The sequence below is a fragment of the Pelodiscus sinensis genome, chromosome 4 (assembly GCF_052426305.1).
Source record: "Pelodiscus sinensis isolate ZL-2025 chromosome 4, ASM5242630v1, whole genome shotgun sequence".
Classification (NCBI taxonomy): Eukaryota; Metazoa; Chordata; order Testudines; family Trionychidae; genus Pelodiscus; species Pelodiscus sinensis.
Genome location: NC_143055.1, coordinates 41,216,504 through 41,465,748, shown reverse-complemented (window position 1 = coordinate 41,465,748; position 249,245 = coordinate 41,216,504). Strand labels below are relative to the sequence as shown.

At 40.6% G+C, this 249,245-nt stretch overlaps 1 protein-coding gene across 2 annotated transcripts; it reads left to right on the top strand.

The window, feature by feature from the left end:
• Positions 1-13,240: 13,240 nt before the first annotated feature.
• Positions 13,241-222,836, top strand: ARAP2 (ArfGAP with RhoGAP domain, ankyrin repeat and PH domain 2). Of its 2 annotated transcripts, XM_006128750.5 has the most exons (33): positions 13,242-13,610; positions 21,695-22,757; positions 45,233-45,303; positions 47,442-47,518; positions 52,753-52,841; positions 56,698-57,060; positions 60,970-61,039; positions 75,997-76,117; positions 85,111-85,289; positions 118,612-118,727; positions 119,962-120,161; positions 124,832-124,917; positions 127,546-127,728; positions 128,918-129,092; positions 130,401-130,535; positions 138,329-138,473; positions 139,295-139,397; positions 140,038-140,236; positions 143,638-143,701; positions 147,894-148,057; positions 151,250-151,462; positions 155,297-155,402; positions 160,879-161,026; positions 161,855-161,923; positions 171,498-171,572; positions 172,690-172,807; positions 186,719-186,847; positions 202,094-202,233; positions 205,298-205,380; positions 207,547-207,582; positions 208,111-208,174; positions 216,338-216,469; positions 220,130-222,836. In XM_006128750.5, the coding sequence occupies exons 2-33, from the start codon at positions 21,868-21,870 to the stop codon at positions 220,481-220,483; spliced, it is 5,097 nt and encodes a 1,698-aa protein (XP_006128812.3). In that variant the 5' UTR covers positions 13,242-13,610; positions 21,695-21,867; the 3' UTR covers positions 220,484-222,836. The 2 variants fall into 2 exon arrangements, with proteins under 2 accessions (XP_025043359.3, XP_006128812.3); XM_025187574.3 differs by lacking the exons at positions 216,338-216,469; positions 220,130-222,836 and adding an exon at positions 210,283-216,330 and having other exon boundaries at positions 13,241-13,610.
• The last annotated feature ends 26,409 nt before the right edge of the window (positions 222,837-249,245 follow it).

Genomic DNA, 249,245 nt, shown 5'->3' with positions numbered 1-249,245 from the left:
AGAGATGAAGAGGATGGGAAATGGTGATGTACAGTGGAGTCTACTAAATACAATGTATAAAGTAAAAAGTCTATTACAAAGCTATTTAGAAGTTATAGTGAGATTCTACTTTAGAAAGCATTTCTATAAAACTGGTCTCACAAGTTTCCATGTGTCTCAAACCTTTGTATGCTAAGTTTGCTCAGTCAACAATAAGAAGATGGGGATTTGTTTCTACTTGTTAGCCCTGCAGCCTCTCTTAGATACCTTCATGTTAAGCTGGGTTCTTACATCAGCAGTCTGGGGCTTCAAAAAATAAAATCAACAGGTCAACTGTTGCTTTTTATATCTTTGCAACCCTTTATCATCAGCCTAGGTGCTTGGTCAGACGTAAGAAAGCTTAGTGCCTTTGGAGGGGTACTGGAGTGTAAGTATCTCATTTACCTTGTCTCTATCTTATACTGGATCAGTTTTTGTTGGTGAGAGCGAGAAACTTTGGAGCTCAAACAGAATTCTTACGCTAAGATATTGTCTCATCCACCTCGTGTCTCTTAATATCCTGGCACCAACGTGTCAATAACACCACTCTAATTTAAAGATACTTTTGCAGCTGAAATTTGGTTAACAATTTTGTTAATGCATAAACCAGAAGATAGCTCAGTTCATTGTTTCAGAGCTGTTTTGGGTCTCCAGGATCACTAGGTGAAAGAAAAGCAGTAAAAACCTATCTTGGTTCTTTGCTTGGGTATGCCAATTTTGTCATTGATGTCAACAGTTACATAAGTATAAAGGTGATGTAATGGAGTGGTTCTAAATGCACATAGGAAGCAGACATGATGAACTAAGTCATGGGATGGTTTGCATAGCTAAGCTACATCAGAAGGGGGCATAACACAGGTTGTTGTGTCATTCTATTCCAGAGAGATGATTGTAAAGTGACAATTTAGCCATACATATGTTCACTTTTATAATGGGAACCATGTTACACTTATTTAGAAAGTAGCTTGCATGTTGTACAACTAAAAATATGTGATCCAAGTTGTCATGATGAAATAGTCTCCATAATCTTTACTTAAAATAAAATAAAATAAAAACATATGGTTCACTAAGAGCTCATTGCTCAGAGGGTAGTACTATATTATTATTATTAATAATAATAATAATTATACTATATATTATTTTTGCTAGAGGTAGTACTATAGCTCTTATTGTGCAGGGAGCCAAACTCTTTGCTAGCTCCTTATTGATCTTGACAGCTGAATCCCAACGACTAGGTTCAAAACCCTTAGAGGAGAAGGCTGATCGGCCCCTTTTGCTCTGCCAGGGATACTACATATTGTTCCTTATCTGCTTAATTTCTTTACAAAATGATGAGCTGCCATCCAACTAAATAACTGGTTCACTATGGAATACAGACAACCTGATTCATGAGCATTCACAACTTGGGGTATATTTACATTGCAGAGTTTTTCTGCAAAAATGGCCATTTTTCTTGAAGAACTATACTTACATCCATACTGCAGTTGTGTTCTTTCATTAGAAAATTATAAGACTGCAGGGTTTTTTCAGACAGTGGTAAACCTCTTTCTACAAGGAAGAAGACTTTTTTCTGAAAGACCTATTTTGGAAAAAGGTGCATGTGGACGGGGAAGAGGGATTTTTTTTCAAAAGAAGAAGCCTCCAGGAAAAAGCACAGGTGCCCTGGTGACCACTCCACCCATAGTAATCATAACTTAAATGTGAGATAGCGTTCACATTGACTGGACGCTATCTTTCGAAAAAAGCAGATAGCTTTTTTCAATGTGCTCTTTCTGTGTGGATGTTTTCTTTCTAAAGACATTTTTCCAGAAGAGCTCTTCTGGAAAAGCTTCTTCTGAAAGAAGCCTGCAGTCTAGACATAGCCTTTGATTTTTTTCCTCATATCCACTAGATTTTTTTTTCTTAAAGTAGCTTGTGGCATTTCTGTGTGGGAACTCGGTGGCATTCTTGACAGGCTCTTTCTTTGTCCAGTTGTATGTGTCCTACAAGTATGCACTGTGTACAAGGTTTTCCCTACAGTCTAGAAAACTAGACAGAATACTAATTTACATAGTTTTCCCTTAATTCATGGTGGCTTTGAAGCATTAACAGATTGTTTCCTTGTGATGAAAAAGTGTGCTCTCGTGATCAAACCCTCTGTGCAAATGCACCAATCTGCTTACCATATGGATGTGGAGGGGGGGGGGAACCAACCCCCACCCAAAACAAAAGCCTAACACAGGAAAAAGAGCTTAACACGTTTTTAGAATGTCAATAATGCTCTATAATCTCAGCTTCATGACTCTGTTACTAAAAAATTATTTTCACCAGTAACAGAAAGGGAACATACCCAATTAGTATGAAACACAGATGACATGATGGATTAAAATGAGGATACTTCCAAAATGAAAGACATAAGATAGAAAAGTCTGAGTAAAGGAGATCGATGTGTATTAAAGGGGAGATTTATACGAATGATAGTGTCAACAGGCTAAAAGTATTTTGTTCTTGCAGGGTCAGTCTACTAGCAAAAGGAGGATACATTGATAATAAAAGCTTCATAGATTTTCAGGCCATGTGGGACCATTGTGATCCTCTAGTATGGCCTTCTGTATAACACAGGCCAAAGAACTGCCCCACAATAATTCCCTAGAGCAGATCTTTTAGAAGAATGTCCACTCCTGATTTTAAAAATTCAGGAATGGAGAATTTAACATAACCCTTGGTAAATTGTTCCTCTGTAGTATGATGATGATAATTATTAATAATATTATATAGCATCTAGAGCAATGGTTCTTAGACATTTTGGCCTCTGGACCTCCTGGCTCAATGCAAATCTTTCCGTGGACCAACAGCTGCTAATGTATCAGAGAGGTAGCTGTGTTAGTCTGAATCTGCAAAAGTGGTGAGGAGTCCTGTGGCACCTTATAGGCTAACGGATGTATTGAACATAAGCTTTCGTGAGCAAAGACCCACTTTGTCAGATGCATGTAGCGGAAATTTCCGGAGGCCATAATTGCCCAAGCCATTTTGCTAGTGTTGCAGCTAGCAGCCAGGGAATGGTTTAATTTAAATTATTAAACAGATTAAGCATTTTAACTTTCTCATGTTAATCAAACTTCATTTTAATTAAAGTGAAATATTAATTTATGTCCAACACAAAAGGTTTCAATGTTTGCTTTATTTATGGCTGGGGGCAGAAAACTTTTTTGGGCTGGGAGCCACTGACCCACAGAAAAATCAGTTGGGGACCACACAAGTGAGAAGCAAAACAACTCCTCCAAAAAAAACCAACCCTCACTGATGTGTTTCCCAAATGTGATACCTCACTCGTCTGGCGCTCCAGCCCCATGCGGCGAGAGGAAGGGACAGGAAGGACTGAAGTTTAGTGCTTCCCATAAGGCCAGATTTACTTTTCTGGGGTTCTAGAGTTAATGGATTTTGGGGACCCCCTTAGGCTCTGGGATAGGGACAAAAATGAGGGGTTCAGTGTGTGGGACAGGGCTGCCAGCAAGTACGATAGGGTTGGGGTGCAGGATCTGGGAAGGAAGTAGGGTTTCTGGCCAGGGAGGAGAGAGCAAGAGCAAGGGAGGGCACAGTGTGTGGCCAGGAGGAAGAGGGTGCAGGAGCAGGCTGGCAGGAGGGTGTCTGGCCATAATGGAGTGTGCAGGAGCAAAGGAGGGTGCAGAGTGTGGCCAGGGGGAAGGGTGTATGAGGAGACTGGGGGTAGGCTGTCTGGCAGGAAAGAAGGTGCAGGAGCAAGCTGGGGGTATGGAGACTTGGCAGAGGGAGAGTAGTGAGTGAGGGGTTGGGGGCCTGAGTATGATGCTTAGCTGGCTTCGCACCCCCATTGCTCCCCATTGACTGGTGGTATGTAGAGAGCTGCACCCTTGTAAGACTCTGCTACTGGTAGCAGGAATTGCTCCTACCAGAAGTACCACAATCCTACAGGCTATTGTTTCTAAACAGAAAACCAAATATTTAGAATTGCTACCTGTTTCAGTGCTGGAGGGCTCCTCTGTTGTCCTCTACACTGGCTTTGTGTTTATGGCAACCCAAATGGCACCTGGTCAGCACAGGAAATCTTGAAATCCCAGACAGTTTTATGGAGGTACAGAGCAAGCCAGGGGGTGAGGTGCACTGGGCACAATGCAATACAGAAGTGTTTCTTGGTTTACACCAGTTCTTTGTTGAGGGGTGAAGGTGGGGAACAGAGTTCCCTAGTGAGCCTGTTTCTTCTGGCTGCACACCCCCATGACCTCCTGAGGAGACAGGCAGCCCCCTCCCCTGGCTTCTGGAGGAGCCCTGCTCTGCATGGCTGCCCTACAGAGCAGTCCTCCCTGCCTCAGAAATGCAGCTGCCTGCACCGCTGAACAGAAGGCAGGATGGGCAGGTCTCATGGGGGAAAGGCCTCAGGGTTCCTCTGGACATTTACTCAGCCTGGTAGCACAATGGCACTAGACCTGCTATTTACAGGGCTTCTCCAGCAGCTGGCACAGTGCCTCCCCCAGGCAATACCTGGAGGCAGCGGGGCCCATGGGCAGATGCCAACGTGCAGCATGGGAAGGCAGATGCCAATCTCTAGCCTAGCGGAGCCAGGTCCCTGTGGGTGAGGCTAGATGCTGGGCTACAGCAGTGCTACAGGGCTCCTGGTGGTGGTGCGGCATGCAGGCTGCTTCTTCCCCGCTGGGCACCACCAAGACCACTGCCTAGGTAGCACCAGCCAATGGCAGCCATGGAGAAAACTTTGCTGCTGTTCTCTCAGTCGAGTGGGGTTGGGGGAGCGCAGCTTCCTCCTCATCTCCCATGCAGCAGAGACAGCGCAGGTTCCCCACCTTATGGAGGAGGAGGAGGGGTTGAGCTTGAGCCTGGAACCACTAGTGGAAGATCCTTAGGTGGTGATCATTATGATCATTTACCCTCCTGTGTAGTTTAGATGTCGGTAGTTACTAGCTACTTAAACACTGGTTCACCTTGTTTGCTGGATCACTGTTATGGACTAAATAGTGTTCAAAACAAATCATGCTTGTTGACGATTACAGAGAAACAAGTGTTTTAAGAACTAAAGTAGTGAGTACAGTTGTGTTTAGAGGAAAAAAAACCTGTACATTCACCATGTATAGCCTTCTTTAAGGGTCTGTGTATATTTTGACTGTAACAGCCCCAGTATCTCCCTATTCCTTTTTTTTAAAATGGTTGGTTTGTTTGCTCAATGCATAAAATATACAAATCAACAATTTCTAAAGATACAGTTAGTGTCTTGTACCTTCTGCATAGAATTCATTTCTAAACTCACAATTTTATCTCTGTATTCTTTCAACCCCTCCTTCCTCCACTACCTCACAAATAATTTTGATAGCAGCATAGAAATTCAAGGGAAAGGGATATTATCAGATAATAAAATCTCTGGAATTTTCAAGTCTGTCAGCTCCTAGAATAGTGTTGTCCCTTACGTCATATCTGAATTGCATCAGGTTAGTGGAATACAACTTCCTTTTTTCATTTTTAGAAAGAGTTTTTGGAGCTTTGCTTTATCACAGTGACAGAGAACTTACAATATATTTTAGCCATCCTGTTCAGAGATTTCCTAGAATCTGATAAACTAAGCTTTTTCATTTCTATTAAAAAGAAGAAAAAATCATATAGGGCTTAATTCATGAAACAGCTTACATACCAACCCATATAAATACATGTTATATCAAATTGTGTATGGTACAAAAACTGAAAGATAAATATAAGTGCAAAACAACTTCAGGTTGTCTGATATTAATGGGGAAGTATGAGGTATGGAGTCACTAGGCCCATGCTCTGGAACTGCTCTGAACGAAGCCAATCAGGACTCTGCTATAGCATTCCTCCTCTCTCTGAGCACACCGTTACCAGGGCAAGAAGCTTACACAGCTTTTGGCCTTCTTGGGGCTGACCTTGGACTATTCAGCACTTCCATTAACCAATGCCTTATGATGCACCATTCACCTTATCACAGAGAGTTTGCTTGAAAGGGGCTCTTGAGGAAACCAATGGCCATGCACTCCAACTTCAGTCAGCTGGAAATCTCAGCCAGCATTGTAAAATGGGAGGTTTATTAATCCACAGGTACACAGTCAAGAAAATAACTTTTATTAGCATAGAAATCAGTGGCTCTCAGCCATGGGAAGCGGGTATAATAGGTGGGGGAAGGCATTGCCTTCCCAAACCGCCAGCCTGAACTCACCCATATTCCAATCCCAGAATGCCTACCGTAGGTGTACTAAGGACAGAGTGTTGCTGCCCCCAAGTGCCTGTCCTCCCTGTGCTCCAGGGTCGGGAAGTCTGGGGCCACATGTTTTCCTCCCTCCCCATGCTCCAGAGCCGGGAAGGCTGGGGCTGTGTGCTTTCCTCCCTCCCCATGCTCCGGGGCTGAGAAGACTGGGGCTGTGTGCCAGCCACCTTCCCTGTGATGCTGGGGAGGCTGGGGCAACACACTGCCTGCCCTCACCATGGTACTGGGGCCAACGAGGCAGCGTGGCTTCTGTGGAGGTGGGGCCTGGATTGAAGGAGTGGGGCTGGGAGTTTGCTTCCCCCAGCTCTACCTCTATCCACCACCCATGCTCAGCTGACTCCATCTTGGGGAAACCCCAGGCCAAATAGCCTACCACTGACTGAACTTGATTGCACCCATGCCCATTGCCCCTTCTTTGGTCTTTGTCCAGCTTTCTGTCATCTGATCACATCCCTCTCCTGGTTTGCAGGTTATAAAGGGCCTATGCCATAGCTTATGAGCACTGGGAAGCCTCACCTGCCCTGAAGGTCTCAGCAAAAATCAGCCACCCAGTTTCCACCATATAGGCCAGAGCTACTCAACTTTGGAAGTCCCAGGGGCCACAATGATACTTACAGCAAGTGCTGAGGACAGCAACTTAAGTGTGGTTGCATATACATGCAAATATATGCAAATAGCTTATTTCACACTGATGGGCATGAACAGAAAGATTAAGGATAGACTACACAACACACAGGCCCCATTTTAGTCAGTTCTGCTGATAGTAATAAAATTCAATATCTACCCAATTTCCACCCATATGACAGCACTTGTAATGAGCAATGACAGTTCAGAAATTTAACTACTAAAACACATATCAACATAAGACCATTGTATTGACTACTTTTTTGTTTTGGCTCCCACCCGTGGGCTGCCTTTTGAGCCCCGTGTAAACCTAAACTGTACTGCAGTCCGCAAACAAACAAGCCACAGCTCTGATCTAGGCATTGGTGTAGTACACAAGAAAACCAAGGCACCACAGTATTAATACAGCACAATAAGACTCACATGCAAATAAGAAAGGGGGAAACTACACTTCATTACAGAGTTTGTCAAAACAAAATAAAAGCAGACATGAGTAAAGAGATTCTAGAATATGCTGTGATCTTACTGTACATTCAGTTTAAGCAGACACGTATTCAGTTAAGCAGGATAGAACAAAGACTGGGGTGTTCACACCTACTGAAAAAGAAAAAGAAAGGGATACTGTGACCAAATAACATCAGCCCCTCTTTATATCAATTTATGAACCTGTGAGTGAAGGTATGAGCACTGTGACTGCACAGGTCTAAACTTGCTGTTATAATGCATTCCAGATAGCTGATCTGTCCGACTGTCAATGTGAAGACATCAAGCCTATGATCCAGTTATCTCTCGGCTGGTGACCCACCCTATGACAAATGGGGAGGAGGTGGCAGAGAGCCAGGGATTCTACTTAGAACAAGATTCTGCTCTGTGCAAGAAACCTGACCATTCACACACCTAAGAAGGATTTCAAAGAGAGAGAGAGAAGGAGGGACTCTGCCCAGTCCGAAATGCTGATGAACCTAGGACTCACAAGTAGGGGTAAAATCAGAATGGGGAGGATGTCATGGAACCACAAGAGGCCTGGCGATTGGGTCAACTTGCAAGACACTAGTGACTCTACAATAAGATATGGGACTAGGTTACACTCAAAGCAAGAAAAATGTTAATGAGAAATGTCAAAGCAAAATACATTTCCAAAATAATCTATGTACATTGTGAAAGAGAGCAATGGGCACAGCATGCGACTGAGTGAAGTTTTCTTGCATCAAAATTGCTTGCATGGTGGAGATTTAGGAGACAGAATTATTTTTGTAAAACATGGGGCAGATTTTAATGTTAATTTGGCATTTGAAGATTCTGAATGGCACCTAGTAGGATTTTCCAAAGCACCCAGTTACCTCCCATTGACATCAGTATGATTTAGATGTCCAGGCATTTTTAAAAATCCCACTGTACATTATCTAAATATTTAGACACAAAAATACCTTTAAAATTCTGCCTGAAACACCAAGTTTATGGTATATGTGAAAAGTATATTCTAAGGCCTGGCTTGACGTGAGTAATTAAACAAGGGAAAAGTGATAGAGATGCAGCCATGTTAGTCTGGTGTAGCTGAAACAAAAGACAGAACTATGTAGCACTTTAAAGACTAACAAGATGGTTTATTAGGTGATGAACTTTCTTGGGCCAGATTTCTTGGAAGGCAGGATTAGGGGGTTATATTGATCAGCATGCTGAAAACTGAATGTTTGTGGCTAATTAAAAGACAGTTAAATGGGTCAGGGAGTAAAGAGACAGAATGTCTGAGCTAGCTAAGATAAGGGGAGGGAACACCCAGGGAACTATTTGCAAAGAACAAGATAACAATGGACAAGATAGCCAGGGATGTAAAGATAAAGTACAGTAGGTGGAACATGGACATTGCATGGACATAGTATACTGTAGGGCAGTGGTCACCAACCAGTAGATCGGGATCTAGATCTTGGAGCCTCTGACAGGTGATCCTGACTGGTTTGGCCGGGAAGCTCTCAAGCGCTGGCACTTCAGTTGCCCTCCACACACTGTCATGCTATTGCTGCCCTCTGCCTTAGAGCTGCACCCCACACCCCCCGGAGTCTCCTGCTTGCTGTGCAGGGTATGGGAGAGAGACAGTATGGGTGAGGGAGTACTGATGTCAGAGTGTCCCTCCCCCCTTTCTGTATCCTCTCTCTGCACAGACTGAAGGGGATGGAGGGAGCTTGGCAATGCAAATCTCTGTCCCTCTCACACAATGTTTGTGCCTCCGTCATTCACTCTCATCTCCCAACTCAACACATATGTGCAGGGTTGTTGTTACTTCTTTTACTGCTTGCAAAGTGGGTTATATTTAGTTTTTGACTGTCTGTGCATTTCATAATTTTCATTGCCCTCTTACGCTTAAATGTAATTCTTTGAGTAGTGAGCTCTAAAATGTCTAACCTGTCATGGCTAGAGTAATTATCCTTGTGGTAACTGCTGCTCCTGGAAGTGGCTGGCATGTCCCTGCAGCCAGAGAGAGGTACAGTAGGGAGTCTCCACATGGTGTCCTTGCCTGCAGATACCACTCCTGAAGCTCCCATTGTTCAGTAATGGGAAACTGTAGTCATTAGAAGCTGTGGGCTCAGTGCTTGTAGATGAGGGGAACACATGGCACCATGGAGCCATTGCTGTACATGCCAACTGCTTTGAGGAGTGGTGTAGCGCCGGAGCAGGAGTAAGCCTGCCTTAACTCCACTGTTCTATCACCTGGAAGCCATCTCAGTTAAACAGTGACTCCCTAGCTGATCCTGGGTTCTGTGAAAGTGCCGTGCAGAGCCTGGAATCATCTGAGGAGTTCAAACAGGAAGCGCTGCATAGCTGATCTTGGGCTCTGCCACAGTGTTTCAAGGCAGCAGCGCCGCACAGAGCCTCAGTAGTTGGCACTGCCGCTTTGAAGTACCCTTCTTTCCCTCCCCCTTTGCTGCCTCTAGCGGATTGAGGCAGAAAGGGGGGAGGGAATCGACTAGTTGACTCAAGGCCTGGCTTGCTTATCGGATAGTCGACTAGTCCTTAACATCTGTAGTTTGAGGTAGATCTTACATTGCACTTAAGTTGAAAAAGTGATCTTGTGGTTAAAAAGTTTGGAGACCACTGCTGTGGGGCACTGGTTCTTACAAAGTAACCAAGCGAGTCCCAAAATGTGTGATGCAAAGTAAATTAATGCAATTGTATGTGTAATTGTATATAAAGGAAGAGGGTTTCTGTGTAACTTTGAATCTGTGATGTACCCTGCATCCACCCATTGGGGTTCAGTCTTTTCACCATAGCATTGCTGTATGCCAAATAAAGATAAGTGAGGCATGAATTCCAGAGTCTGACTGAGTTCTTAGCAAGCCAACTGGAAAGAGGTCTTGGAAGGAATCCTAGTATACTCACCTCACTAAGGTGAAGACCACATTTATTTTCTACTTTCCTAGTCTTTTCCACAGGCCTACTGTTTGTGACATTGATCAATACAGAGGCAGCCAAAATCTCATTCTCAGCTGGCGATAGCACTTTTTCTACTAGGGGCTACTGTTGCTGACACACTCATGTTATTGGGATCTGCTTCCATCTGGCATAACCCATGACACCTGTCCTGTGGGAGTTAGGGCAGGACAGATTCAGAGGAATGGGAATAGTAATGGAAATGGGGCAAAGGCCCTTAAGTCAGGCAGCCAAACAAAGAAGGCTGTAGATGGATATGATTGGAAAAATGGCTCCTGGGCCAGTAAGCTGTGGAGGGGGGGGGGGGGGGGAGTAAAACTGTGGATAAAGATTCTTTACAGAAACATGGTTGAGATGGAAGCTGGAGCAGGGACACTGGGTAGTTTAGAAGAATATTTCCATTTTCGCCCTACTTGACCCCTAGTTAAAACAATCAAATATAAAAATATAGTATCCTGTGTGGTATTAGAAACTACACCACAATGGTCTGAGAAAGGAGAACTTTCTCTTCCTCCTCCTTTCTAAAAGTAGTGCTGACCAACAGATGGGAATAAAATGTGAGATTTACAGCTGTAGCTCCCAAGGTCAGTTTGCACTTGTTTAAAAACGTGTTTATTGGCTGTACTTACCTAAATTGCCAAATGCAGAAATGATGTAAATTTGTACTCCCCTGAATTCATTCATTGATTTTTTTAGATCTAATCTTACCTGTTTATTGATGTGTAAGGCTATGTCTAGACAGAAGTATCCCAAAATAGCAATTCTGCATCTTTAAACGTACCCGTTATTTTGAAATATATTTTGAAACATTGGGTGCGCTATTCCAGCATCCCTGTAATCCTCGTTCCACGAGGGTTAAGGGATTTGTCAGAATAGTGCTTTATTTTGAAATTACCTAGAAATAAACTACACAATTTGCATAGCACAAATTGTGTATCTTATTTTAAGGTAAGGGTGCTGTGTAGACACGCCCTAAGAGAATCTAATTTAGTCTAACATACATCCTGATAAACCAGAATAAGTTGTAATAATATGTAAGTAAGAGAATGGTCTGCTTTATCTTACACATTCCTGTAACATCCTTGTTTTTGCTTTTTCTTCATATAGAGCTCACTTTTGACACACAGACTGGCAAATACAAAAACATCAACTCAGACTCCCTTACCTTTGTTTAGATTTTTGTATGCATTCATTTGGAGCTGAGCTAAAAGTGTAAGTCAGTGAATGTGAAACTAAATACATCTAAGGAAGGCTGCACCTTCCTTCTCCACTTCTAAGAATGCTACAGTTATGTTCCTGGAAGTGGAGACAGAAGGTGCAACATATGTTTGAACTGTTTTGTAATACTTATAGTTAACAAATGATCATGCAAACCACAAACTAGTAGGCTGTGTCTAAACTGGCCACTTTTTCCGGAAAAGCAGCCGCTTAACTTGCCAGCTGTCTACACTGGCCGCTTGAATTTCCGCAAAAGCACTGACGATCTCATGTAAGATTGTCAGTGCTTTTGCGGAAATACTATGCTGCTCCCGTTCGGGCAAAAGTCTTTTTCCGAAAAACTTTTGCGCAAAAGGGCCAGTGTAGACAGCAGAGATTTGTTTTCCGCAAAAAAGCCCCAATCATGAAAATGGCGATCGCGGCTTTTTTGCGGAAAAGCGCATCTAGATTGGCCACGGACGCTTTTCCGCAAAAAGTGCTTTTGAGGAAAATCGTCCTCCCAATCTAGACGCGCTTTTCCGAAAATGCTTTTAACGGAAAACATTTCCGTTAAAAGCATTTCCGGAAAATCATGCCAGTGTAGACGTAGCCGTAATGTAATTAACAATCTTGTCTACATATGTACCAATGCCTTCCACTGAGTGATATGAGAACTTCTCAACTGTGTGTCTTAGGCAATACACTGCTTCTACTAATGGAGATTTTGTTTTTCAGTTCAAGGTATAGCACTCTTTTTTTTTTTTTTTTTTTGCACTAGATGATGGTTTTCAAACTGGGATATGCATGCCCCTGGAGCTCTTCATAAAGGGATATGTAAGAAAAATACTGTAACAACACCTTATGTTATTCCTTACAAACTTTCTTCTCCTCATTTTCTTAGGTATATTATGACCCTATCTCAGACAGTAGAATAAATTATGTGTAAAGGTGTAGACAGCCTAAAATGTTGGAAAACCACTGCACTATAGGTATGTTATTCCTAAACTGCTGCTGAAATGAGGTTTCACAGGGTGCAGTAGGCAACTGTGATGTTGATTGGTTGTAGGTGGCCACAGGTTTGTTACACTGGTAGCTAAGCTAACTATAGTTTTTACATTTAGAAAGCAAGTGTAACCCATGCACCTTCTGGGTGTGGTATACTCAAGGATCTGCCTGGCACAGGGATGCACACCATAATTGCAAAGAGCCAAAGGCAGCTCATGCCTCTGCTGCACTCTCCCTGCAAGTTCAGGCCAAGAACTAAAGGTTGGTAAGAGGAAACAAGTTTCTCGTTTCTGAGCTGGGTTGTGTGCACCCGAGGCAGGAACATGGGCATGGAGCTAGGGTTGCCAGGTGTCTGGTTTTGAACTGGACAGTCCAGTATTTGAGTTTTCTGTTCCGGGAAACAAACTGAGAATCTATAAATGAGAAAATAAAAAAATGTCCAGTATTTTCTAAATAATATGTAATGTAGATTGTGATGTAATGACAAGCCTGTCCGGTATTTCTGTTGAAACCATCTGGCAACCCTACCTGGAGCTGGGATTTGAAAAATATCTCCATCCAGCTCAGCTGCAACCAAAGGGCAGCGGAGGCCAGAGCAGGCTTCCCTGGAGGAGGGACGCTCTAGTGTTAACAGCCTGGCCTTTTCAGAACGCGGCTCCTGCTGCCCTTGCAAGTGTGTCAGCACCCAGGCATGCGTGAAACCTCCAGCAAAGAGCTGCTGCGGCAGCAAACTTGCACAAAGCAAAAGCTTGTAAGTTCGCTTCCTCCAGCACGCCCGGGGAGCATCCGCCCCCACCAGGGCCCTGTGCGCAGGGTTACTCCCCGGCACCGGGCTGCCCTACTGTCCCCAGGTACAGCGCTCTTCCGGCATGGCCGCTCCCTTCCCCGCCAGGTGCTGCGAGCAACGCCCTTCTGGAGTTCCCTGCCCAGGCAGGCGCCCAGTTCCGAGCCTTGCTAGGATCGTCCGTACACGCCGCCTGCCAGGGCAAAGCCGAGGGTAGAGGCTGGCGGGAGGGGAGCAGGAAGAGAAAGTACAGACAGAAGGGGAATGTAAAGTGCAACTTTCCTCCTTCAGCCCCGTCTCTTCCAACGCACAGAGGTAAGTCAGCCCCAAGGGGGAAGGGAGTTTGAAAGTTTTGTTACTTGCAAGGATTTGGGGGGAAGGTTTTTCCTCCGCTCTGCAAGTTCCCATAAAAGTGCACGGTGTACGGCTCCGGCCTGCCACATTTTTGTTAATTTCGCGTTTGGTTTCAAGAACGGCTGATGCGTGGGCGTCTCTGAAAGGAAACTAGTCCCAATCCCCCAAACTGCCTGGGGATTTTCTTATTCAGCTGATTTGTTTCTTTAACATCTATCAGATAAGCCCCTCATTAAAGATAGCTATCGGACGAGTTGCGGACACCTAGGAAAACTATTAACTCATGTATATTATATTCTTGTTTGTAAAACAGCAGTGCCCTGCAAAGCTGAGGCTGACAGGCAGTTACTAATTTGTGGTTACTAGTTTATTTACAATTGATGTTAAATAGAGTCTAATGTAGTGGGCATCTCGTTAAGGATGAATCCGGTTTCATGTTGTGTAATGTTTCAACAACTATTAGTTTTGTGTGAGTAGTCAGGTAGGGAGTTGAATAGTGGGGTGTGTGTTTTAAAGATCTGATTGCATCTTAAAATAACTTTACCACTTTTTTTCTTTAATGTTGTAATTTCTATTTGATTCCTTAATGGAGAATTATTTTCAGCCCTTTGGACCGATTAATGCAGCCTTTCTGGAAACAATCCATGCATCAGTAGACGCTTTAGCACACAGTGAATGAACTTTGGTTTTTTGAAAAACCTGTATAGTAATTATGACCTTTTAAAAGCACTAGACAAGACACAGTGTGTGTAACTATGCACAAATGCTGTTGCAGCAGCTAGGCATGCCTCATTGAACTAATTCTACCCTTGAAGTGAATTACTTGGGGCCATATTCTGCTTTTTTATGCAGAGTAGTTGCTTACTCCAATGAACCTTATTCCTCAAGTCTACTGGTATTTCTTGCAGGCTATTTAAAATGAGTAAAGGTGGAAGAATTTGACAAGATGAACATTTTGAAACAGAGTGGAAACACTGAGCAATATTTTATCACAAGATACTTTTTACATCTCTTAACTGCCCCTCTTAATCTTGTGGCCGAAATGGCTGAAAATTAATTTTGTTTCTGCATGTTACTTTCTTATTCACATTTTTTGCTGACAGTTGGACAGAACTTTTAAAAAGATCACTTCAGTATTTCTAATAAAAAAAACCCCAGCATGGATGGACTTATTAAAGATATATAATAATATGGATCAATGTCTAGGGCTACAAATATTTGTGAGATTATTTTTAGAGCGTAGGCAGAATGATTATCTGTGGACTTTTTAAAAAGTAAGAAATTTGTTTCCATTAATACTACCCTTGGTCTTTTTCCTTCTTTCCCCTTCCCGCAGCCCACGTTCCTTACTAGGCTGTTCTAGATTTGATTTTGAAAAATAGGGAAGAACTGCTTGAGAGTTCGAAAGTGGAAGTCTGCTTAGGTGAAAGTGATCATATAAGTGGTAGAGTGCATGGTTCTAAGGACTGGTAGGAGGGAAAACAGCACAAAACAGGTAATAGATTTCAAGAAGGCAGACTTTAGCAATTCAGGGAGCTGGTCAGTAAGATCCCATGGGAAGCAAGGGGAAAACAGTACAAAAGAGTTGACAGTTTGACAGTTGACAGAGAAAGTGTGATGGGTTGCGTCACAGCAATCCTCTTGAGGAGGACACCTGATAGGCAGGCTCATATGAGCAACCCATTTGCCCTCTGGAGTGCCCCACCACCCTTTCCTGATGAGCCAGATCCTATGGTTTCCTGCCAGCAAAGTCATAGAGCTAGGATCACAGCATAGAGCAGAGCAACAGAGACACTTGAGATCAGCTCAGCTCTAGGAAGGCTCAGTCCCAGCGACTTGATGCAGCATCTAGGTCGTTGACTCGATGGGCCAGAACCCTCCATAAATCAGTCTTATTTTGTATAAAAGTTTTATAAACAGCAAGCTCCTAAGTTCGCCCTCTCATCAATACAAGGGAGATGTGCACAATAGTTGTCCCCTAAGGTAGCAATTATTTACACTGGGTTTAATAATAAAAGAGACTTTATTAAATATAAAGATTAGGATTTAAGAGATTGCAAGTGATAACAGACAGATCAAAGTAAGTTATTAAGCAAAATAAAACAACACACCAGCTAAGCTTTATATTCTAAGAAACTTGTTACATGCAATTTCTTACCCTAACAGTAGTTTAAATCATCTCTCTCTCAAGCTAGGCAGGCTCTTAGTTTGGGCGGGATCCTTCCCCCGTTACAGTCTTAGATGTTTCCATCAGTCATCTTGGTGATACACTGAGGTTGTGTTGGTGTCTGGCAACTGTTGTTCCCCTTTATTGTTTGGTTTCTTTCCTATAAATAGATTTTGCCCAAGGCAGGAATCCTGATCAGCTTGCACCATTTCACACCCCCATAGAAGTAGTTTTCAGTATCAAGTGACCTGGTGACATATCTTGGTAGAACCAACAATAGTCCAGGCTTTCAGGAAAAATGAGACTATTCATAGATCATTGTCTTGAGTAGCAGGCCATTAAGTTCCTGGAGTACTACTAATGGCCTTCACTAGCATATCTAAATATCTAAACAGGTTTATATTTCTAACTTCAAATTTCTGAATGACACATGCGCAGAAGTACAATGTACGCACCCAGGGATTACAAGCTGTTTTGCATTATCTTCTCATGAACAAATTAGGGAAATATAGTGTATATCAGTGATTCCCAAAGTGGGGGATGAACCCTTTAGGGCAGGGAGGGAGCACCACCCACCCGTGCCCCAACCCCAGTCCCCAGCCTTGGCTCTGTGCCTGGCTACTAGCACCTGCTGTGGCCCAGCTGCAACTCCGCTTCTTGTCCTGCCCCCAAGACTTGATCCCTGGCCCTAGGTTCTATCCCTGACCCATTCTTAGCTCCAACCCCCAGCCATCTTACCCCTGCTGCATACCTACCAAGTTTGAACTTTAATCTCTACAGACCAAAGAGAAGTTACAATTATTTAAAAAATTAGAACTGTGTTCATACTGAAATTGCTGAACTACTTTTGCTCTGACTTTAAATAAACATGAAACTTGCTGAGCAACCAAGGCTGGAAAATTTCATCTCCACCGATAAAAAGCCATGAGCCCTTGTAAGCAGAATTCTAAATGGAACTTTTATAGCACATTTGTTATAGTAATCTTTGCCACTTCTGCTACAATGCAAATATGTTCATGTTTTTTTTTCTTCCCACAGTCTGTGATGTGATGGCTATAGGCACACATTCATTTAAAAAAATCTTTTTACTAAGGTAAGGTTATAATAAAGCATTGTGATTCACAGTGTCATGAGTTCAGAATCAAGTTCATATGCCAAGAACTTCACCAGAATTTTGGCTTGCTGGATCGGGAACTCCCTCCCCTTAAGTATGCTAAAAGGGGGGACTTCATTTTTTTAAAATATCTCTGCTATTTTTGGCATGTGTCTTGTATATGTCCTTAGTGTGAAAGCTTGTCACATGACAAGGACAGTCTTATCACAGTTTTACACGAGGGAAACTCACATTTTTTTCTGATAGTATTCAATAAAAAGTCTTGCTGCTAACAATAAAGTGGTTAATTTGTTGTTCTGCTCAACATGTAGATCTTTTACTTAAGCATTAAATAAGCAGGTCAGGGGCCTTTGGGAAGCTGACATTTTGCTATCAAATGAATTTTTGATAATTTTGTTAAAAAACCATGTAACTCCTGATGCCACTGCCACCAAATCATAGGATTTATAAGAGACCTCAGCAATCATCTATTCTAATGGCTTGCCAGCATGTTTGAGCTGTTGTGTCTAATTCTTCCAAGACAAATAGCTGTCTAGCCTTCTTTGAAAATCTCCAGTAAAGAAGCTTCTGCAACCTTATGAAGCAGATTATTTGTTTGTCCAACTGTTCTTCCTGAGATTTAATCTAAGTTTGCTATGCTGTGGTGTAAACCACTGCCTCTTATCCTGCCCTCTGTAGTAAGAGAACAATTGCCTTTCAAGAATGTGAAGACTGCTATCATGTTTCCTCCTTAATCTCCTCTTCAAAACTAAATATACCCCCCTTCTTTCAACCTTTGCTCATCTGGCTTGTATTGCATCCCTTTGTTCATCTTTATCACTCACTTCTGGATCCTTTGCAGTTTCTTGACATCCTTTCTATACATTGGTGACCAAAATTATAGATAGTGCTGCAGCTGAGGCCTAGCCAGCACCAAGCAGAGTGGTGCTATCACTACTGTGACTTGCCTGCTATGCATTTGTTAATGAAACCTAAAATTGTGTTCGCTTGCCCCCCCCCCCCCAATATCATTTTGCTAACTCATGTTGAGGTTGTAATCCACCACAGCTCCCAGATTCTCCCTAGCAATGTTGCTGCCAAGCCAGATTTTCCCCAATCAGTTCATTTGGCTTTTCTAAGTGTACCATTTTAGATTGTTCTGAGTTCAATTTAATCTTGTTGTCTATAGCATAGTTCTTCAGTTTATCAAGATCCTTCTGAATTTTATCTCTGTCCTGCAAAGTATGGACAACCCTTCTTCTCCAGTTTTCTGCAAACTTGATCAGTATGCTCTCTCCATCTACAAACAGGCCATTAAAATATGCTAAACACTGGACCCAGAAGAGATCCCTGTGAAACCCCACTTGATACCTCTCCCTCCAATCTGTTCCATTAATAGTTACTCTTTGTTTGCAATTGTTTAACCAATTATGGATCCATTTAATGGTAATTCCACTGAGCCTGCATTTCTCCAGCTTACTTAGGGGAGACTATCCTATGGAATTGTGTCAAAAGCCTGTTTGATGTCCAGGTATATTATATCCACTGCAGTTCTCCCATCCACCAAAACATTTCCCAAAGAAAGATATCAAGCTGGTTTGATATGATTTGTTCTTGGCAGCTAGTGATCACTCACTCTTTCATCCTCCAAAGTATTCACAAATTCAATGCACTACTTTAATAGATTCCCAGGTATCAAAGTAAAGCCGATGGCTCTGTAGTTCTCCAGCAAAGATGGATGCTACATTAGCCTTTTTCCTGTCTTCCGGGACCTCTTCTGTCATCTCTGAGTTTGTAAATATTGTTGCCAGTGGTGCCAAGATTTCTATAGATAGGTGAATAGCATCCAGCTCTACTGATTTGAATTCATTTAACTTGGTCAAAAGGTCATGCTATTCCCATGTATTCTTCCATTTCCTGTATTGATCCTTTTTTGGTTTTTAGATAGCTAAAAAGCTCCTCATGCAGCCATGTTGACTTTCTGTGGTAGCTCTTTTCTTTTCTCTATGTTGGAATAGTTTGATGTTGAACCTCTAATATAATATATTTTAAGAACTGCCCATTTCAACTCCTTTTTTTCCTGATGGCTTTTTCCATTTAGAAACAAATACATTTAGAAACAAGTATTAGAAATGTCATTTCGGATAGAATTTTTATCATACTATAAGATTACTCAGGGCATACTTTCTGGATCTGGAGTAATTGGCCAAAAATAGTAGCTATACTTTAACCATACATACAGACTGAGGGAAATGAAACATTTAGTCAAAGTTTATTTATATGTTTAATTATATACATGGAATATGTTCTTCTTTCTTAAAGGGCTACTATTGGATTAATAACAGTCTTAAATTCTGTTTATCTCATCAAATGAAATAATTTAAACAAACAATCTTAAAAGTGTAACTTTTTTATTGTCAACTTAGACAATGAATATAGGTTAGACAGGTATTTTTTGTTTCAGTTAGTTTTGGAAGGATTAGAATTTTATTGATAAATGTTAATAAATGTCAACTTCACTATGCACATACAAATCTATCAAATATATTAATTGATGGTCAAAGTATGGATAGGCAAAGTAAGAAAAATGTTGCTTTGAGAACTTATTAGTTTGACAAGCATATTTACTTAAAAGATTGTGATGTGCTATTGACAGTGTGTTTCAACAGGTAAAGTTTTAACTTTTCAATTCTCGTTGTTCATTTTTATTAATAATGAGTGTCTGACTTGTTCATAACTTCCCCCAATTGCAAAAAATGGAAATCAACAGAAATAAATACTCGTAGTTGTGAAAAATTACGAATTTAAACATGTAAAAATAAAAAAGCTTAGAAATAAAAAAAGCTTTGTCAAAATTGAATTCTGCCAAATGTAGGTGTAATCTATTTCATTTTCTGTTCTCACTGCATTGTGCTAGTGCACAATTTTTGAATTGCAAACAATACAGAAGAATTTTAAAAAATTATTTCCAATGGAAGTAAAATAAATAAACCTAAATTTTGGCCCATACTTAATGTTACTCTAATTTTTTCATGTAAGTTCTTGGAAATGTACTTTTAAGTACTCTTTTGTTTATCTAGAAAAGAAAGTATAGTTATGATTTCTTGTTATGTAAAGTTATAACATGCACGGATTAGTGTATTTCAGAGTTAATTAGTTTTGAAACTGATTAAAATGCTATAATTTGCTGAGCAGTGAAGAATGATACATGTCTGTCAGAAAAAAACATCTTGACTGATTATTTACTTCACTTTCCTATTTCCGTTCACCACTGACACATTCTGTGGTTCCCCAAGCCTACACCATTCTTGAGACAAGCCAAGTCATTGGAATGAAATTGGGTTATTTGACTCATAAATGTCTTGATAGCAGTACATCTTTCTTTTTTTCTCTCTTTATTGTATGCAGATGAGTTTGAGCCATTAAACTCAAATGGTGAACAATGTCAAGTTGTGAATTATACATATTTGAAGATTAGTCACTAAAGTGCCTGATAGATTAATTCTTGCCAAAACTACGTTTCTCTGTCTAGATTTTTGGTTTGGGTAATTCTTTTGTCTACCGAAATCCTTCTGCTGCTTCAAATGGATTTAGTATCCTTCACTTCTTCCTGTGTGGTCTTGTTGGATATTTTAAACTGGGTGAAGAGATTTCTGGATGCCTATAGGGTAAATCACATCTTTTACATCCAAACAACATAAAGTGAAGGAAAGGGGAGTTGCTACAAGTAGCTTCTTTTTCATTAAGAATTCTGTCAGAGCAGGGTCAGATTCCATGAGTCAGGACAGTTCAATGCAATGCTGTCTGTCCTTCTCTGTTCCTTTGTTTATGTTTTGCTGATTTGTACATGCTAGTACAGGGGTGGGCAAAAGGGCCTTCGTGGGTCGGATCCAGCATGCCAAGTGGGTTGATCCAGCCTGAGGAAGCTCTGCCGCTCCCCCACCCCCAGGCCAATTAGGGCCTGGAGGCCGTGGGGGGAGGGGAGGAGGAGCGCACAAAACTTCCTCCCACCCTGCGAGGAGCACGCAGTGCTTCAAAGTGCTACCTGCACCTCGCAGGGCAGGAGGAGACATCACACGCTCCTCTGCCCCAAAGCCCTGATTGGGCTGGGGGTGGGGGAGCTGCATGAAATTCTTCCCCCCGCCCTGCGTGGAGCGCATGGCATTCCCAAGATAGGGCGAAGGAAACTTCACACAGCTCCCCTGCCCCCAGGTACTGATTGCATGTGGAAGCATGTGGCAATCATGGTCTGGGGGTGGAGTAGCCCAGAAGCACCCTGCCCCCACCTTCCTGTTTAGGCCCCGCCCCTTCCGGGGTGGCCCCTGGGCAAAAATTATTGTTCACCCCATGCTTGTAGCAGACTTGCCGTGGTCCTTCAATTCAGGGTGTGTTCTTCAGCACATTAATAAAGAACATTTCATGCGCCTGAGAGGCATTCTGTTTTACAACTCTAAAAGCAAAAGTGCATGAGTGTGAGGTTGCCTTTCTAAACCTTGTTCCACATGGATTACGGTGTGGAATATAACGGAGCCTTTTTGTAAACCACATTTCCAAAGGAATCTATATACAAGTATTTGTTCTGAATTTCAAAATTCACTATTCCCCAAGGCATAGGGATACAGATTTTACATTACTTACAACATGGAAATCTCAAAATTGATAAACAAATTTCAAAATGTTATGTAGAGAGAGCCTTCAATATTTCGGCTTAGATTGTGTATGCAATCACTATGTTCAGTGGAGAAAAAATACCAATTTTTAAACTTTTTTTCCCTGTGTTTACAGTTTACATCTTTGGCCAAGCAGAATTGCTACTTGTGGAAAAAAATTATTTTCTCTAGCATGACTAAAGAAGAGTGTACTTCGGGAGTTTGTTTACTTTACACTGGAGAATAAGTGGATGTAGTGACTGTGCTTCTGTATTGTTGAAAGCCTACATCAGGAATGAAGCTGTCGTCATGTCATCCAGAGATGATAATACCGATATCAAAGAATTCTTGGCCAACATCAATTTGGTGCAGTATCTTCTTAACTTCAAAGAATCTGGCTATAACACTGTGGCAGACTGCATAGGAATAAATAATAATGTGCTTCAGCAAATTGGAATAATGCCTACCGGACATCGCAAAAGAATTCTTAAGCAGTTAGAGATCACACTTTCTAGAATGCAAGAAAAATCTGTCTCATTTGAAAATCTGAAGCCCAAGGACTTGGGGGAAATAGGAGAAAGTCATTCTTTGTGTTATGACCAGGATTCCAAAATATCCAATATAAATTCAGAGGGGATTACTAAAGATAGTCCAGTATCTGGAGCATTGCCAGTAAGATTTTTTAGTAAAGAAAAGAGTGAATTTACTGAACATGAATTACTGGAAGTGAAAGATGGTTGTTTTTTAGATCTGGAATCTTCTAGTTTGTTGTACCAGAACTCAGATTGCTCAGAAGATGCTGTCAGCCTTAGTGGAAATACTGAGAAAAGTGCAGTCTTTCAAAAAGTATCTAATATAGATGTTGCACTGGTAAAAACACAGGCACAACAAGGTAATTTGAATTTAGACAGCAATTCTGCACTATATGTTGAAGGACCAATTTCTCAGTCCTCTTTTGCCAACTTATCTGAAACCAAGTCCAGTGAGAATGAGCATCTAACATTCTCAGAGGTGGAAATCTCACCTCTTCCAGATTCTTCATTCTTTGAGTTTAAAGGTGAAATGGTGGACAATGACTTGTATGGTCCTTGTGAGCAAAGAAGTACTAAAGTAGTTCCCAGAACAACTCGATCTTTTATGCTAAGACATCGGCCTGTTCCAGAAATCCCAGGTTCATTTGAAGTTGCCACTTCATCCAGGTAAACAATTTTAAAAAAATTGTGAGATTGATACTGTAACATTTAAAATTAGCCAACTTTGTCAGTGGCTGTATGTGTAAGTATTTTTGGAGACTCTGGCTATGTCTATGCAGCTGAGGTATCCCTGTATATTTCAAAATAAGGGTGCACTATTCTGGCATCCCTGTATCCCTCATTCCATAAGGATTAAGGCATTTGTTAAAATTGCTCTTTCGAGATAAGGTATTTCGAGGAAAGAGTGCTGTGTAGACGCACCCTCTGTGTGCTTAGAAGCAAATGAATACAGATGAAATGGATTTATGGGTGAAGACATTGGGAATTTTACACTTGATTTCAGTATGGCCAAGATTTCATTCTGAGTATAAATGCATATTTCTCAAGTGTAACTCTGATTTATAGGTTAAGTTTAATTTTAATATAGTACCTTTAGTGTCTTGATTTCAGTACTTTAATACTTCAAATGGATACTGCTAATGGAAAATATCAGTTAATGCATAATGTACTTTATCATTATATTACAAAATTGAGGAAAATACATGAACAAGCTACATTAAAAGAATGTTGTATAAATGGCAAAGTCTAGCAGTCAAAGGTAAGGAAAGGCCTTTCTATGCTTTGAATGAGTAGGAGTCCTTTGTGTGTGGGGGAAAGGTTTTGGAAGTATGTGATCACGTAATTAAGTGCTATATCATAATTCATATGCACATGGGGGCACAATTAAGCTGCACAGACATCTTTAATGTGGGATTTCCTAACTGTATAGTGCTTGGATCTGTAACCTAAATAACAATTTTCTGTCTTGTTCTGGTATGGTATTTCTTAGGGAGCAGAGGGTGTTAAAAGTTAAAAACCAAATTAATGGGGATTAATAGGCTGCTGAGGCCTGTGCTGCATCTGAGATAGTGTGGGGGAAAACCTGGCTGGTGTATCTCTCCACCCGCTCAGATAGCTCTGGTAGACCCCAACGATTTTCAGAACAGTGATGGTCATGGAAGGTATCTACTTTAGCTATGGGATAGATGCTGCAGGATTTTTTTGTTTTTTTGGGAGGAGTGTTTGTTACTATTTCAGCATTCTGTCAAACTTTTTCTGAAAAGGTGCAGTGACTCTTTTCTAACAGTTTCTAATCAAGTTCTGAATGGAATTTCACTGGACAAAGAAAAGGCACTTTTCTAGCTAAATGTCATTTCCACTGCCAAATTTCAAAGACCTATTGCAAATTGTGGACGTGAGAGTTTTTCAAAGTCTGCAGGTATCTTCATAAAGTGTTACTCAATCTAAATATAGGTGTTACTACCAGCTTTCATTCTGAAGAATCAGAATTGTACTCCACTGAATAGGAAAAGCAATTAGTGATAGCATAAGTTAGCGGAACTTGCATTTGAGTTAACATATACATGTGCATAGATAAGTTTCTTCTTTCAAAATGGCTCATATTTTGACTTTGGGAAAATGTATTTATTTTAATGTAATTAAAAAGTATTATTGTTTTGCTAAAAGGCAATAGCAAATTGAAGCTCAAAACCAAGACCAGAACATTAATCCCATGAGGTTTGTTTACATTAGGAAAATCTGATTTCAGTACTCTTTATGACAAGTCAGTTTGCTGTTAATCCCAGCTTTATGGCCTGTGTAAACAAGGCTGAAATTGCCATTGGAGTTGAAAAGCTTCAGGGGGTAAATGAGTTAGTCTGTAACTGGAAAAACTTAAAAAAACATAAATAGTCTATCAGCACCTTAAAGAGTAGCAAAACATGTAAGATGGTATCATGAGCTTTCATGGGCACAACCCACTTCTTCAGATGACTGAAGTATTAAAAGTCCAGATCCAAGAATAAATAAGGGAAGGCGGGGGCTGGGGAGAAGGGGAGGAGGAAGGAAAAATTGCAGTTGAAGTTATTAGCTTGTCAATATGATCTTAATTTATAACAGTTCTCAGCCCATGGGCCACATGCAGCCAAAAGTTTCAAAATTTGTCATTCTGGTCTGCAGCCTGCACCAGCGTTCCTTCTAACAGGGGGCGGGTGAGTGCTGCAGGAGGGCAGGGGATAAGAGAGTGAGTCTGTGGAAAGGATTGTGAGAGTGGGCTCTGTGCAGGGAGGGGTGGGGAACAGTGTTCCCTCTATTTTTTTCCATCCATGGGCAGATTGAATTTTGGTATGTTCACCGATATTGAGATAATGTGCAGATACATGTCACCAGTACAAACAAAACACTTCAATGTATATATTTTTTAAAGTTCATAGATATAGAAGAATATTAAATCAAAGCATAATTAATAGGTCACTGCTATGATATTTAATATTTAAAACAATGCTTAGGGTTAGTACATGTATTTGGAGTACATGTATTTTATCATCCTTTCTAACAAAATATGCTCAAAACAGAAACACATATCTATTATGTGAAAGCATAAAAATATGCACCAGAGGCTCAATTTAATAACCTACTCCTCCTACCATACATAGACCATTAAACTTCAGGGAAAGCTTTTCTTGAAAAATGAAGCATCTGCCAAAACATTATCGTGCTATTGACTTTTGCAGTTCACAGAACCATCCCTGTTGCATGCATATCATATGGACACATAGCTCAGCTTTTAAGATGCTAAACAACTAGAAATCTCATGCTCTCGTAGCAAATATTAATACAATATTTTCTGACGCTAGAAGGAGTGTAAATGCATTCACTCAGGCTTCTACAATTTCTAAGATTGAGTCGATTAATACTTCACACACACACAAACAGTAATAATAATAAAGCAACACAGAGAGCAAACAAAACTGTAAACAAACAAATGACAGCAGTGAAAATACAAGGGGAAATGAAACAAGTGGTTTGTTATGTGTAGCTTAAGTGAGTGTTTTAGGACCCACACACTGCTAATGCAGCAGAACCCTGTGGAAAAAGTCAGATTTTCCTGGACATGTTTTGGCTTCATCCTACAAAGCATAACACCAAATCTAGTGCTTGTTGCAGTATTTGACATACTCTGAAAAGTCAGAACTGACAACAAATATCTGTCCTTAATGGTTTTCAATACCTGTCCCCATGGGCAGTTGGTATTCTAGGTTGGGCAAAGCACTGCCTTACTAAACCACCAGCCTGGCCCTGCCCACACTCTGCCCCCAGAATGCCTATAGGCTTTCTAGGGGTGGAGTGTTACTGCCCCCCGTGCCCACCTTTTCTCTGCTCTAGGGCTGGGGAGGGTGGGGCCACGCACCGCCTCACTTCCCCATGGTGTTTGGGGGACTCTTATGTGGGATGTCTCCCCGTGGTGGGGGGGCAAGGCTGGGAGCTTGCCTCCCCCAGCCCTATCTTCACCGACCACCCATGCCCAAACAAATTCTAAAGCCTAATTGTTTGGGGAAAGGCATCTCTCCTGGCCAATGCCACTGCAGCACATGAGCTGAGGCTCAGACATGATAGGTAAAGATACAAGAGTTTAGATTCCTTTTAAAAAAAAAACCAAACCACAGTTACTGGAACTATTCTCCAGTCAGAACGTCTCTCTCTCTCTCTCCTCCCAGCCCCATAGCCAAGAGGGAGCTCAAAGGGAATCCCACTCCTCTCTGCCTGCCATCCCAGCATGTCTCCAGCCTGGCCTGAAACAGAATCAGTTGCCCCCTCTGCCTGCTGATGACACTCAGATGTTCGTTGTCTCCCAGCACACAGTCAGCCCAGCTGGGCTGAAATGGAGTCAGAAGTTCCTCTAATTAGATGCGTGTTCCTTAATTTCCTCTTGCACAAGCATGCAATTGTGCACCCTACAGGGAACTCTTGTGAGGAACGCTGAGAACTAGGGGTTTGTGGGGAGGCTGCCGCAGCATCCCCAGGTTTTAGGTGGTGATGTGCTCATGATCCCCCTTGTTCTGTCATGGATGCTGGCCTGTGCCAGATGCCTCCACTCCTTGACAGATGTGACAGGTTCCAGCTACCACCCCTTGCATAGCAGCACTTGGCAGGATCTGACTGTGACCCAGCCTCATGTGCTGAGTTCCAGAATCCAGCCATCCGGCCTACACTCAAGGCTCTGCTCCTGGGTGAGCGGGAGTACTGGGCATAGGGGACTGTGGATGGTTTTGGGGGGCACTGCTGTGGTTCTTTCTCTGTGGCCTATGTACAGTAAAACTCCAGTTGTCTGGCATCCAGTGGTCCGGCACTCCTGGAACGCAGAAGTGCTCCAGGCAGCCGGACAATTGGAGCTGCTCTGGCCCAGGCTTCCCCGAGTCCAGCCACTGGTCAGTTTCAGCAGCGGCTGACTTGGGGACGCCTGGGGCAGAGCAGCTGGGGTGCTGGGTTGGTCCCGTAGCGCCGCCCTTCGGTGCTGTGGGACCAACCCAACATCACCGCAGCTGCTCTGCCCCAGACTTCCCCAAGTCAGTTGCTGGTCAGTTTCAGCAGCGGCTGACTTGGGGACGCCTGGGGCAGAGCAGCTTTCTTTGTAGTGCTGGGAGAAGCCTGTGGTCGTGGTACATGAAGGTACCAGTATCATAGTGAAGGATAGGAGAGAGGTCCTGGAGGCCAAATTTAGGCTGCTAGGTAAATGACTGAAGTCCAAGCAACACTCTCTGAAATGTTTCCAGTTCCATCCTCAGGGCCAGTTTGACAAGCAGAATTTTGGGTCTCAATATGTGTATGAAAGGATGGCGTATGAAAGAGGGTTTAGATTTATTAGAAACTAAGAAAATTTTGGGAAAGAGAGAGCCAGTAAAATAGTGGTGGGCAACCTGTGGCCCAAGGGCTGCATATGGCCCATCGAGTTCGACATGGGGCCTGTGAGATATTTTGTTTATCATTGCCAATGTGCAGGGTTGTCAGATTCCACTGGTTTTCATCCACATAGTATTTTTCCTTCAGGTGTTATAAAGTGACACGCACATAAAGCAGGGCTACATGATGTGAGGTGCATGCTGATCGCACACAGTATTGATTGCAAGAGCCATGAGCTTCCTCTGAATTCAATCAAAGCACTGCTATGGTTCAGTCAGAATTCCTCCCTGCCTTCCCAAAGCACAATCTTCCATTCTTCCATTGATGTAGGATAAACCTAAATATTAGCCACTGCATTACCAAGATTTTTTTAAAATAGCCTACTTGTTTTCAAAATGATCTCCCGAAAATTTTATATACCAAATTCTGAAGTGTTGTAAGGAGACCAATGTTAAGTCAAAATTTTAAAACAGACATTAAACTTCACTGAACTATTTTCCTTTGCCAGCATTTTTTGAAATCCCAAGCAATAAGATGAATAAATTGACAGCTGCTGTAATCTTAAGTTTAGTGGAGTTAATGTCTCTCCTTGAAATGTTTCAGAGAAACATTCCTTTTTAATTGCTTTTAAAAACGTTGGCTTTGTCCTTGTTGAATCTAATAGGGTTTTCACACACGGGTAGAAATTCAGTTTTCCCCTGGGAGACTTCGTACTTCCTTCTAGGCCTGGGGAGACTTCAATCATAATTTTTTTTATGGGCAGAAGAGCTATTTGAGTGTATTCGAAGTGCCTTCCAGCACAAAAAGTTAATACTGTGATTCTCCTGACACCCAGAGGTACTATGACTGCGTTATACCTTGTTATTATTAATAAAACACTTGCGTCCTTTGCAGTTACATATGCTCCTGGCTCTTGCCTGCCACAGAACAATGTACTAGTCTTTACCACAACATGACAAGTTGTAGAGCTTTTAAATGTTTGTTTCTTTTATCTCAGAAGCATATAGTAGAACGGTGGTCATAAGAGGCCCAGGAATACAAAAAGTCCTATTTAAATATGTAGGGCTTTTTAGATAATGTTTAGTGCAAATATTTTATTCCTAGGTTTGCAGTGAATCAAACAATAATTCTGGGGTAGTTACCTTGGGATACTTAATTTCCCTGCCCAAACAACCACATCAATGTAACCCCTGCAATATGTTGGCTCTCAGACTTGTAACATAGAAATTGCCCTGTTATGGTTTTTTGACCATGACAGAAAAGGAAATGCAATGTTAAATCAATGTAAGTCATTCAGCAAATACATGCCAATATGCAAAGATAAGGGATGACCACTGCTGTAACCCAGTGGTGCCCATAGGGTTGCCAGGTGTCCAGTTTTCTATCAGACAGTCTGGTATATGCGCTCTCTGCCTGGTAAAAAAAAAAAAAATCCAGAAAGTACTGGACATGTGCAATGTCCGGTATTTTCTGAATTTCTGGCTGGGCGCCAGATGGAAGCCTGGCGGGGGCATGGGAGCGACTGGGAGGTGGGGCCGCGATTGGCGATGGGAGCCTGTGGTCGCGTGCAAAAGCCGGGCGGGAGTGGAAGAAGTCCCACCCACTCCCCCTGCCTGGCTTTTGTACTCAACCAGAGGCTCCCAGCTGGGAGGCAGGGCTGTGATTGGCGCTGGGAGCTTCTGGTCGCATGTAGAAGCCGGGCGGGGGGGAGTGGCTGGGAATTCCAGCCACTCCCCCCCCCCCCCCCCCGCACCCGCCTGGCTTCTGCTGGCAACTAGAGGGAGTGCCTGCTGGGGGCTCAGCCCATTGGACTCTGGCTGCGGCCAGTGGCTGCCCCGGCACCGCGATGTCACTGGGCCCCACCTCCGGCACAAGACACGGACTGCTGCTTGGGTCCCTGCAGCGGTAGCACTCTGGCTTGGCCGGGCTCGGGACCCGTCCTGGGCACAGACCTGGCAGCTGCACCCAGAGCACCATGCAAGGTCAGAGACACGCGACACATGTGGGCACTGGGTCCTTGCCCTGGGCAGTCAGCTCCTGCGAGCCCGCCTCCACAACTCACCCCTTGGAGACCCCACAACTTCCCCTGTGAGCCCCCAATCCCCCTCCCATGGGCCTCCTCACAAACTCCCCCTGTGAGCCTCCCTCAATCCCCCACTTCATCCCAGGGTGCTTTGACAGACACCCCAATATCCTGCGAAGTTGAACAGTGAAGTGTCCCTGGTCTCTGTTTGCCAGATGCTGGGAATGGGCAAGAGGAGGTGGATAACATGCGGGTTTTGCACCCTCTGTCCGGTAAAAAAAAATTCTGAAAATACTAGACATGTGTAATGTCTGGTATTTTCTGTTTTTGCGGCTGGGTACTGGATGGAAGCCTGGTGGCATCTCCTGTGGTTGAGTGCTGAAGCTGGGCGGTGCAGGGTGTGTTTTTTTTTTTTTTTTTTTTTTTGTATACCCAACATGTGTGGTTTTTTGTTTGCTTGACAAACATTTTTAGCCCGTGTGTTCAGTATTTTTTGGGAGAGCATCTGGCAACCCCAGGTGCCCAACCTTTTCCTTTTGCCTCCTCTTCCCCGAAATGGAATATGTATGTGCTCCTCCCCCCAGTACTGCACAGTTGACTCAGCAGAAGAGAGTGGGTTGAAGATGGAGCTGGAGGCAGAACTGGGATGAGGGAAGCGCTTGGGATAAAGGTGGAGTTGGCTTGGGTGGAGCAGGTGTCAAAGTGGAGTTGAGGCTGGGATTAGTCTGGGGGCACAGTGGAGTTGCATGGTGCTCTGCCCTATCCCCTGTGGGGTCTGACCCAGGTGCCTCTGTGTGCCCTCTTGAATGTTCCTGTGTACCCCTGTAGCTGGGTCTCCATCTGGGGTGGAGGTGCAGCCCCCCTTTGCTTCCCTGAACCCGCACCCGGCTTCTGTCCACCTTTTGGCCACTCCCATGGACTACGTCCCTTAGTCCCCCTTGGGGTCCGAGCTGCCGGCTCTGGGTCTGTAGCTTGTGTGTTGGTCCTCCGCTCCGGCGTCTGGTCCCTGGGGGGTTTGGCCACCCTGGCCCTCGGTCCGCCGCTCCGGGGCCATCCCCGTCCCTCAGCCAGGTCAGGGCTCCCGCCCTTGATCCTCCATGTCCTGGGCTCTATCACCAGTCTGCGGAAGGGGGTTGAGAGCAGCACCAACTCCTCTCTGTGCTTCCCCCCCTTTCTTCGCTTCCTCCCTTCTTGGGATAAAGGTGGAGTTGGCTTGGGTGGAGCAGGTGGAAAAGAGGAGTTGAGGCTGGGGTTAGTCTGGGGGCACAGTGGAGTTGCATGGTGCTCTGTCCCTATCCCCTGTGAATGTCCCACTCCACGTCTCCCCGACCCTGCCTGGCATCCACCCTGACTCCACTCCCCTGGGTCCTACAGCTCACTGGTTCCTGCTCGGGACCTCTTGTGCTCGGTCGCCTGCTTGGTACTCTCCATGGCTCAGCCGCCGCTTCCACTCTCCAGCCCCGGTCTGTCAGTAGTGCAGGGGTGGGATCCCAAGTCACAACCCCCATAGATTAGTGTCTCACAGTGTGGGCCACTGCTCTAATCCCTGACTCCCAGGGTGAATAGTGTTGGAGGTTTCAGCAGGAGAGACAGAATTGACCATTACCCCTTCTGCTTAAGAGGCAGGGCAGCTCCTTCCTGTCTAATGGGCATTAGAGTCAGAGGTGGGCATTGCTTCATTAGAAAGCTGGGTTTTAGGTAGTTATGGAGGGCATGATGCCATTGGCATGCATCCAGGTAACCCCTCACTCCATCCTCCATAAATCCATTCCGGACATTGCTTTTGTAGCCTGTCTGTGTAGAGTAGAAGGAGGCTAGGGAGGATCAGGCACCCCAAATTGTGTCTTGTACCTCCTTGATATTGCAAGCTATTGTACCTAAGAAGCCACAATGATACCTCCTCTATCAGAGAATGTATCTGAGCCTTTAGCTATCATATTTGAAAAGTCATGGAAGTCAGGAGAGATTCCAGAATGCTGGAAAAAGGCAAATATAGTGCCCATCTATAAAAAGAGCAATAAGAACAACCCAAGAAACTACAGACCAGTCAGTTTAACTTCAGGGAACTTGCCAGGGAAGATAATGGAGCAAGGAATTCATCTGCAAACAACCAGAAGATAATAAGGTGATAGGTAACAGCCAGCATGGATTTCTAAGGAACAAATCATATCTAACCAATCTGATAGCTTTCTTTCTTTGATAGGATAACAAGCCTTGTGGATAAGGGAGAAGTGGTGGATGTGGTATTTTAGTAAAGCATTTGAGACAGTCTCATGTGACTTTCCTATCAATAAACTAGGGAAATACAATTTAGATGGGGCTACTATAAGGAGGGTGTATAATTGGCTGGATAACTGTTGTCGGAGAGTAGTTATTAAATGGCTTACAGTCATTCTGGAGGGGCATAACAAGTGGAGTTCTGCAAGCGTCTGTTTTGAAACTGGTTCTGTTTAATATCTTCATCAACAATTTAGATCCGGGGTTCTTAACCAGTGAGGTGTGCCTCCCCAGGGAAGGTATAAAGGAGATACAGGGGAGGTATGAGGTGCCTCCCAGAAAATGTATTGCAATTGCCTTCTCACTGGATAAAATCCTAAAGTTTAGATTTCTTCATAATTAATATTATGAATTAAAATTATCAACATTAATTTCTTCTTAACTTCTAGAGATCAGAACACTACAATAGCAGTGCGAATCAATCAGGTCTAGGTGATGACACACTACAATTACAGTACGCGAGCATTGCCGACTTTCATCTTCAAATATTACATAAATTTGTTAGGAAAAGGTTCAAAGTAAAAATCTCATATTATTCACTTAGGCATTGTAACAGGGTTCACTCACCCCACAGCACCATTGGCCGTCTGACTTGGGAATTAGCTCAGACAGCTGCGTCCAGCTGGTTCACCAGGTCCCAGGGTTCAGGCAGGCCTTGGGGTTTGAGCCGGGCCTTTAGCTCAGGCTGGTCCTCCGAATCGCCAGGCACCAGTAGAGTCTTGGGTTCCTCTAAGTCAGAGGGCAGCCCTGCTGGCCGGCTTGGCCAGGCCTCGGCGGCCCAGGCAGGGAAGCCTTCGCTGGCCTGAGGGAAAGCAGCTGTGGGAGGCCCGGGCCAGGTCTCAGCCTCGTCAGCCAGAAGCTCTGGGCAGGCCTTTGTCTCCTTCAGAGGCTGGGCCCCGACAGAGCTCCCTGGCAGAGTTCTTACAGTACTAGCCATGCCCCTTAGCTTCCTGTCAGATGAGGGGGTGGGGCTAGGCTGTGCACAAAATGGCTCCCAGGGGGGTGTGAACATGAGGTTCATTTTCAGGGGAGGTGTGAAGGTAAAAAGGTTAAGAACCCCTGATTTAGATGATGGCATAGAGCGTATGCTCCTTAAGTTTGAAGATGGGAGGGGTTGAAAGTGCTTCGGAGGTTAGTGTCATAATTAAAAACGATCTGAACAAAATAGAGAAATGATCTGAGGTAAATAGGATAAAATTTCGTAAGAACAAATGCAAAGTACTCCACTTAGGAAGGAGCTATCATTTTTACACATACAGAATGGGAAGTGACCATCTAGAAAGAAGTACTGCAGAAAGGTATCTAGGGGTCATAGTGAACCACAAGCTAAATATGAGTCAACAGTGTGACACTGTTGCAAAAAAAGCAAACATGATTCTGGGATTCTCATCTTTATTAATGACCTGGATGAGGGGATGGATTGCGCCATCAGCAAGTTTGCAGATGACGCAGCTGGGGGAGAGGTAGATACGCTAGAGGGCAGGGATATGGTGCAGAGTGACCTGGACAGGTTAGAGGATTGGGCCAAAAGAAATCTGATGAGGTTCAATAAGGACAAGTTTAGAGTCCTGCACTTGGGATGGAAGAATCCCAAACATTGTTACAGGCTGGGGACCGACTGACTAAGTAGCAGTTCTTCAGAAAAGGACCTGGGGATTACAGTGGATGAGAAGCTGAATATGAGTCAACAGTGGGGGTTGGACTTGATGACCTCCTGAGATCTCTTCCAGCTCTGTGATTCTATGCATTAACAGGAGAGTTGTGAGCAAGACATACAACGTCATTCTTCTGCTCTTGTCTGTAGTGATTAAGCCTCAGTTGGAGTATTGTGTCCAGTTCTGGGCACCACATTTCAAAAGAAGATGTGGAGAAATTGGAGAAGGTCTAAAGAAGAGATTACAGATTTAGAAAACGTGAACTATGAGAGAAGACAAAGAACTGGGCTTGTTTAGTTTAGAAAAGGGAAGCCCGAGAGGCGACATGATAGCAGTTCTCAAGTATCTAAAAGGATGTTACAAGGAAGAGGGAGAAAAATTATTCTCTTTAGCCTCTGATGATAGGACAAGAAGCTATGGGCATAAACTACAGCAAGGAGGTTTAGGTTGAACTTTTGGAAAAGCTTCCTAACGGTCAGCGTGGTTAAACACTGCAATAAGTTGCGTAGGGAGTTTGTGGAATCTCCGTCACTGAAAAGCTGGTTGGATTTAAGAGCAGATTAGATAGACATCTATCAGGGATAATGTAGACCAGTGGTTCCCAACTGCTGGTTTGTGGACCGGTGTGGGTCTGGGAACCGCTGCCTGCTGGGCCATGGCAGCTGCTAGAACTCAAGCCGGCTGTTCGCTGCGGCTCAGCTCCGGCAGCTCTTCTGACTGATTTTGCCTGGTGGCAGCACTAGGGCTGAGGCAGCATTAGGAGGAGGCACCGCCCTCCTTCCTCCTCCCTTCCACTCAGGTAAGATGGCAGCTCAGCTGGGGCTCTGTGCTCCCCCTGCCTCTCCCCATGGGGGCACGAGACACATTTGGGGAGGGTGGAGGCACTAAGGAGGAGGGAGTATGCACGTCACCAACGGTCACTCCCCCTGCTCGCACGGCAGCCTTGCTCTGGGGAGTGCAGGGGTAGGGTGGGGTTAAAGGGCAAAAGGGTGTTGGATGAAGGTGTGGTGGGGTCAAGAGGGAGAGGTATTGGCATGGGCAGTCAGAGTCAGAGTTTAAAGGGTGCAAGGCCACAGGTCATGGGGTGGGGGTCAAAGGGTGTTAGGCACTGGGGAGTAAGGAACTGGGTTGGGGCTAGGTGGACAGATAATTTTTATAGGCATATTTTCAAACTGGATTAATATGGAAATTATGAATATTCAGATATGACAATAAAATGTTACCAGTCCTCAAAGTTTGTGAATGTGTTTGTGAATGTGTATAAAAGGTTAGGAATCACTGATCTAGATGGTATTTGGTCCTGCCATGGTGGCAGGAGACTAGACTTGATCTCTTGAGGTCCCTTCCAGTTCTCTTATTCTATGATTCTTTCATCAATTCAGTGACACTTAAAGTAATACAGTTAAATTGAGGTGCAGTTGGTGCAACAGTATAGGGGACAGGCTTGCTCTCTTTTATATTCTCTTTGAATATGCGCTGTTGTTTGTTCTATCTGTTTGTGAAAAGGCAACTCAACAAGTAATCTGCCAGTCAGAAAAAGCAGAAATCTGTCTAGAAGTCAGTGCCTTAATTATTTAGAGCAGGGATGGCCAACGCATTTAACAAAGAGAGCCAAAATAGCAGCGGAAAAAATGCCGCACCAGAATTGTCAAGCAAAATAACCAACCAACCCCCCCCCCCAAAAAAATCCCCAAGAACAGAATTGTTGAGCAAAAAAAATAAAATAAAATAAAGGTTTTTTAAAAAGGAGGCTTCCCTTTAAGGCGGCCACCATTTTGGGCACCATTTTTAAAGCCCCACAGCTCTGACCCAGTAAGCAGAGGGAAGTCGGAGGCAGGGGGGCAGGTAGGATCGGCTTGACGAGCTGCACTTTTGGGTAGCAAGAGCCTCATGCTGTAGGTTGGACACAGATGATTTAGAGGAACAATATGAAATTGAATTAAACTCTAAAACAAATGTTCTCAGCTTTATCTAATCCAAAACAAGCTGCAGTATTTTTCTGTCATAATTCTAGAATACATTTCATAGAGTAATTGTTTATTCGCAAACATTACATGTTTCATACCGCATGTGTTTCCAAGTTATTTGTCAAACAGGTATTCATTAATTCAGAGTAAATAAATGTATTTGTTCTGGTACTAGCTAGACCTTCTTGAGCTTAAATGATACGAAGGGAGATTTTTCAAGTTTCTATTTCCAAATCTTATTTCTGATACTTTACTGAAGGTCCATTGTTTGTTTACCAGTGGGTTTCCTTGTCTGAAACAATCAAAAAAGGTTTTGGAGATATTTTGAAGCAATTTCCTGTAATAAAAAAAAAGGAGGAAGGAAACTATATTTTTAGTAATCTGATAGAGCACTAGTAACAGCTCAATAGTAATGTAGGTAGGAATAGTGAGTCACTGCAATTGCTGAGTATTTTAACTGCTCATTCCTAAAATCTTTCTTCCTTTCCTCTTTCATGTCAAACCAATGATTCACTGTTTTTGACATGGTAGAGAAATGACTTCAGTTCTGAAGAGCATTTTATCTATTTTTGTTTAATCAGTGTGGATATCCGTAACACATTCAGACTACACCAAGTATGTTTTGCAATCTTAAGTTGTGAGGGAAATGTGTTTTGAAGAAAGATTCATATCAAGGTGTTTTAAAGAACAATCTTAAGCTTAAATGTTTTTGTCTGTTTCTTATGTTCATAGAGTATACAGAAAGAAGTTAGATAAACACATAAATAATCTTGCTGGAAGGTAACACTTATTTGTTAGCATTCTGAATTCTAACATAGAAGAACACCCAAATAGAGTGAAAAAGTGTGTTGCTTCCTTAAATGTGTAAGGGGACTGGTAGACCCTTACTAAAACTCAATGGGCCATCTCCTAGTACCAGAAGGGGAAGGGTCCATGAGAAATCAGGGCCCTAAGGCTTAACAGACCCCAGGGACAATGGAGAGAGGCCTACACTCCAGCTCAGCCTGATTGACAGGTTGGATAGGCCAATGAGGAAATTAGGAGGCCAGGTCCTGTCCTTCGTGTAAGTTGGGATTTTCTGGGTGTCTCTGGGAATGTCTACACTACGGCATTATTTCGAAATATCTTATTTAGAAATAGTTATTTTGAAATAGCTTAATTCAAAATAACACATCTACACACAAAATGCATTTCAAAATAGTGTTTTGCTATTTCAAAATAGCACATCCACACTGAGTGTATGCTGAATCGCATTTAAGGCCGACCGGAACCAGGTGCAGCAGGGCATCAGGTCAGGAGTTACCATGTGTGGCTGCTGCCTGAGGCTATCTGAAGCCTGTGCTTAAAGGGACCTCCTCCCCCGGACTGCTGGTTCTCAGGTTTCCCTGCTTGCTTGCCTACCTCGATGAGACACAGCAAAGCATTTTGTCTCTGCGTGCTGTGGTTGCCCTCACTCGGGACACCACAGCACTCTGCAACATGGAGCCAGAGCTGCCCCGGGGCACTCTGGTGCTTCTCGTGGATGTGTTGCTGTGAGCTTGGCTGCACTTTCTGCAGGCTGCCATCTGGAAGGTCCACCTGGGGGCTGTCAGTATCCAGGAGGCCCTGTGGGAGAGCTTCCACCCCGAGGAGCACTAAGAGCCTCCCTGGTCTGCCCCACTGGGGGCTTGTGCCTCATTCCTCCCTCACGTCCTTCCACTTACTCCTCCCTAACCCCCCTTCCTGATGTGAAATAAAATACATGTATTTTCATGAACACAAACTCTCTTTATTTAACAAAACAAATAAAGGTGAGGGGAATGAAACTCTGGTGAGACTGGGGAAAGGAGGCAGGAGAGGGGAGAAGAGAGGGTGGGAGGGGGAGGAGGAGACCTGGGAGGAGGGAGCTGGAAGGAGGAAGCAAGGGGATGAAGGGGCAAGGGAAGCTCAGGGCTCAGGATTGGGGGTCTCACCGGACCACCTTGATTTTCATGCAAACCTGCTCCTGGGTTCTCATGTGGCCTTTGGTGGCCAGGCTGGCAGCTATCCTGTAATAGACAGTCGTGTTCCTTCATCTAGGCTGTGTCCAGACTCAGGATTTTTTTCGGGAAAAGTAGCCTTTTTCCGAAAAAACTTCACCTGCGTCTAGACTGCAGCCGCGTTCTTTCGAAATTAAATCGAAAGAACGCGGCTTTTCTTTCGACGGCGGTAAACCTCATTTCACGAGGAAGAACACCTTCTTTCGAAAGTGCTTCTTTCGAAAGAAGGCGTTCTTGAATGTAAATAGGGCTTCTTCGAAAGAGAGCATCCAGACTCACTGGGTGCTTTCTTTCGAAAAAGCGGCTTGCTCTTTCGAAAGTTCCGCGTGCAGTCTAGACGCTCTCTTTCGAAAGAATCTTTCGAAAGAGGCTTGCAGTCTAGACATAACCCTAGTGTGGAGATCATGGATGTTGGGGGCATCCCCCCCAAACCTGAATAAGGTCCATGATCTCCACCCTGGACAAGGAAGGCGCCTGCCTTCTCTGGGCCCTGGCAGGCTCCTGGGAGCTGGCAGACTGCTCCTGGGGAGCGGTGGAGGGATGGCTGCCAGTGGCTTGCTGGCTCATATTTTGGGGCCACTGGGTCGGGACAGTGACTGCTGGCTTGGAGCTGGCACAGGGACTATGGCCAGAGTCAACCCCTTTAAGGTCTCTGGGGAGGAGGGAGGGAGAGGAGTGTTCTTGGTTGAGGCTGGAGTGGCCACCAGGGCACCCAGGGAAGGCTGGAGGCCCCCTATTTTGATGTAAGTGTCTACACAGCACTTATTTCGAAATAGCTATTTCAAATTTGGCGTTATTCCTCATGGAATGAGGTTTACCAAATTCGAAAATAGTGGTTTGGCTGTGTAGATGCTAGTAAAGTTATTTTGAAATAACAGCTGTTATTTCTAAACAACTTTGCTGTGTAGACATACCCTCCTGAGAAAAGGAGACCGAGAGAGCTAAGAAGAGCAGCAAGAAGAGAAAGCTGTGTTGAGAGACAGACCTGCAGTATCAGAGCCAGAGGCCCGTACAGCCCACAGAGCGTAGACCATGTGCTAAGAAGTAGACCTGCAGTGTCCGAGCCAGACACACACAGCCCAAGGTGCGCAGACCCTGTGGTGAGAAGCAGACCTGCAATGACCAGAGAGTCAAAGGGGTCAGAGAAGCAACAAAGGGAGATGGAGGCTGGCAAAGCAGCACAGTCTGCAGCTGGGTGTGGTGAGCAGCTGGGACCAGCAAAGTGGCAGGAGAGGCTCAGGGCAGGGAGACACCACCAGCCAAGAGGCCCTGCAGGCCAGTCTTGGAGAGGGATTTTAAGTCCAACTGGGAGAAGGGTCCTGTAACCTAGAGCCTGAAGTTGTGTGGTCACTGCCAGAGCAAAGGTGTCCAACTTGCAGCCCCTCCCCCCTGCAGCACAGCCAGGGCCTGAGAAAGAGCCCTGGGACCTATAAGAAACAGACTGTGAACTGTCCTTACACTCAGCAGACTGATGTTTGTGATGTCCCCGTGCTACAGAGCGGGCTATGTGTTCTTATTTAACCTTTTTCAGTTTTTCCTTATTCTTTTCTTTTTAATCAGTTGCTGTTTAATAAATTGTATTCACTTTGATCTGTATGAAATGGTCACTGGGTCAAGAAAGCATCCAGTGTGAAGCAAGCACCCCGGAGTGGGGACACCTTACCCCCTGCCCCAAGTGACTACAAGATCAGGGATTAAGCCCCAGAAAACCTGGGCCCAGCCTTGTTGGGATTTCGAGGACTCTGCTATTCAGGAGAGTGGAAGGGGAGCCCTCAGGATCAGGGAGACCTTTGGGTAAAAGCAGTGGGAGCGGGACTCAGATCCTTTCGCTGGTCCATTTCACCAGGGTAGCATAGAAGCTAGGAAAGTTCCCCACAATAGCGGGACCATTCCCCTGCTTACAAATGGACAGGCCCATCTCACCCCACCTTATCATGGGCCTACTGTGTGCAAACTGACTGCACAAGATCCTCACCCCATGTTTTCCTACAGAGCCCTTAGATTCTAGCAGTACCAGGAATTCCTATGAAATCTGAAGTGGCAGCTTACAGTTCTAACGTAGTTTTCAGTACAGGTTGGAACTCTCTGGTCAGGCATCATCAGGACCTGACCAGTCCCAAAGAAGAGAATTTGCCGGACCAGGAGAGGTCTCCTGCCATCTGCCCCAAAGCCTGTCACCCACTGAAGACAGGCTGTCCCAGCGGGCAACCCTGCCTTCCTCTCCCCCCCCCTCCCTCCAACTTGGCTGGGCTGCTTGCCCAGCTACTGCTGGCTCCATGAGTTGCACAGTCTACAGCTTCTGCCTCTGGGCCCTGTTCCTGCACAGCCAGGAACAGTCATGGAATTGGGGCTCCAGACCTGTCCTCACGCAGCCTCAGCCGGCCCTGCCCAGCTGGAGAAAGCCACGGGATTCTAGCTCTGTTCCTGTGCTCCCTAGGGCTGCTGGAGGGCTTCAGTCCTGCGCTGCCTCCAGCTGGACTGCAGATTCTGATGTCCTGCCTGGCTGGCCCTTCTGCCCTTAAGTTCCAGGGCGCTCTGCTCCAAGATGTTGCCAGACCAGAGAGTCCCGGATTTTGGAGTTACAAACAGTACACCACAATTCCCTCGAAACAGTGTAAACTGTACCAGAATAAATGATTTATAGCTTATAGAGTAGCTTCAAGTTCGAACTTGTATTTTAATGGTAAAGGATAGAAAAAAATGCACAAATTCATATTAGCTTTTAAAATCATTTGAAGTCGAAAAGAATGAGCACTTTAACTTAATATACCTGATAAATACTAAGGTAGGATTGAGTGAAGTATTTAACAAGTGTAAAATTGACCTTTTGATTTTATTAAATCTTGTTTTTCCTAAACACTGCTTAGATGAATAAAAAGCCCCGTGGGTCAATACCAGGGCTGGGCAATAATTTTTGATGTGGAGCCACTCCATGAATTTGGAAAGTGGTCAGGGGCCGCACTCTTCTATGATATTAATGGAGAAGGTGCGGGGTCTGGGTTGAAGGTTGGGTGCAAAAGGGAGCTTGGTGTAAGAAAGGGAGTCTGAGTGAAGGAAGCAGTTGTGACCTGGGGCACTGGTTTGGAGTGCAAGGGGTTGGATAGTGACATAGGGCAGGGAACTGAGGTACAGGAGAGGATGCAGGGATTTGTGTGAGAGGGCAAGAGGGGACTGTGATCTGGGGCAGGGGATTGAGGTGCTGGATGTGGGAGGGGATATGGGTACAGTAGGGGGCAGAGGATTTTGGTATGTGGAGGGGGGGCATATGGTTGGGGAAGGGTGGGATTGGGGTGCCAGAGGTAGGTTCTGCCAGGAGACTTACCAGCCAGCGGTGGTTCCTGAGTCAGCCCCCCCCGCCTGCCCTACCTCTGCACAAGCTGCAGCCATGTAGACCATGTGCTGTAGCCCATGTGCTTCATAGAAACTGGCCAATGGGATTGTGCTGGCGGTGGGAGCAGCTCCTAAATCTTTCTCCCTCCCCTCCAGCCTCACAGTTTTTAAAGAAAACCTGCCTCTCAGCTGTGTTTCTGAGCAGCGTGTAGGTGGGGAGAGGCAAGCAGGATCCTGACTCGGGCTTCCTGCAGCATCCACAGGCTGGATCTAGTGATTTGGCTGGCCGGATCCGGCCTATGGGATATATTTTGCCCAGACCTGGTCTATACACAGGTTTCAGACTTTACTTTACTTGTCTAAGTTGCATCTCATCAACTGCATTGCTAATTATATCTGTTGGATGGGTAGAGGGCAGGTAGCTGTACGTGTGCTCTAAACATTACTGTAAGGAGTGTGCAATGTAAACGTAAGATTAGCCTGTGTCCTTATCTTTCCTTACCGTTTTCCTCCCCTTGCCTCTGTTTAGTTGTTTGAATTTAAATTCAGAGTCTAGAATTTGTAGTATTTTGATCTCCGTGTCTTTTTCAAAACTATTGACTGTAGGGATAAATTACAAGAACTGTGACATTGTTTGGCTCTATACACTTTGTAACTTATGTTCTAGTCTACAACAGTTAGCTCCTCTCAGCCATTCATCATAAATCACCTGTGGACTAAAAAACTGGGATCAATATATTGAAAATGACTTGCTGTACTTGATAAAGCTTTTGATAGAATGACCTAATTTTAAGATAAAGTTATCTGCCCGAAAAAGGAAGTCTGTAAAGAACAGTGTTGTTGTTTTTTAAAGCAGCATATAATGAAAAAATTAGTAGCCATTTCCAATTTCTAAGTCTCATTGGATCTTGTGTCTACAGGAGAATGTTTGGACATTTCTGCATGATGGAGCTGCCTTTTCAACATGAAAATTTCAAAGGTCTTATTTTGAAAGCTTGAAGGGATATAAGAATTTGGGATAAACTATTATTTTGACAATTAGTGTCTGAAAGATGGATGATAGCGTTATCTCCTGAAATATTATCTTACTGTATAGCAGCTGCAATCTCTTGCAATCACAGGGTTTCATGTGCTTCTAGGCTAGCTGCTAGGCAGTCTAGTCAATGTTCATAGCTCTGGGCTTGTCAGGCCCCCTTATTTGTGTCTTCCTTGCAATGCAAAACTGCTGCTTTTGAAATTAAACCAATGCCTCGGACTTTAAGCTCTGCTGGTTCTGTGGATGCTCGTGAGTTTCTAACTCAATCTTTTCAGGGATAGTGTGATAGGAAAGCAAGGAATTCAGGCTTAGCGAGAAATGTCTTAACCACAGTAACTTTATTGGAAGGTACAGCACTTTTAAATAATAACAAAAGTCCTGAGATGCCCCTTTCCCATGTCTAATCTTATTAATAAATCTTTGAATCCAAGCTTTGTCAGCATTCCAGGCTGTATAGTCTCTGTACCATTTCTAAACCTTTGCTCCCTCTTCCTTGTAACACCCTTTTAGGTACTTGAAAACTGCTATCATGACACCTCCAAAGGTACTGCTAGATATCCTGAAAAAAACTCGGCTGCGTCCAGTGAACGCGTTTGCTCTTCTGCTTTTTTTTGTAGAAGAGCAAATGCGCTCTTTTGGAAGCCCCTGTATTTCTCGTTCCACATAGAAGAAGGGGGCTTTTGAAAGAGGGGTTTTTTTCAGAAATTTGGCCCAGTCTAGATGGGCCAAATTCTGGAAAAGCCTCTTCTGATAAAAGTATCGGAAAAAAGATATGCAAAATATGGAGCTCATTTTGCGTATCTTTTTCCGGTAGAACCTCGCAGTCTAGATGTACCCCAAGTCTTCTCTTTTCCAAACTAAACAAACCCAATTATTTCAGTCTTCCCTCATAGGTCATGTTTTCTAGACCTTTAATCATTTTTGTTGCTCTTCTAATTTCTCCACATCTTTCCTGAAATGTGGTGCCCAGAACTGGACACAATACTCCAACTGAGGCTTAATCAGTGCTGAGTAGAGTGGAAGAATTGCTCCTTGTGGCTTGCTCTCAACACTCCTGTTAATGCATCTGAAATCATGTTTGCTTTTTTTTTAACAGTGTTTTTTTTTCAACTGTTGACCCATATTTAGCTTGTGGTCAAGTACAGTACCCTTTCCTAGACAGTCACTTCCCAATATGTATGTATAAAACTAATTGTTCCTTCCTAAGTAGAATACTTGTATTTGTCCGTATGTTTCAGTCTGCTGCTACTCCTGTCAAGCTGGCACCAGCTTAATAGAAAACTATTGGTCCCTGCAGGTGGACCAGTAGATGTGACATTAAAATTCAGTAGTTTCAGACTGTCATCGTTATGGTTTCTTGTCGATGGTCCTTCAATGAGGTGTCAAGTGCTATTCCTGGGTCAGGCGGTAGAATGGAATGGAATTCAATGGTATTGCTTTAAGCAAGTTGAGACCTGTTCAACACAATAAAAACTGGAGTGTGTCACACATAATGTGTGTTATAGTTAGTAGTTGGCTTGTAAGGAAAATAATTCAGCTTTGACTTCTTTATGAAATAACATTGTGGAAGTTATGAATGTAGACAGCATGAATAATCGGAGGCTGATGAAGGTGGTGGAAAGGTGTAATACTTGGTAAAATATTGATCTTTATGGCTTAGGGATGAAAGATGCTGGTCTGAAAATTGTTATTGTAACACTTACATTTTGTATAGTGCCCTGAGAGCCGTTTAAAAAGGCTAAGTAATGATCCATATTATTATTTTTACAAAAGAGGAAATAAATAAAAAAAAGGATAGAGCACTGTGATTTTTACATGGTCATAGAGCAATTTAGTTGTAGAGACTGATTGACAGCAATACTAAGGGAGTGTGTCCCGTCTTCACCACTATGAAAAACCAACCATACTGTTCTAATGGAGGCTTTATAGCAGGGCTACTCAACTTTGGAAGCCCTGGGGGCCACAATGATACTCACAGTACGTGCCAAGGGCTGCAACTTAAGTATGGTTGCATATACATGCAAATATATATGCAAATAACTTTCCTACAATACCCCGGCGCTCCCGGCACCTCCTCCCTGGGGTCTAGAAGCACTGACACCCTGTACCCGTATGTTCCAGCCAGCCTGTCCTCTTGCATCTTTCAGTGCTCACCCAAGGACTGGGAGATCCCTTGCCACTATGGAGTGTGTTCCCTATGGAGGCCATGTTTAAAGGATCCCACCCGCGGGCCACGTGCTGAGCTCCGCGTAAACCCAAACCACCCTGTGGGCTGCAAACAAACGTGTCACAGGAGCGTGCTAAGTTTATACTGTTCTCAAAATCATAATGAGAATTAATGGCATTTATACAGAGACTACTGAAAGAGCATGACTTCAGCAGTACATAGATAACTATATACCCACATCGAAAGATCTGCATCCTAATATTTGTAGGTCAGTGTAGTAGTAAGTATTACTATTTATAAAGTAATGTAGAATTCATATGAAACTATAATTTTGTTTGCCATCCCGGAAACCTGATAAGGCAAGTACAAGCATTTTATTACAATGATTACTGATAGCTATTGCCAGGGCTCGCCAAGCCACGCTGTCCGGCGTTTTGCGCATGCACAGATCGCCTGAACCTGGCTCTTCTGGAATTTAATCTACTTGCCACAGGCAAGTAGATTACATAGATTGTTGAGCCCTGGCTATTGCTATCTTTTGGTTGCAAAGCAGTTTAATTTATAACTCAAATGCAAAACTTCCTGGGAAAGAAAATTACTTTCTGAGCTCAGAACTTTTGAGAATGCTCCTTTTAGCAGTTCAGAAGTCAGAACATGGGATCCTCCTCCTTTGTATCATGTAATGTCTACTTGATTTTTTTTGAAGGCTATGTTGTGAGTCTTTCTTTGAAAAGTACCTAGCTGGAGATGCTGCTCTCTTCTTGAGCTTGATCCTGGGCTCATGGAGGTTCATGGCAAAGTTTCCACAGACTATAGTGGAAAAGAGTGAGATCCCTGATACACTATTGCTTCAATAGTTAATATCTGTAAAAAGTGCAAATATCTAGCTGGACAATATAAGAAGGTGAAACTGAAAAATAGTAAGGCTTATTATCAAGGCTCCATAGAGTATTCAGTATGATACATACAAAGAAGTGGGCCTCACCCTCCCTGACTGAATTAACCTCGTTATCTCTAGCCTTATTCTGTCCTGCATATTTATACCTGCCTCTGGAAATTTCCACCCACTATCTGATGAAGTGGGTCTTTGTCCACGAAAGCTTATGTTTCAATACATCTGTTAGTCTGTAAGGTGCCACAGGACTCCTTGTCGCTTTTGCAGATCCAGACTAACATGGCTACCCCTCTGATACAAAGAGGGAGTTGTTTTAATTGGCATATTATATTGCTACATGAAAGTTAAGTACACTTTCAGACAAACAGCCCTCACCCTTTTTGTTTGTTTAAAGTTCTCTGCAGGAAAGAAGAAATGTGGATGTTTTAAATATTTCTTGTTCTGGGAGCCCAACTACACAGAAAAGTGAGTTGAATGCTGTGATATTTATATTTTAAATTGAGAGAACTGATACCATTTAAATAACTTACCAGAAATTAATGTAGAATTGTTATAGGAAAATTTGGGATGCTGGTAAGGAAAGATAAATATAATGCCAAGCAAATACCATTTCTCTATTTTACCATATGTTTTATGTCATTTATAAACTATTTTCAGTTTTTTAATAAAGGGAAGTTAGGAGGTTTGCTTCCTGCCACCTCCCCTCCCCGCCACCCTTCCTCCAATTACTTTTACTTGCCTGATCCTTGTATTTCTATGTATTTGGTACTAAACAGGGAGGAGGATATTTGTAAACAGAAATTAACTTGGGCTTTGTCTTAGGGATGTGAATGGTTAACCGGTAAGCATCACCCTTATCATGTGACGCATACCAGTTATGGTTAATCAGTGGGGTCTGGAGCAGCCCCCCGCCTGTTGTGGGCAGGGGGCTGCTCCAGGACTTAGCACCATACAGGGGACTGTTCCAGCAGTACAGCCCCCAGCTGTGACAGAGGAACTACTCCAGCCCATCTGATGTGGTCCCCATGCCCTCCCCTGTTTAAGTGGTTAACCAGTTAAATATAACGTTTAACTGGTTAACTAATTAAATGAGATTTTACATCCCTACTTCGTGCTTGAAACTTTTAAGTGTGGCCAACCATGGCAGTACTTGGAACTGAAAGTGTAATCATTGCACAAGCACAGGGGAGAGATTTCCCAATGTTCTATGTAAGCCACCTCCTCTAGGGCAGTAGCCAACAGCTGTAGCTTGGTTCACACTGACTTTACAGCCCTGTAACTTGCTGCACTTGGAGGTAGCAGGGTGGGAGAATGTCACTTGCTGAGCCAGAAACTTAGTGATATAACGTGCCAATGTAGCTTTACCCTTAGATAAAAAGGGTTCATGTCTGACCAGAATAACCCAATACTATTTAATTAGTCATTAAGTGCTATAGGCTCTTGAGGAAATAAGAACAAGAAGAATTTCTAATATTACATAGTTATACAGGAGCAGGTTAACAATGTTGCCCAGTCACTTTTAAACAAGTTTATTTTACTCACCGAAAACAATTCCTGTGCAAGTTCAGACTTCTTCATTTCAAGCGTACAGATCACACCTTTACATTGTTCTGAAATGTGCCTTTGCCAGAAAATGAGGAAGCAGAAGAAAGGGCTAGTGACTGAAAGCCAGAGAGTCCAAAGGCAGTTTGACAGATACTTTAAAAGTGATATCTCCAAATGTCATTGATAGTGAGTCAGTAGAATAAGTCAGAGGAAGATGAAAAAGACAGAAATAACATGGAGGAAAGAAAATTAAAATGCTGGAATTCAACAGAGTGTTGGGAAAGTTCTCATTCTTTTTAACAGTTAACTGGTATCAGTCTTTTGAAATGAAGCATCTTCATTCCCTTTTTCTGTAAATAAAATATAATTTGTGAGTAGAACACAAAAAAAGTTGTATAATTTGTTTTAAATGCAGCTTTACTAGGAATTAGTAATATTCCTAGAGTTCTGTGCCTTTTCAGCTTTATGATGCTTAAAATCTTTTAAGTTTACTTTCTGTAAAAAAAAAAAAAAAACACCTATCTAGTAGTGGGGCTTGACTGTGAGGGTAGGAAGAGATTGCAGAGTATAGTTCAACAAACTGAACATTGCCTCCAACCTAAGTTTTAGATCAATCAGTTCAGAATGCAACATAAAGCAGGCCTGCACTGAAATAACAAAAGGTGTGTTTAAAAACCGACTTAGACTGATTCACACTGAACAGCTATGGAAACTCTCTCTCTCTCTCTCTCTCCCCCCTCCCCGACCCCACTTCAAAATAAAATGACAAAAGGTGACTGGACTAAAGTTAGTAACATGCTGGTCTTAGCTAAGTTTACTTTTAGTCATTTTTATTATGAAATAGGCATGGGTCCACAGACAGACTTTCATCAAAACAACTAAATTAGCTTTGAAAACAGATCAGTGACAAATATAGGACAAATATATTCATGTAAGAAGCAAAATTTACTTTTGCTGCAGTGTAAACAAAAATGATATTGAATATACAGCGTGTGTACCATACAGATATAAAATACAGTACTGTTTTCTCATTGATGCATCTCTTTTTTTCTTTAAAGAACTCTCCAATGAGGAAAAGCCATCCATCTCTCCATATGAGGAAACTTTTCTTTTCAACAACCCTGCAGATGCCAAGGTAAATTGAAAGGTCTTGTAAATGCTGTAGTGCAGTACATTATTTGCCCATTCCAGGGGTAGGCAAAAGGGCTTCTGCAGCCCTGATGTGGCCCACCAAGTGGGTTGATCCGACCTGCAGATGCCCCCAGGCCAATCAGGGCCGTGGTATGGGGGAGCACGTGAAGCATCCTCCCCAGTTGGTCAGGTTAACTCTAAGCTCTGCATGCCCCTTGCCCTGATTGACCTGGGGCGAGGGGCGTGCAAAGTCTCCTTCCACCACCAGGCGCGCGGGTACCTAGAGGGAACTGCCAGCTGTTCTGAACACCTGGCAGTTCTCTCTGGGATGACTGGGGGGCAAAGACTTCATGTACTGCCCCACCCCTTCTACCTGAGGCCCTGCCACTTCTGGGCAGCCTGGGGTCACTTCAACAATTTCTGAAGTGGCCCCCTGTCTAAAATTATTGCTCACCCCGGTCTATTTCCTTCATCTCTTCCCTCCCATCCCAGTGCATGTTTGTGCAAACACTATTTCATGAAACACTTATTATGAACATTTCATAGACTAGTAACTTTAATATAGTAAAGCCTAAGATGCATTTTGTCTTTCAGGAGTAGTAGGCCATTATATGAAGAATATAAGGAAAGCCATACCAGATTAGACTTGTGGTTGATCTAGTCTAGTGTTCTGTCTCTGTTACCACTACCAGATGCTTTAGAGGAAGGTGCATGATATCTGGTAACAGACATTTGCAGAATAACTTGCCCTACTAGAAATTTCTAACCCATTCCAATCGGTTGGTGTATACATTCAGATATGATACTGTATATCACTTCTACATATTTTTAGTAATATCTAATGTAGTGATAGGTTTTCATGATCAAATATCAGTATGTACTATTGATGTCAACACGTAGTCAACGATATGATTAACCGATAAGCCTAGGATTATTTGTTAATCTTGTCAACTACACGCATTTCTCCCCCGACCTTGCTGCCTTTGTATTTCAGGCAGCAAGGGTTGGGGGAGCAGGAGCCAGTGCTGGGGGAGCCGGCTTACAAGCCAGTTGTCCCCAGGACTGATTCTTCTGTGTCTTCTCAGAGGCAGCAGTGGGGGTGGGGCAGGGGAAGCTGCTGCAAAGCATTCCTTGTCCATTGGGGGAAATGGGGGGTCCAAGTTCCCCATGGACACAAAATGCTCATTATCCCATGGAGCAGCCTCTATCTGCGGTGAGTTTGGGCCTGCCACAGGCAGAGGCTGCTTTGCGGCAGCAGCCCTTGCCTGTGGGGGTCCGAGCTCTCTGCAGACAGAGACTACTTGCATCCCACAGAGCAGCCTGTGTCTGAGGGGAGCTCAGATCCCCCCAATGGACAGAGGCTGCTGCCACCTCATGCTTCTGCCTTTGTATTAGAGGCAGTAGCACGGGGTGGCAGGCAGCTGGTCTGTGCAGGGAGCTGGTTTTTAAACTCTCTCTCCTCGTGGACCAGCTCCCCCTGGCACCTTGTGCTACTGCCTTTGATACAGACGCAGCAGCACAGAGTAGCAGGGCATTCCCTGGGGATGGGGTCGGAGCACGTTAGCTGCTGGCCCTGCACCTGGGAACTATCAAATAGTCGTCCAACCGCTAAGATTTCATATGGTTATACAACTTTTCAATTACCTGATATCTAACATCCCTAGTACATACTACTATGGATCCTCTCGTATTCAATAATACATTGTGTTGTTTTTGTGATTTTTTTTTCACTATCTGTTCTTGTAATATACAAAAGGGTAAATAGTATCTGAATTCCATTCTCTGAATTGATTTTTCCATATGCTTTTATCAAGCCTCCTCTTATTCTTCTGTGTCTTCTCGTAGGGGAGTCCCATATTGTTGTCAATGGGGAATCCTCATTGAATGGAGGTTCAGATGGGGTTTTATAGGATTTAGACGTGGCACAATACGGTTTAACGTTGTTTATGATGATCTAGAAATATAAAATCACTGCTGATAAAATTTGCAGGTGAGGCAAAGACTAGTGGAGTGGTAAATAATGGTGAAATGCAGATATCTTGGTAAAATGGGCCAGTTCAAACAGAATTTGTTTTAGTAGAACCAAAATTCTACTAGAATGCAAAGTTAGATATGTAAGAACAAAGAATGCAGCTCACACTTAACTGTGCTGTGAAGGTGCACCCTATTTAAAAATAATTGACTATTCTGAAATAACAATGTGAACATCTGCACAGCAATTCTGTTATTTCAAAATAAATTTGAAATAACGGATGGCTTATTCCGACTTCTGTAAACCTCATTCCACAAGGAATAACACCTAATTCTGAAATTGCTATTTTGAAATAGCTTTAGTGTGTATGCTCCACTGCTGCTATTTTTGAAATAGCTCCTCCCCAGGGCCAATCAAACTAATTACTCCCCAGTACCTCCTGGGCCTCTAAATCAAGGTAGCACGTCCACATTAGGGGAGCCTGCCTCGGACTAATTTTGAGGCTTCCCTGTAGAGTAGATGTACTATTTCAAAATAAGATGATAACATTATCTCTGCGTATGGCCCTGGTGAGACAGACATTGGAATTATGTGGACAGGCCTTGTATCATCATTTTAAAAAGGCTGTTGAAAAAAACTAGATAGGGTTCAGAAAAAAGTCACATGATTCAAAGTTTGCAGAAAATACCCGATAGTTAAGACATCTTCAAGTATATAGATCTATAAATACCTGTATTTACATGAACTAAAGATAAGGGCATGTGCTATTTCACGCATCTAGGAAGGACAAGGATAATTTTCAGCATGTAAATTTACTTTTAAGCTTCTTGATTTTTTTTTTACCTTTATATGCAGAATGTTTCGCTAATACTGATGATTTAATTTTGTGCTTGAGGATGAAAATCTTTTAACAGTGAGCAATTTGCATCTTCTATACTTGTAGTTAGGTTAGAACACTTTTTCATCTGCTAAGTTTTGCCTTTGCAGTATTGGATAATGTTGAAACTTATTGGTTATGCTACTTACCAGTGTTCCCTCTAAACTGCTCTGCAGCACAGCTTCACAGGTGATTAATCAGCCCCACCCAGTCATAGGCTCAGGGCTCCTTGGATCTGACTGACTGGGAAGAGCTGATTAATCACCCGTGAAGCCCTGCTCCTCAGAAGGAACACTGATACTTACCCTGGTTAGAATGGTTGAGTTATGCAAAACACCTGAATTCCCAGCTCCCTCCTGTGGACTCACCTTTCAGCCGTCATCCCCTAGTTGGGTGGTCTCCAACCTTATTAAGCATGAGATCACTTTCTGAATTTAAATGCAATCCAAGATCTACCTCAAACTCAAACATCCTTGCCCCGCTTCCTTTTACCCCTTCTCTGAGGCCCCACCCCTGCTCACTCTGTCCTCCTTCTTTCCCCCATGGTCCCTCACTTTCACCAGACTGGGGCAGAGGGTTGGGGTGCAGGCTCTGGTCTTGGATTACAGGATCTGGAGTGTGAGAGGGACTCTGAGTTGAGCTTGAGGCAGGGAGTTGGGGTGCAGGGGAATTCTAGGTGCAGGCTCTGGTAGGGCATTTCGATACAGGGTTGCTCGGCGCTAGAGCAGGGGCTTGGAGTGCTGAAGGGGGTTCATGGCTGAGGAAGAGTTTTGGGATGTAGACTCCAGCTGGGCATTGTTTATCTCAGGTGGCTCCTGGGTGGTGGTGCAGTGGGCCTAAGGCAGGCTCAGCCTTGTCCTGGCCCTGCACCACTCCCAAAAGCAGCCAGCAAACTCCCTCCCAGTCCTGTTGTGTTCCCTCTCTGCTCTGTGGAAATAGGATACAGGCGGGAGAGGGGACACCTTGCCACAAGCACCTTCATCTCCCTCCCCAGCGCTGCACAGCAAGCAGGAGGCTCCTGAGGGGACAGCTCCAAGGCAAAAGGCAGGAGATGTGCAGCAATGGGGGAAAGAGCAGCTGACGTGCTGGCCCTTGATAGCCCTTTGGCCAAACCAGTCAGGATCACCTTTCAGGGGCTCAAAATTCTACCAGTAGATCCCAATCTACTGGTTAGTGACCACTGCCCTAGTGACTGATAAATGATTTCCCCAAACATTCCCCATATAAATTTCAGCCTTTTCTTTAGAGCTGCTCCCTTGACATCTTTCCAGGCTCAGTAGTTCAACATTTAGCAACCAGCTACTTAGGTGATTCTACATGAGGGAGTTTGGAATTCAGGTGGTTATGTGCCCTGAAAAATGACTGGGGATATTAAGAAAACCTATCTGAGTTAAACCAGGAAGGAAGGCAGCATACGGGAGCGGAAACATAAGAAGAGATGCCTGAGCAAGAAATGGTTTTATGTATTGATGAAACTGTAGTAAAAGTCAAACAATCCTTTCTTCTAGAAGCTAGCTTGTAGTTGGTTGCTCTGCCTCTTTCTGTTGCCAAGATATAGCCTTTTAAATGTAAGGTTTTTGTACAACTTCTGGGTGGGGGAAACCCAAAACCCAAATATAGCAGCAACAATGGTGGAAACACTTTTCCTTTCCACTCCCATTTAGCGGGATACGAATGCACTTCAAACCTTCAATGGGTTCATTTGAATGCTTACATTATAAAACAGGAGCATACTGTGAGGCTTGTTTGTTTGTGTTCCAAAGAGTGTAAGAAACCAAAGAAAACTGAATGTTAATACATTTATTAAAGATGTCAGATCAACTTTTGGAAATGTATATGTTCCTAGAGCAGTATTATGATCACATATTGTACACCTTGAACTTGATTTGGTATATGTTTCACAACAAACAGTTTACAAGAAAAGAAACAGAAAATTCTAGATATTATGTAGCAGTGTTGGGTTCAGTATTATTGCTTCCTTTTCCTTATTTTAATTCAGTATCCTTGACAGTACATCAGTGCAGTTTTGCATTGGAGAACAACTTCTGCCATGAAAAACAGGCTACAGATATTAAATCATACATGTAGTTATGGTACAATGCATAACAGTAAACGTAACGTAACACTGACTACAGAAAACATTATTGTAGAAACGGTCTGATTGGTTATATCTCAATATAATCAATTTTTTGTCTATTTTTGGGATTGTGTTTTTTCTCTTATGCATGTGGATTAAATGTATTGTCTATGCATGCTGCCCAATAAAAGTGGAAATTTGTGAAATACTTGTTTTAAATAATTTGATCTTGATTTTATACTTGCAAAAAGATGGTTGGTCATGTAACAATCCAAACCAAATGCATGTGTCTAACTTTTTTCTTCCTTCCAGGAAATCTGTGGAAATGAATTCTTGGTTTTTGAAGAAAAACTGGAGGATAAAGAAGTGATTGAAAAGCATTGTCTTCATGATAAATCATGGTATTACATATGAATTGGGACATGTTTTAAACCTGTTCTCACACCTGTCATCAACGGCTATATTGGAAATCAGTAAAAATGGTTTACATGCACCCCTGAGTTCACAGTCAAGATGGCATAATATATGGCCCTGACTCCTCCCCCAAATCAGCTTGAGTTTGTGGGAATATCTGCTCTCAGGTCCCTGAACTTTGTTCGGATTTGGTTGATGTAGTTCAAATTGCCTTGTTCCATTAATGGTCCCTCCCATTAGATCAGGGAAATTGTTAGTTTTATCTTGGATATCTTCTAGGGCAGGCATGTCAAACTCGAAGCCTACTGAGGGCCACACAAAGGAAAACCGATAGCTTTCAAGGCCACCAAAGAAAATGTATTTCTATTGGAAAGTCGTAATTATTTATTATTATAGATTATGTTTTAGGTATATTGTATAATATTTTTTCAGGTCTTGTTTGAATATAATACAATAATTTGATGTGTAAAAGTATTTTGCTCATATATAATAATTTTTATAATTTTTAATATAAATATAACTTTAAGGTACTTTTAAATTATTTTTTATATGATACATAACTTGTTTTGTTGAAATACAAACAAGTATAAACCAAAACAATAAGGGAGAGACTTATATTTCAGAATAATTGGTTCAGCCTGGCAAATAATAGCCATTGAATTTTCTTTAAAGAAACATAGTGTAAACCAGGTACATGCTGATTCTTTTTTTTCCCTGGAATTTAAATGACATCTGTGTTGGCTGCCTTATTCTGCATCCATCCTCCACCCTCCTCTTCCCCTGGCCTGCTCTAAGTGTTTTTTAGCCCAGAAGGATTACCAAAATGAGTTGAGTGGCTTGCAAAGCTGGCCTTTATGCTATCCTTAGGATTTCTTAAACTTTGCACTTTCAAAGGTATATTTTTATTCTTAAACAGATAATCCATGCAAGACTAACAAGTTAATTGCCCTTTGGCTGACTGATGTATAAGTGCATATTTATTAGCAATATTGGTATGCCCCAGTTACCCTTGACTGGCGGTGGTACTTAGATATAAAACTGGATAATTTCCTTTTCCTTTTTTATCTTTAAAGCCGATGTTATTTCAGCCAAATGGATATCCTTTAGAAACTGGAAACCCATTCCAAGTTAAGTCTATAGAGCAGAAAATGAAATAAGGATAGGTAAAATGTAAGATAGATATCAGGGATGCAAAGTGGGAATTGATGAGCAAACAGCCAAAACATTACAAAAATATTTGGTTCTAAGAAGCAGGAAGTCTATGAGGGAAACTGTTGAGTCTGCTAGACTACGAGAGAGTAAACAGAAAACTAAAGGAGAATAAAGACATTGCAAAGAAGCTGAGTAACTTCCTTTTCACATAAACTGTTTCTCAACGTCTGTGAATGTATTTAAAATGAGGTGCTAGAACAAAATGATAAATCTAAGAACAACAGGTGCAGATGAAATGATTCATGGGTTTGGAAGAAATTTTAAGAACAAACTAGGTGAACTACTAATGAAGTTAAGCAATCTCATCAAAATAAGTTATTTGATAGAGGATTGGAGAGTAGCGAATATTGTATCTATCTTAAAGACACTAAGAATGGATCTTGGAATTACAAAAAAGAGTATGGTGTTGAATACCAGGAACAATGGTTGAAATCATATTAAAAAAACCCAGAATAATTAACACTTTGAAAAATGTGAAATGTTAGGGAGTAATTAGCACTGCTGCTGTAAAAGAAGACAGACCCAATTTTCTGTCCTTTTGAACAGCTTCATGCAAAAAGGGGAACATTTGCTCCAAGTGCAATAGCTGTTAAAAGGGGAAGAGGGAGGGTGAAATCCATAAGGAAAGGTACAGGAAATAACACGGAAAGTATTGTAATGCAATTACAAAGATCAGTGGTGTGCCCTCACCTGGCTTCATTGAATACTTTTTTACATTTTCTTAAATGACACCAAATTTAAATTGATAAAAGGAAACTTTTTTTTTTTACCCAATTCATCTGTGGAACTCAATGCCATTAAATAACAGTGAGGTCAAAAATTTGTAAGATTTTTAAAAGGATGAAGGCTTATTGATAATAAAAACATCTGAAATATCATAGGTAGGTGTTGGGATTTTGTGGTTCCCAGAGAGTCATGTGCTGGGCAGAATCAAGGGTCTTCGATACTTCAATTCAATTCAACAAGACTTTATTCAATGTGCACAAAGGGAGAGCTCCTGGTACCAAAATCAGCCAGAGCCCCTCGAGCAAGGAGCCCCTGCCCTTGCTGTTTTATAGCACATGGCAGTTACATAACAGGTTACATAAGTTATATAACATAAACTTCTAAACCAATCATATTCAACCTTTCCATATATGGCTTTGTTTGTCACATGCTTGTACTTCTCCACTCCACATGTTGAGTTCACCCCTCTCCCCTTGGCCTTTTCTAGACTGTTCCTAGGGTAGTGAGCCACAGCATGCTTCTTTATGCATATCTACTTTCCAAACCACATTTTGTTTAAAATGAACACATGCATACCCTTCAGTAGGATAAAAAACAGATTAAAACCCATTCATGTTTAGGTCATAAGCCAGCCACAAACTGATGAGTGAAGAAGAAACATTTCTTATCCAAGGATAACTGTTCACTGTAGTTTCTTGTGGACATATGTGAATACACTCACACCCCATCCTGAGACACATCTCATATTGGCCACTTTTGTAGCTAGAATACTGGACTAGACTAGAGGGTCCCATAGGCTGATTTGGCAATACCTACATTCCAAGGAAATCATATAAAAATATTAACACAGTACAGTTAGGTACTTAAAACTCAGGACATATAATAATTAAACTGAGACCCACAAATCATCCCCTTGTGCATGTATATATTATAGTACTCTTGATTCCATTCAGTAGAAAAAACTGTATGCTATCATGTTATTTGAGAAACAGTATGCGAGACCATGCAATAAACACTGAATTGTATGCTTGTACAAGGGGAAGAGCTAAAGGGCTGTGGTCCAATGCCTCACCTCTCTTCCAGAGCCAGGCACTCCCAGCCCCCCCTTAACCTAATTCCTCCCCCAGATCCAGGCACCCCCAGCCCTCTCAAACCTAATGCCTCTCCCTTCCCCCAGAGCCAGGCACTCCCAGCCCCGCCCCCCCCCCCACCCCAACAACGTAATGCCTGGGTCCGGGAGCCGCCACCATCACACTTCTTCCTCCAGGCGCTGGGGCCATGAGCAGGCATTGGGGCACTGCACGCAGAGCGACTACCTTGCTATGAGCAGGCACTTGGCTGAGTGCTCAGGCGGCCAGCAGGCCACACTTCAGTTTTTTATAAAAATGTAGTTGAGGGCTGCAAAAAACTTCGATTGGGCCGCATGCAGCCTGCACATATTTGACATGACTGTTCTAGGGGGTCTATTGCCTACATGCTACTTTGTTTTTACCCCTCCCCCAACACAACCAGTACTTACTTTTAGGGTGAGGCAGAGATATCTTGCCTGGCACTTTAACTCCACTCTAGAAGTTTGCCTATTTATGATTTAAAGGGTTGACCTGGTCTCACTTGGAAACATACTAAACTACAACCCCCAAAGACATGAATGAGTCTAATATTGTAAGGTCAATGAATTCCCTTTTGAAGTTCTGTAAAATCCAGACTTTCTAATAAACTGATTGTCATCTTATTTCTAAACACAGTGAATGGGCATGGCAGGATTCATTCTTGGTCACAATTAAAATAAAAGTGTAAGGTCTTTAACCTTGTAGCAATTTAGAATGACTGTTTACAATATTTATTTATTTATGCACTGAACTTATTAAATAAACCAAGATTAACATTTTTGTTATTTTCTTCTAGTGTATTGAATATTCAGAAAGGGAAAGCATTATCTGAGGAACATGTGAAAAATGAAGTGATATCACAAGAGGACAGCTTGATGTTACCGGAACAGCTTGCGAGTGAATCGGAATATTCTACTGTGGAAGAATGTTCTCAGTATAGAAGAACAAAAAGCCATAAAACCAAAAAAAATTCTTCATTCCCTTCTAAGAACCAAAGGAGGAATCTGGACCACTCTGTTAAAGAGTCAATTCATTTTCTGCCATTTGGTGATAACCAAACTGTTACTTCGAATGATTCAATAACACCCTATGCCTGCTTTTATGGAACATCAATAAAGAAGGTTAAAGCAGGGTGGTTGGATAAACTGTCACCTCAAGGGTGTGTAGCATTTTCTGTTATTATTTAATACATCTTGTGTTTGCATGTTATGGAAAAGGGTTATATTGATTCTATAGGCCAAATAGTAGGTAATTGTTTTCTTTTTGGGAAAGTAGAGTTTATTGGAGAACAGGAAGGAACATAAATATGATTTTTCTTTTGATTTCTTTTTAGTTTTTGAAATAATGTTTCTCATTCTAGAAGTTCACTTAAGGAAAGATAAGTTTAATTAAAAACAGCAAGCACTTACGAATTACAAGTTGTGAATTCGGCTATAAATTATTATTTTGTCTTACCCTGTAACTTTTAGACAAGTTCATCTTTGGATTACAATCAGAAATACAGTGGTTTGTGATGTTGAAATATTCCACTGAACAGACTTGTTGTCTTGTTGTCACTTCCTAGACTGGAGGCATTCCTGAATTTCTTAGGCAATTGAATTTCAGTGTTTCCCTATCTTTTTCTGATCTGATTCATTGATATTTAAATTCTAAAGGCACCCTTATTTTTTAGTCTGTCTGCCTACAAAATGTGCATAAAAGCACTTTGTCCTTTACCTGAGGGCCATAACTACTTTGAGTTGCATCATATTTTTTTAGAAAGACATCTAATCTTGATTTAAAGACTGCGAAGGATGGAAAATCAACTATATCCTAGTTAAGTTGTTTGAATAGTTAACTAGCCTGTTAAAAGTTGCAGGTTTTTATAATATGAATTTGACATTTTATTTTTTGAACTATTGATCCATTTTTAGCTTTTTTTTTTTTTTTTTTTTTGTGGTAGTGGTGGTGTATTAAAGAACTGTTTACGTCAGATAGCTCTTTTCCATGTATAGTATTGGTAGACCCTAATCAGGTCACCTCTTAACTTTCTCTTTAATAAACTAAATACATTAAACTTCTTGTTTTCCAGACCTCTTAACATTCTTTTGTATCTCATCTGATCTTTCTTTCCATTTATTTACACAGCTTTTGACGTGTGGACACCAGAATGGGACACAATATTCCAGTAGTTCATAGATTTCATGGTCAGAAGAGATTACTGAGAAAATTTAATCTGACTTTCTGTATAAAACAGGCTATAGACCTGCCCCCAAACAATTCCTACAGCAGATTTCTTTTTTTAAGGAAAAAACATCCAATTTTGAGGTTTAAAATTGTCAGTGACCGAGAATCCACCATTTACAGAATTTGTCCTCGGTAAATTGTTCCAGTGGTTTAATTACCCTCACTGCTTTTAAAACTCACGCTTTTTTTCCAGTGTAAATTCAATTTTAGTTTCTAGCTATTGGATCCTGTTATCCCCATTCACTGCTAGATTGAAGAGCTTATTATCAAATATTCTTCCCCATGTAGGTACTTATAGTCTGTAATAAAGTTGCTCCTTTACCTTCTCTTTAATAAGCTAAACTGAGATCTTTGAGTCAAGGATCTATATGTAGGACTTGTTTTCTAATCATTTAATCACTCCTATGACTCTCCTCCAAATTTAATATTTGCAAAAGATATTAAACTGGCCATAACATTAAATAGTTAGCAGAGCTACACTGTTATTCATGTATTAATGAACTGAGTCACGTGCCCTATTTAAACTCCAAGTATGTGTCCAACACTTTAGAAATGCTGTGCAATAAAATGCTAAATAGTACTCTATTTTAAATTCTGTTTTTAGTTCACAGCAAATCTGTTACTTAAAATTAGAACACAATTTCACTTTCCAGTTAATTCTTGAAAAATATAAAGTTGGTATATAAAACTGTGTTTTCTGCAGCATGTTGAGGTAGCACTTATAGGATTTATTGACATTTTTAATGGAGACTAGATTTTACATTAGCTTTTTAAGGTTGAGAACAGTTATGATTTATTGTTGTCATAAAATACAACTTAGTTAATTAAACCAGAGTTGCTCCTATTTAATTAAAGTTTTGATAAACTCTCACAGTCTACTAATCTTAAAGCAGCATACTCATTTACTAGGAAGGGAAATAATGTTGGAAAAAGAGATGTTACAGAGGGGTCTCATTCGTGCTTAATTAACTGTTTAATAGGTTTTAGAATTGAAACTCATATACACATAACTAATGGGCTGTCAACATTTTGATGAATACAATGGACTATTTCAGGTTCATGCAAGTTTTTTAAGTGGTATTTATATAAGAAGAGAGAATAACAAATACCCTTCATGTTAAATCACTTCAGTGACTAATATATCTTTTTTTAAAATTGAATTTTGTTTCATATATTGTACTTCGTACTCCAAAGCCTTCAGTAGGTGCAAACTCTGGGAATAGGGGTGCAGGTGGCAATTGGCTTGTCAGTCATGGGAACTGTTTCCTGAAGTGTCCCTTTTTGGGGGGGTGGCAGTGAGTTAGGGATGTTAGTATGTAGTTGTTTACATGATTAACTGATAAGCCCAGGCTTATCCGTTAACCTAAATGACTTCCCACCCCCTCCCATTGTCAGAGGCAGCAGGAGGGTAGCTTCCTCACATGTAACTGTGTAATCGCTAAAAAATAAAATCCAGTGGCATTTAAAGGAATGCTGTCAGCACTAAGGAACACATACCTATCTTAGATTCTTCTATAATTTTTTACAAACATCTACATTTTTTAAAAACAATTTTTGGAGACATTGTTCATTCTTCAGTTTGCTTCTTTTTTGCACTTGAGCGCTGTGTGTATTGAATTACACTGTTTGTCCTGTTTAGATGGTTGGTTTCCTCCTGTTTTTATGTGTTGTGTTTTTGTGCGCAACATGGATGACAAAGATCGAGGGCAAAATCTTGACTTCATTGAAGCCAATGGCAAAAAACACATTTATTTCAATGGGCCATGTATTAAAAAAAAAAAAAAAGAAAGGCAAATGTGGCTGTAAAACTGCAGTTTCTGGAATAGTGTGCAATGCTGCATGTAAAAGGTTTTTTTTAAAAAAAATCACTGAAGATAAACTAGATATTTTCTCGTTAACCCTTGCAATGTATTATTGCTGTTCATAAACAGCAGAGATGGACACAGATATTGTATATCTTATCCCACCTGTAAGAATGGCTTGCCACCCATCCTCTGAAGTTCACTTAGTGACTGTTGACAAAATATTTTAGCTGCTCAGAACCATGGTGACAGATCATAAGGAGATAAATAGTGCTAAACACTGATATCCTTGGCCATTTAACATTTTGTAGATGATCAGTAAGTTTGAACTGAACCAGAAATGTCGGAATATTGCACATGATTGGTAGGCAACTGTGTTTTGCATTAGCCCTTGCTTTTAAGGTATCTTAAATGTAGACTGGAAGTGATGGAGGAAGAATTTCTTTGGCAGTTTATGTTGCAGAGGAAGGGTTATAGTCTCTTGGCCAGCTGAAGATAGTGGTAAATATTTTATTAGTCTGTGGTAAGGTGCAGCTTATGTCCTTGAAAGATGGTTTCTTAACTTCCTGTTCCATTTGTGAGATGTTCTGAGATGGTAATAAAAGTAGACATTGTCTGCAGAGATAGGTAAGTGGAATGTGAGAGAAAAGAACTTGATTCTTCCAGATTCACTGTGGTTTTTCAAATTCATTGCCTACTAAGTTGCAAAAGTAAATTAATAAAAGAGCTCCTTTGTTAATATCGTGAATGTAACCTAAAGTGGTAGTGATAAGGATGATTATAATGTTGATAAAAATATGAAATTCACAAGACAGAACCAACATTCTTTTTTCTTGAATCTGAAAACAAATTGTACAATATGGAAAGGTAATATGGCTGAGGCCAAACATGAGACTATTCTAATTTTGTAAATGTTTAGGCCTAAATACTGCCAGACATGCTTCCACTTTTTCTGTCATTCTTAATTGAAAAGCTACTTGTAGTAATATAGGATTAACTTGTTTATATAATAATTTAAATATTTAATTATTAACTTACAGAAAACGCAGGTTTCAGAAGCGTTGGGTTAAGTTTGATGGAGACAGTATTTCTTATTACAATAACGATAAGGTAAGTGTCTCTTTTTTGTGTATGGAATTTTTAAAAAAAGTATGTGTTGGTCTCCTAAGTGGAAGGTCAAACTGCAGATGAGCTATGGTTACTGTACCATAAAAGAAACGAAAATAAATATAAATCAGTATGTGTTTATAACTTGTTTCTAAATAGTATTTTCATTTGCAAAGTATTAGGATGTGACATTAAAAGTTTGAAAATACTGTTGGGATCTTTGGCTAATGCTCCTTTTTTTCTGATCTCCTCTCTGATCTTTCAAAGAGCTATCTTCGGAAGTCTGCTTTTTTTGTAGGATTTATGTGTATGACGGGAAATCTGCAAACCCGAACCAGATCACACAAACCACACTGTAGGGGGTCAAATTCTGTTTAGCTGCTGGCAATGAATTTTGCCCTAACTTGTCATAGCAAGATAAAGTGATCTTTTGATCAATGTTGTATAAAATAACTTTTTACCTGCTAAATACATTGAATACTATCATTTTTGACCATTCATTCCTGCTTTTTTCCTTCCTATTCCTCAAGCAGCATTCACTTACAACAGGACTTTACGTCTTATCCTATGGTTAACAAGATCCTTAGTTTCTTTTAAGTAGAAGAAAATGAACTGAACTAAACTCCAGATCAAGATATTCATTTGTGTATGTGTTTGGGGATGAGAGTATGAGTTACTTGAAGCAATGAAAGCATTTTTTGGCAATGAAGCAATAGGAATGCCTGGCCCAAACCAAACATCAGTGACCAAGTCCATCTCTCTTTGCAAAGGCTGTGACTTTTCAGAAAGCTATGGTAGAGACCAGTAATCAAAACTTCTGTATGTACGTAAGATCAAAGGGGATTCTTACAGCACAGATTAGTCAGACACACTACCAGGATATAATGACTACACGTAAGGGCATAAGGAGATTAGACAAAAGCTTAAAAAATTCTTTTCATAAAATCTTCACCATGCAAATTATTCTGGGATAAGGGAGAAGACCTATACAAGATTACTTCGTTATACTGATTAGGACAATGATCTTTTAATAAACACAAACATAAGCAAGTTATAGAATAATTTCAAAATTCAAATAGCAGAGAGTCACTCGTCCAGGTTGCCATTCACTCAAGGGGAGGAGCTGACAAAGTAAAGCCACTAACTACATAGAGAATTCAGCGTTAAACTGAAATGTGGTCAACACTGTATGTAATGTGTAGAAGAGAAAAGGTGCTAAAACTGACTTTAGTAATTTTAGTGTAGATTATTAAGCTGTACAACTGCAATAAGAAAAATAATGTATAAAGTCACAAAAGATAAATGTTTGGGATGAGAGCCTCTCTGCCACCTTAATCCCTTCTACGTTTTTAGCTGGCATAAAGGGCTCTAAAACCTCTAGTTTTGGCTGGGGAAGGCATCTCCCTAGTGCAGGAACAGGAGAAGCTGACAAATCACAAATCCAGCATAGGAGGGAACATGTTTTTGAGGAACAGGGCAATAGGGAGACCGTAAAAGCCAGGTATAATATCTTCTTAGCTCCTTCTTCTCACTTTTGAGATAGCTGCAGCGGCACAGGAGCCAAGCAAACAGAGCTGTAAACAGGGGAGTTTGACTGGGAGTTTGTAAAGGGAGTTTGGATTGTGGGACTTGTTTGGAGTTTGTTTTTGCTGTGGAGGGGGTGTTTTTTGGTTTGTTTTTGTGTTCACTGGACTAATAGGATTTTGGTGAGAAAGTAGATAAAACATAGAGGCATTAGTGGCCATGGCCCAAGTAGTAGAGAACACAAGGAGGATGATTGGATGTGGTAGCTGCGGTATGTACATGGTTCTGGAGGGGGTACCTGAAAGGAGTTTTGTTTGCATGAAGTGCCGCCTGATCGAGCTGATGGAAGAAAAGATCCGAGGACTGGAGATGCAGATGGAAATTCTGGTTGAGTTTAGAAGGGGGTTTGAGCAGATGATGGGTCAAAGGCATGATGTGGCTGAAAGGGAAAGTTTAGATATGCAGGTGGAAGCAGGATCAAGGGCCTCGGGAGGGGGGGGGACTGCTGGGCGAAGAAAATGGACAGTGGAAGCATGTGACTCAGAGAACCAGGCAGAGGAAAAGATGGGTCAGTGAAGGAAAAATAGAGCTCAAGAACAGGTATGTGGAGCTGGAGAATGAAGAAGGGGTACAACTGGTAGATAATGAAGATGGAAGGGTGAGGAAGAAGAGAAGAGTGGTTAGTCCCATAGATAAAGGGGAAGACTTAATGGAGACAACACCAATAATGAGCATTAGGAGGATACAGGATGGGTTAAAGAGGATTACAAGGGAAAATAGGAATGGCAAGGACTTGCAGCCAGAGGAAGCTAGAGATAGACCAGAGAATTTCACTGTCACTCGGAAAAGACAGGTCTATGTGACTGGGGACTCCTTATTGAGAAGAATAGATAGGCCTGTTACCAGAGCTGATCCAGAGAATAGAAGCGTGTGCTGTCTGCCAGGTGCTAAGATATGAGATGTGGAACTGAGGTTGAAGAGGATTATTAAGGGAGCAGGAAGGAATCCATTGATCATCCTTCATGTAGGAACAAATGATACTGCTAGATTCTCGCTGGAACGAATTAAGGGAGACTATGCTACGCTGGGGAGGATGCGCAAGGAAATTGAGGCTCAGGTGATCTTTAGTGGGATTCTGCCTGTTCCTAGAGAAGGGCAACTAAGATGTGACAGGATTATGATGATCAATAGATGGCTTAGGCAGTGGTGCTATAAGGAGGGCTTTGGGATGTATGGTCACTGGGAGGCATTTATGGACAGAGGACTGTTCTCTAGGGATGGACTTCACCTAAGTAGGGAGGGAAATAGACTTCTAGGATGGAGGCTGGCTCAATTGATTGAGAGCTTTAAACTAGGAATTTGGGGGAGTTGGTTGGGAGATGCCCAGGTAATCTGTATGCCAGATTTTAACACTGAGAGGGAGGAAAACGAAGTAAGAAAGGATATAGCTGGGGGTAGGAGAATGAACATGAGGAAGGGTGGGGTGGATACTAGTCTAATAGGTCATATTGGAGGTATAACGACCATGCCAAATTGGGTAAAGAATGTGAATGAGGCCAAACAGCAAAAATTAAGATGTTTGTACACCAATGCGAGTTGCCTAGGTAACAAAAAGGAGGAACTAGAGCTATTGGTCCAGGAAGTGAAACCAGATATTATAGGAATAACAGAAACATGGTGGAATACTAGGTATGACTGGAGTACAGGTATTGAAGGGTATGTGCTGTTTAGGAAAGACAGAAATAAGGGTAAAGGTGGTGGAGTCGCATTGTATATTAAAGATGAGGTAGATTGTAAAGAAATAAAAAGTGATGGAATGGAGAAGACAGAGTCTGTTTGGGCAAAAATCACATTGGGGAAGAAAACTATCAGATCCTCCCCTGGGATAGTGCTTGGGGTGTGTTATAGACCACCAGGATACAATTTGGATATGGATAGAGACCTCTTTAATGTTTTTAATGAAGTAAATACTCATGGAAACTGCGTAATCACGGGAGTTTTCAACTTTCCAGATATAGACTGGAGAACAAGTGCTAGTAATAATAATAGGGCTCAGATTTTCCTAGATGTGATAGCTGATGAATTCCTTCATCAAGTAGTTGCTGAACCAACAAGGGGGGATGCTATTTTAGATTTGGTTTTGGTGAGTAGCGAGGACCTCATAGATGAAATGGTTGTAGGAGACAACCTTCGCTCAAGTGATCATGAGCTAATTCAGTAATTAAATGGAAGGATAAACAAAAATAAATCTGAGACTAGGGTTTTTGATTTCAAAAGGGCTAACTTTAGTAAATTAAGGAAATTAGTTAGGGAAGTTGATTGGACTAAAGAAATGATGGATCTTAAAGTGGAGGAGGCCTGGAATTATTTTAAGTTAAAGTTGCAGAAGCTGTCAGAAGCCTGTATCCCTAGAAAAGGGAAAAAATTTATAGGCAGGTGTGTTAGACCAAGTTGGATGAGCAAGCATCTCAGAGAGGTGATTAAGAAAAAACAGAAAGCATATAAGGAGTGGAAAATGGGAGGAATCAGTAAAGAAAGCTACCTTATTGAGGTTAGAGCATGTAGGGACAAAGTGAGAGAGGCTAAAAGTCAGGTAGAGTTGGACCTTGCAAAGGGAATTAAAACCAATAGTAAAAGGTTTTATAGCCATATAAATAGGAAAAAACAAAAAAAGAAGTAGGACCGCTAATTACTAAGGATGGAGTGGAGGTTAAGGATAATCTAGGAATGGCCCAATATTTGAACAAATACTTTGCTTCAGTCTTTAATAAGGCTAATGAAGAGCTTAGGGATAATTGTAACTTAACAAATGGGACTAAAGATGTGGAGGTAGATATTACCATATCCGAGGTAAAAGCCAAACTTGAACAGCTTAATGGGAGTAAATCAGGGGGCCCAGATAATCTTCATCCAAGAATATTAAAGGAACTGGCACATGAACTTGCAAGTCCATTAGCAAAATTTTTTAATAAATCTCTAAACTCAGGTGTTGTACCATTTGACTGGAGAATTGCCTAATATAGTTCCGATTTTTAAGAAAGGGAAAAAAAGCGACCCGGGTAACTATAGGCCTGTTAATTTGACATCTGTAGTATGTAAAATCCTGGAAAAAATTTTGAAGGAGAAAGTAGTTAGAGACATTGAGGCTAATGGCAATTGGGACAAATTACAACATGGTTTTACAAAAGGTAGATCGTGCCAAACCAACCTGATCTCCTTTTTTGAGAAAGTAACAGATTTTTTAGATAAAGGAAATGCAGTGGATCTAATCTACCTCAACTTTAGTAAGGCATTTGATACAGTACCACATGGGGAATTATTGGTTAAATTGGAAAAGATAGGGATTAATATGAAAGTTGAGAGGTGAATAAGCAACTGGTTAAAGGGGAGACTACAGCGGGTTATATTGAAAGGTGAACTGTCGGGTTGGAGGAAGGTTACTAGCGGAGTTCCTCAGGGATCAGTTTTGGGGCCAATTTTATTTAATCTTTTTATTGCTGATCTTGGCACCAAAAGTGGAAGTGTCCTAATAAAATTTGCGGATGACACAAAGTTGGGAGGTATTGCCAATTCAGAAAAGGATCAGGATATCATACAGGAAGATCTGGATGATCTTGTAAATTGGAGTGATAGCAATAGGATGAAATTTAATAGCGAGAAGTGTAAGGTTATGCATTTAGGGATTAATAACAAGAATTTTAGTTATAAGCTGGGGACACATCAGTTGGAAGTAACGGAGGAGGAGAAGGACCTCGGAGTCCTGGTTGATTATAAAATGACTATGAGCCGCCATTGTGACATGGCTGTGAAAAAGGCTAATACGATCTTGGGATGTATTAGGTGAGGTATTTCCAGTAGGGATAAGGAGGTGTTAGTGCCATTATACTAGGCATTGGTAAGACCCCATTTGGAATACTGTGTGCAGTTCTGGTCTCCCATGTTTAAGAAGGATGAATTCAAACTGGAACAGGTACAAAGAAGGGCCACTAGGATGATCCGAGGAATGGAAAACCTATCTTATGAAAGGAGACTCAAGGAGCTTGGCTTGTTTACCTTAACCAAAAGAAGGCTGAGGGGGGACATGATTGCACTTTTTAAATATATTAGAGGGATAAATACCAGGGAGGGAGATGAATTATTTAAGCTTAATACCAATGTGGACACAAGAACAAATGGATATAAGCTGGCTAGTAGGAAGTTTAGACTTAAGATTAGACAAAGGTTTCTAACCATTAGAGGAGTGAGGCTCTGGAACGGCCTTCCAAGGGAAGTAGTGGGGGCAAAAGATCTATCTGGTTTCAAGATTAAACTATATGGGTTTATGAAGGGGATGGTTTGATGAGATAATATGATCTTGGTAACTAATTGTCCATTCATTAGCAGTGGGAATAGGTCAATGGAGGGATGATAGGAGTTACTATAGAGAACTTTCTGGGTGTCTGGCTGGTGAGTCTTGCCCACATGCTCCGGGTTTAGCTGATCGCCATATTTGGGGTCGGGAAGGAATTTTCCTCCAGGGTAGATTGACAGAGGCCCTGGAGGTTTTTCGCCTTCCTCTGTAGCATGGGGTACAGATCACAGCTAGAGGATTCTCTGCATCTTGGGGTCTTCAAAGTATTTGAAGGCTTCAATATCTGAGATATAAGTGAGAGGATTATTCTGGGAGGGGTGGGTAAGATTCTGTGGCCTGCACTGTGCAAGGGGTCAGACTAGATGATCGTAATGGTCCCTTCTGACCTTAGTCTATGAGTCTATTAGTAAGAGAATATGCTTTTTGCTGAATACATATGTGATTTGGTCATGTGACATAATCATGCAGGTGGAGCCTGCAGAGCTATCTTTCTAACTATACTAAATATCTAGAGACATTTCATAGTTAGGGGGAAAGCAATTTGGCTTTAGGATTTAATAGACAAACCTCTAAACTCAGGGCCACAGGAGTTCTAAATTGGGGCATATGCTGGCATCCCATTCTACTCTTCATATAGATTCTTATTCTGTGATGAATATTATAGTATCCAAATGCCTTCCACTAGTAGGGGTGGACAAAAGGGCCTCTGTGGCCAGATCCAGCCTGCCAAACATGTTGATCTGGCCTGCTGAGGTCATGCCGTTCCCCCGCCCCTAGGCCAATTGGGTCTGATTGACCTAGGGGCAGAAGAGGGAGCGCGCAAAATCTCCTTCCACCGCCAGAGGAATGGGTGCTTAGGGGGAACCTTTGTGGGGAGGAATAAAGACTTCATGCTCTCCTCCACCCCAGACCAATCATGGTCTGTGGGTGGGGAAGCAGGCTTGAGGCCCTGGCCCTTCAGTGCGGCCTTTCTGAAGTGGTCCCTTCAGAAAAAAATCAGTAGTGTGTTGAGTATCGTGACTGAGATCTGTCGTGTGTTTTATCCTCTTGCCAGGGGGAGAATTGTGTGTACAGTATAATGTTTGCGGTGGGATTTTGTTTGGGTAACTGCAGATTGAAGATAAAATGCAATGTTTTATTGCCTGTAAGCTCACAAGTGACTTTTGATAGTTGTTCCTTTATTTAAAACATCTGAAACATCTGTGTGTATAGATAGTTTGAGATACCCAGGCTCAAGTTACCACCAACTTGAAAATAAAACTAACACTTCCCAATAGTGATAGAAATGTAGCCGTGTTAGTCTGGTGTAGCTGAAACAAAAAACAGGACTATGTAGCACTTTAAAGACTAACAAGATGGTTTATTAGGTGATGAGCTTTCGTGGGCTAGACTGAGAACAGTCACACTGCAAAACAACACTAAGAAACACAGTGTAAATTTTACTGGCAACATAGAGTGGGTGCATTTTTAGTTTCACAGCACTTGAGCTTTAACACAGTGGGTTTGTGCCCACAAAAGCTATGACCAAATAAATGTTACTCTATAAGGTGCTATGGGATTCCTCATTGTTTCTGACCAAGAATGTTCTCTGTATTTTAAATGTCTAATTTCACACTGTTTTTCAAAATACTAACACAAATTTATAATAAATCCATATTGTGAGGTGCCGACATAACCAGGGTTATGTAATTTATCTAATCTTTGGCGGCTTTAATTACAAGCAGTATTCAAAGAGGTATACTATCATGGGGTAGATAATGACAAGTTTAAAAATATTTCTGTATTTTATCTTGGAACACTACATATGCTAAATTGCCTTGTCTGCTTCACTTTAATTCAGAACTTGTAGAAGGTGGAGGAATGAGAAGGAGTAGTTTTCCAAATGGCAAACAGGTTAACAAAAACAAACAAAAAAGGGAAAGGGGAAGGGAGGGATTTTTATGTGTGACTCATCCTACCCTATACACACACTTATAGTCAGTCCTTCTAAGAACTAAGTTCTTACCAAGTTTTCTGAACCACTTTTCTCTGACCTTGTTCTGCAATATCAAACCACTAGAGTGGCTCTTTTTTAATAAGTACACATTTTTCTTTCTCTCATACCCAAATATTATATAGGAAGAAAAATGTCCAATTTCCTGCAAATAGTCATTGACCTTGATACTGTTCTTCACTGAGCCACTGATGCTGCTCATTTCTTATATGTGCATAGGCTTGAGCAAGCTAGTGTGGTGAGAGCAACATCCTGTGTGGTTGCATCCTTAACAGTGTGGTTAAGCGGACAGAGTTATAAAAGGAAAATGCAATCTGAGGCTTGTTTTCCACTACCAGATCGGCATAGGGTTTTTTTTGTTTTGTTTTTTGTCTCCATGTGCAGTCTTTCTTTGACATAACATAAGGAACTCTAATTTCCCAAAACCTAAATTATAGACAAGGAAAAATGTTGCTATTATAAGGCTATTTCAAAAGAGTGAGGAGCTAGGGCATATTAAGTAGGGCTGTACTGAAAATGGTAAATCTGGTAAATTCTATTTCAGAATATGATTTCATTTCAATTTGGAATGAAAACAAGAACTATAGAAATGATATGCAAAACTGGCTCTTGGATCAGCCATTATTTTCAGGGTCTGGGCTACTGAAGAGCCAGGAGCCTGGAAACCGGGGTCACCAGAAATCCTCCAGGTTGGCTGCTAAGGAACCAATCATGCGAGCTGGAAGGGAACCAGGAAAGGTTCTGTCAGAGCCATGTCTGGTTTCTGTCAGACCAAGATCAAAATCAAACCACTTGCACAAAAAATTGAATTTTGATGAATCTGCAGTCTCTGATAGAAAACCATTCTATCTGAGAACTTTTGACCAGTTGTGTTATTAATATTGGTACTTCTGGTGGGGAACGAAATAGCTGAATCTTTTACATCTGATTGCTTATCTAGAAAGGTTCCTGAGTGGCTCTGAAATTGTCCTAATCAGAAAGGATTTTTTTTTAATTCTAGGCATTTATTTCCTGTTCATAAGAGAGATGTAGCTATAGACAAATGATTAAACTATTACAGTGTTATTGTATTATTTAGACTATGGACTGAATGCAGCTGGATATTAAGAAGTCTTAGTGTTGCAATATGCTAAAGCTTTACTTTTCACTTTCCTGTCAGCTGGTACATTCTCAGAATTTGTCATTGTTCCAGCAATCTTTGTGCTTACCTACCCTGCAACACAGTTAGCGTTGTCTATCTAGAAGCCAGATGAGTAAGCTTAGTTCCTTCAGTCCATTTTGGACTTTCAGTCTCTTTGTGTAGGGTATTCCTATGCTATACGAAAGGGTCTCAATGTAATAATGTAAGTGACTGCTGTTAACTTCCTGAGAGATTAAAAAAACACCCCATTAGTTTGTTAAAATGGTTCAATCTTCTAGTGAAAGACAGAGGATGAACCTTTCAGATAAGGTAATATGCAATAACTTTACTTTTGGGATATTATTTCTGCATTGGGTGAGACTGTTCAAATTAGCCATTTATTCTTTTTGCTGCATCAAATTCAGGTGAATGAGTAAAACCCAAGCATAACAAGTCTGTTCATTGTTAGGACTGTGTGAGTGTGTATATTTACCTTGCAATTGTGGCGTCTACTTCAACATCAGAGAGGAAGTAGCATAGGTTTGAAGGTGGGGGTACAGTGGTGAGTGCAGCTCAGGTACTTCTTTTGTCACATCTAAGCCACAGAAGTGATAAGTGAAAGGGGTGTTCTAAGGCAACTTGTGGCTGAGAGAAGGGAAACATGTATGTGATATTAGTTTGCTATTGTTTGTGCTGCTGTTGCTCACAGTTGTCCATCTCTGCCTACAAACACCTTGTCGCTATATGTTCCAAATATCTTGAAGGACTAGTTATTCCCCTGAGGCATTAAGATCCTGGGAAACAAAACAGTGTAAGGCCTGTGTAAGTGTGCATAAAACAGAATGGTTTAGTGGCTAGAGCACTGACTGGGACTCTGAGGTCAGTTCCTGGCTTAGTCAAAGACTTCCTGTGAAACTTGGGCAACCCATTTCTTTATCTACCCTGTGCTCAGTTCCTTATATTTAAAAGTGGGGATTATATTTCCCAAACTTGTAGGCTGTGTTTACACTGGCAAGTTATTCCAGAAAATCAGCCGCTTTTATGGAAAAACTTGCCAGCTGTCTACACTGGCCGCTTGAATTTCCGGAAAAGCACTGACGATCTAATGTAAAATCATCAGTGCTTTTCCGGAAAAACTATGCTGCTCCCGTTCGGGCAAAAGTCTTTTTCCGGAAAACTGTTATGGAAAAGGGCCAGTGTAGACAGCACAGTAGTGTTTTCCGCAAAAAAGCCCAGATCACGAAAATGACGATCGGGGCTTTTTTGCGGAAAAGTGCATCTAGATTGGCCACGGACGCTTTTCCGGAAAAAGTGCTTTTCCGGAAAAGCATCCTGCCAATCTAGATGCGCTTTTCTGCAAATGCTTTTAACGGAAAACTGTTCCGTTAAAAGCATTTCCGGAAAATCATGCCAGTGTAGACGTAGCCGTAGGGTTTTGTGACAATAAAAGTTCAATACAGATTGTGAGGCACTTTGAAATTACCATTGTGAAGTCTATATAAATATGTGGGATGATAGATTTCAGTAGGATTTTTATACTGCCTAGCATATGTCCATTTCTGTTATGCAACTCAATAGATTCACAATCTTTTGATTTATAGACATATACAATAAGAGATGTGCATAGCACTCCTGCGTTTTGACATAAAATTTTAAAATAAACAAACCAACCTGAAAATAACAGCTAATTCCACCAACATCCCCAACAAAACTAAGTCTACACAAGACTGTCTGCTCCCAATGCAGTCCTTTAGGATACCTTCCTGTGTCCCCTTTCCGAAAAGTATGTCTTTACCACATTTTAAATCTATGTCTGTTCTCTCTGTGCTTTGTATTCCTGGCTTTATAATTGCTGGGCCTGGGTGTCTCAGACATGTGATGGTCCACTATGCAAAACTTTTGACTTGGTTCTGAGGCTTGAGCTATTCCTGTACTACAAAGTGATAGGGCTGAGACCCAAGTCTCAGGAGGCCTTGGACTCACACCCAACTCCCAGAAGAGTTTAGATCTGAGTGCTTGCTGAGCTGAATCAGACCTGTGTAGATGCCAAGGAGGTTTGGGGTCAAACCTGAGTCTGGGTTTACAATGCAATATAGATACTACCTAAAATTCTGAGTAAAGAGATACTTTTTATAGGATTCCCATTGGCTACATCTACACTGGCATGATTTTCCGGAAATGCTTTTAATGGAAAAGTTTTCCGTTAAAAGCATTTTCGGAAAAGCGCGTCTAGATTGGTAGGACGCTTTTCCACAAAAGCACTTTTTGCGGAAAAGCGTCCGTGACCAATCTAGATGTGCTTTTCCGCAAAAAAAGCCCCAATCGCCATTTTCGCGATCGGGGATTTTTTGCAGAAAATAAATCTCTGCTGTCTACGCTGGCCCTTTTGTGCAAAAGTCTTTCGGAAAAAGACTTTTGCCCGAACGGGAGCAGCATAGTATTTCCACAAAAGCACTGACAATCTTACGTGAGATCGTCAGTGCTTTTGCGGAAATTCAAGTGGCCAGTGTAGACAGCTGGCAAGTTTTTCCACAAAAGCAGATGATTTTGCGGAAAAACTTGCCCGTCTAGACACAGCCATTGTGTCTAAAGAACTGGATTATTTTAGGTGAAGGTCCCTGATTGAAAACATTCTACCACTTTCCTGCTTTATTTTAGTTTTATTTATTGAGGGGGGGCTATAGTATGAGACCCATTATTGATTTCTATACTAGCCACATGGCAGATGGGAGAAAGATCTCCCACGTAGGAAGGCTTAGATAACATGAATCTAAGGTTGCCAACAAAATAACTAACTTAAACTTAAAGGAGGGTGAAAATGTTTATTTCATTCTCTTTAGTGGTTAGTTGGAGGATATGGTTTTAAACTGAGGTAATAAGAGGAAATATAACATGTTAGCAGTTTCCATCATTAGCCTGTCTTCTCTTGTGTTTTGACCAAGTACAATAACTTTCAGTTCCAAAAACAATAGAAATAAAAATGCCATCACTAATCTTCAAGTAAAAAACACATGGGCTTATCGCAGCAATGTCATCGCTACAGCACCAGTTCTAGTAACCAGGGTTACCTAAATGTTTCCTGTTTATAAATTTATAAATTCTTGTTCTGAGTTGCTCAGAGGTTCCTAAAATTTGAATTAATTAACACTTGCTATTTCATTATCTGTACTGAAAGGATGTACATTTTCAATTTTGGCTAAATGCATTTGTGATACTTGGTCCCAGCAGCTTATTAAAAATGTGCTACTTGAGGGAGACAGGAAAGAGACAAAAAGAAAAGTTATTTTTTTGCTAATACTATGAAATAAGAGCAGTTGTTGCTCATATTAGCATTCTGGTAGAGTAATTCTGCTACAGTACCTAACATAGCCAGTAGATGCCTGCAAACACCAGAACATAATTATATCTGAGTGCCTTTAGAAAAGGCATCTATTTTTGGCATTTGTTTCCTTATGATTCTATTTTGTGAAGTGTAAAGAAACTTTAATGCTGCACCCAATTTTTCTGACAAATGAATAGCTACTGTGTTAAAATCCTCTTTCAAAGAAAATATAGCCTTAATGATATGTTCCTCTGTGTGTAATCCTCTATTTCATTGTGCTGACACACTAAGATTAAATTACCAAAACAGTTGTTCTTCACATAATTGTAGAAATGTTTGCTTGAAATAAAATGCATCATTTTTATTGCATCATTATTTTCGATATATTGCAATTGTCCAAACAGCCTTCATTGAATATATGTGTGCTTAAAAGGGGGAAAAAAACATGATATGTGGGCTGTTCTTACGTAGATCAGTAATACAGTGAATAAATAGAAAATATATCCAGTTGGGCACACACACAGTATTTAATCTAAAAAATTATACATTGAGTATAGACACGGAATATAATTTTATTATGACAGGATCTTGGTGGAAAATTTTTGTAGCTATGATTTTTTTGTGTGTGTGGCAAGCTGACTGGATTCTTTCTAGTATAAATATGTTGCTTTCTTAGTTGTTAAATCCCAGAAGCATATTTGGGTTGTTCTAATCAGAAGGCAAATTGAACCAAGTACAGGCAGTCCCCGGGTTACGTACAAGATAGGGACTGTAGGTTTGTTTTTAAGTTGAATCTGTATGTAAGTCGGAACTGGCGTCCAGATTCAGTCGCTGCTGAAACTGACCGCCAGTTCTGACTTACATACAGATTCAACTTAAGAACCCCAAGTCAGCTGCTGCTGAAACTGATCAGCAGCTGATTCCAGGAAGCCCAGGGCAGAGCAACTGTGCCTCTGGCTTCCTGTAGTCAGCGCTGGTCAGTTTCAGCAACGGCTGACTTGGGGACGTCTGGGGCAGAGCAGCTGGGGTGCTGCTGGGTTGCTCCAGTAGCACCGCTCCTCGGCGCTACTGGACCAACCCAGCAGCACCCCAGCTGCTCTGCCCCAGGAGTCCTGATTCAGCCGTTGCTGAAACTGACCAGCAGCGGCTGAATCAGGACGCCTGGGGCAGAGCAGTTGGGGTGCTGCCGGGTTGGTCCAGTAGTGCCCAGAGCGGCGCTGCGGGACCAACCGGCAGCGCCCCAGCTGCTCTGCCCCAGGGTCCACAACAAAAGCCTGGTCTTCTGGGAGGGGGGCACACTAGCTGCGCCCCCCCCCCCCAGCAGACCATGGACACAGGGAGCAAAGCGGCAGCGGGGGGTGGGGGGGTGCCTCGCCTCTGAGGCTTTGCTCTGGCGCCGGACCGCTTTGCTCCCGGTGCCCCTGGTTTGCTGGAGACGGTCCCCAGCAGACCAGGGGCACCGGAAGCAGCTTTTCTCGCCCCGGAGCTCGAGGTGGCTGACCGCTGCCTGTGAGCTCCGGGGCGAGAAAGCCCCGTTCGTAAGTGCGGATCCGACATAAGTCGGATCCGCGTAAGTCGGGGACTGCCTGTATAGTGGAGTTGGAAAAGCCCAAGCTCTGAAGCCAAGTGGATTTGCAGAAGTGTATTCTTGATATTACTGTCATGTCCGATTTTCCCTGCACATTCCCTGTTTCAGCGCTGGAGGCTGAATACCTGTGATCTGTGGTCCCACTGGTGTATGTATAAGGAATGGCTTGAGCTGTTTTGTAAACAAACAAATGATTCATGCTAAACTATTGTAGATTTTTCTGCTGCCTTCCCTCAATTTTGGGCTTTCTTGTCCCAACCAACGCTTTGGAGCCAGAAATCACCATTCCCACCAAATCAGATGGGTGGCAATTTCTGGTTCCAAAACAGTGGTTGGGACAGGAAGGCCCAAAGTAGAGTGAAGATGTCTAGGATTTCCAGGCATTTTGCCATGTTAGGGAGAAAAGAACCATCTCAGCTTTCAAGGAGGTTCCCTAATGGTTTATTAATCTGGTACTGTTCTGCAGTAGGGTCCCAGCTGTCTCTGTGTCCCTTCCAATTCTAAGATAAAGTTGAAATCTGTACATCTCCTGTTCTTACTGACTATGTGGGAAATAATTTCCTGGTGTTAGTCATTAAAGTGCTACATGACTGCTTTTTTTTCTTTTACCAAGATCAGACTAACATGACCTACCTCTCTGTTACTTTGCTTCTTTCCTGACACTATTAAATGCATCAGGTTTGTCTGTGTAGTTGATGTTTATGGAAGTCCTAGGGATACCCAAGACTATGGAAAAACTGGGGTAAATTACAGTTGTTGACTGTCCGGCTGACAATAGCATTTTGGAATACAGTTTCATGTAACTGGTGTTTATAAATTGTGGAGTCAGACGGGGGCAAGAGCGAGTAGTTACATGAGGGTGAAATTAGTACTACATAGCAGAATTCTGAGAGGGCTGAGGTACTTCAGTAATAGATATAGCTTATCAATAATGCCGTTCACTGAATTAGCATATGAACTTTACATACATAATGGCATATGTCTGCTTAAAACTGCCTATGATTTTATGAAGTAGTGTTAATTATTTCTATTAATTTTTATTTATTATTTATTTTCTATTAGGAAGTTTACTCTAAGGGAATAATTCTGCTCTCTGCGATAGCTACAGTTAGAGTCAATGGAGAAAATAAATTTGAAGTTGTCACAGCTCATAGGACTTTTGTGTTCCGGGTTGAAAAGGAAGGTAAGTAGAACACACATATAAATGACAATTGCTAATCGATCATATTGGTGGCTATAGTTAAATAACATTTCTAAAATTTCCGATGTTTGTGTATGAGTGGTGTCATCACAGTTCTAGCAGGGTCACTGGCATGGGTGATGGGTCAAGCTGCTGCTTGGGGAAGCAAGAACTCCACCTTGTGGCCCCACTCATACTTCATCTCTACTCGATCCCAGGACCTGCCCCCTCCATACTGTCTCCCTCCTTTCCTTTTTCCCCCTCCCTGTTCACTCCTTTCCCGCCAAATCCTGACCTCCCTTTCCCCCCAAAGGTAGCAAATAACATTTGGAAAACTAACAAACAATCGTCTACAATTCCTTTTTAAAGAAAATGGAGCATGTTTTCCATTTCATGCCAGATTGTGAAGACTGGACATGCAGAAAATACCTAATTAAAAACACTAAATTAGGGAATATAATATGTCAGTCACAGGTTTCATACCCTGAAGTCTGTCAGAGATGTATTAGCAAAGCTTGGAAGCAAGGGCAATTGGCTGTGCTGCTGAATACAGTGTTAAGTACGATGGAATACAAGAGGCAGCTCTTCTCAGTTTTACCTTTCCTCCATCAGTATGTCTAAGCTGATTTTATATTTTAAATGTACTCTTACACATTCATAAAGTAATCATTCCTGATGACTACACATTTAACACACTGAAACAAAGACATTATTTTAAATTAATCAGTCAGAGCACTTTAATGTGTCCATAACAAAGTTCATTGCTTTTAGAAAAAAGGAACGCTAATTTATTGTGTGTGATCTTCATAAAAATAGACATATTTATGAATTTTCACCATATGTTCATGTTAAAATATATTTCCAAGGATTTTAGACATAACAAAGAATTTAATATCTCGGGCAATGTCTAGACTACAAATTCCTCCCCCTCCCCGAAAAAAGGGGCCTTTCTTGGAAAAAACTTCACCTGCGTCTAGACTGCCGTCGCATTCTTTCGAAAATAAATCAAAACAACACAGCGGGTTTTTTGACAGCAGTAAACCTAATTTTCGAGGAAGAATACTTTTTTTGAAAGAGCTCTTTCGAAAAAAGGCATTTTTGAATGCAAACAGGGCTCTTTCGAAAGAGAACATCCAGATTGCCTGGGTGTTTTCTTTCGAAAAAGTGGATCACTTTTTTGAAAGTGTTATGGCTGTCTAGACAGAAAGAAGCTTTTTTGAAAGAGCTCTTTCAAAAAGGACTCTTTTTAAAGAGACTTGTAGTCTAGACGTACCCTTAGTAAGGTACTACTTTTGCCTTAAAAGTAGTTAATCAAATGGTCAAAAGTAAAGAAAAGTAAACTCATTTGCCTAGCTATCTGGAAGAAAACGAATGTTGTTCCTTTAAGGGCTCTCTTCAATAGGGGGCTGCAATCAGAATAGGGATGAATAGAAAGAACAGGAAGTTTTTAGAAACAAGATGTGTGTTATAGTAATTAAAATGTGTATTTTAGATAAGGGTGGTCTTTTGGAGAATTTATTAAAACAACTGTTTGAAGGGCCAGCCATAAAGCTGAGAACTCAGATTGTGCATCTAAAAATGTATGCAAGTTTTTTTTAGAGATGTGATTTTTATAATCTTTAGCAACAAATTAATGAAATAGCTTAAAATTTGCTTTAAATAAGGTCCTGTAGACACAGTAATGTACAACTGTTTTTGTCATAAATTCAGGGTTGGAACATACCTGTTAAATGGCTTCATTACTAGTTAATGGCTCTTTCACTAGTTCAGTGTTATGCTAATAGGTTTGGCAAGCTGGAAGGCTTTTCTCATGTAAATTAACAGATCCACTTTGGGAGAAGAGTATCAGAGGAGTAGCCGTGTTAGTCTGAATCTGCAAACGCGACGAGGAGTCCTGTGGCACCTTATAGACTAACTGAAGTGTAGGAGCATAAGCTTTCGTGGGCAAAGACCCACTTCGTCAGATGCATGCCTCTGACGAAGTGGGTCTTTGCCCACGAAAGCTTATGCTCCTACACTTCAGTTAGTCTATAAGGTGCCACAGGACTCCTCGTCGCTTTGGGAGAAGAGACACCAGTCTGCAAGCTGCAACAACCTCCTGTTGATTATTCAGGAATGGTCAGCATAGGGATAGGAAGAGGGGAGAGGTTAAGCACTACCACCTCCCTTTGCCTTTGATATCTGCTTCCCATGGTCACTGGGATCCAGCCATCTTGGGCTCATATGTTGTAGGTTTTTTGTGACACAACTTTATTCCATACCTATTGCTTTCAGTAGACAGTTAGAAAGGGTCCTGATGAACACCAGAAAAAATTGGTTTCACTGCTGTATAGAACAGAAATACTGTCATTTCTGTAGAATTTATGTTCTTAAATGTAAATTTGCATTTTAATCAGATCTGCTGGAACATGTAGATAGTTTTATATTGTTTGCTCAACTCCTTGACAGACTTAATTTATAAAAATCCCAGATTAAAGTACTATATTTGTTAGAAAAAATAAAAGGGGTGTTTTCCAGAACTTGTTTTTTTTTCTGAGATGCCATAAAGCAGATTTTTCTGGGTAGTCTTCAACATTTACTGGTTCCATTTATAATCTATGTACTCTGTCAACTACTTTGAGTCACTGCTATTAAAATGCCAGTGAGCAAGGAGAAGTTGATAGCTTGGATGTGGAGATCAAAGAAATCTGGGTTAGGTTTTCTTGTGACTTTATTTAATGTCATATGTAAAGTGTTTTCAACTAAGTTTGTGATAGCGAATAAGCTTAAATTTATACTCAAGGCCATAGTAATTTCTCGTGGATTTTTTTGTCATTGACTTGTACAGGGTATTATGCAAAATCAATACCAAAAAGTGTGTGCAGCTTGAGTTATTTATGAAAAAATCCAATACAAATGGAATATTAACTAGAATGTATTTATTTACAGCAGTGTACACTAGCACTGTTGTTGTTAAAAATCTGTCAGCATTTCCATTATCAACTCCCATTTTTTATGGGGTTATAGCTTGGCTATAAACATTTGCTCCAGGCTGTAACTTTGATTGCAGCATCCCAGCCTGTGGAAAAAATCCTTATCGGGTTTGGCTCAAATCATTTCAGGCATTTTTACATTGTTGGCTGGCTTAAAAATAGGTCTTCAATTTTTTTAAAGGTATTTTTGTTGTTTGTTTAACTGTTGCTTAAAAATATTTTAATTGTAACATGAAATTTTGTGGGGCCATAATCTGCTTTATGTACTGATGCCTTTGGATAATAAGAGAACATCAATACAAATAAATAGTTAATGCTAAGTTTTTTAAAGTGTTCTGTGTGCCTGATACCAAAATTTTTTATATGGGTTACAAATGGTATTTTTCTTAAATGTGCAACCCTCCTTTGACAGAACAGCCTGATTAGGCAGCTGTTGACTTACTGTTTTAAGTAGGTTTTGGACAAATAATATGGTCCATACCAATAACTAGAACCATTTGAAGTATTCAGTAATTTATGCACCCAATTTCCCTTTCCTGTGCCTGCACAAACTGTTCCTGAACCAATCAGAAATGTTCACAGCTGAAAAATATTCAGGATATATTTACAACGGTGCCTGCCATTTGAGGTTTTGCATAAAGCATTCAAGGGCATGATTTTTCAAATAGATTTCAGTCCGAGGCTTGTTTTTGAATGCTTCTCTGTGAACATATTAAAGCATGAATGTGCTTCTTGTTTGGTCACCTAAGTCACTTGTTATAATTTCTGGATTGGGAGATCATAAAACTTTATAAACAGAAAATGGGCTTAAATAAATCAAGGTTCTCTGATTTTCTCATGGCTTGTCTATATAGACTTGGCAATAGCAAAATTTAGGTGGATATACAAGTGCTCAGAGTGAGTAGGAGCATATTGTGAAGTAACACTATAAAAAGCATAGAACATTGAGAGCATTTTAGAATATTTACCGTCCTTGTTTTCCTTAGAAGTATTATGCTCTCGCAGACCTAGAGCACAGGCTTCTTGGGAGGAAAGAAAAAATCAGGATTTAAAAATGAGGGGAGGAGAGACTGTCTGTCTGTGTGAAAGAAGCTTTGTAAGCTGCTCACAGTAGACTTTGCATTAATTTTTTGCTTGTTCCGGGTGCACAAAGTTTGCATGTGAGTAAACTAGTGAAGAGTTAGGTCTTAGGCCTTCTCTACACTAATCCCCCCCACCTCTCCATCAATCCACCCTATGCTACTTCAACTACTCATGTAGTGTACTTATAGTGGTGTCTTCGATGTGGTAAGGTTGATGAGAGCTATTCTCTTGTTGATTCTGGCTACTCTTCTTATCACTGTGGAGTAGGGTTGCCAGATGGTTTCAGAAAAAATACTGAAAAAAACCCAACCTAATGACAGGAAAAAGTTTGTTGAGCACACACACACACACAAAAAATGCCCCCCAGAGTTAAGTGAAAAAACCCCAACAAAAACAAAACACTGCGGCCCCTTTTAAAACCGCGTGGTGAGGCTTTTTGGCCCTAACAGACTGTCAGTGGCCACCCGCCATCTTGCCTCCCTGCGCTGGGCTGGACAGCTCCCCGGAAAGCACTAGGGTTGCCAGGCTGATTCTGTACTGATCTGGAGAGCCTGGGATTTTCACCTCCTGGCTGGGAAAAAATCAGAAAGTACTGGACATTTTAGGTGTCTGGTATTTTCCGAATTTTTTTTATCAGACAGGAAGAGAAAATAATAGACTATCTGGTTCAATACCGGACACCTGGCAACCCTATGGTGGAGTACTGGTGTCACCAGGAGAGTGCTTGAAGATCACCTAATCACATTTAAGCAGATGCAATGTTGATCCACTGCACAGTGAAGACAAGATCTTAAGACCAGAAGAGGGGGTTTAAGACAGAAAATATATACTGCAGTTGGTAAGATGCTGCCCAGTACAGACAGAGACACTAGCTTTGCTTGAGCAAGCATGCTCCAAAGAGCTGTGTAGTTATATGCAGGGCTCAACAAATTATGGAAAACCCTACTCGCCAGACAAAAAAGGGACTCGCCACCTTCCTCCCCAAAAAGTGTTTTTTTAATGGCATAAATTCCTAATAAGAATAAGAACAGTAATTACTAATAGGTTCTTAATAAATATCACCCAAGTTATTAATAAATATCTTATAAATGTCTACCTTTTCTCTCTGCTGCTGTGTCTCCTCCCCTTGCTCCATCAGCTCCCCTGGTGCCTGCTGCCCCCCAACCCCTCACTCTCCTCTGCTGTCCTGACTCCTGTCCTGACTCACTGCCCTCAGCCCTCCTGAGACCTGCCCCCCTCCGCCAGCCCTTCTCTCCCCCCCTGTGCCCACTCCTCCAGTAGCCCCACTCTGATCATGTGAGCTACCCCTCCTCATCCCCTCTCCTAACACCTCCCTCTACACCTGCCCTGCCTCTCTCCTTTGGTACTGTTCATCCCCTGCAGGTGCCTGCCCTACTGCTTCACACCCAGAATCTCCTGGCACCTGCACCCTCCTGGTGCCTCCCCCTTCCCTCATTTCCCTGTACCCTTTGCCCTCTTTTTCCCTGATACCCACCCCCTCAGCACCCTCTGCTCCCATGCTTCTCATGACCCTGTGCCCTCACACATGCATTGCTCCATCTCCACCTTCCTGATGCCCACCCCTTCTTTCAAGTCTTCTCCCAGCCCCTCCCCCTCCAGTCCCCAGTGCCGTTACCCTCCTCTCTCCCAGCATCACCCTGTTCTCCCCTCCCACTGACACCTCCACTCCTGCCCTATATCTCATTGTCTCCACTTAGCCCCCTGGGATTTGTTTCTCCTGCACCCCTGTCCCTTGGCGCTTTCCCCTTTCTTCTTCTTCTTCTCCTGACCTCCTCTCCTTCCCTCCCCTCAGCACAAGCCTCTTCCCCATATTTTTCCCCTCTCCTCCTCTCCCCACAGCCCAGCACAGCCCCGCCCCGCCCCCTCCCCCAGGGACAGCTCTAGGTTTTTTGCTGCCCCAAGCAAAACATTCCCCTCCTTTTTTGTTTTCTTTTACACGTTTGCATTTTGCAATTTTTTTGTTTTCATTTTTGTCCCAGCATTTAGCCCTATAAATAGCAAATAGCATTTTCATTCATTGTTTTCCATAAAGGCAAAGGTGCTTCAAGTGAACTCCCCCTTTCTCTCGCTGCTGGGTCACAGCAGCCTTTTCCCTGGCCTGTCCAGCCCCTCCCTATGGACAAGCACCCCTCGCTCCCAACCCACAGGGGAAACAGGGTGCAGGGACAGCACAGAGCCAGAGGGGTGCAGGGAACAATGGGGGGGGGAACAGGGGTGGCATGGGGAACGGGAGGCACAGAGCCAGAGGGGTGCAAGGAACAGTGGGGGGGGAGGGGACAGGAGTGACACGGGGAAAGGGAGGCACAGAGCCAGAGGGACGCAGGGATCAGGGAGGGGGGGAGCAGTGTGTGGGGTGCAGTGGAGGCACGGGGAATGGGACACGGGGAACAGGAGGGGCAGAGGGATCGGGGTCTAGGGGCAGTGCAGGGAACGGGCAGCACAGAGCTGGGGGGGCAGGGATCAGGGGAGAGCAGGGTTCGGGGTGCAAGGGCAGCGCAGAACCAGAGGGAGAGCAGGGGATCCTGGGTGGAGGGGCGGCGTGGGGAATGGGCGGCGGGAGCCAGATGGGGCGCGGGGCGGGCGCAGCGAGCCGGGTGCAGCGAGCTGGGCGGCTGGCCAGGAGCGGTCTCTCACCGATGAGGGGGCTGGGGCCGTGGCAGGACTGGAGCCAGAGGTGCAGGGCCAGTCCTCCCCTGCACTCGTCAGCTGGCAAAATCTACTCGCCGCGGGCGAGTGTATTTGTCAAGCCCTGGTTATATGCAACATGGGCAGGGGCTTGGGCTTAGTGTCCAAATATGCATCAGGGGTCCAGACAGGTTTGTATTTGTATGGCAGCTTGAGCTCCCTCCAGTTACACTTCTCTTGAGCATGCTAGTTCGAACACAGGTAGTACATGTCTGTTTATTTGTGCTGGGAAACATGCTTCCAGCTACAGTTTGGACCCATCCACAGTAATAATAAACAATATCCTAATCCACTTTGAAATCTGAGCATGGTTTGATTTAATTTGCTTAGAATTCAACAATGTTTGTGGAAATAGTGTTATATTAAATTATCTCTATCACTGATCTACACGTAGAAATACTTTTTAAAGTATTCATTGATCCTTTGAATTATTTTTAAAAGGATAGTGCACTCTAAGGCCATGTCTACACTAGGAAACTATTTCAAAATACCTAAATTTGACTTAATAATGCTCAATTTTACAAAATCAAAAGAGCATTTTACCTCTACAGGGAAGCCTCGAAAGTCCAAGGCAGGCTCTGTTAATGTGGATACCCCACCTCATCTTAGAGCCCCAGGAAGCACTGGGGAGTAATTAGTTCAAATTACTCTGGAGAGTAATTATTTTGAAATAGCAGCACCAGAGCATCCACACTAACACTATTTTGAAATAACTATTTAAAATTATTGTTCTCTGAGAAAAGCAGGAGTATAGATTTTGAAATATGTGGCCCCTTATTTTGAAATAACGGGCTTGGTAATGTGGACAGTCGGCTTATAAATTTGACCTAAGAAGGCATTATTTCTAAATAAAGCCCTACTGTAGACCATTGCTAAGAGAGATGCTTGGAATGCACTTCCCGAGGTGACCTATCAAGCTGTTGTTTTTTGTTCTTTAAAATGACACCGTCTTCTAAGATGATGTTCATAAGATGGTGTTCATAAGTGGAGCAGTTATTTGTTTATTTGCTCCACTTTGCTGTGTCAAACACCTTTTGCTGAGTGATACATTTTTGTTTATCTTTTTGCTGTTCCCCTTGTTCTTCCTTTATATGCATTCTTTTGTTTTGTCACCCTCTGTTTGCATTCTTTGGGGGGGACAGATCATATTTATTTCCCTGTTATATAGATTTACCTCACACGTTTAAAGTACTTTAGCACATTGGAGTTAGTTTAAAAAATTGAAAATTCAACGCTGATAATTTTGTTCAGAAAAAAAAAAATCATTTGGTTTCCAATAGTTTTACAATTTACTTTCTGAATTAAATCTTCCAAAGCAAATGAAGTTAAAACTTTCATCATATTCTTGCCACAAGTGGAGGCAAGTTCAATAATAATTCTTAAAATATTTATCATTAACACTGATCTTGTCCTGTGCAATAGCTGGACAGAGTGGATGAGTGAAGGACTCAATAGTATGTTATTACTTCAAATGCTTATTTTTGTAGCTTTGTAAGCTGTTCAATTAATAATGCATGCAAAGGGTATTCAAACACGCATTTTCTAAATCCCTTGGATAATGCAGACTTTAATGAGCTATACCTTAATGAAATAGACTGTAAACTGCAAATAGTGTTGCATAAAAACTGTAGCTGTATTATCGCTATTATATAGGACTAAATTCTCAGAAGTTACTGCTGATTTTGAATGCCCCAGTTTTTGGGTTCTGAACTTGTGATAACTTACTTTGACCATATTTCCATAGTTTAGATTCTCTGCACTTTCAGAAAATCAGGCACTTTTAAGTTGGTTCAAGCTGACTACTTAAAAATTACTAGTCATATTTGAGAGACATTGTGGGTGAGTCTTTTCATGTTTATTCTTTTTCTTTTCCTTTCCCTCATGGAAATATAAACAGTTAAGTTAAAATAAAAATCTAGGAAAATAAACCTTCATGCCAATCACTATCTAATAGGGCTGGAAAAATACTTCCCCTCTAGGCAGGTTGTCCTAGAATTGTCTAGAATAGTGATTCTAGTACTTAGCTTTTAATAATTTAATCTGGATCATTGCCAAAAACAGAATACTGGATTACATGGACTGCTGGTCTCATCTGGTATGTTATTCCCATGCAACATTATAGCTTAGTCACAAGAACTGGAGTAACTTCATGGGCATATATGTGAGGGGAGTGGGGAAACTGCAACATTGCAGGAACTTGCTTTACTTGTCTAATTTCCTTTTCTTTTTCATTAGATGAAAGGATTGACTGGATTAATACAATACTGAATGCCTTGAAATCACAGTACAATACCTCACAAATTCGAGCTGCTGTCACTCCTGAGAAAAGTGGATACCTTGAATTAAAAGGATACAAAGCAAAAATATTTACTTTACTTCAGGGAAATAATGTGTGGCTTTGCAAAAATGAACAGGTAAATTTGTTCGTACATTCTTGTGAATCAATAATTGTAAAAGTGATAAAACTAGTGTTAGAAAATGATGCCACTTATTGGATGGTCACATTCTTATGTTTGATATCACACTTCATTGTTTTAGTTCTCAAAAGGTTTTTAAAAGCAAAATATGTCTCACCATTCCCATTGAACAATGGCGAAAAACAAACTAGTGAGACTATGTGACAAGCCCCAGGTATCTTTCTAGGTCAGCAGGAGAGTTCGGGTTAATTTGCTCTTTGTGTGTATGTTTTAAGCAATCTATCCATGGTAAAGATTGAGGATGTTGTTGTATGCAATGGCTTAGTTCAGGGGTGGGTAATAATTTTTGGTGGGAGGGGGTCACTGCAAGATTTTGGAAAGTGGTCAAGGGCCACACTTTTCTGTGAAGGGGGTGAAGGATGGAGGTTGGGTGCAGAAGGGTGCACGGGATAAGGAACTGGGGTTCAGGAAACAGTGAGAGGTCTGAGAGGGAGTTTGGATGAAGGAAAGAGTTGTGACCTGGGTCTGGGATTGGGGTGTAGGGTCAGGAGAGAGTATGGATGTGGGAAAGGATTCTGGCCTAGGGGAGGAATGAAGGAAAATGCAATCTGGAGGGAGTTGTGATCTGGGGCAAGGAGGTACAGAGGATTTGGATGGTGACCTGGGGGAGGGAGTTGGGATGTAGGAGGGGCAGGGATGCCAGAGGAGGGTTTTGGTTGGGAGGCGCTTACCTAAGCATTTCCTAGCCAGTAGTCCTGCAGCACCTGCAAGGAATGCTGGGCTCCCTGCCTGCTGCAGCCCCAGATCGCTTAAAACTGCAGACTGCTTCTTCCATGTGACACTCCGCTCTGGTTGTTTCTGGCCAATAGGAGCTGAGGTTTGGGCTGGGAGCAGGGAGATCACACAAAGCCTCCCCTTCCCTCCAGAGCAAAAAGCCACATGGAACAGTACTCTACTTAAGAGTGGCTGCTGTATGCCTGAGGGTCCTGGCAGGGTGACCTGCGGGATGGATCCGGTGGTTTGGTGGATCAGACATATCTTGCCCACCCCGTCTTAGTTACTGGAACTTTAAAAGAGGTCAGGATGAACTGCATGTGCTTTTGATTATCTTATTTAAATGGTCTCTCTGCAACATTTTAAAGAACTGTCTGTATTTTAAGAAGTTTGATGTCATCAATGTCGCCTATTGTGCACTGCAAAATTTTAAATAAGCAAGATAAAATAACAGCAAATTACTAACTGGAAATGTTAGTTCTGCTCATAAAATCCAGTGATTTGTCCACACATATTTCCTAGGATAATACAATATTAGTAAGGGAAATAGAGTTCCTGGCTGTGTCAGAGATATTACTAGCTGGAATTATCAGGAAAGTCCCAAGGGGAAGAATCAAATGAGTTGGGTTTCTTTTTCTTCCTCTCTGCCATTCCTCCCTCCAAGGTGGTACCTTTGTACTGTCGCAATCTTGTTCTCTTTTGATCTCCCCCAGCCCCACTTTCACTGGGGGGAAGGGAGATGTCAGCCGACAGTCAGGGCAGTGTGTGTGTGTTAGTTACTGGAAAAAGGTTTAACGTCCATGACTTTACCACTAGGACTGGGGTCCCGTCGCGGAGGGCAGCCAACAGGCTGACAGATGCCCCTGAGTTTATAGGAAGAGCTTATTACATCTCAGATTTCAGCTGCTAGGATACAGGATCCCTTCGCAGAGGGCAGTCTAGGGAAGACTGAGAGATGCCCCAACGGATCTGTCACCTGGGAGTGACGCGATCCAAAACGCCCAACCTCTTCCTATACCTGTCCCTTATGACCGGCTGAAGTTCTTTTAAATTGTGCTTGGTTCTGTTACAGCAACTGAAGGAGTCAGGTTAAAGCTTAAACAGTTACAGGTTTATTGTTACAGGGTAAACTTAGCTGTTAAATGCTACTACTATGTTACAGATAACACAGCCACTACAAAGGACAGGACTGAAATTACACTAATAAGTCACTTACAGGTACCATGAAACCCTTTTGGTTCTCTGAGCTCTTATTAAATGCATGCAAAATAGACACCTAGCAGGTATATGTTCTCACCCCTGCGTTCCAGACTTGGCATGGCCAGCGTCTTTCTCTCAATCCCTCGGGAAGAAGTAGGGCGAGGTTGGGCATCCCACAGACCTCGGGAGTCAAACAATACCTGCCAGCAGGTGTACATGATCGGAGCTCAAATGGGGTGGGCTACTAAACCCCTCTTTATACCCCTTGGGTCACGTAGGCTTCCTGGTCTCAAGTGGCCAATTAGGAAAAATGGCTTTGAACGCCAAGTTTCCCACGAAGGGTACAAAGCATGATTCACACCTGGGAAAATGCAGACAATGGGCACCTCTGGTATGTGATGGGTGAAGATTCCTCTCCTGGGACAGTGCAGGCGTGTCAATTACTGGTACTAGCCATAGGGCAGCGGGAGGCCCCGGGTCGTCAGCTAACCCATTTATTGTCTGGTTTTTGTTTATGGTAGAGTCAGGGACAGGGAGCACACCTGTGTTCCTAGGGCATCAAAGGCTGACTGCCTTTCTCTTGATCTCTGGGGGGGGGGGGGAGAACAAGATGGGGTTCATGTCTGGCTACAGGAGGGTAAAGGGATTGAAAGAGAATAAGACAGTCAGATTTTGACAAACCCAGACATGGTGACAGGCAGGCCTCATGAGCATAGGCTTGATAGAGATCCCAGCTCTTTTACTGGATAAAATCTGTTTTTTCACTCACAGTTTCATGTTTCAAATAAGACTTAGGATAGTCAATAGGGTTGGTCAATCTGTAATTGACTGTCATTGCATTCAACTTACATTTTTCCCTGTACTATGTAGATTTAGATTTGTTCTGGGACCTATCAGGTATTTGGAATTAGGTCCCACCATTCATTCCTATTCTGGGCACTGAGATTCAAGAAGGAATTTCTCTCTCTAATCTCATATGCAGTGTTTGAAGTTATGTGTAGGTAAGGTAATCTAAGATTTACCAGATGCATTTTGTGTGGTACACTATCAAAACTAATTGATTTGGGCAAAATTGTGGCTCAGTTCATTGGTTTTACTTAGGCTTATCCCAGTGCTAACCTATGTTGTGGATAAGATAATGAGTGGCAGCTACTTCTTATTTTTATTTTGGTATTTATTTCTCCAGAGGGAAGGTTTGTTCTAAGGTTTCACCAAAGAAGACAGTCTTGTTAGCTGGTCTGTGGGACATTTAGGGCCTCCATGATGATTCAGTCATGACCACCCAGGATTCCCTGCTCTCCCTCTGGTTCTGCGCTGTTTCAATAAAGGTTCAGGCCAGTGGCCTTTTAAATACAAAAAGTTGTCAGTATACCAAGTACCATTTGGGAATGTATGCACTGGCTTGATTGTTTTCATTTCCCCCCTGCAGAAAAGTCCCAATCTTGCAACTTTTTATATCCATCATCTTCAGGGTGATTCCATGTGAGAACAAGACCTGCCCAAGTGCAACAAGTTGCAGGACTGGAGCCTCTTTTGAGTCTTGCGCCCTTCTACAAAAGTAATAGTCCAAGCTGCAACATCAGCTGTTAAGAGACTATATTTTATCATGTTCCTGTTTTCAATCAAATACATAACATTTTTGTATCACTTCACCCCACTTTACCTGCCTCATTGTCATTGACCTAACATCCTGTTTTGTTATCCAGATAGCATTTGGGCATGTCTTTCACAGTGAGTGGCACGAGTGTTCTACTAGCATCTTTCCTCAAGTTTTTAAGGCAAAGGTTGGGGACAAGCTAACACTGCATTGAACGAGGAACAAATGGAAGTTTAGTGCCATCCTGACATACTTTAAAGACAAACTGTTATTTAGAGTTGAAACTTTTAAGCAGTTTTCAAAGTACTTGTGACTGTAGCTCTGCCCTATTTGGGACTGAGTTGTTTTGACTAAAGAAACAAGCACATTTTTTAGCAAGTACACATTAGTTTAACCTGCAAGTACAAATGCAGATACATTTATAAAGGCAAATAGTACACATTTGAGACTAGATTAGTTGAAAAAGTGTGTTGCCCCGATAGTCAGGTTCAGCTTTATGAAAATGCTCAGGACTTAGTAGCTCAAAGTGAGAAGAGTGGAAGCTCTTGATTGCTGAGTTCTTTTGAAAACCTGGTCCTAGATGTTGTAATCTGTTTGCATCTGCAGTTGATTATGCCAGCAACACTGGAGTCCTGGTTTGATCCCTGTTTTTCAGGAGGTTATTATTATTATTTTATTATTAAGGATAGGAGAAAACACAAAGCCCCAAACCTCTGTTATATTTATTTAGAAGATCAAAAACAAGTTTTCAGAAAACATTCTTCTAGTCATTATGTTTTATTCATGCTCTAGCTTACTGTTCTTTTGGTTTTTTTTTCCCCCTCTGTGGCTATATTCTTTTTCAGACTTCCTTTAAATCTCCTCATTTTCCCAGATATTTTTCTGCTTTTGTCTTCCCTCCTTTTTCATGCATTCTGATGTTTACTACATTTTCCTACTTACTTAATCTCTCATTCTTTCTTCCGTATAAAACTTATTTTTATGTTTCTTCTCTTGTTTTTTCCTATTAGCCAGAAGTCATTTGAAATAGTGTGAAAACAAGTTGCTGTGCTGTTTCTTTTCTTCTTATGTTTTTTTCAGTGGCAAGACAGTTCCCTCTTTGGCATCACAGGGAAGGAAATAATTCTAAGGGATGGAGAGTTTGAGGGGATTCCATGAATATTGTGCATTATATACAAGTGTATGGAAAATAAATATAGTAATTTATATAGATGAAGATAAATGGTATGGATGGAACATGGCTGTTCCCATCTGGAACTCCTTGGTATCATAAGCTAACTCAGCCGTCCTCTGAAAAGACATGATCTGTTGAATTGGACCTAAGTGCTGGAACTTATCATAGAATACTAGGACTGGAAGGGACCTCGAGAGGTCATCGAGTCCAATCCCCTGCCCTCATGGCAGGACCAAATGCTGTCTAGACCATCCCTGATAGACATTTATCTAACTAACCTACTCTTAAATATCTCCAGAGATGGAGATTCCACAACCTTCCTGGGCAATTTATTCCAGTGTTTGACTACCCTGACAGTTAGGAACTTTTTCCTAATGTCCAACCTAAACCTCCCTTGCTGCAGTTTAAGCCCATTGCTGCTTGTTCTATCCTCAGAGGCCAAGATGAACAAGTTTTTTCCTTCCTCCTTATGATACCCTTTGAGATACCTGAAAACTGCTATCATTTCCCTCCTCAATCTTCTCTTTTCTAAACTAAACAAACCCAATTTTTTCAGCCTTCCTTCATAGGTCATGTTCTCTAGACCTTTAATCATTCTTGTTACTCTTCTCTGGACCCTCCCCAATTTCTCCACATCTTTCTTGAAATGCGGAGCCCAGAACTGGACACAGTAATTATGGACACAAAAACACTGTGTGCTTCCCAATAATTACCAGGCAAATATGCTGAGGGATGTTCTTATATCCTAATCATATTGGAATTCACATCCATACTAGAACTACACCCACAGTGACTTACCAGGGTTTATTATAACTGCAGTGCTAAAAGAATTTGTGTAGAGATTTGTTACTGCTGCTAGCTCTGGGTGTCTCAGGCTTACTCCTGGGTGCAGACCCTACATTTGACCTTTGGGCAGTGAAACCTTGCCCCTCCACATATCTACAATCTAGCCACTGTATTTCCTGGAACCAGCACAACATCCCTTAGACTACAGTTGCTTATATGTACTCTGAGTCCTGCATGGAGCTTCTGCCAATGAGCACTTTGGGTGCTCTGAACTTCGAAGTCAAAGCCTTCAGGGACAGTGAGTCAGATGAGCATAGAATACTGGCCTAGTAAGGAAATTCCTCAGCCTCATGCACTCTACTCATAAATAGCATTGAAACATACAGATTGTTGGGGAAAAAAAAGATCCCAGCAAACAATCCTGCTGGATATCATCTTTGTCCCTAAGCCCCATGCAGCCATTCCTGCTTTCTCCCTCCTTAACCTCTTCTGCTTGCATGTGGTGGTAGATGAAAACTTCCCTCTTTTAAAAGCAATGTCTGTTCCTTTTTGTCCATGTGCTTCTGCTCAGTGGTTCTGGGCTCTGCCTCCACCCCTAGTTGGCTTCTGTGAGGAGTCATTCCAAGTTTTTGGCCTACTGGTAGAAAACCTTTTGTTCCAGTAGTGGGGGTGTCATTGAATACTGTGGCTGTCATAGCTTCTCAGCCATAGTCTTTGTTCCATTAAGCATCAAGCCCCTGCTGCAAAATGGATGCTATAATCCACAAAGGAAGCTGCAACATGAAATCTGCAATACAAAGTTAGAGCCCCCTGAAACTAAATGGGGTTTACAAAACAAAATGACGCAGTTTAATACAGAAGCAAACTTGCCCTCAATCTGTCACTTATACTCTAGTATTCATGAGTCCAGAATTAAGAAAGGCTTGGGAAATATGCAGTGCAAAACAGGTTGGTCATATGGCCTATTTTGATCATTTTAGTTATTAAGAAATTTCTGAAGAAAGTCTTTTGTAGTTGCTTTGAAAGACTGTCCCCCTATTCTGATTTTAGTTGGCTATTTAATTATCAAGGATGGCTTCCCTCTTTATACATACCACTTTTCTTTATTGTACCTTTTCATTTACAAGTAATCCTTCCATTTTGATTTAGTTTGAAGTTCAGACACAAGCGATTTTTCATTACTTTTTTGCTGCATTTAATTGAAGAGAAAAATAAATGATACAGCTTTGAAACCAGTAGGGTGCTCTCGTGTTCTAAAAATGTCTCTTTCAAAAGAGACAATATTCTACCCAATAATTACCAGGCAAATATGCTCAGGGATGTCCTTGTATTTTAGTCATATTGGAATTCACATCCATACTAGAACTATACCCACACTGACTTACCAGGGTTTATTATAACTGCAGTGCTAAAAGAAGCTATTTAGCTATCTTACTGTCTTGAAATGAGAGCAGATCTAGCTGATTTATTGATTTCTATTAAACTTGATAGAGAAAAGTCCAGTGGCACTTTACAGGATTTTTCCTTGTTTTTGAAAGTATAGAACAGTCTGAGCCAAAATGCCAGATCCTAACATAACCACCATGAACTTTGTGACGTTGAGATTGAGATCAGAACTTCATGTCTCAGGTCTATTTCTAGTTTAAAAGTGATTGGGCTAGCTGGAGCTTCTGGCAGTGATATACTGCTACGATGAAACCATCAATTTCTTAGACTGCGTACACAGTGTGGATTTCGTAAACTTCCTCAGTGGAGCAAAAGTGAAAAATAGAACATACAGAATCAATTTACTCAGTCTTAACTTACTGAAATTCCCATTTCTATTTTAAAACCGTTCATGCACAAATTGGTGTTGTACTTGATCCTTTAGGATGGCTTAAATCGGTGTTTGTAGTGTCAGTCTGCTGTGATTGCCGTGTTGGTAACCTCTTCTTTCCACTGAGCTGTGGGGGAAGCTTCTTGCAGTCACTTGGATCTAGAGGCTCTCCCTGACAAAGCAAACTGTCCATCTATGAGGTGAAGGTCTTTGTCAGTGAAAAAGGGAGTTTAATCGGGGGGAGGGGGAGGGGAAGAGAAGGGCGGATGTTTCTCCACCTTTTATCATTGTCTCAGATAATTCCAGCATGGCCCTGCAATTGGTGACTTGGGAGCTGTAGAGAGTCGCAGGGATTGTAGAACAGTGTATGACTGTGTGTAGCTGTGTGTGTCCCATGATGGACTTCAGATTAATGTCTGGTCGTCTTTGTTTACTAGAAGACTTACCTTGTGTTCTCAGGTCCTTCAGGAGCTGATGGTATGGGGCAGGGATTTGGGAAAGTGGAGGCTCAGGGCATGAAGCTGGTAATGTGGGTGGTGCAGGAGTAGGAGGATGAGGAGGGGCTCCAGGCAGGGGGTGTTTGATGCAGGAGTCAGAGCAGGCTGTGGGTGATCAGGAAAGTGGGTGGAGATGCAGGAGTCAGGGCAGGAGGTGGGGGGATATGGGGGTGCCCTTTGGCTGCTTCTGGGGGTGGCGAGGGCCACATGGCCTGGCTAGCAGCTGCCACCCAGGGCTGGGGTGCTTGCTGATCCCTTGTGGTCATTCTGGGGTATAAATGTCCCCATGCTTGCTGCCCCCCAAGGTCATTCATTAGTATAATTGTCCCTCCTATTACACCCCTCCTTTTCTGTTTGATGAGAAACAATCACATTTCATGTATAATTGTCCTGGCATAACCAATCCCTGACCTTGCTTTAGTTTAATTTACGATAAAAGAAAGCTGAATACCATATTCGGTGGTCATAGCTAAGGATGTTAAATATTGGTTAATTTACTAGTCGAGTAGTTGATGGAATTTTCATCAACTACTTGACTACTCGATAGTCACTTGTGCATTCCTCCTTTGAAATGCACAAGAGCCCTCACTGGGGACTCTTGCACATTTCAAAGGAGGAATGCGGAACTCCATGTGCAGCCTGGGGCAGATGGGAAGTCCCACTGACTCTGAGCTGCACATGGAGTTCCGCATTCCTCCTTTGAGATGTGCAAGAGTCCCCAGCGGGGGCTCTTGTGCATTTCAAAGTGGAAGCACCCTCATGGATCCCAGGGTCAGCGGGGGCTTAGCGTCCTGAAATGCTCCCTGGAGTCCCCAGCTGACCCTGGACTCCACATGGTGCTACCACTTTGAAATGTGGCATTTCAAAGGGTCAGCACTGCACAGGTGCTCAGCTTTGGGGTGCTGCCCTTTTGAACACCGCCTCAACGTTTCAAAGTGGCAGTACTGCACAGCTGATCACAGACTCAGTTGTGTAGTGCTGCTTCTTTGATGTCCCTCCTCTTTTCCCCCTTTTGCTGCCTCTGTCTGATAAGAGGAAGCAAGCGGTTGGGGGGGAGGGGGAAAAGGAAGAGGGAATCGAGTAGTCGACTGACTATCCAATAAGCATATGCTTATTGGATAGTTGACTACTTCTTAATATCCTTACTCCTAGCTCTTACCTTATCCTTGAACAAACTCACAGACAGACAGATGCAGAAACTCTCTCAAATATATAGTAGATTAAAGACTGTTCATGTTGATTCTTTGTTCCTATTAATCACAGAGACTTTGTTTTAAAGTCAAAAAGGCTTCATTCCATAACACAGACAAAAACACAAGTTTATATATTGAGTGAATCAGTGGATTTGGGTGTAATAGCTTTCCCCTCTGCTTTAATTTTCCCATTATAACTGAAATGTAATATGAGAGATGCTTAAGTGTTGCAATATGGAACAGGTGTTTTTGCTGAATTAACAAAAATGGCAATAAAAATGGTTCAATATTTATTTAGCACCAATACATATAGTAATATTTTTAGAGAGTAAGAAGAACCAGATAAAGGTTCAAGTAGAAGTGAGCTTGAACAAGGCCTTGAAGGTGAGGAGCCTGTATTTGATGTGCCAGGATAAGAGGAAGCCACATAAGTTCAAACAAAGGAGTAACAGAAGACGACTGCTTTAGTAACTGTGGTTTTAATAAACTAGATGGTGAGGTGAGAGATACAAGGAACATAGAAATGAGGCTAGATGGTTTTTAGTGAGAAATTAGCAAGTATATAGGAGGTTTTAGCAAGTAGAGTAAAGGAGGAAGCATGAATAATAATGGAAAATGCGATAGAAACTAGTGAGTGAAAAAGGTCCTGGTTCCTTTCTATGCAATTCTGGTTAATTCATAGCTGAGATACTGGAATTGTTTTTGGAACTGCTTTTCTGTTAACAGATATTGGGAAGTTAAAAAAGCACAACAAACATGGTGAGAGGGTGGTGCGCATTGACTCTTTTATTTAGTTCTTTAGAGAGTCATCTGATGAAGTGAGTTGCAGCTCATAAAAGCTTATGCCTCAATACATTTGTTAGCCTCTAAGGTGCCACTGGTCTCCTTGTTGTTTTAAAGTCTCAGAGGGGTATCTATATTAGTCTATAACTTAAAAAATATCAAGTAGCCCTATAGCACTTTAGAGACTAACAAATATATATTCTCATGAGCTTTTGTGGGCAAACCCCAATTATTCAGATAAAATGTTAGATAGTCCCCAGAGGCGGGGCCAGCAACTAGGGTGCTTCCAGCCCCACTCCTGTATCAGAAGCAGCAGCACAGGGTGTCAGGCGGGAGGTGGTCTGCGAGGGGAGCCGGTATAAAAACCAGCTCCCAGTGCAGATTGGCTCCCCCCTGCTACCCTGTGCTGCTGCTTCTGATATGGCAGCAGTGCAGGGCACCCAAGGTCCCCACAGATAGAGGCTGTAATGTGCCGGAGCATCTTCTCTCTGTGGAAGCTCAGATACCCCACAGATAGGGGCTGCTGCCACGGAGCAGCCTTTGTCTGCAGTGGACCCAGGCTCACTGGAGTCAGAGGTGGATCCCCATGGACGGGGCTGCTGCCACAGAACAGCCTCTGTCCCCGGTGAGCCCATGCCCACAGTGAACAGAGGCTGCACTGCGGCAGCCTCCCCTAACCCCATCCCCACTGCTGTGGTGGTAGTGGGGGAGAGGGGAGGCGGGAAGGAGAGAGGTGACTCCCGCAGAGCTGGTGTTGGGGGGAACTGACTTTTAAGCTGGCTTCCCCCCCCCCCCCAAGCACTGGCTCCTTCCTGCCTGCCCCCCACTGTCTCTGTAGTATTTTTCAACTTACCTCATACGAGTACTGTTGTTTGATCTCTTTATTGTGAAAGTTCAATTTTCAGATGTAGATTGTTTTATTTTTGAGTGCAGTTATGTAACAATGTAAAACTTTAGAGCCTATAAGTCCACTCAATCTTTCTACTTGTTCAGCCAATTGCTTTGAGAATGTTTGATTACATTTGCGGGAGATTATGCTGCCTGCTTCTTATTTACAGTGTCACCGGAAAGTCAGAACAAGTGTTCACATGTCAGTTTTGTAGCTGGCATTGAAAGGTATTTATGAGCAGGGTATTCATGTTATCTCAGTGTCGGATGATGACCCAGCCCATGTTTGTTTTAGGAATGCTTGCACTGCAGATTTGACAAAACACAAAGAAGTTAACACTGTGAACCAAGGTTTTGAAAGCACTTGAGCTAAGATTTAAGAATTTGAAATGCATTCTAGAATCTGAGACAGAAGGTGTGAAACATCTTTTCAGAATTCTTAAAAGAACAAAACTCCAATGCGGAAATTTCAGAACCTGAACTACTAAAAAGAAAATCAATCCGATGATAATGAAAGTGTGTTTGGATTGTTATTGAGCAGAATTTGTAAACAGCATGGACATACATCCTCTGGAATGGTGGTTGAATAGAAAGGGACATATGAACCTATAGTGCATTTGGCACTCAAATATTTTATGATGCTGGCTATAATAATATCTTGCCAAATTCCTGTTTTCACTTTGAGGTAGTGTTGTAAACAAGAAATGGGCAGCATTATTTCTGGAACATATAAATAAACTTGTTTTTCTGAGTGGTTGGCTAGATAAGAATTAGGACTGAGTGAACTTGTAGGCTCAATTATTTTATTTTTAAAGCACTTTTTTGTCCATAATTCTGTATTTTTAAGTTGAACTTTCAGATAGTTCAACAGATTGCACTACAATATTTGCATGAGATGAAGTGAAAAATACTGGGTTTTTTTTGTTTTTTACAGAACAAATATTGGTAATAAAAATAAATATAAATTGAACACTGTATACTTTGTCTTTTGTAATTGAAAAAAATATATCTGAAAATGTAGAAAACATCCAGAAGTTATTAAATAAATGATATTCTATTATTGTTTAGTGGTACGGTTAATATTGTTAATTGCTTGACAGGCCTACATTTGTCTAATTTAATATGCCATAATTTGAAGGAAGTGGTATGAAACCAAGTGGCTATTCTTATTGTTTTAGTTCATTCAACCTTTGACTTTATTTTAAAATTATCCAAGTCTGTAGCAAGATATAATTGGTGTGGATCTCAAAAAGTCCACAAAATCTGCTCCTTTTGCATTCCTTAAAGTCAAATGTGCCATTGACCAGTTGTTCTTCTTTTGAAGTGGAAGCATCAAATGTGACCCAACTAGGGAGACTGTTTAAGTGACAAGGTTGCTATAAAAATGGAGCTGTGAGGATAGATTAAATCTATGTTCCTGGTCTTCTAGCAATTCCTCAGCATCGGATTGATTTTTGCCATGTTTTGGGTATTCAAGACAAAACAGAGAGAGCTGCTAAATCAATCAGTGTTTATGCTATTAAAAACTCGAAGATGGATTCTTGAATTCAGTAAGCAAGTTACAAACTTCCTTATTGCTAACAGTGTAGCACAGAATGATCCACAAAGAGAAATCATTGAATTACTTTGCCCTGAATGAAAATGTTCTGTGCATATTTAAACTATATACTTCAAATGTCAAAAATAAGGGTGAAAAAAACTAAAATAATATAAAATAGCTGATTGAACATGAGAAATGGCACGACTACACACTGAAATGGAAATTAGTAGTCCTATTTTGTACAAGTGATTTCTATATCTGAAATAACGTTACAGAACAGTGTATCGAACTTACTGAAGATGCCATCCAAGAATATAGAGAAAAGTATGGCAAGGTGGTTCTTGTCATTTGCTCAAGCAACAAAAATTAAATGAAAAAGATGGACCCGCCTCAGCTGTAAGCATCCTAAATTTTTGACTCTTTGTGTGATTATTAGGATTTTAGGAGGAAGGGGGAAGTAACACCTTACAAAAACCTAGTGTTTGTTGTGGAAGTTCAAAAACTTTTCCTCTATGGGCTCATCTAGACTAAATGGAACAGTGGAAAGAGGATGTATAACTTCTGCAGGAATTTGCATATCTTCTTCCGATTGCACTTTCGAAAGCAGAGGTTTCAAAAGTGAAAGTAGTTTAGACACAGCTTTTTTGGCGAACCCACTCTTCCTCAAAAAATGAGGTTTACACAGCATTTCGACAAGGGAGGCATCTGCCTCCTCCCAGGATTCCCCCCCCGCCCCAGAAGGAAGCCAGCATATGCCTCCTCCGGGCCTGACTCCCTCCTCCCCTCCCGCGGTGCAGGGAAACCCCACTTGTACCTGTCCCAGGCCCAACTCCCCCCTCCCGCAGCGGGGCTAAACCCCCATGGGAGCCTGCCCCGGGAGCAACCCCCTCCCTTCCGTGGCAGGGCAAAACCCCCGTGGGCGCCTGCCCTATGGCCAAACCCCCTCTCCCGTGGCGCGGCATGGCTAACCCCCTCCCGCAGCATGGCCAACATCCCGCGGGCGCCTGCCCTATGGCCAAACCCCCTCTCCCGTGGCGCGGCATGGCTAACCCCCTCCCGCAGCATGGCCAACCCCCCATGGGCGCCTGCCCCAGGAGCAAACCCCTCTCCCGGGGTGCAGCCAAACCCCCCTCAATGTATAGTGCCATTCCCTCACCTGCATGACCTGTTCTGTCCTTCTGATCTATTTTGTACCCCGGAATGATTGTGTCCCATTAATTGTCCTCTCTTCACTAGGTTTCTGTAATGCCTATTATATCAGTATCCTCCTTTAACATGAAGCAAGTTCACCCATCTTATTTTTTAGACTGCTAGCATTTGTGTACAAGCACTTTAAAAACTTGTCACTGTTTATTTGTCTGCCCTTTTCTGATGTGTCAGATTCTTTTTTATGTGAATGTTTTTCATCTGATCTGGCCCATACTTTATCCCTTTCCATCCTCTCCTTCTGACTAAAACCTAGAGCAGTGGTCTCCAACCTTTTTATACCCAAGATCACTTTTTAAATCTTAGAACAGGCGAAGATCTACCGTCCTGCCCCTTCCTTGAAGCCCCGCTCCTTCCTTGAAGCCCCATCCTCTCTATTCTCCTCCTGTCCATCAGTTGCTATTCCCAGCCCTTACTTACACACACTGATAAACACTTTATTTTTAAATTATGCGATATATACAATTAAAATCATGCATTTATAGTTATGAAATAAATGGTATGGTTTTTATTCATGCTATTTAAATCTAAAATGAAGCATTTATAATTATACATTTTGTGGGGACAGAATTCTGCGGCTGGGGGCAGGGGAGAGGAAACAGAGTGCTGGGAGGGCAGAGGACAAGGTTCTGCAGCAGGGGACAGAGTGCCAGTGGGGACAGAGTTCAGGGAGTAGGGATGGGAATGGGGACATAGTTCTGTAGCTGAGGACAGGAGAGTCGGGTCTGGGGAGCGGGGAGTGTGGACAGGGGGCGGGGTGCCAGTGGCAGCAGAGAGTCCTTTGCATCTGCCTCCTCCCAGGATTCCCCCCCCGCCCCAGAAGGAAGCCAGCATGTGCCTCCTCTGGGCCTGACTCCCTCCTCCCCTCCCGCAGTGCAGGGAAACCCCACTTGTACCTGTCCCAGGCCCAACTCCCCCCTCCCGCGGCGGGGCTAAACCCCCGTGGGAGCCTGCCCCGGGAGCAACCCCCTCCCTCCCGTGGCAGGGCAAAACCCCCGCGGGCGCCTGCCCTATGGCCAAACCCCCTCTCCCGTGGCGCGGCATGGCCAACCCCCCCCCCGCAGCATGGCCAACCCCCCGCGGGCGCCTGCCCCAGGGGCAAACCCCTCTCCCGGGGCGCAGCCAAACCCTGCTCCTGTGGCGCAGGGAAACCCCTGCACTCGACTCACCCCTCCGGCGCCGGTGGCACAGGGAAGGCACCGGCAGCACAGGGAAGCCACCGCACTCCTCCTCCAGGGCCGACGTCCCCTCCTCTAGCATGCAACAGAGCTGTGGGAAGGGAGCAGCCTGCGCACTTCTGGAACCCCCGGAAGTGTCGAGGGCTTCAGACAGGACTTCTGTCCACCCTGTGGGAAGCTGGCACTACACTAGAGGTAGGTAGTGGGGCTTCTCGGGAGTGGGGGGTAAATGGGGGGTGGGGGTGCCCGAACGCCTCACGATCGACTGATCGACGGGTTGGTGACCATGGACCTAGAGAATCTCTATCAATAGACTCTCTTCTAAGGGACGTCTCTGTCCAATCCACGTGCTCCTCTGCACCAATCGGCTTTCCCCCATATCTTAGTTTAAAAACTGCTCTGCAACCTTTTTAATGTTTATTGCCAGCAGTCTGGATCCACTTTGGTTTAGGTGGAGCCCATCCTTCCTGTATAGGCTCCCCCTATCCCAAAAGTTTCCCCGGTTCCTTATAAATCTATAAAGATAAGCCCTATGACTAAAAGTCTGATTTCAAATGGCATTCCGTGGAACACTCAAGTACACTTTCTCTATGGTTGCATCAAACTACCATGATTATGTCGCAAATCTCAGTAAGTAGAAGAATTACTGGACAAACATAATACACAAGTAAAAGTGTGTTTTATATGGCATCTTGGAACAAGTGGAGGGGGGGGTCCACAGACAGGTACTAATGATGCTCATGCTAGGAGACTAATGATGTTACCAGATTTGCTCATTACTCTGGGGTATGCTCATTTATTAGGGTTACTCTTACTGGGTTCGGGGAAGGTTAATGATTCTATCCGTGTGCTGCTTGTGCTCTCACATTGAGTTGAATTCTCCCTCCTGCCAATTCCCCCTCCCAATAGAGCTCTCCTGCTGGAACTATGTTCCTCAGGACAGGGTTCTTCCCACCTTAGAAACATATGGACACTCACACCCACTAACAGAGCATGTCTGAGAGGACTGGTTAATCAGCACTCACAAGTTGACCCTTATTTGTCCCTGGACTCAGCATGCTGGTTTAACAGCAATACCATGCTGTACCCTCATGTCCCTTTGAACTCAGTGGGCTGGATTTAACAGCACTTTAAGCTGCCATCCCTATGTGCCCCTAGGTTCAGCACCTCCCTATTCCCACTTTCACACCACAATCATTCTGTTGTTAAACCATGTGATGAGCAAACCCCACAGGTTTTTTGGGCATTACAGGGATCTTTAGTTTAGGTACATTGTTGCAGAGTGAATGGGGAAGCCAAAACAACATCTCCGAAGAAGAGTGAGCGAGAGGGAAAAAGAGAGAGAAGCAATATATATATACGGAACCAAACACACAAAACAGTTACCAATATTAAATCTCACTTGAAACTGATTACAAATGTTGGGGCTAGCAAACCATATAACTGTTTACATAGGGTAGGGTCAGGAGTCTATGCTTAGAGAGAGATGGGGGAACAGAGAGAGAGACCTCACCACTCCTTGGAGCTTGCACTGATGGGGGTTCCTAGTTGGTGATGGTAGCTGGGGATTCAGAGGGCAGGAGTCAAGCAGAGCCGAGCCCTCAGCACGATCAGGCAGGAGATGAAGTTTCAATGGAACTGATGCAGTTTAAATCCAGGCAACAGAACAGTTTTTCTTGGTCAAGGGTAGGATTTTTTTATAAGGACAGGACAATCGTTTGAGGAGGACACTGGATTTGTTCATGGGTAAACAGAGGTGAGACAATAGAGACTAATCACACCTGGCTATGGGTAATGGACCTTGAACAAGCTCACAAGGCAACTAGGCAGTTTCAGTATTTTGGATATCAATAGGATCCATTACTAGAATTGGTCTGATAATGACTAATTTGGGTGTGAGTGGGCCTGGGTTCATTAGCATCTGGAGGAGAGATTTCCCATCAGGTAGTGCTTCTCTGCTTTGGTATCCCATGGTTCAGTATGGTTGCGGCTTTGGAAGAGCAGTTCTCCATTCTGTCTGCTAATGGAGATGTCTCTTTGTTCTGTCTTCACTGCAGATGTGGCTGGGGTGTTTCCTTAATTCTATCACCCTTGTCTGGAGGAGCTTTTCATATACCCATTAATTATCTAGTAATTTTTTTTAAAATGGAGAGTCAGTCACGTTAGGAGATACTGTATGCTTGGAGTATGAAGAACATGGTCATGGGCAGCGTGAGGTGTTGATGCCATTGTTGGACTAATGAGAAAACAACAGGGGAAAAAGGGTGACCCTTTCCCTAACATTTCTTGAAGAGTAGACCATTTGAGTTTCAGTCAGCTAGAAGTTGATCTACTTTAAGGAAAGTCTTTAGATTTTTATTTATTTAAAGTACTGTGAATATTAAGCACTGATGTATTTTTATCTTTTGAACTTCTGTACATGACTCTCTTATTGTCGCTGCTGTTCCATTTTATATGGTGTTCCAGTTGACAACTTACCATGCACCACTATTGTTATGTCTTATTTTCTATAGTGGATATTTTTTCCAGTGTCCACACTTCAGTCTGAATAAATAAAGCACTCTCATTGCTTGTGGAAGGGATATTTAAGATATACAGCATACTAACAATAAAGGGAGAACCGTACTGTGCTTTCTCAGCAGTATTCCAAGACTCTTGCTGGTAAACTTGCTACCGCAATGATCTTGAACTTTATCAAGTCAAACTGAATTATTGCCTCATAAAACACTGCTATGCTACATCTATTATTTAAATTAAATGTATCTCTTAATGTTTTGCATATAGTTTAGTGCTGTCTGTAACAGTCATAACTTGTATGTTTTATCTTTATATTTATCTTTATATAACCAGTTTTACTTTATATTTCCGGAGAGTGTAAAGTAAAAGTAGCCATAGATTTTTCTCAGCTTTAACCTAAAGAGTGCACTGGTTAGCTAATTAACTATATTCACAATGAAGCCTTTTTGACTTTTGATATTTTAGCCTATAATCAACTATTTTAAGGATAACGGGATCATCCATTATTCAATGCCATTGTGTAATTAGAGTACAACACTCTTTTTAAAGTACCCTTCAGGATGCTTTCCACAAGGGGGTTGCTCTTCAGTGCCTGGGGCTCAGTACTGATGTGTTCTGTTGCAAAATAGGATCTAGTTATTTAGTTAGACCTAAACAGTCATGAAAGGTGCTTCCAAATGGTGAGATGGAAATAGTTGCACCATGGTGGTGAATTTATGATTGAGTTTAAAAAAAATCCTTCAAGCAGGGTTGGCTGATGGCTGTTGCCAGATACTGAGATACAGTGCATTTCAGTTCCAACTCTGCCTTGTGCAGCTGTTATTTCATGAAGAGATTTTGGTGAGGATGTTTATTTCACACTTCATTTTTGAAACAATATGCAAATACTGCAGACCAGGAAGGTTCAGGGGCTTTGAAAGCTATCTGGAAGAGAAATGGAACATCCTTCTATGGAACTCAAATACTCATCTGATACACCATGAATAAAATGGCAGGAAAGGGGAGTAGTTGAACAGCCACTAGGGCATGTGTTTCCCTGTTAAATCAGTATAACCGGCAGAAACATATGCAGGAGGAGCCCTAGATGAGCTGCCGGCAACTAGAGCCCTAGGCAAAATGTGCGATCGGCACCCCCGCCTCCAAAGTCCTTAACGGCTGTTTATCTTGGCACGGTAGGCAACTGCCTAGGTTGCCTGTATTGATGGGCCACCACTGAACATATGCAAAGTTGTAATGCCGTTTGAAGCAGTATTAAATTGCTGTGAGCACAGTCATGTGGAGAGGGAGGAGTCCTTGGTAGCCAGACATGCTGCTGGTGCAGAGAATAGCACAGGCCACAAATGCAGAGAGTCAGACTACCCAATCATTTTTCTACTTTTGTGGGGTTTCTGTAAGGAGAAAAACTAATATCTTGGGGTATGTCTACACTACCACTCTAGTTCAAACTAGGGTGGTAATGTAGTCAACCGGAGTTGCAAATGAAGCCTGGGATTTGAATTTCCCGAGCTTCATTTGCATGTTGCCAGGCGCCGCCATTTTTAAATGTCCGCTAGTGCGGACTCCGTGCCGCGCGGCTACACGCAGCACAAACTAGGTAGTTCGGACTAGGCTTCCTATTCCAAACTACCGTTACGCCTCATTCCACGAGGAGGAGTAACGGTAGTTCGGAGTAGGAAGCCTAGTCCGAACTACCTAGTTCGTGCCGCGTGTAGCTGCGCAGCACGGAGTCCGAACTAGCGGACATTTAAAAATGGCGGCGCCCGGCAACATGCAAATGAAGCCTGGGAAATTCAAATCCCGGGCTTCATTTGCAACTCCGGTTGACTACATTACCACCCTAGTTCGAACTAGGGTGGTAGTGTAGACATACCCTTAGAGAGGTCACAATTGTATCTATTTTGTTATCTTCCACATGTCTCCATATGTGAATGGATGATATGGCTCTTTGTAAATGTACTAATTTTTATGATGTTAGATAGGATGCATCTGTGGTATACATTCTTTACTCTAATTCTAGTAAGTTGTTTTTCTGGTTAATCTGTCATCTTTCTGTAGTTTTCCAAATTGCCAATTTCCCCTCTTTCTCTTAAAATGAATGGAGTAAAAGAGTAAATATTGTAGTATATCACCTATGGATGTTAAATTTCGATTAACTGATCAAATAGTCGATGGGATTTCCATCAACTATTTGATTAGTCAATAAGGACTAGCGTGTTCTGCCTTTGAAATGTACAACAGCCCCAGTAGGGGTTTTTGTGCATTTCAAAGATTGAAACACCTTGTGGAGCCTGGGGCCAGCGGAGAGTCCCACTGACCTTGGGCTCCATGTGGGCGCTTCCTCTTTGAAATGTACAAGAGATCCAGCACCGGCTCTTGTACATTTCAAAGAGGAAGTGCTGCATGGAGCCTGGGATCAGCAAGGGACTTGCTGCTGGGGCTCTTGTACATTTCAAAGCAGAAGCTCTCCATGTGGTATTTCAATCTTTGAAATGTACAAGAGCTTCCGCTGGGACTCTTGTGCATTTCAAAGTTGGAATGCCATCGCTGCACCTCTGCCCCCTCCCACGGAGCTGCAGCTGGGGGAAACTGGCTTTTAAGCCAGCTCCTCCCAGCACTCTCTCCTCTTCCTCCTCCCTCTCCCACTGCCTATTTGAGATAGAGATAGCAAGTGCGGGGGAAGCAGCTAGTTGACTAGTGTGTCGACTGTCCGATACACTTTTGCTTATTGGATAGTCGAGTAGTCAATTAGTCGCTTACATCCCTAATATCACCATCTACTTCCTTTGTTCATTTTTACTACTGACATCTAATATTCAGTCTTTCAAATATTACTTCAGGATGAGCTTAACAAGAAATGAACCATGTTTATAGTTGCACTAGTAAACAGCCATTCTTGGGGAAAAAACACAGAAATAAATTGTATAAAACTTGAATGACTTCACTGAAGTTCTTGCTGCTAAATGCTAATATTAGTACAAACTCTCCTGTTGACTATTCATTGTACTATTCATTTTCATTCTTATGTCCATACCATGGTATAGAACATCAGAAAAATATGTGTCCTCATACATGCAGGAGGAACTGTACTGGAATTTAGAGGAAGAAAAAAAAAAGGTTAATAGAGTGCATCTTTGCCACAAAACCAGAAGATGCTATCACATCAAAGTTCTGCATGACTCTGGTGCTAGCTGTTCAGAGATTTTCATACTAGCTATTGTCTACACATTTATAGATATCAGTGCATGGAGACTGCTTAAAAATGAATCCCAATATGCCTTGTGATATTTCTGTATTAACTGCTTGCCCTTCTGATTTTGAAAGCTTGAGGTTCTACATATTTTCTGTATGCACAATGAAGCCTGAATGGAGTTTTGTAGGATGTAGAGGGGGAGCCTTTGTCATTTACTTCCATGGGGCCAGCAATTCATTCCTAGATTCTAGGTCAGCACTGTATTTGAAATTACAATACCCTGATGTGCAAACTATATTGTCTGCCCCTCAACTGTGTTTACTGTCTGTATTTGCCATGTCTTTCTGGTGTTGAAGAGTTTCTTTCCAGTCCTCTAAGATCATTGTAACACTTATTTTTTAAGTGTCTTTCTTCCTGCCAGTTGCTACTAAATGCTATTGGTGAGATTCTGAAAACCAGTTGTATAACTGTAATTCTGGCTCAGTACAGTCTGGTTGCACGATCATCTCTGTGAGATGATCTTTTAGATCTATAAAAACCTTCACAGTTTTGTCCTTGCTTCTCTGTTTTTAACAATGTTATCCTTTGTAATACGAGCCCTAAAAGACATCATGATGATAATCTTTTGTATAGTACTAAACCGTGATGTACAGGGTAGTTGTTGCTTTGTTTAACTCATTCTGTTTGGTATCCAGAGATATTGGGGTGATGCCACCATTTGTCTATAAGGCCAGGTCTACACTAGGGGTCAAAATTGCTCTAAGGTATGCAACTCCAGCTTTTAATATGGTTAAGAGTATGAATATTGTTTACACACCCACATTAATAAATGTTAAGGTGGTAAATCTGAAAAGTTTCATGCAAAAATTACACTTCCATTCACTACATTACACAGTTAGTATTAATGCTCTTAAAATAATTTAGTTAGTGATCAAAAATACCATATACATATGCATGAAAACTGAAACTCAGATGAGCAAGTTTTGATTCTCACGCCCTTTTGTTAAAGTAGCTGGGGTGAAAGGTTGAGAAGTGAAAGAAAGTATGAGGCAGGTAGAATTGTCATGCTTCTAGGGAGTCACTGTGCTGTAGCTTATCCTAGGTCTTGCAACTCCCTGTGGTGTCCCTATTCATAAAATGGCAAGAGGTAAGCTCCTGGCAGATAAATGAAGAGAGGAAGAAAGAGAGAAGTTTCTGTATAGTATTTTGTCTTTATGTTGTCAAAGAGGAAAGCAAAGGAACTCTGTATTTGTGCTATCTTAAACCATAGAAAGCACATTAGCCTATAAGTGGGGAATATAATTTTCCTATTGTTAAGGTATTCTTAGTTTTTTAGTAATACGTCCTGTGTTTGATATGAACAAAAAGTGTGGAAACTTTTTCTGTGTTCTGGAGATTGCTTTAATGTGAGAAGAGTGCCAGCACCAAGTTTTAAGTATTTGAAAGAAGTATTTTTGAAAAAGGAGAAAGCTTCTATTATCTCATTTAACTGTCCAAGTAGCTCTGTTGATTGTCTCTGCCAATTTTCATCTTCCCATTGTCTCTGACTTGTTTTCAGCATGTTTATTATGCTCATTAAACAAAAGTGTTTGATTTGTCTTGAACCTTGTAGAGAATACAGTACGTGAACAGTCTCTCTTCTGAAGAGGAGCTCTGTAACATCACTTCAGCTTACTTGACTACTGGAAATAAAATTGAACTATGAAATTGCTGACATAGAGAACATATAAAGATCATTCATGAAATTCTATTGTACCGATCAAATATGTGAATACATCTAAGAGAATAATAATTTACCATATTTTATAATTTGATATTAAAACATAGGCAGACATAATTCCCATCATATATTTCAGAGGGACCAGTCATGATTATTATGCTTGAGGATATTTGTCTATGGCATAAAACCACAAAGATACAAAAAAGATGCCAAACAGAGTTAGCACCCTGAAATCAGCATTGCTAGTTTTGGTTAATAACACTCTCTGCTGGAAAAGGTACAGGTAGGTACACATGCAAAATACATCTCATTAGTAAATGAGATTTCCGAAGCACTTGCAATTAGCAAGGGTTTCTGAAATCACAAAGAAGTTGTGCTAAAGGATTTGTGTCTGCTGGGAAAAGAGTTTTGGAAAAGATAAGATGAAAACCACCATCATCTAAAAGCAGGAGTTCCCCTTATGTGTATTTTGATCCTTCTGGGTAGTCTCTACTTTTATTCAACTACATTCAAAACCCCATCTGAGGTGCAGCTTTTCACTTCTTGATTCTTAGAATAGCAAGTCTGTGTTTTTAATTTGGAGATGAGTTTTAAAGACCTGCCAAATGGGATGTACCAGGCATAGTTTTAAGCTAAATGGGCTCTATTTCACTTCTATATTAAGGGTTGTTTGTGGATGAGCTGCATGCTTTGTGAAATATTTTTTTTAATTAAAAGTGAGTAAATAAAAAGATTATATAGATATGATGATCTTGAAAAGAAAAGTTCAGATTCAGTCCTGTTGTTTAATTTTATACCTATCTGGAGGTAACTAAAACTTAGGGAAATCCAGATCATAGGGAAAAATTGCCAGTCCATTTAAAATATCCAGTTTTAATTTCTGAACCATGAAACAAGCACATTTTCTTCTTGCCAAAGAGAAAATAAAAAGACTATAGAGTTACTGTTATGTGTAGGACATGGGTGCTAAAATTTTTGAAACCTCTCTGCCTGTAAGAAATGAGTAAAAGCCCCTATGCTTCCAAAACAAAATTCCTGGTCACTGGTGTATATATTTGTTTTGTACCAATAGCTTTTGGCTTATTCAGTAATTTTTTGTGGATGCAGTTACTCTGCCTTTGTTTTGAACCTGTTACTTACTAGTTGGGTGTAATGCAAAACTACCGGAGAAGAAGTTCTAGAGAGAGGGATCACTAGCTTTGCTTGATTCACAATCTAGATCTCTTAGGGGAGAATCCATTTTGAAGCACTTAGAAGAGAAGAAAGTGATCCGTAATACTCAACATGGATTCACCAAGAGCAGTCATATCTGACCAATCTGATTGCCTGTGATGATGAGGCAAAATGACTTTGTGGCTATAGGGAAGGCAGTGATCTGATGTACCTTGACTGTAAGGTGGATAGAAAACTGGCTAGATATCTGGGCTCAGTGGATAGTGATCAACAGCTCGATGTCTGGTTGGTGGTGGATATCAAGTAGAGTTCCCCAAGGGTCGTTTTCAGCATCTTTATTAGTGACCTGGAAAGGGGATGGAGTATACCCTCATCAAGTTCGCAGATGACACTAAACTAGGGGGAGTGGTAGATAATGCTGGAGGGCAGGGATAGGATCTTGAGTGACAAACTAGAGGATTGGGCCAAAAGAAATCTGATGAGGTTCAACACGGACAGTTGTAGAGTCCTGCAGTTGTGACAGAAGAATCTCAAGCACTGCTACAGGATGGGGATCGATTGGCTCAGTAGCAGTTCTGCAGAAAAGGACCTGGGAATTGAAATGGATGAGAAGCTGGATATGAATCAACAGTGTGCCCTTGTAGTCAAGAAAGCTAATGGCATAATAGTAGAAGCATTGCCATCAGATCTAGGGAAGTGAGTATTCCCCTTTATTCAGCACTGGTGAGGCCACATCTGGAGTAATGTGTCCAATTCTGTTTTGCCTCCTCCATTACAGTAAGGATGTGAATGCATTGGAGAAAGTCCAGCAGAGGGCAATAAAAATGATTAGTGGGCTGGAGCACATGACATATGACGAGATGCAGACAGAAGAGAAGAATGAGCGGGGATTTGATAGCAGTCTTCGATTACCTAAAGGGAGGTTCCAAAGAGGATGGAGAGAGGCTGTCCTCAGTGTTGACAGATGACAGAATGGGAACAATGGTCTCAAGTTACAGTGGGGGAGATTAAGGGTTGGATATTAGGAAAAACTATTTCACTAGAAGGGAGGTGAAGCATTGAAATGGGTTACATTAGGAGGTGATGGAATCTTTATCCCTGGAGGTTTTGAAGTCTCAGCTTTTCAAAGCCTTGCTGGGATGATTTCATTAGGATTGGTCCTGCTTTTAGTGGGGGTTGGATCCGTGACCTCCTGAGGTCTCTTCCAACTCTGATTCTATGGTTAGGGTATGACTGTGTTGCAAAAAACAAACAAACAAAAAAATAAATGCTGCAGTGAGTAGTCTGAGTCTGTGTCCAACTAACTCAGGCTCGTAGGTAGGATGACCGTATTTTCTGAAAGGGTAAACTGGACACTACAGGAGGGTCCTCCTGATGACTCCCGACTCTCCCAGTGAGTACAGTACCCCAATGCCCTCCCTGTTACCTGCTGGTGTGTGGGGCTAGCCTGAACTCTTCTGGCCCTCCCAGAGCCTCCCCAAAGACCCCATCTAGTCCCTGCATGAAGAACCGGCCCAAGGCCCCATGTTGCCTTTGCACCGCTGTCCCAGATGAGCTTCTCTCCATAGATCTCCTTCCGCACATGGCTGGCATTGCCACTAGCCCTTTCTGTCCCTGCACATTCCTCTGTGCCCCAGCAAGGGTCACACCCCAGTTTTTGGCAAAACTGCTTTTATTTCATTTGGAGAGCAAAGGGGGTAAATGCCCAGTTATGCCAAAAAAGTTGGGCGGGTGAGAAATAAAATGGAATGTGGGTGCACTCTACACATGGGGCTAAAAACAGCACAGTGGACATTCCTGATACACACCCACTGTTGAATGTCTTTAATGTATCCTGGACTTTCTCTGTTAAGTGCTGTGTATTTATTTTTGTTTAACTAGTTCATCCATCTCAATACCATTTCATGTCTGCCAAATGGAAAAAACAAAACAGGCATAACACAATCGCATTTCTTCATACCCATTACCTAATGTGTTATTGAATTCAGAGTATTCCACATGTTACAAAGAAACCCTGCTGGCAGGAAATTACAATAGTTTTACCAGTTGGAATTGTTCATCTGTGCCAATCTCTCTCTCATGGGGTGGCACAAGGATCTATTAAATCTTCCCTCCTGTTCACCATTTGTATAAAATTGGGAAGCTGTCAAGATGGTTTGGTCTGCAGTGTCATCAGTCTGCCTTTGACATACAGTTTTGTCTCTCATTCATGGCACCCAGACAGTGTTAGGTTGTTTCTCTCTCCTGGCTGAAAGGGAATTAAAAGCAAATATGGGTGGAATGTTTGGGCAACTACTAGGTATTAGCAACCTCCCGTTCAGTCTAACTCATCACTAAAGTACAAGGCAGTATTGTGTTCCTTCGGGAATCTCCAGAAAGCATTGTGGCTGATCCCAAGACCACTTTTATTTAAACCACAAACTTAATGTTATACTAATAGGTTCTGATTGCTTTCAGGATGAGAATACCACATCATTGCTTATTCTGAGTATTTACATTTCAATGCCAATGCAAGCATTGGGAAGAGCATCATGGACCAGGATGTTGCTTTCCACTGCATGCATTGAGCTGTGATCCTCCAATACTTGTGAAGGCACAGATAAACATGAAGGCGGAGGCCCACCAGGGTCTAACCTTGCACAGCAGATATGCCCACCCTGTCCTAAAGTCTTTGACAATGGATCTCTCTACCATCTAGTGCTGCTTTACATGGAGATTACAACCCCCGGTGGCTATCAATTACTGTTTGCTCAAGTGGTGGAGATTGGTTTGGTTCACACCCTGATGATGACCCATGTGGGTGTCAATATGATGAACATTTTTTTTTCCTGTTTGCTTTCTTAAAATCTAGAAAATCTCCTATCCAAATTACATTAAAAGAATATTATTAAGGTTGCAAAGTCAAGCATCCAGAAGTTAGGATATGTCAGAATTTAGGTAAGAAACCGGATACCTTTGATAATCGTTTTTATTTTTTACTTTGATACTCTTATGTGTTTATGATAGTCTTGGGTTACATAATTGCATACTATTTTTTCACACAGTACTCCTTCCCCTTTCAGGACAGATGTTGATTACCTAGTGAGCAGATACAGGTAGTCCCTAGGTTACAAACTCATCGATTTACGACTGTTCATCCTTACGACTAACCTCCCATTAAGCACGTCCCCGAGTTATGAACGTGATCCATCCAGCGTGGTCACATGTAAATGAATGGGGTCTGACTTATGAACAGATCAAGTTACGACCAAGTGCCTGGTACGTAACTCCTTCATAAGTCGGGGACTATCTCTATTCAATATTTTTTATTCTCATTCTTCAATGTGGAACCCATGTCTGATTCAGTGTCCATGGTTTAGACCTTTTTCTGAAAACAGAATTATTAATTTACTCATGGGCTTTTCTGTGGCACACATCCCTATAGTATTTGCTTAACAAACATGAATTTATTTTCACTGCACCCCTCTGAGATGAATGAATTTTATCTCCATTTTGCAAATGGTGAAATGAGACACAGAAACATTAAGAGTATCTATTTGTTTTGTGTGCCCAAGGTGTAAGGTGTTTAAGACCTGACACTGGATAATATATAGAATTCAATATATTCAGAGTAGAGCTTTTAAGTGTTTACTTGCACTTGCGCTTCTCCATTTGGCCTCAAGTCAGGGATCCAGAAAAATGTGGTGTAAGTGACTTGCCCAGTGTTGCATATGAACTGTGTTCCAGAGCTAGGGATAGAATCCAGTTTTCCAGGGCAAAGCAACTTTTAGTTTTCAGAAGGAAGGGTTGCTGTAAATTCCTCAATCCTTGCATAAAGTAAACCTTAAATGAGCTACTCCAAAAAGCAATGGTAAATCTAAGGAAACATGCAAGATCATACTTTTGAAGCAATGAATTGATTAAAAATAGTTTAAAGGTCACAGATTCTACTAGGAAAAGAAAAATGGAAATAGAATGGTTTCACAAATTGGGAAGACCATATTTTAGTCTGCTTTTCATGACCATAAAAAAGGTGAACTAAATCATGAGAATAGCTTTATTTTTACCCCTTTGGAACTCTTTTACAGTGTCAAGAGGATTTTGAAGATTTTTTTTTCCTCAGTAAGTTTTTGAATTTTTTTTAACCTTTTAAATATCAAGTGCTGAATTTAAGGTTTTTACTGGACTACAGGGCTAAACAAGTTGATCAGGACAGTACTACAACAGACCAAAACTGGAACTTCAGCATTCCCAGCTTTTCACTGCAGGTGAAAGAGATATTGAATCTTTTTCAGAAAGTTGTCCTCCCTTCCTTCTGACCCCTCCATTTTGCCATGTGTGAGTAAAGCAGGCTAGAATAAAAACCTGCAATAAGCCTTTTTTTCCTTCTCATTCTGCTGTAACTCTCCAATCTACACATTCAAGTCTCTTCTCTCATTAAAGCTGCTATTAAGTTTTCAATCTTCTGTGGTGTCATCTTTATCCCTCTTGTCATCCAGTAAAAAGCAGGGAATTTAGGACCGATATTTCTAATTGAAAAATTACCAAGTAAAGTTGTTTGATTCTTTTGAATCAACTTTTGAGGTTGTCATCATACATCATAAAGAATCAATGAAAGGGACATATTCTGGGGATTTTTTTTTTTACTGTGCAATTTAACTTTCTCTTATAAGTCTTTCAACAGACTAACCCATGCAGAAATAATGGTATGTTCAGTGAAAGCTAGAACACACTGAAACACAGCTATTTATAACTTTTAAATAACCTTACAAAACCGCTTGTAAAGTTTAAAGCACCACAGATCTGGAGTTTGTGGGCTCAGACAAGTTTGCAAAAGGGGAACTGAGCTGGTAACTGGAAATGCCAAACAAAAGTGAATTAAATGTAAGGTTGCATATGGCTGACTATGCTCCCTTTGAGAGGAAGAATGGTTTTGTGGGCAAAGAATATATTTAACTTGAAGCCACAAGACTTTTCTTCTACCGCAAATATGCTATAAGTATCTTGCATGACCTTTGACCCAGATACTTTGTTGCTTATTTTTTGAGCTGTGAATGTTCAACTTTTCTTGAAAATAAGACGTCTTAGATATCTAAATTTGGATGTAGGAGCCTGACTTCACTCATTTGTAAATATTTACCTTGAACTATCATAATTTATTAAAAGCAATTTGGCAGACATATGAGATATTTTTCTATTTATTTATTGTGTGTGCTCTTGTGCTGATTTAGATGTGGGGATAGAAGATTTTTCTAAGTTGTGTTTTATAAAGACTTCTGAATCAATGGCAATGGGAATCATATGTTCTAATGATTCCTGCTGCTGGAAAATTACTATTTACTACAGAAAATATGCTGGGTTCCCATTGTCTTATTTCGTGGATAGCTCCCTTTTCCTAGAGTCATGAGTGTATAATTGAGATTTATGTTGTGATATTTTTGTTCTCTTGGTATACATATAACTTATAAAAACATTTTCTCATCCAAGACACACACCCTTTTTTTCTCCTCCAAATATATGCCCCAAAATACAAATGTATCAGACTTTTCTAATTAAGAAACTTTGCTTTTCCCTCTATATTTTAAATGTTCTTACACTTTTTCTTCCATTGCTGAGAAAATCTAACATACTGTTTTAATGTAAACCTGAGCAATGAGCTTTCAATCTGTAGGGATACAACGATTCTTGTTCTAGAGAGGAGATACTTGATCTTCGCTGTCTGTGCATTCTGACAGGCACTTGAATGGTCCTATTGTCCTCTCACACTCTTAAAATGAATTAATATATCTTTCGAAGAGGAGCACTATTTTCCTCCCCACACCCAGTTCAAACTCCCCAGAGTGAAGTAAAGAGCAATTCTGCAATTGAGACAGCTTATAATTTCTGAACCTTGATTCTGCAGTATGTGACACTCACAAAACGTGGTTTATACCAACTGCAGAATGCTGTACAGTTAGCAAATTGAGTGTTGCTCAACGTGAGGAAGGCATGTGGTAACTGATTTATAGGGGAAGAATTTTACATGTCTGGTATGGTCTTTTTTTTTTTTTTTTTTTTTTTTTTACTGGACAGAGGCCGCAAATACCGGACACCTGGCAACCCTAATATTGGTAAGGAACCTTTTATGATATTTCTCTGAGTGCTGTGAAGTGCCCACATGTTTTGTATCAGAGGGGTAGTCGTATTAGTCTGGATCTGCAAAAGCGACAAGGAGTCCTGTATTACCTTATAGACTAACAGATGTATTGGAGCATAAGCTTTCGTGGGCAAAGACCCACTTTGTCAGATGCATCCTGTATAAGGTGCTACAGGACTCCTTGTCACTTATAGCATGTTATGTTACCCTTATTAGTCTAATCTGAAAAGTATGTTACTGATTCCTCAGTTGCTGCCCCTTTCTAGATTCTCTTGCCAAAATCCAGTTATGCAAGTGATTATGCACTTGCTAACTTAATGCATAGAAGTAGTTCTACTGTCTTCGGTAGGGCTATTCTTTATGTAAGGTTATGAGGGTTAAGGCCTGAGTAGGTAAATGTTTGAAATGACTTCTTATATCATTTATATTACTTTATCATAAAGTAAGGTCTAACCTAGAGGCCTTACTAGGATAGTAGTTCCACTTTCTTAGATGCTGTGCAGATAAACAGTAAGGTAACCCTTCAAAAGAACTTGTAATCTTTTAAGACAAAACTTAATAGGTGGTTAAACAAATGGGAAAGGAAATAAAATTTTTCACACTTATAAGAAGGATTCATAGTGTCTAACATGAAACGAAATACTTCTAATAAGTCCGAGTGTTTTGGTTAGGGTTGCCAGATACTTTCACAAAAAATACCGAACGTGGCGGGGAAAAAATTGGTTGAGGAGAAAAAAAAAAGGGGGGGGGGACCAAACTTGTTGAGAAAAAAGTTGCTGCGCCTTTAAATACCCCCACCAGACGTGACAGGGGAAGAATTTTACATGTCTGGTATGGTCTTTTTTTTTCCCTTTTTTTTTTTTTTTTTTTTTTTTAACTGGACAGAGGCTGCAAATACCGGACACCTGGCAACCCTAATGTTGGTAAAGAACCTTTTATGATATTTCTCTGAGTGCTGTGAAGTGCCCACCTTTCACAATATCTACTGTTTAAGCAAGACTGTCTTTTATGAGCTGGTGAAAGCGTAAGAACAAACAAACAAACAAAAAAGAATCATGCCACTTTCATAAATTTTAGTTATAGGATATCTTAGAATCATAGTAACACTTACCAAGTAGTGTCTAGGCCATATTTTATTTATATTTATTCTTCTCTATCTTGCAATCTATAGTACATATCTGGCCCCTCAATTACAAATTACCTGTGCATCATATGTATTTATCCTCACAATGCACCTATGATGTAGGACAATGCTATTAACCCTATTTTATCACTGAAGAACTTTGGCAGAAACAGAAGTTACGTGCCTGAATACCTTTGAGGACCTGAGCCCAAGTGACCTGTCCAAGGTTGCATAAGAAGTCTGTGATGGAGAAGGGAATCGAACACAGTGCCTTTTTAGCTTTAAAACTTAGAACAATTTAAAGGAGGGTTGGGATTTTTTGTGTGTCAGTCTTGTGGAAAAACAAACAGTTTTTACCCTTACAATTAATTAAGCAGCTTTAATTGAAATGGAGTTTCAATGATTTATACTCTTAGTTTCTGCTATAAAATGAATATTACAAACTTTTTTGTCACAGGAGAAATCTTTGCTAGTTTATATGTGTACAGTGCCAAAACTTGTGTTCCCTTCTGTAATACAATTATTACTTAACAATTATAGTACAAACATAGCCTTTAGCTATGATCTTTGAAAAATCATGGCAGACAGGGGAGATTCCAGAAGACTGGAAAAGGGCAAATATTGTGCCCATTTATAAAAAGGGGAATAAGAACAACCCAGGAAACTATAGACCAGTCAGTTTAACGTCTGTCCCAGGGAAGCTAATGGAGCAGGTAATTAAGGAAATCATATGCAAACACTTGGAAGGTAATAAAGTGATAGGGAATAGCCAGCATGGGTTTGTGAAGAACAAGTCATGCCAAACTAATCTGATAGCTTTCTTTGATAAGATAACGAGCCTTGTGGATAAGGGAGAAGCGGTGGATGTCATATACCTAGACTTTAGTAAGGCATTTGATACGGTCTCACATGATATTCTTATTGATAAACTAGGCAAATATAACTTAGATAGGGCCACGATAAGGTGGGTGCATAATTGGCTGGATAACCGTAGTCAGAGAGTTGTTGTTAACGGTTCTAAATCCTGCTGGAAAGGGATAACAAGTGGAGTTCCTCAAGGGTCTGTTTTGGGACCCGTACTGTTCAATATCTTCATCAATGATGTAGATATTGGGATAGAGAGTACGCTTATTAAGTTTGCAGATGATACCAAACTGGGTGGGGTTGCGACTTCTTTGGAGGATAGGGACATAATTCAAAATGACCTTAGCAAGTTAGAGAAATGGTCAGAGGTAAACAGGATGAGGTTTAATAAAGAGAAATGCAAAGTGCTCCACTTAGGAAGGAACAATCAGCTCCATACATACAAGATGGGAAGCGACTGTCTAGGAAGGAGCATGGCAGAAAGGGATCTAGGGGTCATAGTGGACCACAAGTTGAATATGAGTCAACAGTGTGATGCTGTTGCAAAAAAAGCAAATATGATTCTAGGTTGTATCAACAGGTGTGTTGTAAGCAAAACTCGTGAAGTCATTCTGCCGCTCTACTCTGCACTAGTTAGGCCTCAGATGGAGTACTGTGTCCAGTTCTGGGCGCCACATTTCAAGAAAGATGTGGAGAAATTGGAAAGGGTACAGAGAAGAGCGACAAGAATGATTAAAGGTCTAGAGAACATGACCTATGAAGCCAGGCTTCATGAACTGGGCTTGTTTAGTTTGGAAAAAAGAAGATTAAGGGGGGACATGATAGCGGTTTTCAAATATCTAAAAGGGTGTCACAAGGAGGAAGGAGAAAATTTGTTCCTCTTGGTTTCTGAGGACAGGACAAGGAGTAATGGGCTTAAAGTGCAGCAGGAGAGGTTTAGATTGGACATTAGGAAAAAATTCCTAACTGTCAGGGTGGTCAAATATTGGAATAAATTGCCAAGGGAGGTGGTGGAATCTCCCTCTCTGGAGATATTTAAGAACAGGTTAGATAGACATCTGTCAGGGATGGTGTAGATGGAGCTTGGTCCTGCCTTGAGGGTGGGGGGCTGGACTCGATGACCTCTCGAGGTCCCTTCCAGTCCTATTATTATTCTATGATATGTTTATACTTTTGATTAACTTTCATTTTACTGCTCAATTTTGTTTTTTTAAAATAGAATTTAAGCCCATGTTAACCATCTATAATAGGACCACTGATTATACTATTAAGTATCTGTATAGCAGTTTTTCAGCTAAAGGTCATTTCAAAGGCAAGAATTACTGACTCTAGTTTATAAATTGAGAAGCTGAGGCACAGGGAGGTGAAATGATTTGCCCAAATTAATCAACAGATCAATGGCTAAACTAGCCAAATGTTCATGAACTAGAATTTACCAGTGGGGCCAGTAGTAGGCTCAGCTGGCAGCTGGCCCAGGTTTCAATGAGGGGCGGTGGTGGGGATGGGTGCGGATGGGTATGTGGCCAGAAATGAGCTCTCTTGGTCTGGCAAAACCCCTCATCTGATACCAGTCAGGTCTGGAGGCTGCTAGATCAGGGAGGTCTAACCTGTACCCATATTTATATCTATAAGGAAATACATAGTTGCATTGTAGAAACTGAGTTTAGCAAATTTAATCCAGTAAATCATGTGTAGTATGAATCATGTTTTAATACAGGAGACTTTTCTTAGTCCACTTTATCTCCATTCAGCTGCACAAAACATTTACTCTCCCACTTATGATCAAATAACATTCTTCTAGAAACTAGAGGAATTGCGTACATGGAAAAGTAATTTTAGGAATGTATTTCTTGTATTTTTAGTTCTCTCTCAATGCATTGAAGAAGAGCTTGTTAACAGTTGATATGATTTTGCATCCTTTTCTGATGACTAAAGAATGTAATCTTTTTTTTTTTCCTCTTCCTTCCTCTCCCTCCTGCCTTTAGGATTTTAAGACTGGGTTTGGTATCACTGCGATCCCTATGAACGTGGCAAATGTAAAACAAGTGGACAAGACAGCAAAACAGTCTTTTGAACTAATCACTCCCTATAAAAGCTTTAGGTAAGAACTATTGACATTTTTATGTATCAAAAATTTCAGAACCGGTAGTAAATTCTGGAAAAGTTTGCTTTGCATTAAAATGGACCTTACTCACTTTTGGTAAAGATTTCAGTAATTTAAATTATTTAAGTGTTTTTATATAGTTGTAAGATTTATTTCTTTGGCTGTTTTTTTTATCTGTTACATCCCTTTCCAAGTACAGTGTCTATTAGATGTCACAGGCCTTACAAATTCTTATTGTTATAATTTTGAGTTTCAATGTGTGGTTGCATTCTAAGAAAGGGTAAAGGAAAAGGAGTGGTTACTGTAAAGTCTTTTTCTTGAAAATAAATAAAATGTCAAGTAAAGGCGTCACTGAAAGAGTACTTTGTCCATTTAATTAGCTATTAATTTATTCCTTAAAAGGATCATATGACAATCATTTCAAGAACTTCCCATTGAAGCTCATAGGCACTTTATTATGTTCCATGGTAAATGCTATTGGAAACAAAATCATGAGTACTAATACAGATATTGAATCCTTTTTAAGGAATGCCATTGTAAACTATTGTACTTGAAATGAAATGAAACATCAGTAATATAGAGAAATCGTTGCCCTTTTTCCTATTCCTCTGCTTGGATTTCTGGATCTTAATCTAGGATCAGGAGGCTGAAAAGCAAACATAATTTCCAGTTTCATTGAAACTCTGATTCTGATTCACTGATTCTCTGATTCTCATTTCTAGCAGCACAGAACTGCAAGTAGGTTGGTCATGTTCCAGTGACTTGAGTCTGTACCTAACTGGGTCAGATAGCCTATGTAAAGGAATATCCTTTTTAAAGTTATTACCTATGGCACAGTCCATCTCTACTGCTTAGTAAATACTAACAGTTCCTTTGGTAATGCCCTCCTGAATCTTTTGTGATAATGTGGCTTAAACTCCAGTTTTAAATCTGATTTATATTAAGAAAAAAGATTGAAATCAACTTTGGAATGAAAGTTGGTTTTCCAAAAATTTCTATTGCAGGTAATTAATTGAGCTTTTAAATAAATGATATGTTGGAGTATTGAGGGAGTTTTCATTAAGCAACCAAATGAAAGAATATATCTTGTCTCGATATTTAAATCTGTAGGGATATCAGATTTTTGAACAGCAACTTCATTTGTAGATTAAATGCACAAGAGGACGTATAGACCCTGTTTAATTGGGCTTTAAAATAAAGATCAATAATGCAGAAAAGTCAATTGTTTCAGCTTTACAGCAGAGTCGGAAGGAGAGAAACAAGAGTGGATTGAAGCATTGCAACAATCGATAGCAGAAACTCTCTCTGATTATGAAGTAGCTGAGAAGATCTGGTTCAATGAGTCAAATAGGAGCTGTGCTGATTGTAAAGCTTCAGATCCTGACTGGGCATCCATCAATCTCTGTGTTGTCATTTGTAAGAAATGCGCAGGTAGAGTAATTAAAAATGAGTCCCTGTGTTGCTACAGAATATCACTTGCATACCTATGCATGTCCTTTCTTTTTTGTTGCTTTTGTTTTACTTAGTGCCATTTATAACATGTCCTTGCAAAAGTTTTGAGAAGCAGAAATTTGTGGTATCTTTAAATCAAAGTACAGATATATTTAATTATTCTAAGCCTTACAGCGTTTCCCAAACTACAGGCCGTGGGAAAAAATACCAGGCCTCAGCATGGCTACCGGGAGGGGAGCAAAGCAGGGCGGGTTGGGAGGAGGGGTGTGTGGGGGGGAAACTGGCCATTGGGAAGCAGGGTTGGGGACAGCAGGGCTGTCCCGCGGAGATCGGGGCTGGCGGCCGGCAGAAGCAGAGTTGGGGGCAGTGTGGCTGTCCCGCGGAGATCGGGCTGGCAGCTGGTGAAAGCAGAGTTGGGGGCAGCGTGGCTGTCCCATGGAGATCGGGGCTGGTGGGCTGGCGGCCAGTGGCCGGCAGAAGCAGGGTTGGGGGTAGCGGGGCTGTCCTGCGGAGATTGGGGCGGGCGGGCGGGTGGTGGAAGCAGGGTTAGGGGAAGCGGGGCTGTTCAGTGGAGATTGGGGAGGGCAGGTGGTGGAACTAGGGCTGGATGGGGGCAGGAGGGCTGGGCGGGGGAGATGAGGAGGAGGATGGGAGAACCAGCTGCTAGAAGCAGGGCTGGACTGGGGCAGCAGGGCTAGATTGGGGAGATCGGGAGGAGAAGGGTGGGGGAGAGTGGGACTGACCTGGGCACATGCAGACCCGGGCATACAAGTAAGTCTGGCCCTGGGGATTCCATTTTGCTCCCTTCTCCCCGCCCCCCGCACATACCCTCCCTTGAGTAGTTGTGAACTGCCTGGCTGGTAGACACACTCAGGCAGCATGAGCACATCTACCAGCCAGGCAGTTTGCAGCTAAGGACTGATACACCTAATTATAATAAAACTTACCTAATTAGAAAATACCAGACTGTCTGGTACAAAATCGGACACTTGGCTACCATTGCACCCTGCCTCCTAGCCAGATACCCTATGCCCAATCTGCTCCTGCTCCCGCCTCCTGGAGTGCCCATGTGGCACCGGGTCCCCCAAACCCTGGCCCAGGCTGGGCAGAGGATGCAACCAGGTGAACCACTGAAAATGTATTCATTTTTCGTTCTTTTTTTATATGCATTTATATTTTTGGGCTGCAAAAAACAGTACTGGAAAAAAAAAAACAGGTTCCAACTAAAGTAAAAAATTTGGGAAACCCTGATCTACCCAGCTTTCTATCCATCTTACAGTCCAATCCATATTCCCTTAACTTGCTGGCAAGAATATTGTGGGTGACTGTATCAAAAGCTTGGCTAACGCTGGCACTGGGGGCTTTGGGAGGACCAGAAAAAACTTAGTTGAATATTCATCATTTGCTTAATGAATATGCAAATATGCAAATGAATGTTTCCGGTCTTCCAAAAGCTCGTGAATGGGTTTACTGGTCCCCATGTGAAAAAGTTTGGGAAACCCTGTTCTAAACCATTTCCATGTATCAATGTGTCCAATCTTCTAAGTTGGTCCATGCCCTTGAAATGAATAATTTGTTGTGGTCAGTGGAAGTTAAGGCTCCTCAGCACCTCTGTGGAGGCACTTGGTACCTTGCAGAATTGGGTTCTGATTTAGGACATAGGCGTTGCCCATATTGGATCTGACCATGCTCAGTGCTGTCTGCTGTCCTGACTATATAGTGGTCTGTATTAGAGCTACAGGGGAGTGTACAGAATAGGTCAGATTTAGAGTGGTATACCCTCTTTTCATTTGCGGCTTCTAGTAGCCAGAGGTATAGAGACATTCCTCTGAGTGTAATATTGTGCCCTGACCATCTTGCCTAATAATCATTCATACATCTATTCTCCATGAACCTGTCCAGTTCACTCTGGAACCCAGTTATACTTTTGGTTATCACAACATCTCATGGTAGTGAATTCCTCAGCTTAGCTATATATTGTGTGAAAATGTACTCTCGCTTGTTTGTATTAAACCTGTTTCCCCCTAGCTTTTGGATGGTGTAAAATGGTAAATAGCATTTTTCTTATTTTGTACCCACACCATTCATGGCTTTACTGAACTTTCTTATATTCCCCTTTAATCATATATTTTCTAAGATGAAGAGCCCTAATCATTTCAGTCTCTCCTCCATATCAAGGTAAACTGCAGTGGCCAAACTGGACACAGTATTCACAAGATGGGTACACCATGGATTTATTATAGTGACATTATATTTTGTCTTATTTTCTTTCCCTTTTCTAATGTACTGTTATGCTTTTAGACTGCTGCTGGTTATTTAGTACAGTACAAGTTTTCAGAGAGCTTCCTTGATGATCTCAGTATCTTTATTGCATAGAAATAGCTAATTGAGAGCCAATAATTGTTTATATGTACTTGGAATTATTTTTTTTCCTTTGATCTTGGTAAAGGATTTCTGAAAATTCACGTGTCATATCATCTGGATCACCTTTATCCACATGATTGTTGACTCTCTCCGATAATTCTAAATTCCAAATAATGGCCTCTTCCTGTTGTCTGGTACACTGGTCGATCCCAGTATAAGGTTAAATCAATGGTCTCCAACCTTTGTAACCACAAGATCACTTTTTCAATTTAAGTGCAATGTAAGATCTACCTCAAACCCAAACCTTGCCCCACTTCATTCCCCCCCCCTTCTCTGAGGCCCTGCCCCTGCTCCACCCCTTCTCCGAGGCCTCACACTGCTCGCTCCATCCCCTTCCTTCCCCATCCTCACTCACTTTCAACAGGCTGAGGTAGGGGATTGGAGTGCAGGCTCTGGTCTTGGGCTAAGGAGTTTGGAGTGTTGGAATGGCTCCGGGCTTAGCTCAGGGTGGGGGATTGGGGTCCAGGAGGGGTTTCAGGGTACAAGCTTTGGGAAGGAGTTTGGGCGCAGGGGGAGTCACGACTGGGGCAGGAGGTTGGGTGTAGGAGGAGGTTCAGGAAGCAGGCCCTGGCTGGGCACCATTTAACTGAGATGGCTTCCAGGTGGTGGAGCAGTGGGGTTAAGGCAGGCTTACTCCTGCTGTGGCCCTGCACCACTCCTGAAAGCAGCTGGCATGTACAGCAATGGCTCCATGGTGCCATGTACTGCCCCTCATCTATAGGCACGGAGCCCACAGCTTCTACTGGCCATGGCTCCCCATTATTAATCAATGGGAGCAGAAGGAGTGGTGTCTGCCAGCAAGGACAACATGTGGAGAGCTCCTGCTCTGCCTTTCTCAGGACCTGTAGAGACATGCTAGCCACTTCCCATAGCAGCAATTATCACAGGGATAATTACTCCAGCCACGACAGGTTAGGCATTATAGAACTCACTACTCAAAGAATTACATTTAAGCGTAAGGGAGAAATGAAAATTATGAAATGCACAGACCAGTTAGAAACCAAAACTCACACACTTTGCAAGCAGTAAAAGAAGTAATAACACCCCCCTGTGGGTGTTGGGTCAGAAGATGAGAGTGAAGGACAGTGTGTGTTTGTGGGAGTAACAGAGACACACACAGTGTGTAAGAGTGACAGAGATTTGCATTGCCAAGCTCCCTCCATCCTCTTCTCTCTGTGTGGAGAGAGGGTACAGAAGTGGGGGAAGGAGGGATGCCCTGACATCAGTGCCCCCTCTTCTCCCTCCCACATCCTGCACAGCAAGCAGGAGGTTCCCAGGGGGCAGCTCCAAGGCAGATGGCAGGAGCATGACAATAGGTGGAGGGGCAACTGAAGTGCTAGTGCTTGATAGCCTTTTGGCCAAACCAGTCAGGATCACCTGTCAGAGGATATCTACTGTTTGGTGGCCACTGGGTTACGTACTACAGTTTATAGTTCTGTAATTTCTTCTTTGAATTCCTTCACAATTCTTGGATGAATACCATTTAGTCCTGATGACTTATTACAGTTTGTCTTATCAGTTGGTTCTAAAAGTTGTTGTACTGACACATTAAGTAGGGACAGAACTTCAGAGTTGTCAGCCAAAAAGAAGAGCTGTGTTATATGTATCTCCATATCCTCTGTAGTGAAGACCAATGCAAAGAATTCATTTAGGTTTTCTACACTGAGACTTGTCTTCCTTGAGTACTCCTTTTAATTAAACCTTACATGTGGACATTGCAAAGTAAACATTTCAGAATGATCTCCGCAACTTCAGTACATATTTTATGGTTCCCAAGGAAATATTTTTTGAGATGTTAGTAGAAAGTTACGATAAAATGACAGGCAAAACAGGATTTTTATACTTGCAGTAAGTGTGTATAGTAAAAATTCCAAGTAGTTAAAAGAAAACAAAAAAACCAAACCTTCAAATGTCTCCTGTATCAGAAAAAATAGGTGATCTATTAAATATTTAAAGAATTATATAAATGTAAACAGTATTTACATAATATGGGAAAAAAGACTTTCCTATTCCAAAGAATTTACAGTCTATTCACATTTTAGCTTGTAGTAAAGTGTGAATTGCACTATTGAAATTATCTAAAATTTTCAAACTCTTGCATATGACCAGTGTTAGCTATTAATCTCATCGTTTTAAAACAAATATCTTTACTAACGTAATGTTTTTTGTACTTTTAACCTAAAAGGCTCAGTTGAAATAATTTAAAATATATCATTTTTGTTCAGGGCAGCACAGATCTTTAGGACCCAGAGATTCAAAGGTCCGAAGCCTCAAAATGGATGCCAGTATATGGAGCAATGAGCTGATTGAGGTAGGTTATGTGGTAACTTTGTGATTTTTGGTGTAAAAGTTGCTTCTTTCTTTGTGTGTATAGGCTCAGCTAATTTAAAAGCCATTCATTAGCCCTATTGTTGCATAATGTATTTCTCTTTAACAAAATTGCCAATCCAAATATGCAAAAATAATTTCATCCCTGAGTTCATGAAATTTGGTTTAACAATTATTTCATTTAAAAAATAATAATTATTAGGTTACTTTTATTTTCTTTCTGGGGTTTGTTTTCCCCAGCTTTTCTCCCAAACCATGAGGGATGAAATATCTCTCCCATCCCCAATTCATTTTTTAAGTTACCTGACTCTAGCAGCTGGGGCTTTAAGAAACACATTCAATACTGTCCTGAGATTAGCAATAAAATCTTATTGTTTTAGATATTTCTTAATGTTGCTTAAATTATTTGGATAATGTAGATATAAATAATCTAGATGCACAAAGCCAGGCTGTGGCTGGTTTCTACTGTAGGGTAATAGGTGGTTTTGGCACTGTATGTTGGACCTCCCTCCTCTGGCACCCTGGGGACCTAACCGGTCCTGAATGAGGGGATTTGCCATACTGGGGAGGTCCCTGCCAACATGTTCTGTGCTGTCCTGCTGCCCTCGGCTAGGGCTCCACCCTAGCCCCACTGCTTCCCATCCTGCTATGGCTGCCACTGGGATTGGAGCTCTGTTGCTGGGGCCGGAGCTTTGCGGCCACCACTGCCAGAGCTCCACAACTGCTGCTGCAATTCCTGAGTTCCATGGCTGGGGCAAGAGCTCCACAGCTACTGCTGCAGTACCCCCTCTACCACCTGGCCACCGGGGCCAGAGCTCTCTGCTGTGCCACCTGCCCCTCCCTGGATCTCTGGCTGAGGTCTCCCCCTCCCTGCACCTCTCTGCTGCACCTGCCTTATGGCCCAACTTCCCTATACCTAGGCTGTGTGATCCAGGAACATCCATGGTCCTGGGAGACCATGGATGTTGCCAGACCAAAGAGTGCCAGTTAAGGGAGGTACAATCTGTAATAACTTCCTCTTCCACTATATGCACACTCATATGTCCCCACAATGAGAATTAGTCCATTCTTCAGAACACAGTCCATTACAGGGATATATTAGAGGCAGCAGCATAGGGTGCTAGGCAGGAGCTGGTCCACAAGGGGAGATAGTTTAAAAACCAGCTCCCCTCATGGACTGGCTGCCTGTTACTCCGTGCTGCTGCCTCTGATACTGAGGCAACAGCGCAGGGTGGCAACAGCCCCGCCCAGGGGAGGGGCTGAGCTCCCGGCCCAGGCAGGAGTCGGAACTGAACCGGGCTGCCTGCCTACGTGGCTCCTACTATACTTTTAATGCAGGGCAGCAGCGGGGTAATAACATAAGAGCGGCCATGCTGGGTCAGACCAACCATCCATCTAGCCCAGTATCTTGTCTGCCGACAGTGGCCAATACCATATGCCCCAGAGGGAGGGAACACAACAGGTAATCCCTCATGTGCTCCCTCCCCTGTCAACCATTTCCAAACAAGCAGAGGCTAGGGACACCATTCCTATTCAACCTGGCTAACCTCCATGAATCTATCTAGCTCTTTTTTTTTTTTTTTTTTTTTTTTTTTTTGAGCCCTGTTAAAGTCTTAGCCTTCACCACATCCTCTGGCAAGGACTTCCAGAGGCTGACTGTGCACTGAGTGAAGAAAAGCTTCCTATTGTTTGTTTTTAAAGCTGCTGCCTGTTAATTCCATTTGGTGATCCCTTGTTTTTATATTGTGTGAATAAGTAAATAACTTTTCCTTATTCACTTTTTCCACACCAGTCATGATTGGGGTAGGTCCTGGACCCGGCACGAGCCAAGACTTAGCTGGGCTGCTGGCCAGCCTGCTAAAAAATGTGCTGGCTAATCTAGCCCTAAATTGTACTCCTTCCTATTGTACACTTGTGGGGGGAAAACCATAGTTCTGTTCAAGAAAAAAAGGAGTGAGTGAAATTTTAAATCTTGCAAGTTATATTTTTTCTCTCTAGAATAATCTTCCCGAGAATCTTCTGCAGTGGTGGTACTTAAAATATTATTTTGTTTTGAAAGACATTCAACAATAGTCCCTCTTTTATTCTCAAGAAATATTTGTCCAATAATAAAACCTTTTGAAAATGGAAGACATTTTTTAAGAGCAATCATGTCTATCCTCTACAAGGAGATCCCTCTTCTTTACCTTACATCTTTCTTTTGCTCCAGGAATTAGTGGGTTATTTTGAAAGATAAAAGTTGGTGTTTACCTCAAAGTTTGTAAGGAGTAGTGGGCAGGTACACTGCGCTTCTGAACATATTTCCCTATCCTCTGTTGTTAACCTTTTTACAGATCTTGCCCAGTTCCTTTTGAAATACTGTATCTGAGTAGCATTGTTAAGCCTCAGTTGTTACTGGTGATTAATCATGAACATAGAACTTTGGACTTTTTCATTATTCATCCACCGTTTAACAGGACAGTATAAGCAATGATTCTGTTGAGGCTTCCATTGTTTCCCCCCAGAGTCAACTCCATTTTCTCTAACCATCATTCATTTTAGCAGATGAAAACATTTTATCATTTACCTTGATATCTTTTGTATTGAATTACCTTTTCTTTTTCTTTGTCAGCTTTTTATTGTCATTGGAAATAAAAGGGCAAACGGTTTTTGGGCAGGAAAACTTCAACCTGAAGAAGAATTGCATATGGACTCCCCGCTAGAAAAAAGGGTAACATTTATTACACAAAAATACAAAGAAGGAAGATTCAGGAAAACTCCTTTGGGCTACAAAACCAAAGAAGAATTAAATAAGGTAAACTTGTGATAAACTAAGTCCCACAATTTGTGAGTACGGGGTTGCACTTTTAGGTCCCTCCTAATGATTTTACGTGAGTTCTTATATGATTTTTTAAAAAAGAATGGTAGATGTCAACACTCCTGGCTAACATTCTGCTCTAATAGTGTTATTGTCTAAGCCGACATGTGAGCTATTAGTCAGTAATGACAGATACTTTTTATCTGTGCAGTCCACTGCATTATTAGAGTGTAGCTCTTTGCATACTAATATAGTAATATACTTTCAGCATAAAAAATACCCCAAATTCTAATTCCATAGCATTTAGCCATTATTTAGGAGTAGAAATGATTGTTCGACCTGTTGTGATTATGGTTGGTCTTTTGAATAGTATGGGAGTTAATTGGTAGTACTGAGTACATGCTGTCTCTACACACACACATCTTGAGTGACTGTTAATGAAAGCTGCTCAATATACTGTCTTAAATTAACCTTATTCACCTTGTATTTTAGGAGCAAGTCATGTTGTCAGATCCTGTTGCTTGGATTATGCTCATGCATGTAACATATCATACAGCACAATTACTCTGAAATCATCTTCAGATGTTTTATACTTTTGATTATTTTGAAATATTTTCAGTATATACAATGTCTGTCAGTAGTTCTTAAAATTACCCCATGAGTACCCATCCTCTGAGACTTCGGCCCCTTTTAAGGTATCTCAGGTTAGATGTGTTAAAATTGAGGTGCTGCAGAATCATTAATTACTTTACCAATGAAGATCAGGATTTTCAGAATGCAGTTGGTTAATTGCTCTCTTTCTAGTTGCATTGAGTCTTGGGGCCAAATTTCTGTCATTCTAGTCAACTCCAAATACTGGGGGATTGACAGAAAGAGCTTCCTGCAGAAATTTAGATGTGAGAGGGAGAAATTCTCTTGAAACTGTGGATGGGAGAGGGTTAGTGGAGTGCTTCATATATTCAGTATGCTACACTACAGTCTGGCATAATTACTTCACACAGTCTTTTCTCTGCAGAACATGGGGAATTCAGAACCTACTGCAGAGGTTAGAGGGATCTCTACTATTGTTCCCTCTCCTTCCTACTATTTCCCACTGTAGAAAGGCTCTGTGAATGAGGATGTGAGGGTTTGCCCCCATTAATTTTCTATTTTAAACTGACTTGTCATTTTTCCCCTACATGATCAGGCTCTGTGTGCTGCAGTAGTTAAACAAGATGTGTTGGAAACAATGACATTGCTATTTAGTGGAGCTGATGTTATGTGTGCCACTGGAGATCCTGTTTATAGCACTCCTTACTTATTAGCCAAGAAAGCAGGACAAAGGCTGCAAATGGAATTTCTCTACCACAATAAATTTTCAGGTATAGAGTTATATTATGTTGTCTTTAGCTTTTGTATGTTTTAAACTGTCTTTATGAGTTTAATAAGGAAAGAGAGAGAAAAAAAGGTGGAACCTCAGTGCTGAGTTGAGAAAGTATAAGTCTTTGACAAATGTGTTGGACATGATGTAGGAGCACAGGGAGATAGAATTAATTGTATTTGAGCAGAAATCAAATTTCACTGTGTGTGTTTTTGATGCTACTTCCTTTGCTAAAACATCATGCTTAAGGTCTCATTTTCTCAAGAAAAAGTCATGTGTATCTACATGCTTGTAAACAGAAATCAAGAGCCTTCATATTAATCACAGAGAAAATCTGATGAGACCATATTATAATGATAGTGCGGCTATTTAACTATCCATTTAATACGTTCAAAGCAGCTTTTTCAGGCTGCTGATGCTTACTATAATCCTTTTAATCTTAATCAGTGTCTACAGCACATAGACTTATCCATTTGTCTCAAAACCATCTCTCATTATATAGCTCATCTTTTAAATCAAGTCAGGCTAAAATAACAGAATGTCTCCCATCAAACCATCCCAGTTCCCCCAGATAAACTTTAGAGCATACCTCAAAAATCAATAACTCTGGACTGATCAGGGAGAAGAGACACTTCAAAGATTCTGGGAGACACTGCCATTAATACGTTCTGCCTTAGACCAGGACAATATTAGCTCATATAGCTCTGACATGGGGTCTCCGGCAGTGAGTTCCCAAATTACTTAAGACTTCGTAGGTCAAAACCAATTGCTCTGCAAGAATCCCATCTTCATTATGTCTCTCTTCCCTGCAGTGCTAAGCCTTGGAGAGCTATGTAGCATTCTTGCATAGGCCTAGCATTGGGCTCTTTCCTCCTCAGAGTGAGGGGGAACCCAGAAAGCTGATGGTGTTTGTCAGAATCTCATTCTGCTCTTTGCTCTGAGCTTGCAGCAAAGGTATGATTGAGACTTCAGGATACAAATTCTTGGTTCAAGTATATTAAGTAAAGTTTAGTAATACAGCTATTTAACCTATTACAAAAAAAAGCTTATGGTACCTTACATTTATTCTTGATGGATTTCCGTAACATCATGACTAATGTAAGTATTTTAACTCACATTTCATTACTTTACTTAATATATGCAAGAAATAACTCAATTAGAGCAATATATAAGACAGTAGGAATATAATTTAAATCCTGTAAAGCATGAGGTGAAGAAAACTGTATTCAAGAAATGAGACAAGGGAGGTTAAATGGCTGTAAATGTTAATAAAGGAAATTCTGCTTTGTTGATTTTGTTCTCTTCATAGAGTTCCCAAACCATGAGACCTGTTTTGAAAGTGGCTTTTCTGACGATACTTCACATTCTGTTTTTCTTTGTGAATTTTTATACAAAGTTTCTTATAATTCTGCTAAGCTATTTCCAGACAGGAAATTGAAAGAAGGTAACTATCTCTTCTTACTTTTGATACTTGATTGATTGATTGATTCTGTACAATGTATGAATTTATTGTCTTAACTTCTAACATTAGATTTTTTAAAAGTTCTGTAAAGACAAACTACATCTCTATAATTACACATCTTTACAGAAGCAAAAGAAGTTAGCACTCACTCAAGGAAAATTACAATAACCTCAAATCTCTCTGGTCAGTAGTTGAAGGAGAAGAAAAGGAGAGAGGCAACTAAACTTCTGAAGAAGAAAAAGGTGGGAAGATAATTTAAATCACCAGAGGGAAATAATACATCCCAGTCCTCAACCACCACATCCTTAATGGAATTTGTACCAAGTTTTTGCTGAGAGTTAGTTTTTTGAGTCCATACAGGAGTGTGTGTGTGAGTGCAGACACATGCAGAAATATAGCTGTTCTCATTAACAGTGTAATTGGCCTTGCATTTCAATGATCACTAAGAAATCCTGAATTTCAGGCTTCTAGTTTTCTATGTGAAATCACCGGTATCATAAGGTAAGAAAAGGAGAAAAAAATAGATTCAAGCCTCAGCGTTCAGCTTGCAGCCAAATGTACTCAGTGTTCAATTGTTTCAAATCCAATGTGATTTACCTTTTACAGACAGTTCAGGAATATTGCCTGCCTACAGCCTTAGTGGCTGCCATAGAACTGGGGCCATTTCTATGTTCCTTGAGCACCCAGAACCCTGTGCATCCATCCCCTTTTCAAGCAGCAACAGCAACTCTATCCCCTGCAGCTCCCACTGGCTGCAGTTCCTAGCCAATGTGAGCTACCGGGGCAGAATTTGCAGGTGCACAGAGCCTCTTAGTCATGTCTCTACCTAGGGGCCAGAGATATTGTCTGCTTTTTTGGAACAGCACAAAGCCAAGGCAGTCAGGGAGCCTGCCTTAGCCCTGCTGCAATGTTAACCTCCTGAGGTAAGCACCACCTGGCTACAGCCTGCACCCCAGGGAAGAACTCCTTCCCACACACTAACTCCCGCCCTCATTCTACACCCTCTAGCTGGAGTCCCCTCCGGCATCCTAAGCCCCCCATCCCTAGTCCCACCCTAGAGTCTGCAACCCCAGCCAGAGCCTGCAACCCTTTCCTGCACCCCAGCCAGTTTTCCCAGGGCCTGCTTTTGCACTCCAAACCTCTTGGCCCAGCCCAGAGCTGCCTCCTGCACTCCAGACCACTCAGTCCCACTCCTTTCCCTCACTTTTATTGGGCAGTGATAGAAATGTAGCCGTGTTAGTCTGGGGTAGTTGAAGCAAAATGCAGGACAATGTAGCACTTTAAAGACTAACAAGATGGTTTATTAGATGATGAGCTTTCGTGGGCCAGACCCACATTTCTATTGGTGAGAGACACACATTTTTGAACTTACACAAAGGTCTTCTTTAGGGCAAAGAGACCTACATAGAATTGTCAGTTGTATACACGGTAGAACAGATTGTTTAGCATAAGTAGTTAACACATGTTTCAAGAGGCCATTCAAGATGAAGAAGCCCAGTGATACCTCTCGAGTGAGAGGGAAGAAAGGGGGTGGGAACCATCTGAGGAAGTTGTTAGTGGCTTATAGATTGTTGTAATGAGCCATAAATTCAGTGTGTCTGTTCCATCTATGATTTTTGGTGTCTAACAGCTAAATGAATTCAAGCTACTAAGCTTATCTTTTGAGGGTGTTGGATAGATTTCCTTTGAGGATGAGGATTTTATTTTGCAAAAAGTGTTCACCCTACATGCTAAGGTGTTTTTATCTTTTCTCATTTTCCTGTGTGAGTTCATTTGAGAGCATGTGGATTGTCTTAAGTTCACCCATATAGTTACTATAGGGACACTGCTTGGACTGTACCCCACGTTGGGATAGCCATGTGTAGGACTCATGGGTCATGAAAGGTATGTTGAGCAGGGCAGGATTTGTTCATCATAGCAAATGGAAATATGCCTGCATGTTTTGCCTCTGTTCTGGTAGGGTCTGGTGCTGTTGTGAGTTGGTGTGTGTCCTTGCTTCTGATGATGAGCTTGGAGAAATTATGGGGTGGAAGTTGTTTGAAGGCTAGAATAGGAAACTAAGAAAATATTTCTTTCAGCATAGGGTCCCTGTACAGCATGAGGGTTGTACTTGTTCAATACTGCAATGTGGGGTTATAGGTGACTACTAAGGATGTATAGTATTAAGGAGATTTATTTCTGCTGGGTTTCCCAGCATATTTGAGAGGTCTGTTCCATGATGTGATCTACTTCTTTGGTGGAGTGCCTGTCTTTGGTGAAGGTTGTTTAAGTGCATTAAGTGTATTCCCTAGATTCTGGGGTATTTATATGCCTGACTGTAGATGATAAATTTCTTGATGTGTTTGGGGTGGTTATTGGATCTATGAAGGTAGATATGGTGAGCTCTCATTTTCCTAATTGTAGTTGTCTAGGGTTCCATTGTTGAAGCTGATCATGGTGTGTAGGAAGATGATGCAGGTATAAGAGTGTTCTAAAGAGAGGCTAATAGATAGATAGTGGTAGTTGAAGTTATACTGGCAGTCTCTGAGGGAATTTAAGTCATCTGTCCAGAGAATGGAAATTATCATCATTGTGTCTCAAATATACTGTTAGTTTTGTGATTAATTTGTCCAAAAATTCGTCTTCACAGCAATCTATGGAGAGGTTGGCATATTGGGTAGGCATCGTAGTACCCATGGCTGTTCTCATGGTTTGCTCGGAAATCTGTTTCATCTTGTATTTAGCTTAGATACTCAGAGAAAATTTCCCAGGCTTGAAGAAGTATTCTGTGTGAGCTCAAAACTTGTCTTTCTCCTTAACAGAAGTTGGTCCAATTAAAGAAATGTCATCACCCGCTTTGTCTCTCTTCTCTTCTAATATATTGGGTCTGACATGGCTATAACACTGCATACAAGATTTTATTGATGCATTTAAGGTTGACTTTTAAATTTGTAGTTGCACATTGTGGCACATTTAGGGGGGAATTAAAAAAACAGAAGACAGACAAAATTCCAGCACTAATACATTTCTTTTTAAAATAAATTTGATTGAGTTTGAGTTTTTGGAGTACTGACTCATGTTGTAATTTTTTGGTGTGGGTTGGCAATGAAAGCTTTTTTCAAAGAATTTTAGGTATTTCCAGCATTGAATTATTAAGTGTCACTTTTAATTCCTAAATGCCTCTCTTTTGGCAAACACATTAGGGATTGAACCAGGGACCTCTAAAGTTGAAGAGCCAATTCCTTATAGCAGAAGCTGTTAACAGACTCTTACCCACTAAGGACTGAGCACAGAACTATACTGATAAGACAGTCACCAGTAGGTTATGTCAGCATTTCCAAGGAGAACACTTTAGGGCACATCTGTGAAGTACAGATCTAGATCTAGTCTTTACCAGACCAGAAATGGGTGTTTGGATTTCTGTATGGCACAATTCTGTCAATTTTTTTAATGACACTTATATGCTTTACATTGGCAGAGAAACAAGGATATCTTTGAAATCTGAGCCACAGGATTTTAATGAAATGCTAGTTTACCCAAATATGCCTTTACTGCATTGTATTTTAAAGGATTGTAGTGTATATTTCCACTCTTGAAATTCTATAAAAGTTTTACACTTTTGTAATTCACCTCTAAAATTAAATTATGACTTAGCTCCTTTAACCAAATACATTTGCTTACAAGAAAACAGATTAAGTATCACACCAAAGTGTTCTGGCATGGCATGCACTACTGTGAAGAAAGCTTTATAAGTAATTACTTTTTAGAGAAAGGTTATGCATTAAAACCACTTTGATTTTGTTGTTCAACTGAAAGAGGGGTTTTAAGCCTATTTTTATGACAAAATTCTGATAGATGACTCTCTCTTCTCACTGAAAGTCCCACTTCACTTTATTTTCACATATAATTTAGTTACTTGATTAAGAAAATAAGTAGTAAAATTGTGTTTTAGTGCAGTGTGTGGATATTTTGGATTACCAAGATTATAGAAATACACTTGTAATATATTGAGAGAGTCAAGATTTCCCAATAGTAATAATTACTGAAAATTCCCAAATGTACTTTAGTCTTGGAATAGCCTTAAGCACATCTTTAAAATGCTTACTATTGGCATTGTACTTAAAGAAAAACATGTTGATTGGAAAGAAGCAATTTTTTAGTTGCCTTGACCTGTGAAAAATTCCTATGTACATTTATATAGTACCTCTTAGGTCTTGAACATTGATTATTTATTCATAATTTGTAAGACACACTGTTTATAAAATTAATTAGTGTCTAATTACATTTAAACTTTGTCTTCTTTTACTAAAATCAACAAAGTACTTAGTGATAGGAAAAAGAGGTATAGCAAAGCTAAATGAATTGCTCAAGTCCACACAGATCTGTGGTGGAGAAAGGAATTAAATTCAGGTGTATCAAGTGCCAAGATAATGCCCTACTTACTGGACTATCCTTCCTTCCATGAAAATTACAGCTTTGTGGATTAAATAAATACAAATCAGAGGCTTTCTACTGCATTTTAAATAGAGGAGAAGTCTGTAGGCCTGCTTTTTGTGTATTTCTCATCTTCGCACAAGCAATGACTTCAGCGGGTGTGCACATCATTTGGAGAAATGTTTGCTAGTTACCAGCTGTTAGTGATCAATGGGAAGAGCTCTCAAACACTGTTACTATTCTGGTGCAATACATCAAAGAATAGTGTTTGGTTTTTTGTAGGAGAGAAGGAAAAGTTGTGTGATGAATGTCTTCTAAAACATTTAGCATTCCAAAGACATTGTCGATAAGATTATAACAATTCAGTGCAAATTCTAAGAGTTGAAAATCTTTTAAATTCTATAAAAGTGATTTGCCATCTTCATTGCACTTTGATCCCCTTCTGATAACAAAAATTACTACATGACCCCAGGAGGGAGGACCGAAGACCAAGCCTGTCTAAGCTCGACCACCCTATCCCTTCTTCTCTGGGGCAAAGCTGAGGCTAAGAGCTTCTGTCCTGGATGTGAAAATATAATCTTAGTTCTAGGGCTAGGCCATGAGACTTGCACTTCAGACTTGATGGATCTCAAGGCCAATTAAAATTGGGTCATTTTGGAATCCTGACCCACAGTTTGAGAGTGCCTGCTGTACACTGAAAGTTGGAATTTTGCATAGAAAGGCAATTGTTTAAAAATGAGTGATCATATTTCTTTTTAAAAAACTGATTGAAATCAAGATTACATACCAGGTTACGAAACACCTTTATCACTATAAAATGAAACTCACACTGAATTTCAGACTGTTGCAGAATCTGTGAGCTTGTCAATATGCATTTTAAGCCACTGGATATTTTCATAGGTGCTGGTTATGAGAACTGATGTGTTTTTCATGTTACCTAGTTTTAATGCACAAGAAAGTGAAGTTAGATGGCAGTGAGTAGCATAGACAAGCAAACTGTAGGCTAATGAAGTACTCTTTTTTTCTCAGTTAGCTTATGTGTGTGTCTACTATGACCTGTAGGAACATTCCTTTTCTAGTGCCAATGCAATAGAATAGTTTATTGGGTGGACATATGTTGATTGTGAAGCACTTAAAGCCCACTATTTTGAAGTGCTAAACATGCCCAACTCACTGTCACTTGCAGATGATTTTTATCCTGAGTTTACTACCATCACATTTGAGTGTTTCTCATTTATAGCTTGTCTTGGATAGGACTAGGGAACCTAATAATAACAAATTCTTACTTTGCCTATTCAAACCAGAATACAAACATAATTAAAAGACAAAGCTATCATGTGGTCCTGATGTCTGTGCTCACTCAAGAAAATTACTTGTGCATAATCCCACATTAGCCAATTAGATCACAGTTGTTATCAGAGCCAGTTTATGAAATGGAACAATCCAAAGAACTGTGACTTTTTTCCCCTACAGCTTGCATGCAAAATTACAAGGCTGATAAGGTTCTGTAAATCTAGCAATATTGCTTATCATTTCTCAGGATCTGATCCTATGCAGTGCTGAATGTTCTTAATTCTTCTAGTGGAATTTAAGTAGCATTCCTAACCTAAGATGTGCCTAGAAATATACAAAGGGCCAAAATGTTTATAATGCTTTTTCTTAAACTGTGCATGGTCTTTAAGTTTCAGAAAGGCAGGAACTATTCAACTTTAATAAAATCTTTCAAACAATACTATAAGTTGCTCAAGTGATCCGTTGTCACAAATGTGTGTGTCATATTATGGGCATTTCAGGTTAAAATCTGGATTAATTTGACCACTTAAGATAGGTCTACGCTAAAGGAGACTGTCAAATTAATATATGCAACTCCACTAATATATGCAATTCCACTAATTTTGTAGCTGGAGTTGACGTACCCTTGTTCAAGTTTCCTTGCAATCCCCACAGCAGGACGCTGATGGGAGAAAATGCTCCCATCTGTTTCCCTTCCTCCTTTCAGGAATACTGGCTGCTGACAGGAGTGCCCTCTGAGTTCCATTTAGCTTGTTTTTTCTAGACCTGCTAAATTGAACTCCAGCAAATCGATTGTAGAAATTTCAATCTTCCCTCTAGTGAAGACATAGCCTTATAAATGCCATGTGTTGTTAACATGTTCACAGCACTGTATGCACATAAATATCATCTAACTTCAGTCAGAATCTGCTCTTAGTACATTTATCCTCCAGACCTAAATATTTGTACATGACCAATAAGACTACCTCAGTATTAGACTTATTAAAGAACTGTTGAACATGAGGTCTTCTAGACACCAGCATAGTTATAGAGTATAACAGGAGTGGGAATCTTTTTAGGTCAGGGGCCACTGACCCACAGAAAAATTGGTTGGGGCCATACAGATGAGAAGCAATCCAGCCTCTGGGTCTTAGGTTCCCTACCCCTGACCAATATATTCTACTGTGAATTTGGAGTAACTCCATTGAGTTCAATGAAATTCCATGGATATGAGTGAATGGCGTATCAGGCTCCTGATACATAACCCACTCTGGTTTCTGTCCTCTTTAAATGCCAACCAACCTAAAATTTGTATTAGATTAATAAAACAATCCTTCACATGTTTTCTGATTTGACAACATGCATTGCTAGTCTAGTGGGAACAAATTTTTCATGTTTTCTAGATCACTTAAAATAAAACTATAGACATTGTTTTTCTTGTGTTCTGTAGTCTGCAATGTTTATAAGTTCTGGAAAATATGACCTTTTGTGTTTTTCCTAGAATCTTTGAAAGGTTTAGATTGTTTTTCGTAGCCTTATGACATTGAGTGGGCACTGTAGCATCACCTTACAGTGGAAAATAGATTGAATCTGTGTTGGCCACTATTTCCAGTGTCCATGAAAAACTAGCAGCACCTTTTCTGTGTGGCATGCTATGATTCAACTGTTCAATTTGTCAAGATAAATTGTTCCTGTAACTTTCAATGTTTCTAACTGGGGAGGGTGTTTTTTTTTAAATTCCAAATCATATGGTTTTATAACACTGAACAAACCAAATTCAGTATTCAGTTTTCTACCTCCCATCAAGCTATTTAAGCAGCAAAAGGAAATTTGTAAAGCAACTTGACATCTATACTTCTGATACTCATAAAATTTAAAATGAGTGCATTATGTTGACAAATATCTGATTGAAGTACCATACGTTAAATATTATTTCTTCAGAGTTTAATGGGTATTACTATATGAGCACTACAGCTGAAATACCAGCTCTATTGAAATCAATGGCAAAAGTCATTCCTTCACGTATGTATCTTCTATAATATTAATGATTGTAGTAATCTGTGACATACTGTATATCTTTTTAACCACAGACTGCAATAAAAGATGGTGTACTTTGGAAAGTGGCTTCTTGAGTTACTATGAAAATGATAAAACAACCACTCCTAATGGTATGATTGACATCAGTGAAGTTACCTGTCTCGTGGTTCACAAAGAAGATTCCTTTTTAAATACTGGGTAGGTTCCAAAATTAGTTATTTGAAATAAACTAAGACATTTTGAGCCTTTGTCCTAAGAAGTGAATATGTGTTCACTACTGCTTCACATGTTTCTGGACTTTTGCAAAAGAGCTGAGCTGTTTTACGTGGGTGACAAGCAATTAAGTGGTCTTTGGTGATTTTTTTATTAGTAGACAATAAAATGTTGTACAGGATAACTTGGAAAGGACAGCTTAAATTAAATTAAAGAAGTCTACATTTTCTGTAAAAGGTATTTATCACTAATATAAAAATTGCTAAACAATTATAAATTGGAACACTGAGTTTGGAGAATGTCTTCTCCCCCAGGCTGAAACATTTGGCATGTGCCTCTTTTCCTGCAAATAAAGTATTAGATATGTTTTAATATTAGTAAAGAATCACTTACAACAGTCTTTTCAGTGGGCAAACAGTCTGATACTCAAAAAGCATAAAATATTTTAAATGTATTGTAACAGTCTTTGTCCTGAAACTACATAAAATTGCAAGGTCAAATAATACTCTTCCAATGAAATTTTCATTTCAACTTAATGCAACGCCCAATATGCAATGCCTTCAGAAAATATATTGACTTAAAAGATATTTTAACCATCCTGCTATGACTGCATAATATAAACTGTTACAGTATTGGCTAATTTATATATGTAATATTAGAAGAAAATACAGATGGATTTTCCGTAGAAATTAGATAATGAGAGTATGAGAGAGAGAGAGAGAGAGAGAGAGAGAAATTGTGCTTTTGGGTGTTTCATATTATGAAGCCTAAATATAACTGCCTCTTTTATTCTCTTGTTGATTTAGGGCCATTTTTACCTTTGAAATCTATTTACTGTCAGAACGTGTTTTTCTGTTTGGAGCTGAAACTGCACACACACACAAAAAATGGACCTGGGCAATAGCCAAGGTAGTGCTGATAATTATCTATTCAAGCTAGGCCAAGAGCCTTTACATAAGATATAAAGTGGCAGTGTTAGCCACTTCTGGGAAACTGTTCCTTAGTGTAAAGTTGATGAAGTCAGATCTGTTTGGTGTTTAAAGGCTTTCTGTGCAGCAGAAGGAAATATGTATTGTAATGAACATGTGAATTGAGATAATGCAATGAAATACAAGGAGAATTGGTATGCAACATTCTGATACTGACCTTAGGAATATGGTTGTATAAGTGCTAGTGTCTCAGTAGGTAATACTATCTATTTATACAGATCCATTCATTAGGAGCTTACAACTGACCCATTGTGTGGCTACAAATATGCTTTTCACAAATTTCTACCAAAACAAAACAAGATGAATAAAGGTTAGATTGCTTAAAATAAAAATAGATTGTTAGCTTTGCAAGTTTGAGGACAAGAACTATAAAAATGTACTATTTCTGATTTTACATATAGTTTTAGGATTTAATTTATATATTATTTTAATCCTTATAAAAGAATGCAATATTTATATTGTCACCTCATCCCCATTTTATACATAGGCTTTATCATTATATATATATGCATCTTTCATATTTGCAATGACTTGCTTTATTCTTCATTTTTTCTTGGTAGCATTTTGTCCCCTCCATAGCTGAATGTTTGTTAAAGAGAGACTACGATCTGATTGGACAGCTATACTACAAAGATTGCCATAATCTTGATCAATGGAAAAAAGGCTGGTTTGCTCTAGATAAATCAAGTCTACATTTTTGTCTTGAAATGGAGAATGCTCAAGAGGATTCAATACATCTAAGACGACTGCAGGAGCTAAGTAAGAGTTCAGAGATCATTTTAAATTTATTAGTGTACGTTCTAAGAAACTCATTCTGATCTCTGCTTTTAAGAATATCTATATAGTATTAAAATCACGAATGTCAAGGAATTCAATACACGCATCTCATTGCATGCACCAAATACCATCCCATCCACGCTGTATCTAGATCTATTTCTCTTTTTCCATTGGTTTCCCAGAATAAAGCCATTTTCATAGCATCGTAGTTAATAAAACAAGTCTGGTCAAGTTACATAGAATCTTTCTTACAAGGATTCAGGATCATAGAATAATATAAGACATGTTGTGGGGGTGGAAAACCTGCAGCTTGCTGGGCAAACGCTGTCCGTCAGTGTTCTATGTGTGATGGATGAAACATTTTGTTTCCTGTTGCCAACATGCAGGGTTGCCAAAGTCTGCTGGTTTCCATCTATATAGTTTTTTATCCTACCAGTATTACTAAAGTGACCTGCACGTAAACCAAGTGCACATGAAGTTAGGTGCATGCTTATTGCACACAACACAGATTGTGAGAGCAGTTTTCTCTCTCTCTCTGCATTCAAAGCACTGTTACAGTTTAGTCAGCACATTCTGCGAATTCTAGGTACATAAGCGCAGATAGAAAAACTACCTTATCCCAGGAGACAGTCTTGGTTAAGACAGTCTTGAGGCCCACTGAAGTGGAGGGCCACTCATGCGGCCCACTCACTGTTTTAGATTGCTGAACACTGATCTATCAGGTCCGATGTCCCGCAGAAACATTCAATATGTTTTCTTGAGATAATTGACTGGTTTAGTTTTGAAGTATGGAAATGTATTGGAAAATTGTAGTCCTCTTCAAAAACTATGTTACCATCAAGTATTTTTCACTATTCTATTAGTTACTTTGGTATCAGATTTTCATTTGCTCAATTTCATGATGTGAGGAAGATAGGAATATCTATATCTAATAAATAAATAAATTCTACACTATGTTACGCTGAGTTTCATAATACAGGTTGTGCATCCCTTAATTGGGACTCTCCGGTCCAGCATCATTCATGGTTCAGCAGGACCATAGATGTTCCTGGACCACAGAGTCCAGGTAGGAGGAGGCTGGGTTGCAGGGCAGGAGTGGGGGAAGAGGGGTGTGACTCAGCCAGGTGTCCCATGCTGAGGGAGGCACATCAAAGGGTTCTCACCCCTGCTCCCGGACAATAGCAGGGGGCCAGCAGTGGCTGCAGACTCCCAGAAGCCACGGAGTCCCAGAAGTCCCAGAGTTGTGGCAGTCCCCGAAGCCGCAGAACCCCAGCAATCCGAGAAGCCACAGAGCCCCCGCAGCCACAGAACTCCAGCCTGGGGAGCCATGTCCAGACAGGCAGCAGCGGGGCTTGGCTGGAGTCCTAGCTGGAGGCAGCACAGGTCATGTTGGGAGGGACCTTCCATATTTGGGCAAATCCCTTTGTTTGGGACCAGTCATGTTCCAAGGATTCCTTACAGGGAGGTACAACCTGTAGAGTAATTAGATTTTCTGGCCTTGTTTAGCTTTATGCACCCTAATTGTAATTCTGCAGAGCAGGCCAGTATGGTTTATGAAGTGGGGAGAAATAAAGGTTAGAAATGATCATTTTCATAAATTCAGTTATTTCTTTATGTATAGTTCTTTATAGATGTAATTATTCTTTTATATTTGTATTTCTGTCCATCCTTACAGCTTCTATATCTGAGACCATTTTGCAATTGAAGCAAGAACTCTGTTAAAAGCCAGCAGACCTCTTAATGTCCATTAATATCCATATCAGTACCATGAAAGGCTCCTATTTTCATGAATTCACATATCTCCAGATTTCATTTAATTCTTGGAATACTTTCTGGGACTGACTTACAATTTTCAGGTCTGTGGATATCAAAATATGAAGCAATTGCATTGGGGACTTGGTTAGCCTGTATGGCTAGATAGGCACCCTCTTAATTGTATGAAAATTCAGAATTTCAGTTTTTCTTGGCTAAGCATTTGCAAAGATGCACAGAGACCTAATTTTTGAAAATTGGTCCTTATGCTTTAGTACTGATGATGGAATGGACATCTTCCTTTAATCTAGTTACATTCTTTCTGAATTTCTGGGCACCCAGACTGTCCATCTTCCTTAGATTCTGACATTTCAATTGTCAAAAAGTAAGGGTCTCTTCCAGTAATGAGGAAGATAAATTATATATTGGTAATTAATGTTTGCAAAATAATGAATTTTCAGAGTCACTTCCCGCACTTTCTTCTACCTTCCTTGTGTTCAAGTAACAGTGAATTTAAATGATGCATTATATACAGGCAGTCCCCGGGTTACATGGATCCAACTTACATCGGATCCCTACTTACAAACGGGGTGAGGCAACCCCGCACTAGCTGCTTTTCCCCCTAGCAGACCAGGGAGACACGAAGCTAGCGCCCCACCCAGCAGACCAGGGAGACGTGGAGCGGCTTTTCTCAGCAGACACCTCAGCTTGAGAATAAAGGACTGAGAGAAGTGAGGTGTGGGAGAATAAAACTGAGCTCTGGAGAAATGTTTGGCTAGAGTTTCCCCTATAATAGGTACCAGTTCCGAATTACATACAAATTCAACTTAAGAACAAACCTACAGTCCCTATCTTGTACGTAACCCGGGGACTGCCTGTATATGTCACACAAAAATGGAAGCTACTGGCATTTGATACATTCACCAGGAAACACTTTTTGAACTTGATTGAAATTCAAAATGTTGCCATCTCTTGAGGTAGTTGGCAACATAAAGATACTCTGTAGAATCAAAGAGATTACCTATTCAGAAAGCTAATTTGTAGGTGGGTAAAACTCAGTTGAATCATTTTTGAGTGTTTTATACTTTTTACTTATTTGATAATATTCCTTATAAAAATATAGTAGCGTATGTTATATACAATTTTTTTCTATACTTTTAGATAGACAGGTGTCTACCTATATAGACATACACAATGTTAGATCAACATAATCAAAAGTGGAAATGGTCTTCGCACAACACTAATGAATTTTCTTGTATAATATGAATTGTAAATATTCATAGTCATTAGAATTCAAGCAAACTGGCTGGTTTCAGAATCCAGTTAATTTCTGAGCCTTTACAGTACTATAATATTGCATTTTTCCAGGTTAAGGGAAATTTGATAATCACAAAAGTGAGGTGTGCATCTGCTTATTTTTATTCTGTTGTTATTCAAGTTGTTTTTCTTGATATATGCTTGTGATCCATTGTAGTTTCTGTCTTTATGCTTTAATAAATGGCTATATATTCTCTTTTTCGAAATGCATGCTAAATATAAAACATTTTGATGAGCTCCATGTTCCTTTGGCCTTTTCAAAATCTGTTTCACATATTTTCCAAGAGGAAAATGTTATTATGTTTTATTTTCAGCAATCAGCGGTTTGATTCAAAATGGAGAAAAAATAGATGTCCTGCTGCTTGTTGAGAAGGGAAGGTAAAGTGGTCTTTTTCATATTACTAATTTTAAAACTGTATTTGATGTGGTCTGATTTTTTTTAGGCTGATTGGGTTTTAGGATTCTTGCTAATCTGTCATTTTTTGCAGTTGTGGTTTCTAAATTGTAGCTTTTTTTTTTAAGAAGAAGAAAATTATTTGTTTAGTAAATAAATCTTAACTTTGTATCAGAAAATGTTAATAGAGCATTTTGAGTAAGTAAAATTTTCTTAATGCGAGATTATTCTATCACATCAAACAGGAGCTTTTCAGAAACCTCTAATTTCTTTCACAAGCAGACAAAACTATAAGAACCCTTTCAAAATGTTTGCACTGTTTCTGTTTTTAAATGCCTACTATATCCCAGGGTTGTTGTTTTTAATTATTTAAGTTAATTTAGAAGCAAGAATAGATGGATGTGTTTGTGGTCCATCCTGTTTATTCTTAATTTTAATTCATGACTTTAATCAGTAACATATTGGTAGGAAAAGGACATTTTGGTACCAGCAGCAAGGGAATGTTAGTGAAGCAATATCTAAACAGTACAATTTTCCTTGTAGAAACGAGAACAAGTTTGTCCAATAATTGGTCAAAGCTTTTTTTTTTTTTGTATGTTGCCATTCCTAATATCAGATTTGTGTCCATTGATTCTTTTACATAGGGACTGTCCAGTTTGGCCGATGTATATAGCAGTGGGGCATTGTTGGCACATGATGGCATATATTATGTTGGTAGATGTGCAGGAGAATGTACCAGTGACAGTATGTCTGATCTGGTTAGGTCCTGTGATGGTGTTGCTGGTGTATATATGTGGGCAGAGTTTGCACCGAGGTTTGTTGCAAGGATTGATTCCTGAGTTCGAGTTCTTATGGTGTGGTGTATAGTTGCTGGTGAGAATATGCTTCAGGTTGGCGGGTTGTCTGTGGGTAAGGGCAAAGCAGAGCCAAGCCTCGGAGCGCGTGGGCAGCGGACAGCCCTGTCCGCTGCCCATGTGTTCCGCCACTTTGCTTCCTCTCCCTGGTCTGCTGGAGACCAGGGAGAGGAACCCTGTTCGTAACTGCGGATCCGACATAAGTCGGATCCGCGTAACTCGGGGACTGCCTGTACTTAAACTTCATTGCTCCGCAACTTCCTTGTGACAGTAAAAATTACTATAGAGTGGGGTGGGGGGAGGCAAAGTCTGAGCTTGCCTGAGTCCCACTACACAGATAAGTGGGCTGGGGCCAACGGCTGAGCCCCACCAACCCTGACAGGTGGTAAAAAGTGAAGCCCAAGGGCTTCAGCACCAGACAGGCCTGTTACCTGAGCCCTGCGGCCCACGGATGTAGTTCTCAAACTTAATGTCGAGGGCCCAGCAACTATTAAGCCAGCCCTGGTGGCTCCATTAAAATAGGGCCTGACACACAGTATGAGAACCCCTGCTACAGGAAACTCATCTGTGTCACCAGCATTTTAATTTTCACCTAAGCACTGCTTTAATTTTATAAAAATGTTCTGCACATCATAATTGAATATGGCAACACAGATGGAAAATTAACACCTTTCCCTGAAACAGTTTTTTAAAAGAAGTGTATTGAAAGGTTCAGGGCTAACACACATAGCCCAACGAGGGACCCAGTGGGTATGCTTTTCAAAGATGTCCAACAGGTTAATACATACCATACATAAAATTTCAGAACTGTCAGTTCTCGGAAAAACTTCTAGCTCTAAGCCAGATTTTATTATTGCTTTCATTATAATATTTCTGTCAAGCATAGACAAGTTTTCCCTAGACTGCTTTGATAGTTTAATGGAAATTCTGAACTATTTGGAAGTAATTGCAACAGAAGCATCAGCTGAGCATGAATATGTTGAATTTTTCTACACTTAAGACGCCCACAATAAATTTAAAAGCATGTATTCACATTATCTGAACCATTAAAAGCCATGTGGGTATAAGAGCTTTGGCATTGTAATGGTTTCTTAGGGTATTACTCTATACATATCCAGGTTTTCGGCATGCCTGCATGATCGTATGTATCTGGTAGTGATAATTAAGTGATGGTGGCATGATTCTGAAGAGGTAAAAATACTCCTTTAGTATGATTTCTTTTTATCTTTGATATGCCAATACAGCATATTAATCCTATGATAAGCTCTCCCCACCCCCTCAGGTGCCACCTGGAACTGGGGTATCGCTGAGCCCTCTGACCCACCAGCCTGGGCTTCTTCTCACATTGTGCTGCAGTCCTACTTTTCTACCAGCATTGACACAAATAGGGACAAACCCAACTACTCTCTGACCATGAACCAACAGTAGAAAGTCTAAGCCAAGGTAAAACTCAACTGCCATTCCCCCAGCACCTATCCCCTCTGGAGCATAAATCTCAATTTATACCATCTTGCACTGCACAAGGAACTGTAGTGTGTAAACTCATAGAGTTCATCCTCTCACCCCAATGTGGAGAGGAATTTGCAACGGTCTTTGCCTTGAGTGCCCCTTAAGCTAAAATTACCCATGCCCTTCACTCCAACTAACTGGTTTAGACAGAGCAAAAAGAAGTGACTATACATGATAGCAAACAGATCAATACAGATAACTAGCAAATAAAGAAAACACAAACTAAATCTCAGATACTAAAAAGATAGGATATGAATTAGCAAACTCTCACCCTGGCTGATGTTATAAGAGGTTGCAGATTCTTATGGGATGAGCTGCACTTACCTTTCAGCTTTGAATCCCCAGGTTTTTCATAGATGTCATTCTGTGCCTTATATATGTTATGCATATGGTGTCAGCCCTTTATTTCATCGGTTGGTTCCTAGACTGGTTTGTGGAGAAACACTGAGAATCCAAGATGGAGTCCAGAGACATGTTGTCCAGTCACATTCACATGCCCTTGCAGTGTTGCAGCAGCCATTGATTACAAGCTGGCCAAATGTACACAGAAAGGTTAAGTTTTTTGAAGGTCCATTGTCTTTGCTGATGCGCCATCAGCTCTGACTGGCTTTTTCATTGTTGTACCTGAAAGGCTGGCTGTCACCCAGAATAAGCATGATTGAAATATAGATACACAGTCAATATTCCCATCTTCAGATACAAAAATGATCCATGTGTACAAATAGGATAATCATATTCAGCAAATCATATCTTTCCCAGTGACATCTCACATGATCCCTCTTTTACAAAAAAGCATCATAATGTTGCCATAATCTCATTCTCATATGTATAATATATGGTACTATGTCACAAACTCTTTACCAGATCTATATGGTATTCCTCAATATTTAGTCAGTATCAACCAAATGTGTGATAGTGATGAAACATCAAAGCCTCCAGACTTTCATATATTGTCTATGAACTTATGGTTATGGTGTCCAAAGTGCTAAATGGTGGTGCTTCTAGACATGAAAAATGTATATCCTAATATATTGCCATCCTTGGTATTACTTTGTCACTTAGAGAAAAACTGTACAATCGGAAATATCAATAAGCAGCTAATGGAGATGAGATAAGATGAGAAAAGTTAGTTACAAAACTATTAGAATCTGAAAAGTGAACAAAACATTTAAAAACTCTTTGCATCAGTGAATGAAATAAGATGGCATATCTCCTGTGGCATCTTTTTGTTTTAGTATATTATAAGTTGGAGGAAATAACAAAAATACCTTGGATGAAATCCCGGTCATAGTGAAGTTTTACCATTAACTTTGATGGGCCAGAATTTCATCACTTATGAAAATATAAACCATTCAAATGATCATCTAGCACTGGCAAAGAAAGGGTGGCGAGTGGGTGGGGAGGTGCCAGTGGGTAGGCTGAGTGCCCCTGCAGCCCTGGCCTGGCCCTGGGGAGAAGATCCGTCCTAAGTGGGTACAGAAGAACAAAGAGAATAAAGCATTAGTAAAGGCCGATCTTAAATCCTGTGTCTAGTCCATGGATTCTATTTTAGCTCTACTGTGACATATGCTGACACCAGTCTATAATACTTGTATTACCATGAATAATATTTTCCTAGAAAATGAAGGCACTAAAAGTAGAATAGACCATTACAACAGCCTTCTGCAGTATATTTGTCAGGTGCGCTGATGCCATATTCCAAATATTACCTTGAGCCCTTGAATCTATTTGCCTGTGTTCATTTTTCATGAGAACTACTGTGCTGCTTTGGAAAACCTTTATTACTGTTTCAAAATATTTTCAAACTTTGCAGAACATTGTACATCCATGGTCATACAAAGTTGGATTTCACGGTCTGGCATACTGCAATTGAAAAAGCAGCAGGTACAGATGGTAATGCCTTACAAGATCAGCAGCTCAGCAAAAATGACGTTCCTATTATAGTGAACAGCTGTATAGCATTTGTTACACAGTATGGTAAGTGCAGTAGAGATTTTATTCAACTCGCTGAACTCCTAAGATCATTCGTATAATTTTGAAGAAGCATCTCTATCAGATTGCATTGAATGAGTTTGCGCTACTCTATATAGAGCCTGTACTTTTTTATTAACCCTGTCACTGCTTTCAGTGGGTGCTTTCTGTGGCAGTAGTTTTTGATGTTCAGTGCAACATACCTGATAATATGTGAAACTATGGGAAATGCAACTTGAACATGCTGGCAATCCATGCATCCTCTTTATAATTTTATGTTGTGGCCTTTGGTCTTAACTATGCAGTGAATCAATTTTTCGGCCTCATATGGCAGGAAATCTTCTGCATGCAATTGTGCAAGCTCTCCTCAACAGCTGGTTGAGCCCAGGAAGTGAACAAAGTCAGCCAGGAAGAAAGAGTTGGCAGGGATTCATTAGCACATGTCCTTAGAAATCTCCCCAAATTGGGATCCAGCTGCTGATCCCTCCCTGACCTCTTTTACCACCTGGCAGAACAGCCAAAGGGGGACAGACGTCTGTCTTCTGCTAAGATAAATCCCTCTGGAGCAGTTTTCTGTAGTGGTGTAGATGATGGTATGCACGAATTTTCACCTTTTGAACCACTGAGAGTGACTCAAGCCTTGTGTTCTGAAGGGCTATATACATATTAACCCTCTAAATAAAGACATGCTTCCAGAATATTACTGCATCTCTGGCCTCTGTCAGTATGAATAGGTTTAATTAAGAATTACTCACACATTTTAATATTAATCTCTTGTCTAGCTGAATAACTTGTTTTTATAATATTGTAACATTGTCTTATGGTAATCCGTGGTATCCTGAAGTGTGGTGTTCTTGGCTAAAACCAAGAACAATTATTTGCTTAATTATTTTTTATTCATTTGCGAGCTGAACAGTTTTTATAAATAACATTTTATTTTCCCAATGTTGAACTCATACTGAGGCAGGAGAAGTGTGGTGCTCTAATTATAAAAGAGAAGACTTGTTTAGGATAACTCCTTGTTTTCAGACATTTTTAACTTTCTATCAAAAATTAGCTTCAAAGTTAAAATGCTTGTTCTCAGCTCAGAGGGGTGTAGTGTCCTTTTCAATGGAATGGTTATAATAATTACTATTCTGACTGTGGGAGAAATAAAGCGTACTATTTGAAACTCTCATCATATGCTTATTTCTTGCTAGCATATTACAGTGCTTTTTACTTAAAACCTGCCTGGAAAAGGCATAAATTGTCATATGTGAATTTACCAGGCCTCACAGCCAAGGTTAACAATGCAGAACCACTATCAGATAGCAGTGCTTTTAGATAGCACAACAGAGGTGAGTTTGAAGGAGAATGTAGTCTGGTGATTTTCATGGATTTTGACAGAGTTCTCTCCTTACATAAAAGGTGGCATGGAAAAAGCAGGGATGTGTGAGTTGGAAACATATTAGCTGGCAGTGGAGCTGGCATGGTTGGTAGCATTTTTAAGGAGAAGCAAAGGAAAAGCAGCCTCTATAAAGAGAAACAATTTTAAACTAACTACACATACAATGCTGTCAAATGCACATAGTTAATAAACTTAACATAAAAGGCATTCCTAGTCTCTTTCAGTGGTGGTAGTTGAAGGTAATGGTGACAAAATAGTGTTAGTTATGTAATATTTTAAATTTGCAGTGTCTTTTCCAGTCGACCCACAGAAAAAATGAAATTGCCAGTGGCTCCCTTGTGGTGCTAGTGTCTGAACTTGCCCACATGAAAATGAGTGAACAAATCAGCACTACCATCATTAAGGCTTCCAGAATCAGACATCTCAGAGTGAATATACACACTGAAATCACACCTTTGAATCCCAAAGGTGGCTCAGTTGATCACTGTGGGAGGGATAGACATACAGCTATGTTAAACTTGAAAGAAATTAACCTGGATATAAAGAGGCAGTATCCTTTTCTTTTGTGGCCTTTTTAACACGATTATAAGAAGTCCACAAGTAATTGTTGGAATTTGTAATTTTAAACTTTTCCTGAAGTTGTGATCATAGAACAGCTGGGCATGTCTACACTAGGAAATTGTTTCAAAATAGATTATTTCTAAATAACTCCCGAAATAACAATTTTGAAATAGCATGTCCATACTACAGGGAATCCTCAAAAGTAGTCTGAAGCAGGCTCTCTTAATGTGGATACGCTATTTTAACTGAGAGCCCCAGGAAGCAGTGGGGAGTAATTAGTTGGAATTACTCTGGGGTGTAGTTATTTTGAAATAGCAGCAGTGGAGCATCCATACTCCCGCTATTTTGAAATAACTATTCCGAAATAAGTGTTATTCCTCGTGGAAAGCAGGAGTTATTTCAAAATAACGGGCTTGGTATGTATGGATGCTCTGCTTGTTATTTAAAAATACTGTAGACCAGGGCTTAGACATTAATGAAATGCACTAGGAAGGAGGCCTATGTTTACTGTAACTGGTTTTGGTTGAAACAAAAAACACGACTATGTATCACTCTAAAGACTAACAAGATGGTTTATTAGGTGATGAGCTTTCATGGGCCAGACCCACTTCCTCAGATCAAATTGTGGAAGAAAATTGGCACGACCATACATACCAAAGGATACAATAAAAAAATGGACACATATGAAAAGGACAAATCAAATTTCAGAATGGAAGGGGGATGCGGGGGGGGAGGTAAATGTTTGTGAGCTAATGATATTAGAGGTGATAATTGGGGAAGCTATCTTTGTGATGGGTAAGGTAATTAGCGTCCTTGTTAAGACCTAGGTGTAAAGTGTCAAATTTAAGCATGAATGACAGTTCAGAGGATTCTCTTTCAAGTCTCGTCTTAAAAGGTCTTTGAAGCAGGATGCAGGCAATCAGGTCGTTGAGACAATGCCCTTTCTGGTTGAAATGGCAAGAAACTGTTTTTTCTTTGTGATCCTGTCTAATATCTATTTTGTGGGCATTGATTCTTTGGTGAAGTGTCTGAGACATTTGTCCAATGTACATAGCAGACAGACATTATCAGCACATGATAGCATAAATTATATTTATGGATGAGCAGAAATATGTGTTCTTGATCTGATAACTCAATTGGTTAGGTCCAATAATGGTTAAATAATTGGTTGTGCTGGTCAATTTTGTTTAAGTAATAATGTTTTGATGTTAAGATAACATTTGATTTTTCCTTTTGTTTTTGTATTTAAGGCTTAGGTAGCAAACATATCTACTTAAAAAATGGTGATCCATCCCATGTGAGTGAGCTACTAGAGAACTTCAAAAAAGATGCAAGAAGTGTTAAACTGAGAGCTGGAACACATCAGCTAGAGGATGTGACTGATGTACTGAAATGTTTCCTGTCTAAAATAGATGATGCACTTCTCACTAAAGAACTTTATCCATTTTGGATTTCTGCACTAGGTAATTAATGCAGAACAAAGTAAATAACAGGCTACTTGATAGCTCAGAAGTAACATTTTAGAAAAAGAACATGTAAATTTTAACTCTTATTAACATTTATCAGTACAAAATTGTGTGTGTGTGTATATATATATACATAGAGCAAATAATAGATTATTGAATAATCAACAAAAGGATTCTGTATATATTCTTACAAAAATCACTTTCAGAAATTATGGATGAAATCCCAGTTTTATTGAAGTCAGTAGCAAAAGCCTTCTGTCAGCCGACGGTCAGGGCAGTGAGTCCCTTATGACCGGCTGAAGTTCTTTTAAATTGTGCTTGGTTCTGTTACAGCAACTGAAGGAGTCAGGTTAAAGCTTAAACAGTTACTATTTTATTGTTACAGGGTAAACTTAGTTGTTAAATGCTACTGCTGTGTTACAGATAACACAGCCACTACAAAGAACAGGACAGAAATTACACTAAGTCACTTACAGGTACCATGAAACCCTTTTGGTTCTCTGAGCTCTTATTAAATGCATGCAAAATAGACACATAGCAGGTATATATTCTCACCCCTGCGTTCCAGACTTGGCGTGGCCAGCATCTTTCTCTCAATCCCTCGGGAAGAAGTAGGGCGAGGTTGGGCGTCCCACAGACCTCGGGAGACAATCAATACCTGCCAGCAGGTATAGATGATTGGAGCTCAAATGGGGTGGGCTGCTGAACCCCTTTTATACCCCTTGGGTCATGAAGGCTTCTTCCTGGTTTCAAGTGGCCAATTAGGAAAAATGGCTTTGAATGCCAAGTTTCCCACGAAGAGTGCAAAGCATAATTTACACCTGGGAAAATGCAGACAATGGGCACCTCTGGTATGTGATGGGCGAAGATTCCTCTCTGGGACAGTGCAGGCGTGTCAATTACTGGTACTAGCCATCAGGGCGATGGGAGGCCCCAGGTCGTCAGCTAGCCCATTTACTGTCTGGTTTCTGTTTATGGTAGAGTCAGGGACAGGCAGCAAACCTGTGTTCCCAGGGCATCAAAGGCTGACTGCCTTTCTCTTGCTCTAAACAAGATGGGGCTCGTGGAAAAACAAGATGGGGTTTTGTGTCTGGCTACACCTTCATTTATATATTCAGACTAGTAAAAATGCTCTTTGCCTGGTCCTCTCATCTACTGCTTGCAAATATATATAAACTTATGTTGTATTGTAGTTAGCTCTCCCAAGTTGGTCAGTAGCTGGATGTAAGGTTTGCTGGTGCTGGAGGAAGTGGCATTGGTATTCCAATAAAGGCGGTGTGATTAGTGGGTAGTGCCGCCTCTTCTGAGTATGTATTGAAGAGTCCTGATGGCTAAGGGGCAAAATATTAGAGATGCTATATTCTCGATGAGACATAAATCAAAGTCTTGATATCTGCTGTCATTAAAGATATCCTGGCTTAATTAATTCCCTTTATGTATACACATACACATCTATATGTATGCGTGTCACTAAATCTGTACTTGTGCTGTTCAGCAATTCCTTACTTATATATGCCTCTCTTTGGCAAATAAAATAAATGTAAACATGAAAGAAAACTGAGGGACTTCCACTTAAGCCCAACTTCATCTTATTTTAAAAGTCAAGGGTATGTATCTTGACTTATTTGAGATCAGGATAAAGTCTATCATCACATTTTAACTGGTTTGAAATTTTTTATGGTGGTAGATTGAAAGGCTTTTGGAGTCCTTGCTGATTAGGAAATTCGGAAACATATTTCTGTCTACTCTGTAAACGATGCTAGTATTATACTTCTTGGTAGAATTACAGGAGATAAAGATTTTGCTTTTATGACCTTGACTTTTGCTAAGATCAACAACAGATCTTAGTAACTTTGGACATAAATATTGACTGACGTGAAAATAAATGATGTGCTTTAAACTAGTTTTTCCACTGAGTCCTGGGATGGAATTGCAGGTTCCTTTGAGAGAGAATGGTCCAAGTCCCATTTGCTGGTCTGGGATGTACTTGGAAGGGGAATGCATCAATTCCTTTATCTGCCACAGGTTTTTTATGTGACCTTGGGCAAGTAGTTTAGTATTTCTGTGCCTTAGTGTCCCATCTGTAAAATGGGGATAATAGAACTTTGCAACCTTCCAGGGATGTTGCGAGTATAAATACATTAAAGATTGTGAGTTGCTGAGGTTCTGTGGCAATGAAACACATAAGATTGATACCAAAGAGGCTCACTTAAATGACATAATCTTATTATTTATAAAAATGTCCAGTTTCATTTTAAGAATAAAATGTTGAATTACAAAAGTAAATAGAAGCATTAATTGGACTCTAACTTTACAAAAGAAGTTAGATGAGTGTCGGCTATTTAGGAGTGTGTCAGATTCATGGGAAAGAGAGGATCAGTAACTTAGGATATGTCTAGACTGTGTGGCTATTTCTGGATTCTAGAAGTATCCTGAAATAGCAACACTGTGTCTTTAAAAGTACACTATTACACTAAGTAATAAGTACACTATTCCGGCATCCGTGTAACCCTCATTCCACGAGGGTTAAGGGACTTGTTGGAATAGTGCTTTATTTTGAAATTTTGCACTATGTAGACAGTGCTAAATTTCAAAATAAGCTCTTTTAGACTCAGCCTGAGCGCCGCAATTTGCATAGTGCAAATTGCGTTGCTTATTCTGACAGAAGGGTGCTATCTAGATGTACCCCTAGAAGCAACTGGATGAGTTAATAGTTCATATTGTAGGGGACCACTCAAAAAGGGGGAGTAGATTACTGATTTTTGTAATAAGCCATAAATCAACAATCTGTAAACCACTAACCCTCTCTTTCTGTCCTATGATTGCAGAGATGTTAATAGGCCACTCGACCCCTTGATTGGTCACTTACACCATATGCTTACTAATTATGTTAAAGACTCTGTTCAACTTTGTGTTTTGCTGTGAAGTTGGGATTCCCTCCTGCCATACTCCAGTCCACTGTACCCCCTACCCTTCCTTCAGGGGAAGCAGAGCTGGTGGCAGTATCTCATGCTCCCACTCTGCCCTAACCAGCATCTGGCTTTTTTCAGGAGAAGAAGGGTTGGGAGTCTTTAGGGAATGGTTGGGCTGGAGGTAGAACTGGGGTAGGAAAAGGTAGGGATTTGAGGTAAGAGGTGGAGTGAACATGGGATGGAGCAGGGGCAGGAAGTGATGAGGCATGGGTGGGACCTTGGGCATGGGAAGGGGCTAAACTAGGCCCTGCACTCCCCTAGGGACAACCCAGTCTGCACCACTTCCAATGGCTGGGAATGGTGAACTGATGCCAATGGGAGCTGCGAGCAGCTGTACCTATAGACATGAAGGTAAATATAGTGACTGGCTAATGCTGAGGAACCATGACTGCCTGTGGGCCACTTATTTCCCACCTTTGGTCTTGTCTATATACATTGTAAGCTTTTTGAAGCACTAAGTGTTTTAATCCCTGTTGGGGCTTCTGCATGCTACTCTAAATGCAAATAAATAAGGTATAAAAAAGTATATTCCTTTCCAAAGTAATTTGCTAGATATAGACACATGCACCCTCTACATTATAAAACATTCTTTGATAAAAAATGATGTTGCTTTCTGGAGAATTCTGCTAAAATGGTTCTTGAATACAGATCTAACAGTACATAGCCTCATTATAATTGATACTGTTTTCCTTCAAACGCTGTACAATAACAGACTGCACTGATACCGAAAACAGACTGATTGGTTGAATTGTAAATTTAAATCACTAGATGTTGCCATTTTAGTGGATCTATATTGTTCTTGTTTGGGGACATGCATTGTGATAAATGCCCAGTGACTTTTTCTTTCCTCTCTCATTAGATACACAGAATGAAAAGGAACGAGTGAGAAAGTATGGAACTTTTATTCAGAGCCTTCCACCAGTCAATAGGGCAACTTTGGCAGCTTTAATTGAACACCTTTACAGGTCAGTGTGTCAGCAGATCGACTCAGATTTTACACCATAATAGAGAACACTCAATAAGCATTTCCTACTTCCCTGGCGTGACTGAAATGTCATTAACAGTTCATATATCAATAAGTTCCATTTAGAGCTATTCAACTAGTTGTGGCAAATTTTACTGATTCATAAATAGGATTAGGAGGATTTGTATTAATTTGTAAGGTAGAAAATGTATTTTGATCACATTTTAAGTTCAATACTTAAAACAATTTAAAGAACAATCTTACTCTGGCAGGAAGCTGCAGCTGTAGAATGAATTTTAAATGAGCTTATTAAGACCATCCTACCTGAATCTGTCATCTTCCAAAAGAGATGGGGCAGAAGGACCTAGGGAATTTAAAAGGATTTTTACAAAGCCCTTTCTCATAAACTCCACCATGCATATCAGTTCCTGAGAAGAGAAGGCTCCAAGGGAGAGTCTAATATGTATGATGGCTTTAAGAATTAATTTTCCTAGCTATGTTTCATTACTTTTTAATTTTGCAAGTGTAACATCCCTAGAGAGTGTTTGAAACCATGGACTGAGGCACACAGCAAAATCCATATCTCTTTCTAAGATATGGAATAAGCTGTGCAGAGTGTACCAGAATTATACAAGTTGGATGCTTCTGTCTAAGTAAGGCTGAATTAAATATATCAGTGTTAATTGGTGTTAAATAGATTTTTGAAATATTAACTGAACACACATTCCACTAATATTTGTCCAAAACTAGCTGAAGGGTTCTGTAATGCCTGGTTCAGTCCGATATGCTGAGTTGAGGAATAAGTTATAACAGAGTTTGCCTTGGAAAATTGTTATTTATAGTGATTGAATCATTCAAGTTTTCAGTGATAATTCTTCATTATTCTTTGAGTGATGGTTCCTATTTTATTGCATTTTGGGTTAAATGTACACACCATGATCCTGGAACTACAGAATTTGAAAGCAGTGCTTGCTGGTCTGTGCATTTGCCCTGGCTTACCTCGTGCCTGTGATGGAGGACATAAAGGTCAAAACAGACCAAACAGTTCTCCAGTTCCTTCTGCCACTGCGTGGTTTGGATCAGAACCTTTAACGTTCTCAGCTTTGGCTTTGATTTACAAAATAAAGCTATTTATATACTAGATGCTTCTTAACAGTTTTAAAGGTTTTCAATGTTTAGTATTAGATTAGTGTCACATGGGGACCTCCCTGCTGCCTTGTTCCTTGTCCAGGTATTTGGCCATTCCCAGGAGTCTGGGCTTTACACTCTGTGCTTCCTGCCCAAGATACTTCCCGTTAAGCAGTGACCACCAGTGCTGCCTATGCAGCTTGGGAAAGCTCTCTCTGTGGTGAGGTGCATTATCTGCCAAATGTTCTCCAGCTGTATCTGAGATGAGCAGGTATTTCATCTCTGCACATATCTCCTGGAGAATCCAGGCAAAGAAACACCCCCACATATAGGCTTGATGCTTCCAAAAGTGTGCCTGCTGCTGCGTAGTCCAACGTTACTGCAGGAAAGTCTATCCCATCAGACCCTACACCAGGGAATTGTCAGGAAGCTAAGGATTCCTCTCCTAGGGTATGTCTACACTACCCCCCTTGTTCAAATTAGGGAGGCTAATGTAGGCATTCGAAGTTGCAAATGAAGCCCGGGATTTAAATATCCCGAGCTTTATTTTCATCTTCCCATCCGGTCGCCATTTTTAAATTCCACTAGTCCAAAGTAACTGCCCGCAGCTACATGCAGCAGTGAAACTGTAATTCAAACTAGGGACTTAGTTCGAATTACCGTTTCACTGCCGCATGTAGCCACGGGAGTTACTTCGGAATAGTGGAATTTAAAAATGGCGACTGGACGGGAAGATGCAAATAAAGCCCGGGATATTTAAATCCTGGCCTTCATTTGCAACCTCAAATGCCTACATTAGCCTCCCTAGTTCAAACTAGAGGGGCTAGTGTAGACATACCCCCAGAAGAATGAGACAAAATCATTCCTGTAGGTCCACCTCCGAGAAATCATACTCACCTGCAAACAAGCTCACCAGCTTGGCCCATGCGAAGTTAGCATGTCCTAAATCCCAGAGATACGACTAGAAAGCTCATAAGCATTGGAGACTGCCAGTATTATATTGTATTCTATCAATACCATCCTCCCTGACTTTTCCCCAAGCCCCAGGATCCATTGGGATAGATGAAGTCAGACTCCTGCCACTTTTGTATATCACCCTCTTCGCAGGCTTCAGTGGCCTGGATAAGCAGAAGCCCTATCACGCTCGGGGGATCTTAATCTGTGTCTCCCCCTCTCCGCCAGACATTTTTGTTCTGTTAGATCTGGAATCCTCTCCTTCATTAGCCCCCCCTGTTTCCAGGATGATAATATCACCTCTGGAAGAATCAACTTCTGAAAGAAGCTGGTCATGTGACCCCTATGGAGAATATGTCTCCCCTGCAATGGCACCAACTTACAGTACCGCCACTGACACCTGAATCATCCTTCTCATGAGGAGATTTTGCCATTTGATGAACTCTTCTTCTCTTACCCTGTGTGTCCTCCACCACCCAAAAGACTTCACCAGTTTGGGACCAACATCTGCTTAATCTACTATTGGGCCTTGGGTACCTCATGCTATGGGTCCCTGTGATAACCTATTGGCTCTTTCTTCTGTCATACTCCCCCTGCAGAGCTGATGTGATTTGCTAGGGAGAAACTCCTTGCTTCCCAGGGTGCTCAAATCTTGTCCTAAATACAGAGGAGGAGAAACATTTATGCTTCACACCTGATGGTTTCACTGGATCCAGAAAGGCTGCCATTGTCATCCCTGAACAAAGTGACGAGTTCTAGTCCTCCTACCCTTTTATGACATCAGGCAGTTCTAGGACTTTCTCTGCAGACCTGCTGAAGTGTTTCAGATTTTTCTTGCAGATATCCAAGACTCCCAGCACAAACTTTTAGCCATTCTGCATGCTTGTGAAATCAACACAATAGTGCTCCCCATTAATGAAGTCACAGTTCTCCAACTAGAAGATGGAAGAGTCTATCTGTACCCTGAAGGATTCCAGGGCTATCCTGCACTCACTAGGCATATATATGCCTATCACTAAGAGGTAGTTTGGTTGAATCTAGATAATGGATCAGCAATTTTTCCATCAGAGAATGTCTGAAGCAACACGGAAGAAACAGAAGGTTCTAAAGTCTGCTTCCCTACACTGTCTACAACAGTCTTGGCATCTCAGTCTCAGTACTCTGCTCAATGTTATTTTTGATGAATGCTTAAGAGACTTGAAATGCTAAGCCCAGTACCTCCTGCCTCCCTCACACCATTTGGTGATTATCTGGCAGTCTTTTTTCAACACCTGGAGTGTGGTGACAATGGACAAGTTAGTGTCGAGTGTAATCCATTCAGGCTATACAATAATTTGCAAGCTTTCCATCTCTAAAACTCCTACTCCTACCCCTCTCCAGGGAGAAAACTCACGAGAATATTCTCAAATGCCTTATTGCAGTGAGAAATGATAGAACATGTCCCTCTGCCTCCTTTCAAAAAGGACTGTTGGAAACCAGCATGCATGGATATGAATTTCTCTCTGTGGATACAGTTTTCTGTGGAAAGAAATCAATATTCAAAGATCCCTACAGACCTCTTGTCCCAGGAACTTCAGCACCCAAAGAAAAGAATATGGTGCTGCTATTCCCAGGAGTCAGTGCCATGCTCTGGCAGCTGCTTTCAGCCATGTGAAGGTGGGTACCTTCAGCCCACATCCTGTTCCCGCTGGGGGCAGTACAGCCACATGGCTGGGAGGAGCTGCTAGTGTAACCCATATACCTAATGGGTGTGGTTCCCTGTCCCATGTAATGGCACTTAGACCACTTACAGGAAGAAATCAGAATGAGTGAGCTCTCAGCTGAGAACCAGCTGGCTTTATAGCTCAAGCTCTAGCGGTTCCTACTTGTAACCACAAAGCAGATTTGAACCTGGGACCTCTGGAGCTTAGTGTAGGAGCCTCTACAGCTTGAGCTATAAAGCCAACTGGCTCTCAACTTTGGCTGTAGAGCTCACTCATTCTGATCTCTCACTGTAAGTGGTATAAGTGCCTCTACATGGGATAGTGAACCATATCCCTTTGGCATGTGGGTACACTGGCATGAGACTCTGGCTCCTAAGAATGGCAGTGCCACATTTCTCAACTTAAGCTGCTGCAGTTCTCAGTAGTAGAGCCCTGAAGCTCAACAAATATCAATTTCTATTCATGGATATCCACATACATGAATAGAAATTTGTATCTGTGCAGTATGCTCTCTCTGCCATCTCAGCCACTTTGTTTACAAACTCATAATTTACATAATTATATTAGCAGTGATAATTGCATCTGTAGAATAGGGCATGTGTTTCACAGTTTTTCAGTATGAAGGATGTGTACTTTCATGTAAACGTTCTGCCTCCCCATACATACTTTCTCTGATTCCTAGTATGCTCCAATCATTTTCAGTACAATTCTTCCCTTCAGGACAGCAACTGCCCCCTAGATTTACCAAGCTATTCTCTGTATAATATCAAAAAGGCCTGGTCTATCCTTTGGAACAAAAGGTATGGCTTTTTACAGAACACATTTGCACAGCAGAAACTATACCACTAGTTCCTTGGCCCATATCAGATTAAGATCAACCTCATCATCTTTGAGCTCCAGTTCCCTCAGTCCTTTAGAGCCCATTCTATATTCCTTGCTAAATAGAAGAGCTTCTCTTCTTCAGTGCCCCCAAAAACATTCTTCCCAAAGCTGCATGCTTCAGCAGAGGAACAAAGACTCCATTCTCTCAGTGTTTGACAGGCCTGGGATTTTTATAAAGAAATCCATAGGATTGTTTGTTGCTATAGTGACAGAGGCTGGAAGTTGGTGCTAGATAATTTCAAATAAGGAGTATGTTTTTAATTGAGAGTCATTAGCTACCGGAACAATTTACAAAAGGTCATGGTGGATTTTACATCAGACAAGTCTTTAATCAAATTCTGCTGTAGAAATTTGTTTGGGGAAGTTTTATGGCTCGCATTATACAGGAGATCAGACTAGATGATCACAATGGTCACTTCCAACCTTAAGGGAAAAAAACCAGTGCAACCAGTTAGAAAATTTCACCTTAAATTTTGTTTTAAGGTTCCATTGTCTCTTCCCCCATTTTCTGACCTTCTCCAACTTATATAGATCACAAAATGAAGCAAATGGAAAATGATTACTGATGTGATACTATTCACCACCATAAACCGAAGCCTAAAGAAAACATTAACTAATATTTGCGTAAAAGCACATAAGAACATTACGTTATATGGAACAGACTAGATAATAATAGGTTAATTTTGTTTTATAAAACTATACTGTAGAAAATATGGCTGTTTGAAAAAGCACTTTGTGTTTATGAGTCGAGCTTTGAACAATGTCAACAACAGTGAAGTATTCTAAATGGATTTATTCTTCTTCAAACAGGGTGCAGAAATGTTCAGAAATCAATAATATGAACCCTCACAATCTAGCCATGGTGTTTTCATCATACTTATTTCAGACCAAAGGGCATACTAATGAAGAAGTCAGTGTAACTGAAGATCTAATTAAAAATTATGTACAACTCTTTGATGTAAGTATCTTACATAATGTAGTGACCTAAGTGCTCTGGGGGTAAAATTTTATAAAATGTATGAGAATCTGTATGCATTTCATGACCTTGCACTATGATGTTGCCTTCACAAATGTTTCTTTCCAATGTTGGTTACACTTCTTCACAGTGTGCAGGGTTCTCTGATGCTTTAACTCTGTGGCCTTTGCTTTTTATTTGGTTGCTTTTAGACATTAATTCTGAACTAGCCTAGACTGCAGAGAAAAAGCTTTGCTTATAGAATTGCTGTGAATCAGTCTTTTCCAAATGAACGAACACAACTTTTCTCACTGGCAAAAAGGTTGCATAGTTTTTAGTGAATTTCAAGATAGTGATATTTAAAAGTAGTATTTTTGTTCACCTTTTATGGTCCTTGTTGCAACTAAGGTATGACAGAATAGCGTATTCCCAGATTTTTTACTCTAATGAGCTCTTGAAGGAGAGAGAGAAAGAGAAACTGCTTCCAATGTTCCTCGCAAAAGCACCAAACCAACTGGATTTATTGTGACCATTATGCAGCATTTTTTTTTTAAATCTGGGGCCACAGAGGAAATGTGTTGATATTATAAGCAGCTCAGTGGTATGCAACAATCTTCTCTTTAGATTTACAGTTGATCAATATTAGGGCTTCTGGATTGAAAATGGGGAAAATCTCCAGATGAAAAACATTGTAAGTGTAACCACTCCTTCAAGGATATAATGATCTCACTTGATTTTTTAGTGTTATTAGCCAACATAAAGAATCCACTATGGAGGAGGAAGTGTTATGCTAATTTTACTCTAACTTACCAAAATACCCATTTTAAACAGATAAATGAAGATCAGGTCAAACAAATGGATACAGAGAACAGCTTTATTACCAAGTGGAAAGACACTCAAGTAAGTGGTGAAAATCAATTGATTTGGGAATGACTTTAACAAAATGATATTTTGTTGTCATGTAGCAGATTTATGTTTATGGTGATTTGCATTAATGTACCATTTCAAAAAGAAACTTAAATCAGAAAAGTGAAACCACTCTGTCCATGCACTGTTGTTCAAGTGGAATTACGAGCTAACACATAATGGCTGCGTCTAGATTGACATGATTTTCCAGAAGTGCTTTTAACGGAAAAGTTTTCCGTTAAAAGCATTTTCGGAACAGAGCGTCTAGATTGGCTCAGACGCTTTTCCGCAAAAGCACTTTTTGCGGAAGAGCATCCGTGCCAATCTAGATGTGCTTTTCCGCAAAAAAAAGCCCCGATCACCATTTTTGCGATCGGGGCTTTTTTGCGGAAAACAAATCTGAGCTGTCTACATTGGCCCTTTTGCGCAAAAGCTTTGCGCAAAAGGGACTTCTGCCTGAAAGGGAGCAGAATAGTATTTCTGCAAGAAGCACTGATTTCTTACAGTAGGAAGTCAGTGCTTTTGCGGAAATTCAAGCGGCCAGGGTAGACAGCTGGCAAGTTTTTCCGGAAAAGCAGCTGATTTTCCGGAAAAACTGGCCAATCTAGACGTAGCCAATTGGAATATATTTTATCTGTATAACCCACTCAGTTTTTAACTTTAGATTGATTTAGTTACAAACTGTGGGAAGTAGTGATCGGTACTGTTAGGAAAACATTTTGAGCTCCTGTCTTTAGAACAGAATTCTCTGTATGCACGGAGTTATAAAACAGGCTATCAATAGATGACGGGCACTTTAGATGATCTTTGTATTCAAACAGAACACATGAAAAATGGTTATTTTCAATGCAAGGAGGGGCTTGAAACCATAAAGATTTTTTAATCCACTTTGAATAGTTCTGTAATGTTATTATGAAGCTGTTGCGTGCCATATTCTCTGCAAGAACTGTTAAGTGAGTAGTTCCAAGCTAACTAGGGTTTGAGTAGAATTCATGTGTAATCCCAATTAGACACCATAACAATGAGCTGAACCTTGGGAAGCTGTTGAACAGGTGGGCAGCTGAAGTAACCACAACAAAAGTGGAACTTGTAATCTGTGTAGGAAACCTGTAATAAGATTGGGGTGAAGCCCTGTGAAGTTGAGGAATTCTGTAGAGGTACAAGAGTTATAGTAGTTATAGTAGTCAAGTTGAGATGTGCCAATATTGGTGACTGATCTTTTTGGTTACATATGTGATATAACACATTGTAAATCTCAAAGTAACTTAATTCATCATTAAATGTAGGTTTGCTACAGTGTTCATGGAAGTCATATGTTCCATGATTTCTGTATTTCTGCTGTGCTGTATTACTTTGTCTTCTCTTCTTCCTACATAGACATCAAATTGTATTACCCTGGAGAAAAGGGCCTTTTGCGGATGTGCATGTGTGGAAACTTAAATGCCTGTGTGTGTGTGTGTGCGCGTGCGCGCATGCGCGCCTCTCACTTTGTGAAAATTTTGCCTCATATACCCTGCAGGGGAGGGTGTGGAAATTGTATTGCCACTGGTTTCAGTCATGCACCTGACTTGCCAGTGCAAAGGACTGAATATGTTATCACCATATGCCCCTGAAGTTTACATTAGAAAAGAAATTCAACAACATCTGATCTCTATTGCTTTTGAGTGGTGATGCTATTGAGAGAAGACTGTTGCTGAGAGGAATAAAACCTTGATGCCTAAGGCTGAAGCATATAGAAACTTGGATGAAAGATATTTTTTTCTAACTTCTAACTGTGTCATTGCCTGGAGACTTGGCACCAAGAAATGCCAGTAAAAAGCACAGAACTTCATCCCCTCAGGAAATCATGGGAAGAAATTCCAATGGCTATGATGCTATTTGCAGTATCTTTTGGTGTCACTACTTCTTAAGCATAAATGACAGAAGTGCCTTGAGAGTGAAGATTCCATTGGTGCTCTGATGTGTTTGGAGTTGGTGGAAAAGGGAAATAGGAAGTGTTGTGCACAGGTCACCAATTTAGGAGTTTCGGGGCTGCAGATAGTTGAGTACGTTCAGCCAGAACTACAATTCTGGACAAAGTGGAATGCTAGGAAGAGGCAAACTGTGATGTTTCATGTTTCTTTGGAAGAATCACTATGGCACTCTGCTTGGTTCTTGTTCTGGAGGCTGTTTTCGAAAGGAAAGAGGCTAGAGGCTTTCTTTCTCATTTTAAAAATTAAAAACTAAGCTTCCCGTGTTTCTGACTATTGTTTTCACTTAGCTTGCAACAAATTCTGCTCCATTTATAATGAAACTTTGTATGTGATTGTTTCATCCACTGCATTTTATAGCCTTTGGTTTGATTCGCATCAACCTGTGAACTGATGAGTTTAAATTCTTTCAACAAAAAGCAATTTAATTTCAAACTTAATACAAAGAAATTTTTAAAAAAGGCATTTCCAGCTCACAGCTAAGTGACTTGTGGTGTAATGGGATATTTAGACTTTTGAAAATAGTAGTGTCAGTGCTTCTATTTAATTATGTATTCAACTGCCAGATTATCTTTTTTTATATTTATTTTAAAGAATATTTGAGTCGCTATTAAATTTTGTGTAAAATTTCATAATTCCTATCTATGGATACATTGACACTCCAGGAAATAACTTATAGTAATGTATACTCAAAAACTAGCTGTTTTTAAATAAATACACTCCTAGAATCCTCAGATTCTACTTTTAAATTGAAAGATAGTATTTATTTCAAAGATTTTATATAAACATAAGGGAAACTACTGCCTAGAAATTACATTTAATTTATTCTAGGAAAATGGATGAAAACTTTTTATGAACAATTTCTTTAAATTAACCTGTCCAGTTGTTTTTTAAAGATCTTTTTCCCCCTTAAAGTGTTCCTTTTCATGGAGAAAAAAAAAAACCCTCCAGTGGTAGTGTTGAGTATGATGAGTAATAAAATTGTCAAGTCTTCATGGGCCCCCAGCTGGGGTGAAGTGCCTGGCCATTGATTTTTCCATAGATAGTATCAAATCACTGTTCAATATTTAGTGAAACAGTAGATGTACCATCTCACAGTAAATGCATGTCCTTTTTCTGCAGTACCATCTCAGAGAATTCCTGATTCACTGTACAGCTCCAACACATCCATGATTTCATCTTTATTCTCTCTAGCTCTGCTTTGTGCTGTACTTTGTGCAGCATTCTTACATGTTTGCTTACTCCAGAGGAAAACTATTGTGAAACGTATACTTTTTTCTCAGTTCCAAGTGAAAAAAATCTATTCCAAAAATACTGTTTCAGTTTCCCCATCCACAGATCAACAGGGAAATGTATCAGCGATGTGTGTTCTGAGAAATCCTACTCTGTAAAGAGAAATTTTTTTTCATTGATGGGTTTTTACAGTGAATTACTCCTCTTTTCACTCTCTCCAGAAAATACTATACCATGCAAGTCCGGACAAGTAGTATTTAGGGTGCCAGGTGTCCGGTTTGGAACCGGATAGTCCAGTATTTGAGCTTTCTGTTTGGGAAACAAATTGAGAAAATATAAATGTCTGGTATTTTCTAAATAAGATGCAATGTAGATTGTGATGTAATGTCAAGTGTGTCTGGTATTTTTGTTGAAACCATTCGGCAACCCTAGTAGCATTTTGAAGGCTTGTTGTTCACTGCTTGTGGGTGAAATGGATAAGCGTTATAAATTGTTTTATGGCTTGAACCTTTAATGTAGTGTCCTCAGACTTTTGTAGTTTTGAATGGCTTAGTGTCACTTATTGTACAATATGTCATTCTCTTCTCAGTGACTTGCAAAAAGTATATATGATACTAAATTAAAGCAATTGTTGCTTTATTAGCTTTTCTCATGGTTTCTAGGGGTGTGGACTTTTGTCGACAAAACTATACCAGCATCTACACTATATAACGTCGACAGAACTCAGCAGTTTTGTCGACGCTGGTATACCTCATTTTACGAGGCATAACACCTTCTGTCGACAGAACTCTGTCGACAGAAGGTGTTATTGCCTGTAACACTGCGTCCAGACTACGGAGTTCTGTCGACAAAGCAGCTTGCTTTGTCGACAGAACTCAATGTGTCTGGACGCGCTTTGTCGACGGAAGTTTTGTCAACAGTATCTGTCGACAAAACTTCCGTCGACAAAACATGGTAGTCTAGACGTACCCTAGGAAAACAAAATGTAACATGTCCTAGAACTACTTTCACCATTTGGGAAAATAATATTAGGTATTCAAGGTTTTGCTATCCATTGTAAAATATATTAATGGAGCTGCAGTGTTTAATTAAGTCACTGTCAACTTTGTGTACATAGAACTGTAATGTACTGCATTTGAATCACAAAAGCAGAGCAACACTTTAGGTTGATTTTCTGGATTGTATAAGTAATAATCACTGAGTGGAAAGTCATTTCATATCAGTGACTGGCTGGGAAATGGAAAAAGAAGCCAGCAGACCTTAACTTAAATAGTCATTAACAGCATAGAAGAGCTTGTCGCTCGGTGGTTGTTTTAGTTAACTTTATAAAAATGTAAAGGAAAAAATAATTACCCGTTCAACATTTGAGAAGATAATTGAAGATAAGTGCACAATCTATAACTATTTCTTCACCTACATAAAGTTAAGCATCCCCACTTGAAAATACTCTATCTTCTCATTCTTTGTAAAACACAGGCTACTAATGCTTACCAATGACTGATTTTACATTTTATGGCTTCATTTTGAAAACTTGATTGTACTTTTTTTGATGTAAAGATCAGATAAACATTCCAAATATTTTTTGTGTCCCAGGAGTCAATTTGAGTTTCAGTTGGGAGTCGTTTTGAGCAGGAAGATCTTCTAAAATAAATGAATCTATCTCTGTCCCTTTCTCTTTTACCAGCGCTGTCTTTATATTTGGTTTTAACAAGGCAGGAAATCTGATACTATGTTAAAATGTCAGGAGCCCTCCTACCTCAGCTTCATTTGAAGTTGTTCCCAAGGCTATAATGACCATATGTGGCAACTAGGGTGTCAAAATTAATATTTTTCCCTTTCTAAATTAGGATTGGTGTCTGTGGCCAAGCAGCAACCGAGTCTTGTGGAACTCGTGTGTCAGCAACTGCAGAGTTGTTTTTTGCTGGATCAGATGCTTCTAATGTATTATGGTGATGTCTCAGCTTTCAAGTGCATCTTTTGGAAACTTTCTATATGTATCTCATGCATACATTTATGTATTCATCCACTCCTTGGAGAGCTAGTTTTGTGCATTCATAAAAGACAAGCTATATAGACTTCATACTCTCCATGGGGTGTTCTGCATGCCTACTGAAAGTGACTCCAGAAACTTCCTCTAGAGTATTGTGCTTCTGTCCTACCTGCCAGATATGTATTATTATGGGGTTCAGAAAAGAATTAGTAAATAATAATAAGTTCCTATATCCAAGACTGTCAGAGATGCAACCTCATGTTGTGGGCGTCCTTAGCCTCTGAGTGATAGAAGCTGGGAGTGGGTGACTGGTGATCACTCAGTGATTACCTGTTCAGTTCATTCCTTCTGAAACACTTGGCACTGGCCACTGTCAGAAGACAGGATCCTAAGCTAGATAGACTGATCTAGTTTGTTGGTTCTTATGCTCTATTGAAATGACTAGGTAGTACAGCAGACTTCACTGGGAATAGAGTTAGGCCAATACTGAGTGCTTTTGAAAAGCACAACCTTCCCCTCAGACATTATGAATACGAATTGCAGCTGGCTGCCATTCATAAAGTGCATAAGGTACACAACAGTCTAATCCTTTGAAATTGTGGCTATGTCTACATTTGAAGCCAGGGGTGTGTATGATTCTCAGCTCATACAGACACACTTGCACTGGCTCTCCTATAGCTAGCAAGCTACAAATAGTAGCGTAGCCACTATAGCATGGGCAGCAGCAAACAATAGCATGGATTAGCTGTCATAAATGCATACCCATGGGTAGAACCATACTTGCATACAAAAGAGTGGATCCACATTTGATCTTCATCTGCAGGAGTCGACTTGTATCCAACTCACAATTTGCTCTCTCTCTCTATCTGCATCAGCACTACACCCACAGCAGTGTGCTATCTCACAGTGCCTGTCAGGAGGAGCATCTTTGTGTACTGTAGAATCTCAGAGGTTGGAGAAGCAGCTGTGTGTAGCTGTCTATAAGGCATCTTCCCTGCCTTCAAATCCTCGTATGCTTTCTCCTTCCCTATAGAAAGAAAGGGATAGCTTAAGGCAGGCAGCAAAATCCTCAATGATCCTATTGCCACAGTTTAATCAGCCAACCAATTTAGCAAACCTCTCTCAACTTCATTGCCACATTAGGTCAGTTGGAAAGGGAGGCAGCTGCTTGTGCAAACTAAGTCAGTAGCCAGTGTTACCATAACTATACCACTATTAATAGTGCATTAGCTCTACAAGAACTAACATGTCTATGCAAGCTGTGAATTGCCCTTGAAATTTACTGATAATCATATTTCAATTAAGGTCTGAAAACCAAGACACTGCTTTCTAGAAAAACAGTTGCTGTCTCATGATAATACATTCACGCAGGAGATGGAGTACGGAGAGTAAATAATGCAGGCACTTTAAACTTAAGGGGAGAGCTATAGTGTTTTCTCCATGCTGCTGTTATAGAAAACTTCTGTAGAAAAGCTAACCTGCCCAGATTTCTTTTGCAACCCAAGAAAGGTCTCATGTCTGAAATGTCACTTAAAATGATCTCGTTTTCCATTCCAGTTGGCAGTTCATTAACCATTCTTTGTGTTCTGTCTACTGAACACTTTGCCAGCTCTTTTTGTTTGCTGTTGTAATTTGCAGCACATTTCCTTTATGTACAGTTGTTTACGTAAGTCCAGTAGAAATCAAATGTCAACTTCATTCTTTTTGCAACCCTTTTTCTAAAAAGCAAACTTTACCAGAAAACAAGATTTTCTACCACTATAATTAAGAAGCTTTCTTTAAAATAGCTTCATAAAGTTTTTCCTCACAAATACTTCCATTATTTTTCTCTTCAGAGGCTAAGCTAATTTGAAAGTCACATTTTCTCCATATGTCAATATTCATAAAACTGAGTGATATAGTGTATTTACTTTTCAGTTTCTGTAAAGTAATCAAAGTTTTTTTTTTCTTAGCTTCTCTTGCTACCTCATTATGCTACTCAATATCCTATTATGATTAAGAGTCTGTTCGCCCTTTTCAGCCTCCTTGGGTTTTAAGCCATATATATGCATGTAAGCATGCATTGTATAGCACAACTGTGTGCCTGTATCTCAGAATTGTGACCCAAATCATTGTACTTATCACTTAAATGCTAGTTGTGATGTTGTATTAAATATGTATATCTAATGAAAGGTCCAGTTTTCTTCAAAGTAACTATTAACCTTCCTTTCTCCCCACATTCTTTTCATTCTCTTTACTATTATATTTTCCCTGAAACCCTGCTACGGCATGCACAATCACAGACTTACATTTTCCAGAGTGACAAATTATTTACTTTTAAATTGGCATATGTCTATCCTGGCCTTCTAATAGGAAAGGGAGTAATGTGCAAAGGGGGCATTTGCCCTGGAGCCTGGGGATTCCAGGGGTTTGGAGCTCCCGGACAGCTGTGGCAAAACCTGGAGCTAGGGTTTCCTCTAAGCTGCATGCCTGCGTGGGCACTCACCAAGAATTTGAGGACCAGCCACCTCCTGAGCAGAGCTGGGCAATGGCAGCTCAGCTTTTCTATAGCGGGGCCATGTGGGGACTGCCCTATTTTAGGAGCAGCAGAGCAGCCTCTACATGACCCTGGCCCTAGCTTCAGCCCTTCCTCAGGGCTGGAGCCTTGTGGTGGGCAGCGCCTGCTCTGGTAGTTGAGACCAGGACCAGAGCCACATCCACATCATGGGCAGTGCCTGCTCCTGTGGCCCCATCCAGGGCCAGAGCTGCGTTGTAGCAGCACCTGCTTCAGCAGCCCTGGCTGGGTCAGCACACATCCGAACTAGCGCACATGAAGTCAATATTGGTGCACAAGACACAACTCACTCCACTCATGGATAGAAAATCTTAGAGGGAAGACTGCCTGGAGCCCCAGGCCTTTAAAATTGCCACCAGGGCACCACACAGCACGCTCCTGGCAGCTCTAAGGGCTGGGAGGTCAGGAGGGTGGGTGCTGACATGATGCACTCCAGATGGTGCTGTGGGCTGGCTCCCCAGCTTTACCTCTTCCATCCAAGGCTCTTCCCCTTCTAGGGGCACAAGCTGCCCCCACCCACCTAAGAGAACATCCTAGAAGCTGTAGATGGACCATCGTTAAGTTCCCACTGCTGTATTAAGGCAGGGGACTTTAATTTCTGTTTCATTGACTTTGCTGGGCAAACATTCTCAGGAGCATTAGTAGTTCTGCGGGTGCAGCTACCATATGACATTGTGACCTGGCCATGCTGCCAGAGTGAATTGCATTAACTCCAAAGTGATTTGTCATTGTGGATGAAGAATTTAAAATTCCTGAGAAAAAGAACTTTTGCTGTGCAAAGGGCAGTAGGAGTTTAACTGCATGAACTTTCCATATCCCAAATTCTTTTAACATGACTGTGGAATAGGTTCATGTTGCTGAGTGTATCAGGTAAATTTGATATTAACTTGTGACCATGAAGTTTGACTAATAAGGCAGAGTGAACCTCCAAGCATGGACAACTAAACAAAGATCTCTTCAGCTTGTACTTTCAAGATGAACGTCTGAAGCACAAGCTGGTTGCCTGTTAACGTTCACCAGTATGGCTATTCCTGAACCTAAACTTCCTATGAATTTTGTTAGGTATGATCATGATTGTTTTAGTCAATTTCAGATTTCTTTCCAAATCAGTGGCCAACCCTACAGTAGAGACTTCCTATCATTAAGGCAATGATTTAGTTATGGGCAGTTTTACTAAAAGTCATCGACAGGTCACAAGCTATAAATACACCTGACCAGGCCTGGCCAACAGGCTGCTATGGTGGCAGCCATAGTGGCCGGAGCCTCGAGCCCTTTAAATTATCTCTGGAGCACCATGTGGTACATTCTGGGTAGTGTTAAGAACTGACCTGGGGGGAGGGTACACAGCCCCCCGCATAGCTGTCTTCCCCACACCTTGCCCAGAGGCCTGTCAAGGCTGTCAGCTCCCCCACCCAGACTAAATCTTTAGGAGGAGGCATTGCTAAGGAGTGTGGGGCCAATGGCTGATTTGGCTCCCTGGGGGCAAATTTGTGGGGCCATCTCAGCAGCAGCTGGTGACTTGGGGCAGCTCAAGCAGAGCCACTGTGGTCTGGCCCTAGGCTCAGTATGTGGAAGTCAGGGACATCGCAGAAGGGCACTTGAATCTGTGACTTCTGCAATTTCCATGACAGACAGGGATCGCTACCTATAACTGGTTAGATGCAAGAGAATGGCTTCTTCCACAGCCAGTACCTAGTGCTTTCTGCAAGACAGAAAATGAAAGAAGGTTTGTGTATCGTTGTGAAATAGTGATTGTATTTTCCCAACTAAGAATCAAGTTATATAAATTTAATGCCTTTTTAATTTGTGTTTTTATTTTAGGTTTCTCAAGCTGGAGATTTGTTAATTGAAGTTTATGTGGAAAGAAAAGAGCCAGAGTGTAGTAGTATAATCAGGGTTAGTATAAAAAAGCGATATAACTTGTTGATAAACTTTTTTTTGATGAAATGAGACACATTTGTTTGCATTTGTAGTTTTAGCATGCCTGTTCTTACATTTGTGTTTATCAGTTCATGTGTTTTCTCATCTTCATTTAAATATATTAAATTCAAGCTGTGGCTTAATTAAAATCTGTAAATGGTATTTCTCTTGTACTTTTAAGCAAAAATCTATGGCAAAATTTTAAAACGGTGACCTCAACCTTCAATTTGATGGCACGGTACAGCAGTATTGATGCTCACAATGACACCACTGCACTCCTGCATTAGATGGGAAAACTAACAATTGTCTAGTGATTTCTACACTTTATTTAGCAGCACAAGGTCATTTAGAAGGTCTTCATCCTGTTGTCTCTTTCTCCCAGTGTCTGTCTGCCTTGCTTAGGCGCTGAGAAGCCTAATCTTGCCATTCACTATAACTGAGATTTCCAGCCCTGGATCTAATAGCATTCCTGAAAAGTACTGGATTCTAAGCCATACTGATCTAATGTTCAAATGTAAAGGAGAACATTACATTTTTGCAATAATGAAGGGTGGATAGGGCTAAAATAGTTTTTTCCAATAAGATACTTATTAATTTATCTAATTCCATTTCATATCACTTTATGTTGCATGGGACATAACCAAAAAATCCTGGATTTTTATTTTTTGGAAAGACCACAAAAGTATGTAATACTGAGTGGGGGGCGGAGGAAAAGGTATACTAAAATATAGTCTTTCTCTAGTCATTGTTACCTTTTCAGATCACAACATGCTTTTACTTTCCATTTCAAATAGTCCTGAGCTGTAGTGTTTTAATTTTGGGAAGAGGGAAGGGAAGGAAAAAGGAAAGGTTTGAAGTTACAGTTTTTAGCTGTATCATTTTCAATCTGATGCAACAAAGTTGATGGAAATGTATTGGCCAGCAATTTGAGAAATAACAATTGGATTCACAAACTTGGCATTTCTGTGATTGCATTTAAAAAGAAAAGTTGGACAGTTTTTCCATCACAAAAGTATAAATGGTCTGCACAACAAAGCAGCCACTAGTACTTCAGAAACTATTAACTTCTAAACTACTACAATCTGTATTACAGGTATCGCCTTTGACAGAGGCAGAAGAATTAACCAGCGATGTATTAGGAATAAAAAACATAATTCCCAAAAAGGATGAAATCTGGGCTGCTTTTGAAGTGATTGAAAATGGAGAGCTAGGTTAGTGACTTTTTCCCCCAAAAATATGTGTGTGTTTTATCACATTATTATTTGTTTCTTTTGGAAAGTTAAGCATATAAAAACTCTGCTGTTGTTCTTTCAGTAATGGTGCCTACATGTATTCCATATATGCATGAGGGCCAACCACCTGAATCAGGAAGTTTTCTTAAGCTGTATCTGTTGACCTGCACACACATCATACATCCTTTTGTGCTCACAGATGAGGGGATAATATTTAATATGGATTGATGCCTCTCCAGTTTCTTATTACTGCCATATAGCTATAGTCAGAAGCCATGTTCCTTCTTACTCTTAGTTTTTGTTACAAGAGTGACTTCTGTCCATTTGTATATAGTTGTAATGTTAACCCAGAAAGGGGATTCAATGGGGAACTACTGAATTTCTTTAACAAACTCATACTTCCTCCTTTATCTGTCACTGAGGGTAATAGTCACAGAAATAAAATGAAACAAACAGGATATAAAATACCAGTGAAGTTAAATTTGTTAAACAGGATTCCCAACTAAATATCAATTCAAATAGAAGATACTACAGAGCACATGGTTGTCAACTCCACAAAATAGCTTGAAGCCAGGGATCCCAAAGAGCCTAAGGTAGGTATACAAATAAATCAAGTAAGTCAGTACATCACTAGATCAGAGGTTGTCACTGACAAGCAACATACACTGCCATACAGATCCTGGCGCATAGCAGGAGCCACAACAATGTCAGACATAGAGACACGTGATCATACAACACCGGGATTTGTGAATGGACATGACCAGGAACAAGAACGGCAGGCAGATCGTCTCTTCTTTTGTTGACCTGTAGTCTCAGCTATGATATCCTAAACACTGCATTGTCACAGGATGGACAGTCCATAACACAAGATGTGCAGATCTTTTTTGCCCTCTTGTTACTGGGCAGATTACTTGGGCCATGACACCAGCGTTCCTACTTTAACTGAAAAGAGCACCAACTGTCCCAACAAGAAAGAATACTACAATCATAAAGAAACAAAATGGCTAGTTGAAAAATGTTCTGTGCAGTAGATGTAGGATAGTAATTGTAGAACTAATGATAGTTTTATCCTCCTTTGTGGTCCATCCCATTCTGCCTCCACCTTCCATGGACTATACCCTCCCTTCTGGGGTTCAAAAAACAGTTTCCTGCCCATGCTCATTATCCATGATCTATAAACACCAGAGGTTTCTTTACTGCATCCATGAGGCTCACATTCTGGCTCGATGCTCAATTTCCAAATCCTTTCCATCCTGCACCTGAGAGCTTCACCTCCCTAAATTCCTCCTGGAGGGGAGCCATGAGACCACGTGTTCACTCAGACCTGGGACCATTGGACCCCCAATACAGCAACTGTTATTGGCGTTAAGTGTTCCTCCAACACCTTCATGTGCCCTGGATCTGGTGGTATCAGTGCTGAAAAAGAAGCCCAGTCATGAGAGCACAGCACACTCTCATGGGCACAAGAGCAGGACCCTACAGCTAACTGCTACTAAAAATCATCATATGCTGGGATGTGTAACTCTAGTGGTCTGCCTTTCCCAAGAAGGTACAAATTATAATCAAGAACGTCCCCCATACTGAGGGCAATCTGTTTAACAGCAAAACAGACAAGTTCTGTCATTTTTTGAAGGACTCCAGGGCCACATTGCTGTGTGTCAGTGTATATATATCCCAGCCCTACAGTGCAGACAACAGAGACATCCGTTCCATCTATGCCTGCCTACATTTATCCAGCCTATAAACAGTGAGCAGGAAACCCCACGTCAGCCACAACCACTTTCTCCATCCTTTCTTACCAGCACCTGAAGTCTTAGTTTTGATGTGATGATTGAGACATGCAAACTTCCCCCCCTGCCACCTGTGGTTGACTTTGGGAACTGTTGTACCTTATTCATCCTATATTGGGACAAGATCGCTATGAAGAGTTGGGCACTGGAGATCATCCACCATGCCTAAGCCCATAGAATTTCTCTATTTTCCCTTGCCCTGGACGCCTGAGGGGTCTCGTCCCATCAGTGCATTCAAGAAGCAGCAGATGATCTTCTCAAGAAGGGAACCAGAGAGTGGGAAGCACCTCCCTGTATGGGATGAGGCTTCTGCTCCCAGAATATCGTCATCCTGAAGAAAGGGCGAGGGCACCCCCTGATTCTCAAGCTTTTGTTACTTTTCCACTTTTATCAGAAAATCCAAATTTCACGTGGTGATGCCTACATTGATTATCCCATCTCGCATCCCATATGGGCCTTGTTTGCAGCTCTTGACATGAAGAATGCCTACTTCCACATTAAAAACAGCAAGTAGTTCTGTGGCACTTTGGAGACTAATAAATGTATAGAATCATGAGCTTTTGTGAGTAAAACCCACTTCATCAGATGAGTTGGAGTGGAAATAACAACCCCCCCCCTTTATATTCTCGTGGTATGGGGGCAGGAGGTCTGTCTAGTGGTTTAGATAGTCTCCCTTACCCATAAAGGAGGCATCCATTGAAATGTTGTCCTGCAGGATGGGAGGATTAAAGGGGATACCCAAACTATGACTTTAGAGCAGCTGTTGTGCAGTCTGGCGCTCCATATTGACATCTATTACATCATCTACTAAGTAATATCTGTAGATTCCATGCTAATGACTGCTCACTACTTACCTGCATATGGCATACATACAAGGAGTATCACTTGAAGAAGAGGAAGTTTACTCATCTGTAACTTGAAGTTCTTCATGATGTATAATTCCTATTTTAATTCCTATACCCACCTTCCATCCCTTCGTCTGTAGACTGGACTACTCAGTGCTAAAAGAGACACCAGAGAGGCCTCAACCCACACAACCTACCATATGGCCTTGGCTGTGAGCACAAGAGGCAGCACTGTTTATATATGGGTCAATGGACACTGCTAAGAAAAATGTCTGGACTCTGGTGCATAGCACATATGTGCACCCATGTATGAAATACAAATATCCAAACATCTCAGAGAACCTTCAGTTACAGACAAGTAAGCCTCCTCTTACTTGTACTAGAAACCTAAAACAAGCAGACAATCAAAACAAAAGCTCACAATATAATGAAGGTCCATTCTACCTCTTTGGGCATCAGAATTTGTAAGTGATCCTTCCAGTTTGGTGAATTAAAAACTGATTGAATAAGTTGGACTGAGTACTCATACACTGCTTCAATGGGTGCTGCAAACGTCATACTTGTGAACATGCATGTAAACAAAGTATCTGGTAGCCTTCCTGGAGCTAGCCCTAGTGAACTGCATTTGGCCCTCAGGCTTCTTTTTGCCCACTACTGGGGTAGTGTTAGATTGTGAATTATTTTGGATGCAAAGACAAATGGCTGTCTGAACTACTGATGTTGGAGGAGAGATGTAAAACCAAGTTCATTGGAGACCCCGCAAACCCTATGTATGATACAGACGGCATCTATAGGCTTGACAGAAGCCTATAAAAGCTGTAATTCACAAAGATCAGGGACAATAAATAAACAACAAGAAATAGAAGGCAAACTAACCTAACGACAGAAGGTCTGATTCAGTGTCTGGGTTGAGTCAGCAAAAACCTGCATATTTTTATTGTTTAAAAGTCTTCCTGATGGAGCCACTCGTACAAGCAGCCTGTAATCCCTGCTCCTTAGAGGGATCGGGGGGTTGTGCTACATAGGAAGTGGACAGAATTGTTGGAGGTTAGGGGATGAGGCTAGTAAACCCAGGAGAGGCAGAGTACGTCTAGACTACATGCCTCTGATTACAGAGGCATGTAGATTAGGCTACCCGGCATAGGAAAATGAAGCGGCGATTTAAATAATCGCCACTTCTTTTAAATTTAAATGGCTGCCGCGCTGAGCCGATCAGCTGTTTGTCGGCTCAGCGCGGTAGTCCGGATGCTCCGCGGTCGATATCAAAGGCATTTGTCGACCTCCCAGGTATGCCTCCTGGGATGAGGTTTACCTGGGAGGTCGACAAATGCCTTTGATATCAACCGTGGAGTGTCCAGATTACTGTGCTGAGCCGACAAACAGCTGATGATACAAAACTGTTTAGGATAGTCAAGACAGAAGCAGACTGTGAGGGACTCCAAGAAGATCTCACCAAACTAAGTGATTGGGCAACAAAATGGCAAATGAAATTTAATGTGGATAAGTGTAAAGTAATGCACATCGGGAAAAATAACCCCAACTATATGTACAGTATGATGGGGGCTAATTTGGCTACGACAAATCAGGAAAGAGATCTTGGAGTTATAGTGGACAGTTCTCTGAAAACTTCCACACAGTGTGCAGCGGCAGTCAAAAAGGCAAATAGGATGCTAGGAATTATTAAGAAAGGGATAGAAAATAAGACCCAGAATATCTTACTGACCCTGTATAAAACTATGGTATGCCCACATCTTGAATACTGTGTACAGATATTTTGGCCTTTGGAAAGGGTTCAGAAAAAGGCAACTAAAATGAGTAGGGGTTTGGAACGGGTTCCATATGAGGAGAGGTTAAAGCGACTGGGACTTTTCAGTTTAGAAAAGAGGAGACTGAGGGGGGATATGATAGAGGTATATAAAATCATGAGTGGTGTGGAGAGGGCCGATAAAGAAAAGTTATTTATTAGTTCCCTAAATAGAAGAACTAGAGGACACCAAATGAAATTAATGGGTTTAAAACTAATAAAAGAAAGTTCTTCTTTACTCAGCGTGTAGTCAACCTGTGGAACTCCTTGCCAGAGGAGGCTGTGAAGGCTAGGACTATAATAGAGTTTAAAGAGAAGCTAGATAATTTCATGGAGGTTAGGTCCATAAAAGGCTATTAGCCAGGGGATAAAATGGTGTCCTTGGCCTCTGTTTGTCAGAGGCTGGAGAGGGATGACAGGAGACAAATCGCTTGATCGTTGTCTTCGGTCAACCCTCTCTGTGGCACCTGGTGCTGGCCACTGTCGGTAGACAGGATACTGGGCTAGATGAACCTTTGGTCTGACCCAGTACGGCCATTCTTATGTTCTTGATCGGCTCAGCGCAGCAGCCATTTAAATTTAAATGAAGCGGCGATTATTTAAATCTCTGCTTAATTTCCCTATGCCAGGTAGCCTAATCTACATGCCTCTGTCACCAGAGGCATGTAGTTTAGACATACCTGCACTAATTCATCAGAGATCATGTGGAGTCCTGGCTAAACTTAAAAGTTGTCCTTCCCTAGGTTGAAACTAAAAGCAAAGAAAAATAGAGAAAAGTTACCATGAAAGAAACACTGAACCTTGTGTAATAAATAGAAATACAGCTAATCTTTAAATTACAGAGAAGAGGAGGAAAGGGGAAAAGAGATCAGAAGGGAAGTGTCACATTTCTTTTGGTTTTAACATAATTTCAGATTAAAGAGAATTAAGAGGCCCAGAGAATTAATTTGAGACTTCCACTGAGACTTGAAAACAAAAGCAACTTTATATTAATTTCAGTGGTAGAGTACTGCAATCAATATGAGAGGCAAATTGATATATTGGTCATGCAAATGAACATAAAATTATATGTCATGGGCAAGTGGTATAAAGAGGTAATGCCTAAACACTTTGATTCTGAATATATGTGGACATAAACATCAAACCCAAAGTAAATGTAAAAGTATTTATTTTAAAAATAACAATGAATGTTCTCTTTCTATCTTCACTTAAAGACTGGATACACTTTCTGACAAACACAGATTGTTGGGCTTACTACAGAGGTAACTGGGTAAAATGGAAAAACCTGAGAGATACAGATCAAGCAGATACAAGCAGAGAGAGGGTAAGTTTAGAAGATAGGATACACAAAGAACAAGTTAAAAATCATTTAGGAAAGTTAGATGTCAGCAAGTCACCAGGTCCTGATGAAATGCATCCTAGAATACTCAAGGAGCTGATAGAGGAGGTATCTGAGCCTTTAGCTATGATCTTTGAAAAATCATGGCAGACAGGGGAGATTCCAGAAGACTGGAAAAGGGCAAATATTGTGCCCATCTATAAAAAGGGGAATAAGAACAACCCAGGAAACTACAGACCGGTCAGTTTAACGTCTGTTCCAGGGAAGATAATGGAGCAGGTAATTAAGGAAATCATATGCAAACACTTGGAAGGTAATAAAGTGATAGGGAATAGCCAACATGGGTTTGTGAAGAACAATTCATGCCAAACTAATCTGATAGCTTTCTTTGATGGGATAACGAGCCTTGTGGATAAGGGAGAAGTGGTGGATGTCATATACCTAGACTTTAGTAAGGCATTTGATACGGTCTCGCATGATATTCTAGGCAAATATAACTTAGATAGGGCCACGATAAGGTGGGTGCATAATTGGCTGGATAACAGTAGTCAGAGAGTTGTTGTTAACGGTGCTAAATCCTGCTGGAAAGGGATAACAAGTGGAGTTCCTCAAGGGTCTGTTTTGGGACCCGTACTGTTCAATATCTTCATCAATGATGTAGATATTGGGATAGAGAGTAAACTTATTACGTTTGCAGATGATACCAAACTGGGTGGGGTTGCAACTTCTTTGGAGGATAGGGACATAATTCAAAATGACCTTAGCAAGTTAGAGAAATGGTCAGAGGTAAACAGGATGAGGTTTAATAAAGAGACATGCAAAGTGCTCCACTTAGGAAGGAACAATCAGTTCCATACATACAAGATGGGAAGCGACTGTCTAGGAAGGAGCATGGCGGAAAGGGATCTAGGGGTCATAGTGGACCACAAGTTGAATATGAGTCAACAGTGTGATGCTGTTGCAAAAAAAAGCAAATATGATTCTAGGTTGTATCAACAGGTGTGTTGTAAGCAAAACTCGTGAAGTCATTCTGCCGCTCTACTCTGCACTAGTTAGACCTCAGCTGGAGTACTGTGTCCAGTTCTGGGTGCCACATTTCAAGAAAGATGTGGAGAAATTGGAAAGGGTACAGAGAAGAGCGACAAGAATGATTAAAGGTTTAGAGAACATGACCTATGAAGCCAGGCTTCATGAACTGGGCTTGTTTAGTTTGGAAAAAAGAAGATTAAGGGGGGACATGATAGCAGTTTTCAGATATCTAAAAGGGTGTCACAAGGAGGAAGGAGAAAATTTGTTCCTCTTGGTTTAGATTGGACATTAGGAAGAAATTCCTAACTGTCAGGGTGGTCAAATATTGGAATAAATTGCCAAGGGAGGTGGTGGAATCTCTCTCTCTGGAGATATTTAAGAACAGGTTAGATAGACATCTGTCAGGGATGGTGTAGACGGAGGTTGGTCCTGCCTTGAGGGTGGGGGGCTGGACTCGATGACCTCTCGAGGTCCCTTCCAGTCCTCTTATTCTATGATTCTATGATATTGATTCATGAAATTTAGTCTGCCAAAAATTTAACTGTCTCTCAGGATCTATCTTTGTTTTAGGAGCTCATGTCACAACTCCAAATAAGTTCTGAGCAAAATTCCATTACAATTAATGGGAACATAAGAATGGCCATAAGAATGGGAACAAAGTTTCCCAACTTGCCCTGTATCCTGTATTCTGACTATCGCCAATGCCAGGTGCCCCCAGAAGAAATGAACAGGACAGATAATCATCAAGCGATCCCTCTTTTATCACCCATTCCCTGCTTCTGAGAAACAGAGAGTAGGGACACCATTCTAATCCATCCTAGCTAATAGCCATCTAAGAACTTATCCTCCCTGAATTTATCTATTTCTTATTTGAACCCTGTTAAAGTCCTGGGCTTCGCAACATCCTTTGGCCAAGAATTCCACAGGTTGACTGTGCACTGTGTGAAGAAATATTCCCTTTTGTTTGTTTTAAACCTGCTACCTATTGATTTCATTTGTTGATCCCTATCTCTTGTGTTATGGGAGCAAGAAAATAACTTTTCCTTGTTCATTTTCTCCATACCAGTCATGATTTTATAGACCTCTATCATATCCCATATTAGTCTTTTCCGTCTCCTCTTTTCTAGTATGAGAAGTCCTAGATTAATCTCTTATCAGGTAGCCGTTCCAACCCCCCTAATCATTTTTGTTGTCCTTTACTGAAATTTTTTCAATGCCAAGATAGCTGCCTGCAGTGTTCAAGATGTTGGCATACTATGGATTTATATAAGGGCAATAAGATATTCTCTGTCTTATTCACTGTCCCTTTTTAAATGACTCCTAACATTCTGTTTTCATTTTTTGACTACTGCTGAACATTGAGTGGATATTTTCAGGGAACTATCCACAATGACTCCAAGATCTCTTTCCTGAGTGATGATAGCTAATTTAGTCCCCATCATTTTGCGCGCACACACACACACACACACACACACACACACACACACACACACACACACACACACACACATATATATATATATATATATATATATATATATATAGTTGTGATTTTATGTTTTGCAATAGACATTACTTTGTATTTATCAACATTAAAATTCATTGGCCATTTTCGTGCCCAGTCACCTAGTTTTGTGCAATCCTTTTGATGAAGCTCTTTACAGTCTGCTTTGGTTTTAATTATCTTGAGCAGTTTAGTATCATCTGCAAATTTTGCCTCCTCACTGTTCACCCCTTTCTCCAGATCACTTATGAATATGTTGAATAGGATAGAGCACAGTATGGACTCTTGGGGACACCACTATTTACCTGTTTCCATTCTGAAAGCTGATCATTTATTCCTACCCTTTGTTTTCTATCTTTTAATTAGTTATCAATCCACAAGAGAGTTGAAATCCCCCATTATTCTTGAGCGTTTTTTTTTTTTAATTTTTATAGCCTCTCTAATCTCCCTTAGCATTTCACAATCACAATCCTGGTCAGGTGGTTGATAATAGATCCCTACTGCTATATTCATATTATGAGAGCATAGAATTACTATCCATAAAGATTAACTTGAATGAGAGATGGATAGGGCCAATAATCACCTTAAAAGCTCAGGTCTCATAATCTTCACTTCTCCAGTTTTTTACCAAAAACATACATATTAGTACATTTTGTCTCTTCCAAGATTCCTTTGTTAATGTAGTTATTTGTAAAACATTTGTTTGACATACTGTGACAAAGTTCCTGTCCCAGTTGCTGTTTCAACCAAGTCCCTGACAAAGTCCCTGTCTAAAAAATAAAATTAAGACAAGGGATTGGGAGACCCAGATGATAAGATTTGTTTGTTTTATTTCAAATAATGCTGATGACCACAACTTCTCTCATATAGATCAGTACAGGCAGTCCCCGACTTACGCGGATCCGACTTATGTCGGATCCGCACTTACGAACGGGGCTTTCTCGCCCCGGAGGTCGGGGCGAGAAAGCTCCGTTCGTAAGCTGCTCCGGTGCCCCTGGTCTGCTGGAGACCGTCTCCAGCAGACCAGGGGCATCGGGCGGGTTCCCGCGCTTCTGAGGCTTTGCCAGAGCAAACCTCAGAAGCGCGGGGAACCGCCGCGGCTGCCGCTTCAGTCCGGGTGCCTGTGGTCTGCTAGGGACCGTCCCCAGCAGACCACAGGCACCCGGACTGAAGCCGCAGCCACGGGGGGGGTCCCGTGCCTCTGAGGGTTTGCCAGAGCAAAGCCTCAGAGGCGCGGGGAACCGCCACTGCTGCCGCTTCAGTCCGGGTGCCTGTGGTCTGCTGGGGACGGTCCCCAGCAGACCACAGGCACCCGGACTGAAGCCGCAGCCGCGGCGGGGTCCCGCGCCTCTGAGGCTTTGCCAGAGCAAATCCTCAGAGGTGCGGCACCCCGCTGCCGCTGCGGCTCTGCTCCCCGTGTCCCTGGTCTGCTGGGGAGGGGGGGCGCAGCTAGTGTGCTCCCCCCCCCCCCAGCAGACCAGGCTTTTGTTTTGGACTCTGGGGCAGAGCAGCTGGGGCGCTGCCGATTGGTCCTGCAGCGCTGCTCTGGGCACTACTGGACCAACCCGGCAGCACCCCAGCTGCTCTGCCCCAGGTCCTGATTCAGCCGCTGCTGGTCAGTTTCAGCAGCGGCTGAATCAGGACGCCTGGGGCAGAGCAGCTGGGGTGCTGCTGGGTTGGTCCAGTAGCACCGAGCGGCGCTACTGGAGCAACCCAGCAGCACCCCAGCTGCTCTGCCCCAGGAGTCCCAAGTCAGCTTCTGCTGAAACTGACCAGCGCTGACTACAGGAAGCCCCAGGCAGAGTTGCTCTGCCCCGGGCTTCCTGGAATCAGCTGCTGATCAGTTTCAGCAGCAGCTGACTTGGAGACGCCTGGGGTTCTTAAGTTGATTCTGTATGTAAGTCAGAACTGGCGGTCAGTTTCAGCAGTGTCTGAATCTGGACGCCAGTTCCGACTTACATACAGATTCAACTTAAGAACAAACCTACAGTCCCTATCTTGTACGTAACCCGGGGACTGCCTGTACAGAAGTTAAACTTCGTATCATTGTACTTGTCTATTGGCATCTGTCCAGGGCATTGGAAATTAAGTTTATCTTACAGTCTCTAGAGAGCAGAACTTTTTTGTATATTGTCAAACAATTTCTTGGGCACCATGCTGAAAATGAATCCTCGGAAGTCAAGAAAATTAACACTTTGTATTATCTGAAATGTAATTTCCTTCTCATAATTGCTGTTTCCAACCCAACTAACTTGTTCTGGATATTTACTAGCAAATGCATAATGACCTTAGTAACAGGGTAATTGGAAGTATATGTTGACCATTTGATGTTAGAAATTCTGAAATTACAATATTAAAAATCAGCTAAATTATTTACAGTTGAAAAAATTGGTAAAATGATCTGCCTTTTGCAGAGAACTATTAGTACCATATGCTATTATCAAATAGGATCTATGCTATTTTTTAGTATTTTCTTGTGAGATGGATAGTTTGTAAATGAGGTATGTTGCCAACAAAACAGCTAATGCATTTTAGCATGATGATTTATGTACCACATAATCCGTTATGACAGATGGTCTGAAATGTAGCTATAAATAAAAGTGTAGGAGTTTACTTTGGGAGCATTTATATTCTAGAAAATATGGTGAAACCCCTAGTTCTTACTACCCCTTTTTAAAGTTTTTCTGTAGGTTGGATTTTACTTTTATACAGCAGGCAATGAGTTGGTTTAAAATTGTTACATTTAAAAGATCATCCTGCATCTAAATCACTTCTTCTTTTATTGAGGAAAATAGGTTACTTCAATAAAAGTTCCCATATAGGCACAGTTATAAAGGGACTATTGAATTACTGACCATAGAAAACTAGTGCTAATCTGCCCCATAATTATAAATTCTGAACAACTACAAAAAATCTTAATAAATGGGTTAATATGCCCATAAGTAAGTCATTTGTTATTCAAAGCTAAATTATGCCTCCCGTTGCTCTGTGCTAGTGATTAAAAGAGGTAGCATCATAATTTGTCTCCTAGTTCTCCATTGTGCAATAAAAGAGTTTCTACTAGTACAGTTTGCGGTACTGACCAACCCCAAAGGGATTACTACAGTGATGTGTCCATGTACATGTCTGACTGCCTGTGCTGGCATGGAACATTCCTGATCTTTTTTTTTAAAAAGGGTAGCAAGACCTTCTAGGTGCCTTGCTTCTCCATCACTGTCTAGGAGGCAGAGGCCTTTTAGAGATAGAATTGAACTTTTTGCCTCCACTTGTGAGTGCCACTGAAAAATCTGACTTCCAAAAGAGTTCAATGCTCAGTCTATTCTTCTGAAAATCAGATTGCTTTTTTTGGTACTTTAGTGAGAGCTAAGCACTTCTTTGAAAATCTGGTTTCAGTTGCAGGGGCTAAGCGCCTCAGAAATCTGGCCTTAATGATTCCTGAGCCCATTTGCCATGTTGCTCTATCCTATTTCAGTCTCCAGCATAACTGAAGCCTAAAATTCCTTTGAGTCACATTATATTGATTTGTTTAAATTGTCATTACAATAAAAACAGAAAGCTTGCTGTAATTAGTTTATGTAAAATAGGATACCATTATGCATTCAGATTAATATTAAATTGAAGAAATGTTACTGAAGGAAATGAAAAAATATGTAAGAAAATGACTTTTCAATATGTTAAAATATTTTTTTTTAAAACAGGTTCCCAGTTCACTTGGGCATTTTATAAAACATTTACTTTTATTGTTCAGACACACAGCAACATGCAAACTTGTCCATGCTAGGGGGCATATGAAGGCTTTAAAACAATAGGCCTCAATGTTATTACTTTTAAGAAAAACGGGGTGTTACTTTCCTCCTTCCCAAATATTAGCAGACAATTAATTGGGTCCAGTATAGGATTAATCACAACATATGACCAAAGAATGAGCTTTGTCCCTTTGGCTAAATCCCCACTACTGAATTAATCATTCAGCCAATTTAATTCCACCTCCTATATGGAGGAGGCAATGAAGGCAGAGGTGAAAGGAAGCTCAGGCTGTGCAGACTTAGGCTTTGTCTACTATTCTAAAACTAAAATACACCCACAGCAGCACTATAAAGTGAAAATGTGGTCAGGGCAGTGGCTCTTGGAGAGAGCTCTCTCAGAGCTTTAAGTAAACCACCTCCACAAGGGGAGTAACTAGCTGTTCTGGGAGCCTGTTTACACTGACGTTGTTTAGCATTGTAACTTGATGCTTTTGGGGATAGGGGTGTTTTTTCATACCCCTGAGTCAGAAAGTTCCAGCACAGTAAAGTGGCAGTGCAAACTTAGCCTTAGTCCTAGGCTACATGATGTCCCCTGTTCATCTAAGATAAGCAACTTCAGCCATGTGACTAACATAGCTGAAGTTGACACAGTTACTGTGGTGTCTTCCATGAGGTAAGATCAGTGGGGACTGCTTTCCTGATAATCCTACCTACCCTTCATGTCCTGGTGCAGTACCAGAGTCAATGTGAGAGTGCTCGGAGGTTGAAATATCACATCTAAGCGGATGCAATAAATCAACTGCTGGTGCTTTGATTTCTTATAAAACAGTATTATTACGACTTTTTGTTTTAATGAGGTCTCATACTTCCATTGTTTGCAGCAGGTAGTTGATTTTTGGCTAGGGGAATCCCTGAGGCTAAGGAAATACTGTATTTGTCCCCATGAAATTCAGCTGGCACCTTAGGTTGGGACAGGAAGTAATTTTCACAGGGGACCACTCCAAAGGTTAGGTAAGTGACCACCAGCCTCACTTTTCTACTACATTAATGGAGAAAGTGTGGGGTCTGGGATGGAGTTTGGTTGCAGGATCAGGGTTCTGACCTGAGGCAGGGGGTTGAGGTACAGGAGAGGGTGCAGGCTTTAGGTGGGAGTCTTTGTACAGGATATGAATGAGGGTGTTGGGGTGCAGAAGAAGGTGCCAGGTGCAGACTCTGACTGGGAGGTGCTTCCAGCTGGTGCCCAGCAGAGTGCTCAGGCAAGCTGCCTGCATACTGTAGCCACATATGCTGCTTGGGCAAGCAGTCTTAGTGCACCTCCTGGGGTGAGGAGACTGCAGGTTTCTGTGCACAGGCCTCACCTGCAAGTACCACCTCCACAGCTGCCATTGGCTAGTTTCCATGGCTGTCAATCCAAATGTTAGGTGCTACCATAATATAAATGTTAAATTATGTTTAAATATTTAACCAAAGTCTAACTTTTGCATTAGTCAGTATGTAGTTCTATTACATATTTTTATGACCTTTCAGAAAGGTCTATTAAGTGTTAAATATGAGTTCTTTTAAACACTTTGCTGCTGAGTCGATCGGGTATGCAGTTCTTGAAATTGAAATTCATATGGAACATAGTAAAAAAAAAAGTGTTGGGGGAGGAGATCCACAGTGCAATGCCTAATTGTAGTGTTCATTTGAATAACAGACAAGGTAGGTGTCATGTTTTAAAGAGAACCACATTAATGCTTATGGTTATGTAACCTCCCAGGATCTGTGATTATGTTTTTGTTGTTTCTTCTCTTCTTTTTGTTTTTGTTATTTTACACTTTTGACATTTTTCAGAGCGCCCTCTGCACTATTCAGAAAATGTGCTGGAACAAGTTCTTCATTGGAGTTCATTACCTGAGCCTGGATCAGCATATCTTGTAGTAAAAAGGTTTCTAACAGCAGACACGATAAAACTCTACAGTGGTATGTATCATTATCTTTTAAAAAAATTAGCAGTTTTTTATGTCTTAAGTACCAACATGGCATAAACTTTCTAACAGTTTAAGTGATTGTTCTATATATGTAAAATATCATTGGAATATTTGAAAAACTCCCAGGTGCTACACAGTATAAAAACCAGAGCCCTACCAACTGTTACATTGAATTTCTTTAAACAAATGAGTTAGTGGTGTTCTTGTTTTCCCCACACTATACAGTCCAGTAATTTTTCTATGAAAACATTTAGTAGCCTGATACCAAACTCTGTGGCAATAGTTCTGAAACCGTGGTCTGCATACCACTGTAGGTCCACAGAGCACTTCTAGATAATCCATGTTTTGCTTGCTGATATTTGTAGTACAGTTGTGCTCCATCCAGATTTTTCATTCGCCAGTAAAGGTCTAGCTAGACTTTTGTGGTGATATTTTTGATGAATACCTTTGGTGATGGCCTTTTAGTGTTAAGAAACTGACTGTATATCCCGATGACACTAACTGGAGCACTCGAGTAAACAGAGGACAGATAGAATCAAACTGCAAAAGAGAACAGGGCAGTTGAAGTCAAGGGTAGGAAGAGAAAAATCGGTACAACTCCCAAGGAATAAACATAGCCTAGATGTAAAATGAGGAGATGTGATCTAGCAGTTGCATCTACAGTAGGGATGTTAAATATTGGTTAATAGTCGATTAACCTCATGAATTTTTATTGATTAGTTGACTATTCTGTAATCCCTGGGGGTGGGGCCAGCAGCCAGTGCACTCGGGCCCCACTCCTGAGGAGCACTCTGCACTGCTGCCTCTCTATCAGAGGCAGCAGTGCAGACTGCCAGGCAGGAGCTGATCTATGAGGGAAGCAAGTTTAAAAACCAGCTCCCCTTGCAGATTGGCTGCCTGTTGCCCTGCACTGTTGCCTCTGATAAAGAGGCAGCAGTGCAGGGTGGCAGCATCTCCTGTCTGGGGGGTGGAGAGTGGGGAAGGGACTGAGCTCCTGGACCAAGCACGAGTTGGAACTGAGCCGGGCTGCCTGTCTAGCTGGCTCCTAGTACACTTTAAATGCAGAGATGCAGCGGGAGTAGGTTCAGGACCCGGCATGAGCCAGGACTGAGCCGGGCTGCTAGCCAGCCTGCTAAAAAATTTACTGGCGGGGAGGAGGAAATGTGTGTAGTCTATAGCATTAACCTATAAGTCTTTGCTTATTGGTTAATTGATGAATAGACTACACTGTTACATCCCTAATCCACAGCCATTTCATGTGTTGTTAGTTTTTCACTATATTTGTTTAAGGGAAAGTATTGGATTGGAAGGTGGTTTCATGAGGGGAATTTCTGTGTTGCATGTTTACACCAAAACAAAAACTGAAAAACAGTACATTATGGATTAAAGTTGTATGAAAGTGGTGTCTATGGCAATCAAACCTACAGCAGATATTTTTTTTGATAGACTAAGTTTTAATATTTCATCATCTATCAACATATCCATATAGATATTTTTCTCTGTGTCACTTCCAGTAACACACATATGTAAATCTTAAGTAGGGTTACCAGATGGGTTTTAAAAAAATACCGGACACACGTGATCTCAGAACGGGAGGGAGGGAACCGGCTGGGAGGGGAGCAGGGCTGGCTGGGAGTGGGTTTGGGAAATTTTAAATGAATGGAGATGCCTATCTCCTAGAATGGAAGGGACCTTGAAAGGTCATCAAGTCCAGTACCCTGCCTTCACAGCAGGATCAAGTACCATCCCTGACAAGTTTTGCCCCAGATCCCTAAATGGCCTCCTCAAGGATTGGATTGAACTCACAACCCTGGGTTTAGCAGGCCAATGCTCAAACCACTGAGCTATCCTTCCCCCAAGATTGGGAGGGGGACTGGCCAGCAGGAAGCAGGGCTGGCTGGGAGGAGGTCGGGGGAGTAGGGCTGGCCAGGGGCAGTGCAGGGGGGAACCAGCCGGTGGGGGGCAGGGCTGATGCAGGTGCACGCAGATCCTGCGGTGCTGCCTGTCCAGCGCACAGTTCCAGCGGGGTGCACGAGCGAGTCCGGTCCTGGGGATTCCATCCCACCCGGGCCCCGCCCTGCTCGGCCCCACCCTGCCCCGTCCCGCCTCCACTCCCCTCCTCTCTACTGCGTAGCTGTGTACTTCCTGGCTGGTAGACACACTCACGTAGTTTGAGCATGTCTACCAGCCAGGCAGTATGCAGCTAAGTACTGATACTCCTGATAATAATAAAACGTATTTAATTAGAAAATACCAGACATTTATATGTCCGATATTTTCTTCATTTGTTTCCTGGACAGTAAGCTCAAATACTGGACTGTCCAGTTCAAAACCGGAAACCTGGCAACCCTAATCTTAAGCGTATGTGTGTCTGTCTATCTCTCTCTCAGTGGTGAAGCTTCCTTCTATTAAGAACAAAGGATGACAAGAAAAGGTCGTGTGCATATGGTTCTGAGTGTGATTACCTTTTCTTGTCATCCTTGGTTCTTTTTGTAAGGAAGCTCCATTTCTAAGAAAACACTATCCACTATTTTAACTAGTTTTATTCTTCAGTTTCACCATCCTTGAGAGTAGTAATTTATATAAGACCCATACAAAGGATGGGAGAGGAAGAAATTAACTAGCCTGTTGAGAGCTTAGACTAACAAGACAATATTTATTCCCAGTTGGTATTTGATGCATGGCCAGTAAAGTGAATGAAGCAAAAAAGGTGTTTTTAGTTGGTCATAAGGTGAACTGCTGTGTCTTTTATCAAATGGCATTTCTTCATTGTCGGAGAGTTCATTTCCAAATATAGGTCATTGCAGTAATTTAGCCTGAAGGTCTAATTTGCACTTTGGAAGAACTTGTTGTATATTGGGTTGTAGATATAGATCTTGTTGTTATGGTAACTGAGTAGGTCACTGGGGTCAGCCCAGCTAGTCTGGGCTTGTTCTGGTGAGTTCTGTGCTATGCAATAAAATGGACACTTGCACCTACTCCAGCTCTCTGCCTTTCCACTGATTTCTTCCTATACTCTGAAACTCCCCACGACATAACAAGTGGCGACGAGGGTGGGATGCTTGTGCTGCCTCCAGCAACAAAAGAAGTAGAAGTCAATGTAAGAAAACAAACTCTTTCTGGCTGTTCTGGAAGGTGGGGGTAAGAACTGACTGCTACCCTGTGCAAACTGAAGCTAAGATCAAGGAGCCCAGAGACTGGAAAAGAAAAAAAAAGCGGGGGGAGTGCAGCAGCCATGGCTACACTTACAGGGCCACTGGGACCTTTTGAGGAGACTGTAGAGCAATGGCACGTATATACTGAGCGTTTTGAACTTTTTGTTATTGCAAATGACAATAAAGAAGAGAATAAGGTGCCAATATTTTTAAGTGTTGTAGGGGCTAAGACCTATTCTCTGCTACGCAGTTTGCTGCTCCCTGTTAAGCCAGAGACCAAATCTTACAATGACATTGTGGAAATCCTGGGGTCACATTATGCTCCAAAACCACCGGTAATTGCAGAAAGGTACAGGTTCCATAGCAGAGACCAAAAAGAAAGTGAAACCATTGTACAATTTGTAGCCAATTTGAAAAAGCTTGCTGAACACTGTGAATTTAAGGAGATGTTAAATGATGCCATACGTGACAGGTTAGTGTGTGGCCTGCACAGTGAAGCTATACGGAGGCGTCTGTTAACAGAAGCTCAGCTCACCTTACAGAAGGCCATTGGTATTGCGGTCTCCCTGGAACTGGCCACACAGGAGGCACAATACCTTAGTGCACCCCCTGGGGTGCATAAAATGTTCCAAGAAACTACTCACAAAACAGTGGGGAGCCAGGAATGTTACCGCTGTGGTAGGACAGGTCACCATGCCGCAGAATGCTGGTGTAAGAACCTAGTGTGTCGACAGTGTGGAAAAAAAGGACACATTGGGCGTGCCTGTAAACAAAAGAAAAAGAGGCCTGTGGCCTGGCGGAACAAAAAGGAAAATCTGCATACCATCGAGCAGATGCCTGATGATCAAAGCGACACCTTGTCTGAAGAAGAAGTGCCCTGCTATGTTTTGTCTTTGAAAGGGGGCTCCCATGAATACTGGGTAACCCCACTGTTGGATGGCAAACCAGTACGCATGGAAGTGGACACTGGTGCAGCAGTTTCATTGGTCTCAGACTCGGTGTATAAGGAAAAGTTGAAGCATCTTCCACTTAAGGCAATAAAGATCATTCTGAAGACATATACAGGAGAAGCAGTACCCCTATTGGGCACTACTGATGTTAAGGTGGAACTAAATGGATGGACTGCAGAATTACCACTGTTTGTGGTGAAAGGCCATTACCCAGCCTTAATGGGGAGATCATGGCTTAGGAAGATCCCACTGGACTGGGCAGAAGTGCACCGGATGACTAAAGAAGAAACAGGTCTGACTGATATATGCTGCTGTTTTTGGAGAGGATCTGGGAAGTATGAGGGGAATCACCGTGAAACTGAACATTAAACCTGGTAGCCAACCAAAATATCTGAAGGCCAGAACTGTGCCATATGCTATCAGACCAAAAGTTGAAGCAGACCTGGAGCGCCTAGTCAAAAATGGAGTCCTAATACCAGTTACCCATAGTCCATGGGCAACTCCAATAGTTCCAATATTGAAGAAAGATGGTTCTATTCGGATTTGTGGGGATTTTAAGGTCACTGTTAACCCTGTTTTATGTGCAGAGCAATACCCCCTTCCTCGCATCGATGACATCTTTGCGGGCCTGGCTGGGGGACAAAGGTTCAGCAAGATTGATGTGAGTCAAGCATATTTACAGATGCAAGTTGAGGAGGAATCCCAAGAGCTGTTGACTATTGTGACTCATAAAGGGCTTTATCGTTACTGTCGCTTACCCTTTGGAATAACTTCTGCTCCAGCCTTGTTCCAGAGAGCTATGGACCAGATCTTGTGTGGCTTGCCAGGAGTTCAGTGCTATCTTGACAACATCCTGGTCATGGGGAGGATCACCTTAAGAACTTAGAGGCTACCCTACAAAGACTGGAAGAGTATGGCCTACGAGTCCGTAAAGATAAGTGTGCATTCTTTCAGCCCTCTGTTGAATATTTGGGACACATCATTGATGCTACTGGTCTTCATAAGTCCCCTTCAAAAGTTAAGGCTATTGTGGAAGCTCCACCCCCTCAAAATGTTAGTCAACTTTGCTCATTTCTAGGACTATTGAACTATTATGGAAGGTTTATTTCACAGCTAGCCACACTATTAAAACCACTTCACGAGCTCCTTGGCCAGAACAAGGTCTGGAAGTGGACTGACGCCTGTGATGTTGCATTTAACAAGGCTAAACGTGCATTGCTAAATGCAGAGGTCCTGACGCATTTTGATCCATCCTTACCTTTACAGTTGGCTTGTGATGCCTCCCCATATGGAGTGGGCACGGTCTTGTCACATGTTATGCCCTCAGGAGAGGAGAAACCAATTGCTTTTGCTTCATGCACCTTAAGCACAGCTGAAATTAACTATGCACAAATTGAACGTGAAGCATTGGGAATCGTTTTTGGAATTCGGAAATTTCACCAGTACCTGTTTGGACGGAAGTTTACACTTCTCACTGACCATCGACCTCTGACGGCAATTTTTGGTCCACACTCAGGTATTCCACCAATGGCTGCTAGTCGTATGCAACGATGGGCATTGTGGCTTTCAGGACACACATATGAGATCAGATATCGGAAAGCCACTCTACATGGCAATGCAGATGGTCTCTCTAGGCTGCCTTTGCCAGTCAAATATCAAGATAGTGGCCAGAAGGAAATCTTTTACTTTGAGCAGGTAGAGAACAGGCCCATCACTGCTGCACAAGTTAAGAGAGCAACTCGTGTTGACCCAGTACTCTCCCAAGTAATAGAACTAGTGATGCGTGGAACATCTCTATGGAACTCTCAGGTCTCATCTGACCTTGTCCCTTACATGTCCAGGAGAACGGAGTTATCAACCCATTCGGGGTGCTTGTTGTGGGGAATGCGTGTCATTATTCCAAAAATACTGAGACAACAGATGTTAGAGCAATTGCATTCAGGTCACTGTGGAATGGTGCGCATGAAAGAAATTGCACGAAGCTATGTTTGGTGGCCTGGTTTGGACAGTGACATTGAAAAGAAGGCAAGAGCTTGTATTTCTTGCCAGGGTGTGAGGAATGCACATCAATTGGCACCTCTGCACCCATGGGACTGGCCTGAAAAACTATGGCAACGTATTCATGTTGATTTTGCTGGCCCATTTGAAGGTAACATGTTTTTGGTGGTGGTAGATGCTCATTCCAAATGGCCAAAAGTCTGTATAATGCCTTCCACTACTGCTGAGAGTACTATCCAAAAATTACGGGGAATCTTCTGTCATTTGGGTATTCCTGAACAACTTGTGAGTGACAACGGTCCACAGTTTGTGTCTCAGGAGTTTGGAAATTTTATGAAAGCAAACGGGATCCATCACATCACTTCAGCACCGTATCACCCGGCCACAAATGGATTGGCTGAAAGGTTTGTCCAGACAATGAAACAAGCTTTGAAATCGGTTAGAGAACATTCACTCGTACAAAAGAGTCTGGACACCTTCTTACTATCCTACAGAAACACTCCTCACGCTACAACCAAAGTGTCCCCTGCTTTTCTAATGCTGGGACGTCAGCTACGCACGTGCTTTGATTTGCTGAAACCTTCAGAACCACGACAAATTGTGCAACGTCAGCAGGAAGGTCAAGTTATCAGGCGTGCATCTAGAGCAAAAGACCGAACCTTTAGTCCTGGACAGACAGTTTTGGCTCGGAACTATGTTCCTGGAGCTAAATGGGTCCCTGCCACTATTATTGCTCAAACAGGACCTGTTTCCTATAGTGTCCGGACTGCAAAAGATCTCATCTGGCGGCGGCATGTAGATCAGTTATTGACAGGTTATTCCTGCCCCCGAGGCACATCTCCAGTTGAGTTGCCTGTCCTTCCCACTGCTGGTGAGCTACCGTGTCAAGAATCACCTGCTCCTGACTCTCCTCCTCCATCACCACCAGCGGCGAACAATAACCTCCTCCCTGAGCAGGCTGATCCAACAGCCTCACCTGTTCACACTTCAAGTTCCCAGCCCAGTGTCAGGCCTGCACCCATAACATCTTCGGGTGCGAGAACGCCGGATGTCTGCCGTAATCCACCTAGAGAAAGGAGGCCTCCTCAACGGCTGGACCTTTAGTTGAGATTAACTCACAGATGGGGCAAAATAATCCCCAGGGTTAGCTGGGAACTTGAGGCGTTCTACCCTCATTTCATAGTTAGTTTTTGTTTTCTTAAAGGGACGTTTTTATTAAGGGGGGAGGAATATGTTGTATATTGGGTTGTAGATATAGATCTTGTTGTTATGGTAACTGAGTAGGTCACTGGGGTCAGCCCAGCTAGTCTGGGCTTGTTCTGGTGAGTTCTGTGCTATGCAATAAAATGGACACTTGCACCTACTCCAGCTCTCTGCCTTTCCACTGATTTCTTCCTATACTCTGAAACTCCCCATGACATAACAGAGCTATCTTTACTTTTTATTTATTCTGAAACCTTTATATGTTCCCTTGGTTTTTGTGTGTGTCTTTGCTTGCTTCATCTCATCTCCGTATATTCAATTGGAATGGATCTCCATTAGCTGGTACGTTAGTTTGTCTCAGAGCTATGTAATTTAACTTGGGCCAGTTACATTGGTTTTGTGGCTACATACTAATGTTCATTCGTGTGGGTCTTCATTTCATTTTAATACTGCATATTGATAGTACTGTGTTTAGATCAGTGGTGGGCAACTTGCAGCCCATGCACAACATTCAGCCCATTGTGGTTCTCTGCCTCCTTCCCGTATGCCTATCATGCCAAATTTGGTGAGTGCGCTTGCTTGATTTTTGATTCAGAATATTTCTACAATGTTGCTAATTGTAGTTTTGATCATGGCAACATTATCACAGCTAAATAATCTCTTCCATTACTGCAGGATCTGTTCTTGAATTTAGGATTGCCATTTTAAGAAGTTTTTCCATGGTGAATATGTTTTAGTGTGACTAAAGCTTTGAGGACTTTTTTTCCCCTCTCCTTAATTACGTCTTGCAGCAAACAAGTTGTAAATACTACTTCTATATATATTTTTATTAGTCTCTACAGGACTACTACTTTTTTTTAACTTCTGTGGGTGTACTTGGTGATAGATTTAAGGTAGTTAGACATTCAGTTTACTTTGTCTCTGTCTGAACAAATGTCTTCCAAATCAATCACAATGACTACCAACTCCAGTATTATTGTTCCATTCTTATATCTGATGCACCTTCACATTTCCATCTAAAAAGGAAATAATGAAAGAAAATCAAATGTGGTTTAAGATTAATTTACCACCAGCATAACTGGCATAATTTTGGAAACGTTCACTTTTTGCTGTTCATCATAAAAACAGAAAATTGCTAAGGAATATTTCTATGATTTTCATGTCCTGTTTTCATAATGACACAAGGTCAATGAGACAAACAAAATCAAGAGTTACTAGGTTTTATTTTAATAAAAGTAAACTAGTTAAGCAGTAGGATGTTAAAATATAAACACAGTTTTAAAAAAGGTTCATTTTGCAAGGCTTTTAATAAGCCTCATTGTAATTCTTACTTTACCAGAAACATTGGCAATAAAAGTGGTAAAGGGAAGCTAGTAACTTTCTTTAAATTTGAAAGTATTAATTAACTACCATAAATCCAAAAAGTAATTAAGTTATTGGCAAATTAAAAGTGTGTGTGCACGTGCATATATACATAAATAAATTAAGAATTTGAAGGGGGTAAACCTTCTTAAATATGGAATGCACAATACTTCTATTTGTAATCTTATGTGTTTGTGTACACCAGGCATGTCCAAAGTCCGGCCCGGGGGCCAATTACGGCCCATGTTCCAGTTTAATACGGCCCCCCAGGTAATTTGGCAATATCTATCTTTTATGGCCCCCAACGAATCCATATGTATTGAGATGAATACATTGTAAAATCTCAGTTAATGTCAGTTGGTCTAAATCAGTTATAAATATATTTGGACACAACATGTATCTTGGTGTTATGTTCCTGTTCATATTTTTTGAACTTAAAAGTTGACAACCTTTATTACCAATAATATGTAATGTACTTTACAATGTTCCTGACATATATTTCAGCTTCCTGGATTTTTTTTCATCTGGCCTTCAGATATGAAAGGCAGAGTGATTTAACACCTGTTTAGATTTGTCATCCATGTGACGAAATGAAAAGTATGCCGTTTGCAATAAACTTTGCATAAAATAGTTAATTTGCATTTAATTTTAATGGTTCAAAGAATGTCAGGCAAAATGGTCGGCCCTCATGCATGTTCACTTCATCAAATCTGGCCCTCTTTGAAAAAAGTTTGGACACCCCTGGTGTACACGTATTGCTAAATGATGAAAACAAACCTTGGGAGCCCAGATACTATCCTTAAGCAAATGGTTCTGATTTCATCCCTCAGGGTCCCTCTGATCAGGCACCTAGTATGTCCTCTTCAGCAAATTTCCTTTTGTCCCTTTGTACTCAGAGGGATTCATTTTTTTATTTGGAATTTCTATGTTTATTTTTGGCCTATGTAACAGTGAAGATCCTAACATTGTTCCAACCTTCTAATTAGTTCTGTTAATTGCCCTTATTGCTGAAGCCCCACTAAACTTAATTTACATTTCTTTGGCAGTTGTTTACAACAGGTCTGATGAAACTTTGATTCACCATCATCACTAAATGCAATAGACATGGGAGCATAAAGGATGATTCTGAAATGATAAAAAATGATAAAAAATTGTCAATTTTTATTTCCCTTTAAAATAGACAAGAAAAATAGCATACTTACACATTTTTCATATTGTTTCCCTATGGAAGGGTGTGATTCAAAGCAGAGAGGGTTCATGACTTCTTATCAAGGGCATTCTGATGCATCCTATACTTACAAATTGAAAGTTGATTAGGACTAAAAAGAGAGAAGGGGTAGAACACAATATAGAGAGAGATGCTGTGAGTGGTCTCCTCACACTAGGCACCATGACATAGAGGAAAGTATGCAGCCACCAGTTCTGTAGAACAAAAATAAAATGGAAAGGGGACTTAGTGTCTTTTTTTTCCCGGATAACAAACCATGGGAATTGCAGTTATTGAGACAGGTAGTTTGGAAGCAGAACTCAAATTTTGGATCCACTAAGACAATTATACAATGGTCTTGTGACCTTCTAGAACACAAGCCAGATCAGTGAGAGGTTGTCACTGCCTGTCCTGTAATCTTGGGTGCCTCACAATGCTTTGCTGTTGTGGCTCCCTGCCTTGGTCTCATTAACAGCCCACCAGCATGTAAGTCATGTCCAGAGTGTCTATCTAGCGGAAGCCCTGGGACCCCAGCAGCTTGCCAGCAATACACTCAATACACTCATGCTTCCAGCCTCTTTGATTACTGTTAAAAGGATGACCCCAGCGCACTTCCAGTCCCAGATTTTCAGCCCTCTACTAGACAGCTAAGTTATTAAGATCCATTTCCTCTGTAAAGGGATCAATATTAATCAGTTTATTAGCTTAACTGGAGTTACCAAACAGTTCATTTTAAACTCCTCACTGGATTAGTTTTCAAATGTTTATTAATATAGAAAGGATTTTAAGTGAATTCAAGTACATGAGAGATTTACAAATGTTTACAAGCAATTTAAAGTGAAAACACACAAATGAAAGTCTAAAACTTAATCTAGCAAGGCATTATTTAAGTTTGCCTTTCTTACTAACAGTCTTCTCACCAACTGACCCTTTCCTTGGTCAGAATATCTCCCTGATGGACAAAGATGCTGGTGCTTTTGTTGTCTTAGGTGAGAGAGAGAACTTGTTTTTTCTCTCCTTTTTAAATTCCAGTGAACCTTTGAAGTTGATTCTTTTAAAGGTTACTCCTCGAAGTAAAATTTCCAAAAAATAAGGAAGGTGACATGGAATCTGGTGGCAAAAAATGATTCTGTGCTCTTTCTTCCCCTCACTTGTGTTTTCTGAAATACAAATTGTTCTGTTTTCTGCCACTTCTTCCTCCATTGTCTCGAGAATCCTGTTTCCCAGTATATGTAAATTGTGGCAAACACAGTCCTTTGTTTAGGATAGGATAGTTGAACAGCTTTTGCCTAGGCAAGGCCATCTGGTTTTGAACATGTGCTAGCAACATCATCCATATATATATTGACTAGTGATTAATTAGTTTTCAAATTATATGTCTCAAGACAGAGTTTACACAAAGGGGAGTGTAGGATATGAATATAAAAATGCTTTCATCCCAGGGATTAAAAAAAATATTCCATGACTCGCTCAAATGTCTTTTTGGCATCTATAAAAGTGAAATTAATTTCAACTCAGGATGTTTGGCATCCTGGATTATTCATAAGACTTCGTTGACCTTAATTTTTGCTGAGCCTTCTATGTTAGTGGTGTATTGAACTCAGGAGGAGAGTTTATTTGAGCCATGTCACTAGAAGTTTAGCCATTTAAAAAAAATATGTTTATCATCAAAGAGAAGGGTAATGTTTTAAATACAGCATTTTTGAAATGTAACAGAAAGTGAGATAGTATTGAAAGATCCAGGAAATTGCTTATCAAAAGTTGCTTACTACTCTTGAAAGAGGTTAATTTTAAAGGTTAGGTTTATTAATATATGCTAAAAACATTTGACATGGGGACTTTTTATTTTTTGTGATGACTAACTACCTTTATATCTTGTTGATTGGGTCATTCAGGATTTTCATTTGATCAGACTGTGCAAGGTGGTGGTGGTTATATAACTTTTTTATGGCAAGAGATCATCAGTAAGGCTCACTTGCATTTCATGAGTCTTCATTTCTTCCTCTAAAACAAGAATTTCCTAGATTAACTTTCTTCTGTCAGAAGTATATGGGTTAATGAACCTATGTATAAAATCCTTGGGAGTTTCCAAATAAAGTCTTGGGTCGCTTAAGTGAGAAACATTGACCTTTAAGAACATAGTCTGTTATTCCAATTTTTGTTTGGGGGGGAGGGAGAGGCAATACCCGCTTTGGAAACATAGATGAATTGAGACTTAATGGTCTCCTATTTGGTCATATTTTTTTATATGTAAAATTAGTGAGATTAAAACAAAAATGAAATAATTTTAGGTTTAATTTCAGCATCAGACAGCCAACATAGACTATAGTTCAAGGATAAGTTTTGTGATAAAGAACTGAAGCAATTTTCCCTAAGATTTGAATAAAAACCTATGTGTGTCAATCAGTTGGTAGAACTGAGAGACTGTCTTCAGTATAATAAATAAGCCTGATTATTGATGAACCAGAGGTTCAAAAGATTGTCTAGGGGTGGTGATTGTGGCAAGGGACTGGGGCTGAGAAGGAAGAAAGCCTGAGACTTAAATGCACTTAACCAATTACAAACTTTATTAACTACAATTTGATTATTTTAAATCGCTGTTTCTGATTCATCTTAGACAGAGCAGCATGGAAACAAAGAATATAACAAATAAAACCAATACAGCAATAATAAAAACTCCTCCTGGTAGCCAACCCTTCTATGGTTATCTTTGAACAGCTGGTGGAGTTAGTCATTAATCTACATACACTTAACAACCTCTAAATATGAAATGGTTAATACAATATAATAAGCAATTCTCACAAGCCCAGTAACAATTACAATGCACAGACACAAAACAACATGTAGCATGCTCCAGATTCGTACACCCTTTCGTGATTCGGTGGGTGGGAGGCGGCCTTGGGTGATCAACCCCTTAGCCAGGCTGGATGATACATGCCTTCTATTTTGATACGGAACCTCGCCGAGCTTAGGGTGCTTTATACTATAATTTTGACATCCGGTACCATATTAGGGTTATTTGATATCTGGTACCATATTAGGGTTCCTTCCTTGTGACATGACGTCTGCCTCAAGCCATTGTGGTCAGTGCCTGATGCAGACATGACTGGCAAACGTGAAAGCTAGCTATGTTTTTGCTTCCTGCTCTAGGTGCTTGTTAACTGATGTATATGACAGCTCATTTCTCTTATTCCTATCTTATCCTGGTTTTTTTTAGTGCTCGTTAACTTAGTGTATGGGACAGCTTGTGTCCCTGCGCTTATCTTTTTGGCCCACGTGCTTGCCAAGTTAAGTTCCATTTACTGAGAACTGTGCTGAGCACCTGAGGGATTTCAAGCTCTGTCTCTGGATCTGCCTCAGTGGCCTGTGTTTTTCTTGTGAGAGGTTTTAGTGTGGCAATATGGGCAATACACGCGAGGCTGTGGTCAAAAGGACCTGCTACACAACAATTATTATGATTTATTGCCCTAATCATGGACCAGGGTGATCTCTTGCCATACCTCTTGTCTTTTCTGTACAGCAGAATAGTTTTTTATTAGTTTGAGTAGTTTCTTGATTATTGTACAAAGAAATGCATGTCTGTAGAAGAATTTGATGATTCTGATCATGATATATTGTAGGAATCACTGGTTGCAAAATATAATTAAATGTGTAATTTGCTGTGAGGCATTGCTATTTTTTAAGTATCACAATCTTTGTACCTAAGCATTGCTTACATATGAATTAGTTTTCTTTGCTGTGCTCCTGATTAACTTTTGTGCATGGATGAAATATAGGATTTGCCTAAGATTTCTTGAAGATTTACTTTAAATATTGTTTCTTTCACATATCTTTTAAAGGTAGATTATTCTGCAACTTCTTGGTAAGTTGCAATTTGTGTACCAACTTTGTGAATCACGAATCAAAATCTTACTGAAAAGAAGCCAGCAATGTAAAAAACATTTAAATGGCAGGCTCCTGTTATAACCCAGTGTTCCCCCCTCCCGCCACTGAAAACACCTTAACAAATTGGCAAGATAGTTCTAGAGGTCGTAAACAACAGCAGACAAAGGTTTTTAAATAATTATTATCTGTTGTTACCAGGCTATGACTCCCTACACGGGTGAAAGTGTGAAGGGGAAATGAGGGAGACTATCTATCCTCTACCTGATTATTCCTCTTCCTACTTGCCAATCTGCTTTTACTACTGATCAGCAGAAGTGAAGTTTGTGCTGCTGGATTCTATGCCTTTCTGTAAGCCTTGTGTCAATAACTTCAAAATGAATGCTGTAAAGATCTGAACAAAAAAGAAAAGTACTGCTTTGTGTTCCTAATTTACTTTAAACTCTAGCATCATTTCAGTCACAGGAATCTAGGTTTCCTATACAGGTCATTCACGCTAGTTTTCAGATAAAAGGCAGAATATCCTTTGCTCATTTAAACATGAGTAGCCACAATCTTCACTGTCTTCGGTGTTGTCTCCTCCCCACCCCCTCGCCCCCAATTCAGACAGCTGTATTTGCTGTGGTATTCTATAGCACCTACTAGACTTTAAGTACAAAATTCCTACTTTACACCTCTTTTTCCCCTCACAGTCCTTTTCTATAATTGTTTTTTTTTACTTTTGCTAAATTCAGGACGGGTCTGGACTAATATTTTCTATGTTTGATTTAAATTTTACTTTGGGATTAGTGACCAAAAGTCGTCAGCTGACATTTGACCTACCTCAAATTAGTAGAACTGAATAAATAAAATATACTTGCAAAAATGTCAAACACTTGAAGTTGTGTCCCATTTAAAAAAAAAATCAGTTTTTCAAAAACATAACTGAGTTGACTGAAAACCTAGTTTTTAGCAGTGAAAAAAATTGATAGTTTGATATTTTTAAAAAAGTTAAATATTTTCACCCTCCAAAAAATCCTAAAGCCAGCATTTTTGTGAAACTTTTCAATTTCAAAAAAGCAGGGCTTTTGCCCACCCACTATATTCAAAAATTGTTGACCAGTTTTAGAAATAAATTGAGTACGATAGTCCAATGCCAACATGACATAATTGATACTTTTTGTTGATAGATTCGTTGAATAAATTGAAGTCTAAATAAGCTTTGGAATATTCTTTCCTAGAAATTTACCTTAGTCCTTTCACGTTCAGATTTAAGTACATTGGTGAGACAGCATAAGCAGTTCATAAGACCTCTGTGCTATCGATAGGTCATCTTTCAACACCAATATATTCATAATAAGCCTTTAAATAAGAAAGTTTAGAACAATCAAATCCCGGTATTGTGTTGGTACATAAACATGCTTAGTACTGATACATTCAGTACTCAGTGATTTCCAATATTTAAAAATACTCTAACCAAATGCTTTTCATCTTCTTGACAGAGAAGAACGCAAAAGATAATGTGAAAGCAGGCTATATGAAATACAGAGAACCACCATCAAAATTACTGACTGGAAATAAATTTCAAGAGCGTTATTTTGTCTTACGGGAAGGAAATCTGCTTCTTTACAAGGATATGAAGGTATAAACACATATTCTGAACCCTTCTAATTATGAGCAGTTAAACTTAAACAGCTTTCCTTTACATATGAAAAAATGAACACAGGTTGACAGGTAAATCAGCAATTTGGTTCTTGCCTATCCAATTCAGGGATTAAAATAAAAAAGATTTTTTGCTTGTTACAGTTGTTGAAGTGTAAGAGCTCATTTAGCTATGTTCATATATTATGTACTTTTAAAAATTAAAACAACATTTAGCAACCAGTGTAGTTTGTATGATAAACATAATTTTAAAAGAGCTTATTTTATGTCCGGAGAAGGTATAAATGTTGGGGTGGTGTTAAGTATAACTCTCAAATAAACACATTTCAAGGCATTTCAAAAACGTGGTGCAGGAGTGCAGGCAGTCCCCGGGTTACGTACAAGATAGGGACTGAAGGTTTGTTCTTAAGTTGAATCTGTATGTAAGTCGGAACTGGCATCCAGATTCAGCCGCTGCTGAAAGTGATCAGTTTCAACAGCGGCTGAATCTGGACGCCAGTTCTGACTTACATACAGATTCAAATTAAGAACCCCAGGCATCCTCAAGTCAGCTGCTGCTGCGGGACCAACCGGCAGCACCCCACCTGCTCTACCACAGGCCCGGGGCTTTGCTCCACGTCTCCCTGGTCTGTTGGGGTGGGGGGGCCACTAGCTGCGCCCCCCCCCCCCCCAGCAGACCAGGGACACGGGGAGCAAAGCCGCAGTGGCGGCAGGACCCCTCCACCTCCTGGCTTTTCTCCAGGTGTCCCCGGTCTGCTGGAGATGGTTCCCAGCAGACCAGGGGCACCCAGAGCAGCTTTTCTCACCCTGGAGGTCGAGGTGGCGGGACCGCTGCACTCTGGGCGGTCCCGCTGCCTGCGAGCTCCAGGGCGAGAGAGCCCCGTTCGTAAGTGCGGATCCGCATAACTCGGGGACTGCCTGTACAATACCTTTTTTGTTAGAAATATGATGAAAAAGATTTTGGAAAATAGCATCTTTAGTATATAGTACCTTCTCTTTTCTCCATTTCCCTCCCACACCCCAAAAAGGTATAAAGATGTTACTGAACTTTTGAATATTAAAAAAAGAAAATTTATATTATTGGTTTAGGCCCAGTCCTACAGTCATTTACACCTGTGCTTAATTTCCCATGCACGAGCAAATCTCACTTGATTAGTTAACCAGTTAAATGCTAAATATTGAGGAGTTTAGTATTTGCAGATCGAGAACTGTTTCATATGACTTCATGTACTAAACGCTAAGCTTAACTGGTTAACTGATTAAACAGGGGCATACACGTTTTGTGCAATTTATATAAACTTATAAACTAATTGAGTACAACATGGTTATGGTTACTTTTATTTGCTTAATTTTAACTTTGCTAGCTTTTGTTAAAGAATATATTTTAAGTAAAGTATTCCTTTTTTGGTCTTGATGCTGTTTTTGTCTGTGCAGCAGATTTATACATAGAATACTTTAGGGAAGGTATAGTATATGGGAACATCCTCCTTTTCTTAGAAAAAAGCTTAATTCAGTAATCACTAATATAAGATTATGCAAAAAGAAAATGTCTTTTTTATGAATTCTTAGTTATCTTAAGTAGAATGACCCCAGGATTTCAGAAAATATCTAATTACTTAGCATTAAAAATTGGCACATATGTGAGCATTAATTAATATTTCTAAACCTTAATTAGCACTTTGTCAGGAGTTTGATAGAATTAGTATAAATTGCCTTAAATTTTGTTTTTCCAGCTACTAAACTGTTCTGTTTCACAAGATTTTTGGTTTTGATATTTCTAAACTCAGGTGCAGTTTATATTAAGTGGTAAATATCGTATCAGCTTTAAATGGTTTTATAGAATTTTAAAAAAAGAAAGAAAAGGTAAATCGGGGGAAAAACTTTTCTGACTGGACACCTGGATGTATTTGTGTTTGGCTGTTATTTGATAGTGGCTTTTGCACTTGTATTTATTGTAGCTCAATTTTAAGAGCTATTTCGAGAAGGATAGCTGAGGGGGTTAGTACAGGTTGGACCTCCCTGGTCTAGCACCCTTGGGACCTGACTGGTCCCAGATGAGGGATTTTGCCAGACCGGGGAGGTCATTTTGGAACCCCTGATGCCAGCTCCCAGCCAGCTCCTCACCTCTTGCTGGCCTCGCTGCTTTGCCAACCCCGATGGGTAGCCATTGTTGTGGGTAGCCGCAGGCGCCACACTGTGGCTCTGGGTCCCGCTGGGCAGTCGCAGATCTCCCAAGCCTGTTGGGCAGACCTGCAGCCACACACTGGTGGTGGGCTCGCTGTGCTCTGCCGGCCCCACAGGGATCCTTGCCAGTAGCCTCCACCAGGATTCTCTGATCCTGCAACATCCATGCTGGACCATGGATGTTGCCAAACCAGAGAATCCCAGTTAAGAAAATTTCAACCTATATTTGCAGGTGGAGAACTGTTTCATATGACTTCATGTACTAATCAACTATAATTTATGAATGCTCATTAACAAATGTATATTTGTATATGCAGAAAATACATTCTTCTGGATGATTTCGTTAAGAGGAAATGCTAATTCATATGGCACTAATGGGGCTAGGTTAGAAATTTATTTTCTATGGGTGCTTATTCATTTAGCTGGTATAATCAAATTCTGAGTCCAGGAAAAATAGGCTCAGAAAATCTCTGTTACTTTGAGGATGCAGGTGAAGGCTGGGATAACCTCTAAATTTTAGCACTTTGCCTATTCAGAGAAAGAAATAATGATTTTCTCTTAACGGTCTGCATTTTTACAGTTTTGAATGGAAGTTGTTTTGAATGAATGACCATGTTCTTTAAAATCTGACTGTTTGATTTCTACTTCCCCAATGCTGAGGATGTGAAACTGGAAGAATTTGTGTGGTGGGGAAAAATTAAGAGCTGTATTCAGTAAAGTATGTGTGTGTATATACCCATAATGAAATTATAAGAAGAAAGAGCCCCCAAAATAAAAAAGCAAGAAGGTTAGGCATTTGTAAGCCACTCTGGTTTTATACATTTTTAATGAATTAATTAGAAACTTATGTTCATTCACAGAGTACTAAACCTGAAAAAGTGCTGCCCCTTAGTTCAGTGAAACTTTATCTTGGAGTGAAGAAGAAAATGAAACCACCAACAAAGTAAGATTAGAAAAGAAACTGGGTTATGTTCTTTATCAAGTTCTGATTCTAAGTTTTGCGATGGAACAAGTGTTATCTGCTTAAACGAAGCACACAAGATATTTTATAGGGGAAAAGGCAATACGCCACATTTATTGAGAATACAACAGTTGCATGTACTTTTCAATCACACACACACACACACACACGTGCATACGTACGTATGTCTTGCCAGACGATGTTATAGTTACCAGTCCAGAGTCTGTATCAATCTAGTGGCCAGCCAGATTGATCGCAGAGGGGGAGCCGAGCTCTGTCGGTCAATCGATCCGATGCTCCTGGTGTTATTGGCAAGACATACTCAAAGTTCCATAGAAAAGCACCCTGCTTTTATAATCCTTTTCTCTGTTGAAATCCATGTATTCTGCTGTGTCATTCTGTGACCAGGACATTATCTTGTTGATGTCAGTGTTCTCAAAACATTTTCCAAGGCTCATCCTGTAATCAATCATCTTTCAGGGGTGCCCGCTTGCTTCAAGGTTCATCAATCTGCCAATATCCAATCATCTTATGAGTTGGGGTATGCATCAATGGTTATAGATGGCTCCTCTGCACCCAGGTTGTCTCATCTTGCCCCTTTTCTCTTGACCATTCTAGCTCTAACAATGACCTTCACATATTATCTCATTCACACAGTCTTTCACAAAATCCTTCAAAAATAAACAATACTGTTTTATATAAAGCAAATTCAAAACAATTCACATTGAAGGCCCAGGCCTTCAATATTTCTAATCTAATTAACATAGACACAATATGAGATCCTGTCTCTTTACTTACTAAACGCTAGAACAAGGAAATATAGGAGATATGTACTTAACTAAAGGATTTAACTTACTACAATATTATATATGATTATATATATTACCTTACATTACTACATTACCAAACCTAAAATTCAAATATTAAAAAAAATAATAAAACTTTCAATCATTCAGTCCTAACACAAGGACACATGCAAATGTGCATGCACACACACACACATGCATACTTGAGTCAGGAAGCCAAGTGAAGCCTGTCCCTTATTCTGAGTGAAATAGCACTCCATAATATTACTTGTTCTGATGCTGTCTGGTCCTGTGTTCCATGTTAACTCTTCTGTGTTAGAAAATTACTTTATCGATTGGTTTTCTTACTCTGCAGTGTGTTATCTGTTATGGCTGTAATTATTAGCTCAATTAGTCTTGTATCATGTAGCATGTGTTCCAGTGGTGAGCACACCTTTAGTGTGCCAAAAAAGATTACTTTGATCCCTGGGTCTTCAAAGGAGGATCCACGTTAATCCCTGGGTCTTCAAAGGAGGATTTTCCTTCTCTAGGTTCCACAATGCTATAACCATTTCTGGTCTGTCAGCTAATCAGTGATACTCCTTACTGAGTCAGGTTAGTGGCCAGAAACTGGTAGGTTTCCTGTCTTCCCAGGGCAGAGCTCTCTGTCACTTAGGGCACACCCAGGCCTCAGAGATGAGAGAAGCTGGCATCAAACCAAGGTGTTTCACTGCAGAGCTACTCATTTTCAAAGAGCCAAATGGTTGTCCACTCACTTTTCTGCCTTGTGTGTCGCTGTGTTTGTTCTTTCTCTTGCTTACTTGTGTTTTCTTCTGGTTTTGCTCATTCTGCCATATTACTGTCTGGTCCCATTTCTTCCTTTTTTTCCCCCTCTCTCTTTCCCCCGTCTTTGGTTCATACTTCTTAACCCAGCCTTCCTAGTCACTTACTAATTCTCAACTGATGACTCTTCCCTCTCTCTACCCCCAGAAATAGGGCAGTGCCTAGATCATATTGTCTGACTTCATTCTGAAAATCAAGTCTTCAATTGACTGTCCTCACTACTTACCCCGCCTGTTTCACATCCATGTCACTCCTACTGCTAGTAGGAATATTTTGACCTGTTATAGCACCTTCATCAAAGGATCTCAGTCATTCATTTGTGGTTGTAGAGGACTAAGTATCAGTACTCCTCTTGAAAGCAAGAAAGTAAAAACGACATCTCTTATCTCAGTTGTGTTCTTTCTGTGTAGTCTTAGCTTTTCTTACATTCAATTTTCTATTATAGCACTGATTTCAGGTAAATAAATAAATAAACAAATAAATAAATAATTATTTGTAATGTGGAGTTTTATTTTTTCAGCTGGGGTCTTACAGTGTATTCTGAAAAGCACCAATGGTAAGTAATCAACTCTAACAAATGTGAGTGTGTTGTGAATATCAACATTTTTAAAATAGTGTGCTTGAAACCTAGTATGTGTGCTTTTCTTGTTTTTGTTAGATTTCTTTTACCCATTTCCAAAAAAACCAAGGTTGATTTCTTTCAATATCTAGTTTAAGCTATTGATTTAGTATCCTTGCTAAGGTCCCAGTTCAGCAAAGCCCCAAAAGAAAGGTTTGAATCCATTGAAAGCCAATGAACTAAGCACATGCTTAAAGATAGACAGCTGCTTATGTTTTCAATGCAATTAGGATGCATTCCAGAATTTGATCCAATATGCATCATCCTCAGTCTTTTCAAAATATGCATTTAATATAAAAATATTGTGTCTAAAATGTAAATAAGAAAATGCTAATAACATTAAACAAAGAAGAGAAATCCAAACAGGTTTTTGTCAAAACAGGAACTGCTTATGGAGTCTGACACAACTGCAGTTAGCTACTTCTTAAACTGTTTATTGTAATAATACTGTACATTATATTGTAGGCACATGTGTTGTGATGGACAGGATACACAAATGGAGTGGCTGACCAGTATTTTCAATGCACAGGTAATACTTTAGTCTGAGGAAATAAGATTTTAAAAAATTCTCCATGTTTCATAGTTAGTCGTGCACTGTGGAGTATCACTGGTAATTAATTTGTACTTATCCACAAAACAATTAAACAAATGTATCTTAGGGTGGTCTGTATGCACCATATATTGTAGCAAAAAGGATAATGCTGTGAAGCCAGTAATGTTGATAAACAGGGCTTGACAAGCAGTGGCGAGCCCTGCTTGCCAGCCGCAGGGTTTGGCATGCTGTGCATGCGCAGACCGCACTGCACATGCACTGACCACGCTGGGCGGCCACACCAGGCTAAAATCTACTCTCCACGGGTGAGTAGATTGCCCTAATTGTCGAGCCCTGTTGATAAATACCTGAGATTGTACAACTGCAAAAAGATGTGGATTTAGTCCATTTTTTGACTACTAGCTTAGTGCTTAGAGTAATAGGTAATAATGGCTCCACATTTGAGCTGTAGTTTTTTGGAAGGAATTCTTTAAGTTCTCCTAAGTTCTCTTTTGTGTTGTCGAGAATCTGGAGGAAGAGAGGCAACCCATTTGTCCATCACCAGTAGATATAATGGCTGATGCCCTGAGCTCCCTGAAGCCAATGGGGTCAGGATTTCACCCATTCTGTTAAGACAAGTAGAGAAATACCTGCTCCTTCATTGTAGGGAGGTGGGGGTCTGGCTTTCAGTGGCAGTTCAAGAACCCATACTCATGCATAAAAAGATTTTAATGTGCTTGGGATTAAAAGAACTAGAGGGGAGGAGATGGGGAAATTTCACCCAGAGTGGATAACTGCACACACAGCCATGTAGTGTGAATTTTGAAAATGGTGCTACATCTGCATGAGTTTTTTTCTGCTTTTTTCCCATAAGGATTCAGGGTGCTTCTTGGCAAAGTTACTGCCTGTAACAGTTGAAAAAAGTTGGCTTTTGTAATCCCTTCATAAGAGAGTATTACATTTTACAGTTTAGGTGACTGCCAGTTCCCCAGGATATCAGGAGCCATCATGTAACCATAAACATTAACAAATGAGCCAGGGCTCATCAGTTAACTATTTACATGGTTACACTTTCACATCCAACCTCAGTATTGGATAGAAATCTGGATAGATTGTTGGACCCAACAGTTAATGATCAATGGCTCTGTTTCTGGTTGGCAGTTGGTTCCAAGTGGAGTTCCCCAGGGATTGATTCTGGGGCCGGTATTATTCAACAGCTTTATTAATGACCTGGATGAGGGGATGGATTGCATCCTCAGCAAGTTGTTTAATGACTTAAACTAAGGGGAGAGGTAGATATGCTGGAGTGCAGGTATAGGGTCCAGAGTGACCTAGACAGATTAGAGGATTGGGCCAAAAGAAATCTGATGAGGTTCAAAAAGGACAAGTACAGAGTCCTGCACTTGGGATGGAAGAATCCAAAGCATTATTCCAGGCTGGGGACCGACTAGGGTAGCAGGCTGGGGACTGGCTAGGTAGCAGTTCAGCAGAAAAGGACCTGGGGATTACAGTGGATGAGAAGACGGATATGAGTCAATAATGTGCCCTTGTAGCCAAGAAGGCTAATGGTATATTAGGGTAAATTAGGAGGAGCATTGCCAGCAGATCCAGAGAAGTGATTATTCCCCTTTATTCATCACATCTGGAATATTGGGTCCAATTCTAGGCATTGGAGAGGGTCCAATGGAGGGCAACCAAAATGATTAGGAGGCTGGAGCACATGACCTACGAGGAGAGACTGAGGGATTTGGGCTTATTTAGTCTGCAGAAGAGAAGAGTGAGGGGGGATTTGATAGCAGCCTTCAACTGCCTGAAGGGAGGTTCCAAAGGGGATGGAGAAGACGCTGTTCTCAGTAGTGACGGATGGCAGTACAAGGAGCAATGGTCTTAAGTTACAGTGGGGGAGGTCTAGGTTGGCTATTAGAAAAAACTTTCACTAGGAAGGTGGTTACTTATAAATATACCCTTTCACACACACTGTGGCTAAACAGGAGGAGAGGACATTTTTATAGTTAATAAACTTCAGGATGTAACACATTTCATTTTTATAATTTGATCAAAGGTGTTTTTTTTTAACCTGAAAGTCTTTTTGACTTTATGTAAAGCTTGTCTCTGCAGAGCTTTCTCAGGAGTTGACCCATGAATCTAGAATGGACTCTCCAGGAGTTAAGGAGCATCACAAACCTCACCACCTTCCACTCTAAGTGCACCAAACATTTCTTTAATCTTTCTTTCTGTAACGGAAACATATGGCAGTGGGTGTGTGTATATACATTTCAAATCAAAACATTCCGCTGATCCCCTCGGGAGAAGATGAGAAAATAAACATGTGACAAATGTGAAAGTAGATGTCACCATGAAATGTGGCTTCCTTTTTCTTCAAGTTGTTATAGCAATATCAAACAATGTAATGCAGTATGTTCAAGGAGGTTTGATTGCAGAGGGAGCCATAAGTTGTTTAGAATTTCCTGTGTTGTGTGCTTTTATGGCAATATTAAGGTTGAGAATGTAATAGTTAGCTGCTCTTGCCATCTGTCATTTTATTTAAAGAAATTTCGTTGTGAATGTACCTTCTTTAATAAAAATTAAATATATATGATTATCCTGCTTGTGTACCAAGTATATAATACAGAACCAGGCGCATGATTATTGCAATACCTAATCATAGACTTTGAAGGAGAATCTGTTTTGACCTTTGTAAATAGTGAGAGTGGGATGTGTAATGCTTGTCTTAGAAGCAACAGACTTTTCAAAACCTTGTCTTATTCAGCTCCTTCAAGTGAAATAACTATTGTGGTTTCCATGGAAACAGCTACCAAATCTGAAATACATCTCATGGGGATAACAAGGGTAGTGTCTCAATGAATAGGTTCACAGGTTATTGACATAGGTTGCTTAAAAACAACTCATCCAAAGCTTAGTAACTCTGTCCAAGCCCTATTGATGCAAGATCACAAGAAAGATAATGTTACAACTCTGACCAGCAAGTGTACAGTGAAGCTTGTTTATTTAATCAATCTGGAATGCAGACTTACAGAAGCAGTTCATATCGTTTGGGAATTGTTTAAAAGAAGAATGCATGTTGCTACCTTTCCCTAACTTTAGCATATTCTTCAGTTATTTTTCTTTGAAAATTCATTATGGATTATATGCAGTATATAAATTAACAATATTAGGCTGTAATGAGGGAGCATTTTTATTCAGCATTGTGATCTTTAGCAGATGTAATAACACCATGAATTAATTGTGCCATTAGGTGGTAATGAGACACAACTGATCTATTTTTCCATGGTAAAATATTATTTGCAGTTACGTTAACATGTGAGGGTGCAGTAAGTTATGCTCCAAAAGATTATCATAAAATATCAGAATGCTTTATACATGCAAGTGGTTGCATCTAGTGTGAAGTAAACCCCCATCACCACTGGAGATTAGAAAAAAAAAACATTGTAAGTTTATAAACTGGATTTGTTATCCTGAGTCAACATTTCAATTATAGCCAGGTTAGAATGCTTTCTGTTCTTATACAACACACATTTCCATAGTATCTGAACATTTCTGTTAATAGGTTTTTAGTTAATAGGATATTTTGAGTGGGGTTTTGAACTTAGATTTAAACTTCCAGGTGATTTTATGGAAGACATAGAGGTGTCAAGATATTTGCATTAAATTATCCAAAGATAGTTTGTTTGCAGCTAGACGTGAAAGAAGCTTAACTTGGTGATGGAGACCCATTTTCTTTTATTCCTTAGAAACAATTGCTATTTAGTTGCATAGCTTGGCATTCAGGGAAGGTATTGCATATTAATTCTTCTTTTTTTCCCTCCTCTGATGAAGTAGGTACTATAATGTCATAAATTTTGTTCCGTTATAACCTAATTGTTCTAGTTCTCTTGCTTAATTTGGAGAAGTTTGGGTTAGTATGGAGATTATTCATTTTGTATTTTGATTGGTAAGCAGTTAAAAAAATATAAAATAAGATCATTGTTTTCTTTAAGAATGTGGCATGAATATCCCATTGGGATATGGTACAAGCCCTTTGTTGAATGTAATAAAATTAGTGTGTACAAAAAGCACTTAACATAGCTATCCAGAAAATAAGGCATTGATGGAAAGATGGACCAAAAAAAGGTGTTTTCCAGTTCTTATTTCTGTGTGCATGTATTCCTCTGAGCATATTGTGGAGCTCACAAATAAAGCCAAAATTAGCAACTGGATAAAGTTACCCTTCACACACACGGGCAGTAATTCTTCTACATAATACTGCAATTAAGGGAAATTTGCTCATTTGCTTAGAAGAAGAAATGTTGTTTGGCATGGTTTGGTTTCTTCTCCAGGCTTCTTTATGAAAACCAATTTATTCTGTGACCTTTTTAAACTAATAATTACATGAAGATTTTTTTTGCATTATATTTGATGGAGAATATCAAAAAGTTGAGGGAGCCCTTGAAGAACTCAGAAATCATTGTAAGTTGAGCACCAAAAATTGTCTCTCCAGTTGCTTTGAAACAACATTCTACATCATCACAATAGCCATTCTCAGATAAATGCAGCGCAAATATTGCCTGTTTCTCTGAACTCAGCCTTCCACGAGACCTTCCACCTTACTAAATCCATCAGGGACTAATGGGATAACTAAGGAATAGTTAAAACAAAAGACAGGACTTTAAAGACTAAGAAGATGGTTTGTTAGGTGATGAGCTTTCATGGGCCAGACCTACTTTCTCAGATCAAATTGTGGAAGAAAATTGGCACAACCATATATACCAAAGTGATACAATTAAAAAAAAAGTGACCACACATAAAAATGACGAATCAGGTTTAAGAACAGAAGAGGGATGAGGGGGGAAGATTAGTGTCTGTGAGGTAATGACATTAGGGGTGATAATTGAGGAAGCTATCTTTGTAACGGGTGAGATAATTAGCATCTTTGTTAAGAGCTATACACAAAGTGTCAAATTTAAGCATGAATGACAGTTCTGAGGCTTCTCTTTGAAATCTGGAGTTAAAATGTCTTTGAAGAAATATACATATTTTAAGGTCATTGAGAGAATGGTCAGTCTGGTTAAAATGGCAAGCAACAGTTTTCTCACTGAGAGAGCCTGATGTCTGTTTTATGTGCATTGATTCTTTGGCGAAGTATCTGAGAAGTTTGTCCAATATACATTGCAGACGGACACTTTAGGCACATGATGGCATAAATTATATTTCTGGATGAACAGGAATATGTGTTCTTGATCTTGTAATTGGCATGGTTAGGTCCGATAATGGTGTCAGCAGAGTAAATATGTGGACAAAACTGTCACCGGGGTTTGTTGCAAGGAAAAGTTCCAGGGCTGGTATTAGTGTGGTATGTCCTATGGTTGTTGGTAAGAATCATCCTGAGGTTAGGTGGTTGTCTATAGGAGACTATGGGTCTGTCTCCCAGAGCCTCTCCGAGGGTAGTATCCTGTTCCAGTATAGGTTGTAGTTTATTGATAATTCATTGGACGGGTTTAAGTTGAGGGCTATAGGTGATGACAAGTGGTGTTCTATTGCTGGTTTTCTTGGGTCTGTCTTGAAGTAGATGATTTCTGGGTATTCGTCTGGCTCTTTCAATTTGTTTTTTTATTTCTCCGGGTGGGTAATTGAGGTTTATAAAAGCTTGGTAGAGATCCTGAAGTTTCTGGTCTGTCAGTAGGATTAGAGCAGATGCGATTGTATTGAAGGGCTTGACTATAGTTAGATTTTTTAGTGATAATATTCTGTGTTGGAATGAGCTACGAGATTTAGGAATGCCAAGAAGGAAGAGTGAAAGGCAATTTCCAAGTTATAAGTATGGGACGTGAACATACCTTGTCTGAATTTAGAGACCATGTACTAATGGCAGCATACACATACTCTTTCTCTTATGCTTATTTCTTTGTGCTTTGCCATGCTTATATATAGACTCTGCTGTTGAATAATATTTACAAGGTGTATTTCATATATTACAAGTCTATCGTCTGAAAAGATAAAGATGGTTTGATATATTTCTGTTGACAAGAGACACCTACTTGAGTCATAACTATGAATAAGTAAATTTTAATTTTCTGAATGAGTTATAAATATGTGATTTTACATATTTTTGTTAGTCTCTAAGGTGCCACAGGGCTACTAGGTTTTTTTTTTCATAATTTAGTTATTTCCCAATCTATTAAAATCACAAGTGGAATTAAGCAATGAAGACTCATGTTTAGGCTCCATCTGACCACCTTAAAGTGCCTTGGTGCTTTGGTTTTCCATCATTAAAGTTCCTGGGAGGCTTATATTTCAGTGAGTGAGAATGCGCACAGCTGTCTATCTCCTGCTGCTGTTCAGTGCAAAACTCTCAGGGGTGGAGGAGATAACTCAGTGGTTTGAGCATTATCCTGCTAAACCCAGGGTTGTGAGTTCTATCCTTGAGGGGGCCATTTAGGGATCTGGGGCAAATCTGTCAGGGTACTTGGTCCTGATTTGAAGGCAGGGGACTGGACTTGTTGAACTTTCAAGGTCCCTTCCAGTTCTATGAGATAGGTATATCTTCATGTTATGTTATTTATACAATAGGTAATTCATCCCACAGCTATATTGCTTTTGGGACCATTCTAGTAGACTCCCATGTGCCAAAGGATATCTAAACCCCTACAAAAGAAGAGGAAGAGATAGATGGTGTTCTGCTTTATTCAGCTCTGGTGAGGCCACATCTGGAGTATTGTGTCCAGTTCTGGGCCCCCCACTATAGGAAGGATATGGACACATTGGAGAGGGCCCAGTGGAGGGTGACCAAAATGATAAGGAGGCTGGAGCACATGACCTATGAGGAGAGACAGGGATTTGGGTTTGTTTAGTATGCAGAAGAGAACAGTGAGGGGGGATTTGATAGCAGCCTTCAACTTCCTGAAGGGAGGTTCCAAAGAGGATGGGAAAGGCTGTTCACAGTAGTGACGAATGGCAGAACAAGAAGCAGTGGTCTCAAGTTACAGTGGGAGAGTTCTAGGTTGGACATTAGGAAAAACTATTTCACTAGGAGGGTGGTGAAGCACTGGAATGGGTAACCTAGGGAGTTGGTGGAATCTCCATCCATAGAGGTTTTTAAGTCTCAGCTTAACAAAGCCCTGGCTGGGTTGATTTAGTTGGGATTGGTCCTGCCTTGGGCAAAGGGCTGGACTTGATGACCTCCTGAGGTCTCTTCCAGCTCTATGATTCTATGATTAGACCAATGCTTAACATACTCATTATGTGGGAGGCCGAGACTCAAAACTCTCTCTTAGGCTATTTTGGAGCAGGGATTTGAAATTAGGTTTCCCATCTCTTGGGTGTAGCTTAAACCACTGGGCCATTGACTACATTGGAGTGTCTTTCATTCTCTCCTGTAAAACTGTCTCACTTTGTTCGAATAATTAAATATTCCTTGGGCCCGAGAAAGTAAGTAACTCTATAGCCCATTTGTAGGGGTACACACATAGTGGTATGAGACACAAGTTCAAATCCTCGTGCCTGAATGATTGCTTTTACACAGTGGAACATCTTCCTCAAGAGATGTCTGGAACCAGCTAAATATTGCAGTCCTAAATCTTCCTACTGTATTCCATCCATAATTATTTACACTAAAGTATTTTCTACTGAGGACATTTAATCCTTTGAGGTGGGGAAGAAAATACCATAACTGTTATAACAGCTAATTTATACTAATAAATTAGTAGCATAAATGTTCCCTTTAGTTTAAACATTTATTTTTCTATTGCATCAGAAAATTGCACTTATATATACAGTTTATTTGGAATTTTGGACCTAGACATCAAATAGATATATTTTATTTCCTAAATATTCTTTTTTGTTCTATTGTCAGTAGTTACATTTTGATATTTTTATAGATGGTATGGTGGGAACACCTGTGGAACATAGACCATCCACTGAGACTTTAAAGCTCTATTCACTTTGCATCTTGCAGTCCTGCAGCAAAAATTCCAAAGCGCCTACAGAATCATCAACATAATTATAAAAAAACATGTTCCCGTTCTCTTAAAAATAAGTCATAGTTTTCTGTGGAACTATAGTACAGCGTAGTATATATTCTTACTAAGGCAATTTCATACATAAGGAAAGAAATGTATTCATAATAAAATTGCATAACAGGAGTAAAGAATTTTGTTTCTACAGCACAGTGATATATGGCCACCAGCTGGAAAAGCAAGAAAACAGTCTATAACTAAAAATCCCAAAATTGGAGGCTTACCTTTAATTCCCATTCAGCGGGAGAAAAATATTTCTAAAACCAGCGGAAATGCAGAGGTAAGCCGGTAGTTAAAGTTGAACTTTAATTACAATGCTATATTTGTAAACTGTCCTTTTATTTTTCTGGAGTTGGATAAATGTGAGATGTAGATGTTTCTAATGTCCGTGTCCTTTATAGTGTTCTGCCATTAAAGGAATAGTTAGGACAATATAATTAAAGGCATAATGAGCTAGTTCTGTGTCAAGTTGGTAAATTAACACTGGATTTTTTTTTAGTAAGAGACACTTATTAGATTTAAATGGGATTTTAACCATGAATTTTACTAAACATTAATAGTTTGTTTTAAATAAAGTCTTTGATAATACAGGTGTGCATGTGCGTGTGCTCTATTATTCCTCTTCCTGTCTCCAAAGCAGCCTTGCACTTTTAGGTATCTATCCTAGAATATCCATAGCAAAGGGCTTCTTTTGTAAATTAAATAAAAATGGAACTAACTGTACGTTTCAATGATAACATAACTAAAATATTTACCCAGCACTGGTCAGTCAGGTCCTTAACTCAATTAATTTTTGTTTTTTTGGAAAATAAATTTAAAATATGCATGTTTCACTTGTATCATTGCTCTGGGGTGGGGCTGAGGATGAGGGCTGCCCCAGGGAGAGAGGACAGCTTCAGCACTCTCTCACTGCACAGCTTGGGACCAGGTAAGAAGTGTCTCTCCATTGCCACTGCAGCTCCAGCAGGCACAGCTAGGGAAGGGTGCATGTCCCTTGGCTGGGGCAGGTCCAGGTTCATCTACCTCCTGCACTCCCCAACCAGATTGAGTCAGCCCAGTCAGCAGTGCAAGTGTTGGTAATGCTGCTAGACAATGTTGACGTCCCATGATTTGACAAATTCTCTGCTTTGGCACCCATCATGTACTGACAGTGCCCAACTAAAGAGGTTCAACCTGTTCATCAAATAACTAAAATAGAAATATTCCCCTTAGTGTAATTAAGCAATTATTAGCCAGCTCTATATCCAGCAAAATTGCAAATTAGCTATGATATGTGCATCAAGACAGGACAGGATCTGGACAGTCAGGGATAAGTATTGTAGAGTATTAAAGGGAAAAAATAGGTGAAAATTCTGTTCCCATTTTAGTTGATAGTGAAACTTCCATCAACTTCAGTAGAGATAGTACATTAAGAGTAAAATTCTAGGTGTTATGTAAATGGTAAAAATTGTACCTTGTTCTTCAAAGAATCCGTTCTCTGTATGTATTCTGAATTCTGTCTACGTACTTTGTGGTTAAGTGTTTACTGACAAGTTTCAGAAGGGTAGCCGAGTTACTTCGCTTCAGCAGAAACAACAAGAAGTGCAGTAGCACCTTAAAGAGTAACACATTTATTTGGGCATACTCTTTTGTGGGCTGAAATCAGATGCATCTGACAAAGTGGATTCCAGCCCACAAAGCTTATGCCCAAATAAATTTGTCACAGGACTCCTATTGTTTTGGCCTTGTTAGTTTTGAAAAGCCAAACCAGGTAAGAGAGAATGAAAAATGGATTTGTCCATTCTTGTGCATCATCATCTGAATTGTTACTTAATTATTATTTGGATATAATTTGGACAATTTGGTTTGGCCAGTCTTTGTTGTTGGACACTAGAGGATTTGCTGGGTATTGCCTGGGTCCCTGTGAAGGGATAGGGCAGGGGACTGGGAGATGCAGGACACAGGACAGGAGTAGGAGACTCAGAGCAGGGGGTTGTGAAGTACAGGATTCAGGTAGGGTTGCCAGGTGTCCGGTTTTGAACTGGACAGTCCAGTATTTGAGCTTTCTCTTTGGGAAACAAATTGAGAAAATATAAATGTCCGGTATTTTCTATGTAAGACGTAATATAAATTGTGATGTAATGTCAAGTGTGTCCGGTATTTTTGTTGAAACCATCTAGCAACCCTAGATTCAGGGTGGGAGGTCAGAGGGTGGGTTTTACCAGGGTGGCCTGTGGCAGCAAGGGTGGCGCTGTCCTGGATGCTCCTCCTGGAAGGAGCTTAAAGGGGAGGTGGCAGCTCCTCCCAGGGGGTTGGCGCTGCAATACCCAGCCCACTGACTGGCAGCTGCTGGGGGGTCAGCCAGCATTGCCAGCCCTCTGATTGCTCCTTGTTTTCTTTGTTGAGATTTGCAGAACTACTAATCAGACCTTATATTCTTAATATACACATCAAATGAGCGCATCCACAGCTGTTAGGACAGAACTACTACCACAGTGAGGTTTTGAGGCAGCTTCTGAAATTCCTTTCAGACTTGTGTAGCAATTCCCGGGAAAGATTTTAAAACATCATTTGTTTATTTAGCCCCAAATGCAGTAACACAATATTCTTATTCCTTTAAGTATGCTGTGAATGTTGATTCAGCTAAAAGTGAAGAAGTTGAGGAGAGACTACTTCAGTAAATAAAGTCTACTGAAGATGGGAACTCACTTTACTTTCTATGTATTTTGTTCTCTTTTCCTCCTTTTTATTGAAGTTATGGGACTGGAATAGATTTTGAAGAATGTCTAACTTTTTGCTGTTGCCTTGACTAGAAAACCATGCAGATAAGTTGTTCACTGTTAACGGTGGTATGCTCAACTCCCCTATGCCAGGGACTCCCACTTTTTTTTCTCTGATGCCCTGTGTACCTGGAGTAAGTGCTGCAGCTTACTATTAACACTTTCGAGGAAAATTATTAATTGTAATCATTACATAGTTTATATATATGTGCTTGTTTCCTTTTCATTTTAATGTTAATAACTGTAATAGTAGAAATCCCCAGCAATATGTACTCAAAAAAATGCTTTATGATCTTTAAAATCAGACAGTTTTAGTAAAACTACATTTTAAAAAAAATGTTGAGAGCAAAATGTATGGTGTTCAAACAAGAAAACACAATTCTATATAAAACTGAACAATAAGCACCACAACAATGTTAAGAATGTTGTTAAAACAATTTCATTTTATTTCATTTTAAAACAAAATAGTCCAACATTGAACACTCTTTTGTGTGTTCAGTTTTTTTAGTGTAAAATACGAATTTCTCTGCTGTGTAAGTAAAGACCCAATCCTACTCTCAACTAATTAGAAGAGAGCCAGATGTTGTAAATAAAAATAGGAGATAATTTACAGGCCAGGAGTTGTCTTAATGGGATAGTTGTGCTTGTTTTTCCTTGCAGGGGACTTATGTTCGTGAGCTCATTCTTATGGTATCTTCATTTTTCAGCCTTTCAGCCAGCTCCAGGCATGAGGCAGGAGATAGCCAAGGCGGGGTGTGCAGGCAGGAGGGTAGCTCAGAGTGCAGACAAGGTAGCTAGGCTATGTGCAGAAACAAGGGACAGCTAAGAGTGCTTGCAGGCAGTAGCTGGGGGCTGTGTGTACAGAGGGATTTAGGTCAGAGCGCAGGGGAAAGGGCTGTGTCTGAGAGGGTGATGCAGTGTCTGGCTGTGCATTCATTCCTTATCTGGCACAGTGTGAGCAGCTCTGCTTCTTGGTTCATATGCATGTGGAGTCAGGCCTGGCCATACCTTCCTACACAATTATTTAGCCAGAATTAGTAGCTGTGCTGCCCCACTCTTACCAAAATAGGTTTTTCTTGTAAGCTGCTATGTTAGGTACAGAGGCAAACTCACAATTTAAATGTTACTCACTAGTGTGTTAATTTGAACCATTTTATTTTTGATTTCTTGTCTTTATTCAGCATATTAAATGGGAATCTGGAAAGCTGACATACAGTGATCAAGAGGAAAATGACACAGTAGAAGGAAAACATAATTTAAAACAAAAAGCACATATGGTGGCACAATGCCTAGAGCGCAAGGAGGAGAAAATGAAAAACCATGTGAAAAAACATCGAAGCTTTATCTGCGTTGAAGACACAGGTACCGACGTTGCTGACTTGCACAAGAGGCCCTCGAAGGAATCAAGGACACTGAAGAAACATGAGAACAAAACAAACAAATCTAACTTGGAATCTGATAAGTTGCCACCAAGTGTTATTAAGGAACTAAACACAGTTCTGCAGAAAAACAGAGCCCTCCACGAAGAAACCTAAAATTGATTTTGTAAGAGGCAGACGTCAAAAAACCTGATTATTCCAGGCAATTAATCACTTGTTTGTTAAAGTCTGTATACAGACTGTACAGGATAGAGACTATAAAATGTATTTATATACAGCTGCTGATTTTTAAATGACAAGTATGTATGTGCTGGTAACACAACATAATTTAAGATTGAACTTTTTAAGTCCATAAAGTTCCTTTTGTGAAATCTTGGAACTTGAAGCCAGTGGAAATTTTGTCACTGACTTCAATGGGACTAGATTTTCACTCATCATTTTTAATGCAAAATTTAAGGTAGTTTACTAACCAGAAGATGGATTAAATGTTAAGTATAGTATGCTTATGCTCTATATGTTCAGAACTCTTTTTGTAACTATCAGAGAAATCTTCTTATAAAAGGGGACCAAAGTGCAAAAGTATATTGAGATTGTCTAATAATATATAAGTATAAATAACATATGATCTGATGACAAATCTATATATCCTCTTGCATTTCTGTATTTTTGTAAGTATACCTGTTTACATAGACTTAGCCTCTGACACAGTGGCATCAAGTTAGAGAGAGAGAGGGGGGAAAAAAAAGGAAAGAATACTTATTGAGACACCAGGTTGATTCTCATACCCTAAAACTATTCCTATATAATGTAAATGTAGCATATTTACAGACGACCGTAAAGAAGTTAGCACATTTGATGAAAATAAAAAGAAAATGGACAGAAATGAGAAATCCTCTGAGCTGCTTTATTTCATTTAAACTACTACATAAATGTAAATTACAGTGTCTTCTTTCTGCTATGCAGGTTGAAATAGATTTAAAGAAAGTGTGTCTATGGCAATGACTAGCTCATACAATCAGGAATGTGAGGCAGAACTTTCATCTTTAGGTCCCACTTCTGGAAGGGACTAGCTTACTAGTGACAAAATTGCTATTCGATGGCAATAATCACATGCAAAATGAATTTGCTTATGAATAGATGGCCCAATCACAAAACCACCCATCAAATTCAGCTTGTCACAGAATGGTCAGGAATGAAATGAGCATGGAGATGATATTATCCTTTCACCCTTAGAGGTGGTCCCACAAGATCAAGCTGGAGCAATACACTGAGGAAGCAATCTAAGCTATAGCTCTTCTGAGGCTTCTGGCTGCACCAGTCTAGTACCCATCAGGAGCACTTAATTCATTAATATTGGGAAGGGGAGGGAGACTGCCTTATTTCATCAAACTTTCTAGAGTGTAAAATTGTCCTTTTTAAATTAACAAACATATTTTCTGATTGTTTCCGTTGCCATATTTCTGTACAAACAGAAGCAGTTGTCTTCTGTACTCAGCTTGTTCATCTTTCCTGATATGAATGGATGTCAAAAGCACATTGTGACATCACAGTTACTTTTCATGGTGGCTAGCACTGAATACATTAATCTGAAGGAAGTTAATTCTGAAAGAGAAAGCTGCCCTCTGCATACAAGGGCCTTGATAATCTGCAGGTTCTGAAAGGAAGGGCTGAAAAAATACCATTTAAAGGGTTTTTATAATGTTTTATTTTTAATAGTCTGCTGGAATGTAGCAGTAGCAACATTCCTCTTTCACTCACTTTGCACTTATTCTGTTTGGCAAAGTTATTAAACCCAAATGTAGGTTTGTACATTTTTTTATGTGCACTTTTGATTATTTTGTTAGTTTTAATTTGTAGCATGAGCTTAAGTCTCATTTACTTAAGGGAGTGTTGAATGTGAATTATTTTCTTATTTGTTTTCTTGAATCAGGGTCTATCTTTGTGGGGTTCCAGGGAAGGATATTTCTGCCAAGTGATTACACTGTCCATCTGAGGCTGGTCCTGAATTTCCTGTTTACAGTTATTCATGTATTTCTACATTGTATTTTTCAGTGTTGACTTAAGCTTATTGTATAGTCGATCTTTTATTGTGTCATTAAGACTGTTATTCACTCAAGTGCAGAGATTTCATGCACCATTGGAGTCCCACATTAATGTGTATTGGGTGAGTTTGTCCAAAATATGTTATTTTATCTTAACTAAAATACTGGAAGAAAGTCTTTTCCAAGTTTGACCATTGCTCGGACAGTTGCTACAAAGGGTACTAAAATGTAAGGGGAAAAAAGTTACTTATTTGAAAAAATTCAAACTGAATATTGTTTACTTTTCAATTGTGACTAAATTGCCTGGACTTAGGCTCTTAGGTCATCAGTGAAAATATTTCACCTAATGTATAATCTTCCAATGTTTTCTACTTGTGTAATAAATAGTATTTGAACAGGGGCACTGTTTAACTTACACACAACTTCTGTAATAAAATGGAAGTGTGATTAAATACATTTAAAATTCATTACTTGTGAGTCTTTCATTTCTATTGAAATTATCTGATGTTCAATCAGTATTGCACTAAACTCTGAACTGATTTAAGAAGTGAAGAATAAATGGGTTTTCTCTTTAGGAAAAAAAATCATCAAGTCAGTGGTAATTGTTGTAGCAATTATTTCTATTCATGTCTCCAGACCAATGCTACTAATCCTGGGACTCATATTAATTAGTTATCCCTATATTACAGATGAGGAAAGAAAGGCACAACTAAAATAAGTGGTTTACACAGATCATAACTGCGACAGAACTGAGATTAAAATTTAGGAGTTAGTAAATCCTGGGTCCTTCATTATATTAGATTTCTCAAGCCTCCCTAGTTAGAAAAGGCACTGAATATCAATATTCTTTATCCATAGAGTATCCTTTTTCTGTGCATTTTCAAACTCTACTGAGAGAAGTTTTTTAAATACTTTTAGGTTAACAGTCAAAGAGCCACTAAAGAGTATGCTAAATGCTTTTCTATCCTAGGCATACTCACCAAACGTGCATTTCCAGCAAGTTAAAATGAAGACTATGTTGGAAAGTATGTTGTAATATAGATAGCAGCCTGCTCAATATACTTAGTGTTGCATATCTTAATTACTTTATAAATCCCTCTGGAATCATTATGGAAATTCACATTTATATTCATAGATTGTGAGGCTAGGAAGAACCACTGTGATCATCTATTCAAGGAGTGGGAAACCTCAGGCTGCGGCCCCTGGCTTGCCTGTGTCCAGCCCCACAAGTCTCAGTCCCTCCCCCCCCTCCCAGCACTGTGAGCTCGCACTGGCACTCCAACCCCCCTGCTGCCCCACTGCAGGGTTGGAACACACAAAATCTACTAGGCTGGGCCCGGTTATGCTCTGGTGTGGGAGGGAATGTGGAAAGTGTCCTTCTGTTTCTCAGTCAGGGGCCAAGTCAGTGAGGGTTGTTTCTCTTCTCACTTGTGTGTGGCCCCTGACTGATATTTTTTCTGAGAGTCAGCAGCCCCACCCCAGAAAACATCCCCCATACTCTATGTAGCTCAGGCCATATCAAAATAATTCCAAGAGCATGGTTTTTAGGAGAAAAAAAATCTTACCTTGATTTAAAACTTTTCAGAGATAGAGAATCCACCATGACACTTTGTAATTTGTTTCAATGGTTAATTACTATGACTGCTAAAATGTACACCATATCCTTCATTGAGATCATGAAGCAAATGTTCTATGCGGTTTGATTTTTTTTTTTTTTTTTTACATCAGTTCATAGCTGACCTTATGTTCTGTTCCTGGTAATGGAGAATACATTTCCTTGCAAATTATACCTTGGTTACATAAACAGTAATCCTTTTTTTTTTAGGACTCAATTAGCATTGATTTGTCCAATACTGGAGACTACTTTGGAACTACCAATTTAGAATAAATTTTAGGTTTGCTATGCATATGAATAGGTTTAATAACTTGTCATTTTCTTTCCTATCTTCATTTCCAATACGTGCTAATTAAAAGCTGTTAATGTTGAAATTTGAATAGTTCTTTTTCATATGTGAATATTTAAATTTTGCAGTAGCTTAACAGTCTTCAGTTGGGTGTCCTGCACTGAATTTTTTTGTTGTTTATTTTTTCTTTGCAGGCTATTTCCATCCTCGGGCTATCCATTTTAATTGTTCAAATTCATTGTGATGTAAGATATCTTGGGCTAGCTCTCTGTGTATTTTTAGTGTGGTACCTCTCCATCTTTAAGAAACAATAAATAAATTATTACATCTGAAACCTTTTTAATACATAAAAGATTGAGTCTTCTAGATAAAAATAAATGTGTTACTTTGCCCTCGATAAAAGCATTTAACAAATACTTTCCAGAAATTACTGGTGACAGTTGCAAGTTCTTTCAAGACTTGCATGCAGAATTTATTTTAATGCGAGGGTTTTTTAAACAGCCGTACAAGTTGTCTCCATTTTCTTTTCCTAATGAGTTCGTATGTGGTTGCTGTGGGTACTTACACATCTGGCCACACTTTCACATGTCCCCCAAATTATATAAAATAGGGCTGAAATATCTCCCAGCAAATAAAAACAAAATACTAAATATAATAAAAGGGGAAAGTGATTACTAAAGGTGTTTATGAACTCTTCATCTCTAGATCTTGAGTTCAGGTACTGGAACTAGAGAGATCAAATCAGACAATAATATTATATTGGCACAGCATTTCTTATTTACGGGCTTATTATGAGTGCTGTGAAAAACTGTCTAAAACTGCTGGCATGGCCTGGTTGCTGATGTCATGGCTTTTTTGAGGAGGTTAGTCTTGGAGATTCTGTTATGTGGCTTACTGAGTAGGTCAGGGGTGGCCAACCTGTGGCTCCAGAGTCACATGTGGCTCTCCAGAAGTTAATATGTGGCTCCTTACATAGGTACCAATCCAGGGCTGCAGCTACAGGTGCTAACTTTCCACTGGGCCGGAGGGTGCTCACTGTTAACTCCCAGCTCTGCCCTAGGCACTGTCCCCCTCCACCCTTTCCCCCCTAGGATCCTGCCACTTCCTACCCTCTCCACTGAGCCTGTCACACTCATGGTTTCCCCTCCAGTGTCTCCCACTGAGACTACATCTACACTGCAAGGTTTTTGCGCAAAACCCCGCTGTGTGTCCACACCTCGAGTGTGTTTTTGTGTAAGAAAATCTACAGTTAATCAATAGAACAGAGGGCTTTTTGTGGTCTATGAGGCATAACTCCTTTTTGCGCTACAGCTCTTGCGCAAAAAGGCATGTGTGGATGCTCTGTAGGGTTTTTTTGCACAAAAAGCCTATTGGAAAAAGCACAGGTGGTCTGATGGCCATTCTATGAATGGCCATCAGCGCTTTCTTGCGCAAGAGCATCCATGCAGTGTGCATACTCTGCTGTGCAAAAGCGATGTGCTTTGAGGTGTGGACACAATTTTGTGCAAGAAGTTTTTGCACAAGAAATGTTTTGCAAAAGACTTCTTGCACAGAACCCCTGCAATGTAGATGTAGCCTGAGAAGCTATATCTAGACTGCAGGCTTCTTTTGGAAGAAGCTTTTCTGGAAGAGATCTTCCGAAAAAACTTCTTTCAAAAGAGTGCATCCACAGTGCCCAAGTGCATCAAAAAGCGATCTGCACTGGATGGATGCTCTCTCACATGTAAGCTGTGATTACTGTGGATGGAGTGGCCAGCAGGGCACCTATGCTTTTTTCTCTTTTCTCTTCTTTCAAAAGAACTCCCTCTTCCCCATCCACACATGCCTTTTTCTGAAAGCTCTTTTGGAAAAAGGCTTCTTTCTTGTAGAAAGAGGTTTACCAATGTCGGAAAAAACCCTCAGTTTTTTTTTCTCAAATGAACGTGATTGCAATGTGGATGTAAGTGAGGTGGTTTTTTTAAAAAGCCATTTTTATGAAAAAACATCTGTAGTGTAGACATAGCCAGAGAGAGCTGATTCCAGTGGCCAGGAGGAAAAGGAGAAGGCGGCACTGGCTGGTGGGGCTGCCCATGGGTGGGGTGTGCTGTAAGTGGTGGTGGGGAGATGATCAGGGCTGGTGATATAGAACTGTTGTTCTTTGGCAATGTACATTGGTAAATTCTGGCTCCAGCTCAGGTTTAGGCTGGCTACCCAGTGAGCCTCACTCTTGATTCTTAAGTTTGTACACATTTTGTTCACTCCACTTTGCAGCTTATCCTTCTAGTCTCTTTGGCCAAATTTGTTTTCTACGTTGATTGGAAAACCTGAAGGGACCGTTGTGATCATCAGTAAGGGACTGGGTGGAGAGGGTGTGGCCTACTGGTCACAGTTGGGCTGGATTCCACATGATAGGGATGGCAGTCAGAGAGCAGGCATTGCTAAAGTTGGGCTTAATTATTAAGCATCAGGGTCAAAGTCATACCAAACGTGTAGATCAGAGATAAGGTGAGGACTTGCTACAGGCCTGAAGTTTGTGTGCTTACCCTTCCTCCAGGTGGCACTATAGGAACATCAACTGTTCCAGGTTTCACAGACCTGTGTTCTAGTCCATGATCCTTACATTCCTTTTGAACTAGAGCACATATTTAAAAATGGCTAGTGATGGAGAATCCACCATGAGCCCCAGTAAATTGTTCCCATGATTAGTTAGGCTTGAGGCCTACCTCAAAACCATGTAACTCAATCCAATCATGTATAAAGTGCTTTCATTGTGTAATAGGTGACAACGTGGAAGAGTCCCACTTAATCTAGCAATATTAGGTATTTTCCATTTCACAGACTGTTGGCCTAATGACTCACCCATAATATCAAAAAATTTGGACACATAAAAAGACTTCTGAGGAAGCAGGCATGGACTATTCTGGGCAACAGCTCTCAGAGAAATGATCAGTTTACTGAAAATTAAATATAAAGAGCTAATAGAGGGGGAAAAACACCCTCTCACAAGAGTCAGTCACTTAACATTCTTTGGTGACCAAAATGAAATATGGATTGAAAGCCCTGGCTAAGGAAAGGAGTGAGAGAACACAATTTATAGTCAGTCTCCTTAATTGAAATTTTTAACCTTGGAAGGTACTTTTAGACTATAGTGATTTTGAGTTCAAAGTAAAAATCAGGAGAAAAATAGAAATTTTACTCTGACAGAAGCAATGTTATGAAAGTCAATGAAACTATACTTGGAATTTAAATTGGACTTTAAGTGAGAGTTGGACAGCTAACTTCTTTATGTGATACTGAAAAATCCTAATCTTAGACCTGCTCTGATCTTATAGTTTCGGTAGTATATGGATAACATCGGTCAAAAGCCTTGACTAAGGAAGAAATGGTAAAAACTAACTGAATTTTTCACTCTAAAGAGTGAATTCACCTTTGAATCTGTCTTATGGCATTTACCCAGGTCTGGACTCCAAAGAGGCATAAAAAAAATCACACTTTTACTTTATGCTACTTTTGTTAAAGCATGGAAGATTATCATTATGGTTAGATTTTTAATAACATTACTGCAGCCTAAAGTCAAAAGGCAGTGGGTATGAATCCAATGTCAGGTAGCATTTCCTTAGGTACAATTTATTTTGAGCAAACTTACTTTACTTTGATTCTGCCTGTTAAAGGCATAATACAAAATGGAAACTTCATTAAATATAAATAGGACCTTTTAACTTGTAAAAAGCATGGGAAGACTACATTCATGACTTCTCCTATTTCCACTTAGTTTCAACCACCTTCAGCAGGATTAGGTAGTTTTGGCAGCCAGTGGTAGCTTTAATGTGGGTTTTACATCCACAAAAATCATGGAACTCCAGGTGCCAAACCTGATTACAGATGTGAGTGACTAGTTGACTATCTGATAAGCAGAAGCTTATTGGATAGTTGACACACTGGTCGATTACTTGCTTTCCCCCTGCTTCTTGCTGCCTCTAACACAAAAAGGCATCAAGGGGAAGAAGAGGACGGGGGTGCAGGAGGGATCCAGCTTAAAAGCTGGTTCCCGCCAGCTCCAGCTCCATGGGATGGGGTAGGGGCGGAGTGGCAGCCAACTTTGAAATGTGCAAGAGTCCCCACTGGGGCTCTTGTACATTTCAAAAGTGGAACATAGAAGTTCTTATTGACTAATCTCATAGTCAGTGGAAATTCCATTGACTTTTTGATAAGTTAATTAATCAAAATTTAACATCCCTAAACCTAATTTGCACTGTGACCCTTTGAGCCAGGCTGCAATGCCTGAAGTAAGGAGCTGGGCCCAGCTCTGTGAGACAGGAGTCACCACTGCAGCATTAATAAGGGCAGGCTGACTCTCCAGCTCTCATCTCAGATCTCACCTTGCTGGGTTCTCCATCCACACTGGGCTAAGATTAGGATTGTGGTGTTTGGGGTAGAGGGTGGTACTGCATGTTGTCAATGCCCTTCTCCACATCACTTGACTACAACTCAAAATCATGTCCATCCACTCAATCAGAAGGCTGCATCCACCTCTGACTTCACCTGATCCAACCACTGGGTTTGTATAGTCAAGTATCATCTCTCTCATAGTGTCCAGAACTTGATGCGTCAGAAGAATGGTGAAAAACCTATCATCCAGGGAGCCAATATTATAGTGTTACTTAGGTGCCTCCTAGGGTTACCAATGGTATTTTTCATTCTTTGACAACTTCCTCTACTTCTGCTTGAAATTTCACACACATCACTTCAATGTTTAGCCAGCATTGCTATTACACAGGGGTTGAAAAGAGATTTTTTTTTTGTTCCTTTTTATTAATTACCTTAACTGGTTTTAAAGGTAGATGGCATTATGGGCATAATAAAACAGCAGGGATCTTCTACCTTATCAGAGAGAGAAGATGATACAAGTTTTTCCAGTTTCATCAATGGTTGGTCTATTCTCACCGCTTGTCAACAACTGTCTTTCAATTACCTTTGGAGGCACACAATTTTTTAAAAATCTTTTAACTGAGGTTATGTGATTGGACAGTGTTCTGTTGCTCACTCTAAAGTCATCTAAGTACAGTTTGGCTTTTGATGGCCACTAACACTACTATGATGTTTCACTTCAATATCCATGATCAGTCTTTCCTATGACCCTGTCTGTCCTCTGTCAAGTTGAATTTCTGTTGGGGGTTTTTTATTTATTTTTTTACTGTCAGAAAAATTAAAGACAGACTAGATACACTGTTTGCCTCAAGAGGTACAGTAAGTGACCCACTCTCATAAATCTTGTCAGATTCTGGATATTGCTGTCCACCTTTCCCTTCCCTGATGTATCATTAGTGAAAAGAACACCTAGGAGTATATCTCACCTGCCTGCACTCACAGGAAACTGTTGAAAAATGACAAATTCCTTTCCTTTAGGCAGCTTACTTCCAGTTAATTGTTTATGCAGCTCTACAAAACAATGGCAAATGTACAGTAAAATTGTTCATGAACATTATATAAAGCAAAATCCAGGGACTGCTCACACTCTGTGTATTTAATGGGAATTGTATGTACAATCAAGTAAATGACTTAACTGGATCCTACCTTAGTAGTAGTAGTAATAATAATAGTTCATAATAATTTTAATAGCTTCTTAATAAATAATTCTAATCTGACATGAGGGGAGAGAAGAGGTAGTTTAATAGGGGCACAATTATATTGTCCTTATTCAGGAAAAAAACCCATTCAAATCAATGTTTATGGTGGTTTTTTTTGTTTTTGTTTTTTTTGCTATATACATACTATATATAGACTAGAATTTGTGATCCTATCTGAGTTACTTGAATGAAAAGGAAAGGGAGTTAACCAACAACTTTTAAAATGCCATTCCAGTGCTGCATACTCCTGTCTTTTGTTTCTTTCCAGAAACATGTGATCCAAAATTATTTACCATAAATGAACTGTAGCAAATGTTATAAATGTCTTCATTAGGATTTGTAGAAATATTAATTAACTCATGATAATTGTTATATTGCAATAAACTCGAACAGGAGCAAAAATCTTAGCCTACAGTACAGATATCTCAACAGGACCTTAAAATTTCTACAAAGTAGCCAGTTTCCTGTTTTTTTTTTAAAATCACATCTACCATTTTAAGCTTTTATCTGTGCTGAACACATGTATTTTCTGATATTTGTGTTTAGGTGTCAGATGGTTTAACCAAAAATACTGACACCCCCCCACCAAAAAAAAAACACAGGGAAAAAAAATTCTGTTGAAAGAAAAAAAAAGGGGGGGGGGGGGAGGCCAAAGTTGTTGGACCCTGACAGCAGTTATTTTGCAATAAATAAATAAAACAGCATGGCCCCTTTAAGAAGAGGTTTTTTGCCGGTGGCCAGCTTGTTTTGCTGCTCCAGCCACAAGACAGCTCCCCTGTGGAACAGGCGCGGGGTCCATGGAGGAGCCCGGAGGCTGGCCCCGTTTGCTGAATATGTTGAAGGGTTGTCCAGTATTTTTGCCTCCTGGCAGGGAAAAAAAAACAGAAAACACCAGACATTTTAGGTTTCTGGTATTTTTTGAATTTTTTTACCAGACAGGAAGTGAAAATACCGGACTGTCCAGGTCAGTACCGGACACCTGGCAACCCTATGAGTGTTACTCTGTGCTTGTCCACGTGATGCAGCAAAATATTCCAGAATGGTGTCATTTGCAGAGCGCTCTAATCAACTCTGCTCTAACTGTCCTTGGCAGACCCTGCTGGAAGGTTTTGGAAAGGTACCGTCTTCTTAGAGTAGACATGACTATGTTATCATGGACTTAGTTATCACAAACTAGGTATTTATTAGAGTATATCTGCAGGATCCACAGAGGCCATTTAAAGTGCAGCACGTTAGTGTGCTTCACAAATCACATTCCTCTGGCATACTTGGTTGTAGACTAGCCTTCTACGTCTTCATAGCAAAATCCATTCCAGGTGCCTTGAAAGCAAGAAACATAATTTATCCTGTTGTAAAGGGGGGGATTTTCCTTCTAACTGTGCTACCTTTGTGGAATCAAATGGTCAAAGGATCTGAGTCCCTGTTTCTACTCCCTTTATTTAGATATCTGCCTGATCTTGATGACTTTCTTCTCTTTGTAACCCTTATAAGGTTGGGCCCAGGATTCCCAGTGGGATTTATGCCCCAGTATCATTGGTGTTTGCTCATCACAGACTAGTGTATCCCCACTTCCGTGACCCAGTGGTCACTACATTGAGTTTAAAACACATACATTTTATAAAAGAGCAATTGCAAACAAGGGAAAATTTTAATAGGTTGAAGAATCAAAGAACCCTTCCTAATGGGTACTGGGAATACCGTATGCAATATTCTTTCTGCATTTTCTAGTCTATTTCTCACATGTCCCAAGCCTCTTACCAGACCCAGGATGTGCTGCGATTATACTGTGGTTAAGACACCTGATCTGATTTTACTGTGGTAAAGAGTCATGACTCTTAGGCTCTTAAGTGTCAGGATGCTTCTCTCCAGTGTCATGTTTACATCCCTGCCTCTGAGTCTGGCCTTAAAAGCCTTCTTGTTTGGTCGCAGCTCCCTCTTTTGGACTCTTTCTCTGCCTAGGAGCTCCATCTCGTTCTTCCAGCCTCTCGATGTGCTTGGTTTGGGTTTACTTGCAAAATGATGAACCTTCCGCTAGCTTGATTCCTGTACTATGGCTCTCCACCAGAGCTGAGTCCTACCTGACTATTAACATGGCTGGTCTCTGTTTTTCCAGCTCTCTGGGTGTAAGTTACTGCTTTGGTGCTGGGCTTTTGCACTGTCTGCAGCTCAGATCTCAGCTACTCTATTCTTCCATGTCTTATGTTACCCTGGTGGCCTCAACTCACACATGATAGGTTCTGAATTCCCTCAGTGGCTTCCTTTCCTTTGTTTATCTGCCTGGATTGTTGTCCTCTTCCCACTGGCCTAAGGGATCTGTCAGTTCCATGATACTGACACCTCTTTGGTCCTTCCCTTTTCTCCATGCTGGAAGAGAGTCAAATAAAAGACCACTAAGTTTTAGTAAGGGATTAAGTCAGTTTAACCACTTACAGGGAGTGGGTTGGGGCCAAGATGGGTCATTAACAGTCTTGACAGCAAATAAAGACCTGAAAATAATTACTCCTGTGCTTTCAAAAAAGCTCAAGGTAATTTTGGCTTGGCCTATAATTTAGTTCAGGCCTCCTGAAAGTTAATGTCCAGCACATTAAGTATGTTATAATTGAACTGTTGAGAAACAAATTAAAATTTTAATGACCTCTCTTCCCTTCGGAGGTAAATTTAAGTTCTTTATAACCAGCACTGCCAGAAATCCTGATGTTATTGTCTAATCAGCACTTAATGGCCAACTCTCAGTGCCTCTAATTTCAGATAATGAATGTGCATATAAAATGAACCTTGTAAATATTTTCTATTCATATACCACAAGCTGAATAATGTAAAAAACCCCAAACCCTACTGTATATTGTTTACTTTTGCCCCTTATAGATTCCTTTTTTGAGAACTTTGCATTAACATGATGGGATGGAAGTCCCTGAGAGCTAACTCTGTTGGAACATACATTGATAGAAACAGTGAAGAGGTTCTAAAAAGGAAACAATTAGATTTTTTTTCCTAAAGAAGAATATTTTGCTGATTCAACCAATCTTGTATAGCAATAAAAATATGGAGGCCTCTGTTTGATTTACTATGGGCAAGGTAAAGTGCTTTAAGCATCTGAACATTTTGTGTATTTTATTTTTTAAAAAATTAGCTACTCACTAAGTTTCTCTCTCTGTCTCTCCCCCTTATATGGCCACAAACTCACACTTAAACATGCAAATTGGTCTTGCACTTATATGAAATATTGGAGCAGAAATATTGGTAATTCTTAGGCTAGCATTGAGTTTATCTAGTTGCTGATGAACAGCTTATCATAAATTAGTTGTATTAACTTTGTTGAAAGAAACCCCAAATCATATAAAAACCCATGAACTTCTGAATATATGTAAGTTGTATGATTTTTTTTCCTTCTTTGACTCTATACATTATTTTCTTCCTTTAACATTGTGAGGTGTCCCTTAGTCATATATCACTCCAATCTAATGCATCTGATGAAGTGGGTCTTTGCCCACAAAAGCTTATGCTCCTACACTTCAGTTAGTCTATAAGGTGCCACAGGACTCCTCGTCGCTTTTCCAATCTAATTGTGATTTTAATGTCTAAAGGTGGCTTACAAGGACAGGATCTTCTTGCCTACTTTCCGAGTAAAACTTTTGCTGTTTGCATCACTTAAAACAGTATGTGAAGAGAATACAAATAAAATAGACAATTTAATAAGCTAATGTTTATCAATGTAATTACTGTATACTGATGAGCTTATAATAGAGCAAACAGGGTGCTTGAGGAGAGATACGTTTCCAGATTGCAAAACTGTTAATTTACTAACCAGATTTTCCTGTTGTGTTTGTGAATTGGGAACTTCTTTTTTTTTCCTTTTTTGTGGTCTGTTTAATATGGTAGTATAGAAAATTGCCTCAGAGTTAACATAATTTGATGTTCAAGACTGAGAGAAAAAAACTTTTTTTGTAGGTAATCAAACTCATATAAAGAAAAAAAGATTATTAAGTTTGAGAAATTGTAATGCCTTTTTGATTAAAAAAAATAAGGTTAATGTACCTTAACCCTTACTCAGATAAAATGCATAGATACCATGACAGTCTTTTAAGAGTTACCTTTTTAATCATCTCTTTTTCCAGGGCTGCTTGTAATATACAGTCTATTCTATGGAAATCAGATATGGTCTTCTTTCATTCTCACTGCTGTGGAATGGTGTTTGATTATCAGGGTTCTGTAACACCTTTTCTTGTCAATCTCTCCCTTTTCCGGCTGCCACTGGACATCACATAAAGGTTACATCTATGTTCATTGAACTGTCTGGCAGCCAAGGTGCCATATTTTTTTGTTTATTTTTCAACATAATTAAAGCAAACAAGGGAAATAAAATAGAAGTATATTATGTAAGCCTCAATGCAATACTTTTGGGGCATAATTTAAGCAAGATTAAAGCTATTATTGTGGATAGGTATAAGAAAGAAGAAAATGACCTGAGCCCCTGCCATAACTCCACAATATATTTCAAATGTAATTTTTAGTTGATGATATATGCTGTTACACTCATTCACATGTCTTTTTGTCAATCCAGTACAGTATCCTTTTCCCCTCCCTACTACACATTCTTAAAGACAGGCACTATCTTATTTAAATTGGTGGAGGGGGTTTGTGGCTATGTGTACAATATAATCATAATACTTTATTTAAAATAAACTAGCTCTGATAAAAGTAGAATTTGATTTTCAAATATATTGTAGAGCCATGGTCAGAGCCTCAAGTTTTCCCCTCAGACTGGTGTATAAGTAAGTTACTGAGGAATGCCATAGTACACCTACCTCTATGCTGCAGTCATAACTTGATGCCACTTCAGCCTTTGGAGTGTTCAAAAGTCAATATACTCACAGAACACCTCTAGCTATTCTACTTTACCTCTCAGATAAAGGATTTATGCCACGTTTGTGCCCCCAAAACTATGTTCCTTAATTATATCTGAGGAACTGGCTTTAAAGTTTCTTTACAGTTCCCTTTAATCTTAAAAAGAGAGAGAGAGAGAGAGAGAGAGAGAAAGGCACCTTCAAGCTTTCCGGTTAGTTAAAATCTCCATGAAAACTGGTGCCCAGGAAATATTTGAAGAAAATTTCTTTTAAGTGTTAAAAAATGGAAATTTGACAGTTAATAATCCCACAGTTGGGAGTCTACATATCAATAATGAAAAGGTTAAAAGAGTCTATGAAAACTGAAGTGAATATAAAAAGTAATAGGGGGGAAAGACATTCAGAGTTACATTTTAGTTCAAAAGAAATTCAAATATTTGAAAGTATTGAAATATACAGAAAGGCACCCAAAGAATCTTAACTCTGTCCCTTTGGCGACAGCAACCTCCCATCTTCCCTTCTTTGAACTTTTTCATTTTGAGGGCCTTAAGTTCAAAATCCTTACTCATGTGATTAAGGGTTTCTAAAATAAAGCCCATTGAGCTTTAAGAAGTTCACAGACTTCAATTCCAAACATCTTACATTTGGAAAAATTACTGCATTAATACACCAGCAACCACAACTCTGCCATCCTCTTTTCATCCTCTTTTCTCTTAAAGAACTGAAAAAGGTGGCATCCAGTGACTGCAGAAATATTAAATCAGAGATGGTACTTTTACAAGTTGTATAGACATATGTGTGTGATTGTAGTTTAAAAAGTGATGCTTTGTCAACACTGTAACAGTTACTTTTTCATGTAAGTTTTATGATCTTGTACATAGGTAGTTTACATCTATATTTCTCTAGTGCTCTTTCTTGAGAGAGAGAAAGAGAGAGAGAGAGACTTACACGTTATTCAAGCTTTCTTCTGGTTCTGAGTTCAGATAGTGCATAGTAAAAGAAGTTCTGGTCCATGACTTGGATTGTCAGCACTATGGAAATATTAATGTTGGTATAACTGGTGGGATATCAGTTATATTGCATTTCAATGAAAATAGGCACTTTTAAGAAAAATAAGGCAGATCTGAAATTCTAATGAATAATTTTAAGTTGCTTATTTAATGAACATTTTGTAAAAGTCTGTATTCCTTTGTGGCCTATGTGTAGTCATGAAGAGGGCCTCAGTTAGCATGTCATTATTCAATTAAGTTCTTGCTTACTCACAAATACCAACTGTTTTATTATTAATGGAAAATATTGTTTGATTTTACTTATTTCTGAAGCTATTGTTACAGGGGCAGAGAAAAGGTTTGTGGGGTGCCATGCATGTGCATCTCCATACTTTCAAATAGTTGAGGTCTATTTAGCTGGCTTTCTTGGACATCTACTGCTTTGTGTTCTGTTTTGGTTAATACCAATACTCTTGTCAGGTATTTGAAGTTTAAACTTCTGATCATGTGGTGTCAATTTTAACTCCGGCCTAATGAAGTTTTTTAGGCTTGTGACATAGCTCATATGTTCGTACAAAGCAGAGAGATAAATTGTCCCAAGATGTGTGCTCTGAAAATAAACGCCCTTGCCCTACACCACTTCATTTACCTGTCCTTAAAGGGTGAATGAACAAGATAACCCTGACAATATTTGAACCTGTTAGATAAGTGGAACTCAGATAAGTATAACAAAGTCATGTAAATGATTAAACTTCTCAAAGGAAGTTGTTCATTTTTTTCTCTTAATTTTTTTTCCACCAGTGCAAATGTAGTAAATAAAATTGCAGTACTATGCCCTTCAAATATTTCACATAACCTACAGTTTGACATGATGGAACTTGGAAAAATCTTACAAATACAATTGGACTTTTTTTTTCTTCAATGACAACTTGAGGCTTCATAGATAAACCCTTTGCTCCTTTAAGTAAAATGCTCTGTCAGCTTGAGAAGAATCTCTAAGCCTTTACAAAATATATAGGGAGATAACGTATTAAGATATATAACTAGCACAGCTGATTGTAGTTTTTCAGTTATAATTGTTCTAATGTGCATTTATGCTATGGTCATAAGACACTTGAATGAAGTCTGAGTGCTAAGCCTAATATGTTAAGAGGCTTGATCTTCTTTAATTTTGTAGGTAATAATCCAAAGGGGAGTTGTGATGTCCTGACATAATTAGGTATGCAGATAAAAGTGATTCACCAACCCACAGAAAATAGCAACTTGGATGATTTTGTGGTCAAAGAGAGTAGTGATATTGTGAGCTGCTCTCTGAGTAAGTTTCCATTTTGGAACACTCCGTGGATTTGCTGTTGCTTTGAATACCAATTAAAAACAAAGAAAATATTTGGCAAATGGGCAATTTTGATTTATTAATGCTGAGTAGGGTAGAAAGGAAAAACAGCTATTGACAAGTGAAGATAAGTGTCCCTCCATATGGATTCTAACATTTTAATTATTTTGTTCTCTTTCTTTTTATGGCAACTTTTAGTGGTAATAATTTTTCAACTAATTAAAGACCAGCTGCTACTTAGCAAGCTAGACACCCAATTAGGAATCCAAAACCTGGTAAACAACCTTTACTGCCAGCCAGCTAGTTGAATCACCTCCTGTCACTGGCATAAGTCATTATTTTTTGTTTTGAAAATGCATGTTGTTGTCATACTGACTGGCTCTGTTGAATGCTTTTCTTTGTGACTAGCTGAACAATCTGACATCATCTTCACGTATTGTTATTTTGAAGCCTGAGATCTCTGGTGGCTTTTATATTTTTTAAGATTATTGTCAATTATAAGACTTCGGGGAAAAACTTTTCCTAAGTACAAATATATATTTCCCCAACTCAGAGAGCAACTGCCTGCAGTAACTAGCTGTTACTTAATGATCTTGAGAGGAATTGTTACTGCTTCCACTTTTTCTATACTATTTTAAGTGTGCGTATAGCGTGTTTATTAGATATTGAGCAATATAGTGACCAAATAATATAATGGTATCTTGAGTTTATAAGAGATAATCACTGAAGCCCATTCAGTAGCAGCAGATATGAGAAATCCATTGTGTAACCAAGATCCATCTGAAAATAGATATACACAGCTTTTTTTAATGTAGTTATTAATTACCTGGGAAATAGGGTGAAGACTCAGGTGACAAAATTTGCCGACGATGAAGAATTATTTAAGTTAATCAAGACTTGTAAAGACCTTGTGGAACTTTGGAGTTACCTAACAAAGTAACACATTGCTGATGAAATTCAAGGTTAACAAATGGAATGTGATTCACATTGATATGATTAATTTGAATCACTTATATGTGTTCCTGGTTTTTATTTCTGAATTAACTGTAACTACTCAGAAAATAGAGCTGGCAATGGTGAAGTCAGCACTGTTCAATGAATGGCAATGGTTATAAAACAAACAAAAGGTGTTAGTATGTGTAAATAATGCAATAGAAAATTATATTGATGGTATACAGATTGATGGGTGTCTCCGACTTGGATATGGTGTTCAGTTCTGTTATCCCAGCTTAAAAAAAAGACACAGCAAAAATAGTGTTCCTAGAGGAGTGAAAAAAGTTGTTAGAGATATGGGGCGACTGAAAAGATGAGGACTGTGTAGCTTAGAGAGGAGATGAAATAAAAGAATAATAATAATGAAGGAACAGGAAAATAATGAACAGCATGAAGAAATTAGATCAGGGATTCCTATTTGCCCATTCTTAAACCATCAGAAAAGGCCATTCAATGGAATTAAAATGCACCAAATATAAAACCAATTAAAAGAAACAGTTTGTTTTGCCTGACAGATTACATGTGGAATTCACTGCCACAAGACATCATAGAGGCAATGAGTTTAGTATAACAAACATTTTATCTATGAAGAGAACACTTATATTCATATTAGTTTGCAAAAGGAAAACAAAAGTAAAAAGCTTAGACAGAAACATTTATATATAGTAGCACTCTTGCTTTTATCCAAAGAGATGCAGATCTTGGATGTAAGCTTGAGAAATCCCACAAAATCATCAATTTCAGATCAAATGAGTGACATCAGACAAGTATGCACCACACTTTTGCTGGGATCAGACTCTCCTAAATGCTCTCTGTACCACCCAGTGTCCAACTTCCTCACTGCCATTTGTGCATTCATTCTCCCATCCTGTAGCATATGCAGGGGATGAGGGAGAAGCCACCATAACCATTTTGGCCTCCTTTCTGCTATATGTGGAACCTGAAACTGGCAAATCTCTGCCCCCCCTTCCTTCTCTGCTGGTGTATGTGAGTGATGGAGAGCATCACAAATGCACTAGAGCTCCCCCCTTACTAGTTGTATTCAGTTCCATTTGTTGTACCACTCTTTCCCCATTATCTTAACAGGGACTCTGTCAGCTGATGGTCAGGGCAGTGCATGTGTGTGTTACACCCGAGTCTTCAACTGCTGAGACACAAGGCCCTGTCGCAGTGGGCAGTCTAGGTGAGACTGACGGGCGCCCTGAGACGAGTTTAACGTCCGTGACTTTACTGCTAGGACCGGAGTCTCATCGCAGAGGGCAGCCAACAAGCTGACAGACACCTTGAGTTTATAGGAAGAGCCTATTACATCTCAGATTTTAGCTGCTAGGATACAGGATCCCTTCGCAGTGGGCAGTCTAGGGAAGAATGAGAGATGCCCCAATGGATCTGTCACCTGGGAGTGACACGATCTAAACGCCCAAGCTCTTCCTATACCTGTCCCTTATGACCGGCTGAAGTTCTTTTAAATTGTGCTTGGTTCTGTTACAGCAACTGAAGGAGTCAGGTTAAAGCTTAAACAGTTACAGGTTTATTGTTACTGGGTAAATTTAGCTGTTAAATGCTACTACTGTGTTACAGATAACACAGCCACTACAAAGGACAGGACTGAAATTACACTAATAAGTCACTTACAGGTACCATGAAACCCTTTTGGTTCTCTGAGCTCTTATTAAATGCATGCAAAATAGACACCTAGCAGGTATATATTCTCACCCCTGCGTTCCAGACTTGGCGTGGCCAGCGTCTTTCTCTCAATCCCTCGGGAAGAAGTAGGGCGAGGTTGGGCATCCCACAGACCTCGGGAGACCATCAATACCTGCCAGCAGGTGTAGATGATTGGAGCTCAAATGGGGTGGGTTACTAAACCCCTCTTTATACCGCTTGGGTCACGTAGGCTTCTTCCTGGTCTCAAGTGGCCAATTAGGAAAAATGGCTTTGAATGCCAAGTTTTCCACAAAGGGTGCAAAGCATAATTCACACCTGGGAAAATGCAAACAATGGGCACCTCTGGTATGTGATGGGCGAAGATTCCTCTCCTGGGACAGTGCAGGCATGCCAATTACTGGTACTAGCCATCAGGGCGACGGGAGGCCCCAGGTCGTCAGCTAGCCCATTTACTGTCTGGTTTCTGTTTATGGTAGAGTCAGGGACAGGCAGCACACCTGCGTTTCCAGGGCATCAAAGGCTGACTGCCTTTCTCTTGCTCTCTGGGGGGAGGGAAACAAGATGGGGTTCATGTCTGGCTACAGACTCCCAGAAGAGGGAATGATTGTGCCTCTTCTAATGACAGCAGGAATGAGGATAGGAAATAATAGCAGCATTGTTGTGCCCAGGTATGGGACAAGTCCTACAAGACCTATTCCTACATTCATGATTGTGGGATATTCAAGAAGTGATACTTTTATTTTTGGTAGGCAGTCTTAAACTTATCAACAGAGAAAGTAGTCAAAGTGAATTGCAGTGGTCACTGAAACATGCCATTAGTTGGTGTGTCTTCTCTGCAGATTTTAGAGATTTTTGCACACATTCAATTTAAGTAAATGGTAGAGTGTAATTTTTGCACAAAGTGTAGTGAATCTATTTTGAGATATTTGGTGTACATACTACCATTATACATACTAAGCAAGTTGGATATTTTTCAAAATTAAATATCTCACTATTTCCAGAATTATTTTCTAAGATCCAAAAAGGCTTGGTTTGCTTTATAATTTTACTGGGGAAAAAAAGGTGTTTTTTTTCCTTTTTCTTAAATTGAGCATCTACAGGGAACAGGGATTGCAACTCGAACATCTGAAATTGAGATCAGATCAGGTGATATGTTGAACCAATACGCACTTTTTCAAAGTATCATTTAATTTCAAATTAAAAATACATCTCTGAACTATATACACCCCATTTGACACCAAATTTTATTATAACGTAATTTAAAATATAAAATGCCTTTTGCATCAGAGCTAGAAAACTAGAATTAACTGGTATATTTTATTCTGTTATGTACACATATCTTTTTTCCTGTAAGCCAGAGTTGTTGCTGTTGTTATGGTCATTACCATTTTTGTTTTTATTATTACTAATTGTCTAGTTACTGTGCCTAGAAGACCCAGCTCAATTGTGACAGGCAATGTATACATATACAACAAAAAGTTCATATAAAATATGCATCAGAAGTAGAACAGATGGAGAGAGTAACTAAGCATTACAGTGGTGCTACAAACACAAATATAACAACTGAGTTAATATCAGTTTACTAAAATTTAAACACTTTGGGCATGTCTACACATGGGAGGCTGTGTCCAGACTCAGGGGTTTTTTCGAAAAAAGTAGCCTTTTTTCGAAAAAACCTCACCTGCGTCTAGACTGCAGCCGCGTTCTTTCGAAATTAAATCGAAAGAACGCGGCTTTTCTTTCGATGGCGGTAAACCTCATTTCACGAGGAAGAACTCCTTCTTTCGAAAGTTCCTTTTTCGAAAGAAGGCGTTCTTCAATGTAAATAGGGCTTCTTCGAAAGAGAGCATCCAGACTCACTGGATGCTTTCTTTCGAAAAAGCAAGCCGCTTTTTCGAAAGTTCAACGTGCAGTCTAGACGCTCTCTTTCGAAAGAGGCTCTTTCGAAAGTATCTTTCAAAAGAGCCTCTTTCGAAAGAAGCTTGCAGTCTAGACATAGCCGGAGTTATTTCAAAATAACTCCCCTTATTTTGAAATAACTAAGTGAGGATCCACTCTACCAAGCCTGTTATTTTGAAAGAATGAGCTTATTATTTTGAAATAATAACTCTCGCTTGTGAAGAGAAATAATCATATTTCAAAATAGTTATTTCAGGAGTTATTATTTCGAAATAGCCTGGTAGTGTAGCCATAGCCTTTGGGAGAAATTCTGACACTGTCTTTGAGTAGACAGCAGGCATGTCCTAATTCTGCAAAAGTATGTGTGAGTGTAAGTCCTATTTTGGCTGGTCCCATTTCTCCATCCTCCTCCCCTTGGGAAATTAGAGAGGCAGCAGAATATAGTGGCGAGAGCCATGAGTGTGAGCGAGAGCTAATTTTCTAATCCTGGCTCTGACATGGAATCGGAGTATGGCCTTAGGCAAGTCACAGGCTCTCTCTGTACTGCGTGTATGAAGGGGAACAATCATACTCCTGTGATAATGCTTGGTTTACTTTTTTTCTCTTTCTCCATGCCTGACTTGTCTATTTAGATTGTATGTTTATTCACAGCTGGTATTGTCTCTTATTATATGCTTGTATGGAGTGTAGCACAATGAGTTCATGATTCCAGTTGGGACCTGTAGATCTGTAATAATGCTCAGTGTGGGGAGCTGGAGTCAGGGATGAACATTTCTACAGGACATTCCTCTCCCAGGCTCTGGAATTGGATGGGATTAATCTAATTCTACTCCTATTAAAGTAAATGCCAGTTTTACTTTTCACTTCAATAGGAGCAAAAATTGCCCAAGACTGAGTGAGTCTAAATGAACCAGACTTTATGTGCATGCATTTACACTACCCAGAGTCAGGTCCTGGCATCAACAGGAGCTTAAAACAGGATGGCTGTGTCTACACTGGGCGACTTATTCCGGAAAAGCAGTCGCTTTTCCGGAATAAGCTGCGAGCTGTCTACACTGGCCTCATGAATTTCTGGAAAAGCAGTGACGATTTACTGTAAAAAATCAGCTGCTTTTCCAGAAAAACTATGCTGCTCCCACTCGGGCAAATGTCCTTTTTCCAGAAAACTGTTCCGGAAAAGGGCCAGTGTAGACAGCACAGTAGTCTTTTCCGCAAAAAAGCCCCAATCATGAAAATGACGATCGGGGCTTTTTTCCGGAAAAGCGCGTCTACATTGGCCACGGACACTTTTCTCGAAAAAGGGCTTTTCTGGAAAAGCATCCTGCCAATGTCAACGCACTTTTTCCAGAAATACTTATAACGGAAAACTGTTCTGTTTTAAGCATTTCCGGAAAAAGGTGCCAGTGCAGACACAGCCGATGAGAATAGACAATACAATAATGTATTGTTAGAAATATTAAAGTTTTTGGAAACCTTATCTGTAATTTCATAGGAAGAACCTCTAATACCGTTAAAATTTTTATTGTTTGATTATAATGTTTTTATTACCCGTTACTACAGATAAAGAGTGCAATATTTATTTTCCTTGTGATCACAATAATGGTTAATCTATTCACACTTGATTTTGTACTCAAATTCTGTTTTTCTCACTTCCAAGGAGTTTGACTTCTCTGAATGCTAAGTGACTAGAAAAATAAAATAAAACAAACATAATCTACCAAGAACATTATTCTTCTTACTAAGCATGCCCATCCCAAAGGAATTTAGGAGGAAGAGTGAATATTAGGTGAAAAGTCAAAATTTACATTTTGATAGGAATATTTTGCTAGGTATTCTGCTATTATGAGACTATAAACTTTGTGCATTTTGATAAATAGATTAAATGAAGGCAAAAACAAGGAATCATGGCTCATTTGCATTCATAAATCCATAATGATAGTTCTGCTGTATGCCCCTTATGCAATGGATTTTATTGGGTCTAAAGAAATAAATGTGTCCCAGCAAATTACTGAAGAAAAAGTACTCTCCTGCTTTGATAGGTATTAGCCAGAAGAAATTATCTCTTTTTAGTCTTGGCTCTTTTCAGCACACACAAGTGACAAGCATTTGGTACATCTGTTCAGCTGACAATAGAGCTTTGTCATTCTGATGAGAAATGAAAAAGAAGAATTGGATTAATTTAGTTATAAAGAGATTTACATTTTGCCTTTTCTAACACGTCTTGGTGAGAGTGATGAATAAGAAATGAGATAAGTAATTCCTTCTGAAGCCACCATTTCTGAGAGACTCATTGAAAATAAAAAATATCCCACTCAGTGAAATATGGAACACATCTCTGGCAGGTAAACCCAAAGAAAGTTCTCTTCTGTTATTAACTAAGCTCACAAGAGAGAACAGGTTCTAGAAGATGTACGGTCTTATTTCTCTGCTGAAGCACTGGGAGTTTTAGTGTGCAGTGGCATACAAAATCTCTTGTACCCCTGTGGCTTGGTTAGGGTTAGAGAAAATGATGTTTTGATCACTTGCAAATCTTTGGTACTTTAATATCTTCTGGAATGATTCTGAGGAACATCATTTGGATTTTTATGGGGTACGATAAATGGTTCAAAGGGAAATTGCTTCACATTTTCTTAACCATCGCTTTTCATTTCCTATCCCTTGACTACTTTTATTGTCTGTTTTTTATGTAGTAACATGGATCAGCAAAATTCAATGGTGTTTTGTTTAATGGCTACCTAGAGAGATGAGGGATCATTCCCCAAATATACAGGTAACATTAAAAGACCAACACATCAGCAAAAAAAAAAAGTATTATTGGATATAGGGACTAGGGAGAAAGTAGAAAAAATATTTCAGAAGAGTAGATTTTCAAAAGAAATAAAGCAATAAACAAAAGGCATTCAGAAATAAAAATGGCAATTAGCAATTACAACTAATAACAGTGAAAGCTGCTGTTGTGCCTCCCAACGGATGGTCAGACATGACAGAGCAATTAAGTAATTACCAGAATCCTCCATCTGCTGCCTACATTCATTGGGTCAAATTCTGCCCAAGATACACATGCTCTGACTTTCAACACCCTAGGAAGCAAACATGTGATACAATGGATAGAAAAACAAGTCCAAGGTGAAAGATGCAACTCTGGAACTGATGCTCTTTGAAAGTTATAAAATAACTGGATGTATATAAATTTGCTGTGTCTCCTGGTTGGGTTCTTGCTGCCCTGCCTGTAAGCATTTTGTTTATTTTTGTTTAACTTCAGCCTTAATCTCTTTCCTGTTACAGATTTGTTGTATCGTTTCCTTTTTACAAAACACAAACTATGCACACAAATTAAATGGGCAAAACTGGAGCCCAAATATGCGTATTCTCCAAATATACACAAACATGTCATACCTACATACATATAACTTGAAGCTTATAGAGATGTGTCCAACTAGTTCTGAAGCATTAGCCACTATAGTGGCTACTGCTATAGCAAATTAGCCACACTGAACCAGACAAATAGCTACATGTGGCTAGTGGCTAGCATGTTGGACGCCACAGTTCTAGAGCATAGAACACAGTGAGTACCACTAAAAGCTTCAGAAACTTTAAAGGTCATAGACAATACCTTATACCTATGCACCAAGGGCTGACTATGCAAAAAGAGTTAGGCACCTAAGTCATTTCTTTTAGGTTCCTAATTCCCAGCTTTTATTCCACTGTGATGCACAGAGCTACTGCCTTCCCCTTTGTAGGTGCCTACATTTTCATAATAAAAGTTCTCTATGCATCTATATTTCTGCCTCTGGGTAGTCTCACTGCTTCTTGCCTACTAGAGTAACCACTCTCGCGTTCCTAGAATGCTGGGTATTTAGATACTTCCAGGAATTGCATAGGCCCGTCCTCCAATGAGATCATGTCCCACTGGAGATGCAATTTTGAAGGGCATGCCATTCTGTCCCTGCCATTGTGATCTTGCATGGTGTGTGTAGAAGGTATCAGTATTCTGGATAGAGTGGTATACTCTTGAAAAATGGAATCTGGTGTCTGATATTGGAGAAAAGTTCATCTGGGTTTGTCTCTGTACCATTCAAAGAGAACTGTTTGTCTTATAACTGAATGAATGGCCTATCTAATCTGGAGATCTTTCTCCTAAGTCCTTGAGCTATTCACAAACCAGGCAAAAGAGGTATTCAACTTGGCACAATCCAGTGGATGTGTTCAGAGGCCAGCTATTGGATATGTCATAGTCAAAACCATCCTAGTCACATCCAACTTAAAACCTGTGGCATGGTGCTGTCCCTAAAATATCATTTAGCTCCGTGGTTAGGGCCCTAACCTTGGATGTGGGAGAACCAGGTTGAATTCCCATCTCAGGCAGAGAGACGGGGAAGATTTGAATAGGAGGCGGGGCTCATATTTCCTGAATGTGTTCTCACTTCTGGTATAGGAACTAGTGCAGGGGTGGGAAACCTGCAGGCTGTATGTGGTTCAGCAAGGTTAGCAGTGGGTGTTTAACCAGATGGTTTGTTTATCTGAGCACTCACAAGCACAGAGCCCCACACTTCCCAATTGCTGTGGTTTGCCATTCCTGGCCAATCAGAGGTGCAGGAAACTGCAGGCCAGGCCACCACTATGAATGGAGTGTGAGCATGTAGGACCAGCCTTGGTTCTCCTGCTTTCCTGGGGAGCAGGTTATAGTCTGTAGCAACCTGCATGGAACATGGAGAGAGGAGCACAGGTTAGCAGAGAGACCGCAAACTCAGTCTATAGGTATGTGGTTTGAAAGCTGGAAGCAGTCGCAGCATCTCTGTAAATACAGAGTCTTCTTTGGCAAACTTGGTGCCATTGCAGATATTGATGGATACGCACAAGAGGAGCAAAAGATTACTACGTTATATTCTCAAAGCTGAGCTGAAGGGATGGAACCACACTTTATGCAAACATATACATGGAGGAAAATACAAATAATTGCTTTTTCCTCCAATGTTGTTCATGTCCATGTTATTTTTTGAGTTTATAAGGAATAGTGCAGTTGGCTTATAAACAACTGAGAGTAATGAAAAAATATCAGCCGTAAATATGGCTTGGCAGGATTGCTGAATGTGTAGCTTATAGTAAATAATTTATTTGAATGTAACATTTTTGTTTTGTGATTTATCTGTGTACAGCATACACTTTTCTCCAACTTATCACTTATTTGAAATTATGCACTGAATTATTTCTTCAAATCCTTCTTTTCCTGAAATTCATTCATGGGCAGTTCATTGGTATTCATGATTCTAATTGCTTTTATTGGTTTTTAACTCAATGCATAAGTAGTATGTTTTCCAGGATAAAGTCCTCCGTTCGGTAAGTACTGCATACATTCTTTTGTTCCTAAAAGTATATGTTTACATTTAATCACATTAAAACACATATTCTTAGCTTGAGTCCAGCTTATCATGTGATCCTGACAACTCTAAACAGTGACTTGTCATCATTATTTACTACTCTTCCATTTTGTGTCATCTGTAAACTTTATCAGTGATGATACTTTTTTTCCAGGTTATTAAAAGAAGTGTTCATTAGCATAAGGAACTGATCTCTGTATTGCCCTAACTGAAAGACATCTATTCAATGATGATTTCCTGTTTACAATTACATTTTAAGACTCATCAGTTAGTCATCTTTTAATATTTTAAGTTTTTTATCACAGTGTCATGTGAAACCAAGTCAAATGTGTCACAGAAGTCAAAGTATAGTATGCCAACATTATTACCTTTATCAACCAAAAAGATATCAAGTTGATCTGACAGGATCTATTTTTTCATAAACCCATATTGACTGGCACTAATTGTAGTACATTGTTTAATTCTTCATCCTATCATGCCTATAAAACTGTCAAAATAATTTTTAAGGAATATAGTGATGGTGGAAGCAATTAAACAAGATTATATTTATATCTGGTTAACTGAGTATTTATATCACATTTATCACCACATTCTCTGAGGACTTTCAAATAGATTTGCCAGGCTCCTAACATCAGAAATGATGGATGATACACCTTTAAGACCTAGCATGTGTTCAGTCATCTCGGTGATACAATTACAAATTAGATACTACAGTATTAAGGATCATATAAGTACCAGAATGGTGACTAGATTATAATTACTTTGTTTTTCTACTATCATGGAAGAAAAAATTACTTTTTCAGGGAATAGATCCTAGCCTTGATAAACCACTGACTGTAGCCATGATCTGTTATATCGTAACAGCAAGCAAAGAATTAATATTATCCTAACAATCAATTTTTTGGTGCAAAAATGTGTAATAACTTGTTGGAGTATCTTTTTAGCTACTGAAGATAGAGTCATTGAGCTATAATTGCTTGGATATACCTAAACTCTAAAATTGTATTCAGTGTGAATGAACATATAGTACTTTTTGACTGAAGGTAAGTTAAAATGTTAAAAATATTATGAATCACTTTTGCTGTCCCTCTGACAAATGTAGTTATTGTCCGTCTAGAGACATTTAAGTCAAATTCATTTCTATAATTCCTGGGGTAATGGGTCTACTTGTGTTTAAAGTTAAGCATGTTTGTCTGAATGTTTTCAAAATTGGGGTTTTTTATTTTATGTTGCCCAACACCATAATATTTAAGTGTAGGTATCTGAAAGATTAATGCCAATTGATCCACAGACCAGTTATTTGTTTTCTATCATGAGTCCTTGTTAACATACTTTATCCTTCATAAGGTAGGTCATTCTCTATGAAAATTGTATCTGTACACTAAATCTTTGTTGCTCCCAAACTAGAGTGGATTCAGATTGGCTGTCTCGAAATGAAAGATTGCATAGTCTATTATCAGGACTTGAGTTACCTCATCCCCATTGATTCAGGATTATAATTACTACTATTTTATTATAATTTTATTGTGAATATTCTATTCATATAACCACTATATTACTAATACACACCTAAACACTATGTTTCCAATTTATAATTAGAGAAGGACGTAGACCACAGTAAGAGATTTAAATAAATTATTTGGAAAGATGGCATTGCAATGGCTGTGAAATCAGTTTTGAGCTTTTTGAATGCACCTCTCTTCTGAATTTCCATTTATATTTCATGCAAACCATGCTCATTTATCTACACACTAATCCTAATGAGGAGCTTTCCAAGTTTTCTGATGTGCAAAATTATTTTTGCAGAAACTGAAGCCCTGAACACATAACATTTTTACTTACCTAGTATCAGTGGTGGGCCCTGTGATAGTAAAAATGAATTTTTCACATCTGATTCTTCAAAGCACTTGCTAGCTTAGTAATAATGTTTCCAGCACCTGCAAATGGTTTAATAGAAACACTTTCATGATTTTTTTGTCCCAGAAGACTCTCATTCTCAAAAATCCTTAGGATTTTCTCTGCAGTCAATTTTACACTCTGTAACCCAACCTATCCATAATATTCCTGTTTGCATAACCCTGAAGTCCTAGAGTTCCTGCAAACAGAGAATCTATAGGAATGAAAATACAAATATTTCCATAATACTGTTACAGTAGGAAGCATTATTCCCTCATGTGTCATCCCATTGGCATATTTTCTTACAATAGAAATAGATAGATTAGTTCTGATGGGTATTGCCTTTTTATAATCATTTGCACTTGT

What these genes read in the sequence shown, in the direction of transcription:
- ARAP2 (XM_006128750.5), top strand. Translation starts at nt 21,868, where the DNA reads ATGTCATCCAGAGATGATAATACCGATATCAAAGAATTCTTGGCCAAC. An exon ending in CTTATTACAATAACGATAAG is followed by an intron (nt 61,040 to 75,996) that starts GTAAGTGTCTCT and finishes ATTTTCTATTAG; the next exon opens with GAAGTTTACTCTAAGGGAAT. An exon ending in CTGCTTGTTGAGAAGGGAAG is followed by an intron (nt 143,702 to 147,893) that starts GTAAAGTGGTCT and finishes CAAACTTTGCAG; the next exon opens with AACATTGTACATCCATGGTC.